Raw genomic sequence first — 286746 nt, forward strand, 5'->3', positions numbered from 1 at the left:
CCAACACTTGTTATTTTATTTGTTTGTCTTTTTCATACTAGCCACCTCTGTGTGAGGTGATATCTCATTGTGGCTTTGATTTGTGGGGATGTTCATTTTAGTGAAATTATTTTTTTTAAACATGCTGAAGTTTGTTTTAACAGATTGAAAGAATAATTAATTGTCTTTCCATAGGCTCAGCAGCAGCAGCTATCCAAGAGGAGCTTTTCCCCCCTAGATCTCTGGAGAGAGAGAGACATTTAAAGTTTTCTGCCACGCTGCAGAATAACACAAAAGATGTAAAACTGATAGGCATACAAACACAGAACCAAAAGGAAGAGTTTCTTGGTGAAATCTATTGATGGAAAAATTGAAATATCACGTAAAGGTGGAAGTCCTGTTTTGGGGACACCTGGGTGGCTTACTCAGTTAAGTGTCTGCCTTCGGCTCAGGTCATGATCCCGGGGTCCTGGGATCGAGTCCTGCGTGGGCTCCTTGCTCAGCGGGGAGCCTACTTCTCCCCCTGCCTGCCGCTCCCTGTGCTTGTGCTCGCCCTCTCTCTGGCAAATAAATAAATAAAGTCTTTTAAAAAAAGAAGCCATGTTTTGGAGCTTTATTAACTTCGTTTGTTTGGTTTCGGTTTTTTGGTTTTGTTTTGTTTTGTTTTGCTTTTGAAACAGCAAGGGTCAGAAGTAGTTAATCACAGTTACAATGCGGAAACCAAAGGTGATTTGAACCATTCAGGGCTACGTTGGAAGTTTTCGCCTATTCTGTTGTCCTGTAAAATCCTAGAAATGACTTTTGGTTTGGAACACTGTTTAGGGACCAGAAATGGGAAAGTCACTTTGTTTGGTTATTTACTTTTTCTTCTGAAAATGGAATACCATTACTGACAATCTTACAGATAGAGCAGGAAGAAAAATATTTGTAGAGTATTTCAAAGCTAATGCGTACCTTTTAAAATTATTATCTAATTAGAGAGACTACATGTTGTTTGAGTACATTTTTCAAAAAAGTAATTTCCGTTGCAAATATTTTCTTCATAGAACAATTGCATTTCAAGCTCAACATCATCTTGGTGGTTGTCACTAAAGATGACTGCTAACCTGAAAATACTTGGATGATGAGAAAAATGCCACCAAATTTATTTATGTTACATGCCTGAGAAGGAATGGCCATTGAATAGCATGGTATTCAAAAGCATCCAAAAATACTCCAGGAAATTAGGAAACTGAAGAAATAGAGGAAAAATCATGTAAAAGTTGGTAGCAGGCAACAGAGTCAGAAGACTGAGCAGGTTTCCCACCTCTTGTCCTAGTACCTTTCCTAAGCACAAGTCAGCCCGCAAAGTTACTAGAACAGCATTATCTTATGATTTCTTTGTGTTGCAGGTCCCCAAGACTTTCCCCAGCTTCAAAAATTTCCTAGGAGGACTCGTAGAACCCAGAACATAGCTGTATTCAACAGCTCTGGTTTATCGCAGCAAAAGGCTACAAAACAAAATCAGCGGAGAGGAAAGGCTCTCCACTTGGCTCAGACCCCACTTCACCAGCACGGCTGGTATGTCGATAGAAACCCCGTCTACCTGGGTTTGTTTTGTTTTGTTTTGGCTGCACGCTCTTGTGTTGACTTGGCTCCATCTCTTTCAAGGCCAAACTGCAGAAACATCACCTCTGTTCCACCACCGGCCTCTCTTCTTGCCTCTCTCTCCTCCCCCAGCAACAAGAGCTGAGTCTCATAGCATGAAGACACACCAGGCGCTGTTCTAAGGACTTTATATATCTACGCGACTAATCCTCAAAGCAACTCAAAGAGGGGGAGGTGTTATTACCTCCATTTTTAACAAGAGAGAACAGAGAAACAGGGGGTTAAGCAGCCTCTCAAAGCCTTACAGCTAATAAGTGGCACAGCCTTAACTCAAAGCCCTGCAGTCTGGCTCCAGACCCACACTCTCCGCTCCTGTATGACACTGCCTCTCAGAATAACATCCCCGGGGGTGCACACAGTCAGGCCTTCGTGGCCTTACCAGACCCCGAGAGCAACAGAAACTCCAGAGAATCAAAGCCAGTCCTCTGCTAACTGCAATTCTCTCCTTTCGGGCATTTCCAAGTCTCCTGAATAGCCTTGATTCACGTTCTCGACAGTGACTAAACAAGCCACAGAATCCTGAAGTGCTTTGTGAACTCTTAAAGAGCAGACACAACAACACGAATGTTATTTGTCACGGAACTGTATGTTTAAAACTGATTAAGGTGGTGAATCTTATATGTAGCTTACCACAATTCTTATTTATTTTTATTTTTTAAAGATTTCACTTCTTTATTTGCCAGCAAGAGAGACAGAGAGAGAAAGAGAGAGCGAGCACAAGCAGCAGAGCAGCTGGCAGAGGGAGAAGCAGGCTCCCTGCTGAGCAAGGAGCCCGATGGGGGACTCATCCCAGCACCCCGGGAACATGACGCTGAACTGAGCCACCCAGGCGCCCCTTACCACAATTTTTAAAAAGCAGGTATAATTTCATGCAAAATACTCTGGCATGTATGTTAGCGTGTCACGGATACCCCTTCCTCGTGCATCTAAGTAAACTTTGGGGAAAGATGTTCTCCTTTAGTTTGCTTGACTCTCTGTGCTGAGCCCGCGAGCTCACAGACCAAGCTGTCTGTGCTAATCCCTGCTCAAAGTGCAAGGCTGAAGATAAGCTATTGCTAATTATTATCCCTTTTTCTGTGTGTCCCACAATGCAGTTTTAAAAGTGTTCTTTTCCTACGTTATCTCATCAGACGGTCATAGTTAACTGCCCTGCAAAGAAAATGGAGCAGATAGAATCATCTATATTGTACGACAGAGGAAGTTGTGAGGGCGAGGCCCGGGAAGCCCAGATCTTGAAGCTTGTAAATGGCTGAGTTGAGGTCAGAACCAAAGCCTTTTGGTTACCAGAGTCCCTTTTCTCCAAGTCTACAATCTCAGGAAAGCTAGGATGAGGGTGAGCCAAGTACGGCCCTTGCCTGGGGCCCAAAATTTAAGAGGCACCAAATCAAGAAAATTATGGTTTAAGATACTATTTTTTAAAGTTAAAATTAATGTTAAAATATCCCCGATGAACACAATATCGAAATTTTAAACGAAGACCTGCTGTGTGCTTATTTTATGACCCTGCATGATTGTGCAATGGGAACAGTTGTTTCCCATCGGCCTGCGAGCTTTCCAGACCCACAAGGCCATCTCCTCCTTGCCAGGTGGGGGTTAGGAGGGTGGCCAACGGACAGAGTGGGTGAAGTGGGGTTCTCTAGAGAGTCATGATTTTTTTACCGTAGAGGAGGTTCAGAACTTGGGTGGGGTCAGAAAACCAGACAGAACGGTCAAGTTCAGGTTTAATCCCAAAGTTCATGGTGCCAGGGACCCTGTACTTATGCACCCCATCTTCCTAGGGCCTACACCTAGCAAGGAGAAAACACCCAGAAAGGAGTCACTCTACCGCACACTGAAATATAAGAGCCTAAGTTAAGTTCCAAGGGGTGCTCAGGATGGAGACACTTCTGGTTGGCCGGTCGGGGCTATTGCATAACATGCCAGCAATTCCAGAGATTCTATCAGAGTGCCACGGGCAAAGATCTATTTTTCACCACCCACATACAGGGTGTGTCCTACTTTGAAGGAACTCTAATAAATGGAAACCTATATTTACATTAAAAGTACATAAAGTTGTGATAATTGACTTTGGCTAAATCATGCCGAAGCCCATTCAATATCAAGTTCTCCTAATCTATTAAATGGAATTTGATGTGTTGTTGGTGGGCCTTTTGCCAACCTGTTGGGCAGTTTTACCGTAGCAAGTGTTCAATCCGCTGTTATTTGAGCATCTACAGTTGTGCGGTGGTAAATAAAATAAAGTTGAAGTCAAGATCTCTACGTCCAGTAAAGCCACACAGAATCTACTTAGGGAGATATGATCCATATAGACAAATAGACAAATATTAACTCATGATAAGAGCCACCTGAATACTGAATGGCACAGCCATTAACTCATAGACATTCCAAGGAGGAAAAGCAATCACTTCGTTTTTTGGGTTTTTTTCTTTCTTTCTTTCTCTTTCTCTTTTTCTTTTTCTTTTCTTTTCTTTTCTTTTCTTTTCTTTTCTTTTCTTTTCTTTTCTCTTCTTTTCTTTTCTTTTCTTTTTTTTTGCATGAGCTGATTCTGCAGGATGGGCATGTAGTAAGAAATGCATGCAGCATGTATTTGAGGGCTATAGGGAGGGCCGTGCAAAGGTTGGGGGCCGTCAGTTGCCAGACAGGAGCACGTGAGAGTGACACCATCAGTCCCGGTGAGTCGCAGCTGTATTGAGCTGGCAAAGCACCGATCCGAGACCTGAAAGTGGCCTTAGCGCAGAGTTGTAAACAGATGAGACGTTCCAGGCAGCCCATCGAGACCAGCTCCTGGGGCCGATCTTCATGAGGAGATCCAGAGGAGAGCAGGAAGGCAACCAGAAAGATGACTGAGAAAGAAAGGGTTGAAGCAGTCAGAAGAAAGCAAGGAACATGCAGTGTCAGAAAGAGTCAGTCCCCAGGAGCCCCACGACGTGAGCGGCCACTGTGAGGTACAGGACAAAGGTCAGGGAGAGAACCCTTGGAGACCGATGGTCATATTTTTAGGGAAGGGATTTCCTCTTGGCAGAGCTTCACAAGGACTGTACCAGTCTGTGTGACGCTGAACATGCCCTTGACCCTGCACTTTCCTTTTGTTTCTTCGGCTAAGGCAGAAGAAGGGATGACTTACTATGTACATGTAACATTCAGCCGCAACTGAGAACAGAACTAGTCCAGAACATCACAGGTCCAGAGCAAGGGACCCAAAGGGACTGTTTTGGTCCCTGTCTTGGTCTGAGCAAGGTGGGTCTCTCAAAGACGGTCGCTGCGATCAGGTGGCAATGCATGTTCTAGACCCATTAGACAGGTTCCGGAAGTAGGCATGCGCCCAACAATTGACACTAGTGTCCCTCACCTCTGGCTGTCCTTGCTTCTGCTCCTGGGGCTTCCATGAGTACACAGGTGAGTGGTTTACTCGGACCTCTACCTTGTCTTCTGTTCCGTTCACCTCGCCTGCACATTCGCTCCTGCCTCGACTTGGCTTTCGTAGTGTGGAGGTTCCTAAGAAGATGACCCTAAGGCCAAGAGCTTTGAGCCGATAGGTAAGATGCAATCTAATACAGTCTAATTCATCTTAATAGTGTGATCCTTATACTAAAATCTGGACTATCCTTGGAAGGACACTTAGTAAACTAGTTACATGAACTGCTTTCCCAGAGGGGTCCTGGGTAAGTGGGAACAGAGATGGGGGGAGATTTTCACTGTCTACCCTTTTATACTCTTTGAACTTTGAACGAGGTGTTAACTATTTAAAAAACTAATAATTAAAAAAAATCAAAGACTAGACCATGTGTGCTGAAAAAAACAAGGAATGTAATAGGAACAAACGCTTAAAAAGTACAATCTTCATAGGATATTCCATCAAAAAATAAGCAAGCAAGCAAACCCTTCCGTCGTTTTTAAAGGAGTAACTTTCTTGAGGTAGAGTTGACACACGGTAACCTGGATGTGTTCAAGTTGTATAATTTGATACGTTTCGACATGCATTTCCACCTATGAAACTATCAGCATAATAAAGATAATGAATATATTCACTACCTTTGAAAGTTTACTCATGTCCTTTGAAATCCCCATCTCCCACCTCTCCCCACCTTGTCTCCCATCCCCAGGTCACCAAAGCACCAGTGTGTTTTCTACTGGTTTGAATTTTCTCAACGTTTATATAAATGGAATTATATAGTATGATCTTTTTTGTCAGGCTTCTTTCACTCAAGCAAAATTATTATTATTATTAATATTATTGAAGATTTTATTTTTAAGTAATCTCTACACCCAATGTGGGGCTTGAACTCACAACCCCAAGATCAAGAGTCACATGCTCTACAGACTGAGCCAGCCAGGTGCCCCAAGCGACATTATTTTTGAGATTCATCCACGTTGCAAGTATCAGTAGCTCATTCATTAGGGGATGCCTGGGTAGCTCAATCAGTTAAGCACCTGCCTTCAGCTCAGGTGGTAATCCCAGGGTCCCGGGATTGAGTCCCGCATCCAGCTTCTTGCTCATCTCCCTCTGCCTGCTGCTCCCCCTGCTTGTGTTCTCTCTCTCTGTGTGTCTCTCTCTGACAAATAAATAAATAAAAGCTTTAAAACAAACAAACAAAAATTGTTGAGTGGTGTTTCATTTCATAGATACGCCATTTGAGTAAATACTTAGGAGTAGGGTCATATGCTAAGTATGTTAAAACTTTATTTTTTTAAAGATTTTATTTATTTATTCGACAGAGAGAGAGACAGCCAGCGAGAGAGGGAACACAAGCAGGGGGAGTGGGAGAGGAAGAAGCAGGCTCATAGCGGAGGAGCCTGATGTGGGACTCGATCCCAGAACGCCGGGATCACGCCCTGAGCCGAAGGCAGACGCTTAACCGCTGTGCCACCCAGGCGCCCCTAAGTATGTTAAAACTTAAAAAGAAACTCTTTTAAAGTGGTTGGATCATTTTGCATTTTCACCAACAAAATGTGAATGAGCGTTCCAGTTGCTCCACATCCTTACCACCTGGCAGGGACTTTTTCTTTTTCCTTTTTCTTTTTTTATTTAAAGACTTTATTTGACATAGAGAGAGAAATAGCGAGAGAAGGAACACAAGCAGGGGGAGTGAGAGATGGAGAAGCAGGCTTCCCGCTGAGCAGGGAGCCCGATGTGGGGCTCGATCCCGGGACCCTGGGATCATGACCTGAGCCAAAGGCAGATGCTTAATGACTGAGCCACCCAAGCACCCCTGGCAGGGACATTTTAATTCTCAACTTTCTATTACGTGCATAGTGGTATCTTGTTTTGGTTTTAATTTGGATTTCCTTAATCATTAAGGATACTGAGGATGTTTTCGTGTGTTTATTGGCCATCTGTATATTCTCCTTGGTGAACTGCCTTTTCAAATATTTTCCTGATTAAAAAAATTCTGTCATTGGGGTGCCTGGGTGGCTCAGTTTGTTAAGCGTCTGCCTTTGGCTCAGGTAATGATCCCAGGGTCCTGGGATCAAGTCCCACATCAGGCTCCCTGCTCAGTGGGGAGTCTGCTTCTCCCTCTACCCTCCCCCCCCACTACTTGTGATCTCTTTCTCATTCTCTCTCTCTCAAATAAATACAATCTTTAAAAAAATTGTGTTATAAAAAAAATAAAAAAAAATAAAAAAATTGTGTTAGGATTATTGACTATTGAGAGCTTTTTATATATTCTGAATACAAGACCTACAAATCACATATATGATTTGCAAATATTTTGTCCCAATCTGTTGCTTGTCTTTTCATATTCTTAGTGGTTTCGAAGAAGAGACTTTTTAATTTTTATGAAGTCCAGCTGGTGTGGTATGGTAGCCAGGCTGCAAGATGGTCCCAGTGATAGTCCCCCCTCTGGCATTCCTGTTCTTTTATTGTCCCCTCTCACACTGAATAGGGCTGACCTGTGTAATCAGCAGAATACTGAGGAGATGATCATTTCTAGCTCCTGGGCTACATCGGAATAGACCTTATAGCTGCTGGCTTCCACCTTCGCTCTCTCTTGAATATCTCACTCTGAGGGAAGCTAGCTACTATGTTGTGCAGACACTCAAGCAACCCTGTGTGAGATTCATGTAACAAGTAACTGAGACTTCCTGCAAACAGCCTTGTGAGTGAACCATCTTGGATCCTTCAGCCCCAGTCAAGCCTTCAGATGACTGCTGCCCTAGCTGACATCTTGTCTACAACCTCCCAGGAGACCTGGAGATAGAACCACATAGCTAAGCTCCTCCTGAATCACTGACCTACAGAACCTGTGTGGGATGATAAACGTAAATTATTGTTTAAACCACCAAGTTTTGTGGTGATTTTACACAATATAGATAACAGTGGAGTTTCTATCATTTGTAATAGAAAAACTGATGATTTTTTTAAAAGATCATTTATTTATTTATTTTGACAGAGAGAGAGAGCATGAGCACAAGCAGGGGGAGAGGCAGAGGGAGATGGAGAAGCAGGCTTCCCGCTTAGCTGGGAGCCTGACACGGGGCTCAATCCCAGGACCCCAAGATCATGACCCACGCCGAAGGCAAATGCGTAACCGACTGAGCAACCCAGGTGCCTAGAAAAACTGATGATTAATACCTGTTTCATGTTTTTTTTAATGGGGAGTCTCTGCGGGATGGGATGAGATCTTGGGATCCTTCACTTTGTAGTAACTACCATGAAAGCTTCCTATAAATAGCCTTTATTTCTCATGACGTTTTCTCCTTCTTGGTCCCCTGACTTATTCCTGTGACTTCTCACCTTAACATTCTACAGCTAACTGATTTGGGCTGATGTGGTGGTGGCAGAAGACACTGGACAGAAAGTCACTGTGGGCAAAATCAGGGGTTTTGAGACTTTCAATAATTCCTAGCTCACCCGTCTCACAAGGTTGGCCTTCCTCCAACACTCTATTTTGTTATAAAACAAGTTTGTTCTTGCCTTAGGTCCTTCTCAGTGGCTTCGCTCTCCCAGTTGGATCATTATTTTAAAACTTATCATTGATATAATTGAATTATAATCAAATTATCTTATGAAATGTTCTTAGACACTGAAGAGTCTATAAAGCGTACACGTACAGGTAAATAATAACCAAAGACACACCCTGTACCACAACTCGGCTTAAGAAATAAACTGTTCACAGCCCATTTGCAGCCTCCTGGGTACCCCTTCGTGATTGTGCCCTCCCCCATCGTGATTGTGCCCCTCCCCCGTATTCCTGAGTTTTGAGTTAATTAGAATTAATTGTTCTCTTGCTTTTATTTATAGTTGAAAACAAAAATCACCTACACAGGTCTCCCTGAATAGTTATCATTTCGTTTTGAAAAACCGAGTTGCAAGCACACACCTAACTATCACGTTGCCGGAGTCAGATAAAGGCTCTTAGAAGACAAAGGGAATGGTCCCTAGGTTATAGTCTGACTTCAGCTCCTCTGGGAATTTACCAGAATGTCTCCTAGGCAATGTCATGAGTGAATCCTGGGGAAAATAGAGTGCAGCCTCGTCAGGGCATTGGTGGGGCAATAGTAGGAGGCAAGTGTTAGATGTGTGGGCAGTTATGTGGGTAGGGAGTGTGCCACTCTGTTTTTATCTGCTTCTAAGCTCACTGCGGCCTAGCAGCAGATCAAAGCTGATTCCTTCTGTAGGGGAGGACATGAGTCTTCAGCTGATCTAAGGTGGCCAGGCTTATGGGGGAGAGAAAAACTTTTATCAATACATGGGCCAGGAGAGGTCATGGACAGACTAGAATCTGGGTCACGTCCACCTGTGTATTTGGTCCTCAGGTAAGAAGGAAGGAGCAACAGGGGGCAGCACCTGGATGAAGCCATACTCGATATGTCTGTCTCTTGGGTTACACTGTCCTAGTTCTGACTGGTGGCCATCTGGAGCACAGTCGACATCCTGGAATTTCTCTGCACCATCCATTTAGGGACTGTTTGCTTGCTTTCTGCAAGGGATCTCCTCCGTTCTCTAACCTATGACTTCCTCTTTTTTGGTTTAGTGCCTTGTGGAATCCATTCTCTAGCAGCTCCTTGAAAAACCATGCATGGGAGGTAACATTTTTTGAGATTTTGCATGAAAATGGCCTTCATTCTATCCTCATATTTACTAAATGATTTGGCTAGGCATAGAATTTTAAGTCGCAAATCATATTGAAGATGTTACTTTACTATCTTCTTGATTCCAGCCATGCTGTTGAGAAATCCAAAACTATTGATTTCCAGTCCTTTGTACATGACTTTTCTTTTCTCTTGAAGCTTGTAGAATCTTTTTCTTCGTCCCTCTTATTTTGGAATTTCACAGTGATGAGCCTTGGTGTGTGTGCGTGTACATGTGTTTTAGAGAGAGCAAGCATGTGTGCACGTGGAGGGGGAGGGGCAGAGGGAGAAGAAGAGAGAGAATCTCAAGCAGGCTCCATGGAGGGCGAAGTAGGGCTCGATCTCATGACCCTGAGATCATTACCTGAGCCGAAATCCAGAGTTAGATGCTCAACCTATTGAACCTCCCAGGCACCCCTTGGTGTTTATATTCATCTGTTGGTCTTATTTCTTGATCAGTTGTTTCCATCTGGAAGTTGTTCACTTCTGGAGAGTTTTCTTGAATTATTTAATTGGTGATTCTTTTGGGTTCATTATCTTTTTTTCCCTTTTTCTGGAGTTTTTTATTCACATGTTTAACGGACATGACGTGTCCTCTCATTTTCTCTCATGGTGTCCATCTCTGTCTTTTTGGTTTACTTTCTGTGAATTTTCTCCAATTTTATCATTCTTTCTACTGAGTTTTCTATTTCTTTTTCTTTTTTTTTTTTTAAAGATTTTATTTATTTATTTGACACAGAGAGACAGCGAGAGAGGGAACACAAGCAGGGGAAGTGGGAGAGGGAGAAGCAGGCTTCCCGCTGAGCAGGGAGCCTGACGCTGGGCTCGATCCCAGGACGCTGGGATCATGACCTGCACCGAAGGCAGACGCTTAACAACTGAGCTACCCAGGCGCCCCTTGAGTTTTCTATTTCTGACATAACGTTTTTAATTTCCAAGAATTCTTTTTGGTTCTTTGAATTATTTCTTTATACGGCATCCTTTCCTTTTTTCATGGATGCAATATCATCTCTTTTCCTTTCGAAAATACTGATGATAATTTTCTAAATTTATTTTTTGGTGTCTTTTCACTGCATGGTCTGTTTTGTGTTCAAGTTACTTTTTTCCCCCCTTCCTGGTTTTAGTCCTTATCTTTCAGGTGAGAAGCTTTGTTTAGCTGTTTGGCATTAGCTGTTTGCTCATGATTAAGAGTACAGCCTAAAAGGCTGTTTAGAAGTTCTGAGTGTGGGATCAGACCTTGTGGTGTATCTTACCCAAAGTTTCCCCAAAAGCAGAGCCCAAGACTTACATAGAGGTAGTGCATTTGTTAGGAAATCCAAAGAAGCAGGAGTAATGGATAGTGGGAGGGAAAAAAGACAGAGAGGAAGCCAACCTAATTGTTAGAGCTGACTATTGCTATAGTGACTACTGCTCTTTTCCATTGGATATTCTGGGTCTTATGGAATTAGACTGTCCACTCAGGGGATACAAGGGGAGAAATATTTATCCTCAAAGATAGCTCCACGGACATTATCTTCCCGAATTTCTGGGTTGCACATGCCTGAACGCTGATTCTGAGAGCTTCTGCAGATGCACATGGATATCAAAGAAGCTTTGGGACAGAAAGTAAGATTCAGGGCTGAAGTGAGACTTTGCTTGCTGTATTAGCAAGGTTCTCCAGAAAAACAGAAACAAGAGGAGATAGATACAAGGAATTGGCTCATGTGATGATGCTGAGAAGTCCCATGATCTCCACCTGCAAACTGGAGATGCAGAAGAGCTAATGGTATAGTTCCAATCCAAGTCCAAATGCTTGGGATCCAAGGTAGCCAATGGTGTAAGTTCTAGTCTGAGTGCAGAAGACCAATGCCTCAGCTCGAAAACAGTAAGGCAGAGAGAGAGAAAGCAAATTTTCTCTTCCTTCACCTTTTTGTTCTATTTAGGCTCTCAACTGTTTGGGCGAGGCCCACCCATTTTGGGGAGAGTAATCTGCTTTATTCAGTCTACCAATTCAAATGCTAATCTCATCAGAAATACCCTTACAGACTCACCTAGAAATAAAGATCAATATCTGGGCATTTTGCAGCCTAGTCAGGTTGACACATGAACGCAACCATTGTGTTTGCTCTGGGAAGCTGTATGGAACTTGAGGGACGGTGGCTGCAACTGTGGGCAGAGTAAGACGTGAGACCAAGAGGATGAGAAGGGGTGCACACAAGGTGTCTACCACTCTGAGCTTCACTGAAGGGTGACCTGGTCGAATCTGTTGGGAGATCCCCCAGTTTTAGACGGGGTCTTCCCTCATAGACTGATTAGATTCCTTGAGAAGAGTTTTCCAGCCTCTTATCTAGAAGGTGAAGATCACATTGCCCGTATTCCGAGAGCCAAATGGTGCAAGATAGCTCGAGTCTCTGCATTTGGTGCCTATCTGGCCTCTGGATCCCCCCCCCCATTTCTGCTGTGGTTTATATGCCCTCAGTGTGCCTGGCATCTTCTAGACCAGAGAGTCTCCCTGCAGGATAAACCTCCAATCTTCTGCTGGGATCAGGGGTGGGATATGGGATCCAACTGCTTTTCAAATTGTTTTCACTGGTTCTCCTTATTTTAGCCTTCTCCTCTCCACTCAGGCCCAATGATCCCTGGTTCTAGGAGTTTCTGAGCCTTTTGAGGTATTTCCAGTACAAGTCGGGTTGCAGCTCAGCTCTCCCAGATCTGCTAAATCAGTTACCACTCATCCGTCTATTTTCCAGCTTCTGAAATTGTGTTGTACTTTTCTCTTCTCCTGTTCTCCTTTCCTTATGAGTTTATGACTTAAACATAGAAAGAAAGAAAGAAAGAAAGAAAGAAAGAAAGAAAGAAAGAAAGAAAGATTAAAAAAATATATTTAGAGCAGTTTTGGGTTGGAGCAAAATTAGTTGCATGCATGCCATCTGCCATCTTAGCCTGAAAGTCACGTGCAGTTACACACATAGCCGCCTCCTTTGTGTGTTTCGTGCTTCAAGTTAAATATCACCTCTTCAGAAAGGCCTTTCTTGACCACCCATCTGAAATTAGGCCCCCTATAGCACTTGTCACTACCTGGTATCTTCTTATTTATGGACTTCTGCCCCATTAGAATGTAAGCTCCATGAGAACAGGTACCCCGGCATCCCCAGCTTATAAAACAGTACCTCAAACATGGAAGGAGCTCATTACTGAGCGCATTATTCTAACTGTGTTTGGAAATGATATTTTGAGCATCAGATGAACGTCAATCCCGTGTGCGAAGTACCCTGGGAAAAAGAAGAAAGAAAGACGGCCACATGGCAAGAGGGAGTGGGGTGTGTACAGAAGTAAGACCGAGTCTGCATGGAAATCATGCAGAATATAAGCAGAAAGGGAAACTGCAGGGAGAGCGGGAGCAGAACTACAAGAATCTGGAAAGGTCCGTCTTTGAAAACTGTATCTCTGACTTGAGTCAAGGACATCCTGGGTTTCTGTCGAGTCTCCATCATGAGCTGGGCTGGTCTTCTGAGACATTCCAGGCCAAGGTGGTCAGAGAGGACGGAAAACAGAGAAAAGCCGACCTCACTGGCATCTCTGCCTCTTCAATTGCCACATGAAGACAGGAGGGCACAGGGGACGTGGTGAGAAGCCCTGTTCTGCAGTGTGCGAGGCCATGTTACACTGGGATTGAAAGCTGCTGTCCCCATTGTATGTACCAAGAATCCTTATCATCAACCAGGGACATTGTATGTGCTGTTCACATCCCTGGAGGTACTGAGTGTTGTGTGACCTTTATTTCATTAAAAAAAAAAAAAAAGGTGTTTATTGTAACAAATGCAGATGTCACAATTAAAAAGTTAAAAAAAAGTTACCTTCCTAATAGTGTCAGTTTTTAGCTCAACAGATTATTTCAGTTTTTGTTCTTTTCTTCTCTTTATTTCTTTAAAAAAGGTAATACATGTGCAAGGCTCAAATTTCAAAAGTCACCAATGGGTCTAAAGGGAAAAGTGACATTCCTACCCCATTCTCTACCTCTGAGGTCTCCTTGGAGGTGACCAGTGTAAACAGACCTTTGTATCCTTACAGAAATATTCTCTGCCCATCCATGTTTTCATTTGGTCACAATTATATAGGACCAGAACTACTCAGAGCACACGCAGGGGTCTTTCCTTTGAGTGAGCCAGCTACGGGCTCTTTATTTTCGCCTGTAAAGAAACAGCAGTAAGAGGAGCCAGTGTGACTGGGGGAGGGAGTGAGGGATCTCCTCTCTGTTCATTGGCAGATCACTTTGCACAAAAAGGAACAGCACAGGGGATAGGATGGGGTCCTCCAGGTGTCAGGTGCTTTTAATTTAGAACAGAGCTAGTCTAGCTTTAACGAGGGATGGCTAAAGACCTGGTAAAGCTATGGCAAAAGAAATCATGGTTGACATGTGTGGCAGGGAATACAATTTCAATGTGGCAGATGAGGGCTTTCTCTGAAGAGGATGTTGTGTGGGATGGAAGCTCGGGAGAAGAAAGCTGTTTTATGTAAGCCGCCCAAGGTGTATCTTCATAAAAGGGAGTCACCCCACAGTTGAGCAGTGGGGGTCCACAATCAAAGATGGAATAAAACAAGAGCTAGATGATTCTCAGGTGGCAGGCCAGGAGATTGACAGCAGCAGGGTGGGGCCCACATCTGGGGATGAAGATAGGATAGATCTGACATTTTCCAATTGGAGGGAAGCCCAATTCTGAAGGTGGAACATTTCAATGAAGTACGGGCTGGAGCAGCTGGCAAATTAGACAGCTCCGCGTGACAGATGATCTACTGAACCTATCTGGCAAGGGGCAGTCTTCAAAAAGAAACTGGGAGAGGCAGAACGGAATGGGTCTAGCGCCAGAGCACCTGGGCTCACTCCTTGTTCTGGGGCGTCTTAGCAGCGTGAGCCCGGGCAAGCTAAACACCTTGCGCCTCAGTTTCCTAATAAAGATAATACAGAGGAAGAATCATAGTCTCTCATAGGGGTGCTGAGTTAACCTATGATGAAGACTTAGAATAATGCCTGACACATAGCTAACTCAATGCTTTTCAGCCATTACTGTTTTTTTAAAAATTAAGATTATTTATTTATTTATTTGAGAGACAGTGAGAGCGAGAGAGCACACCGGCAGGGGGGAGGGGCAGAGGGAGAAGGAGCAGCAGACTCCCTGATGAGCATGGAGCCCTACCTGGGGGAGATTGACCTGGGGGAGCACGACCTGGGGCTTGATCCCAGGACTCTGGGATCACGACCTGAGCTGAAGGCAGATGCTTAAACAACTGAGCCACCCAGGCACCCCCAGACATTACTATTTTTAATAAAGCCCTGTTCAGGCCTGCTTTGCTGGCACAAGTACTTGGTGAAGAATATGGAAAAGCAGAATCATTGATGGATTTCAGGTAGGGTTAGGAAGGGAAAAGGAAAAGGGGAGTGAACGATAGCACAGCAATAACACACCAAGAAGCATGAAGAAAAAGGGTTCAGGGTGGGACTATTTCAGAGAAAAAAGTCTTGCTGCAGGTCTACAGTGCTCAAAGCTAGACTGTATAAAGGAATGTCTCTCGGAGATTACAGGGAGAAAATTTAATTTTAGTTAAAGAAACACTCTTTCTGTGTGCCCACTTAGAGCTCAACTTATTGCTAAGGAGAGTGGCCAGGTTGCAAAGAAGGAACCCAAGATCTGTAAGTCAGGAGACTTAGGTTCTAGTCTTAGCTCTGCCCTAAGTACCTGAAGCCATATTGAGCCAAGCCAGTTAATAGCTGTGCCATTTTAAAAAGAAGGGCCAGAGCCAGTTCCTAGGCCTGATGAGTATTTAACATACTCTGAGTCTAACCCAGGGGCAGGGTCTCAAGAGAATTCAAGAGTTGCCCCAAGAGCCAGCCTCTCAAAGAAATCTGTTAAAACTAAGAGCCTCTGGTGTTCCTTTCCTTTTCCTGAGGTTCCTTGCCAAAAGAAGCAAGATTTCTAAAATGCTGGCAGTGGGAGAGAGCCACTTTTTCTTTCCTCATTCATTTCAGGAAAGTTTAGGTTTTCAGTTATTCCTGTTGATTGTCTAGATTGCTTCCAGATTAAAGTTGGAAGACCTAGCGAAGAAAAGTGAGATTTTCTTTGTTTTGCCCTATTCGCTGGGAGAGGGCTGACAGGTAGACTGCGATTGTTCAGGTTAAAACTACCCCTTTAAACAAATACTGCCCAAAAGGGTAGTATCGGGCCCAACCAGGATTATGAAACACTGATTCACTAAATTCTAAGACACTGGACATATGAATAGGCTGTCTCACGTAAATGGGCAACAAGAAGCTCACCAACCCTCAAATAAATAGCAACTCAATTTGGATACTGGGCTAGGGGGATGCGCTTGCTTGTAAAACCACTGGTCCTGACTCTGTGACCCTTAGGGAAGGAGCGGTTGGTTAGAAGAAAAGTCTTGAGTTCTACAGCTGAGGAGATATGGCTTGTTTGCTCGTCAACCTGTCAGTCATTTTCCTTTTTCTAAAAAAAGAAGACAAAAATCTAAGCTCAGAAACACTGAATTCAGAACTTTTTCCAGAAGTGAGGCCCTCATCCCTGTACTAATGATTCTAACCTGGCCTATCCGGCGCCAAGAACCCCCGCCCCCTGCCCCTCACCAGCTAGCCTGGAGGGGTCCGCACTGCGGGGCGCAAAGCAACAGCCCAGCTCCAAACCCAAAGGTTCCATCACTAGCCAATCGCGGGCTGGTGCCCCTCAAGAAAACCAGAAACGCCTAAGGGGAGTGAATGGCATTAAAGTCAGCCTATCCGCACTGCGATAGCCGAAGGGGTGGGATCAGAATCAGCCAATAGTATCGAAGAAGTTGTTGTTAGGAGGGAGGAAGACGCCTGTGAGCGTGCGTGAGGCCGCTCCCGGGAAGGGGTGGCAGGAAGCTGGCGGAGCCAATGGCCGAGGCGGGCGGGCGGCGGCGCGCGTGCGCGCTGGGACACGAGGCTGCGGGCGGGAGGCGGGGAGAGTGGGGGAGGGGAGCGGGCCGGAGCGCGGCGGAGCTGCTGCTGCCGCCGCAGCCGCCGCCGCAGCGAAGAGGCCATGTTGTGTGGTGTGTGGGGCGGGGGGGAGGAGGAGGAGGGAGTAAAGCCGAGAGAGGAGACGGGAGAGAGACACCACACACACACGGCACAAGATGGCCGGAGAGGCAGCAGCACCCCGAGCTGTCAGGCGCTCCGCCGCGGGTGCGGGGCCCGCCGGCCGGCGGGAAGCTGCGCCCGGGCGGCCCGCAGGCCCGCGGGAGCGAAGCGGTCGCGGCTGAGGCGAGGCGGGCCGCGCGCGGGTGTCGGAGCCCGCGGCAGAGGCTCCCGGGGCGGCCGGGCCCACGACGCCGAAAGCGCCGCTGCGGCAGCGGCCGCGGAGGCTCCCCGGGGCCCCGGCGGCTCGACCCGGAGCGGGCGGGAGGCTCGGGCGGGCGACCCGGCGCGGAACGCGGGTGCGGGCGACCAGGAGGTGCCGACAGCCGCGCTCGGACCCGGTGAGTGGTTCCCCGGCTCCTTTTATTGTCCTTTGTCCTTGGGAGGAAAAGCAAAATGTCCTTGAGCGCGCGAGCAGGAGGGGGCGGCGGGCCGGGCCTCGCCGGCTGGCTCTCCCCGGGCAGCCCCGCCGGCGTCGCCTGCTGGCTCTCCGGGCGGGAAGCGCCGGGCGCCGCGGGGCCGGGGCCGGGGGGCGCGCGGAGCCCCGCGGCAGACCCCACGGGGGGCGGCCTCGCTGCCCGCAGCGGCCCGGCCGGGAAAGGGGCGGCGGCGGGTGACCGCAGGCGGGAGCCCGAAGGGGACCGCGCGAGGAGAGCCCCTTACTGTCCGGGTGAGTTATTTTGATATTTAGGGTAAGGAAAAAAAAAATTCCTTTCAGGTTCTCCGACGGGGGAGCTTTTTAACCTCTTTCCGGCGAGGTGGGAGCTCATCTTCGTGGTCGAATTTAAAAGAACAATGGAAGCCTGACTACGTTTAAACAAAAATAAAACTTGTTTTTTTTTTCTTTTGGGTGTTGGCTTTTAACTCTTTCAAAGCCGATTTTGAAAACGGCTGCAGTGTTACAGATGAGAAGGTAGTTGCCGCTTATTAAAACCTTTATGACGTTAAGGTTGTCTTTTAAAAATGCAAATTGGAGAAGTGCCGCTGGTATTTTCAGAAATTACGAAGATAAGTTTACTATACCGTCAAGGCTGTTTAATGGAAATAGGTTTTAATTTCGATGCTGGACGATGACGTTTGATTAAGATAGTTTATTTTATCGACTAAATACGCCAAGATTAGTTGGCATTCTGATGTTTGAATAATGATTAAATATACTGTTTGGTACTTTTTAAAAGGTCATAAGGAGCCGTTATCTGTAACTTAACCACACCTGAATGTTAGAACGTACTTGGATCAGTTTCTGGACTTCTAAAAGTTGAAGTTCATCATTTTATTGTTTTAAAAAATAATGTTATGTTAGCACAAGCCATGGTCGACAAAACTTTTACAAAGGAATATTCTGACGCCAAATCTCTTTGTGAAGTTACTTTCTCGTAGTGTAAATATTAAAGTAGGACTGTTCTCGGTAATGGGTGATGAAGAGGAGCCATATTTGTTGCATTTGTTGCATGCATAAAAATCTAGATATGCTTAAAATGGAACAGTATTTTAATAATAAATATTGCTTTCTCAAAAATTTGCAGAGTCCTGTATAGTTGTGAGTTTAAAAAACCGAGAGGGGATTTAAGTTTAATGGTTAGAACAACAGACCACAAATGCACAAACCTTTGTGTATTTTAGAATATATTTGTCTTCATTCTGCGGTAGCTCTTGTGTTGTAAAGGTGCAGATCTATCTAGTGTTGGGCAGATTTACGTAGTACCTAGACAATCAAAGTTATTGGTGTAATCCACCCTATTTCTGATGGTATTTTTGTCAGTGAAATTGTTTTATGTTCTGAATAGCATTCATGTGCTACATGTTACATCAGTTGCGCATATCTTGATTTTACAGAATCTTAAGTACCAATTTTGGTTTTTCAAAACAACATTTTTGAAATTTGTGAACACTGAAAGTAGTTTTAAATGTATATTCTGAATCTTTTTTCAGTCTCCTTTTTTGAATAGTGAAATGCAAAATAATTGATAGCAATTTAACCTCATAAGATCTTTTTACGGGAGAAATGGGGGAGGGGAGAGACTGAAAATGTTCAAGACCCCGGTTTGAAATTGAATAAAGGTCATAGATACTACATGTTTTAGACTTGCTTAAAAGACAAAGCTAATATCCCACTTGGTGAGATCAAATAACTTGTGGTTTAAAAATTTAAAGTAACCAGTAGCCATTTTAACTTCACTAATTTCTCCTGGAGGAGTTAATTTTTAATTGCTTATAATTGTAAAATAATTTCTAGATGGCAGTGGAAATTTTAAGATGATTTCAGTGTTTAAAAACGGTAAACTTTTCCTTTTGTGTATTGCCTGGCATCAAAAGAAAAATAAAAAACAAGGTTATAATCCTGAATCTGTCTGAAGATGTGAATTTAATGCAGTTTATTTAATCTCAGTGCTTTAATATCTAGTGTTTGTCCATGCCACTAAAAGATGAGGAAAACGACGATTGATATATCATTAAGATAAGAAATAACTGCAGCCTTAAACATAAAGGTGGTGTGTCGATGAGCCGTCCCTAAATTTGTCCATAGATCACATATTTGGAGTATTTTCTCATTGTTTCATCATGCTGAAACTTTGGCCAAGAAATGTTTAAAATTCAAAACATTGATATCATCTTTTTTTTTTTTAAGGTAACTTACAAGATTAAAATTAAATTTGGTTGATGATGGTTCTGAACAAATACAGCTCTTTAATTTGAGGTAAGACTGGGTAAATTTTTATTACTTTCACATAAAAATAAGCCTATTTGGTTTTTATTTTGCTCTTTGATAATTTATATTTCAGGTAGTGATTTTGAGTAAACTAAATATCTGAAATAATTTTACAAAGCCTTTAAACCTTTGCGTTGAATGAAGGATGTATGTGCTTAGCCGTTGTAAGTTAATGTGGCTTTTGAGTAGTTTAAAAAACTGAAGGTCTCTTAAGCCTTTGTTTAATTTTGGGAACAAGGAAAGACTGATTATATTTTGAGAAAAACCATGAACCAAAGATACATTTTTTCAATTCTCTAGTGTACTGTGCAAACTAATTTAAGTACTGAAAGAAATGAATTTATTGGAAAATTTGAACTAGTTAGTATTCATAGTAGTAGATTTTAGGGAAGAACATTTTAAAAATCAAGTTTTGTGAGCATAGATTTTAGTTTTTGTTTTCAATTATATAATAAAAGTTTTAAAACACTCCTACTTGCTATTTGTTCATCAGTAAATTGTTTAGAATATTGGTGTGTTCATCAGTAAATTGTTTAGAATATTGGTGTGTGTGTGTGTGTGTGTGTGTTTCTTTTCTTCCAAAAGGTATGCCATTTTGAAGACTGAGACCCATGGAGTTTTATCCTTGAATATAAAGGAAATAGTTGCAAAAGCCTCTATTTTATATAGCAAGTAAGTAAATGTTTTAGCCAACATCTTAAATTTAATAGCTACCAATATTTGAGTAGGAAAATGTCACTAAAGTTTGTCAGTGAAACATAAAATGTAGACTGTTTATCTCGAAAAGGAGATGAGAAGAAAGCCTGTCAAATTCCTTTACCTTACATCAAAGCACTTTTGTATTCTGTTAAAACAGTTGATAAACGTAATTTATATCAGAGCAGGAAGACATTCAGTACTTTTTAGTGATATGCTGCTTCAGGATTATGGTTAAATCAGTAGTTAACAGAATCATATGTCTTTATAATCTGAAATTCTTTTGCCTTTTTTTTTTTTTTTTGATGCTATGGATCATGTTTTTGAAATGCCCTAGAATTTTGCATTTGCTGATCTTCCAGTTCTTAAAGGAACTATATTTTAAAAAGTGAAAACCTTGTCATACTTAGTTATTAATAGATATATTCATTTTACCTGTTTCTGTGATTTCGTTTTCAAACAGGTACTATCTTACAGGAAACTAGAATAATGCATCTAAAGAGACCTGTGATCTATAGCTTAGTAAAATTGTTTTTAAAGCATAAAAGGAAGAAAGAAATTTCAACATGTATGGGATACTTTTACACCTTAAAACTAGATATATGAATGAAAAAATACGTCTCCTGATAATTTTCAAGAAAGGTTCTTTATGAATTAACACTGAACATGGAAATTACTGTTAAGCTGATGTTAGGGATTTAGCAGAGGAAGTATGTATATATAGTAAGAGATATCTTGGGAATTTTTAAGAATAGCCAAATAAGTAATATGAAGGCAAGTTTATCTTTGTCCTTGAAATGTGGAAAATCTTATCTGTTGATGTTGGCTTATTGTATTCATTGAGGTAGGTGATAAAGGTAATATTTTTATCGTATTTGTTTTAGCTTAATTTTTCCTTCTCAGTCATTTTGCAATTTGATCAAATTTGTGTTTCAGTGCAAATTTAGTGCAAAAGAAAACTAAATGTTAAGACTTAACTATAGTGTTTTTAAAGCTCTAACTTCATACAAAAGAAATCAAACATTTTTTCATCTTAACCCTTAACACAAATGCCAAGGTTAGGGTTTCTTGTATGGAAATGATAGGATATTAGATTAGTATTCATATGTGGTTGGGTACTGTTATGAAAATTGAGAATTGGGCCTCTTAGACACAAATGTATGTGAAGTGTAATGTGATTTTAAGTTTAAATCAGCAATAACTTTATCATGGGCTACCGAAGGTGCAGTTTGACCCATTAAAGTAAAAATGAATGGTTGAAGGTTAGAAATGTTAAATGATGATTGGATTTTTATTTACTCCAGTATCAATAAATAGAAAAAAAATCTAAATGATATAGTAACTTCTAAATTAATCCCCAATCTAATGAAGTACGGCTTCCCTTTTATCACCAATAAGATAAAGGATTGTAACAAAACACATTTTAAAAAGGTCTTACATGTACTTCAGCCTTCATGATGATGCTTATATATTCAGTGTTCTGAAACTTGCTGATTGGGCCAAGCTTGTAAAAATGGGCAATATATTTGGTGGACAAAAGCAGTGGACACATGAGGGTAAATAAAAATGTAGATACTATTTTAAATTACCAAATTTCATTAAAAAAGTAATGTATTAGTTTCCTCCCGTATTTTGCTTGAGAACCAAAGTGACACTTAAATACTTGTTTTTATTTTGGGATTTTGAATGAACTTTTAAATCATAAAAATAACCTATCGAATTGGTGACTAGGTTTCATTGCATTTGTTACTATGATACTATTTTAAAAAGTACCTGAAATTCCACAGAAATGAAAGCAGCCATGCCCATAAATTACAAGGTTTTCGTGAACTATGGTGTGACACTTAGAGGCTACATTATATAATATAGTAACTTTGAATATAAATTTTCTTTCAAGTTGAAAAGTGTTATTCGTAGTTTTGATTATTTAAAAATTTGGACTGGACAACCAATTAATTTACTTTCTCTCCTCTGAGATTTTTTTGTTGAGAGACATAAGGGGAAAAAGATACTAAGAAGACATCTCCATCTTCATTAATGAGAGGTGTGTGTGAGGTGTGTGTGATAGAGTGGAAAATACAACTGTGATTCAGCAATCGGAGAGGAGCTTCTAAATGTAGATCAGCCCTGTAATCTTGACATTCACTGTAGACCTTAGTCTCCTAATCTATAGAAAGTATTTGGAGAGTTTCTAATCTCTTAAGATACTTTTAGCCCTTAATTGTGTGATTAAAAATAGTAGTAAGGAGTATCTTATTCAAACTGGAGAACAGTTCTTGTAATTTTTGCATTAAAAATTATATATGCTGTTTCTGTGAAGAAACGGATTTGAGTAACATGAGACCTGGGTGATACACTGTACCCGACTTTCTTGATGGTATGCATTCCAACGTATTAATATAAAAATGTAGATGCTGGAAGGTTGATTTTAAAAATTAGTTAAGGTGTGAAATTGTATTTAAACAAGTGAGATTTAGAATGCTGCAATAAAAAATTGTTGATTTTTCCCCCTAATAATTATTAAATATACTTAAAATTTAGTGTATTTAATATTTGCATCTGGCTATCACAGATAAATGAGGATTTATCATTTACATGCTTGACATAATCGATTTAATTTCCTTTAAAAATTTTATGCTTCAAAGGTAAATATCCTCATTTCACCAGCTACTTTCCCTTTCTAGGTTGAGTGGCTCAATACAAACTTCTAATTTTCAAATTGGCTGTTATTTCTGAATGTAATTAACCTTTACAATCTAAATTCAAGGATGTTCTTAAGTTTATAAATAAGAACTGTATGACTTGATTGTTTTCATAGCATTCAAGTGGCATGTTTCCTACAACTGGATGTTTTGATTTGTACATTGTACAAGCTAGATCTGCGTTTGGAAAACAGTCCTTTGCTTTTTAAATTAAGCTATTTATTTGATAATGAATATTTCCCAAACAAGCAGTTTTTACCCTTAATGTGTATTACATAGTAATCATAATCATTTTAATTTAGATGATGAAGATAGTTTACTTAACTTTAGTGGTTTCTGAGTTGACTTACGAATGTTAATGACTTTATTGCTGCCTTATTTTTGTGGAAGATTTCATATATTCAGAGTGCTCTCAGATTTTATTCTTAAATGTAAAAATTGTTTTAAGGACTTTAACAGGTTAAAAGTTGACAAAATCTATATTTTAAGAAAAGCACAAATGAGCTAATAAAGATAAGAGTCTTTGCCTTATAATATAAAAGGACCAGCAGTTGAAGTGTGCATTACACTTAAAATTTTATATTAAATGAGAATCTATAATACTGCAAACTATTAAAGATAGGAATATGAGCAAAATTACCAACTTTTGTAGTCTGCTTAAGCCAAACTTGGCTCCTCCCCACCCTTTTTTAAAGAAGACAGAATACTGCTATCTCAATTTTGGGGAAGGAAATGGTAATGGTAGATTACATTGGTGTCAGTAATTTTTGAAGCAATGCAAAGTGAGATCCAAGTCCTTTTTTGTTTTTGGTGGAGTGAGGCACATACTCTTACTCATGGGTAGCTTTTTGTGAAGGTTTTCCCTCAGACGTTTCTTTCACCAATGAAAGTTCCATTTCCTTTTAGGAGTTAAATCAGTTTAGTTCATTTGGTTGATTTAATACTTGTTTGTCAACAAACTATATTCCCTATTAAGGTCAGATTAAATTTGGAAGCTTAAAGGTGAATAAATAATGCCGTTTCTTGTAAATTGCTTCATTTGTTAACTTGGTGGGACGTTATTTTAGCATCTTAACTCTTAGAGGTAATTTTGAAGCAAATCTTTGCTGTATTTCTTGATTATGATTAGTCAAAATGACTAAAGGGATTTAGATTTGGTAGTATAATCAGGAACTTGCCTTATAACTTGAAAGTTTGAAATCTTAGTCATGGAACAGCGTTTGAGTAGGTAACTTAAATCCTCAACTATTGTGCTTTCTAAATATCCTTAAATTACTACATTTTTTTTTTAAGATTTTATTTATTAGCAAGCATAAGCCGGGGGAGAGGGCGAGGGAGAAGCAGAAGCAGACTTCCCTCAGGGCTCAATCCCAGGACCCTGCGATCATAGGGACCTGAGTGGAAGGCAGACGCTTAACCGACTGAGCCACCAAGGCGCCCCAAATTACTACACTTTAATATTGAACTTAAACTGAGTTTTTGGTAGCTCTACATGTTATGATTATTATAATCATACTTAAGAGTAGAGAGAATGAAAAAATGCATACCTTTATTCAGAGGGCATTTGAAATAGAAACATTTTCCATGTTTTAGTTTACGGGGCATTTCTGTCTGACTAGCGAACAGCATGGATATGATACTTTTGTTATCAACTATGTATTTTAAAAAGGGTTAGTGTTGCTTGAATAGGTTAATACAGTTGGGAATAAAAGTAGTTTGAAATTTTGTCTAAAATTTCCTTTGTATTTATCTTAAAAGTGTTTGATTAAAGTACATGATGATGTGAAATAATACGATGGATAATAATGAGTGAGAAACATGGCCCTGTAAGTGGGTAATGGAAGTTTTCCTTTGGAAGTCTTGAAAGTGGGGGGGGGGCACCTGGGTAGCTCAGTCTGTTAAGTGGCTACCTTCAGCTCAGGTCATGATCTCAGGGTTCTGGGATTGAGCCCCATGTGGGGTTCCCTGCTCAGCTGGGAGCTGCCTTCTCCCTCTCCTCCCTGTGCTCTCTGTTGCTATCTCTCTCAAATCAATAAATCAAATTAAAGTCTTGAAAGTGGATTAGATGAACGACCAGAAATTAAGATAATTCTGTACTGTTAAGTGATGTTTGAGGGGTGCCTGGGTGGCTCAGTTGGTTAAATGGCTGCCTTTGGCTCAGGTCATGATCCCAGGGTGCTGGGATCAAGCCCCACATTGGGCTCCCTGCTCAGTGGAGAGCCTGCTTTTCCCTCTCCCTCTGCAGCTCTCCCTGCTTGTGCTCTATCTCTCTGTCAAATAAATAAATAAAATAAAAAAAAAAAAGTGATGTTGGGCTCTGTTAAATAACTAGTTCTACACCCTGATTGTCCATTAAATCTAGGGAGACCAGAGTTTATTTACTCTCTTGGGGACTGAGACTTAAGGATGGTTTTTATAGTAACTTATTCTACAGGCGAGCCTCCTGTACAGCCAGATTTAAAATCCTCAGGGTTAGAACTTACCTTCTGCTTGGACTATATTGTTCATAAATACATGTATGTCTTGGTCTTCTGGTGGATGATCCTTATTTTGAAGTTTTGGAATAAATCATGGCATTTTAGTCTATTTTTATCTTTTTCTATGCATAAAATTATATTCTTTTTGTTTCCTGCAGAAATGTGAATCCAGAGACTGAATTCTCTAAAGGGCCTGTACACCATAGTAGATGTTGGTGGAAGCATTTAGTAAGTTTTATTTAATTTTCATGTTTAATCTGTTTCTAAATTTTCAATGACTTTGGAAATTTGAGTAATGGAGTCAGAGTTGTAGAAACATAAAGGGCTTTAGTGAAGCTCAAAGCAGTACAAAAATAAAAAAAACATGGTTAGATGTGTATGAAGTTGATTAAAATTTTGCTTGTTTACTCCAGCCTTTTATATTCTTTCTTAAACTCTCTGACAGAATGCAGAGTAACCCACATTGAAACATACTTCCAACATTTCACCCTAGATCTGGGTGTTGGTAAACTCCTCCTTATGTTTGTAAATAAAGTTTTATTGGAATACAGCTACGCTCTTCCATTTACACATGGTCTGTGTTTCCTTTCCCACTTACAGCTGTAGAGTTGAGAGTAGTTGTAGCTAATGGTCACAAACCCAGAAGTAATTACTACCTTGTTTTTTAAAGAAAGCTTACCTGTCCTTCCATCTCTTGGGTCAACTTAATCCTTCCTATGTAGAACTCAGAAGCCCTTGGGTTTTTTTTTTGGTAATAGAACATACTTCTTAATGGATTTCAGTGTAACAGTTTTAAGAAATAAAGTAATTCTGAACTTTCCTTAAACTTAAAGGCCCAAGAAGAAGTTCTTTTCACATTGAGGTTATGGTTTGATTTTAGAAGATTTGGTTACTACTACTGTGGAATAGTCAGTCTAACCCCCAACATGAGAAAAAGTAGGAGGAGAGTGTAGAAATGAATTTGGATGAATTCTCCAAAGGATTTATTTATTATTGACAGAACTTTTTAGGTATGCTATTACATCCTAGCTGTTCCTTAAATATTCTTGAATCACATTTGGGAATGTAGATTTTAGATTATACCTTGGTTTCTAATTAGTACTTCAACTTCCATTGTGTAATGGCTGCTAGGTCCTGTAAAAGGTGAAGCTTTGGGTTTTTTTTGACATTTTGATGGGGTTAGTGAGGGCAGAGATGAAAACTTATCTAAGTACAATTATTGATCTCATTTCTCATATTTTAAAGAGATTAATTGCCTGGCACATAGTGGATGGTCAATAAGTACTTGATTTGTGGTATATCATTTCTGTGAAACATTGTTTGTCAACTAGTGGTTTAGGTCTAATTGGAAAACAAAAGTTAAATTCATTATTAAAATAGAAATTTTTATTTTTATTTATGTCTGAGAATTAAAACTTTGAATCAGTAAAGAGTAAAAGGGACAAGAAACTACAACTTTCAGTCTCTTAACATGTACATGTCGTCTGATTCATATAGGGACAACGGGGAAGATTTGATTTGATTTTAAAACCTTAGATGATTCTTTTTCTTAGCATAATTGATCTTATTCTCTAGGAAATCAACAGTTAGGTGGTGTTTTTCAAATAATTTTGTAAGGTAGTTTTTAGCCCACTGTATTTAGGACCCAGACTTCACTAGTACATTGTAATCCTATTGAGGATTCAGGCTACTTTTGGTAATAAGACAACTGAGTTTACTATTAAATGTTTTCAAATTTAAAGATCAGTATAAAGAAGACTGAAATCAAGTCATAAGCACCAAGAATCTTAATTATATGATGGGAAGGATCAATTTCTGCTCCTCATCGTTATTTTATACTCCTTTGTCCCTTTGGTTTTGCAATAACTATTTGAGTTTTAAAGTGATATAAATTAACATTAATTTATTGTGACATTATTAGAGCCATCTACTTTTAAAATTAAGAATCGTTAATCATTTCTTTTTCCTTGTACTTCTCCTTGTCCCCCACATTTTTTGTTGCTATTAAAAATGGGAGTTGCTGGGAAGTAGAGGTAAGGAGATTGCTTATGCTTATTTTAGGGGAGCCCCTCAAACCCAATTCAGTAATGAATAACATTTCAGCTGACGACTTGCTTGCGTTTCAGCTAACTTACTTTATAATATCCAGTGACTTTGAAACAAATTTACTGAATTAGAATTTAAAGAGAAGACCTCCTTGCTCAATTTTATATTCTTAAATTTCTGGATGTACAATATTTAGGTATTTTAAGAGATGCCTGTTAGTACCTTCTTATCATAGAAACCTTTACTTTTGCTTTTGGGAATTTTCTTAGAACAAACAGTTTTCCTTAAAAAGGACATCTAAACTATGAACAGCAGAGTGAAAAAATTCTCCTACCTGTTCATAGCATAAGCTTGAAGCCTCTGTGTAAAATTCACAAAAGATCTAGGTCTGTTTGATGATGGAATTCTAGATCAAACCATCATCTTTTCAGTACGTCTGCAGTAATTCACAAGTTTCTGGAGAGATGTGTAGTAGGGCCTTGATATCTGAACCCTACAAAGTTTTCTGTACTGATCTTATTTTAATGCAAGATAAAATTCTCTTTAAAGCAGAAAGTTTCTTTAAATGATTAACCCCATTTATCCAATGGATTTTTCAGAGGTCTTGCTGCTATTGGAATATAAATTATTTTGATTAGTAAGTTTAGTTTGTAGATCTCCATGTACTTTGGTTATTGTTAAATGGGAATAATAGCTAAGTAACATTTATTGAGGTCTTTCTATATGCCAGGTAATGTAAAAGCTATAAATGTACTAATTTAATTCTCACTACTGCCACATGAGGTAGGTACTACTGTTTCTATTTTACACATGAAGAACTGTGGATTTTGTTACTAAGAAAATACCCAGGCTCACAGCACTCATGCCTACCTTCTTTTTTATTTTGTGACATAAATTTGCTTATTTGCAAATTTAGTTTTTTCAAGAATTTGGAATTCCATGAAAATAAATGGCTTACTCACAAGTCCCTCATTGGTTTTTTAAGGTATTTTCATGCTTGACTGAGCACTTTTGCCTATTAACAAAATTCTCACTTTTTGCTTTTCATTGGCTTTGCAGGAGTGCAAGACTGATCATGATTTTTTTAATGTCACAAGAGTTGTCTCCTCTTGTAGCATTTTTTTTTGTCATCTTATACAACGTGCTAGAATGATCAATATGCTAGTATTTCTAATCTCTGTTGTTCTCACACAAACAGTTGCATTTTACTGAGTAATTTTAAAATGACTTTAATGTCATTAGGTCATCTTTTGAAATTTTTAAAATGATTTTAAAAGGAAGTTTCAGTGTCCTGGATAAATTTTACCTCTTGTCCTGTGGCAAAAGAACAGAAAGCATTGAGTTTATCATTTAATATGTACTAAACTGAATACATTGTACCTATAGCTGTTGAAAGAATTATAACTTATCAATACATTAGTGTCATTGTTGATCCATAATAGTATTTACAGCCCCAACTTCATTTAGTGCTTGATCTTCCATTGTAACAGTAGAGATTGGGGAGAAATTATAATAAACAGTTCAAGAGAAATGATGGTATTTTTATTTTTATACTTCTACATAGAAATGTATGTCCTTTAGTTTTAGGGAATGAATAGTTCAAATGGAAGATACTTTATTGATATGAAGAATGAATGAGTTACGTAGTTCTTATTTTAGGGTGGAGAGAAATCAGGAAAGTATGTTAAGGAGAAACATCTTGCATTTGATGTTTATTACTGTTGTTGTGACATTCATTTTTAGTCATTTTTTAATATGAGTGTCAGTGTCTCTTGGTTATCAAGTAGTTTACTCAAGTAGATATCTATTTTGTATATATAGACAATAAATCCTAATTATAGTTTAGGAGATAAGATTTAACTACCTAAAGAGCAAAAATGTCTTATATTTAATAATCTCAGTGTCACCCAGACTTCATGTCTACAAATTTAGTTTGAGAGCTGCAAAATTGGTGAAGACCAGAGTTAAAACTTATTTTTGCAATTATGTTTGCTCATGATGGATCAGGATCATTTATTTAATAGTAGAATATCCTGGTTTCCTATTTAATCCCTTTAGTTCAAATTATTTAAGTAATGGATTTGTTTCTCTATGAGGAACATTTGATATTTTGGCAATAGGAGTATTTTACTTGTATTTAATTTGAAACCTGATAGCAATTTATGGCAAATAATAGGCCAGGTAGATATTTTGCATTTTTGATCATTTTTTTCCTATTTGCTACATATTTCCTGTATTTTCAAATAAGTAGCTGAAGATGGTGGCATCTTTATTGGCCATTTGTGTTATGTAAGCAAAATTAATTAACATCTGTTGAACTCTGAAAACTATGCTGTTAACCACTGCTTTGGGTTTTTTTTTTTTTCCTCCCCCTTAATCTTAAAATTCTTTTCCATAATTAGTTTTATTTGAAGAAGCTTGGAAAGTTTTCTGCATTGAGATTTAGAATCCATAGTGTTGCTGTAATTTTGCTTTCCAGGATTTTGAATTTGAATTTTTGTTTTTACTTTTCATATTGACAGTGTAACAACATTAAGTATGTAAAATTTGTCTATTCACTGCCACTTTTTTATATAAATATGTATCCGTGACAGTAGAACAACTTCGTTACTCGTTTGCAGTCATGCCATGATTCTCTCCTTGAGAAGTGGGTGCAGTACATACAACTTTAATACAGTTTCATAGTTTAAAGCTGTTACAAAATTAAACCTTTGTGTATGGTAAGAGTATCTTCAAGGTGGGTGGATGTTCTCTTTGAAGGAATAAGATTATTGGTATTCCAACAGCATTTTTTTCTTTTAATGTTTTCATCAAGCACCCAGTCAGCTTGAAGAGTCTCAAATGGACCCTACCACTGAGAAAACAAGATGGCAGTCCACTATGGGGAATTGAGGAAAATGGATTAATACAAGAGTGCTGTGATAATACACAACCAAGACAGGGTTCTTTTAACATGGATTTCATGAAATGAATGAAGACATAGGTTTCTAACCCAGCACAAATGGACAGTGGATTTGACTTTCTAAAGACTTTTTGTATCACTAAAACAAGTTCATTTTTGACATTTGGAGAAGAAAGATGGCACATTAACACAGATGTTAGTTTGTATGCCTGGAAGTTTTTGCAGTTTGTTTTGTATGAGTATGATCTTGTGGAATGTTAACTTTAATAAAATTTCTTAACAATTTAAAATTTCTCAGTTTGGGCTTTTTTTTTTTTTTTTTTTTTAAAGCTGAAGTTTCGTTAAATGTTCAATTGCTGCCTTAACACTTCGACCTTTACAGTTCCCCAGCAGTAAAGTGTACTGAATAAAGCTGGTAAAATGGAAATGGTGTGCTGGAAGATGTTTTACTTGGTTGATTAAGATGTCTTTTTTCACAAAGTTGTGGAAATTTGTGCGTTAAGAGGTGGTGGTTTGGTTGAAATGCCATTTTGTGCTTCTTGAAACATCTTGGAAAATAACTTACCAAGGGGTAATAGGAAATTTAATTCGCCATGAGATTGTAATGAGCTTATAAAACAAAATGCCCTTTGCCCCAAAATTCAGGATAAGTGATAAAATATTTGTATGAGTTATTTTGTGTTGATGGAAAAGGTATCTTACCTCTGCTTTTTAATATTATGTCTTACAGTAGAATATTCATCTGAACATTTAAATTAAACTGATGCCTCCTGTTGTTTTAATGGTTAAAATCAGGGGAAGAGGTGTTGGATTTATATGGAAGTGTCCTTAGGGTATTCATAAAAGGACTTTAAATTTTGGTGGCAATAATGTCTATAATACATTTTATATAAATATGAAATAGGGCTTTTATCTTGTATTTTTCTTAACTATGTTTAGGAGTTTAAATAAATCATGCTGTGTCATAGATTATTTGAATTCTAGGTGAATGCTGCTGTTCCATTTATTGATAACTGACTAATACCAGTTTTAATAACTATTATAAAGGTGGGGTAGGCTTCATTTTGATAGACTGAATGACTTGTTGATTATGTTTTCCTGTTACACAGATAACAAGAGTTCAGCTTGAATTTTTATTTTCTTTTGGTGAGAAGTAATCATTTTGTGTGATTAATGTCAAATACCACAGTGCATACATCTCTGATTAATACATGTGCAATATTCTCATTGACTGATTTGAGGTGGTTGGTCTGTATAAATCAAAAGTGGAATTTTGGATTTTGATTTTGGTAGAAAATTTCTGTTTTGTAGAAAGTACAGAATTGAAACTAGGTTTTGATTATGGATTTTACTACCTAGATGCAACATTGTTGCTTTTGTTAGGTATAAACCTAGAATGGACTTCTTCAGTGAGAGGAGGACCTTGTTCTGGCATACTATAATATTAAGTGAGGAAAGTTGATTTTTTTTTTTGGATGTGTGAATGTCTTGGGGTGCTTGTTGAGAGAAATGTGTTAAATTATTTGTTTTTGGCATTAGTAGTCATTTTGTTTCCATAGAGCTCATGGTTTTGGTCTAGGAGAATTTGCCCTGTGACATTGCTTTGATAACTTGCCATCAGATAGGACCAATTGTTATTAATTTGCCATTGTCGAAATGGGTTAATAGAATTTGATTTGAAATAAAAGGGAATGTTTGGGATATATGTGTTGTGTTGGTTTGGATTTGGAGTTTCTTGGGTTTGTTATTTAAAGGTACCCATAGTGGTTCCATGCTCTTGAATTTAAGAACTTTGTTTTGCCTCTCTTTGAAGTAAATATATTGTGGTTATAAGGATTTTTTGGGTGAGATTCACAAGGTTATATATAATGGGTTAAAGAATTTTATTCAGGTTTAAAGAAAAATTGAGATTCTTGGATAAAAGCTAGTTGCATTAATTTTTGCTCTAATGCAACTGAACACTAGGGAGGCGCTGTTGAGTTGTACCCCTTTTTTCCAGTTGGGATGGAAAATTACCCCTTAAACTTTGCCTTTAGATAATTTTTAGGCTTCATAAAGAAGGCAAGAGTTGAATTTAATTTATGAAATTGAGGTTTTGCTTTTATTTAGGAACCATTTTACCCATGGGGGGGTTAATTTTTTAAAAGATTAATACTTATGTTTAGCTTTATATTCTCTAAGAATTATCCCTCTTTCAAAATGGCTTGATAAAACACCACTTCCTGTCCAGAGAGGAAGTTATTTTAGCTCAAGGACTGAAATATTTAGCAGATCTTTAGACAAAAGGAACAAATTACATTTCTCTCTGGCTTAAAAAGGGTGCTTGAGCCAGAGGGGGTTAAGAAACCCTCCCTCCTCCCCTTGATGGGGTGGTCTGGAGGGGCAGGGAGGTGTGGGGGTAGGGGTCCTCAGGCTCCCTGGGATGGAGGATCTTTTTTTTTTTTTTTTTTTTTTTTTTGGTGGAGATGAAGGGGTGGGTCTATGGTACATCACCTGAGTTGTGGGGTAAATGTAGAGAGTGTCAATCAAAGGCAGAGCTCTCAGAGCTGGGAAGGAGGCTCTAGATGGCGGCTGTGCCTTAGAGAGAGCGCGCTCTGCTCCCTGCCTTCGCCTCACTTTACGCAACTTTCCCTAACTTTCGGGCAGCCTCAGGGGGCCCCCGCAGCCCCCTGCCTCTCCTAGTGACTTACTGGGGTCGATTTGAACCTTTTTAAGGGAGAAAAGCAGCTTTTAGGACCTTTCTTTTCGTGCCTTGTTGGAAAGAAGCAGCCGTACTGAGAGCCCAGGTCGTTGTTTTTTCCAGCTTAGAAGCCATGGCGCACCTCCATTTTTGTGCGCTCTCCTAATGAGGTTTTTTTTCTTCCGGACCCGTTTTAGTATTAATTGTTGCTTTATTTTTTTGACCAGTTAACATATTGGAGGATTATTGTATTTATTTTTCGTTTTTGTAACGGAGAATTTTGTTTTTATTTTTAATTATTTGGGATCTGATATTTTTCTACTACTAGATAGGACTCTTGCTTTGGACCTACTACATGGATCAGGTAAGTCCATTATCGTTAGTGATAATTTTAAAGATTTATATGTATAAGTTTGCTTTATTTTCTGTAAATATGAGAAATTCCTGGATGACGCAATAAGATACAGAGATTGTTATTTGTATCCAGTGTGTTACTTTGAGAAACTTTCCTTATTGATAGTGATGATTCCCCTGTTCGGTTTATCCGTTTTTGTTTTTTTTTTAAGGAAAAAATAGAAATATTTTGTTTTTTGGTGCTTACCGCTGTTGTATTATAACAATATCGTTACATCGTCAGGACTTTGTTCCTGATAATAAAAACCATCGATAGAAGCTGGGACCTTACCTTTCTTTCAACTTTTGACAGTAAATACCTGGGCACAGGACTTCAAAGCAAACACAGATTCCCCCTCCCCCTTATATTTAAGAATTAAAAGATGATGAGAAATAAGGACAAAAGCCAAGAGGAGGACAGTTCGCTACACAGCAATGCATCGAGGTATGAGCTATCAACTTTCTTCCTTTTTTCTTTTTTTTGGGGGGAAACCTCAGCTTACATTGTTTACCTTAACAGACAGGGAAAGCTGTCTGTTTTATTTTAAGTATTTTACTAATTTGGATTCGTTTTTTAAAGCGTGACCTTGAGATTGCTAATATGCCACACCCTAATTTTTTGGTAGCAATTTATGAAAGTTGAGTTGTGACTTAAGGCCTCTTACAGCAGTCAAAAGGTAAGGTACCTTTATTCAAAGGGGCCTTTCCTGTAAACTACAGTTTTTCTGTTAATAAATTTCAGTTTTTAGGTTTTTGTGCTGTAGAAAAATGACCTTGTCGGTTTAGCCATTGCTGCATTGCACCATTTTACATACAAGGCAAATTTTTTCTTTGAAGAATCTAGGATACCCAAACTTGTAACTGAAGGCCATAGAGGAGCCTTGTGGTAGTAAATTATAGTAAATAGATGTTTGAGAAAGTTATATGAATGAAAAAATGTACATTTTAAAATGAAATTGCAAAAAGGACCCTTTGACTGATGCCTCTCAGTTTATATTTTTACTTGACTCTATATTTCTTTTGATACTCTTGACATTTTAGGAAATTTTGATAAGATTTATCAAAACCTTTACTCCATGGTTACAGTTCCTGCATTTATGAAATCAAACCTGGGATCACAGAAATCCTGGAATACTCTTAATATACTTCTCTTTTGTGTTTGTTAATGTGATTATACTTGTATATTTTGGATTTAAAATATTTTAAGGTTTGCATTTATATGCTTATATTCAGACAGTGCTTTCTGGTTGGTAGATGTGTAGTATCTTATTCTTGCATTTTAGTTGTAGCTGCTTTAAATTTATTGATTTATTTTGACAGAGTCGCCTGGAATGCTTTATCTTCTGAAGCTTACAAATATACTGTTTGTTCAGATCACGATTTGTTTCACATTTGTTGGAGTATCTTATTAGTGACTAAGTAATAAAGTCTCTTAGACATTTTGTTGTATGATCTGTATATTAATTCTTAAAAGTACATACGAATACATTTCTTGATGTGTGTTCTTATAAATTATCATGTTAAGAATTTTAAATCCTACAGTTAAGGATGTGATTGGTTATATGATTCCCCCCCCCAGTTTTGCTTTTACTTTTACAATTTTATAGAAGTAATATACTTTATTATTAGATTAGTGAATTTGAAAGTTTTGAACTGGTGTATTACAAATGTTGAAGTTTATGTTTTATTATAGTTAATATATTTTGACCCTTGCTTTTAAAAATACCTTTCCAAATTCTTTTGCAAATTGAGTTGTCATACAGTTTGGACTGCTGTCTTTTGAACTGAATTGCCCATGTAATTACCTAGGTTTGATTTAGGACAGAAAACTTCTCCACTAATCCTAAACTGATTTTTCTGAAAAGTAACGGCAATTTGAAGAAATAGGAATCCCCAGGTGTATTTGACAAATTATTAAAGATTCAGTACCTAAAATTGTTACTCCCTTGAGTGTGTATGATTTGCATAGTCTCACATAGGTTTTGTCTTTCTTATGCAAGGTTTGTGGTTAACGTCATTGATGAGACTGCCTTCTAACTTAAAAAATTAAGCACTGTTGCTATTTTTTAAATAATTTACTCACCTAGAAAACTATTTGGAAGTTGTCATGCATTTACCTATTGGCAGTGGGGTTTACAGCTTAACAAGGAGGCATGTACTGTACTTTTAAATGCATTTTGTCAAGTAGTTTGATTCACATACCTGATGAATGTTCAAAAATATCTGAGAGACTCCTTGAGATGGAATTTTAAATTAGTTATCCGAAATTGCATACCTTAATACATGTACATAATTATGACATCATTTCCTTTTAAAATTGTAAAGCTTAATGGGATGCTAGTGATGTTTATTGTGATAGATTAATGTTATTTTTAGGAAGCCAAGGTTCAGAAGACTGTTGAGGTATTAGTACTTGGTTCCTTAATCTATCAAAATTTCTTCGTAAGGACCTGGTTTCTATGGCACAAAGTCTAGTGTTTAGGGGATACTACAAAATTCACTTTTGCAGCCTGAGCCACGAGAGAGGAAGGGAGGAGTTTACAGGTCAAGTAAACTCTTCTGAGAATTAGTTTAGGATCTGAAAGGATTGAGTGCAAGTTTAGGTAAACGTGATACTTCATTGTTTTTGGAAATAAAGCAATGACTTTATAATTCCAAAAAGTTTGTTATTGCTGTATTCTTTTGTTAATGCTTTTAAATGTTATATGTTGTATATCGTGATTTCTGAAGATTAAAAACTTCACTTTCAAAAATATGATTTTAAAATTGATAATCTGTAAAGTTTCTAAATATTTAAAACAAAAGTTTTAGTGAAGAACGTATGCCACACACTTCTTACCAAAGTAATTGGCAGTTTGGGTTAACTTCAGTAATATTAAAGAATGGAGACAGGAGAGAAGGGAATGTGAATGGAACTGTGTGCACACAAAGAGTTCTGTGTGTTCTAGGACGCTGCGTTTGCAATTTTATCTAAAGAACTGAGACAGTTTATTAAATTTCTCTCTAAATCTTCTCTCTGAACCAGATTTATTTTGACAAGCTGCGGTGCGGGCAAAATCTTATGCTTTTTAATCAGCCTTTTAGAATAAAAGCCTGGGGCTAATTAGAAATGGCATAATGCAGTTGCTTGTGGACTGAACAGGCAGTTTTTAAGTGGCAGCCATTTTATGATGCTGATAATTCTTAAGAATCGGGATTTTTGAGAAGACTGAAAATCCGAATGGAAACTTGATATATCAAAACTACTTCCCCCCCGCCAGCCTCCCCTTTTTTGGTTCTCTGGTGCTAAAATAAAGGGCAGCTCGGTAGTTAGCGCAGGCAGCAGCGCTGTGAGCCCTTGGCATCTTGGTGCAGGTCCAGCTCAGTCACAAAATGGCTGTTCCTTTGTGCCGCAGCGCTGACAGACATACTGCATTGCACTGTGTACTCGCCAAACAGCAGGAAGTTGCCGTGCCGAGTTCAAAGGCCGGCCGGCGCCGGCGCCGGCGCCTGCTGCTGATTGGCTGTGCGCACGCCTGGTAACAGCGGGTCAACAGCGGCGGCCTTCGGCAGGCCCCGCCCCGCGACGTCAGGCGCGTCCCCTCGCTCCTGGGAGGAGCGAACGCAGTGACGTTGGGCTGCGTGCGCAACCTGGGTGCTTCCTCTTGGTCTAGCGAGCAGCGGCTTTGGGGGGCGGGGGGTAGGAAGGGGAAGGGAGCGGAGCTCCGGCCGGGACTTTCCGGTGGGCGGCCTCTTCCCGACCCGTTTCGCTTCTTGTAACCCTCTGCGCCCTTCTCTCTAGCCGTCCACACCCTGCAGCGTGTGTTTCTTTGCCCATCCCTCGGAAGGGTGTTCTCTCAGGAGCGGTTTCTACTTTTGGAGAAAGTAAAAGGCGCTAATCAGAAACCTTCAAATCGAAAATCTGCCAGTTTTTACATTTTTTTCTCTTTCCTTTTCATGTCCTAGCGAGTCGTTTTTTTTTTGTGTGTGTGTGTGTGGTTTTTTTTTTTTTTCTGTTCAGCGTGAAGAGATTAGTAAGCTTAATCTTGTTACCATTGACCAAAACCTTTTCACTGTGAGAGGAATTATTTTTGGTTAAAGTGAGGCGTCCCAACGGGTGTTACAGCTGTTGTTTAATCATGGCTCATAAACAAAGGGAAGATTATTTGAACTTGTCCCCGTGCATTTTTACTTGGTACCATACATTTTCTCAGTTGGCATTTGATGGAGGAAAACTCAGGTCAGTATATGCAAAGTGATCTATTTCTAAGATTACGGGATAAGTAGAAAAGAGCGTAAGAGTTTTCACTTAACTAATAAATATTAAGTTAACTTAAAATAACAGTACAGCATTAGGTATCCATTACTATGCAAACAAGTGTTAGAAAACAACTCCTTTTTAAGTGTTAACAGCACTTGGCTAAGGAACCCTGACTCCCCAAAACTTGGTTGATAGTGGAATGAATCACTTGGAAGAACTTTGGGAAACCTCTCAAATCCACGATTCTGGAAATTTTAATTCAGTCCTGGTAAATTTGCTAAAATGCTGTTATGCTCATGATCTGTCTTATTGGGAAACCCTTGGGAAGGATTTCTGGTTTAAGATCTAAAATCCTAGTTTAGCAATGATGATTTCATTATTCAGTGATAAGTAATGGATTTAAGTATGAATAAAAGGGTGTATTATGTTTTCCTACTGTACCCTGACAAATTAAGTTTTTTTTTCTTTTTTCCGTATGCTATTGGAGTATTTTTAGCAGTAACAGGAATGAGTTGTCAGGAAGTTGGCCCTATTTCAGAAGTTTCTTATTGAGTAAAACATGTTAATAACTTCAAGAGATGTGTGGATTGTAGGTAGAGTGGTTTGCCTGGGCATCTCAAGTTCCTGAATAAAGTTTAAAAAGGTAAAATTCACTGTGATAGTTGGTTTAGTAGGTTAGCTTAGTCTTGATTCTTCAGGAAGAATTCTTTGAGTAGTTATGGAAACTTTAGGTGAAACTGGATTTTCAGTTTGTTTTATAGACTTGTTCATCAAAGATTTGATAAGAGATTTTTAAATTATATGCTCAGGTATAAATTAGATATAAGAGAATTAGCTGTAGAGGTAAATACTTGTAGAACTTGACCATTAACTGGAGTTTCAAACTCCAGAAGTGCATTTAAAGCAACAGGAATGAAATTTCTTTCTGTATGTTGAGATTGAATTCTGGTTAGTTGTATTAAATTTTTATTATTTGCTAGATGTCTTTAAATTCCTAAAAACTAGGATAAGAATTAAGTAGCATTGTATTCATGTTCCAGGATATAGATTACTCTGTTAAAGATGTTTTTAGCCCAAAATACCTGTCATTACTATGTGAGTTAAAGTGCATATTATGATAACAGCAGTTTATGAACTGTTTGCATGGCCTAAAAAGCCAGTGAGCTTTTTAAAGAACCAGAGTAATTAGGTCTGTTCATTAAGACTTATGTACGTTTTCCTTCTGTGTGCAGAATGGCATGAAATGGCAAGAAAAATGTTGATTTAATCTCTTTTCTTTGGCTTCTTTTAAAACCTAGTTTCCAATTGGTATTTGACACCTTGGAAATTAACATCTGTAAAGATTAAGTCCTCACAGGAACGTGGTCAAACAGTATTTGCTGAAGAATTTTGTGAAAGTTTTAGCAAGTTAGTGTTTGAGAGGTAAATCTGGAAGTTCAGTTGACTTTTATCTGACGGTATCCGAAACTCACGGATTTTATTTTATTTTTTATTTTTTTGAGAGATGGAGCAGAGGAAGAGGAGAGAGAGAATCTTAAGCAGGCTCCACACTTAGCGCAAGGCTCCATCTCACAACCCTGAGATCATGCCCTGAGCCAAAATCAAGAGTCGGATGCTCAACTGACTGAGCCCCCCGGGTGCCTCTCACAGATTTTATAATTAATTTACTCCTCTCCCTTTCCTCCTACAGCAAATCCCTAACAGTTGTGAGATATTTCTTGACGCCCCTGGGATTTCCAAACTCCTATCCTTTCTCCTATAAAATGTGGTAGTAAACTTGCTCCTGACAAAAATTGAGTGACTGCTCTGTGTGACACCTAGTAAATTTTTTCTGTTATGAGCCCTTTTTTTTTTTTTAAGGCCTTTTACATTCTTTCTGCAAACCTTAGAACTCCGTTGGCTTTCTTGAGGAATGGGGGGTCGCATTAGCCAAGAAAGTTTTGTTTGTTTTTATCACCTAAGCATTACTTAGTATACACATAAAGTATGCTGGCCAAATTATGCTGAGTGCTTGTTATTATAGCTGAGCAGTTGTCTCCTGCCTTCTAGCCTGCCCCAGCATTGATTTCAGATTTTATACCTTAGCAAAATTGCTGTTGCTTTGGTGCTTTAGTGTTACTAGTGTAAAGCCAGAACGACAAAAGTTGACTCAATCATCAAATATCCATCAAATACCAAATACCATCAAATACCCGGACTTAAGTTCTATTATATGTTTATTTTGTAATCAGTAACTTAGTATAGTGTTGGAACTTGTTGTTTACATGTCTGCTATGACCTTTCCCCCTACAGTTTAAGCTTTAATTGGTAGGGCAAACCTGGGGACAGAGATCTTTCTAAAAAGTTTGAGTGCAGTTTATGAGGTGGGGAATGAGCCTTTGCTTTGTCAAATAAATCATGGAGAACTTAGGTGTATGGAAGCCTTTCATGGTACATTTTGAAACAGTTCCTATTCAGTATTTTATTGTTAAGATATTTGAGTAGGGTCACCTTTTTTGGTTAATTCAGTGACGTCATCTGGATTATATTCCACACTGAAAAGTACTTTAAATTCCCTTTACTGGATAGTTCCCATAGTTGGCGGAAATGTTGCAGACGAGCCTTGGGTAAGGCATCATTCTAGGGATGGTCCTGATTTTATACTTTGGATTCAATTTAATGAGTTATTTTGTTATTTGTGATGTGTTTAACTGTTAACTTCCGTGCCTGGCAAGAGCTGTGTACCTAATACACACCAGTGCGATGTTTACCTGGATACTGAAAATTTTTTTTCCCAATTTAGGCCCATGAAAGTACTCATTGTTGGACTTGGAGGTTTCTCACTTAAAAATGTGGATAATGATAATCTTCATTGGGTTACGAAGTTAAGTAATGTAATGCCCATAAAGTGCTGATGAGCAAAGAGCCTGTTAACATTGGAAGTGCTCTTTAAATGTAAGCTAAGAGTTATATTTTCTAATGCTTTATCTATCTTACTTTCTTCCCCCTCTTGCACTAAGTTCCTTGTTAATAAAGAGCCAGATTGTGCCTGAGAGAGAGCTTGGTGTCTGGCCTCCCACAAGAGATCGTTTAGGCCTAATTTAGGCCCCTTTCCCTCCAGCTGATACAGGTTAACTGTCTAAATCATTCTAAAATGATTTTAGAAGGCAAGTCCCCTTTTAGTTGAAACCTTGGGTGTGTTTTCAGTTAATCCTCTCCTAAAATTTCCTTCTGAGAAAGCCAGCCTTTTGAAGGGAATGTATGATTCTTTTTGGACCAGAAAAGCTTCTTGTGTGAGTCACAGCCCAGCTCTTGGCAGTCACTCTGAGTAGGTACGTTTTACCCCTCTTCTGGTTTGCCCTGGTTTACCCTCTGCCTCATTTCCCCTCTGAAGCTGTGCAAAAGTGAATAATGAATACCAAGGAGCAGTGCTGTTTGGATATAGATGTAACCGCAGTAATATTTACAACCAATGTCCAGTTGGCTGTGGCTTGCTCTTAGTAATCCAGCCTCACCAGAGCACCATACATTTGATGTAGCATAATGCCCAAAGTCCAGTTTTATTCTGCTAGAACTGTAGTCCAGGTTTAGTGTTACTGGTTTTCTTAACATTCCTCATTCCCTTTCCTTTTGGTTTGTGAGTGAGTTGAGTTCTATTATTTGTTCCTATAGCAGATCCTGGAAGGTATCTTAAAAATACTCCAGTCCAGGGGCACCTGAGTGGCTCAGTCAGTTAAGCATTTGCCTTTGCCTGGGGTCGTGATCTTAGGGTCCTGGGATCCGCCCCGCATGGGGCTCTCTGCTCATTGGGGAGTCTGTTTCTCCCTCTCTTGTGCATGCGAGCGCCCTCTCTCTGTCTCTCTCTCTCTCGTGCACGTGCACTCTAGCTTGCTCTCAAAAAATAGTTTTTAAAGAATACTCCAGTCCAGCCCAGCTCTCTAGGATTGAGTTAATTTTCCAAAGTTCTCCATGCGTTTTAAATGTGCATGTGTTCCCACATATTTGCATGTGTTTCGAGTCTTTTGACAGAGCACTCTTGTTGGATTCTTTTCTAACCCTTGATGTTCCTATTGCCTGTCTCTGTGCCCCTTTAGGGCGATTTTACCAGCAGCTTGCCTTTGGAGGTCTGGAAGCAAAAGTGGGTGAGGTAGCTGTTAAGGGTTGTTTTGTGCTTGATGGGAGAGGAACAGTTTCTGCAGTAAATGTCATGTCAGATCTAGCAGTAGTGTATGCTGATGGAATTTTTCGACTCCAAGACTTTTGAATTCTTGTCCTAAATGCTTTAAATTCTAGTGCTATCACTTCCTTACCTTAATTCTCCACTTAGCCCTTTTTAGATCCCTCTAAAAGTTTGGATCCAGAATTGACTTTGAATGCAATTACATTCCATTCAGAATCCCCTTTCCCTCCAGCTGATACAGGTAACTGTCTAAAGCAGTGGATGTGGGCTCTGCTTTGGAGCAATTATTTTGAGTTGTGTTTATTACCTGTTGGTGGGTTGTGAATTGTCACCAGCATAAAAAAAAAAAAAAGGAATAGAATATGATAATAAACCTCAGGGAATGGCATTTGTATGGGTTATTTCTAAGTTCAGCAGTACCCATAATGTTGGTAATCTTTGATTTTGGATTTTATCATAAAGGAAAACAGCATGTGGTAAGAATTTTATGAGAAAATACCAGAGTAGATTTACGCTTTTTTGACTACTGACTCTGTAACAGGCACTGAATTTTAAGGTTTTTTTTTTTTTATGTGTATTTAATGTGATGGTTAGTGTAGCAGAAATGCTAGTGACCTGGTTAGACAGCTCCCCAAGTTAAATGTCACTGAGCTCTCTTCCTTTGAAAGCCTGTGGGTGGTCCTGCATCCTGCTGAGCTCTTTTATACCCATCCCATTATGTTCCATCACTCGAGTTGTATACATAACAAGGATTTGCAGATACTTCTCAAATTTGTTTATGCTGGTTTCGCTGGTAATTTTGCATTTCAGTAACATAACAAGCCAATGGACTAGATGGTTGTGAGAGCTGTTTCAGTGAAAACTAAGTTGTTTGCTTTGGAAAGACACAATAACTGTCATTTATAGTGCCTACTGTCAGGCTGGAACTTGTTAGAACAAGTCCTTTATATGTGTCAACTTGGGTAATCTTCACAAGCCTACAAGGTAGAGGTGATTACCATCCCTGTTTTGCCAATAGAAAAATCGAAGCATTGGGTAGAGGGAGTAAATGGTAGAATTGGATTCAAACACTGGTAGTTTGGTAACTGGGGTCACTTAAGCATCTTGTGAAAAGTTGCCATCAAATTAGATGGCTAAGAGGAAACTGTATAGTAGGGGAAAATGGTAAAAATCTGGAATAATCCATATACTGTTTTTCTTAAAAAACTGCTTTTTAAAGAAACCGAAAACTCTTAAGTCTCAATGTATTGTAGGGTTGATTGACGCCGGAAACTCAGTGCTGCTCAAAAAGTCATCGTTTTGCATAAAGAATTTCTAGTTAACATGTGGCTGCTGAAGTGGTTCCCATGAGGGTGCTTGGGGACTCACGAGGAAAGAAGGGGGGATGGGAGAGGAAGGTACTGGAAATCTCAGAACTGTGCCCTTTTGCAGTCTGACTCCCATTGCCCCCCACACACTTTGGATTTGGCTACGGATTATGAAGACTGGGCTTCTAATTTGTTGTTTTATTCTAAACTTAGTTCCCATACTTACTTCCCAAATAGCTTTTGCATGAGAATCACTTGAGAATTTTTTTTTTTCTTTTTAAAGGCCCCATACCTGCTTGGATTTTAGGGGTTATGTAGTAGGGCAGGGGAGATCATTGGCATTGTCAGAGCATTCCGGTTGGGTCTGTTGTGTCTCCAGGGTTGGAAACAGTTGTTCTGTAGACGTTCTCTGAAAGGAAACAGCTCTTGATTGTGGTGGGTGTTGAAAATCTTGAGTGTCTTCAGTTCCAGTAGATGTTATTTGACTTTCAAATAGAGCCAGTGTATGGCTGGTAAGTTGTAACTTTGAGGGAGGCGAGCGATGGGTCAAATTCTCCATTTTCCTTGCTTGATTTATTTAAAAAAAAAAAAAGTTCCCTTTGAATTTAGCTTTATAGAGACATTAAAGTACCCAACTTTACTTGCTAAGAGTCGCTTTGAGTGCTTGTTAAACATATTTGCAGCCTTTTCATCTGGAAGTTTGAATTCAGTCGGGTTTGGAAGGTGCCCAGAAACCTGTATGTTGAACAGCAGCCATGGTTGTTTTTTGTGCTGAGGCTGGTTTGGGAAATAAGGGCTAATTGGGACAGGAATTTGGGTCTCTGTTCAGCTTTTTTTTTTTTTTTTTAAGATTTTATTTGACAGAAGGAGAGAGAAAGAGATTGAGCACAAGCAGGGGGAACAGCAGAGGGAAAGGGAGAAGCAGGCTCCCCACTGAGCAGGAAGCTTGATGTGTGGCTCCATCCAGAACCGTGGGATCATGACCTGCGCCGAAGGCAGACGCTTAACGGACTGAGCCACCCAGGCGCTCTCTGTTCTGCTTTTTAGCTGTAAGATCTTGGGCAGGAACCTCTGAGCTTGTTTCTTTATCTTTAAAAAAAAGGAGAAAAAGGGTATATAATATAGTATGTGTTTCTTGGGGAAGTTAGAATTGAATAAAATAATGCTTCTGAAAGCAGTCGTTTCCCACTAGGGACATCCCCCTCCCAGACTTTTGGCGGTGTCTGGAGATACTTTCGCAGTGTCTGGTTGGGTCTGGGGTGCACCTGGCGTCCGCTTGGTGGAGGCTAGGGATGCTGCTAAGCATCCTGTAACACATACGAACAGCCTTGCACAACAGAGAATGAATTATCTGGCCCCAAATGTCAGTAATGCCACTCTTCAGAAGCTGTGGTCTAAAATATTTAGCAAAGTGCTTGCTACAGTGAATATTGGTTGTTATAAAGAAAATTGGGAGTTGGGGCGCCTGGGTGGATCAGTTGGTTAAGCATCTCCCTTCAGCTCAGGTCATGATCCCAGGGTCCTGGGATCAAGCCCTGCATCCTGCTTCTCCCTCTCCCTCTCCCCCTGCTTGTGTTCTCTTTCTTTCTTAAATAAATAGAGTCTTAAAAAAAAATGTTGGGAGTCCTCACCATTCCTGTTGCCTTTCTGTGGCTTGATCCAGGGACCCCACTTACATCCTGTGACACTGGGCAGAAGTCATTTACTATGGAGGTTAGCTTTCAGGCCTTTTAAACCTCCTTTAAACGTTGGAGTTCCTACCTTACGAAAGTCTAAAGATGAGAGCCTAAAAGGTAGTAAAGAAAGAGAAGTTAAGACCTAAAGGGCTGAAAGGAATTTGTGGTCAAACTAGTCCATCTGTCCTTAGGGCTCTAAAATGGTTGTAAGTACAGCACGTGAGATGGTGGATTATAGGAAGAGCTTTCCCGCTTGTACCTGCTTTCAGTACTTGGCGAGTTTGAAAGTCTTAATGTTCTTACCCCATTAGAAAATGTGTCCTGTTCTTGTATGATCCTTAGTGCATTGGCAGTTCCAAACTGGGTAGCTGTTTGTGAAATGGTTATCTGGTTTGTACCTCATCCAGGCTTCTTGCTCTAATTCACTTTTTCCTAGTGGTACGTATGCGTGGGTGCCATTTGTTAGGTGCTTCCTGGGCTGTTGAGGACTACTCAGTGTTAATTGTTATGGGGGAGTGGAGGTAGCATGATCAAGACAGGATGACTTCTGGCTTCAGTTGAGATGGTTAGGAGCGTGCTTATTACATGTGGATGTTTTTCCCTCGTTAGCACTGAATTTCTGGATCGGGGAGATGCTGATGAGACTATGCTTTTTACCCCTTGAAACTGTAAGCAGCATTTTTGTGTACTTTTTTTTTTTTTTAATAGATACACCTTTTTTTCTGGAAAGAGGAGCCATGGTGTTACCAGTGTTTGAAGTAACTTCCAGAAGAACTTTCAGACCCCAGGAAGGTGTGCTCCTGAATTCTGATCAATTCTGCAATGTTAGAAACAGTCCTTTTTGAGAAATTCAGAAAAACTCAGAAAAATGCAAAGAATACAATTAAAGCTCTAAATAAATTAGATATGGCTAAAATCCTATTTATCCCTTATTTTTAGTCAGCTTCATGAACTTGGCATATAAAAACGTTGGCATTTTAAAAATTACATACGTGGTTTGCGTAATGTTGTGTTTCACAAATCTAATAGTTTTGAAATTGCTGTGTTGATGTTTATAGATCTAATCCATTCCTAGTCTGACTTGTTGCTGATTGCATAGTATGAATCTACATTTATTTCCTTTGTTTATTTTTTTGGTCTGTAGGAGCAGAGCCGTGAACGTTTTTGTACTAACTCCTGCACAAATTTAATAATTTGTCAGGTTATATACCCATAGTTTCAGTTGCAGGACTCACGGCTATTTTGAGGGTTACTGGAAAATGGCAAGTTGCTTTGGAAATCCTCTGCTGATTGCTTTTTCAGTAACAGTGTATGAATACTATCTTGCCTATTTTCTCTGCATCACTTAGTATTATCATACATTTTAATTTGTACAAAGCAGGTGAATGTGAGATAATCTGTTGTAATAATACACTTCTCAAATCACCCCAGAGGTTTAATCCTTTTCATAAGGTTTTCTGTAGTTGATGTTTCCGTCCCAGTTTTCTATGGATTTTTCTTTGATCTGTAATTCTTCTCATATTGTATTGAAATTTTTCTTCTCAATCTGTTATTTGTCTTTTAATCTTGTTTATACTGTGTGGTGTATTTTTCAGAATGGTAGGACTTGAACCCGAGGTGGAGGAGGTCTTAATAAACGTCTTAAATGCAGTTCTGTTTATTAGGGAACTGCATCCAGTATTCTTTATCAATAAAAAACTCATGGTTTAATGATCTCTGCCTTTCCATCCTCCCAAAACACCTAGAAGTGATGGAGAAGGAGTTGCTCTGTGTCAGCTGTGGGTGGTTCGGTGATCTGTTTCACCGAAGAATCTATGCATGGCGGGGACAGCGGTGTGAATTCCATTCTGTGGGGCTGCGGGATGACATCATGTATATACACTTGGGTTGAGCCTCTTCTATAAATGAGGATAATTTGTCTTAGAGGGATTTTGTAAAGATTTAGAGGAAAATTTTTGCATATGCCTGATGCCTAAGTGCTCCATAAATACTGCCTATTAAATCATTGATCGGATTTAGTCTGGAAATAAGTTTTAAGGAATTCCAGTGTAGGTTGCTTTTTTTTTTTTTTTTTTTAAATACCAGATTTTGCTTTCACTTGACAAAAAAAAACCCCATCCTCTGCCAGGCAGTTCAGCCATTTTGTAAGTTTCAGAAAATAAACACTACCCAAGTGCTGAAATGGCAGCTCTTGGGCAGAAGGCTCCAGAGGCTTGCTTTTCTTAAACTGAAGTGTTGCTGTGCTGACCTCTTGTGGCCATTCGGGAAACAGCGATTAAAAAAATTGAAATGGGAACAATAGCTCTTGCAATGGTGCTTGCTTTCAAAGCACAGTTGTAAAATATACTATATTACTCCATTTTTGCCAGCTTCAAAAAGGGTTTTGAAGAGATCCCAAAACCTTTCTATCCACAATTGAAAAGAGGTGTCAGACTTTTTTTCATAAGCATTTATTTTCTACTGGAATCTAAAATTCCAGTTTGGGGCTCCTGGGTGGCTCAGTCAGTTAAGCATCTGCCTTTAGCTCAGGTCATGATCCCGGGGTTCTGGGATGGAGCCATGCATCAAGGTCCCTGCTCAACGGGGAGCCTGCTTCTCCCTCTGCCCCTCACCCCACTCATGCTATTTCTCTGTCTCTCAAATAAAAAAAAAAAGTTTTAAAAAATAAAACAAAATTCCAGTTTTGATGAGTCCCTTTCATTGTTTTTGCAGTGTATTTCCTGTGTAGTGATTGTTCAGCCCTACATTACAAGACTTGCTTGCAAATTACATTTTGAGTAATTTTAGGATTCACTTATTTTTCATGAGGATTCTGTATATGTGATTGATTCCTGAATATTGCATTTTTAATTGCTTTATCGCTATTAATGCCTTTGGAAATCAGGTAATTTTATGACTTTTATTTGTTTAGGTGAAAGCTTAATTAAAGGACTCCCCCACTCCCCCCCAATAACTTAATTTGACCCATTTAGTCGAGTCTTGTGGATTTTCCACATCTCCTGGTCTAAATCGTCATCACAAGCTACATTTAAGTATTGATAACGATTTAGTATTGTGATTAGGGATTGATAACAAATCTGCATAATGTTTAATCCTGTCTTTTGAGGAAATAGATTGCTTTAAATGTAGAGGTATTTATAGTTTTTTGGGTTTTTTTAATTTTAATTTTTTAATTTTTTTAAAAGATTTTATTTATTTATTTGACAGAGAGACAGCCAGCGAGAGAGGGAACACAAGCAGGGGGAGTGGGAGAGGAAGAAGCAGGCTTCTAGCGGAGCAGGGAGCCCTGTGTGGGGCTCGATCCCAGGATTCTGGGATCACGCCCTGAGCCGGAGGCAGATACTTAACGATTGAGCCACCCAGGCACCCCTTTTTTGGTTTTTAAATATTCGTTTTTTTTTCCCTTTTTAAAAAAAATACTGCTTTTTTATTTCAACATTTAGGAACTTGCCCTCCGAGGAGAGAAGTATGCAAGTTAATTGAGTTTTACCTTATTAAGACTTTTTTTTTCTTGTAAAGGTTGTATTTACTTTTTCCAGTTTTATTGAGGAAATAATTGGCGTATGTCACTGTATTTTTTTAAGGCATACAGCGTGGTGGTTTAATTTACATATACTGTGAAATGATTACTACAGTAGCATCCATCCATGTTCTCATACTGATACAGAAAAAAAAATTTTTTTTTCTTGTAATGAGAACTCAAGATTTATTCTCTTAACTTTCCAGTATATCTTACAGCAGTGTTGGCTGGTAGTCATCATGTATGTTACGTCCCTAGGACTTACCTATCTTATAACTGGAAGTTTGTACCTTTTGGAAATACCTTCCTCCAGTCCCCCCCCCCCCCCCCCGTTCAGTAACCACCAGTCTAATCTCTCTCTATTTTTTTTAAACAAGTTTTTTTTTTTTAAAGTTACTAGTTTATTTTATTTCTTTTTTTAGATTCCACGTACAAGTGAGACCATACAGTATTTAGTATTGTCTGTCTTACGTTGCTTCCATGTCTTGGTTGTTGTAAGTAATGCTGCCATGAACATGTGAATACGGAGGTGTAGGTATCTTTTTGAGTTAGTGTTTTTGTTTCTTCGGATATATTCCCAGAAGTGGGATTGCTGGGTCATAGGATAGTTCAGTTTTTTAAATTTTTTGAGTATCCTCTGCACTGTTTTCCATGGTGACTGTATCAATTTTACAATCTCACTAGCAGTGGACAAGGGTTCCCTTTTGTCCACATCCTTTCCAACCCTTGTTTGAGCTTTTGTCTTTTTTGGTGATGGCCATTCTGAACAGGTGTGAGGTGATACCTCATTGTGGCTTTAATTTGCATTTCCCTACTGACTAGTGATGTCAAGCATCTTTTCGTATACCTGTTGGTCTTTTGTATATCTTTGGAGAAATGTCTCTTGAGGTCCTTTGCTTATTTTTTAATTTTTAAATTTTTTTTTTAAAGATTTTATTTGTCAGAGCAAGCGAGCACAAGCAGGGGCAGTGACAGGTAGAGGGAGAAGTAGGCTTCTCTCTGAGCAAGGACCCTGATACAGGACTGAATGCTAGGACCCTGGCATCGTGACCTGAGCCACTTAGGCATTCCTTTTTTTTTTTTTTTTTTTTAAAGATTTTATTTATTTATTTAACAGAGATAGAGACAGCCAGCGAGAGAGGGAACACAAGCAGGGGGAGTGGGAGAGGAAGAAGCAGGCTCACAGCGGAGGAGCCCAATGTGGGGCTCGATCCCACAACGCTGGGATCATGCCCTGAGCCGAAGGCAGATGCCTAACCGCTGTGCCACCCAGGCGCCCCCACTTAGGCATTCCTAATTTGTTAATTTAAAAAGAAAATATTTAATTTATTTATTTGAGAAAGAAAGAGAAAGTGTGTGCCTGTGTGCAGGAGGGGGAAGCAGAGGGAAAGGGAGAAGCAGGGTCCACACTAAGCAGGGGGCCCCATGTGGGGCTCAATCCCAGGACCCTGAGATCATGACCTGAGCCGAAGGCAGACACTTAACTGACTGAGCCACCCTGGTGCCCCATTAATTTTATTTTTAATGTATTTGTTTTTTGCCATTGAGTTGTTATGAGTTCTTTCTATATTGTGGATATTAACTCCTTAGCAGATATATGGTATGCAAAAAAAAAATTTTTTTTTTTCCATTCTGTAGGTTGTCTTTTCACTTTGTTGGTAGTTTCTTTTGCTGTGCGGAAGCTTTTTAGTTTGACGTAGTCCCACTTGAATTTTTGATTTTGTTGCTGGTACTTTAGATGTCATATCCAAAAAATTACTACCAAGACTACTGTCAAGGAGCTTTATTTCTGTTTTCATCTGAGAATTTCATGGTTTCAGGTCTTACATTTAAGTTTTTAATCTATTTTGCACTAATTTTTGTGAGTGGTGTAGGATATGGGTCCAGTTTGATTCTTTTACATGTGGATATCCAGCTCTTCCAGCACCATTTATTGAAGAGAGAGTTTTTTCTCTATTGAGTTTTCTTGGCTTTCTTGTCAAAGAAATTAGTTGCTGGTGTATGCTTAGATTTATTTCTGGCTCTCAGTTCTGTTCCACTATCTGTTTTTCTGTTTAAATGCCAGTACTGTCTATTTTGATGCCTGTGGCTTTATAGTGTAACTTGAAAGCAGGAAGTGTGATGCCTCCGACTTTATTCTTCTTTCTCAAGATTATTTTGGCTCTTTGGGGTCTTTTGGAGTTTCATATAAATTTTAGGATTGCTTTTTCTCCCTCTGTAAAAAATACCATTGAAATCTTGATAGGGATTGTATTGAATTTATAGCTGGGTTTTGGTAATCATGACATTTTAACCATATTCTTTCAACTTACGAACATGGGATACTTTTCCATTTGTGTTGTCTTTTTTTTTTTTTTAAGTTTTTATTTTTAAATAATCTCTACATCAGTGTAGGGCTCAAACTTATAACCCTGAGATAAAGAGTCACACGTTGCAGCGGTTGAGACTGCCAGCCCCCCCCCCCCCCCGTTTGCGTCATCTTTTATTTTTTTCATTAATGTCTTGTGGTTTTCAGAGTGGAGATCTTCACCGCTTCAGTTAAATGTGTTCATAAGTATTTTATGGTTGGTGATGCTATTGTAAATGGGATCAATTCCTTTGTTTCTTTTTCAGAAAATTTGTTTTTAGTGCATAGAAACAGTACTGATTTTTGTATGTTAATTTTGTATCCTCCAACTTTTCTTAATTCATTAATTAGGTCTAACAGTGTTTTGGTTGAGTCTTCAGGATTTTCTCCATGTAAAATCATGTCATCTGCAAATAGAGACAATTTTACTTCTTTTTCAGTTATGTTGTATTTCCTTTTCTTGCCTGATTGCTCTAGCTAGGACTTACAGTATTGTGTTGAATAGAAGGGGTGAGAGTGGGCACACGTCACTTGTGCCTGATCTGATGGGAAAAGCTTTCAGCCTTTTCACCATTGAGTATGACATTAGCTGTGGGAAGATTTTTTTCTTTTTTTTAAACACCTTTTTTCTCCTGAATATTATTTTAAGTCTATTACATTTAATAAGTCATTTATATTTAAAGTCATATTTGACTTGGTTTCAAAAATAATTTCAAAAACTGTCTTTCATTCAAATCTCTAGCTCATTTTGTATAGGATTGAGGGTCCTTCTCTCCCTTGCCTTGCATTTGGTTCTTTTGTCTGGATTTATTCATGAATCGTTTTAAATGTTAAAAAGACTGATACTTACATAATGAACAATTAATTGTGAACTCACCACTTAGCTTCAGCCATAAAACATCACCAATATCATTCTCTGATCACATCTGCCTCCCTCAACCCTATAGGTAAGTACAATTGTGAATTTGGTGTTTTTTTTTGAGGTTTGATTTTCATACTTTTTTTTTTCTTTCTGAAATTGCACGAATAGTTCATTGTATCCAGTCGTATACTTCAAATAACTCATCCTGTTAACAGTTTGGTGATTAAAATGTATCTGTGCACACAGATACGTGTTGATAGAAACATGGTTGCGTTTTTTTCCTCAAAAGCTGTTGTGTACACTGTTACATTTCTAGAGGTGGCGTTCCTCCACAAACACAAGTATGCAGCTGCACAAGAAGGCATATACAAGGATATTTATAGTTTGTTGGTTACGGTGAGCAATTTTTAAATCTAAATATTCTACTCAGAAATATAGAAATATGGAAGTATAGGATATTTTGTAGCTTATTGGTTAAGAGAACTGTTCAAGAACATCCTCAATGTCTCACAAATAGGGGACATATTAAATAAAATGTAGTATCCATATTATGAGGCAGTTAAAGAGAGTGAAGTATCCTACTTAAACACATACCCGGATGTGGGTGCTGGCATGGGACATTTCCATCACATCTACAGCAATTGCTGCTTTTCCTCACAAAATGCTCACTGGATTTCCAGCTAACTGGACTATTCTGGTTACCTTTGGCAGACTAATGCTGCTATTTGTAGCTTTCTGTTTAAGTTGAGAGTTGAATATTTTCTGTCTTGTTGTTAGAATGTTTTGTATTTCATGGAACGTCCTATGGTCTTGTGACAGTTTTGGTGGTGATGGCCAAAATGTGATTCTAGCCTTAATCTCTTGTCTGGAGATAATAGGCTTTATAGTATTTAAAAAACTAAGCCATTCATTTCAAAAGGGTTTAAAAAAGATTGGGTATTCCTGTGAAGTCAGGGAGTCCCCCTGTCTATTCTTTCGCATACGAGGCACAGGGAACATCAAGACAGTTTAGCTCTTGAGTCTGTTGGGGAGGTCGACAAGTGAGCAGGTTACTTGTATAGGATGGGACACGTGGGAGGCAAAGAGGCATAGATTAACAGCTTGGGGCTTTGGAGCCCGTCCTCTCTACTGGGATGTGTGTCATTGCTAAAAGTGAGGAGAGCTAGTGGAGCATGGTGGTTGAAGCTCAGACTGAAATGAGGCTGCCCGTTTGAGTTCCCAGTGGCAGTAACTGCTGTGGCAGAGATGCTGTGGCAGAGTATTACGGAAGTCCTTAATGGGCGCTGAGTTTAGGATTGGAGAGGACACAAAGAATGTTTTCCTAGAGAAGGTAATATCCGAGCTTCAAAAATTGGAGAGGTATCTGTCACCAGTAGAGATTGGAGGTGAGCAATACTCGGGCTTACTATGTGTCCTACAAGTGGTTCAGTAAGGCTGGAGCAGTGGGGGTGAGGAGAAGGAAGGCTGAAGCACTCAGTCTTGAGAACTTGTGGAGGGATGCTGGGTTTCACAGGGCACACTGAGACTGGATGTTCCCAGTGACCAGGCCCAGGGTGGCTGGGAGGAGGTAGGCAGCCAGGTCCTAATCCTCCAGGCCTCTCTTAGCGCGCAGGTGCTTTGGCTATGTAAATGCAGCCTCCAGGTACATTCCTAACACCCTTTCAAGTGGAAAGGGGTTTCTTTCTAAACTTCTCTTGAGGAAATTCCGGAACTGCCTCTGTACCTTTAAAACTGTGATTGAATGGTGGAGGCAAAGGTAATAAATTCCAACTATTGCCATAAATTGTTGTGGTACTGATTCACTAATGAGTGCTAGCTGGGAGGAACTTGTGTTAGAAGGGGAACCTCAGCTTAGATGTGAAATCTTGAAAATCCTAATGTTTGGGTAAGGCCTTGTCACATATAGGGTCCTGCTGTCCTGCCTGCCTTGTGCTCTCACGGCCTTGCCGAGGATGGCACAGATAAAAAAAGTGGCACGGCTGTGAGAGAAGAGCTAGGACTGAGACCTGAGCCGTGGATGCCGAAACCTGCATTTTTTACTACACTGTCCAGCCTTCTTCTTTCTTTTCTTTGCCTGGTGACCACCTTACGCTTGGTCACAGGTGGAGAATAAGTGATTTAAGATGCCTTAGTCAGCTTGATTAGTCAGCTTTTACTGTCCAAAGGGCCAAGGAGTCAGGCAGTATAATGAGGCGTTGGAAGTGTTGAGTCACCTGTTACAGGGATGCCTGACTGGTTTTGGACATTGTATAACAGGGAAAAGGTTTATTTTCTGAGTTGCCGAGGTTTTGCACCCTTGTGGTAAAATGGAATATGGGCATTAGAGGCTTGGGGGTTGGGATCCCTGCTGTCTCAGGTTTCTCATCCTCCTCCTCCTTTTTTTTTTTTTTTTTAGATTTATTAGCGAGAGAAAGAGTGCGTGCGTGGGTGCAGGAGTAGGGGAAGTGGCAGGCAGAGGAAGAAGGAAGAAGTTTACTTCCCGTTGAGCAGGGAGCCCAATGTGGGACTTGATCCCAGGACCCTGGGATCATGACCTGAGCTGAAGGCAGACACTTAACCGACTGAGCCACTCAGTTGTCCCTCAGTTTTCTCATCTTTCACATGGGGATAATAATTCCTAATAGGGTTGTTCTGGTAATAAGCAAAATAATACATATAAAGTCCTTCGAGTAATGCTGGGTACCTATTAGATGATTAGGCAATTAATATGTGGTTTTCCCTTTCTTTTCCCCTCCCCAAGCTAGGCTCCCCTGCTCCCCCATTCTCATTGATTGCTTTCTTATCTTAACTAAAAGGCCCCCCCCCCATGCTGTAATGTGCTCACTTAGGTTGCTCTTTCCTGAGGGGTGTTGGGAATGAGGGAGGGGTGGGTTGTGTGGTAGCCCATAGTGGTCTTTTTTGGATTAGGTGTTCACATTAGACTCAGAATGTTCTTATTTTTTTCTGTTAAGTCTGTCAGGGCCAGAACTCACTGCCGGAGAATGCAAGGCAGGACCTCTGGTTGCGGTTAATGTGTATGTGTTTTCATACCACTCTCCTGATGAGTCTGATTTGCACCTATTGTTGCGAACCAGTGATTGGATAATTGCAACCAGATTGCATTCTTACTCTTTGGGTAACTTTGCCTTGGCTTTGTTTTGTTCTGTGTTGGGTTTTTCCTTTCAGTGTGTGTGTGTGGGGGGGGGGTTTGTCTTGAGGAGGGAGAGATGAGACTTAATGGATCCAGACTGGTTGACCTGGTTTCAAATTCTGTGTGTGTCATCTTGGGAGACTTGCTTAATTATTTCTGAGCTTTAGTTTTTCCTCATCTGAGTGAAGGAGAAAATAATATCCCTCTTTAGAGTTTTATGAAAGAGCTAATCTATACAAATTAAGTGGTATATGGCGTGATCTAAGCACTCAGGAAATGGTACCTACTAGGGATGTTGGGAATGATGATAATGACATTATTTGCAATGTAAGAACATAATTCCGAGTTTGAAGATTTTGATTTTGTATTACCAGAATTATTCTCTGTTCTCATTTTATTGCTTTTTAAAAAACATTTATATAGAATTTTTAAAAAACAGATTCATGTGGAAGTTCTTTAATCTTAAATTTTTTTTTCAATTAAGTCACTCAGCATCTGAAGAAGCTTCCGGTTCAGACTCAGGCAGCCAGTCGGAGAGTGAGCAGGGCAGCGATCCAGGAAGTGGACATGGCAGTGAGTCAAATAGCAGTTCTGAGTCTTCAGAGAGCCAGTCGGAATCTGAAAGTGAGTCAGCGGGTTCCAAATCCCAGCCCGTCCTTCCAGAAGCCAAAGAGAAGCCAGCCTCTAAGAAGGAACGGATAGCTGATGTGAAGAAGGTATCTGCTTTGCTATACAGTGAAAATGTGCTGCTAGCTAGGACCAGCTAGCAGACCTTTGTTTCCCATGGAAAACTCATTAGTGGATCTGGATAATGAAAACTAGAGCTACCTTTTGTAATAATCTACTGCCTGTGGGTATAAACAGAGAGTGCTTTCTCCTGCTATTAGATATAGTAGACACAGGGCCATAAGGAAAATAATGACATAAATGGTTAAATTATAAGGCAAAAAGGCAAATTTTTACAATTTTTTTTTAAGAGAGAGCAAGCAAGTGGCAGGGCGAGGGGCAAAGGGAGAGGGAGAGAGAGAATCCTAAGCAGGCTTCATGCCCAGCATGGAACCTGACATGGGGCTCAATCTTAGGATCCTGAGATCATGACCTAAGCTGAAATTAAGAGTTGGACACTTAACCAGCTGAGCCACCCCGGCACACCTGTAGTTTTGGTTTTTAACATTTAAAAAAGCTAATAATAGTCAATACTGAACAATGCCAGAAGGGATTACTGAGAGATGATTATGGAATCCAGTTGTAAACCTTAGTGATGGATGATAACAATTCAAGAGTAAGGGCAGTTTTTCTTATCTGAAGGATGGAAGAGAAGTACTTCTCATAGGGAAAAAAGTTAGCATTTTAAACTCATGAAAAAAAAAAATGCCCTAGATCTGCATCTAGGCAATGTAAGTATTGTTCATTTAACAGAGAAGAGTCTTCTAGCAAAGAATGCAAAAAGGCAAAAATTGAAGTGAATAGTGTGCTCTCATTGATGCACAAACTCGAGTGCATTCCTTTTGGGGAAAAATTAATGACTTGGCCTAATTATTATTATTATTATTATTATTTTAAAGGTTTTATTTATTTATTTGACAGAGAGACAGCCAGCGAGAGAGGGAACACAAGTAGGGGGAGTGGGAGAGGAAGAAGCAGGCTCCTAGCGGAGGAGCCCGATGTGGGGCTCGATCCCAGGACTCTGGGATCACGCTCTGAGCTGAAGGCAGACACTTAACGACTGTGCCATCCAGGCGCCCCATGACTTGGCCTAATTAATCACAAGAATGCAGCTGATCTTTTAAAACCCTGTTTTGAGACAATTGTATTTGAATCACTAAAAATAGAAAAGAGTGTTCTTTTAGAAATTGAAAAATAAAATGCCCTAATGAAATTAAAAGCTTTATGCTAATTCAGTTTTTATTTTCTAAGATAGGAATCTTCATCTAAGCACTCAGATTTTTGTAGTAGTACAAACAACTTTCAATTATCTGCAGCTTCTACAAAATAGCTTCAACAGATGTCCTGTGAGGGATAGGAAAATGAAAGCTGCCCTTGCTACTTTAGTCAACAGAGGAGTGACTTTCAGACAGTCAAATACTGTACCTGTTGCCTGCTCAGTGTGTGGACCTTTCACGCGAGGGAATTCAAGAAGGCCCTATGTGTAGATGCACCTCTTAGAGATTTTGCTCCGAGTATCACTAAACTCAGAAACTTACTACGCAGGGTTGTAGCGGAAGGCTTTGCTCTGCCATCTTGAGAATGTAATGTTGGAGCCTGGTTTCCTCTACATCTTGATCAGGTGCTCTTTTCAGAACACCACAACACACTTTTGAAGGAAGTACAATGGGTGGAAAAAGTCTGGATATAACTTTCATCATTGCAGTGGAGAGTTCTTTACTTGCAGAGATTGAGGGAAACCATAGAAACCGTTACTTAACATAGTGCTTAAAACTTCACTGGAATCATGTTGATTAGGGTTCACAGTGGTTAAGTTTTAAGACCTTATATATTTAACCTTATATAAAAAAAATAAAAGGGAACTAAGAAAGAAGGGAAATCTTTAGTAATACTGAATTTCAAAAGAGAAGTACAGCTTCAGGCAGAAATATTAAAATATACTTTCACAGTTAAGGTGATCAATTCCAGAAAGTTAAAAAATGAGGTTAACGTGTGGATGGGTGTACTAACCAGTTAGAATGATTGGATTGTCACTTTAATGATACTATTCTAAAATGAGAACTTCTGAGGAAGACTCTTTGTTTTCTGTATACACGTCCCTTTACGTGGTAGTTTTTTTACTGAAGGGTTGAATCAGGTATTGTAGCCCTCAAAAGGATAGAGATGAACTCAGGATGATTTTAGTATGTGTACGTTACAGTATACCCTATATACGGTCCCATCAGTTGAGCCCGAGTGCCTAATATTTTAAAACGATAAAACTGATCGATGTAGTGTCTTTTAAATAATTTAGCCATCCCAGTTTATAAAAGCTCCTTCAGTACCTGTGCTGAGTAAAGAAATTTCATAGCTCTAGCAGAAGTCCAAAAAAGGGTCAGGGTTGAGGTCAGGGTTGGCATGGCTAGAGTAAACCTTTTTGTCCCCTTCCTTTCTCTTCCAGATTTGTTCAGTGTTCTGCCTCTGTCACCTGGATTTCCTGACACTTGGTTATTCCTAACTCTTTCTGGTTGGACCTTTTGTTCTCTCAGCTCTGAGATTATTTTAAGGTCATTAGGGATTTGTTACCTTTATAAATTGAGAACACTGGATTACATGATTAAATTGGATTCTTGTTCTAAAATGCCTTTTCCTGGAACATCTTGCTTGTTTTCTTTGGAGGCCTTGGTTTTCTTCAGCTTACTTGGCATTTTTTTTTTTTTTTAAGGCACTTTGGTAATATCCTCCCTTCCCTTAGTGACATTCTATTTTTCTGAGTCGTCTTTCATCAATTTTGTGTTTTTTGGGGTCCACCTTCCACACACTTTATGAGTCTCAGCCAGTGGCTTCTCCTCTGGCCTCATTTTCTAAATATTTTCATGACTTTAGCTGTCACCTGTATTTTCACAACAAACCCACATTTCTAATCTTGGCCCTTAGGCATTTCTTCTACATGTTTATCAACATCTTCATTTCAGTGTTCCACAGTCTGTCCAAATTCATTTTGCCTCTGTGACTGATTCCGTAAAAGAACACACGATATACTTGGTAGTAGTTATCTGTGAGAAAGAGAGTGAGATTGGGGATTATAGACTTTCATTGTTAGAGGTTGGCGGGGCTTTTAACTTTTTTTCTATAGATTGTTGATTTGAGTCTTTTTATAAGATGATGTTGGTATATTGTGAAAAAAAACTTTCTCTTCAGCTAATCTCTCCTTTCAACTTGATTGATTGGTTGATTGATTTTCAGTGCAAAAAGGTGGTTTTATTAAAGCACGGGAACAGGACCCATAGACAGAAAGAGCTGCCTACTTACTTATTTTAAGATTTTTTTTTTTTAAGTAATCTGTACAAGCAACATGGGGCTCGAACTTACAACCCTGAGATCAAGAGTTGCATGTGACTGAGCCAGCCAGGCATCCCTACTTTTTTGTTGTTGCTGTTGTTAAGATTTTATTTATTTATTTGACAGAGACAGCCAGCGAGAGAGGGAACACAAGCAGGGGGAGTGGGAGAGGGAGGAGCAGGCTTCCCACTGAGCAGGGAGTCTGATGCGGGGCTCGATCTCAGAACACTGGGATCATTACCTGAGCCGAAGGCAGACGCTTCACGACTGAGCCACCCAGGCGCCCCTACCTTTTTTTTTTTCTTTTTTGATCACTAGTGAAGATTGTTACTAAAAATCAAGTCCCACAAATCAAGCAAAGGGTAATTAGTGTTGGAGAGTAAAGCGGAATGTTCTAGAGAAAGAGTGGCAATGGTGCTCATTCTGGGAACTTCGAGCTGTGTGTCAGAAATGCCCAGTATGCATGCTTCTGGCATGTTATGCATCCTGAGGAATTTAAAGAATTAGACAAGTGTGCTGATTCTTATTTAATTAGACACGTTGGGGCCCTGCTTGTTTTTTTGAGTTCCTTTGAGTTCCCAGATGGGTCAGTGTGCAGTCACAGTTGAAACTGGAAAGCATTAGGGATTTAAAATTCATCAGTAAAGACTTTGTCTTTAGTGGAAGCCTTGCTATATTATTAAACTGTAAGTTATATTTTAATGACAAGTAATCAGCGTGCCATGTAGTTTAAGAGCCATTCAGTAAAGAAGAGGCATCTTTAAACTTCACTGTGTTTCAGGATATGGTACTTCATTATCTCTAAACAAAGCTAACAGGAAACAACCCTTTTGATATTTAGTTACTTGAATTTTCTTAGATGGAGATAATGTTCCAGTAATGAAAATAGTAAATGGGGGATCAAGAAAAAAGGATTCACGCATGGTCTGTTAATTTTACAGATGTGGGAAGAATATCCTGATGTTTATGGGGTTAGGCGGTCAAACCGAAGCAGACAAGAACCATCACGATTTAATATTAAGGAGGAGGTAAGAAAAAGAAATGCTCTGAGGGGATACATTTAAACTTATCTTACCTCATCCTTTTCGACTCTGGTGTGTATGTTCCCATTAACACGACTGAGCTTTATGCCTGAGAGTTAAATGACTCTAATATGAGCTTTCTCAACCTAGAACTGCAGGTGGCATTTAAAGAAATTTACCAGGAAGATAGTGTCATAATGAACGTTTTAGGTGGAGTGTTTAGAGTATTATACAGAAATGGCGTCACATTTTTATTTTCATTTTTTAAAAATGTTTCTGGATTTAAGTGAAATTGATTATCACAAGAAGTTTACCTTATAAAATACCTAGTTTTTAAATCTCCTAGATTTTGTTAAGTGAGTCACTTGCTTGGTAAATGTAGTAATGGATGTATCAGATTTATGTTCTGAGGAAGGAGAGTTTGTTTAACTTAAGTAATGTGTTTTAACTAATTCTTTAAATTTGCTTTCCGTTTTTAGTGTGCAGTGTAAAATACTTCACACGTGTTTAGTCTGATCTAATTGTGAGAGATTGAACAGATTGGTGATTTTTAAAAATTGGTATTATGTACTAGGTTCTGTTGTTTCTGTAGCATCAGACTTTTCTCACCTTTCTTAGTTCGTGTAGTATTTTTGTCAATTCTTACCTCTACATTAGGTTTATAGACCACGTTCTGAAGAGATGCTCTTTTGTGTCTCAGTGAAATGCCCCCTTCCTGCATTCTTAGGAGGACTTTGCTGTTTTTAACTATGTAGCATCCTTCTGATGAAGGTTAAATATTGATAGCCAGAGGTTAGTGAGCTAGGGGTGGGTTTTGGTAATTGTACTTTACAGATCTAATTGACTGTAATATCCGTATTGCCTTCATGGTGTTTTATTTTGAATGACCTCTGAGCTGGCTTGCCTTAGCTTGCTTTTTCCTCCGTGTCTAGGACTAGGTTCCTGAGCCATGTTGGTTACAACCAGTCACATGGTTGTGTCAGTCTTTTTCTCTTTTGTATATAAATTAACATATTCTCGGTAGGGCACAAGACTAACAGCAATAAGAATATTTGCCAGTTTGCCTAACTTTGGGGGAGAAGAGCTGTTCAGATTTTTTTTTTTTTTTAAAGATTTTATTTATTTATTAGACAGAGATAGAGACAGCCAGCGAGAGAGGGAACACAAGCAGGGGGAGTGGGAGAGGAAGAAGCAGGCTCCTAGCGGAGGAGTCTGACGTGGGGCTCGATCCCACAACGCCGGGATCACGCCCTGAGCCGAAGGCAGACGCTTAACCGCTGTGCCACCCAGGCACCCCTGTTCAGATGTTTTTGACTGTAAACTTTCCTTGGCCTTGTGCTGTCAGCAGGGCACTGTCGGCTCATGACTGAACGTGCTCTTTAGTGAGTCTGAAACGGAATAGATCAGTAGGTCACTGCACTAACTATTGCCACTAACATGTTGCTTTTAAAATTCGTATTAAGTCCAGTTAAAGGAAAGATTCCGTTCCTTAGTTGCACCAGGCACATTTCAGGGGCTCAGCAGTCCCATGTGGCTGCTGGCTCCTAGACTGGATCCTGCAGATACAGAACATTTCCATCATCACAGAATTTTATTGGACTGTGTCCTTATGGAAGTCAAGCCCAGAGAAATATTTCCTGGTGTTAGAGGTAACCCCGTTAGACAAATTAATTTTCAAAGGAAAAGAAGACTGAGCACCACCAAACACAGGTTTCTTTGTCTGAAAGCTCATATTGAATAATGTTATTATGGAGCAGATTGTTGAACCAGGGGGTCGTATTGTCCCTAAGAACTGTGAATTAAAGTCTGTGATCATTTCTCCCCCCTCACACACTGAAGGCAAGTAGCGGGTCTGAGAGTGGGAGCCCAAAAAGAAGAGGCCAGAGGCAGCTGAAGAAACAGTAAGTCTTTTCATGGGGCACGTACTTCACCCAGGGGTTTCAGGCACGTCCGCTTCTGTGGGGCTGCCTTCGCGGTGCGGTAGTCCACCCCGGGTCCCAGAGTTTGCTGCTCCTCCTGCTGTTGTGGGCCATTGTCTGCTGTGCCCCGCTGCTGCCTCGGCAGCTCTCGAAGCTCAGAGTCCCCATCTTGTATGTGTCCCACGTGCACTGGGCTCCAGCTTGTCCCAGCTGGTTAGCCCGTTAGCCCAGTTATGGTTTTCTTTAAAATGTGCACAAATTCTATTCTGGTTGAACAAGGAACACATGTAGATTTGCGCTTTTTCCTTTTCATGTGTTCTTTGTGTGGGTGTGGCAAAATTATATTGGTTGGACTGGACATGCAATGTAGTATGAAATTTCACACTGTTGTTACCATATAATTTTAATATTGCAGTTCGCAAGCCAGAAAATTTTAATTCCCGGGCTTATGTGAAATTCCTTTAGAACATAGATTATATATGCATTATTTTTAAAATTTACAAATTCTGCTTAAGGTGAAAAAATATTTTTATTTTTTGAGAATTAAAAAATCATCCTTGGAGGGTGTCTGGATTTCTTTGACAATCTGAATTCTGCAGCCTGTCTCCTCAGGGGCTGCATTGGAAAATGTAGATATTGAAAATCTGGCAGACAAATTCAGGGGTTTCTCATGGTAAATAGTTACGGTGCTTATTAAAATAGAGCCCTAGTTATATATATTCTCTGTCCTAAAATATTAGTACTCCTTAATAAGTATTTGACCTAAGGCAAAGGAGTTTGAATTTTTTAAACCCGTTTTCTCATTTCCAAGATAGAGTAATACATGTTCTGCCAACCTAACAGGGTTGCTGGAAACTATGCTAGGAAAAGTCAAGTATTTAGTATTGCCCTCCCCAGAGCACATACAGTTTTCATTTAGTTAGAGTTGGAGGAAAAACTGTAGGCAAGCCTGTACTTCTTGGCATCTTAGAAGGCTTTTGTTCTACTCCAATCCCATGGCCTGTTTGGGAAGCTGTTCTGGTCTAAGGGCCTTCTGGGGGCCTTTGGGAAGTCCATGCACGTGGTCTTTTCTCTACTGTCTGGCTATGTTCTGCTGGTCTCTTGACTGGGATCTAAATGGTGCTGTGCTTGAAAACCTCCATGACCTACTTTAATGGCTTTCTTTGGGTGTGTATTTATTTTCCTTTTGTTAGTCTTTAGAGTTCTCTAAAGTTGACAGCCCTCAGAGGCCTTCTTTCCCCTGAGTAGAACTTCCTAGTTCCTTGTAGGGGGGTGTATCTTCTGTAAGACTGCTTCCCTGCCCCAGGTTCTTCCTTAGGAACTTGCGAGAGCTGTGGGATTTCCCCCCATGCTTGTTTGTTTGGGGGCACTGGGCTAGCCTCACTTCCTGCCATCCTCTGGGCAGCAGGTGAGTACTGGGACTTATGGGGAACTCTTCTCCTGAGTCCATTTAATTAGTAGTATTAATTGGAGGAGGTGCTATAGCTGCTAAGACTCCGGTTGGAAGGCACAGCACTGAAGGGGGCTTTAGCAAGCTTAACAGAACCTAGAGTGGGGGCACATGGATTTCAGAATTGAGAGACTCAAAGGGAATGGAATTTTTGAAATATTAGCACAGGGAAATGCTTTTCTGAAACCCTGCAGACTGTACCACAGATTTTGAAGTTTTTTAAAAGGAGCTATGTTTATTAACTTTTTTTTTTGAATTCTAACTTTAAAAATGTTATAAGAATAAAAATAGTACAAGGAATGCCTGTACACTTTACCCAGATTTGCCATTGGTTACTATTTTTGTCCTATTTGCTTTATTGTTGTGGGTGCTTTCTTTGTATATATTTGTATATGCATGCATGTAATATTTTTTCTGAGCTACTTAAGACAAAGATTGACACACATCATGGTGTTTTACCCCTGAATACTGAAGTGTGGATTTCCTAAGAAGAAGAATATTCTCTTTCATAAGCACAGGGTAGTTTTAATATAAATAGATTTAACATTGCTAAAATACTTTTGTCTAATTCATATTCCCGTTTTGTTAATCGACCCAATAATGTCTTTTTTTTTTTTTTTAAGGTTTTATTTATTTATTTGTTAGAGCACAAACAGGGGGAGCGGCAGAGGGAGAAGCAGGCTCCTCCCTGAGCAGGGAGCCCAATATGGGACTCCTGGGATCATGACCTGAGCTGAAGGCAGATGCCCAACTGACTGAGCCACCCAGGCATCCCTCAGTAGTGTCTTTTAAAACATTTCCTACCTCCACTGCAGGGTCCCGTCTAGGGTTAGCTGTTTGTTGTATGAGTGGTTAGGTTTCTTTAGAGCACTTTCACAGTGCTTTCACACTTCTTTGCTTTTACGACTTTGGCATTTTTGAAAAATAGACTCTCACTAGGGACTAACTCCCCAGTCATAATGTGAATTAGTATTTTAAAAATTTAGGAGTCTACAGTGCAATGTTTCTGTACAATATTGAGAGCATTTTTTAAGTTAGTTGGTGAGGTTAAAAATTTGAGAAGTGGTGCTTAAGAATGCAGATTTCTAGCTTCTTTTGAGAAAAATCTGTCGATGCTGGCCACTATCACAGTGGTTTTTATAACCAGATGGACTGGTTTACAGTCCTTACCTGGTTTACAGGCCCAGTGGGTGTTTGAGATTGTATCCTGACCTAGTCATATAAACAAAATTTTTAATTTTATTTAACCCACTCCTGCTATTTGGATCACTGAACACTCTTCCATGCCGTACTTACTAATGTTGTCCAACTTTGTGAAATGTTGTATAGGACTTTTGCTGACTCATTACGGTTCCCTCAGTGCTTCAAACCACTCTAGAATGGTTCCAGAACCTTTTCTCCCAACTGTAATTAAAAAAAAAAAGTGTTAGCCATAAATCACTTGAAGTTTTTCTCCTGGGATCATGGTTATTTTTTTCTTTACAATGCTTTGAATTGGAACTCTGTCACAAACTCGTGACACAGTGGAGGAGAATCTGTTAGCCCCAGATTTTCCTTTTTCATTGGAACTTGCTCCTGAAAGGCGTTCTCTCTGGGAGAATATACTGAAAATAAATGAAGTTTAAACAGCTCTTTCCTTCTTTTCCTGATCTGCCTTCTGAAGTAGAGGAGAAAGGAATCCCCTTCTTTGGGCTCTCAGAGGTAGTTACTAGGAAGCCTCAGTGACTCTTGGCCGAGTTTAGGCCCGTTTTATTTACAAAGGAATTCATTCCCTCCTTCACAGGTGTTTAGATTTGATTTGTGTCTTAGGGTTTGTGTTCTGCCATACACCTTTTTCCAGTAAAGGAAGAAAACTATACCTAGTTAGCTTGCATTCTGACTTTTTCATATCTATTTACATTGCCTTGGGGCCTCAGTGGCCAAATCTTAGTATTTTTCTCCCCATTTCCCAAAGTTTTGGTAACAAAAATTCCCTCTGGTGCCCTCTTAGAGCCGGATCTGGCAATTCAAGTCTCTGACATGTGACAGTTTTTTTAATCAACGATCTTATCCTTTATTTTTTTATTTTATTTTTTTTTTAAAGATTTTATTTATTTATTTGACAGAGACAGCCAGCGAGAGAGGGAACACAAGCAGGGGGAGTGGGAGATGAAGAAGCAGGCTTCTAGTGGAGGAGCCTGATGTGGGGCTCGATCCCAGAACGCTGGGATCACACCCTGAGCCGAAGGCAGACGCTTAATGACTGCGCCACCCAGGCACCCCTATCCTTTATTTTTTTTATTTTTAAAATATTTTATTTATTTATCAGAGAGCACAAACAGGGGGAGTGGCAAGCAGAGGGAGTGGGAGAAGCTGAGCTAGGAGTCCAATGTGGGAATCAGTCCCAGGACCCTGGGATCATGACCTGAGCTGAAGGCACATCCTTAACCGACTGAGCCACCCAGGCATCCCAGTTATAATCTTATATTTTAGACAACTCCTCATTGTAGCCTGGCTTGTAATGTATAGCTCAGTCAGGGAGTAAGTCCTCCTAAAATTTGCATTATATATAAGAAACCAGTGACCTAGGAGAGCCCTTGACATCTGCAAGGTTGGGAAGTAATCTTTTTGTAACTGATCACTCTTCTCACTCCCTCTTTATACAAAGTGACTTAGCGTCACTGATCCTAATTTACTTTTTCCCCTGTTCTTGAAAGTTAAAACAAAATTTAAAATAATCCAGCCAATTTCAAATACATGTACATACTAACTCAGTTAGACCTTTTAAGCCTTCAGTTGTTTAGATCTTCCCAGAATGTGTAGGTTTGGCTTTTTCTGATTCTGTGGTCTTCAGTGGGTTATCATTGCGAGGAGGAGGGCTGGAGGTTTGACATATAATGCCAAACACCTTGTTCGCGCGGGGCTTTAGTTTCCTTCTCTAGGAGGAGGTCTTTGGGCCAGTTGATTTGCTCAGTTTTTGTATATTCTCATACTGGAAGATTCTGAGTCTTACGGTTGTCCATAAGTCTATACACCTGCTGTTTAACCAGAAAACTCTAGCCTCAACACTAATCCTATCAAGTTTACTGCCATTTTAGTCTCTTAGAGTTGTAGAAGTGGACCTCCTTAGCTGCCCTGATTTAGATTCTCAATTCCTGTGGAGTTATGTATATTACAACTAGTATTTGACTGTGAATCTTTCTCATCTGATCTGCTCTCCCTTACGTCTTAGTTGTTTGTGTTCTTTCAAGCTGCTTTCCTGTGAAACTACTTCTCCAGTTTGACTGTGTGAGCCCCTTCCAAGGGGTAAACTGTTCTGAACTTGGTCTAAGGAAGACTACAGCCTCGTGTGCCAATCTCCCTGTGCCTGGAGACATCTTCTTCCTTCCTTCCTTCCTTCCTGGCCATCCCCTCCTATTCCTTTGATTCCTTAGCAAACATTTATTGTACTAAGTTCTAGGGAAGGAGACTAAGACAGGTGCCCAGAGTGTAGTTAGACATAAGGAGGTCTTTGTTTGAAAGAGAGAAGGAGGGATATTAGGCAATATTAATAGGCCTTAGTGTCTTAGCAGTCAGCTTCCAAAAAGTACCTTACCTGTCTGTTAGACTGATAGGGTTCATTTTTCATTATTTCTTTATTTAACAAAGGAGTATCTCCCTCCATTTGCTTGCTTTTGTGCTAAGCTCTGGGACAAAGATGAGCAGAAGTGGCCCCGCCCAGCAGCAGTCATCTACGTCAAGGGAAATGGATCTGAAGCAAACAGTGCTGTAGAACTTGAGTGATGTACATAGAAATGCTCTACTGCCTTTTCATGCTTCCTAGAGTCTCCACTCACTCAGGTGTAGGGTGGCTCTGGCAATTTTTATTAAGATTCTCAGGAATCGATAGATAGCTACCTTCTTGCAGTAAGCTTCTGTTACTCCTTTGGCCTATTCTCCTATGAAGAATGTTGACTTTGTGATTCTCTAAGAGTTGTCTTCAGCATAACCATATTTCCTAGTCACAGACCCTGAGGCACAGTGGCGATTGTTTTATAAAACCTCAGGTACTGTGAGTTCAGTGTGTGTTTTTCCTGGATATTTAATGCCCAGTGGCAATTACATGTTCCTTCCTGCTTCTCTAGAAACGAGCTAAGTCCCACATTTGGTCCTTAAGTAAACCTCAAAAACTCTGGGGTACTTAGAGGTAGACCTATAAGATATGGCTCTTTAAAGCCTTCTAAGATCTCAAGGAGTGGGGGAGCACCTGTTGTATCTAATAACTATTAAAAACCACATCTTTAGCTGAACAGATTATTTAGTAGGTGGTAGGTTTATCAGTGAAAAGTAAATTTAGGGACTGTTTCATCAAATATATTCTAAAGATGTTAAAATGCCTAGTGTAGTAGTTCTAGAATGAGTAACCAGTATTAGCATTATCTTCGAATATGTTAAGATTCAAATTTTTAGGCCTCTTATTAGACTTACTGAATCAGAAACTGTGGCTGTGGTCCAGAAATTTCTTTTAGTAAGTCCTCTAGGTGGTTCTGATTATCTTAAATTTGAGAACCACTAGTCTACTATATATTATGACTTCAATCTGTTCATTGATAGTAGTAAATAAAAATAGAGTATGAGAGATTTAACAGCTTCCCCCCCCCCCCCAGAATAGTTTAAAAAATACTTCCTTAGTTTCCATTTTCATTTATTTTTGTCACCAGAGAAAAAATAGGAATAGATCTTACACGGTCCAGGAAGGAACACAGCCAAAATGTAAATGGAGCTAGAATAAATCTTTTTTAGCCATAATGCTTAAAATATACATGTTCTGCCTTTTGGAGAATCCGATTGAAATTGGTTTTGTCAGATTCTTCAAACTAAACAATCTTGAGGAGTTCTGTAGAAAAAAATCATTTTGCTTTGCTTTTGATCACAGAGAAAAATGGAAACGGGAGCCCTCAGAAGATGAACAGGAGCAAGGCACCAGTGCAGAGAGCGAACCAGAGCAAAAAAAAGTGAAAGCCAGAAGACCTGTCCCCAGAAGGTGCAGTGTTTGCTTGAATATCTCTGCTTCTGGTGGCGCTTATTTCGTGTTAGGTGGAGGCAGATGCTGCAGTGCTAGGACAACAGCCGTAATTGACGGGATGCAGCCTGTTGTGATCCTGGGCTTTGGGAGTCTGTGGTTCACTTCTTGCCAGTCTCCCTTGTTAGCAAGTGATTAGATGATGGGGACGCTTACATGTAACTGGGTGTTCGCATGGTATGTCGCACAGAGCGAAGCTTCTTTTTCTTAACCCATGGTGTACTAGTTAGGAGGGGCTTTTTAAAAAAAAGCTTCCTGTGTATTTGAGTAGTGTGCAGGCTCTTTTTGGGAGAAGTAATTCCTAAGTTTAAAGCACTGGCTGGTTGGAAGCGTGCTTCGCTGTTTATTACCTTGTTCTTAGAATCTATCTAACATTAAGCAGAGAATCTGTGCAGAGAAGGACGTAGGCTGAGGTGGTAGTAAACTTTGGTAATTTTTGGTCAGATGTCTGGCGACAGAGGTACTGGTGTTGGAGAAAGGAAGGCAGGAGGCAGAGGGAGAGATCGCAGGGAAATTTACCTCGTGGTATTGCTTAGGGTGGGGTTGACAAGCTATTGCCTTTGGGCCAGCTCCTGCTCACCACCTATTTCTGTATGCCCTGCAAGCTAAGTATAGCTTTTATAGATAAACATTTATAGTTCGATGGTAGGGAACACTAAATTTGAACCTCAATTAAGTGAAATGTTATCCCTTCAAAAAGGATTCTGTTCTTATTAGATGTATATCACAAAAAGTGTACTGAGTGATGATAATTTTGAGTGTTGTCAATAAAGATGTGAAAATTTATTTTCCCTCGTTATGTCAGTGCCTGCATAGTGGCCTCCTTGTCTGGGAAAGCCAAAAATATTTGTGCTCTGGCCATTTGCAACAAAACCGTTGCCTACCTCTGACTTAGGACATGTACTCCAGCCCCCACCCAGCAGGGAAATTCATGAGTTTGGTCTCCTTTTGTCTAATTTTAAGTGCATAGGACTGGAAAGCCACTTCAGCTTTCTCTTCTAGAGTTTACTCGTCACTTACTGAGTCCCTGATCGTCTTTTTGTGTAGTGTTGGTTTTGGAAGATTCAAGAGAAACAGACGGGATTGTGGGTTTCCATCTCCCTCTTTCTCCTTTCACCTTTTTGCCACGGGTAGAATATTTGGGGATTTCCTTCCGAGAGCGACCAGGCTCTGGCCCCCAGTCCTGGTTGTGTGTGGGGATGACCCACGGGGCTGTCTCCTCAGCCTGTTCCGCTGGTCTGTGGTAGGGTATGCGTGTTCTTAGGTCGTCCTCCAGGTATATTTTGTATACATGTAACAAAAATACGTGTATAGTGATTTCTTGTCCTTTGCTCCTTTTATATAGATAGCATTTCATGTGTCTTGTTCTGCGTTTTTCTTTCATTCTCTTGGAAATCTTTTCCTATCAGTACATGGAAAAGTTTTTTTTTTTGTTGTTGTTGTGTTGTTGTTGGGGGGCTACCTACCTAGTATTCTGTTGAAGAGCTGATTTCCAGTTGATGAAAATGTAGTGTTTTTCTAATTTTTTGTTATTGCAGACATTACTACAGTAAATACATTATTATGCCTGTATCTGTGTGTATCTGTAAGAGCAATTTCCAGAAGTACAATTGTTAACATTTGTGAGTTTGATAGATATTTTCAAATTGCCTGCCGAACAGTTACCATCAGCAACATGTTGCATGTATATATATATATATTTTTTTAAAGTTTTTATTTACTTGTTGGATAGAGAGAGAGAGACACAGTGAGAGAGGGAACACCAGCAGGGGGAGTGGGAGAGGGAGAAGCAGGCTTCCTGTTGAGCAGGGAGCCTGATGTGGGGCTCAATCCCAGGACCCTGGGATCATGACCTGAGCCGAAGGCAGACACTTAATGACCGAGCCACCCAGGCGCCCCTGTTGCATGTATATTTTTATGTCCGGTAACCCTGAGGAACAGTTGAGAACCATTGCTTGAGAATTCATTGTCTCTCCTGTATGTGATTGAGGATTCTCAGCATTAGAATCACTTTTGTGTTGAAAATGCAGATTTTCTAGTCAATTAGAATCTCAGCAAATGGGACCCAGGAATATGATTTCTGACGGTCCCCAGGTTAATCCTGTGTGTGTACTGCTGCTCTGGGAAATTATAAAGATTTGAAATGGACACCAAGGGATAGAGTGAAAACTTTGCCATTTTTTTCTCTTCTCATTTTAGAACAGTGCCCAAACCTCGTGTCAAAAAGCAGCCTAAGACTCAGCGTGGAAAGAGAAAAAGGCAGGATTCTTCTGATGATGATGATGAAGACGACGAAGCTCCTAAAAGGCAGACTCGTCGCAGGGCGGCTAAAAACGTTAGGTAGGTGATGCCCCAGAAGTCTCCATTAGTGTGATGGCGATAGTGTAGTTGGTTAGAACTCAGTCCTGGTAAGTCCAGGATGTTGCATCTGATGGGCAAAAGTAATGACCTGTGTCCGGAGGCTGTGCTCAGAGATCTGATCAGTGTTCTTGCAGAAGGGGTGGTGTGGGCCAGTGGGAATGTGGAAGGGATAGTAGTGGCACATTCTAGGCCTTCGTTCCTGGAAAGAAAACCGCTTCAGGTTGATGTTCTGTCGAGATGATTTAGTGATAGTGTCTTCATTTCATATCACCCTTTCTCAGGAAAGATGTTTGGATCATATTCTCACTTCTGGATTGCTCCTTTGATCACATTTTCCCAAGGATCAGATTACATAATCGGGTATAATAGTTTTATTAAGTTTACTAATAAGATATGAAGCACTAACAGGAAATAAAATAGAGGAAGGGACACATGCAGACATCAGTATTTTACTTTTTATGAGTCGAAGGGCATTTCATTTTCTTTTAGAGGATACACAGGTTTCTTCCGGTCTCTGTAAAGATGGTGAAGCTAAGTCCTGGAGATACTAACCTGTTTGTGTGTCCAGTTAATGATTCCACAGCTAGGGCTAGGCACTGAGTATGCTAACGTATAGTACTCTTTCCTCTGCAGCTGTTGTACATTCAGGAGTGTGTTTTTCTCTCGTGTGACTCCCAAATTGTTTATTGTCTATATATGGTGGGAGGTTACATTTTAATTTTACCAGGAAGTATGTGTTAGTTGATGTTTTCAACAGTTTGAGAATACTTAAATTTCATTTTCTTGTCATCTGGAGACCAACTGTAGGGTTCAAACGTTTAGTCTTAGAAATACTGCTTCCTTTTTTGCTTAATGAAACAGTAACAGTTTTTTCGTTTATTATGCATTTTCTTTGTAGTTGTTCCCCTGTTTATATAGTCATGATGTCATATCACAAAATGAAAGCATAGCCGTGTCCTTGGAGCTGTGTGTATCTTGCTTACACAAATCACTACAAATGTAGTCTGTTTTTATTTTGAACTATGAGTAAGCCTTCCTGCAGTTCTGTATGGACATGCATTACTTCTTAAGTAGGAAGAAAAGAACTTTGAGCCCATTTCAGCTGTGGCTGATCTTAACATGTTGGAACCAAAAGGGTATGGTTCTTTAATGATGTTATATTTGGTGGTGTTTAAGTCTGAAAAGGTAGTTTCTCATTTATTCAGCATTATTCCTCATGCAGCTACAAGGAAGATGATGACTTTGAGACCGACTCTGACGACCTCATTGAGATGACTGGAGAAGGAGCTGATGAGCAGCAGGATAACAGTGAAACTATTGAAAAGGTCTTAGACTCAAGGCTGGGAAAAAAAGGAGGTATGTGTCTTTGGGAAGTAAAATACTTTTTTTTTTTTTTTTAAGATTTTATTTATTTATTAGAGAGCTCACAAGCAGAGGGAGCAGCAGGCAGAGGGAGAAGTAGGCTCCCTGCTGAGCAAGGAGTCCGATGTGGGACTCGATCCCAGGACCCTGGGATCATGACCTGAGCTGAAGGCAGATGCTTAACTGACTGAGCCACCCAGGTGTCTCCAAAATACTTACATCTGCTTAGCGAGGCCCAAATCTTCTGTATTTCAGCTCTGAGGTGATGAATTCCAATCCATGCTCACATTGGTTGTGAAATGTAGAAGTTTTTCTTTTTTTTTTTTTTTTCTTCAAGTTTTTATTTAAATTTCAGTTAGTTAACATACAGTGTGTAATATTAGTTTCAGATGATTCAACACTTCCACACATCACCTGGTACTCATCATGACAAGTGCACTCCTTAAATCCCCATCACCTGTTTCACCCATCCCCACCCACCCTTCGCCCATTCTGGTAACCATCAACTTGTTCCCTACAATTAAGAATCGTTTCCTGGTTTGCATCTCCACCCCCCCACCCATGTTCATCTGTTTTGTTTCTTAAATTCCTCATGAGTGAAGTTATATGGTATTTGTCTCCCACTGACTTACTTCACTGAGCATAATACTCTCTGGTTCCATCCATGTTGTTGCAAATGGCAAGATCTCATTCTTTTTTTATGGCTGAGTAATATTCCATTGTGTGTATATACCGCATCTTCTTTATTCATTCATCTGTCAGTGGACATTTGGAGTCCTTCCATAATTTGCCTGTTACTGATAGTGCTGCTATAAACATTGGGGTACTTGTGCCCCTTCGAATCAGTATTTTTGTATCCTTTGGATAAATACTGGTAGTACAGTTGCTGGGTCGTAGGGTAGTTCTGTTTTTAACTCTTTTGAGTAACCTCCGTACTGTTTTCCACAGTAGCTGTACCAGTTTGCATGAAATGTGGAAGGTTTTCTGATTCAGTCTCATGGTTCATTGCTGAGGGTGTAGGAATATGTGCAATATGTCTTTGAGACTTGAAAATTAAGATAGTAAAGATTTTTTTTTTTAAGATTTTATTTATTTATTTGAGAGAGATAGAGACAGCCAGCGAGAGAGGGAACACAAGCAGGGGGAGTGGGAGAGGAAGAAGCAGGCTCCCAGTGGAGGAGCCTGATGTGGGGCTCGATCCCATAACGCCGTGATCACGCCCTGAGCCGAAGGCAGACGCTTAACCGCTGTGCCACCCAGGCGCCCCAGATAGTAAAGATGTTGTTAATCTCTTAAAAAGCAGTGATATAGCAGAGATTCTTGCTTATAAACATTAAACAAATTTACCTATAATTAGGCGTTTCTGAATCTCCTTGTGAAACGTATCAAACTGGCTAAGTACATATGTGGACGATAGTGAAGATTTTTTTATATCTAATTTGAGGTTTCTCCTAACTTAGTTTCTTTAAAGTAACCTTTCATATAGAAAATATCAGAATATTACATAGTTCTTTTTTCTTTGTCTTTTTTTCACCCAGCCTCATTTGAGATTAAGAGAGTTAGTAGAGAACTTTGGGTGGATGGGTAATTGGCATGGGGTGGTGGGGGGGGATTTTTATTAATATTCTTGGAGAGACAGACTTGTTTTCTGCCTTAGTATGGACCAAACCAAAAGCTCTTTACCATTTTAATTGTGTTTGGACATAAGGATTTCTTTGATTTCATCAGCAGATTCTGGAAAACATTTTAAAGTGTAGAAATTGAGTTGGCACTTTGACAATATTTGAAATTACAATTTGAAATTGTTCATCCTGTATTGTTTGTGAATTTCTGCATATTTTGAAGTCAAAGGATTTTGGTGCTTAATCTAAAAAAGAGACTCTAGATGAATGTGTGCTTGAGAAGCTTTTTCAGTGTCTGGTTTAATACACTTCCTAAAGTTTACTGGAATCCGTTTGCAGCCACTGGAGCCTCTACTACTGTATATGCGATCGAAGCTAATGGAGACCCTAGTGGTGACTTTGACCCTGAAAAGGATGAAGGCGAAGTCCAGTACCTCATCAAGTGGAAGGGTTGGTCTTACATCCACAGCACGTGGGAGAGCGAAGAATCCTTACAGCAGCAGAAAGTGAAGGGCCTAAAAAAATTAGAGAACTTCAAGAAGAAAGAGGATGAAATCAAGCAATGGTACATTTTTGAAGCGGTGGTATATTTGCATCCTTAAGGGAAGGGAAGGTTTTTCAATAATATGTGGAGCACATAGCTGTCCAGGAACTCAGATTTTTGCCTTGATTATCTGAGCACTGAGCCATCCGCAATTCCATTTTATAAAACTGTGACCTGAAGACACTCTTTACTTCCCAGTATGGCCACCAAGTTTGTAGAGTTTAATAATAAGTAGTTTATGGAGCATTTTGCACACGAGATATTTTTTTAAAGCCTTTTTTTTTTTTTTTTTTAAAGATTTTATTTATTTATTCGACAGAGAGAGAGACAGCCAACGAGAGAGGGAACACAAGCAGGGGGAGTGGGAGAGGAAGAAGCAGGCTCACAGCGGAGGAGCCTGATGTGGGGCTCGATCCCATAACGCTGGGATCATGCCCTGAGCCGAAGGCAGACGCTTAACCACTGTGCCACCCAGGCGCCCCACACGAGATATTTTTAATCCTCATAATAAGCCCATGAGATTCTCCCTGTTGTACATAACATTTTGTAGGTAGGAAGAGTGAGGCACAGTGCAGCTTTTCTAGGGGGACTCAGGATTGGAACCCTGGCAGCCAGAGCTGCTAAGCACCTTGTTATTTCCCACGTATGGTGGGGTAGCTTAGATATCAGGAGCTCATATTCCAAGACTCTCTGGGTTCTGGTGCACTTAACCCTGTTCTTAGTTTTACACAGTTTGCAGAAATGGTGTGACAGAAACAGATAACTCCTGAAGCTGTGATTATTGTGTTTTTAATTTTCTTACAACTTTGAATGTGGCCGAGTTGCATATGTGAGAAATATGTGGGAGCTGTAGCACCCACAAGCCCAAACTAATTAATCCAGTTCAACCCTGAAGACACACCTGTCAGTGTAATGTGGTCAGGTTATTTTGTGTTAGAAATAGGGCCAGATGGGTTCTATTTCCCCTTTCACCACTATGTACAATGTTTTCCTTCAGTAAATCCCTTATTTTTCATTTGAGTGTTATGAAGATGGGGTAGGTTGTAAAGCGATTAGAAATTTAAAATTCTCAGAAGTACAGTAGTATTTCATTTCAGGTTGCTCCTGCCATCCTTCTATAGAATTTTGGTGCCAGGAATAACTAGTTTTCCATAAAAGCTACATTGACTCACTCCTAAAGCACATACCTATATGAAAAAAGGCACGTTTCCTTTTAAATCTGGAAGACAGTTTTATTGTCCTATTCCATTTAGATATATGAATTTATCACACAAAGTAGTTATTTTTAGGTTTCTTTATAAAGAAAAAACAACTGGTATGTCCTGTGAGTCTAAAGTTTTCTAAAAGTGTATGTTTTTTGTGAGATACCTGGCCTGATTACTGGTAAAGGATTGCTAAAGGGACAGATGGAAATAAAGACTCAGTTTCCTTTCCTCTTTTTGACTTTACTTTGGTAGATGTGTATAGATCTCCCAAATCTAACTGGGATGTATTTTTTCTGTCTTCTGTCTAGGTTAGGAAAAGTCTCTCCTGAAGATGTGGAATATTTTAACTGCCAACAGGAGCTGGCCTCAGAGTTGAACAAACAGTATCAGATAGTCGAAAGAGTAATTGGTGAGCACATGGAAACTTACTCCAGCAGTGTTTGAACTCCATGAATGAATAATGGCTTTTGGTTTTGGGCTAATGTAAATTAAAAAATGCATTTTGTGGATTTACTTTTTGATAATAAATAGATGTCTAGAATTATTTTGAAGGAAAAGTTAACAAGATTTGCTGGTAAATTTGAATGTGGGGGATGAGAGAAAGATGTGTCAAGTATGATGTCAAGATTTTTGACCCAAGCAAATAGGAGAATAGAGGTACTATTTACTGAAATGGAAAGGTTAAGGGAAGAGCAGATTTTTGGAGTGGAAATCAAGAACCTGCTTTGCTATTTGTAAGTTTGCTGTACTTCTTAGTTGTCTGAGTGGGAAGTATTGTGAAGGCTGTAGCATATGTGAGCCTGGAGTTTAGATCTCTTAGTCTGTACTGGAGATGTAAATTTGGGAGTTTATTACTGTATAGATCGTATTTAAAGCCTAAGAATTACTGAGATTATCAGAAATAGTATACATAGTGAGAATAGGAAGTCTGAGAGCATTCCAGGTTCTAGAAGTCAGGGAGAAGCCACAGGAGACAAGAAAGAACAGCCAGTGAGGTCGAGGGGGGCGCTGAGGGAGTATATTCTGGAAGCCAAATGATTCATGGGGCTTGGGAAGGAGGAAACGCTGCTAGCTAAATGTGGTGAGGACTCAGACCTGATCCTTGAATTTGGCCCTGGGTTTGGTGCTGGTGAAGTGGATCTGTGGCGTGGTGGCGATACAGGCCCGGTTGGGGTGGGTTCAAGAGAGAATGAGGGGGACAGTGAGTAGAAACAAGTCTCCTGGGGAGTTTTGTTGTAAAGTGGGAACAGAGGAATGGGGTAATAGCTACACAGGGCTGTGAGAGCAGGACTCTTTTTTCTCAAATTTTCCTTCCTTCCTTCCTTCCTTCCTTCCTTCCTTCCTTCCTTCCTTCCTTCCTTCCTTCCTTCCATCCATCCATGATGCAAGTTTGTAGGGTATATTTGTATTCTTACTCACAGGACCTCAGATGTCACTCTTTTCTTCATTATAATGATAACTTTTCTATCTTATTTTCCATTTGTTCAGCTGTGAAGACAAGCAAATCTACACTGGGTCAGACAGATTTTCCAGGTAAGCAAAAGCTCTAGTTAATAAATGTTATCGAGCATTTAAGAGCAATGTGGTGTTTTGCAGAGTATTTATAGTTTTGCCATGTAGTGTTTCAATGGTTATACGTAAAACAGAATTGCCACTCGCCCTCCTTTAATGACAGTTGCTAATCTACTAATTTTTGTATATAAAATAGCTCATAGTCGGAAGCCGGCACCTTCAAATGAGCCTGAATATCTGTGCAAATGGATGGGCCTGCCATATTCCGAGTGCAGCTGGGAAGATGAGGCCTTGATTGGCAAGAAGTTCCAGAGCTGCATTGACAGCTTCCATAGTCGCAATAACTCAAAAACCATCCCGACAAGAGAATGCAAGGTGTGCTAATTACTGGCTTTTGATTTTTCAGGGGAAAGAGGTATTGCTAGAAAGGGTTGGTCACATAGATACTGGAAAGAAAAAAATATTAAAAAAGTAAATCGTAATTCCCATTTTGAAGTGAAAGAAGATGAATTAACCCTGACATCAAAGTCAAATATTAAAACAAAGGAAGAGCATGAGTTGTATATTGGCTTTTCTGACCTCTTCATTCTTAAAATTCACAGACCTGGGTATGTCTAATTAGAGATAGTGTGCAGAGTATTTGAAAGAATTTAAGCACTTTAAAGAGAAGTGACAGGAAAGGGGAGAGGCTCTGAATTCTAAGTTAGAGCCCAAATATATAGGCTTTTTTAGTTGCTGGACTGATTGTACAAATCCTTTCCCTTCATTGGAATCCATTGCCCATGTAAAGTGGTGCACCTCGGTAATAAAAGTCTGTTTAAGACGTGGGCTCTGTCTCTGAGAAGTTGACATCCAGTTCATGGCACCAAACCTCTGTCTGTGAAATGCATTGTGTAATTGAGGGGGCAGTGAGTAGAATAAAGAATTTGTGGTCAGAGAAGTACAGAAGCAGAAGGCACTGAGCTCCAGTAGTCCTCGAGGAGGTTTTAAAGAGTTAAAGAGGAGGCTGTAGTACTTGAACTGCCCTGGTCCTTGAAGAATGGGTTAATGCCGGATAGACAGACAAAGGAGGCCCAGGTTATTGTCCTTCCATGAAGAACGCAAGAGAAAGATGTTTTTTGGGTGGGAAGAGAGGAAGTTGGCGAGTGCATTGAGGTCCGGGGGCTCATGTCTTGAATACCTTGAAAGGGTAGTTTGGGCTTTATTCTGTGGGTGTTGATGTGAGAAGAGCAGCAGAATGGAAACTGTATTTAGCTCCATCTCACAGCAGTGTGCAGGAGACTCTAGAGGAGGCACTTAACAAAAGCCAGAGGTCCAGCCAGGAAGTTGCCATAGAAGTCCATGAGGGAAGAGTAGTGTAAGGACAAGGGAAGTGGTGGTGGGATGGAAGGATTGGATGGGAGAAGCATTATGGGGGAGACTTGGCAGAAGTGGATGCCGTGTTTGGTGGCCGAGCATGAGGAGTCAGATTCCGTTTACTGCTTGGGTGCTCAGAGAGGAGAGCTGAGATGATCAGTAATCACCTTATCAAATAGACTTTTAGGATGATACTTCACATACTAGGGTGCTAATTCCACAGAACCTAATCTTCAGGGAAATACTCCCTGAAAAAAGACTTTGTGGCCAAAGAACTTCGGGAAGCATTCCTAAATGAATTTTCCCTGTAAATTCACAATATGCACAAGCATTTTATACTTGGAAAAGTCATGACTAATGAAGTTTAGGTAACTTTTTACATTGTTTCTCAAATGGTTTTAGCCATGGAATCCGTATTTTGTGCAAACCATAGAGACATGGCCCTACTAGACCACATCGTTCTTCACACCCTTTCTTTTAGAAAAGCAGACTCACATACCTGGGGGTTCCAGCTAGGTGGGGGTTGCATTTCAGAATTTGCAAATGCTATCATGGTAAAGTTCTTCTGGGTTTAGTGTATACGGACTTTCCTAGAAGTGGTGTTTTGTACAGTTTAGAATGAGATAACATAAAGATGATAGTATAGCACTCCCTGCCGTATGATAGAGACGATCTAAAACAAGTCCTGTGTAATTATGTTCACAGACTGACTTCAGGACCAGGAATGTGAACCAAAAACTATTCAGAATGCATCTGGCTTTGGGAATACAGACCACAATGAAAGGAGGTGGGGTGGGCTGGGCTGGGTTGGGTTGGTGATGTAGATGTGAAATTTAAACTTTTGTTAAACTTTTGTGGTGTGGTTCAGAGCACATAAATCACGGCTACCATTTTAACATAGGAACAGCAAGAAAGTCTTCTTCAAACCTGGGCTTTTGGTTTTTCAGGCCTTGAAGCAGAGACCACGATTTGTGGCTTTAAAGAAACAGCCGGCATATTTAGGAGGGGAGAATCTGGAGCTCCGTGATTACCAGCTAGAAGGTCTCAACTGGCTTGCTCATTCCTGGTGCAAGTATGTAGAAAAATACGAAATTTTCTTTATAGTTTCTGGCTTCTTTATTGTTAAGTGCAAATAATTACTTCTTTCTGTTGTATATTACAGAAGCAGAAAAAGTATGTGTTTGAGGGAAGGCTCTTCTAGGAGTTTGTTTGTATATGTAGTATTTTAATCTGAAGTAAAGAGTACTTGGTTAATTAGTTATTTGGGGGTAATTTGTCATAGCCAGAGACTTGGCTATACATGGGTATAAATAGCAAGATAATTTGCCCAGATCTTTGGTATGGAAGGAGTTCTTGTCAGAAGAAAGAAGAAAATGTCTGTTTTCCTTCAACTTAACGTCCTGTGGCAGTGCTAAAGAAGAGCCTGAAATCTGCCCCCTCCTGAGATTGCTGTACATGCTGTCCCATTTAGAGGAAGGTCTCTTGATGGTTGAACCTATAAAATTATCCTTACTTTTTGTTACAAAACCACCTTAATCCTTAAAAAAAAAAAAAAGTTGTGATGATAGCATTTGTAGGTTAAAGGTACTTTGAAGCAGTACTCATAAATTCCATTCATCAGTTCAGTTGCAAATCCTAGTCTCTGATTACTGTGTGTGTATGAGGGCCCCCTCTAGGCCTTGACAGTTTAACAGTGAACCAAGACAGACATCATTTCCCTATTCCCATAGGGCATACGGTGTGAGAAGTCCCTTTAAGGCCTGCCTGCAACTCCTTCCCCCACATTCAGCTCTTAATTTCTTCAGTGTTTAATACTAAAGCAAAAATTATTTCAGAATTAAATTGCAGCCTGAAAATAAAAACATGAGAGCCGCTTTTCTCAATGCCAAAAAGTGGTTTCTAGTTAGGGATACAGATACAGTGCCTGCTTCCCAAACCACCTCTCCTCTTTGTCCTATAAAAATCTAATGCAATATCTAACATTTAGGAACTTTAGAGCTCTTGAGGAGATTCTGTTTGTATGATTAAAAATGTGGGTCTGATAGAACTATTCTAAATTACCTGAAAATGGGTTTTGCTTCTGAGAACAGTGAGACCTAATCTTCCTTTAGGATAGTACACGACTAGATGGAACCTCAAGCTATGTAGTCTGACCCTCTCATGAAGGCTCTTAGCAATGAAGAGGTCATGTACCTGGTTCACAGGCACACTGTGTTGATGTGGAGTCCTTGGCCAGCATTCTCTACTTCCACCTGAACAATTCCGAGTCAGCTGAAGAAGGCCCAAGCAGTTGTTAGACCCTGGTCACAGGAACCTTAGATTAAGTAATACACTGTTTTGGCTAATTAGTTCAAATCTCTTATGTTGTGTTTATACTAACAGTGTCAGCTTGCTAGGGAGAGGAAATGTTAGAGAAAATGAACCCTGTTTCCTCCCCATACTAGTGTGGAAGGGTGAGAGAAATAGGAGGGAAATTACTTGAAGGGACATACTGTATCTGAATAGTGCATAAAATTAGGTGAACCTGGGATGAGTGGTATGGCTCCTCCTCCTCCCTTCCCCCAATATATTTGGCTTTGTCCTTTTCTGTTCTTTTCCCCTAAAATTAGCCATTCTGTGGAACATTCAATGTATTTTTAAAAATTTAATCTCTTGGGGTGCCTGGGTGGCTCATTCGGTTGGGTGTCTGCCTTCGGCTCAGGTCATGATTCTGGAGTCCCAGGATCGAGTCCCGCATCAGGCTCCCTGCTCATCGGGGTATCTGCTTCTCTCTCTCCCCCTCGCCCTCCCCTTGCTTGTGCTCTCTCTCTCTCTTATAAATAAAATCTTTAAAAAACAATTAATCTCTTGGTAAATTCAATGTCTTGTTTTTCTGATCAGTTCTCATTAACTTGTATGTAACTTTCAGTTCTTCCTGGTACATTGATTAAGTATTTGTTAGTATGTGTAAACCTTCAGTGGTCTGATTTTCAAGAATCTCTTAATATTTGCAGCCTTTTGCCATACATCTATTCCTGATGGCCTGCCAAATGGGCTGTTTTCTGTGTCCCAGCATACTTTCCTACTCTGGCCATTTCTTTGAGTGTTTTTCTTCTGTCTGTATAATCTCCTCCTGTTAGTATCCCGTTGAAATCCAGACTGTCTCTTAGAACAGTGTTTCTCAAAGTGTGGTCAGAAGAATATGCCTGCATCAAAATATCCAGAAGTGTCTGTTGAAAGTACAGATCTAGATCCTTGAGCCCTTTCCCAGATACTCTCATTTGCTAGGTGTAGGGTGATTCAGAAATCTGATCTGTAGCCTTCCCCTGCTGTAGATTGTCCTGTATTTAAACCAAGCTACACGCCCTGCAGCACAAAGGCCTAGGGAGTAGTGTGCGTAACATTAAACAACCCTGTGGCCTGCAGTGGAATGGGTGGGTGATTTAGACAGGGGTACATGACTATCAGGCTGTAGGGTTCACCAGCAGTGGGGAATAGCCAGTTTGCCTCTGCTTTCTGTAATGATGGAGCCCAAGGTCATGTTTTTGGATACTCAGTAGAACAAAACCTGCCTGCTTTGTTACAAGGGGTAGGTGTAAAAGAAAGACCAAATGCAAGGTGTGAAGAACATAGTCTGAATAGGCTCTCATAGTAATCCAGAGTTTGATTATACTCAGATCACCTGTTGTTCTGCTATTTTATAGCTTCTATTTTCTTCTTATGCAGGAGAGGAAATACAGTTGAGGTTTGGAACCAGTGCCTTGCTTGGTAAATTGTGAGGCATTGATGTCCTTGCTGTGTGTGTGTGTGTGTGTGTGTGAACTAATGATTTTATCTTGTTTTGTTTTTGTTTTTCTTTCTGCAGAAGTAACAGTGTAATCCTTGCTGATGAAATGGGCCTAGGAAAGACCATCCAGACCATATCATTCCTCTCCTACCTGTTCCACCAACACCAGCTGTATGGCCCCTTTCTTATAGTCGTCCCTTTATCCACCCTCACCTCATGGCAGAGGGAGTTTGAAATCTGGGCACCAGAGATTAACGTAGTGGTTTACATAGGTGACCTGATGAGCAGAAATACGGTGTGTAAACAAAAAGAATTGGGATAGAATCTGTGTTATAATGTATTTTGGAAATTGACCTAAAGCCATTATAGTCTTTAGTAACATAATTCTGACACTGTGCTGTGCTCCCAATGTGGGGAGATTTATATATCACAAAAATGCAACTCAGATGTTCTGTAAAACATGTTTACTATTCTCAAGGAAAGCAACGGCAGTATATGAATGGGAATCGCTTTTAGTTGGCTTGCAGTATTTTTCTTCTCTGCAGACCTCTTTATTTATAATGGATTATGAAATGGAGTTAATACCCCATGGAATGTTAATATTATTTTTGCTGTTTGAGCAGAGAGCTACTATGAAAACCATGTTCTTAGAGTTTGTTTCCCAGCCTTTAAAATGGCGAGGTTACAGAACTTTATAAAGAAGGAATGAAGAGAAAGGACAATGAGCCATGCTAGGGCTACAGAAATGAGAATTATTTGTCTGTTTTCAACCTTAACGTGAGCATCAGGAACTTAGAACACAGAGGCTTGAGTTGATCTCTGTTTAGCAGATCATTTCTTGATAATGACTGACTTTTTCAAAAGTACCTGTTACATGTGAGGGTCTCTGCTGGGTGCTTTGTGTATATTACCTGTAACCCTCATGACCGTCCTCCAAGTATATGGTACTCTTTCTAACCGATTGATGAAGAAAGGACTCTTGAGAGTTGTGACTTGTTCCCAGGCCAGCTAGAATGTGGCAGAGCTGGGGTCGGGAGAGAGAAGTGTCTGGTCCCAGATCTTTTCTCTTTAATTACTGTATGTTAGAGCAAACTGGGAGATTGCTTATCACAAGAACAAGCCATCAGGAATCCTCAAACTTTTTGAGAGATATGTTATATATTGTGCTGATTGAAGTTTATTTTTTATTAAATATTTTCATTTAAGTGTCTAACCTAAACCATGGCAGATTCCACTGCTCTAGTTTTGACTTTCTAAGCATATAGCAGTTCTTAGCTTTGCTAATCCATTTGTTAACCATTACAAAAGAAAAAAAAAAAAACCTTCCTAGATTATGCAAAATGGCTTCAAGCACTGCATTCAAAGGTGAAGACAAAGTGAACTCTGAAAAGTTGCGGAGTCAGCGAACTTTTCTATGTGGACTCCATTGCTCCTTTTCTTTGTTCTTCTTTCCCACTTGGTGGTGATCACCTGCACACACACTCCTTGCCCTGTTGACCAGTCCCTAACTGGACAACCAAACTGCAGGAGCTTTGCCACGGGCCATCGTGCTTGCTTGGTTGTCCACTTACACTGCAGCATGAATGTGTTAGTTTTTGTGTTCTTTTACATTGACATTATTTTCGTTCATTATTAAATTATATTTTATCCTGCAACCTTCCCTTTTTCTGCCACATCTTTCTGCTCTAGATTAATGACATTTCTGACCAAGCCAGAGGTTGGGATTTGTTCTACTTGTTAATAAAAGTATTGCCCTACCAAAGAGCAAAGAAATACTCTCACGAAAGTTCACATTTTGGGAGATAGCTAGATAAGTTCAAGTCACCAGGGTTTAATTGCAGATGCAATGCGTGTTTTGGTCGAATACGGTGGGGGTTGGGTGGGAAGAGATGACCGGTTATTTGAATTCTGGCAGTAAAGTTTTTGCTGCTCAGTGATCTTTTAATTCTCTTACTGCTCTGTGTTGTGGTTGCTTAGGTCAATTTAGAATGTATAAAATATTCATTAAATTCTAGTCAAGCTTATTTTTTATTTGGCATGTTTCTATTGCATCTATCACAAGACTGCTGGTGATACAGAAAGGTAAAAATAGAAATTGTGTCTTAATTACTGATTTCCTTTCTAGATACGGGAATATGAATGGATTCATTCTCAGACTAAAAGGCTGAAGTTCAATGCACTTATAACAACATACGAGATCCTTTTAAAAGATAAGGTGTGTAATTTTGTAGTGTGACTTGTCTAAACGGTGGGGTCTGTGCTTCCTGCTTGCCATGTTACTTTTCTTTCTTTATTTAAAAAAGCAAACAAATGAACAAACATCTGCAAAGAATACTAAGGTTGTAAATAAAAATCATCATACAGTTGAAGGGGACTTTAGATCACTTAGTTCAATGGAATTAAACAAGATGAAAGGGTATTGAGGCCAGTAACTTACTTACCTGAGTGCCATCCTGGGCATTTCCCATCATATCATTGTCAAGGAATTTCTCCACAACAGATGATGTGAATGGTCTCTGTGAGGAGGACAGAAGAATGAAGGTCTTTATACCATCTCCTTTCTACAGTTATTAAGAAATGTATGTGGCAGGTGGTTCCATTAGTGATAAGTGTAAATGAGTTCAATTTGGTGGCTCTTGGTGTTTCTGTGCTTCAGGGTTGGGGTGGAGAATAGGCAGAGAAGAATCTTAATTAATGAGAGACTGCAAAATCATGTTTTTTGTTTTTGTATTGTTTTTGCCCAGCATACCAATTTTTGTGTTCTTGCTGTGGGGCATGCAGCAGTGCCTGGCAAAGAGACTCCCCCTTCCCAATACCTTTTGGATGGTGATGCGCTCTTCTGAGTGGACACCAATCTGGCCAAAAACAGAATAAACAGAGGAGTCCTAATAAAATTTTAAGTCCATGAAGAATAGATGTTTCTATGTATACCTTTGTGATGGTATTTGTACAGAGATAATTAATACTTGAAAGTACTTTTGGGTTCCCTTCTGACCTGGTGGCTCGTTCTGTTTTGTTTTTACTTTAGACTGTGCTGGGCAGTATTAACTGGGCCTTTCTGGGAGTGGATGAAGCCCATCGTTTGAAGAATGATGACTCTTTATTGTATAAAACTCTGATTGATTTCAAGTCCCACCATAGGCTCCTGATTACGGGGACCCCTCTTCAGAATTCCCTCAAAGAGCTCTGGTCCTTGCTGCACTTTATTATGCCGGAGAAGTAAGCTCCTTCCTGTGTATTTCAAAAGATGCAGAATGTCTGAAATGCCAATGCCTTTTAACTTTTTTAAAAACAGACCTTAGGGAAAACAGATGGCATGATTTGGGGACAGCAAAACATTAAACTGGTGCACACGGAACAAAATTAGTGAAATGTTCCATAATAAATGTTAGGAGGCACAGAATTCAGCATGTCAAGGATGAAAAGCCTGTTACCTGCTAGATGTTTAAATCAGTTAATGCTTTGGGGAAATAATTGGTAAATAGGAAACCTCAGACCTTCTCACTGTTGTTACAAGGTAATCAAGAACTGAAATGAAGTATATAAGATACACAGTGTGATAAGCATTAATTTCTCGAACCCAAACCTTTGATAACAGAAGCTGTCACCATTAGGTGTTTTCAGATCTTTAACTGTAGTAAAGAATCGTGGAATGTTTTTATTGAGAAGATTTTTATGGGAGAGATGCTATGCACATTTACTAAAACTTGAAGTTATCCAGTGGCATTCAGTGATCCTTGGAATGAAATCTAAATTTGTTACCCTAACTTAGAAGACCCCGCTCTGTGTGGCCCCAGGTAGTACTCTGACTCCTTCCCATCCCACTTTGTTCACCACTCATTCTTTTTTTTTTTTTTTTTTAAATGATTTTTTATTATATTATGTTAGTCACCATACAGTACATCCCCGGTTTCCGATGTAAGGCTCGATGATTCATTAGTTGTGTATAACACCCAGTGCACCATGCAATACGTGCCCTCCTTACTACCCATCACCAGTCTATCCCATTCCCCCACCCCCCTCCCCTCTGAAGTCCTCAGTTTGTTTCTCATAGTCCATAGTCTCTCATGTTTCATTCCCCCTTCTGATTACCCCCCCTTTCTTTATCCCTTTCTTCCCCTACCGATCATCCTAGTTCTTATGTTCCATAGATGAGAGAAATCATATGATAGTTGTCTTTCTCTGCTTGACTTATTTCACTTAGCATTATCTCCTCCAGTGCTGTCCATGTTGTAGCAAATGTTGAGAACTCGTTCTTTCTGATAGCTGAGTAATATTCCATTGTATATATGGACCACAACTTCTTAATCCAGTCATCTGTTGAAGGGCATCTCGGCTCCTTCCACAATTTAGCTATTGTGGACATTGCTGCTATGAACATTGGGGTGCATATGGCCCTTCTCTTCACTACGTCTGTATCTTTGGGGTAAATACCCAGTAGTGCAATCGTTCACCACTCATTCTGCTTCAGCCGTTCTGTCATCTTTCTGTACCTTTAACGTGCCAAGCCCCTGCTGCTCTTTTTGTCTGGAATGTTCTCCCTCCTCATCTTCACACGGCCAGTCAGGTCTGAACATTTTTGCCTCACCCTGTATGACCACCTCCTTTTAGGTGTCTCCTCGGACCACCTAACTGAAGCTTCCTGTGGGAAGGGCTTACCACCCTACCCTGTTTTTTTTCTTCACGGCACCTCCCTTTTCTCATTTCTTCCTCATTCATCTCCTGTCATTAAATTTACGCATCAGAAGCAGCAGGGATCTTGTTTACGTAATTCATTGATGGTCCACATTACCTAGAGTAGTTTCTGGCATGCAGTAAACAGTCAAGGATTGTCACGTTGACAGGGAATGTTCCACAGTTTTTTTTATTTTAACTCAGAAAAGATTTGAGTGCCTACTGTGTGCCATAAACTGAGCAAGGCGTTTTGGATAGCATAATGAAAAACATGAAAGTGGTCCCTTCCCCATGCGTTGTTAACCTTTTGTAAACACTCTTGAGATACAGTTTACATACCATAAAATACATGATTGTAAGTATACAATATTTTTTAGTAAATTTCTCAAGTTGTGCACCCATCATAATCTAGTTTTGGAATATTTTCTTCACCCAGAAAAGATCCCCTCTTGTCTGTTAGTTTCTGTTTCTGCCTCTAACCTTAGGCAATCACTAACTGGCTTTATCACTAATTGGCTCTATAGATTTAACTTTTGTAGAAATTTCATATAAATGGAATCCTAACAAGTAGCCTTTTGTTTTTGGCTTGTTTGATTTAGCATAATAGTTTTGAGATTCAGCTGTGTCATAGAGTTTTTCAGGACTTATTCTCTTAAAGTGGAGTAGTTTTCCATTATACGTGTGTCCAGTCACTATTCAATGGACATATAGGTTGTCTCAGTTTTGGGCTGTTATGTCTGTGTGTGGACATACATTTTTATTTATCTTCGTTAGGTTACTTAGTGAAATTGACAGATTGTTTGGAAAGTATGTATTTAACTTAAGAAGCTACCAGACTGTTTTCCATTTGCCATTCTCACCAGAAATGTTTGAATTTTTAGTTTCTCTGTATCGTCCCCAATACTTGGTGTTTTGTCAGTCTTTTGGATTCTAGTCATTCTGGTAGGAGTGTAGTGGCATCTCATTGTGGCTTAGAATTGCATTTCTACAATGACTAGTAATGTTGAACATCTTTTTATGTGTTCATTAGCCATTTGTGTATCTTTGGTGAAATATCTGTGTAAATCTCTTGCTTATTTTTAAATTAGGTTGTTTGTCTCCTGAGTCAAAGAGACCCTCCCTCCTTCCCTCCCTCCCTTCCTTCCTTCCTTCCTTCTTCCCTTCCTCTTTTATATTCCCGATTCAGGTGCTTTATGATTTGCAAGTATTTTGTCCCAGTTTGTGGCTTGTGTATTTTCTTAATGTTGTCTTTTGAAGAGCAAAAAGTTTGTAAATTTGATGAAATATAATTTTATCAATTTTTTAATGGATTGTGTTTAATGCCATATAAAATAGGATATGATATATTTGCTTAACCTAAGGTCACAGAGACTTTCTTCTTTATATTCTTATAGGAATTTTAATTTTTATGTTTAGGTCTCTGTTCCATTTTGCATTTTTTGTTTATAGTGTGAAGTGTGAGGACCTAAGGTCATTTTTTTTTGCAGTGGGATTTTTGGCAGTTGTCCCAGTGCCATTTGTTGAAAAGGATGCTTTTCTCTGTTGAATTGCCTTGGTATCTTTTTTGAAAATCAGTTGAGATCATGAATGTAAGGTTCTGTTTCTGGATTCTCAGTTCTGATTTATTGATACGTATTTTTGTCCTTAACGCTGATGCCACACTGTCTTGATTACTTTGGCTTTATATTGATTTTTAAAATGGCGAAATATAAATTCAATTTTGTTCTTCTTTATCAAAATTATTTTGGCTATTCCAGATGCTTTGTATTCCCGTAGGCATTTAGGATCAGCTTGTTAATTTCTTTTTTATTTTATTTTTATTTTTATCTATTTGTCAGAAACAGACAGAGAGAGCGCGAGCACACAAGCAGGGGGAGCGGCAGGCAGAGGGAGAAGCAGACTCCCAGCTGAGCAGGGAGTCTGGACACGGGACTCAATCCCAGGACCCTGGAATCATGACCCGAGCCGAAGGCATCCCCAGCTTGTTAATTTCTGAAAGGAAAAAATTCACCTAGAATTTGATAGGCATTGTGTTGAATGTAGATAACAATTTAGAGAGAATGATCATCTTAACCATATTAAGCCTTTTAAGTTGTCATCATAGAAAGTTTCCTCTGCTTATTTAGATCTTCTGTAATTTTTCTCAACAGTGCTTAGTAGTTTTCAGTATATAAGTCATATTTCCTTTGTTAAATTTATTCCTACTTACTTTAAGTGGAATTGTTTTTTTAATCTTAATTTTCAGATTGTAATAGAGTAACTGAGTTTTTTATAGCGATCTTGTATCCCATGAACTTGCAAAAATTATTTCCACTGTTTCTGCTGTTTTTTATTTCCTAGTGTTTTCTAGATAGAGGATCACAGCTCCAAGTAAAAGAATGTATATTTCTTTTACAATGTGGAGGGATGCCTCTTATTTCCTGCCCTGTGGTATTCTGTAGAATGTCCATGTTGAATAGGCTTGGGAACAGGATGCTAGCTATAGAATTTTTGTAATACCCTTTATTGGGTTGAGGAAGTTTTCTTTTATTTCTAGTTTTTGAGAGTTTTTGTAATGAATGAGTGTTGGATTTTGTCACATGCTTCCCCGCCCCCCCCTCGTCTGTTCAGATGACTGTGATGTTTGTTCTTTATTTTACTAGTACAGTATATTAGTTACTTTATAGACGTTAAGACAACCTTTCATTCCTGTGATAAGTCTGACTTAGTCATAATGTTGCATCCTTTTTATGTGTTTCTGGATTCATTTTGCTAATATTTTATGAAAGACTTTTGCATCTGTGTTTTTGAAGGGTATTAGTCTCTAGTTCTATGTGCGCGTGCGTGCGATGTCTGCCTGGCTTTGGTATCAGGATAATAGAATGAATTGGAAAATGTTCTTTCTTCCTTTATTTTCTAAAAGAATTCATTAGGACTGGTGTTAACTTCTTTTTAAAGTATTTGATAGGATTTACCAGTGTAGCCATGTGGGTATGCCCTAGCTTTTCTTTGTGGGAAAATTTTTGATGATTAATTTGGTTTCTAGTTGTAGATCTATTCAGGTTTTCTGTTTTTTCTTCACTTAGTTTTGTTAATCTGTGTCTTCCTAAGAATTTATCCATTTTGTCTAAGTTGTCTGATTTGTTGGCGTAATGTGGTAGTGTTTCCTCAATCCTTTTACTTTTTGAAGGATAAATTGTGATCTCAGTAAGTTTTGAGTGTGGTGATTTCTGTCTTTTTTTTTGATCATTTCAGGTAAAGGTTTAACAATTTGGGGGATGTTTTCAAAGAAACCAACTTTGACTTTCTGTTTTGTTTTCTATTTCACTTATTTCTGTTCTCATCTTTATTATTGCTTTTTATTTAAATTTGCTCATTTTCTCTTAAGGTAGAAGCTTAATTATTGATTTAAGGCCTTTTTTCCTTTTCTCAATATGGGTATTTAAAAATATAGGTTCCCCTCTACACGCTGCTTTAGCTGCATTCTGTGAATGTTGATACAATGTGTTTTGGCTTTCATTCAGTTTCACCGGTTTTCTTTTCTGATTGCTTTTGTGATTTCTTCTTTGATGCGTGGCTTTTGTTTTAAGTGTGCTCGTTAATTTGAAATATTTAAGTATTCCCCAAATGATGCATAATTTAATTTTGTCTTAGAGAATATGTTTTAAATGAATTTACTGTTACTTATTATTGTCTGGTATGTTTTCTATTTTGGGGAATGTTCTTTGTGCACTTGAAAAGAGTAATACTTTGCTTTCGTAGGGTAGAGTTCTGTCCATTACATCAGCTTAGTTAATAAATAGTCTCTTATTCAAGTCTTTTATACCTTTGCTGTCTTCATGTCTTATTCTATCTATTACTGACAGTGAAACATCTCAGTATTTAACTGTAGTTGAATGACCTCCTTCTTTCGGCTCTGTGAGATTTTCCTTCATGTATTTTGAGGTTTGTACACCTTTGTAATTGTTCTGTGTTCCTGATATATTGATCTTTTTATCATGAAATGTCCCTCTTTATCTCTAGTAATAGTTCTCATTCCTTAGGTCTGTTTTGTGTGATATGACTGCACTTTAGCTCTCTCTTGGTAACTGCATGGTATACTGTTATCATTCACTTTACTTTCAGCTTTTTATGATTCTAAAATGTGATTCTGTCAGACAATATATAGTTGGATCTTCCTTTTTAAATTTAGTGTGACAGTCTCTACCTTTTGAGGGTTTAGTTCATTCACATTTAATGTAATTATTGCTGTGGTTGGATTTATGTCTGCTATTTTGCTTTTTTCCCTCATAGGTCTTATTTCTTCATTGTTTCTGTTTCTCCTTTACTGCCTTTTTTGTTTCAACAATTATTTTCTAGTTTGCCATTTTAATTCTTCTGTTAATTGATTTTTTTTTTAAAGTTATTTTCTTACTGGTTGCTGGAGTTTTTACTATGCATCTCATTACAGTCTTCTTCCGATTCATGCTAACGTACCTTTGGTAAAATAGAACAGCTTTTCTCCAGTGTGGCTTCATTTTCACCTCCTTCCTTGTGTTATAAACCCAAGAATACAGTGGTAAATTTATTGCTTTATTCAGGCTTGTCTTTTAAGGAAATTAAGAAAAGAGAAAAATGTACTTATATAGTCTTTCATATTACACATCTATTTTATCATTTCCAGTGATCTTTATTTCTCCCTGTGGATTCAGCTTGCCACTCTTTAGCCTAAACGACTTTCTTCACCATTTCTTGTAAGGCAGACCTACTAGCAACAAGTTCTTTGTTTTCATTTGTCTGTGGCTGTCCTTTTTTCACTTTTATGTTTCAAGGATAGTTCAAGACTCTTCAGAAGACGAGTAGAGAAACTTAACCACTCTGTGTTGCCCTCACTACAGCTGTCGGTAGGATAGACTTCAGCTATTTTCTGTGTCTGCAGGAATCCTCACGACGGGGTGTGCTTCCAGGAGTGGAGCCCCCTCGACTCCCCTCCTTGCTCTGCCTTCTCTCAGAGCAGGGTTTCGCAGCCTCAGCGCTGTGAACATTTTGGGCTGGATCGTTCTTTTTGTCAGGGGCTGTCCTTTGCATCAGAGGATGTTTGCAGCATCCCTGGCCACTACCCACCACATGCCAGTAGCCACCTCCTTTCTCAGTTTCGAGAACCAAAAAATGTCTCCAGGCATTCCCAGTGTCGTGCAGAGAGGCAGAGTCGCCACCAGTGGAGAAACACTGTGTTCTGTAGAAGGTTCCTTTTCTTGTCGCGTTTCACCCATCCCATCTCATTGCTGCTGTCTTGTCTGTCCTGTTGCTGCTCACCTGGGTCCACTGTCCCTTCACAGAGCTCTGAGTCGATAGTGGCCTGAGGATGCAGGCAGTTGCCCTCTTCCTCTTCCTCTTCCTCTTCTCTTCCTCCTCTTCTTCTTCTTCTTCTTCTTCTTCTTCTTCTTCTTCTTCTTCTTCTTCTTCCTCCTCCTCCTCCTCCTCCTCCTCCTCCTTCTTTCTCCTTCTTCTTCTCCTTCTTTCTTCTTTCTTCTTTTTTTTTTTTTAATTTGATTTTTTAGTTTCAGAGGTAGAATTTAGTGATTCATCAGTTGCATACAGCACCCAGTGCTCATTACTTCAAGTGCTCTCCTTAATGCCCATCACCCGATTACCCCATCCCCCCACTCAGCATGCCCATTTCTTTTTTTAAACATTCTGCTGTACATTCTGTAATGAGTACCCTATTCATCATGTATTAGCAGAGGGCTGTGTTTCTATAAAGTGTGCTTTTCAAAGGTACAAATGCTGTAAAGCAGATAACAAAAGTTCAGGAATAGTTGAGGTTATCAATTATTTGTTGTTACTTTGTTTTCTGAAGTAGAGAATTTTTGTGTGTATTACTTTGAACTTTTCATATCGGATCTTCTTGATACACTGGGAGAGTTTAGCTTCAGAATGTTGACTTAGATGATATGTGTCCCATATCACGCAGTTAATAAGTTGGTTGGATGGAGATTAGTTTCAGGTCTTTTGTGACCAAGGTAAATGTCCTTTGAGCTTTAGATTGTACTAGAACAAGTATATCCTTCATAGCACCATTGAGATGAGGTAAAAGCATTCTACGCAGTAGGAGTCTTGAGGCACCATGGGGACATCTGTGCTTCTCACCTCAAAAAAGAATGTGGTGCATAGTTTTCACCAATGAATGGTTAGCTAGATTTGCCCTTTTGTCCTTGACTACTGAGTTGGATGGTAGAGATTTTGGCTCCTAATTGTTCATAATTAATTTTTTTGTTGCTATTTAGCAACTGTGGCATTCCTTGTATAGGTTATCATTCTTAGAGTTCTTCCGAAATGTTCCTTGTGGCCAGTTGCATTACTTTTGGAATGATGGAGTTAGAGATGCATTTGTGTGTGTGTGTGTTTGAGGGCTTTTTTTTTCCTTTGAAAGCTTTGTTTTTAAAATATTATCATTTTTGGGGCACCTGGGTGGCTAAGCTGGTTAAGTGTCTGCCTTCGGCTCAGGTCATGATCCCAGGGGCCTGGGATCAAGCCCAGTGTCAGGGGGGCGAGGGGGCATCCCTGCTCAGAGGGGAGTCTGCTTCTCCCTCTCCCTCTGCCCCTCCCCCCTGCTTGTGCACGCGCTTGCTCGCTCTCTCTTTCTCTCTTTCGCTCTCACTCAAATAAATAAATAAAATCTTTAAAAAAATACTGTCATCTTCAAACATTTTTAAAAATAGATTGTTTGCCACAAAGATGCACATAACTCCATTAGTTTAGGAGTTAAGGTTTACCTTTGTTTCTGCCTGAGCTTGCTATGCAGGTGACCAAAATCCTGTGCAGTATTTTCCCCATCTTCAGCTGTTGTTCCTCAGGTTCCAGGTGGCTCTACAGAACCACTTAGTCCTTTTAAAGAAATGATCCATTGAAGAAATATTAGTGTATAGAAAGGAATTAAGGGGCGCCTGGGTGGCACAGCGGTTAAGTGTCTGCCTTCGGCTCAGGGCGTGATCCCGGCGATCTGGGATCGAGCCCCACATCAGGCTCCTCTGCTATGAGCCTGCTTCTTCCTCTCCCACTCCCCCTGCTTGTGTTCCCTCTCTCGCTGACTGTCTCTATCTCTGTCGAATAAATAAATAAAATCTTTAAAAAAAAAAAATTTAAAAAAAAGAAAGGAATTAAGTTTGGTCAGATAACTTTTGAACCTTCACCTCCTCGACTGTGACACGCCATTGTTTTTTAAATCCAGAAGTTAGTCTTCTTTTTTAACCAACTGAAGTGCTATTTTATTTTCTGCATGGTGACTCTGACCAGACTACCACCCTTTTTATAAATCTGATCGCTACCCTTATCATAAGTATATACCAGTCAGTTACTTTGTATGTACTGTTTTGCAAAGCATGGGGCTGGTACTAAAGGTAGAGAAAGATAAGGTAAGACTGAAAAATTGAGTTTATAATCACTTGCAAAGTGTACTGCATACCCACTCCACAAAATAACTTGATAGAGCATATTTCAGAGATACAAGCTCTTAGTATAAGAAATGTGATTTTTTTGTTTTGTTTTGTTTTTTTACTTTTGCTTCTGCTGTCTAGGCCAGTCTGAATTTTTTTTTGCACCTTTCCCTTCACATACTAATCACATTCTAGAATACTGTCTCACTGCTTTGATTTAATTTTCTTCTTTGTTATTCCTCAGTGAACTTCTATTTTCTAGCATCCCAAAGTCTGGAAAATTAAATCAAAATTGTTTCTACTTTCGTGAGAGTCACATTTTATGTTTGCAAGTTGATAACAGGGATAGATATAAAATAGTCTCTAGGCTGTGGCATGATGTCGTTATTAAGTCCACTGCTGTAACCCTCTATCTTTTATGTATGTAGTATTTAACTTGACGGTTTTCTATTGCAGGGAACAGCAAATTTTTTCTTAAAGGACCTGATAAGAAACATTCCTAGCTTATAGGCGTTATGGTCTCTGTTACAGCTGCTCATCTGTGCTTTAGAGGGAAGGAAGTCCTAGACAATTCATGAACTATTCAGCGTGTGTATAAAGAAATAGTGTGTCATGGTAACGTTTAGCTTAGTAAGAATACACTAGGCAGGTGAAAATATTCGTTGGCGAAAGCAGTAGGGGAAGTAAATCTTGTAAATAAGGTTTATATTGAAGTGTTTTAGTTTTTTTTTTTTTTTTTAAAGAATTTATTTATTTATTTGACAGAGAGAGAGACAGCCAGCGAGAGAGGGAACACAAGCAGGGGGAGTGGGAGAGGAAGAAGCAGGCTCATAGCAGAGGAGCCTGATATGGGGCTCGATCCCATAACTCCGGGATCACGCCCTGAGCTGAAGGCAGACGCTTAACCGCTGTGCCACCCAGGCGCCCCGAAGTGTTTTAGTTTTAATTCATGGTAACGAGTGTTGTGTGAATTGAAATATTCTCTTGAAATTGTCCCCCAGCTTTTCAGAGAACAGCCTGATACAGGGATAGTCCCTGAGTTTCAGTTGCTTCATACGTTTTGTGGGTGACGACGTGCCATCCCTCTAGCATTGAGATAGTTGAGTTGGCATTGTTCCTTTTAGTCCTCTTACTAGTTTTCATTCCTCATTTAGTTTTGTTCTTGGAGTATTTGCATAGCAGTGTGACCAAATACAGCTTAGGTTTTTCAGTTTGTAAGCTTTCGTGATGTTTTTAGATTTCTACCCCAAAAGGCCTTTTTGTCTGCTGCTTCGAAGGCGGCTTTTGTTGTGTTACTAGGTGTTACTGAGGCTGGTGTTGATCTACCTCCCAGTACCTAAGGAAGCACGTGGCCATTTCTCAGTTCAGGAATGGCAGCAGATGCTCTGGACGCCGTTGTGCTCTGTGCGGTGCTGGTGTCTGCGCTCTGACTTTCCTCTCCTCAGAGGGCACATGCTTTTGAGTCCTCCAGACTCTGGGTGATGTGGAGCCATTCTGTCTTCCGGGGCGGGACTGGCCTCAGCAGAGGAGGGCTACCTGGTGTCAGAAGGCAGCCTGGCAAGCAGTGACCCATGAAGCTCCGGTTCTGGTTCTAGCCTCCTTCCATGGCCTGCGCTCACCTGCTGAGCATGGGACCTTCTGCCACGTGCTTCCCTGGCCTTCTAGTGGCAGGACAAGGCACATTTTTTCAGTCCTCGTGAAAGAAGTTTCCTTCAATTTTTTTTTGTTTTTGTTTTTGAAAGAAATGTGTTCACAGTGTCCTATTCTGGACTTCTGCCATAGGTTCTTTAATGAATCAGGGATGATTAAGATTTAAACAGGAGAAACTTTTATCTATAGAATTGAGGCAGAATTTCTATGGTGACAGGTTTTTAAATTTATTGGTAAAATTTGTGTCTCCAAGTCCTAATACTGTTAAGTTGGTATCAGTTGTATTGCTGTTCTTATTTGGGGGCCATAGTCTTGTTTACTGTCATTATAATCCATTAATTTTCTCATCTGTGAACAGTAAAGAGCATTGATGGAAACTGTGTAACAAACTTCACCTTTAAGTGGTGACAGCTGTATTGCCACTGATTATTCTCTTACCTCTGAATTTGTTTTCCCAAGAAATTGGGAATTAAAGATAGCTTATTAGTTTTTCTGTAGAATGTTTCATGACAATAACTTAATCCATACTTACATACTCATTGCATGTTACACTGAAATATCTTGTGAACTCTAGACCCAGTCTGAGAATTGGAAAGCTAATGTTACCACATTGTAGACAGATGGGACTGAATCAGTTGGTTTTCCCTTTCCTTTTTGTTTTCCACTGTATTGTGTCCATGAGCTAGTGACTAGTAAAATTTATATTTCCTTATAGAGAAGAGTCTTTTTTTTTAAACAGATTTTGTTTTTTTCCATTTAGTTAATTGAAATTTTAGTTTGAAAAATGCTTTTTTTTTTTCCTTCTTCTTGGTTGCTTCTGTAAGAAATGCTGTCTTGTTTTATTTCCAGGTTTGAATTCTGGGAAGATTTTGAAGAGGACCACGGGAAAGGGAGGGAGAACGGCTACCAGAGTCTTCATAAGGTGCTGGAGCCCTTCCTCCTCCGGAGGGTCAAAAAGGACGTGGAGAAATCCCTTCCTGCCAAAGTGGAACAGATCCTCAGGGTGGAGATGTCGGCTCTGCAGAAGCAGTATTACAAGTAAGCTATGGGCTGGGTCACGCCACAGTAGGATTAACATCCAGACAAAGAAGCCATGAGATAGGCAGGTGACATACTGCTTTTTTCAGTGATGCCTGAACACAGATGTGAGTAGCAGTATATTCATGGTTAGAAAGAGGAAGTTCTATTATTCTTGCTTTTTTATTTGGGTGAGAATTTTCACAGCACTTTTCATTCTATAGGTGGTCTGAAGTATATGTTAAATCTTACTGCTAATCCCCCTCCAACAAACAGGCATATTTCACTCATTCGTCTGTTTCTTTTCCGCTATTCATTCAGTCATTTATTCAGATTCTGCAATGTGGTAGGCATTCTGCTAGATACTGGGAGTATGAAGATGAGTGGATGTGTTCCTGCCAGAAGTGTTGCTTAGGAGGGAAGACAGGGTAGAGACAAGGAGTCAAAACAATGTTGTTTAATAACCAACGCAAAATATGCAGGGCACTGTAGCTGAGAAGGAAAAGTGCTCAGCTCTGTGCTGCAAGGGAAAGACACTGTCCATTCTGGCACTCCAAGTGGCCTGGGTAGGTTGTGGACTTGGTTTAGGTTATGATAGGCAGAATGCTGGTTTGGGAAAGGGAGTGGTATAGAATGTGCTTTAGTTTTTTGTTTTTGTTTTTTAGATTTTATTTATTTGTGAGAGAGAGAGCACACACAAACAGGGAAAGAGAGCACAAGCGGCAGGCAGAGGGAGAAGCAGGCTCCCTGCTGAGCTAGGAGCCTGATGTGGGACTTGATCCCAGGACCCTGGGATCATGACCTGAGCCGAAGGCAGAAACTTAACCTTGACTGAGCCACTGAGGCATCCTACCATCTGACCTTTTTGTCTAACACTACCTTGACTTTTAAAAACCTTTTTGTCAGGGGAAATCTCAGATATGTACAAAAATAGTAAAGGAAGTAGTCACGTACCCATAGTCAGTCCAGCTTTAATTACCGACTCATGGCCAGTCTCAAGTTCACCTATGTCTTTTGTATCCTCATTTTCACCCCTAGATTGTTTGAAACATGTTCCAGGTACTTATCAAATGTTTCTATATAACTAAAAGATAAGTACTTTTTACCAGTTAAACAAAACAATGGCAACAACAAAACCAAGCTTATAGGTACAGAGAACAGAACAGTGGTTGCCAGAGGCTGGAGTGTGGTGAGGGGGTGAGAGCTATGGGTGAAAGGGCGGTCAAAAGGTATAGACCTGGAGTTATAAATGAGTCAGGAGGATGTAATGTGCAGCATGGCGGTTATGGTAATAATACTGTATTGCGTATTTGAAAGTTGTTGAGAGTAGATCTTTGAGAGTAGATCTTTCTGCACACAAGGAAAAAAGATTTTGTGACTGTGTATGATGACAGATGTTAATTAGACTTACCGTGGTGATCATTTTGCAATATATACAAATATCAAATCATGTGTATACATGAAACTAATACAGTGTTAAATTTCGATCATACCTCAATAAAAAAAGTTAAGCATAATTTCAATACTGTTATCATGCCTAAAAAAAAATCAGTGATTTCTTATTTTTTTTTTTTTTTAAGATTTTATTTATTTATTTGACAGAGATAGAGATAGCCAGCAAGAGAGGGAACACAGGCAGGGGAAGTGGGAGAGGAAGAAGCAGGCTCATAGCGGAGGAGCCTGATGTGGGGCTCGATCCCGTAACGCCGGGATCACGCCCTGAGCCGAAGGCAGACGCTCAACCGCTGTGCCACCCAGGCGCCCCGCGATTTCTTACTATTTTTATAATGTCTGTCGCGTGTTTACATTTCCCTGGTTGTCATCTGCATGACGTACATGTGCACATACACACATACTTACGTTTTGCTTGTTTGCATCAGGATCCCAGTAAGCTCCATTACATAATGATTGCTTGGCTTGTCTCTTAAGTTTATTTGAATCCATTTCTCCCCCATCCTTGTAAATTTTTTGAGAAGAAACGGAGTCTGTGTTCTGTAGATGTGTTATACAGCCTGAATTTAGCTGATTGCTGTTCCATGGCATTTAACGTTTTTCTCTGAACCTTCATATTTACAGATATATGTAGAAGCTTGATTAGACTCAGATTCAGTATGAGTATTTCGCAGAATGCAAAGGTACATTCTTTCACAGGAGATTGTCTTTTTGTGATATTAACAAGTAATAGTAAGCATTGCCTAGATCCATTCATTCATTAGGGATTATGAAGTGGTGATACTCAAATTTTATTTCTCCCTGTTTATTAGCTGAATACTGCAAAAAGAAACTCCTTGTATCAAGTGAGGAACAGATCATATAGGAAAGACAGAATAAATGCATGATTCTTTCTGATTTTTGACATTTAAAAACATTTTATTTTATTATTATTTTTAAAAGATTTTACTCTTAAGTAACCTCTACACCCAACATGGGGCTTGAGCCTACAATTCCAAGGTCAAGAGTTGCATGCTTCACCAACTGAGCTAGCCAGGCATCTCTGTTGTTTTTTTATTTTTTAATTCTTAAAAAATATTTTATTTGAGAGAGAGAGAGCAAGCATGAGCAGGGAGGAGAGGGAGAAGCAGGCTCCACACTGAGCAGGGAGCCTGATGCGGGGCTCGATCCCAGGACCGTCGGATCATGACCTGAACCGAAGGCAGATGCTTAACTAGCTGAGCCACCCAGGCACCCTGCCTCTATTATTTTTTAATTTGAAATATATCTGACATATAATGTGTAAATTTAAGGTGTACAACACGTTACTTTGATACATTTATATGTAATAAGATGGTTTCTGCCATTGTAGCAGTAATTAAGCACCTCTATCACATTACATAATGACCCTTTTTAATGGTTGGAATCTTTAAGTTCCAGTCTCTTAGCAAGGTTGATAATAATACGGTATTGTTGTCTGTATTCACTCTACTGTGCATTAGATCTCTAGGGATTATTTACTAATTGCAAGTTCGTACCCTTGAACAACATCTGTCCCATTCCCCCATTTCCTGGTAGCCACTATTTTATTTACGTTCTTCTTCTGAATTTGGCTTTCTCAGATTCCACATACAAGTGACATCATAACAGTACTTGTTTTTCTCTGCCTGATGTTTCTTACTTAGCATAATATGCTTAAGGTCCATTCATGTTGGAGTTTTGACATCTTTAAAAGAAATAATAGGTTATATCTACCCTTCTTCAAAGGTTTTGACCAGTGAGATTTGTTTGGGTATGATTTTAAATTGATCAGTAAGCATATTCATGTTTCATTCTGTGACAGTTATTCTTTTGTACTCCTGGTCTAATGGCTCCATTTTTAGCCGGGAGGAGCTCACTCAAGTTGGTTTTGAGCCTTTTGACATAATCCTAGTTGTAGCTCAGAGCTTTTTGCTTTCTGGAATAAAACGTTCACACTCATCTTGTACATTGCCTGCCCCACAGCGGGAGTCAGCCATATATCCAGCAAGCTCTGCATACTCTTTTATTGGAAAGTGGAATTTGGGGACCTCACACTGGGCACTGGAGCTGTGACTAGCACCTGCACTGGACATCATTGACAGGCTTTTTCAGTGGACAGATTTAGGAAATGTTTGTTTTTATTGTTATTTGTTTTAAGAAATTTGTTTTTAAAGATAAATACATCATGAATTGTTTTTTCAGTTAAACAGTACAACGTAGAGGTTTTATTTGAGCTTAAAGGTCTTATACCCATACCAGAAATTCCACTTCTTAACTGCACCAACCTGCTTACCACCACACACACAGTCTTAGTAGTAATAGTGCCAGGATTACCCTCGGCAATGTGAATAACAAAAACAGAGTAAGGGTAAAATTTCTTAACGGTTTGTTTGTTTGTTTGTTTTTAAAGGTATAGTCCATTAAAAATGGACGAGTCTTAAAGTACTTTGAGATAGTTTTTCTTACTTGTGGTTAGGCTACAGCTAGATACAGTGGTTTATTTCATTTTAGTTTTATTTTTTAAAAGTTGGCTTTGCTTAATTTTGCTTCATAATTATTTGTCATATTTGTAGAGTTCCAAAGGCAAAGCTACGAAGCCTGTTGTGTTCAGAGATATCTAGCTTCTTTCCTTGTCCCCCCTTCATTCTAGTTCCTCTTTCCCTTAGGTAATAATAATTACCAGTTTTAAAATTCTTAATGTTTAGCTTTCCTTTATTTTTTAATTTTTAAAATATAATCAAATGCATTTTAACTTTTTTGCTGTCTCCTTACTCCTACATTGGCAGCATACCATATACATTTTTCTGTACCTTACGTTTTTCATTTAATGATTGAAGAACACTCCACAGTGGATTATAAAGATATTCCTCTTCTCTTTTTACATCTGTAGAGTGTTCCCTTGTGGATTTGTAGCGTAGTTTATTCAGTGCGGCCCCCTAGTGGAGGACATTTAGATTGTTTGAGATGCTTAGAGAAATAGCACTTCAGTGAAAATCTTGAGCACTCTGTGAGATAGAGTCCTAAAAGTGGGATTGCTCACAGTGTAAAGAAATTCCGTTGCTTAGGAAAATAAAGCACTTTTAATATTTTATAGTGTATGGTTAAAGCTTATATGCGGATATACATATGTATTTCTCCTTCCTTTTTTAAAAATTTGGATATAAAACATAGTGACTGTGAGCATTTTATCATGTAAAATGTCCTTTTACAACACTTTGTCAGTGGGTACATAGCTTCCGTCTGATGGTAATCTTAATTTAACTAGTCTCCTCCTGTTAGCTTACCTCCGTTTGTGTTGTGAGAAAGAGTGCTTCAGTGACTGTCCTTGTTTGACACGTGTGCATATATGTATTTGTATATTTCACTGTTGTTCTTTCCTTTTAGTTTTCCGTGCTCAGGTTGAAATGCCTATGCGAGCAGTGTTTACCCAGTGGTTACCATTCTGAATCAGACCAAAGATGTGAGTGGTCCCAGCTAGGTGGCAGGAGGTGCAAAATACCGTATCCCTCTATGCCTTCTTAATGGTCTTATGTCTTTTTTGTTTTTTGTTTTTTTGTGTTTCCAGTAACACTGCTCTCTCTCACAGTCTTCTGATGCTTCCGATTCTCTGTTTCTTCAAATTGAGTAATATCATTATTTTGATTTGCAGATGGATTCTGACCAGGAACTACAAGGCTCTTGCCAAAGGGACAAGAGGCAGCACATCCGGGTTCCTGAATATTGTGATGGAGTTGAAAAAGTGCTGTAACCACTGCTACCTGATCAAGCCCCCTGAGGAGAACGAGCGAGAGAACGGGCAGGAGGTTCTTCTGGTGAGTGGCCACCTTGTTTGTAATTAAGTTCTTAAATACTCCAATGTCTGTAGATGCTCTGTATCAGAGCCCTTTCCTCCTTTGATGATTCTTCAAGGAGCATCAGAAGAAGCTCTGAAAAGAGGTGAGGAAAGTTCACTAGGAAAAATAGGGAAAGTCCGATGTCCCAGATGCCAGGTAAAGAGCATTTCAGGAATTGGCAGCCAGACTGCAGGGGGCTTCACCAAACTGAAGGATGATTGTCAAACTAGGAACTCCTAGCAGTTAAGGGCAGATTGAAGTATGGGTTTGAGTGTGATGATCGGAATGTCTTTTCAATCTCCAGTCCCTGATCAGAAGCAGCGGGAAGCTGATTCTATTAGACAAACTGTTGACAAGACTTCGAGAAAGGGGCAACAGAGTCCTTATCTTCTCCCAGATGGTCAGAATGTTGGACATCCTGGCTGAGTACCTGACGATCAAACACTATCCTTTCCAGGTAAGGATGCTCAGTGATTGGAGTCCCTCCCTGTTTCCCTCCCTCCAGGTTGTATGCTTTGCTTGCTAAATTATCCTAAAGTTAGGAGACAAGTTTTTTAGCTGGAAGCAAATTGAGATGAAGGTTTCAGGAGGTTCTTTATGTTTACTTCCATACCTTTAAGCTACCCTATAATGAATGTGGTCATGTGAGGTCATTCTGTTTTTTGGGGGGCGGTAAGGAGGTGGGTAATACAGGAAAAGCAGTCAAGAGAAAGGATGTTAGATGGTGAAATGGTGTCTTCCAGCTCCCAAGTCTGGGGTAAGAGAAGAGAGAAAGGAGGTGCAGACCTAATTCCAGAAACGCAAATCCTAGGAAGAAAGGCGATAGTTCTGTATGTTCACCCCCGGGCAAGCTGACCCTGGCGTTGAGGCTGGGAACTCACCAGAGCTGTGCCCGTGAAAGCTTGCTGGGCCCTGAAGCAGGTGGTGATGGCCCCTTCTTCTCTGCAGGATTGTTACTGTGGATTTTCATCTTCACTCAGTTGTCTCCTACAAGATAAGGAGAAAAACAAGATAAGGGGGAAATGAGTTTCTTTTACCCGATATTTTTTCTGGGTGTTAGACTGTGTGAAACTTCTCTCTGATCTATTTATGGATGTGTATGCTATTTATCTTGACTTTTGGCATAACATTTTTATAGTGCTTTGATTTTTAAGATTGACTTAATATTTTTTCTTTGAGTGCTTGGACTGTTCAGCCAACTTACATAATTACGCTAGTATTGAAGAAACTGGGGGTCAGTGATTCTCCCCTAAGAAGGCCAAGCTTTAAACTCACTAACAGTTTGTCTTTTAAAAATGCCCCGAAAGGCATTGTCCTATCCATAATACCTTGTGTGGTCTTTCAGCAGCTGTCTTAGAATATGGTTTGGTACTGTGGTTATTTAAGGAAAAAAAACAAAAACCAAACAAAAACCCAGCACACTGCAAAAAGACTGTTGTGTCTCAGTGCATCGGATCTCCGTGAGCTTTCAGATCAAGCTAATCATTTGATATCAAGTAAAATAAGAATGCATTGCTTTTCTCTGTAGGGAATATTTGGCTAGAGTCCACTCGGGTCTGTCATGTCTGCTGTCTTCTATTAATGGGAATATTAAAGGATGGCATTTGGTTTTCTGATATCAAGTACAGGCTATGAACCTACCATTTAAACATATCTTTGGGTTGGGGCTCTGAGTAGAGTTGGTAGAAAGAAGGGGGTTCCCAGGTGTGATTTGACTTGAGTTCAGGTGAGCCTGGGTCTGGTCAGCAGAGCTCTGAACTGGGGAGATGTAGGTCCTTCTACAGACGATGTCCGCAGCCACTCGCCCATCACTGGACAGCTGACATCACCTCTTGGGTCAGTTTTGCTTTCTGTAAAATGAGGTATTTTGTTCATCTCAGAATGTGATTGTGAGGGGAAGACATTTGAAAAGGATTTTAAAGAGTAAGAAATAAGCACTTTATATGTACAACATACAGGTAATGATTCTCAAGTATTTATTTGACATGGGGTTTTCCATAGTGATGTTGTTTGGGACCTAGAACTGACACGTACTCTAATAAAAGAACTAGTAAATACTAGAGGCTTTCTTAAATATGTATTTTGGTTACCTAAACACTTCACTCTGATGTCAGAGTATAATTTTTGGAAAAGCTGGAATATATGATCAACTTAATTTTAATACAACGTTATGGTGAAGTCTTTTCAAACAATTATGTAAATGATTTTTTGGTTTGTGTAGCACTTAATAACTGTGCAACTTGTAGTCATATTAGTTAAGAGTTAGGGTCATTTTCTGCATGAGCTAATTATGAGGTGAGCAGTGGTACGGTGAGCTAATCTCTTCAGTCCCTACGGATATAGAAGCAAACCTTGTTTGTGAGCACAGTGTGGGTTGCCATCTTTCTTGTTATAGGTCCTAGCAGTCATTCTGATCTTGGATAAACTTGGATAGCCCTTTGAGTCAGAAGCTTCTGACCTTGAGTTTGTAACCAGAGAGCTTGGGCAAGTAGGATATGCTGCTTAAGCAGTCCCCTGACAGCATGTTGCCAGTGCATTCCGTACTAAGTGGGTGTTGGGGTGATAAAGGTTGCAAGTCTGGTGTTCTGTTCTGAGTATAGATGATCTTCCTACCTTATGATTTTCTTGTGGTTTATTTTTACAGCGTCTAGATGGTTCCATCAAGGGAGAAATCCGAAAACAGGCACTGGACCACTTCAATGCAGACGGGTCTGAGGTACACCGTGCATGGCTTTGTTATTTGGGCGGTGTGGGCTCTGTATCCAGGGGAAAGCCTTTCTGGCTTAATGTATTTCACTTCAGAAACAGCTCAGAGTGAAGTTCTGCTTTGGCAAGGAAATAAGACATCATTAATACAAAAGATGCCTCTTAATTTTGTTGTTTGTTATTCCAGAAAAGCATATGCATGCTTGTTTATCTTCCCTGGTATGGATTAGTGACAGAGTAGTTTAGTAGCAGCTGAGTGTTCTCTAGTGGCTTCCAGATACCAAATTTCTGGGCCTGGGAGAGCAGCAAGGCAACAGTCAGGAAGGCTGGCCAGTAGGATTAATTTTGACATGTATGTTACGTCACAAGGTTCTGATCCGTACTTTTTTGGTGACTGAGGCTTGAGAAGTACTTTGGCCATGTCTCAAATGTGTTGGATTGCTGGTATGATCGATAACAGCTTAAGTTCTATAGTCCAGCTTGGATTTGCATTCCAAAGTGATTTTCAGGCACATAGAGAAGGGGTGCTTAGGAAAAGTGAGAAACCATGGTAACGTCGTAGTTCGTGCACATCAAGCTGTGAAATGCTGTGGGATTTGAGAGAACTGGGGGAGAAGAGGTTCTGTGGAGATAACGCTGCAGTGCCGTGTGCGGGTGAAGGCAGCAGGGGAGAAAGCCAGAAGTAAACCTAGTGTTCTGGGGAGAACATGCGCCCTTCTGAAGCCTGGGCCACTACTTCCTGTAGACAGAACAGACCTCACGTTCTGCTTTCTGAAGCGCTTTAAAAACTCTCTGTGGCTCCAAAATGGTACACCTTCTGCCTCCAGAACCTCACGTGGTCCCAGTTAGACTGTAGCTTTCTGGCTTCTTTAACCTAAAATGTTAGTTTTCCTTGCGGAGCTTTCGGCGCTCTGGGTAGAACCGAGGCTCTGAATAGTTCAGAAGAGGACTTGAATTACTGAAGACTGCTCACCCTCTAATTCTCATCCCTTCTTTTTCTCTTCTGTGTCCTCCTGTAAAATCATGGTAATTTCAGTACCTGCTGTGGGAATTAAGTGCAGTGACCAGCACACAGCAAGCACTAGGCTCATTGTCTGGTACATAGTGCGCACTCAGTGAATGCTAGCTAGTTTTATTATTTAGTGTTTATTGAAACTGGTTTTGTGTTCCCTACTCCTAGTTTAAAAAATAGTATGAATGTTCCGTATTGCCCTTTCTCAGAGAAACACTATTAAAGCTGCCTTTTCTTTATAATTCTCAATTCTCCACCCCATGGCTATGTATAGAACACTGGTTCTCTACCATTGTTCTGCACATCCGAGCCTTTTTTATTAAGAAAAATTAAATACTTTATCATTGGAGGGAAATATATGCACAATTAGAAAATTTAGAAGATAGTGAAGAGTACAAAGAAGAAAAACTGCACAACCCCCCCCCCCGTCCCAGAGACAGCTTTTGCTATTCTCATCATTCAGTTGTGTTCCATTCATAGTAGGTGAAACTGATTATTCCTCTGTATGTTCACCTAATTGGGATCATTCTGCGTATAGTTCTGTCACTTTTTATTCAAAATTCTGTGAGCTTTTTTCCCATGTAATTAAAGATTTTTTAAAAATTTTAGTTTCCAATGTTTTTTCATGCTTATACCATCTTTATTTAACCCAATGATTAAACCTAATCACTTATTTGTTGTGTGTTAATAGTGTACGAGCATTTTAAAAAGGTTTCTGATACCCTTTGCTAGATTTCTCAAAGCAGTTTATATTCATACTGTTTGTGTATGAATATTTCCATCTCACCCTTAGCAGCATTGTGTTTCATTGAATTTGTTTTCAGTTTGATAATAGACACAAATAGCGTCTTATGATTCACATTCTTTTAGGTAAAGAGTGACAGTGAAGGGGCGCCCGGGTGGCTCTGTTGTTTGAGCATCCGACTCTTGGTTTTGCCTCAGGTCATGATCTCAGGGTCGTGGGATGGAGCCTGCTCACGTTGGGCTCCGTGCTCACCGTCTCCCTCAGCCTCTCCCTCCCAAATAAATAAATCTTAAAAAATAAAAAGGAGTGACAGTGAAAATTGTGTATATGATTATTCAGACCCCAGATTTTATTAGGTTTCAGTATCATTCTCAAGTGTCCACTACTTACCTGTAGGCTTCTGTAAATTAGAGTGTGGTGTCACTTGGTATCTCTACCAAGGATCACAGAGTGTATGTGCCTCAGCAGATGTATTTAAAGTTCTTCTGAGACCATTCTCTCCATTTTTATTTCTGTGGCAGGATGCTGGTGAGTGTGACTTAGTTTGAATGTGGAGAGCTTTTCATTGTGTCTGTGTATATTAAATACACCCATGGATCAAAATGTAACTCAGCACTACCGGCTTTCGAGCGTCACTTGTGTGCCAAAAGGGTGTCAGCCTTCGACATACATGATCAAATGCCCTAAAAATAGAAATCTCTGTGGCTTTCTTTTCTTCTGGCTCATATAATATATTTATTCTCTGCCTCCTGGCCCATATTTCCTGAGCTCTCAGAGGCAGGCAGATAGACCATACCTGCTCAGTCTCTCTTATTGCTGTGGAAACTGGACTGTGTTAGAGCCCGAGTCTTTCCCACACGTGGCTGTCAGGCGCACGTGCATGTGCTGTGCGGATCGAGGATCCTGTGCTGCTCAGCAGTCCCGGCACGTGATCTGTTGGTGCAGTGCCGCTGTGCTCCTCACCCACCTAACAATAACGTGTCCTCGCTTATACCAAGTACCTTAGGTGGTGTAATGCACCTTTACCCAGAAAATGAGTGTGTAGGCAACTTGCTGGAATGATCCCCTTGCTAATTAAGTTTTTCTGGATTTTGTTAATTGCTTGTAACACTAGTTTCAGCCAGGAGAGAACACTAGTTCTTTTGTTCTGGTTGACTTATCAGAATCAGCTTTACTCCTTAGTTCCCTGCACTGACTCTTTCTGCTTAATGAAATGAGAATTCACTCTACCATCAAGTCCCTGACATTCTTGTAGCCTCCATAAAGTTTGTCCATCATATCTCACTTTTCTTCACACCTGCAGGGGTTTCCAGGTATAAGGGCTTATTGGACTATGAAACTGTTTCTGAGAAGGCCACTGCATAAAGTAGTATATTGCATTGTGTACAGGACTTCTGTTTCCTGCTCTCGACAAGGGCTGGTGGCCTGGGAATCAATCTGGCTTCGGCGGACACAGTTGTCATCTTTGACTCTGACTGGAACCCCCAGAACGACTTGCAGGCACAAGCCCGAGCCCATAGAATTGGTCAGAAGAAGCAGGTCAGTGGTGAGAGACATTTGGACATGGTTTGGGGGAGAGGCGGTAAAGGGGAGGTGTGTTATTTAGCCCTTCAGGATGTTTGTAAAATGTTTTTTTCCTGTTTTGCTCTCATTTCCCCAAGGGTAGATGCCTGTCTGTTTACTAGTACGGAGACGGTGTCTTTGGGGCTACGATGAACTTAATTAGGGAGTTATTCTCTTTTCCTGTTTGAAAATTATGTCACCAATGGCTTTCAGGTTTACCCCAAGAAAGAGAGGTGATGAATAGGTTTAGAGCTGTGGAATGTTTCTCTATTTTAATGGGATAAGTTGTTAAATAATTTATCATTGTTCAAGATAGACTGCTTTTATTATACATGACAGTGTTAGCTTTGAGCTAGGTTGGGGAAATACATGCTTGTTTCCTCACGTGCAGATCTCAGAGTCTGCTCTAGTGTTGGGTAACACCTAAGTTCGTACTCGGCCAAAGGTTTGGTTTTGGTGAAATGTTCATCAGTGAAACTGATTATTCTTTAACAAGATTTTTATCATTAGAATAGGCTGTTAAAACAGTTTTTTAGAGGTAGTTTTATTTAAGATTATAACCTGTTACAGTAAAAATATTGTATCTGCTTAAGCCGCCTGTTTGGATGAATGACTTACAGTCATTTCTGGTAGAAGAGAATAAGTCTTTTATTTTTCCTCTTGGTTTTAGACAGAGTTTTTGTTTTGTTTTGTTTTTGTTTTTGTTTTTTTGTGATCAGGTATAAACATAACATTTCCTTTTTCTACAGGTAAATATTTACCGCTTGGTTACAAAGGGGACTGTGGAGGAGGAGATCATCGAACGGGCCAAAAAGAAGATGGTATTGGACCATCTGGTGATTCAGCGCATGGATACCACTGGCCGGACGGTTCTGGAAAACAACTCGGGAAGGTCCAAGTAAGTTCCAGAAAGGTGGAGGAGGTGGTCAGAGCCAAACTGATTTTACATCAACATTTGATAGAACTCATCCTTCTAATAGGATTCTCTTAAATTGACGTTATCTGTTAATTACCTAGAAGAGGCCAAGCCAGGACCACGAGAAGATGTCATTTTCATGTTATTGGTTTTCCCTGTTTGTTCTTCTTTGCCTCTCAGCCCTGTGCTCATGTGCTCTCTCTTGCCTTTTGCTTTCGGCTCTGTGTGTGACATTTGACACGGCAGCAGTGCCAGCTGTGTGTCCTCCGTTAGGCTTTCATCCCAGCACAGGGTTGACGTGAACGTATCAGTAGTTAAGAATCTGTCAGATGGAGTTGGCAGCGGTTCCCTTATTATTGGTAAAAATGTTTGCGTGGGGATTGTTACTTTTCCTATTGAAGACAGAAGAGTGTAGAAGGAAAATAGTCAAGTTTCAGTTGATTTATTTAGAAGCACAACTATTTCTCTGAGTTTACATTTTGCCCAAATGGTTCAGTGTCTTCTATGGCAGTGCTGCAGCTTGTGTCACAGGTGGAAATGAAATGAGCCCTTCCCTAAATAGAATATTTTCAGATTCTCTTCCATTCAAGAGGAACCTAAATGGGAAAAGCTTGGTTCTTTTGAGAAGATTGAAAATTCTTGGTGAATGATAACTTCCTGAGTCAAAAGATAAACAGCAAAGAACTCTGTTCTTTCATGTTGCTAATTAAGTTTTCTTGCTTAATCATGTAATAAATGAGCCATCAGAAAAATAATTCATTTTCTGGTCTTCTGCTAGGTTAGGTTTACCATCACAGACTCATCCTGGAGATTTAAAAAAAAAAAAAAAGAAATCTTTGAGAGGTCATTTTTCATGGGGCAGAATTTATATTTTCACCAGTACTTTCACCCCATTATGAAGGGTAGCTGTTTTATAGTAGAACTTCATGGAGGTTATTTGACATTCCTGAGAGATTACAACTACGTTTTACTTCTACAGCTCAAACCCTTTTAATAAAGAAGAGCTGACAGCTATTTTGAAATTTGGAGCAGAGGATCTCTTCAAAGAACTGGAAGGGGAGGAGTCAGAGCCTCAGGTAATTAATTAACAGTGAGGAAAACACTTTGGCAAGTATTTGTGAGAATCTAAATTTTTCTGGAAGCAGATTTTGAGTCTGTGTTAGAGGCTAAAGAACAGTAATTATTTGAAGGATATAATTTTTTATTTTTTTATTATTATAGAGCTCAAAGCTCTTACTAAATAGAATAGGAACGAGAAAAACATTTGAGGATTCTGTCCTTGGTGTGTTTAATTCCAGTTGTATTTCATGTAATTTCTGAAGTTCACCTTGTCATTTGTGTAAATAATAGTTTGAGACATCAGAGGTAAAAGATACAAACCCAAGTACTGTTAAGGTAAATGGGATCCTGGGAAGGCGATTTGGTTTATTTGCGCCAAGTGTTTTCAGTCCGTACTGATCACTGTTGCCTGTTTACCATATCGCATTGTTGGTGTCCCTTAGGAAATGGACATAGATGAAATTTTGCGCTTGGCTGAAACCAGAGAGAACGAAGTGTCGACAAGTGCAACAGATGAGCTTCTGTCCCAGTTTAAGGTATGGAAATTATTGTGGGAGGGAGTCCTCAGCACTGATAATATTAACTAATGATAACTAGTGTCTCTGAGTACTTCCTGTATGCAAGGCGCTCTACTTTTTCCTTTACCTAACTTGGCTCCTTCCTTCTCCTCCTGAGTTCCAGGCACATTTGAGTGTAGATTCAGTCTTCCGCCTGGAGGTAATCACTGACATGGTCTCTCCTGCCCAGAGTCAGGGGATAGAGGAAAAGTCAGCAAAGAGGGAAGAGTATGCATCCATGGGATGGATGGAGACCAGATAGTGTGTTGCTCTGGGCAGTGTGGAGGGCGTTGTGGCAGAGACATTGATGGAAATCAGGTGACAAAGAGAGGTCAAAGGTAGAAAACAGAAGGTGACAGTTAAGAAAGTTCTTGCCGACTTGGTGGTTTTTTTTTTTTTAGGGGCCATTATGGATAGTATGTTACATAACAAAATTAAATGAGGCCAGGACTAAGTGCAGAAGCTGGGCACCAGATGAATAGGAGGTGGCAGCATTGAGTGGGGAGTTCATTTAAAAGCTCTTGAGCAATACAGTGAGGGTGATTTGTGAGGATAGGAGAGTCAGGCAAGGCAAGGGTTTTGAAAGATGTTATAATGTCTCTAGGTGGAGGAAAGAGCTTGAGAATAGGGAGAGATTAAAGTTCTAAGGAAGAAGGAAAATTTGATAGTACATATCCTTAGAAGAGACTGGAAGGTGTGTAACTAGAAACACAGGTGGTACAGTTGGCCTTCAAAAGAAAAAAGGAAAGTACACTTCAGGGAATAGGAGGGGAGAGAAGATGTGGGGTTCCTTCCTGCGTGACTGTAATTCCCTACTGGGAATAAGTAAAATAGAAATGATTTGGGACAGCCACGGGTGGTGCCAGGAAGGAGGAACTTGATAGGGAGTGAGCTGAATTTGGAAGGTAAGACTTCGTGTTGGAGCTGGTCAGCAGGGTCCTGTGATTTTCTCTAGCAGTACTTGAGGTCAGAGGGAGTTGAGGTCAGAGGGACTGATCATTTCGTGGCCCCAAAGTGGGAGATGAGCTTGGGAGACTAAGGAGAGTCAAAATGGCAAAGGTTTTCCCAATCTCATACGAGAACATGGTTGAAAGAATTGGCTTTGGGTTTGTTCCGTGCAAGTTAAAGAAGCAGGAGAGAGACCTGAAGGTTCCAGTGATGGTTAAGTGCAGTAGAACCTGTAGGATTGAGGGAGACATGGGTGAGGTGTTTGGAAGGAAGCAGTACCTTGTGATGAGGTCCAGGGTTGGCCACAGGTAGAAGTTGTCTCAGAAGAACACAAAAGGAACTGAATAGGCCAGAGAGCTCTAGGATCAGAGTCAGTGTGTTTGAGGTTGAAGGTGAATTATTACTGTTTCAACTGGACTGAACTTCTAGGACTATTGCTCCCTTTTAAAAATTTTTTTAAAGATTTTATTTATTTGAGAGAGAGAATGAGTGGGGGAGGGACAGAGGGAGAAGCAGACTCCCCACTGATAGGGAGCTGGATTCTGGGCTCAGTCCCAGGATCCTGGGCTCATGACCTGAGCTGAAGGCAGATGCTTAACCGACTGAGCCACCCAGGCATCCCTATTGCTCCCTTTTAAAGAGAAGTAATCTTCATGTTAATATTTTGGTTAGACTATTATATGATGATTTAGGTATAAATATTTCTACATATTAACAGGTTAATCAGCAGTGGTCAGCTGGTGACTTTAGCCTTGCTAAAGCTCTTCTGGCTGTTAACATTTTAGCACCTGGTAGAGCGATTTAATCAACAGTAGGAGTCTGCCTACCTAGGGGCTTTTTCATTTCTGGAGTGCTTCAATTGAATTGACTTTGTTTTTTCCACTAATCCTTTCTTTTTTTTCTTTCTCTCTCTCTTAACCGTAATCTAACATGTTGGAAGGACAGCAAAGCTTTTTTTGAGATAACTTAAGATTATAATTTTCTTAAGTAATCATAACTGATACTTGTATCTCTTACTGTGTGTGCCAAGCCCTGTTATAACCGTAGGATGAGTCAGATATTATTTTCTTCATTTATAGATCAGCTGAGGCACAGACAGGCTATGTAGATTTCCTAAGGTCACACATATTTGGAATTGTGATTACATCTTAGGCAGGTGGTCTGGCCTGTAGCATGTGGCCCTTAACCATTCTGTGCCCTCAGAAAGTTAATTTCCCAACTGTGTGAACCACTAATACGTATATTTACGTCATTTATGTCATTTTCATTTGGCTGTTTTAAAAGTCAGATCTAAAGTAATTACAAATAGTACTTAATTTAAGAGATTGGTCAAATGATTCATTTTATAAAACAAAAAATGTTAAGTTTTCAATCTAAGATATTACGCTTGTTATTAATTAGAATTAATTGTGGCCAAAAGTCATAAACTTCTGACTTCACTGTCAGTTCCAAATGAATTTGAGGACTGGAACCTCTAAAAGCTCTTTTGTACGTGATTGTAGCTTTAAAGACTAGGTGGGGAGGGGGGCGCCTGGGTGGTGCAGCCATTAAGCGTCTGCCTTGCCTTCTGTCCCGGTCCCGGCGTTCTGGAATTGAGCCCCACATCGGGCTCCTCCGCTGGGAGCCTGCTTCTTCCTCTCCTACTCCCCCTGCTTGTGTTCCCTCTCTCTCTGGCTGTCTCTCTCTGTCAAAATAAATAAATAAAATCTTTAAAAAAAATAAAGACTAGGTGTGAAGGAATAAAAAGGATGTGGAGCCCGAGCCTGGGGTCTGCCCACTGCTGCTCATAGGCCAGCCGGAGCTGGTAGATGTGTCTGTGTAGCCACTGGCTGAGTCTTTGAAATGCAGACACTTAGATGGTTTTCTTTCTGGGATATATATATCTTTTCAGTACAAATCAATGATAGATACTAAATATTTCATATGTTGTAAATGAAGTATTCTTCTAGGTTTGTTTGAGTTTTTTGCATTTTAAATTCTCATTTTCATTTCTAACAGTAGAGTGTACTTTTGAGTGTATGAAATCATTACATACCTTTAGTTTCTGTACTTCTGATAAAAACGAATAAGGTAGGTAGGTAGTTGGCTAGTGATTGCTAGGGCTTTGAATTATGCATTGTTTCAAACGAGTGCTGTTTAGTAGCAATTTCAAATTTAGAACCGTAACTTCATAATGGATTGGTATTAAGTATTCAGCGTTTGATAATGTAAGTAAATCTAAATTTTCCAGTTAGTATCATATTTATTAGAAAATGTGCTTGGGGGCGCCTGGGTGACACAGCGGTTAAGCGTCTGCCTTCGGCTCAGGGCGTGATCCCGGCGTTGCGGGATCGAGCCCCACATCAGGCTCTTCCGCTATGAGCCTGCTTCTTCCTCTCCCACTCCCCCTGCTTGTGTTCCCTCTCTCGCTGGCTGTCTCTATCTCTGTCGAATAAATAAATAAAATCTTTAAAAAAAAAATGTGCTTGATTTAGTAAGTCTTTCCATAAAACTTGTAAGACAGTTTATATCTTCATATCTGTTTCCCTGATTCTCAGTAATATTTCTGATGAACTTGAGGGTTTGGCAAGATGATTTGGGGGGAGGATAAGGGAGAGATTAGCAGAAAATTGATTATCTGATTGTATAATATCACAGGAGTTCTGAGATTATGCATAGTGTCTTATTTAGGTTAAAAATGCTGGGTGAGTTGGTGTTTTAGCAGATGGTGTTTGGGAAATAGGGAAATGTCAAACAATGAGTTGTCCGTTTGTCTTAAGGTTGCCAACTTTGCGACAATGGAAGACGAAGAGGAGTTGGAGGAGCGTCCCCATAAGGACTGGGATGAGATCATTCCGGAGGAGCAAAGGAAAAAGGTAGAGGAGGAAGAGCGTCAGAAGGAGCTGGAAGAAATATACATGCTGCCTCGAATTCGGAGTTCCACTAAAAAGGTGATCGAGTGAGATGAAAGATAAGAAAGGACCTTTTGTGTTGTAAAGGCTACAGAAGTGCTAATTATTCAAGGAGGAGGCTTTGCATTGTTGCCTGGGGATGGGAGGCAGTTATTTCATAGCGAACCTAGCAGAGGAAGATGGAAAAATGTGGAGTGCCCCCGAATGCACCCGTGAGACACTTGATCTTTGTAAATTGTCTCTTGGTGAGATGGATGGATGGGATTTGAGTTTGGCAGACATTTACATTTTGCCGTTGAGATTAGAACCAATAATCCTCACGATTTGGTTCTAATTGATGGTGCCTCTGACTTTCAGAGCCAACCTCTTTTTGCCTTTAAGTATTTGTTCATGGCACTCGGTATACTTAGTGAGAGATTATATAACCGAAAACAAAGAACATACATGTACTTCACAGCCTATAAAGCATTGTTACAAGCATGATCTAATTTGATTTTTGCAACAGCATTGAAGTAGGTAGAATAAGTTTTGTCACCCAGTTTGTCGGACATAGCAGATTTGTCCAAGATTATAGCAAATCAGTATTAGCAAATAGTAGCTAGTATTGATTGAGCACCAATTGTGTGCCGGCCATAGTTGTGCTGTTATTCCTATAGACTCATTTAATCTTCATGAAAACCCAAATAATAGGTAGTTATCCCCTTTTACAAATGTAAAACAAAGGCACAAAGGAGTAACTTACCTAAGGAAGTAAACACGAATCTACAATTCAAATATTTTTATTCCATTTTACTTGTCACATGTCTCTGGAAAGTTGACTTCCCAAGCACGTCTTCCTTCTTTACATGACACCTGCCTCCTTATTTTCTTAAAGGAAAATGGACTTTGTTTGATATGATGAAAAGTTCTGAGTACTAAAGAATTAAGATGGGCTGGTTTTAGTCCTTTGACCTTTTGCAGCTGGCACTTGCTACAATGTGACTTTGCCTTTTCAGGCTCAGACAAATGACAGTGATTCTGACACTGAGTCTAAGAGGCAGGCCCAGAGATCCTCTGCCTCTGAGAGCGAGACTGATGACTCTGATGATGACAAGAAGCCAAAGCGCAGAGGGCGTCCCCGAAGCGTGCGGAAGGACCTCGTTGAGGGATTTACTGACGCAGAGATCCGAAGGTTGGTGGAGGCTCTGCTCTCTCTCTCTCTCTGGAGCATGTCTGGAGGGCATGCTGTGCCGTGGGCTGATGGCGTTCCTGACATTGAAGACAGGGCGGGCAGAGGCTGGTACCAGCAAGGAAGGCAGGGGACTGAGTCATGCCCCTTGTCTCCAGAAGATTCTGTCCTCCAGGGTTTTCCTTGCTTGAGCTCTCTCTCATTGGTTGCTCAGCTCTTCTTGTTTTCTTCCTGTTCTCTGGTTACTCCGAGCATTTTCACAAAGAAAATCCAGCCAAGAAAAAGAGACAGTTGGAGGCAAATTCGGGCTGAGCCTTTGTTTTTATTTAAGAATAGGAATACATACATGCAAACGTACATAGAGATGCAGACGTGTCTATGTATATAAAAGAAAGAGTAGGAATATAAAAAATTAAAATGGTACGAATAACACTGCCCTCATACCCCTCGTCTCCCCAGTTCACTTCCTGTAAGTGTTAGTACTGATACCAGTTTGGTGGTGGGTTGGTTTAGTAGCAGTACACCCAGGATACTGTTCTGCAGCCTTTTTTTCACCTGTAATTGATTTTAGATCTCTTTCTATGTATGTACTTACTGCACATTTGTTGGTATTTAATTCACACACATTGCCTTCCAAAAAGACCTAAAATTACTGCTTCCAAGTCATTTTTCCAACCACTTTGCATGATGTTTTTTTATTGTAGGCTGAAGAAAATAGTATCAAGGTAGTTCTATGATCCAGTCCATATTGTAATTATATCAGATAGTCCTCTAGGTCAGTGTGTTTTAAACTATGAAATCTTTATTTTCCCTTAAATGTTACAACTATTCTTTTCTTCTGTCTTTGTTTAATTTATTATGGAAAAGTGTAAATATATACAAACATTGACAGAATAGGGTATATACCCCCCCATACTTAACCATGTTACCATCTTAACCATTTTGAATTTGTAGTTAGTCTTCTATGTAACATCCTCTCGCCTCCTACCATCAGTATTATTTTGAAGAGACTATGTATTCTGCTGTAGGTGGTGGACGCGGTGTTCTACAGATGTTTGATTTTGGGTTGTCTGAGTCTTACGTTTCCTTACTGATCTTCTGCCTGGTGGTTCTAGCCATTACTGAGAATGGGGTGTTGAAGTCTCTGCCTGTTGTTGTTGTATTGTCTAGTCTTCCCTCTGCTTTGGTCAGTTTTGCGTCATGTATTTTGGGGCTCTTTTGTAGGTACATGCATTTTATAGTTGATATGTCTTTTATCTGATGGATTGGCCCTTTCATCCTCATAAAATGTCCTTTTTTGTCTCTAGTAATAATTTTTGTCCTAAAGATCATTTTTAAACATCTGATATTAGTATAGCCACTTCAGCTGTCTTTTGGATATTTCATGCACGTTATCTTTTTCATTTCAGTATGCCTGTCTTTGAATCTAGCTTGTGTCTCTTATAGACAGTATATAGTTCTATCAGTTTAAAAAAATCTATTCTATCAGTTTCTTCCTTTTGATTGGAGTCTTTAATCACATTTACATTTCATGTAGTTACTGTTAAAATAGAATTTATGTCTACATTTTGCTATTTTCTTTATGTCTTGTGTCTTTTTTGTTCCTTTATTCCCCCATTACTACCATCTTTTGTGTTATGTAGGTATTTTTTAATATACCATTTTAATTCCCTTGGTTTTCTTTGTGTTTCTCATTATTCTCCTGTATAGTTTCTTTTACTACATTTTCAAAGTAATTTTCCTAGTGGTTGCCTTGGAGATAATTATAATTAGTACCTTAACTTAGAACTGTTTAGTTTGGATTATCATCAGCTTAATTCCAATGGTATATTAAAATTTTACTCCAGTGTAACTTCATTCCTCTCTGCTCTTCTGTGTTGTTATTGTCACAGAAGTTCTATCTTTACCCTTTATAAGCCTGTCAACACAGTTTTATAATTATTGCTTTATGCACTTGTTTTTAAAAAATCAGAAGAAAAGAGTTACAAAAATACATTTATGCTGTCTCTATATTTATTCAGTTACTGTTAGTGAGGCTCTTTCTTCGTGTGGATTTGAGTTACTGTTTGTTGTCATTTGATTTCTGCCTGAAGGACTCTTTAGTGTTTCTTCTAGGGCAAGTCTGGAAGCAGCAAATTCTTTATTTTTGTTTATCTGGGAATGTCTTAATTCCGTCTTTGTTTTGGAAGTCCAGGTTTTAAATTCAACTTCTGGACTTCCTCGGGAACCATTTTCATTGATTGCTTTTTTTTTCTCTCTCTGTATATGGGCCCTACTTATTTGTTCTTGTGTTTTCCATAATTTTTTGATGAAAACTGGACATTGTAAGTAATATAATATGGCAAGTGTGGAAATCAGATTTCCCCTGACAGTTTGTTGTGTTTGCTGTTTGCTTTTTGTTAATTTAGTAACTTTCCTGGACTAGTTCTGTGAAGTCTGTATTCTTTGTTGTATTGTTCAAGTCTCTGCTCATCTAGCTTAGCCATTAGCTAATGGGTGGACAGAGATTTCCTTAATGCCTTGAGCCGATAAGTCTACCAGCCTTCACTGAAGGGCTCCGTGTGTATATTGGGGGGCATGTTTTCAGTGCTCTGGCAGGCATTGTACAGCTCTGCCTTATCATTGAGTTTTTGCTTGCGCAGAGCCCTGGGCCAGCTGGAGGCGAGAGATGAACCACCTCAGGTCTTTCCTGTGCACGCACCTAGCCTTGCTCATGTGTGATCTTATAGATTCTCAGGAACATGTCAGCTTTTCAAAGCTCTCTGTGGGCATTCCCATCAGTTTTTCCTTTCCAGTTTTTGGTCATCCTGTTCTTAACCCAAACTGGTAATGTTGCCTGAAGCAGCTGTGGTCTTAAATCTTTGCTTTTAATTGTTTTCACCAATGGACTTTGGACAAGAATTTTCCCAGAGAGGTCAAAGCAAGCCTGGATTGGAGCTTCTCAGGGTGCTGTCAGTTCCAGTAGTGCTGTTCTCGTGGAAAAGAGCTTTGGGGTAGCTCCGGACCTGTTGTGCCTCCTCCAGTGGCGGCAGTGCTGCTGTTGTGGACGACTGCTGTGGTTGCAGAGGCGTTGGTTTTCAAGGCTGTCGTGGAGTGTGGAGAGAGGAGCATGGGAGCAGAGCAGGTTAACCTGCCAGAGGGCTTTCAGTTCTTACTGAGATCTAGCCATTTGCCTGAGTAAACGTTCCTTAGATGGTTGTAAGCCTCTGGTTAATTTCCAGAGTTCCAACAAAGTCGATCTGGACAACATTTTGCCAGTGTTCTTGTTGCTTTTAGGGAGGAGCGGATTTTCAGAGGTTTTCACTCCACCATTCCAGAAATGCTTCTCCCTCGTAGTGTTATTTAGAAGTAATTTCCAAACATCATGTGATTTCATACGTAAAATATTGCAGTATATATTAAGAAGGAGAAATGTAGAATTGAGGAATAATCTTCACGTTCACTTTCCCATGTAACGCTTTCCTAATCCTTGTGGCTGTGCTGTTCCTTTAGTGTAGTTTCCCGGCTCTGGGCCTACTCATTCCCATCCCCCTTTTCTTTGTTACGTTCTGTTTCCACTTACCCCCCCCCTCCCCAGAGTATCTCACCTTTACACTGTTACCTAACCAGATGATTTTAGTAATGTGGCCAGTTACAGTGATGACTGTGATGTATCGTGACATCTTGCTTTTAGTGAAAGCGTTAGTGGTTAGCTGTAGGGAGGGAAGTGGATGACACCGTTGGTGTATAGTAGAGTTTAGGGTAGAGGCTTGTGGTAGGATTGATTGGATTTTTGTTTGGAGACAAGGTTGGGCAGGAGGAGTCAGCAGAGTTTCCAAATTGTTTTGTCTAAGAAGTTTTAAATCACATATTTATTTTACTTTGCCTTATTCCCGAAAGTAGTGAGGCAGTCTTTAAAATCTTATAGTTGTGTTATTGACCAGAAAATAATAAATCTTACTGTATGGAATCAATTGTAACAGTAGCTGAACAGACCGGTTAACCATGTTGGGGTCTTACCACAGGAGTTGTGGTTGAATCATTTATTACGTGTTGAACTCCATGAACTTGTACCTTCTAAAAAGGGTAATATTAGAGTTAGGTCAGTGTTCTCTGCTACGTCCCTTAACAGTTTCTTGATCAGTCGCTGAGAATAAAGTTGATCTTCAATTTGCATCTTTAGCAGTCATTATTTTAAGTGGACAGTTTCAGAGACATTCAGCAGTCTTGTATTTCATGGCAGCTGCATGGTTTGGGCTCAGTCTGTCTGGGCACTGTGTGTGGCCTATTTCACCACAGGGTACACTTGCAGGAACACAGCCAAAGCCTCTGGTTGTTAATGTGTCTTATTGATCATGTTCTCAGGTTCATCAAGGCATATAAGAAGTTCGGTCTCCCTCTTGAACGGTAAGCTCCTTATCCACCTGTTTTTCATTTTTATTATGTAGCAGGTTTTTTTTTTTTTTTTTTCCTTGCAGGGGGGAAGGGAGGGTACTATTTTCCACTTAATATTAATGCTGGGAATGGTTTTTTGTTTTTTGTTTTTTGTTTTTTTTGTCCTGGACACTTTCTTTTACAAATATTTACATATTGTGTGATTGTACATGTCCTTTTGGGGAGGGATGACAAAGATGACCATCTGTACAGAGATTTTGCTTGAGTGGAACGTGAAGCAAGTACATGGAAAACTGTAATACAGAGGAACAATTCCCAGAAGAGATGTTCAGATAATTCCATTTAGAAGAGTGCACGTATTTAGTATTTGCAACCTAGTTCTTATTTAGTAGTGTAAATTTGTGATTTTGTAGCCTTCTCATTCTTAGTAGAGTGTCACGAGGGTTAAATGCAAATAACTTTTCAACACCTTGCCAGCAGTAAGTTACTAAAGGGTTGGCTCTCCTATCTTAGAAGCATTCAGGAAGTAAGCTCAGAAGTTGGATTTTAACAAAAGACCGTCTCAACTAATTCAGTATTTTGCTTTGTCCAGAATCAGCAATATGTCCTATAAATAATAGTACTGATTTGGAGGAAATAGCAGATGCCTTTCTCTTCTTCCTGATAAACTTGTGGAGTGGAGGAAAATTATAGCCTGTGTGTTTTGTTTTGTCCTCTCCATTTGGAGAGGAAACAGTGATGTGTAGCAGTAGTAACAGTGAAACCGAGAAAGTCAGGTGCACCTTTCCAGGGTTGTTGCTGGCCACCCAGGATAGAGTGCTTGTCTATGAGCCAGTGACCATAAAAACCACCAGGGTGTGGAAAAGTGCATCTGGCCCCTTCTGGCAGACTGATTTTTAGACATTAATGTGTTCTCATGCCCCATATGAGATCAGCAGAACATACTGTAGAAGTAAGTGTACTTTGCTTCTGGGAGTATTGTAATGAATGAAAGTAGGCTGGAGGAAGGTAAGCACAAAGCAGAGGAGTACAGACAGTCTGTGGCACTCACCTGCTGCCATCGTCAGGTAGCCCATCTAGTTAGTAAAGAAAGCCGACTCCTTTCCGCTGTGTTCTTTGAAATTACTTTGTGGACTGTTCCAAAGCATAAGTTCTTGATGATGGAAAATGAGTGACTTAGCCTTCCGTCACTGTTGGAGGCTTCTTGTTGGAGCCTCACAATGAGCAATAAAGTGGAGAAGAATGTCTTTGCAGAAGCAAGCTTGTATAAGACAAAGTGGTATCTCATGAGACATTAGAAAAGTGGGCGCAGGGCCTTGATGTGTCCCCATCTTTGCCCTTTCTCAGGCTGGAGTGCATAGCACGTGATGCTGAGCTGGTGGATAAGTCTATAGCAGATCTGAAACGCCTGGGGGAACTGATTCACAACAGCTGTGTGTCAGCAATGCAGGAGTATGAAGAACAGCTGAAGGAAAATGCCAGTGAGGGTAAGTTCTCCCAAACCCTGCACTTCTGGACTGGGAATTGTGCCACAAAGGGGCTTTCGTTCCTGAAGAACAGACTTCTATCCCATGCATCCCTGATCCTTTGAGCTGTGTATTCCGACCTGCCTTTCTGTGAGCTCATTGTTGTAAGATCTCGGAGATCTGCTCACAAACGAAGTCAGTTTGCAGAAGGTGGAGAATGGAGAGTAATGAGCAACGTGAATGGTTTCTTCTGATGTTGGTACAGAAACCTTGGATTGGTTTGAATGATGTAAAGACCCGAGTGGGCAAACCAGGTGGATACATCTGTATTCGGGCTGCAAATGAGGTCATTATAGATCGCAAGCAGCACTAGTCACCTTGGATATACAAATATGGATTGTGTTATGGCAAATTTAAAGGATTTAGGGAATTAATTGGGATACATAAAATATTGGGTGAATATTACAAACATTTTGTTACAGTGGGATTTTCATGGCACTACAGTTTGTTATAATAGGGCTTGACAAGTTATACTCTTACAATGGTCTCATTTGCAGAGGGAAGTAACAGTGCCTGCCTCAGAGGGTTTGGGTGATTCCTGGCTGATTCCATTCACGTGAAGTGCTTAGTGTGCTGTCTGGCTTGCAGTGTTCGCTAATACCAGGAAAGAAGTATTTGTGCTTTAGATTTTCTTTTTAATGATATTATTGAAAGTAGTAGAATTTTAAAGTCTTTCAAAAATAATTCTTTTTTTTTTTTTTTTTTAAAGATTTATTTATTTGTGAGAGAGAAAGAGAGCGCACAGGCAGGGGGAGAAGCAGGCAGAGGGAGAAGCAGGCTACCTGTTTAGCAGGGAGCCTTATGCGGGGCTCGATCGCAGGACCCTGGGATCATGACCTGAGCTGAAGGCAGATGCTTAACTGACTGAGCCACCCAGGCGTCCCTTAAAGTGTCTTAAGTGTAGTCAAAAGTTTCTTTAGATGTATTTTCCTTTTTTGTGAAAGAAATTGACGTGGTTTGGACAGTGATCCAAGTACATGCTTTTATATAAGCACTCAGAATACACCCAAGAGTCAACTTTAAGCTTACCATGTTTTCATTTTTCATTGTAATTGTTGTGAATAAATTTTACATTCACATGGTTCTAAATTGAAAAACTGGTATCCCTATTTCTCGTATCTTTCTAGAAATGAGAAAATTCGTATTATGAAAAATGAATAGATCATGTTTTTTCCCTTTATTACACAAATGTGGCAAGCACACTCTTCTGCACCTTGCTTTTTCCATCTCACAGTATATTTTGGAGAGAGTTCCTTCTAACAGTCGCTTGCCTCCCTTATCCCTCTTTTTTGGTGCACGTTCTTGTTCTGGATCTGGCTGATAGCTTCTCCTACCATTACATAACTCATTGCCCTTACGTGTGTTTGCCGTGACCTGGTGTTTAGTGTACTCTGGGTCAGGGTGGCTATTCTAATTCAGATGGAAGATCATTATTTTTCTTTTAAGATTTTTTATTTGAGAGGGTGAGAGCGAGCGCATGAGCAGGGGGACGGGGGAGAGGGAGAAGTAGACCCCCACCCCGAGCAGGGAGCCTGATGGGATACTCGATCCCAGGACCCTGGGATCATGACCTGAGCTGAAGGCAGACGCTTAACTGACTGAGCCACCCAGGCACCCCTCAGATGGAAGATTATTGATAACTCTTAAGTGGAAAATTTTTGTTCCTAAAAATGCTAACATAATTATGTATTTGTCCTATCCTACGTTTAGACGTGTTTCTAAGTATCAGTGCCAATCTTAACTGCTCAAAATGAAGTTTGATGTTTTTGCCCCTTTTTTTTTCTTTGGAATACATCTCCCTGCCTCTGTGCAGTTAAAATACTGTGTTTTAAAATTATTAGAAGTTCTTCTTTTCTCTTAGGCCACCAACTTAATAGATAGTACAGTCTCTTTCATTTTCATTTATTTTCAGTTTTTAGGGATTGCTTTTTCTCATTTTGACTTAACTTTGAAACATTTGCGTGGTCTGAATTCAAAACTCTGAAACAAGGTACATTTGGAGAATCTTTCTTTTGTGCCAACGTCCCCCAGTCCTGCTTTCTGCATAGGTTACCATTTCTATTAATTTTGGGTTTATCTTTCCACTGTTTCTTTGTAAGATTTTCAGTGCGTGTGCCCTCTTCTGTAGTAGATAGCGTACCGCGTATTGTGTTCTGCACCTACATATTTTCACATGTGGAGATCACTCCCTATCGTGTGCAAATCCTCTTTCTTTCCTTTTGTAATTGCAACGTTCCACCACTCACGCAGACGTTAATTCAGACTTTCTTGTTCCTGAGTAATGAATATTTGAGTTGTTTTTAGTCTTTGGCTGTTAGAAAGACAGCCGCAGTGAATTGGTAGTCTAGTGGATATGCTGTTTTGTATCTCTATGAGCATGTCTTCTGGATAGGTTTCTGGAAGTGGGACTGCTGAGTCCTGGGGAAGCGTGACTTGATTGGATTTTGCCACATTTTCCAGCAGTCTGATACCATGATTTATATTGCCACCAGCAGGGGATACTGGTACTCATTTACAAGCCTCACAAACGGAGGATATTGTCAAATGGGTGGGTTTTTCCCAAACTGATAGGTGAGAAATGGTATCTTGTTTTTCTTTTAATGAGTAAGGTTGTGAGTGTTTTCTTAAGAGCCATTTGTGAACTACCCATTTCTCTCTTCTGTTCATTTTCTTATCTTTTAGGATTTCTTTTTCTGATTAAAGTTGCTGGTTTTCTCCTATAGTTTGTGATTTGTCTTTTTACTTACTTTGCTTATGGCATTTTAAGAAAACTTAAATTTTTTATGCAGTTCAGTGTATCAGTCTTTTACCTTATTGTGTTTAGATTTTGAGTTAGTTAAAAACATTGCCTCTACACCCAGTATAAACAGGAATTCACTTTGACTTTTTCCTTTTGTACTTGTGTGATTTCATTTACTTTCATATCTCCGATCCACTTGGAGTTTTTCCTGGGGTATCCAGTTTTATTTATTTTTCTATATGGTTACTGTACGTTTCAATGCCATTAAAAATGGTAGGTCTTTTTCCCACTGCCTGATTTATTTTTTTAAAGACATGCATACTCCATTCTGGATATACTGTATGTGAAGGAGCATTCAGCTGTATAATCTTTTGCTTTAGTATTGTGGTAGATAATTTTGTATGCACACCATTTTGCGTTATGCTCTCCCACCGGGCATTGAATGAACGTGTCTGTCTCCTGTTGTTCTCATCAACATAATGTTTTCAAAGAAATTTTTGAATTTTTCAACATGATAGGTTAGAAATGCTATGTGTATATATATAATTTGCATTTCTCTGATCATGAGTGAGGTCAGGTATTTTGTGCTTTAGATTTTCTTTTTAATGATATTATTGAAGGTAGTAGAATTTTAAAGTATCTTTCAAATGTTTAGGAATCATTTGTTTTTCCTTTTCCCAATTGTCTCTTTACCCTTTGCCCGTATTTCTGTTGCAGTCCTTTTATTTTATGATCAGGAAACAGACCCAGAGAGGTCAATAACTAGAAGTGAGAGGGGAAAAGAGAAGGGAGGAAGGGGTACTTCGTGCAGATTTGGGAATAAATCCCAGATTTCTGATTTTTAGAGAAGTGCCTTTCCCATTTTCACACATTCTGTTCCAGCTGTCTTCAGAATTGTTGGAAATAGCATTTGCAAGTGAATTCTAGAGGATTACAGAAGAATATCTAAATACTGATGAATGATTATAGCACCATTTCATCAATTGGAATGTTAAAAAATCTTTTTTCAGACTCTGAGCCATCTTTCCTCTCACAGACAAGTGTCAGTATCTTGTGCCATCATCTTGCCAACATCTGGCTGGAGTTGACTGGGTTTCATTTTTAATTCTAGGATTATTTTAATTTGGCACTAGGGCTAAGGAAATCTTTCCATGACACCTTTTGTTCATCCTGTCAAATGGTATTAACCTGATCGCCTATTTTTTTAGTAGAGAAAATCACCTTTAAAACACTTGAATTTTCTTGAACTCTGTTAATAGGCTAGTTAGAAAGCAAAAGAAAAAACTTCAGTATTACTATTAATCCTTCAGAATCTTTTTTACTTTCAATTTTAGAACCAAAGTATAAAACAAAAGGAAGATTAAAATAGAATTAAGGGGCGCCTGGGTGGCACAGCGGTTAAACGTCTGCCTTCGGCTCAGGGCGTGATCCCGGCGTTGTGGGATCGAGCCCCACATCAGGCTCCTCCGCTATGAGCCTGCTTCTTCCTCTCCCACTCCCCCTGCTTGTGTTCCCTCTCTCGCTGGCTGTCTCTATCTCTGTCCAATTAAAAAAAAAAAAAATAAATAAATCTTTAAAATAGAATTAAAAGTACCAGTGGATTAAAAAGAATCCTAAATCTTAAAAAGCTGAATTGTTTGGAGATTATTTTATGAACATTAATTGAGAAATGTTTTTGACTTTAGGTTTTATCTCTGAACTAACAGTAGGCTAGAGATATTTATCGAGTGAGTAAGCGTTCAGGGTTTGCTGATAATGTTTTCTGTGGAACTCCAGCAAATTCTAACTTAACTGATGTGAAATTGGTATCCTTTAGGTAAAGGACCAGGGAAAAAGAGAGGCCCAACAATCAAAATATCGGGGGTTCAGGTTAATGTGAAATCCATTATACAACATGAGGAAGAGTTTGAGATGCTGCATAAATCGATCCCTGTGGACCCTGAAGAAAAAAAAAAGTGAGTCTGTTCAGTGAACATGCGTGAGTGGTGGTTCTGTAAGGAATTGAAGTTCTAGTTGTGTGTCGTGTAGTGTTTTCATTGTCTTGTGTGTAACGCATCAGGATACTCTGTCCGTGTTCATTTGCGTTCATTTCCAAGTTCGAAAGGCCCCTCCTCTCATGTCCTCCTGTTTTTAAAATCCCTTTAGATACTGCTTAACCTGTCGAGTGAAAGCTGCACATTTCGATGTAGAGTGGGGGGTGGAGGATGATTCGCGACTACTGCTGGGAATTTATGAACATGGCTATGGAAACTGGGAGCTAATTAAAACGGATCCAGAGCTTAAGTTAACTGACAAAGTAAGTAAATCTGTGATGCTGGAGATTTCCGGAAGATTCGTTATATACAATATTTTTATATCGATAACTTATTTTCAACTATTTTCTGGGGGGGGTGGGGGGGTCAAATCGTAAATTTAGTACAGTAATAAATTCCTGGGATTTCTTTGTTTTGGGGAATATTACCATCTTTAGTGGACTGTGGTACTGTTAGATGAAGATAATAGCCAGGTGAAATTTTGGGGAAATCACAGGAGAAATCTTAAAATTCTAATTCTTACACATCCAGTCTCATTGCAACAAATACCAGGGTAAGATATCAATAATACAAGGATTCCTCGGCCTTAATTGTTGGCCTCTTGTTTATTAATTATATTTGAAGCCATTGTGTTTCAGTTCTTCACAAGGAGCCACACCTTGGTATTTTTTGTAATGTAATTAAACATTGGCCGTACTTCTCCCACAAAATCGAGCCTCCCACCCTATCCGTTGTAAATCAGGCTACCAGGTAGTAAGGCCGTGCTCAGAGCTGTAAGCAGGGAAAGCTGACTGGCTCAAATTTTAGTAGGATGTGCTCCATGTTGTGCTCCTGGCAGGGCTTTTCCTGGCACGTCGAACAATGCTCATCCCATGTGTGATGTTCTCAGAGGGTGACAGCACCCTGCCATAAGCACTGAGACCAAATCCAGTCTGGCCTGAGAGGTCCAGCTGGGGTAGCAGGGACGGATCCTGTCCTGGCATAGCTCAGTGCTCTCCGGCCATGCTCTAAGAAGCATTTTCAATCTAAAACGAAGCTTTAACCTAGCTCCAGGGATTCCCTGCTCCTGGAAGGAGGAAATCCACGACGGCTGGGATGCTCTAGCAGATGAAGCCAACAAGCCCCTCCTACCTGAGTTGTTCTACCCTGTTAACAGCACAGGTAGGAGCCAGTGGGAGAGCTGGATTTCTCCATCCCATTTTGTAAAAATGAGAACGGCTCATAAGGGATTCTCAGTGACTGGGAGCCATGGACATGAGATAGGATCTGAGGCTTTATCTGTACTTTGGGTGGTTGGGGAGGGAAAGGACTGCTCAGTTCTTTGTTGTCTCTGTGTATCCTGATCCACTAACCGGGACATGGGTGGTGGCGGGTGCTTCTCTTCCTTTCCTGTTGAAGATTCTGCCTGTGGAGACAGATAAAAAGCCTCAGGGGAAGCAGCTGCAAACGCGAGCGGACTACTTGCTGAAGCTGCTCAGGAAGAGCCTGGAGAAGAAGGGGGCCGTGACGGGCGGGGAGGAGGTGAGTGCGGCCGCTGGCCGGGCATCCTTCAGAAGGTCGAGGCTCCGACCCCACAGCCTTAGTAGGAGAGGGGCTGCCTGCCCCCTCCGGGCGCTGCGCAGAATGGTACCTTCCCACAGTCAGTGTTGCTTTTGAGGTTCCAGTCATGATGGTTTAGTTGGTAATCATAGAAATGTTCCTTCGATAATAGGCCTGAACATCTGGGCAGCTTTCTTAAAAGCCCATTCTCCTCCAGTTTTGCCTCAAAATAGTCCTCACCTCTGCCGGTGCCACTGGTCCAGGTTGCTGTTTCTTTATGCTGCACCCTCAGTTTTGGAATTTGGAACATCGCTGTGGTTACCGTACGGATACCACCAGGTTCACCTGGTACAGCCGACCCTGGGCTGCTCGTAATGATGGGGCCCAGAGGTAAAGTATGGATAGTTAGAATCCACAGTTAATTCAGAAACTGGCCTTCAGTTATGACCACCTTACTTAGCACAGAATGCCAGCGAAGTTGCTAATGAACTCATTTGAACCGTATCTCCTTTTATTTTCTCGATTGTTCATTTCAGAGTCAGGCCTAGAAAGATGGGAATCACCGAGATGTTACATCTGGTACTAGCAGTCCTTGTTGGGTGCGCGTTCCTAGTGCTCTTAGAGCTCAGCCGTTTGCATTAATTTCCCTGTATTATAAACAAAATGAATTTTAGGGAAAAGAAGCCACCATAATCTGATACCTTGTCCTTTTTCATGTAATAATGTCATAAGTAGTGCCGTTCTCTAGATAACACATTGAGTATGAATTATATGTTAGGTTCTGGAGGGACAGATTAGATAATGTTTATACTTGTTTTAGATTTCTGTATCATATATGAGTGGATTGAGAGCATGTTTTCCTTGGCTTAAGTTTTAGAGCTAATGTCTAGATTTTTTAATGTTACTCTTAGGTCTCATAAATTTATTTGTGTCTTTGTGCCCAAACGTGCTTTTTCCTTCTTTGAATTCTATCTTAAGCATGAATTCCGAACATTAGAATCAATAGATTCAAGGATATGGATGCTTTTAGGTGGTGTAAGGACATGTACAGTACATTACTGTTTCCTTTTTCTCCCCCAGGTAAAATTGGTTGCGCTTCTTTGAATTGCCTTTGAATTTTCTCGTTTCAGCTGGGCTGCTACTGCTCTGAAGAGCCCTAATGTTACTTGGTCATGTTTTAGAGGTTTGTGGTTTTATCATCATTTTCTCTCCTTTCCAGGCCAAATTAAAGAAGCGGAAGCCTCGAGTAAAGAAAGAAAACAAAGAACCCAGGCTGAAAGATGAGCATGGGGTTGAGTTTTCATCTCCTAGACACTCAGACAATCCGTCGGAAGAGGGAGAAGTAAAGGTATGCGGCTGGATTTCAGTTGAGGGTTGTCTTTTAGGCTACGTTTATTGTGCCAGCTGGTATAAGACCATTCAAAATGTGTTTGGTTTATATGCAGAGTCAATAAAGTGAAAATAGAATATATATGTCTCTGCTTACCCTGTGAGAGAACGATTTGTTCATTTAAGCCAGCCGTCACAGTTTCATAGGTAATGGAAGTCAATGAAGGGAACCATGCCAGGTGTAATGATAAATGGCCCATGACACCCAGCCTTGTGGTTGAAAAAGGTAGGGAGTGGTGGTGGGCACTATGGCTCCCCAGGGGCCTTGTGCCTCTGCAGTTCAGTTTAGTGGGGGCCAACAAAACACATCTATGGGTCAGGTTTGGCCCAGGGCCTGCCAGTTGGTGACCTCTGGTTTGAGCAAAGTGAAAAATAGGTAGCATTCAGTGTGTTGTTTCAGTGAGTGACAGCTTAATGGGATTTTATGTGGTTGCCCTTCGAATGTGATTGTACTTTGAGATTAGCTCCAAGAGGATCAGCAGTGGGGACAGAAACTGGCATGAACTTGTCATGCACGCATGAATTCAAAAAGTAGTAGCAACTGTGACAATTACTAGGTGACAGGTTTATAATATCTCTGATCCTCAGTTTTTCCATCTGTGAAATGGGAATGATAAATGCTTATGGCTGAAGGGGTGTTCTGAGAATTACAAAGAGGGTGTGAGTTGCAGAGCACCTGTTGCTGCAGGCTTACCTGGTCGTTACCAGAGAGCTTAGAACTGTGCGAGCGGGTGCTTTAGGGCTGTGTGCTTGAAAACAAGCTTCTAAGTATAGATGCAGTGATGAACCATTGTGGACAGTGCTCCTCTCTCCAGGAAGTAGACGAGTAGATCTAAAGTTTGTGGCAAAAGCTCATAGCCCTGTTTGTTTTCTAGGATGATGGCTTAGAAAAAAGTCCAATGAAAAAGAAACAGAAGAAGAAAGAGAACAAGGAGAACAAGGAGAAACAAATGAGTTCTAGGAAAGACAAAGAAGGGGACAAGGAAAGGAAGAAGTCAAAAGATAAGAAAGAGAAGGTATCAGTGTCCTTCTGCTTACTGAGATACCCATAGCCTCGGAAATTTCTTCTAGGATTTAGACAGAGAATGGGGCTTGAGTGCCCTGAAATAATTGTCTCTTTAAGGGTACATCCAAGAAGGAAGGATGGGGCTGTCACAGGGATGCCTGCACCTCTTCTTACAGAGAGGGGAACGTGCAATTACAGGATTTTTTTTTTTTTTTTTTAATACAGAAGGCCTTTAGTTGATCTCTTATTACTTATTTCAGAGGGGAAGTTTTGATGAGATAGGACAGGTGAGAGAAAGCTGCATTTACAGATAATGATGTGAAATATGTTCTCATATTCATGGTAGAAGAGTACAATCTATAGATGAATTTGAATATTTGAAAAGTTTAGGAGTTAACCCAAATAATCAAGAGAAGCTTTGCGAGTAGAAATGGATGAAAAGCCCTGCAGTCTTCACTTTGGGACTTTTGTGAGGTTAATTCCAAACCACAGATTTCTGGTAGAATGTTGCACGTATGCTTGCTGGCTTCTGATGAAATTATTTTGCAATTAACCCTTCATCATTAAAACATACAAACAAGTAACTGCTATAATTCCACCATCCAGTGATCATCTCTAGTAAATTTCTTGATCTTTGGAGTTTTTGTCTTATACGTGTAAGTACAAGTACAAAATGAAGATCACATCAGACTCTGGGTAGCCCTTAGTTCCCCCTGAAGCGGGTCATCAGAAATGACTTTCCCAAGGAATAAATAAGTGTTAAAATCACTTTGAATAAAGAAGATTCTATTTGATTATAACACCTTTGAAGTAATGTAGATTTCCCATATTGAAATCACTTTCAAATTTCTATGTTAGGAAACCTGCTGTGGCAGACACCTTTGCATTTCTGCTCCCACAGAAAGATACTTGTTTTTTAAGTGAAATATTTCCAATATAAAAGCACAGGGAGCCATTTACCAAACATCCACTCACCCACCACCCAAGATAGAATTGTGGCCAACATTTTTTCACGTTTACTCTAAGTGCCTTTTATTGGGCTGGTGTATTTCGTGTTTTGTGCACATTTTACCAATACTGTTGAAGCCCCCCCCCCCCCAGTTCCTCTTTCCTGACTTCATTACTCTGCCTCCATCTTTTTTCCACCCATGGTTTGAAACCTTCCTATCCATGTTTTTATACTTTTACTATTTATTATATAATCGTAAGCAAAGCATAGTATTATTTTTTTAAATGTTCATGTATGAAGTCATTATACACGTATGTATCTCCATCCTTCTGCATCCTTTCATGGATAAATGAGATTTATCCGTGTGGATTTATGTACATTTCAGTCACTTACAGCACTGTAGTTAATACAGATTCCTAGGTCGAAGTGTATGATTATAAGCTGTTAATAAAAGTTGCTACATGATACTGTACAAGACCTCTGCCAATTTATAATCTCTACTGTTGATGATGTTCTTGTGTATTTTATGGATGAGGGAATAGAAGCCAAAACAGTGTTGTCCTGAAGCTGAAGTTATAATTGGGTGTGTTTGGAGACAGAAACGGAAAATGATGTATGATTAATTCGTACATCGTTTATCATGTAGGTTTGACTACATGATGTTTCAGGAGACTTTATTTTACCTTTTTTGTAAACCAAGCCTGTCATGTCTACCCTCTGGAGTGACGTGACGGCGGTGAGATGTCCAGCTTGCAAGGCAGAATTGCACAAATGACAATGATTCCTTGTAACTCTTTTTTTAAAAGCCTAAAGGTGGTGATGCCAAATCTTCAAGTAAATCAAAGCGATCTCAGGGTCCTGTCCATATTACAGCAGGAAGTGAACCTGTCCCCATTGGAGAGGATGAGGATGATGATCTGGACCAGGAGACGTTCAGCATAGTAAGTCTCGAAATTGAGGATGCTGGCATGTGCGGCCACAGTGGTTGCGGTGGCTCTGCCTTCCCCAGGTCCAGCCACGCAGCCTCAGCTGGCCCGAGCATTACTATGTTACCTTGGAACACATTGCTTCTACTATGTGAAGACCTTTTGCTCTGAAATAGGCAGGCCGGAAGAGATTTTCTTACTCTCTAGTAAGAAGTTTGGAGAATCGATTTCCTGTCTTGTGCTCCCAGTCAGAAAGGATGTGGGGGGCTGAGTTGGTTAGGCTTCAGACTCTTGGTTTTGGCTCAGGTCGTGATCTCAGGGTTGAGAGATCGAGCCCTGAGTCGGGTTCCCTGCTCAGCTGGGAGTTGGCGTAAGGTTCTCTCTCTCCCGGCCCTTCTCCCCCAGCTCCCCACTCACGAGCTCTCTCTCTCAAAAAATAAGTAAATAAAAATAAAATCTTAAAAGAAAAAATGAAGAGAGTCACAGAAGTTACGTGTTAACATAGTTAAGATGTGGGGCAAAGATTTGACCCAGATAGTTTGGCACGAGCGCCTGGGTTTTGAACCCTTCTGCACAGCCTCCCTGTGTCCATACACAGCACATGATGTTGCTTTCCATGTTTAAAAATTTCATAAAAATGCCACACTGTGTATATCCTGTAACTTGATTTTCCTCCCACAGCATCTCTATTTTTGAGGTTTATCCACATTGGTCACTTAAACTGTTTCAGGGGCGCCTGGCTGGCTCACTTCATCTCAGGGTTGTGAGTTGAAGCCTCACACTGGGCATAGAGCTTACTTTAAAACAAAAAACAAAACAAAACAAAAAACCTTTCATATTATTTTATATCATGACTTCCACAGTTCATTGTTTCTCCTGTAGATGAACCTTGGGGTTTTCCAAAGGTTTATTACCAAAAATAGATGGCAGCAAAATTCTTGTAAATATTTTCATTTACACACGGGTAAGCACTTCTGTAGAGTAGTGTGTGGCTTGTGCAGAGCTCTGGGTCTTTCCTGGGACACGCACATCGACCGCTTCCCTAGGTACTGTTGAGTTACCCCTCCCAAGCTATTGTGGAGATTTACGTACTCCTAGCAGGGAATTGGAATTCCGATTGCTTCCCAGTCTCAGAAACATTTGGTCATTTCTGACTTCTTAATTTTTGCCAATCTGACGGGTATGAAATACTGATCAGTGGTGTAGTTCAGCACTTGTTTTTGTATGTGTGAGGCATTCAGGTTTCCAGCGGATTGTCTTTTGTATCCTTTGCCTGTTTTGGGGTAATTTGTTCTTACCTTTTCTATAGCAATCCTTTACACATTCATGATATTGCTGTCTTAGCCATTACAGTCATCCTGGACACCTTCCAGGTTGTGGTACATCTTTTTATTTTGTGTCCTTTTTGAAAATTGAGGTATAACTCTGAAAAGTAAATAGATGGAATTACCACAGCATGATAGACGCTGGTAGGGTTTTCTTTGTTCTGAAATTTCGTGCTCATGTGCCTTTGTAGTTGTACCAGATACCTCGTGGTTGAGGTACCTCATACCCTGTGGGTCTGAGAAGTTTCCTTGAATTATTTTATGGTGATTTCCTCCTAATTCTTAGTTTTATCTTTACAGGACTTTTTGTTTTGGGAAACTGGACTCTGGGAGTTGTCCCTGATACTACTACCTTTTTTCCATTTCTGCTTTTTAAATTCTACTTTCTAGGAGATCCCCTGCACTTTATCTCACATGAATATTTATTTTAAGCTTTTTTTTTTTTATTAAAGATTTTGTTTATTTATTCGACAGAGATAGAGACAGCCAGCGAGAGAGGGAACACAAGCAGGGGGAGTGGGAGAGGAAGAAGCAGGCTCATAGCGGAGGAGCCCGATGTGGGGCTCGATCCCATAATTATTTTAAGCTTTTAAGCAAACTTCTCTCGTCATGTTTTACTTCTAAGGTCTTCCCCCCTGCCCATGGTTCTCTGAATTTTTTTTATACTTCCCTTTAACTTGTTTTTCATCATTCATGTTAGATGTTTTTTCAGATGACTTGTAATCATTGGTAGTCCACACACACATTTGGGGGGTAGGGGCCTAACCCTCCGACCGGAAGCTCTGAGCATGTGGGTGGGGCTTGGTCGACTTCCAGTGTTCACTGTCTGGCGGTGTGGCTGGGCTGCTTCACTGGGAGACTTGCATTGGTAGCCTCCTCTTAGATGGTCAGTTTGTGGGCAAGGACCCTCCAGTCTCCTGACTGGAGGGTGAAGGCCTGGCTCTCTTCGTTCTGGAATCTGGGGGGGGCAGTGCCAGGCGCTGGCTCCTCTGATGGGTGCGTGTGCTCGTACGCTCCTGTTTCAGTGCGTAGCCCAGTTGAGAGCCCTCTCCTTTATCCTCTCCAGAGAATAACCTCTGTCCCTTTACTGGGCAGAGTCGGAAATGTGGGTGTCTCTTGTGAATCTGGGTGTTTGTTACTTCTAAGCATTGTTGAAAAAAACCACTCCTTAGTTTTAACTCTCTCCTATTTCAGAGGTATTAGCTCCCCTTCGGGGGAGTGTAAACCAAGTTGGTTCTCATCTCAAGTCTCTTAAGTCATTTCCCTTGCTGCCAGTATTTTGTTGCTCTTGTTTTCTCTTTCATTTTCCCTTGTCTTTGTGGGCTTACCTCTTTCTGAAACACTCCCTTTACTGTTGTTCAGTGAAGTTGGGCAGGGGAAGAAAATGTTGGGTTCAGCTCACCATCTTTATCCGCAAGCCTTCTCCTTAGTTTCCTGTAAGCCCGAAGGACTTGTAAATATTTTATCCTGTAGTTTTAGATAGTTTATCTGGTGGTGGGACGTTTCTAGGGTAGGCCTATAATCTTGCTTCTCATTTTATCTTCATAATGGCCTTAGGAGGCATTATCACACCCCTCTTGCAGACGAGGAAGTGGCATTTTGAGCTATAATAAAAGGAAGGTATAGAAGTCATCACTCTTAAGAGATGCTTTTGGGACCTGCACCTCAGGTTTTCCTGACTTTACATCTACACTTGTTCCCTGGGCTTTAACCGGTTCCTCCTCTAGCAATAACATGGCATGAGGGTGGGCTGGGTTTTCTCTGGGAATTTAGGGCATAGGGAACAAAGACAAGATGTCTTTGTTGCAAGTGTTTTATGTTTCTACTGTGTTGGCCTATTCCAGTGCAAAGAGCGGATGAGGCCCGTGAAGAAGGCACTGAAACAGCTGGACAAACCCGACAAGGGGCTCAACGTGCAGGAACAGCTAGAGCACACCCGAAACTGCCTGCTGAAAATCGGAGACCGGATAGCCGAGTGCCTTAAAGCCTACTCAGACCAGGAGCACATCAAACTGTGGAGAAGGTAAGTGACTTCGGCCTCAGATTGCCAGTGTGACTTGACAGTGTGTGTGCGGGGAGGGTTCTGTGGTGGTTTTACAAAAGGGGACATAGCCACCTAATGAGCATCCCCCCCCCCTCCGATGAAAACCATCTATTGGCAACGTACCCGCAGGCTTCAGTTTCCTTTCCCTGCAATAGGCCATTCCACTGAGACCAGTCTTCTGAATAGGTAGGATGATGTCATCATTTTATAGGAGAACAGCAGGGAGACTGGATTTGCTGGCCTGTTCTCAGAACAAAGACTTGGTCTATAAACCTAGAAGGCTTAAAAATTATCTAGTCTCACTACTTCACCCACCTCAGGTTGATAGATATAATAACTATTTGAATAGTTCTCAACTAACACATGAGGTGAAACAAAGATTAAATCACCAGAACTATGATTTTTCCATTCTCTCTGGTAACTGAAAAACTCTAGTAGTAATTTGTATTAATGTAGTTTAATCCAGAACTTTAATTTATAAGGCATATCATGGCTCATACATATTCATTTATGTATTCACTTTTGATTTCTTAGGAAAACACAACTGGAATTTCTTTCTCAAAGATAATTGTAACATTAAGTCTCTTTCCATAATCCAAAGTGACTTTGAACTTAGGCACTTCATGGTTCATGTAATTATCTTGGTATAATATGCCCAATCCCAGTGGATTGGTTTTGAGTGAAAAATGGATTTAAGAAAATGTTCTGTCATGATGCTCTCCATAGCATGCTTCACACCTATTTAAAAAAATTAAGTTTTAAAATCATATTTTTTTTCCCTTTATACTCTTACCGACTTCGTCTTGACGCCTAGCCACTAGGCTGTTTTTCTACCCAAGTTAATCCCTGTTGGAAGAGAACAAAAGGTCATCCTAGTACATAGATCTGTGAAGCTAGGCTTCCTGCCGGGCACCGGGGCCTGTCTGTGTTGAAGTGTGCCAGGCACTGTAGGCCTGGCTAGCAGTCGTTCGTAAGAAGGTCCTTGCCCATTCCAGAGACACTGTCCATCCTGACGTGATCACTGCAAGACCGGGTGTGGCAGGTGTCTGAGGAGGAGGAGGGGCCTGTGGAAGAGCAGTTGGGGAGGATGTTCTTCGGAGAGACAGGCAGGTGAACTTGAACTGAGATGGAAGAGCAGGGCAGACCTGCTTAGGGGACAGTCTTCAGGCTTTGGCACAGGCTTGCAAGTAGGCTGGTGAGGGGCGCTGGGAGGTTTTTAGGGTTTAAAGGCAGTTTGTTAAGACCACTGAACCCCATTCTGGAAGATCTTAAAAAGAAAGGGATGCAGCAGGTTTACTACTTTGGGAGTCAGTCTTGTTTCTGTGGGTGGCATGACGTGGTCAAACTGTTCTCGACAAAGCGTGGAAGGAGGTGAGACTTCTTTTCCAGCTCCCTGCGAGTACTGCTGCCTCCTCGTTCTAGGCGCCCATGTTGTCAGTCACTCTGCCATCCACGGTAATGCCTTGCTAGGGTGAGGGCAGTGGCATCGTAGGGCGGTGCTGCTCGGAGTTAGAAGGAAGAAGCGAGAGGCGGTGGTGGTGACAGCTGGGAAGGAAGAAGGGGCCGCAACATGGGGATGCCCGGATGCATGTAGGTCCCAACTGGGAGGATGGTGGTAATGATGGGTTGTGTGGCTGATTCCAGAGGTGTGGAATGTGGAGGAAGACTTCAGGACTTTCCTGGGTGCCAGTGAATTAAGGGATTTTAGCCAGGAGACAGAAGCCTCCTCTCCAGACCCCTCGGTCAGACTGTGTTGACACTGGCGTCTAAAGATGTGTTAGTGAAGCACAGACCTGGAAGAATGTTTCTGTTATTTAATTTCTACACTTGGGAGAGTATCCCTAGCAGAATTCAGTAGCTTGCCATCCATAAAGGGAACAAAAATTCATTTAAAGAATTCTATAATTTACTTAGAACTATTGATTTTTTTTTTTTAGGAATCTATGGATTTTTGTTTCCAAGTTTACAGAATTTGATGCTCGAAAATTGCATAAGTTATACAAGATGGCTCATAAGAAAAGGTCTCAAGAAGAGGAGGTAAAATACAAACTCAATCCTAATTTATACAAACAGAGAAAAACCGATTCCACAGAAAAATTCCTTAATAACTGTTTTTCCCTGGGGAGATGGTCATGGGATGCTCTTGTTGGTGCTGGAAGGGTCCTTGGTTCTCTGCCTCACTACAGGTGGAGGTGGCGGTGCCCAGCACGGCCCTGCCTGTCCCCCACAGTGCGCTCTAAAGGCCACGTTAGCTCTGCAGTCTCTCGGCTTGCTCCCCTAGTACTGAAAGTAACAGACTTGATGGGCGAAATAGCCAGTGTATTAGAACCAAAGCATATTAAAATTCTGACAAGGAGTTCTTACCCTGTGTTCCTATGTCCTGGAATCATTTATTCACCAGTCTTGTGGTAGCTTATAAACGCGGCTCCTGATAAGTAACAGGGTAGTGGGCAGAAAATACTTTTTCTCTTCTTTTCTGGGCCATGTATACTTGGTGTCCTTCCAGCTTTCGTACGTAGCGTCCCAACTGCTCACGTAAAGGAGCAAACACGAGAAGGTGCCCAGAAGTTCCTTCCCTTCTCTGGCATGGGGGATGGGCACATAAGTGACTTCGCTGATGACTCAGGGGCCGTGTTTCCTATGGCGGCGTGCCCGTTTTCAGATCTGCTGACTTGCTGTGTGGGCCTTACCCAGCTCAGCCACGTAGGGCCCATCTGTGGACATTCAGCACCTCCGCCACCAACATGTCAGCTCCGTGAAGGCAGAGACGTGCGTCTTTCCTTCTCTGCTCTGTCCTCCGGGCCTGGAGTTGTGCTGGGCACGGGGCGGGTGCTCAGAAGTACTCGTTGCGTGCACTGTGCTTAGCGTCGTGTGGGACCGTAGAGTCGTATCTCAAGTACTTTTAATTTTACGTGGAAGAGTATGATATAGCAGTAACATACAGAAATAACATCACTGCACGTTAATGTAAATTTTAAGCGTTGTAAAAGTCTGAGAGGATAGGAAAAGCCCCAGGAGGGGAAGTGGCAGTTACACACGATGAGGTCAGACACATGATGATAAAGGGCCACATTCATCTAAGTACCCAAAGTGAGCGTTGTTGAGTCGAAGTAGCGGTCCTGCTGCTGGGGGTGCCCACTGCCACAGCCGTGCTGAAGGACAGTTCAGTCAGATTTGTTAAAAGACTAAAATAGTTCTGCTTCTGAGAATTTAATGAGATGATTAAGGATTTAAACATGTTTACAGTGGAAATGACTTAAATGGCCAACAGGAAGGAAGAGATTAAATAGGTCATGATATATCCATACTGGGGAGTAGCATTCAGCCATAATAAAATTGTGCAAATAAGCGTTTACATGAGAAGATGTTCACAGTACATTAAGTGAAAGAGGAATACCAAATAGTATCTTTGTTAAAAAAAAAATATGCACAAGCCTAGAAAGACACAGACCACATTACAGACATTAATTCCCTTGATGGTAAGATTTTAAGTCACTTTACATATCTTGTTTTTTTCTTATTGTTTTTTGTTCTATTTTTACATCACAGTTTACTTGTGTGGTGAAGAAGTAAACATTTAGATGTTCAGCTTGATGACCTTGGCGTAGGAACTGGTGCCCCCTGGGCCAGTCAGGGCTTGTTCGTTCTAATTGGTCTAGGAATGTTGGTGGTCCTAGTTGTACGTGGTCCAAGCTGAATCTCTGAGAATGTGGACAGCCTGGGCGTCTGTCCTGCAGATGCTCTGTGTGGTGGCACCCAGCAGTCCGTGGTCCGTGCTCACAGGACTTCCGGCGGAGGGTAGCGGAGGGTGACTTTCTTTTTTTTTTTTTAAAGATTTTATTTATTTTTTTGACAGAGATAGAGACAGCCAGCAAGAGAGGGAACACAAGCAGGGGGAGTGGGAGAGGAAGAAGCAGGCTCATAATGGAGGAGCCTGATGTGGGGCTCGATCCCATAACGCTGGGATCACGCCCTGAGCCGAAGGCAGACGCTTAACCGCTGTGCCACCCAGGTGCCCCGGAGGGTGACTTTCTTGTCAGAGCAGCAGGTGCGGCTCTGAGAGGCTGGCGTGCTTGGCGTGCTGTGGGGGCTCGGGGGAATTTCTTTCTTTGTTTTTATTTTAAAGATTTTATTTATTTATTTGACAGAGACAGCGAGAGAGGGAACACAAGCAATGGGAGTGTGAGAGGGAGAAGCAGGCTTTCCACCGAGTAGGGAGCCTAATGCGGGGCTTGATCCCAGAACGCTGGGATCATGACCTGACCTGAAGGCAACCGCTTAACGGCTGAGCACCCAGGCATCCCATCGAGGGGATTTCTGAACATGTTTTAGAAGACTGTAGTAGATGGCAGGTTGGAGGCCAAGAGGGGAATACTTAGAGGTGGTGATCTTTATACTGTTCTTGGGAATTCTGCCTGGGGCTTAAGATGCTGTGGTTTCTTTTTATTCTCAGGAGCAAAAGAAGAAAGATGATGTGATTAGTGGTAAGAAGCCGTTTCGACCAGAGGCTTCGGGTTCCAGCCGGGACTCCCTGATATCTCAGTCCCACACCCCGCACAACCTTCACCCTCAGAAGCCTCACTTGCCGGCCTCCCATGGCCCACAGATGCACGGACACCCACGAGATAACTATAATCACCCCAACAAGAGACATTTTAGTAATGCAGGTGGGTCATTAAATGGAGTTTTAAAAGGAGATGCCAAAAGAATCATTTTCCCTGTGTTCTGTTCTCCTTCAGGACTTCATTGTCCTCTGTCTCTGTGAGACAGAGGATGAAGTAAATATCCAAAAGGCTGTTCGTTACTCCAGCTTGAAGAAGAGCGTGGCCACCATATACAAGTATAGGCTGAGAGGAGCAATTTACATTATACAGGATGGTGAAATGGTTAAAACTGCTAATACTGAAAGAGCCCATGTAAATTGACAACAAAAGAATAACCAAATAGAAAAATGGGCAGAGGTTAGGAATAGAAAATTCATACAGAAGAGGAAATTCAAGTGGCCAGTATGGCAGGGTGACCAGCACTGCTCTTAGGGAAATGTAAATTAAGGCAACAGAAACTGACCAATTTTTTTTGCCCATTCTGATCAACAAAAATTAAAAGGGTGGGATACACAGTAATTGCTAAGAGTGTAAATTGCTACAATGTTTCCAGAAATTAATCTGAAATATCTAAATACATAAGCCTTTTTTGGGGGTTTGTACAAGGATGCCATTCCAGTCTTAGAATGGCAAAAAGCTGGAAATAACTTGGATATCTATTAACAGGAGAATCATGAGATGAATAGTAGGACATTGGTGCGCTGTGTATTATTACCAGTTATTAAAAAGAATAAGTTGGCTTTAGAGATTAAAAAAATGGGAGAGAAGCAGCAACAACAACAAAATCTATACATCTGTTTAGATTTATTAAGGTAACATTCATATAACATCAACTTTACCATTTTATTTTTTTTATTTTATGTTATTTGAGAGAAAGTATGAGAGAGAGCATGAGAGAGAGCAAGCTGGAGCAGGGGTGGGGTGGTCAGAGGCAGAGGGAGAAGCAGACTCTCCCTGCTGAGCAGGGAGCCCAACACGGGGCTCAATCCCAGGACCTTAGGATCATGACCCAGGTGGACGGCCCAGGCTTAACCGACTGAGCCACCCAGGCGCCCCAGACTTTACCATTTTAAATATCCAGTTTAGTGGCATTTAGTACATTCACAGTGTTGTGTGTCACCGCCACTTCTATCTTAATCACAAAACATTTCCATCAGCCCGCATGGAAATCCCACATCTGTGCGGCAGTTTCTCCCCATCCCCTGCCTGCAGCCCCTGGTGTGTATTCTGTCTGTCTGGATTCATGTGTTGGGGACAGTGCCTGTTAATGGAGTCACACTGTACGTGTCTGGTTTCTTTCACTTGGCCACCTGTTTTCAAGGTGTATCTACGTTGTAACGTGTGTTAGGACTTCATTCCTTTTTGTGGCTGAATTGTGTGGACACAGGCCGCAGTGTCTATTCGTCGGTTGATGGACATTTGGGTTGTTTCTACTTTTTGGCTGTCGTGAATAGTGTTGCTGTGAAAAGTCTGTGTAATACTTACTTGAGGACCTGTTTTCAACTCTTTGGGTATATACCTGGCAGTGGAATTGCTGGGTTATATGGTAATTCTGATTTAATTTTTTGAGGAACCACCAAACTTTTCCATAGTATATGTTTGAATAAACATAGAGAAAGATGTGAAAACACACCCAGTACCAGTGACTTCAGGATGCTGGGAGAATGGAGGGCTGATTGCAGGAAGTTAATAATTTCTCTGTTGCTTCACTGGTTATACTGAGCATAGATTTTAAAGATACAAGTAAGAAGAACGGGAAAAAAGCATACAGAATCAAAGCTAAAAGTATAGAGAATACATAGAAGTCAGAGTGTAGGATTTTACAAGGGGTCACGTATTCCATAATAATGAGAATGAAGTGTATATTTCTAAACTTCAGTTTTAGGATTTCCATTTGATTCTTTTGAAAAATACATTTCGGTCTTCTGGGAAAATTCTTGGTTTTTCTCTTTTTTTGAACTTATGAATTATATTTATTAAAAAATCTTAACCTGCAAACTCCAGTATCTGAATTATTATGCATCAGTTTCTGTTGTATGTTTTATTTCTCTTGGTTTTCAGTCCTACAGTCCTGTCTTTCGCCATGCCTAGTTATTTTTGATTAAATGGGGGATCCTACGGCATGCTTGGATGGCTGTTGCTTAAGCATCTGCCTTCGGCTCAGGTCATGATCTCAGGGTCCTGGGATTGAGCCCCTCTCCTTTTACCCCTCCCCCCGTTTGTGCTCTCTCTTGCTCTGTCACGCTCTCACAAATAAAAAAATAAAATCTTTAAAAAATAATATATGGGGGGAACCTATGTTTTAGAAATTCTGCAAGCTCCAGATGATGTGCTTTCCCCGGAGAGGATTCATTCTTTCCTTCCCTGGGCACATGGACTGTGAGGTGATCATTCTGATGTCGTCTTCCTCTGGTCCCCCTGTTCCTGGGACTTAGCTCTTCAGAGTGCTCAGCGGAGGGCCTGTAGTAGCATTCTCTGCCCCTCCTCTCCTGCGTGCCCGAAACTCCAGGCTTGGTTTTCTCAGCACCCTTAGACCACCCCAGACTGCCCTGCTCTTCGAGCACTCCAGTTTAGGTTTTTAGCCTTCTGCTCCCTGCCCTTCAGCACATATCCTAAGGGAAGGCAGGTTGTGCGTTTGAGCCCCTCGGCTCTGCCATGCCCCTCTAGCCTAGAAGGACCTCCAAAGGCTCTCCTGGTGTCTCTGGTCCTGTGCTGGGAGCAGCTCAGATATTCAGCCTGTCACTTGCGCTCAGAATCACAGCCCCTTGCCTGCAGTGGCTACGGCAGTCGCCTCTAACCTCTGTGAGCTTTTCTGCTCTTTGAGTCTTATTCTTTCTAGTCCTGATGGCTCTGGCTGCTCTTTGATATCTTCAGACAGGTAATTTTTGTCTACCTGGCCTTTCTTACTGTTCTTGGCGGAGTGTATTTCTGCTGCAAGCTGCTCTAAACTACCTGGAAGCAGAAGTGCGTGTCTTCTAGTCTTAAAAATCTAAGTAGTTCAGAATTAATTGATCCCTGTTTGATTGAGGAGGAAAAAGGTAATTACTGCACAGGATGATTGGGCAGTGTTTCCATGCTTGTAGATCTAGTTGTATTACTTGTCCTGACTTCTTCCTGGGCTCAGACTGATTTTGTGTTGTTCGTGTGACGTCACTGATTTTATATTCTGATGCTTTGAAAGAACTCTTCTTAGTCTGCTCACTGTGGTCTTTTATTTAAGCCTTGGATTCTTCACCCATCTCCTTAATAAATAGCTCAGTACTTCCTAACCAGCGACCTGCCTCATGGCGGTTCAGGAAGAAAGAAAAGCACTGTTTGGTTTCTGTGGAAATAAATGGCTTGGCTCGAGTTGTAAGCATCTCCACTATACCGCAGACACTGACAGCCTGTTTGAAATATTACTTTCCATTTGGTTTGAAGCCGTCTTCAAGTGATTTGTTTTCATGTTGTGAAGGTGTCTCTTTTTTGTTGTCCATTAAGTTATTAGGCTGAATAGTCCGCGTTTTACTTGTTGGTCCTCTGGCCTGACCCACCCTGGACCAGCAGTGACGTGAAGCTACTGGTGGACTGTATGTTACTTTAATGGTGTCAGATTCTAAGCTGCACGGGTTATTCTTTGGCTCGGTACAAAAATGCTTAGAAGACCAGCAAAATGAGTAGAGACATCTATCTGGTGGCTTGTGTTTGGTGTTAGCGTAGTTGTAGATAGAACGGATTTCTCGTGAGGCCACATGGTTCTCTCTGGCTAAGCCTAAGGCTGCCCGTAACGAAGGACCACAGACTGGGTGGCTTAGAACAACAGAAATGTGTTCTTCACGCTTCTGGAGGCCAGAAGTCCGAAGTCAGGGTGTCAGTCGGGTTGTTTCTTCCTGGGAGACCTGAGGGAGGATCTGTTCCCAGCCTTTCACCTGGTGTCGTGCCTGCCAGCAGTCCTCCGTGCTCCTTGACTGGTGGCTGTATCGTCCCCGTCTCTGTCCCCATCGCTGCATGGCCTTCTTCCCTGTGTCTCTCTATCTCAGACCTCCCTCTGCCATCCTCTCAGAAGAGTATCTTGGCTCGAGGGCCCAGTCTAAATCCAAGATGATCTCATCCCGAAATCCTCAATTACATCCGCAAAGACCCTATTTCCAAGTCAAGTCACACTTACAGGTTCTGAGTGGACATATATTTTGGGGTCGCACCTGAATCCACTGTAGCCTGCATTCCTACACTTGTGTGTGTTCACTACCTTTTCTGAGTCAAATAAGTGTGATGCTTCTCAGGGGAAAGGAAGCTGAAGAAGCAAAACATTTCCGTTTGGCCCTGTCCTTGCGAGGTAGCACACGATCCAGGTCCAGAGTTAGAGGAATTACTTGTTACAGCAGGAGGTTCAGCTCTGCGGTGTGGGCTGGGAGGGAGTAATAGAATCAGTATGTAGGATCTGGAAATACTTTCAGAGACCAGGCACAGCTTACGGTACTAGCAGGGGAATAAACTTTCGCCACGTAAACAGCAGATACTAGCTCGCGGCTGTGAAACCCAGCAGGTTCTGTTTTTTGAATGTTTGGTTTTGTTTTTTTGAGTGAAATCTCATTTTAAGGGTCTGCCGAGATTAGATTGGAAGGTAAAAAGGCTTGGAAAATAAAAAGCCATACATAGTTCTTAGGATTTCCCAAGAGAAAGGCCATGAATTTTCTTTTGTCTTAAAATTTGAGGGAGAGAATGTTGGGACTCACTACTGGTATGTTTACCAGCAGGAAAAAGGCTATGAAGGAGGAAATTTAATGTCTGTTTCTCTAACGCGTGCCAGCCTTTGAGTTTAAACTTCAGTGAAATTCAGCCATTTGTTGCAGTCGTGAAAGTGTTCTTTCTTGTCCTGCAGATCGAGGAGACTGGCAGAGGGAAAGGAAGTTCAACTATGGTGGTGGCAACAACCCTCCGTGGGGCAGTGACAGGCACCACCAGTACGAGCAGCACTGGTATAAGGACCACCATTACGGGGACCGGCGACACATGGACGCCCACCGTTCTGGGAGCTACAGACCCAACAGCCTGTCCAGAAAGAGACCTTACGACCAGTACAGCAGTGACCGAGACCACAGGGGACACAGAGATTACTATGACAGGTAGGTCGAAGGTCCTGAGACACCAAGCGCTGACTGAGACAAGTGACATACACATTCACGTACTTACTAAATGTTCATTGAACCTTTCATCCTGTGCCAGGCATGGTCCCTAGTCTGAGCTGATGTTTTTGCCGTCAGGGCATCCTCAGGGTGTTGGGGAGGAATCCCGGTGTAGGCAGCTGACACCGTGTGCTGAGTGGATGGTTGAAAGTAGAGGTCTTTGAGTATTTTTTCCCGGGGGCTGAGGAAGAATAGAGGTTGCTAATTCTCCTTGGCTTTGCGCCCTGGAGAGCCTGCCAAGCAGAGAGAAATGGCATAGGTATCACCGGCCCAGGGCAGGAGTTGGCACCCAGAGAGGGGAGCCCGGAAGATGAACACTTGGGCTAGTAAGGGGTTGATGCCAAGTTACAGGTCTTAAGTTGTATTCTTTGGGTCATAGGGAGTTCATCATTCCGCTTATATGGGAAGAGTTTTCTGCCTTCCTCTGAGGAAACATAGAGAAGAGGTAGCCTTAAAATATTAGAGTCTGCATCCAGATTGTTAGCTTGGTGCAGGCTCTCAGATACACGAGGCGGCCGGCTCCTGAGATGGGCCCCAGCCTGTGGTCCTCGTCTGCCGCGAGCCCGCAGTTAGGGTGGAGGGCTTGGGAAGTCGTAGCGTCGTGCACAGGACTGTAGCCTGTGAGAGGTAGCAACACAGCAAGGGCTGAGGAGGTTTTCTTATTCTTCCTAATTTTAGACTTGACTCTGTGTTAACCTCACAGCAGCTTTGGTTTTCATCAGGCTAACAACATGCTTTGTTTGGACTTGCATTTAAATTTGGAAGTTTTGTATAAATGTCTCCTTTTATTTTGGAGGATCTGATAACACGTTAGCACAGCGCTGTAGCCAGGCAGCAGCTGTCTCCTTTAGAGGGGTCTCTGTCCCCCTCACCCCCCACCCTTCCCTATGGTCTCGTCTCGTCAGGCTCCAGTGGGCATCTGCCCTGTACGTCTTTGTCTAGGTCTGTATTTCCATTCAGTATCACTTTTTTTCCTGCCTGAAGAACTTCCATTTTAGTATGGGTCTGCTGGTGACAGATTCTTTCAGCATTTCCGTGCCTGAGAAAGTCTTTAGTTTCTCTTCGTGTATGAAAGATACCTTTGCTGGGTATAAATTTTAGATGAACACTTTCAGCACTTAAAAGATGATGTTCTTCTGTCAGCGTGAACTGTTTCTGATGAAAAAATCTGCATCTTTATCTTAGTTTCTCTTTATATAATGTGTGTTTTTTCCTTTATTACTAGTCTTAAGCAGTTTGATTATAGTGGAACTCGGTGTATTTTTCTTCATTTTGTTGTGCTTGGAAAGTGTTGAGCTTCTTGGATCTGTGCGTTTCTCTTTCTTATCAAATTAGGAATTTTTTTTTACCGTTATTTCTTCTGTCCTCCCTCTCACCTCCTTTGGAGATTCTAATTACACCTATAATTAGGCTGTTTGTGTTGGTCTCCCAGCTCACTGATGCTCTGTTTATTTTTTTAAATTTTGTTTTCTCTCTGTCTCCTTTGGATAGTTTCTATCACTGTCTACAAGTTCACTGAGATTTATTTTTCAATGTCTAACCTGCCTTGAGGCCCTTCCAATATATTTTGCATTTCACACATTGGAGTTCTATTTCTAGAAGTTGTATTTGGGCTTTTTTTTCCTCCCCCCCATTTTAAATCTTTCTCTAACCTTTTGAAATCTGGAATACAGCTTATAAATAGTTTTTATATCCTTGTTGGCTAATTCCATCATTTGGGTTAGTTTCAGTTGAATAGCTTATTTCCTCATTATGGTCTTAGTTTCCTGGTTTTCTCTATGCCTAGTAATTTTTGATTAGCTGCCTCACTGAGTGCTGGATATTTTGTGTTCCTATAAATATTCTGGAGCTTTGTTGTGAGACACTGGTTACTGGCAAACAGTCCGATCCTTTCAGGTCTTGCTGTTAAGATTCTTTGGGCAGAATGGGAGCAGTGCTCTGGCAAGGGCTGCGTGTTGCCACCACTGAGGCAAGAACGCTTCATTGTACTCTACTGGTGTCCCTTGAAGCTTGAGGTTTTTCGGTATAGCTGGTGAGAACAGGGCACTTGCACCTCTAACTTTGGGGGTGGTTATTTCCTGGCCTTGGGTAGTTTCTTCACGTGCACACCCTGAACACTGTTCATTGAATCCCCAAGGGGAACCCTTTGCAGGTCTTTGAGCTACTTTCTGTGTGCAGACTTCTCTTCTGCATTCCATCCTCCGAACTCCGGCTGCCTTGGTTCTGCCTCCGCCACTCAACTCTGAAGTCTGAGTTGAGGACTGGAAACTGTTCCCTGCGCTGAGGACTGGAAACTGTCTCAAGGCACTGAGGGGGTTTATTACCAGCTTCATCTCATTCGCTTTCCATCCCTCAGGGAGTCACTGTTCTTTGTTACCTGACATCTGGTGTCTTGAGAACCATTGTTCTATACATTTTGTGTCCTCTCTCCTCTCTCTTGTTTAATAAGGGGAAATTCACATAATATAAGTTAACTATTTTATTTATTTTTATTTTTATTTTTTTTTAAAGATTTTATTTATTTATTTGACAGAGATAGAGACAGCCAGCGAGAGAGGGAACACAAGCAGGGGGAGTGGGAGAGGAAGAAGCGGGCTCCTAGCGGAGGAGCCTGATGGGGGCTCGATCCCAGAACGCCGGGATCACGCCCTGAGCCGAAGGCAGACGCTTAACGACTGCGCCACCCAGGCGCCCCAAGTTAACTATTTTAAAGTGAACAGTTCAGTGACATTTACACATCCACAATGTTGTGCTGCCATCACTAGCTTAAGTTCCAAACACTGATCACCCCAAAGAAAACCCCGTAGCCTTTACGCAGTCACCCTGTTCTGTCTCCCCGGCTCCTGATCACCGCCAGCCTGCGTTTTGTTTTTATGGATTTACTTCCCTTAGACAGTTTGTATAAATGGAATCATACATGATGTGGCCTTTTGGGACTGGCTTCTTTGAACACATAGTGTCAGTTTGAGTCTCATCCACACTGTAGCATGTGCTGGTACTTTGTTTTCGTGGCTGAATAATACTGAATAATACTCCAGTACTCCTGTATTGTTTATCCATCCATTTATTGATGGACACTCCCAGTTGTTTCCACCTTTGGCTCTTGTAAATAGTGCTGTACGAAGACAGGTGTAAAAGTATTCGTTTGAATACCTGTTTTCAATTATTTTGGGTATATACCTAGGAGGGAATTGTTTAGTTATATGGGAGTTCTGTGTTTGACTTCTTAGAAGCCACCTGTTTTCCACGGTGGCTGAAACGTTTTACCCCTCTACTAGCAATATACGACAGTTTCCATTTTCCCACATCTTTGCCAACACATACCTTCTGTGTGTGTACGTGTGTGTTTTTAACGTGGCCAGTCTGGGGGGTGTGAATCAGGGGTAGCTCACTGTGATTTTGATTTGCGTTTCCGTGATGATTAATGTTCGTTAAAGATGTTGAACGTCTTTTCATGTGCTTAGGTGGCTATTTGTAGATATTCTTTGGAGAAATGTTTGTGTCCTTTGCCCATTTTTGAATTGGATTGTTTGTCTTTTTGTTGACTTGTGCCAATTTTCTTCTAATAGGATAACAAACAGTTTATTGTGGTGCTAATTAAAAATTTTAATATTCTTCACATTGAGTCAATTTTTAAAATAATTTAATTAACCCTTCATTTATTGTTGACTGGTTGGGTTGATTGTGGCTTTTACTGTTACTAATAACTTCTCAAATAATTTCTGTGGCTCTTTTTCTCCTGGGCCAGGTCAAAGAATATGAAAATGTTTGTAGATCTTGCCAGTTTTCCTGAAGGGAGTACAGCTTTACAAAGCCACCAGTGATTCAAGTGTGTACTTGTTTCATTGCAGACTTGAGGCTTATGTCATTTCATAGGATGTGTTTTGCCAATAAGTATAAAATAGCCCTTTGTTATTACTTTTGTGGTTTTTTTTTTTTTTTTTTTTGATTCCTAGTAATGTAAGTATTTGCAAACTCTGAGTCCTTTGGAAGTGTCCTTGAATATGAGTGCATGAGGAAGAGCCAGTGGACGAGGAAGAAGGGGATGGGTTCGGTCTTTCAGCTAATCCTTGCATCTCCATTTCAGGCACCATCATGACTCTAAGCGGAGGAGATCCGATGAATTTCGGCCTCAAAATTACCACCAGCAGGATTTTCGACGAATGTCTGACCACCGCCCCCCTATGGGCTACCATGGCCAAGGACCCTCGGACCATTACCGCTCTTTCCACACAGACAAATTGGGGGAGTATAAACAGCCCCTGCCCCCCCTGCACCCTGCAGTCTCAGACCCTCGCTCGCCCCCTTCTCAGAAGTCTCCCCACGATTCCAAGTCACCCCTGGATCACAGGTCTCCTTTGGAGAGATCGCTAGAACAGAAAAACAACCCAGATTATAACTGGAATGTTCGGAAAACATAAAGGACAGCTGGGAAAGAAGGGGAGAGCAAGAATCATTAAGCACCTGGATATTTTTGGTCTGATCCAATAGGAGCCAGTTATCTAGACCAGTGAGTGGAGTTTCTGGACATGCTGCTGCTGTCAGCTTACCGGCGGAAGGAGCACCTCAAGGAGTGGGGGGCCTTTCACTCGGTCCAGGTTGGGTTTGGGTCGCCACTCCTGCACTTTGACACCCCATCCCATTCCAGCCTGGTTCTGGCCTATCACCGCGATGGGTGCTAGGAGGAAGAGGTGACTTTTGTGTACCAGCGTTGTGGGCTGTGTTTCCCCAGTGAAGGAAGACGGGATCTTAGAGTCACGAGTATTTTGTTGCCGGGGTCCGTGCACCCTGAGCCGGGGCGTGGTGGGCTGGGTCAGAGCGTGTGTGTGCAGGCTGCCGGGACCTGCTGGACAGCACACGATTTGCTTCACTGTGACGTGACAGATGCTGCTGACGGGGAGGGGGCTTGGGGCTCGCCTCTTGGGACTTGAAGGGGAGCAGGTGCACTCCTCAGACGTGTTCTTGGGAGAGACCGTACACTTGGGCCTCAGCATGACACCTGTGGCCCAGGGGGACAGAGAGAAACAGCTTGCGCAGCGGCCCCTTCCCGACCAACACTAATTTTTCCCACACTATCTGTACATTTCAAAGGCTTGGTCTCCCAAGGGGCCTCCTTCGCCCTGGTGCCTGGGAAGCGGGGGCCCGTGTGGGTGACTTCTGAGTACTGTGAGTGGGGCAGCACTGGCGTGGGCGTGGGTCTTCCTTGGTTGGGAGTGGGCTGAAAGCGGGGCTAGGGTGGGGGCAGTGTGGCCAGGGACCCGGAATCCCCGGTGGATTTCTGATCCTGTGACGAGAAGTGTTAGTTCAGGGCTGGGGGCGGAGGGGGAAGCTTGCTGCTGGCTGGTGCCAAGGTGGGGGTGCAGGTGCAGGTGGTGCGTGGGTTTCCTGGGGAAGGGGGGGCTTGTGCCCGGTCAGCCTCTGCAGCCGCCTTGTAGTTCCTTTAGTTCCCTTTGCACAGCGTGAGGAAGTAGACGGCGCAGAGCACGCGTGCACTGATCCGTGTGGCGGGTGGACAGGCGAAGCTCAGGGACCTGTGGGGAACAGGCTCCCACGGCTAGTAGGACATCAGTAGACTGGAGCTCTGGGTTTTTCTTTTCTTTTTTTTTTTTTAGAATGAGATCAAATAAAGTATAACCCTAAGTTAAAGTTTTTGCGAACTAGAAAGCCTCCAAGGACGGGCCTGCGCCGACAGAGTCAGAAGTGGGAAGGCAAGTTGGTTGCACCATTTCATCAGGCTCCTGTCATTCTGATACGGGGCCTTCCGTTTTACTCATTTTAAATGTCGCTTGCCAGTATTGTTTGAGTGTCCAAAGGCCTTTCTAGGTGGAACAACTGACTTGAACCTACACTGTGCCTAACTGTCCAGGCTCAGAGCTGGTGAAAACCTTCCCATTGGGCACACACAGCGTTAAACTCCCTGAACTTCATAAAATGAGGACTTCATAAAATGATCATCACTTGCTTGCCAGTACCCTGGGCAGCACCATGAATGCCTTTACAAAGAAATCCCCAAGTCCTAGCACCCTCGTGAGGCAGGTGTGGCTTTGGTGGGTCATTGCCGCTTGCTCTACGCAGCGTCCTGGGGCTGGCCAGGCGTGCGTTCCAGAGCAGAGTCTGGGTCCTCACAGCTTGTGTTGGGAGCTTAGTGGGCCTGCCCCATCCTTACTTATCTCCTCATGGTACTAGGTTGTTCAGCGTGGACTTGTAGGGGGTCCCCATGCCCCAGAGCACAGCCCAAAGGAACGCGTAGGAGCCCCCTGGCCACGGTCATCCCACTGTGACTGCTTGGTGAGAGAATGTGTCTGCTTTGGCCACTGCCGGCTTAGCCTCTTGCTGACAGTACTGACACTACCCTGTGGTGGTCTTGCCCAGGCCAAAGAGGAAGGCTAGGTTGGCTTTGGGGTAGGGGAGTGGGGGGATGAGCCCCAGCATGTCTCTCCCTGTGGGAAGTCAGGCTGTGTCCTCTGGGAGGCACGGCACCCCCTTTCCCTTAGAGGCGGCCCTGAATTTCAATAGCAAGGGTGATTTTCTCTGAAGTTGATAGGAGGTGTGAGTTATTCCCAAAGATGTCTCATCATGAAGAAAAAGGAACTTCCTTTTGTTTACATTCAGGACTTTTAGTGCCATACGATGTAGCAAAAGGCAATATTCGCCAGATCAGTGTTAAATTGATTATAAAATTACAGTATCCCCATAAAAGCGTCTGTTTTAGGTGTTCAAGTATGTTTGAAGAGTGGGTTGGGAAAAAGGCGTTTCCTCCTTGACCTAAATCAGTATCAATGCTGTATGCTTTTATCAAAAACCAGTTTGCACAGGTAGGAATTCTCTCCCTTGCGGACGGGATCAGCTGCCCCAGGAATCTGCGCGGGCGGTGTTCCACGGAGCCTAGCTCTGTGGATGTAATAATTGGGTAGAAGCGGCAGGGGCCGAGGAAGAGGGGAGTCAGCATCACCTGAGGTCTGACTATAAACAAGGATTCACGTGGTCCACCACAGCCCTGGAGAAGGATGCTGTGAAGGCCCAGGTCCAGACTGTGGTCCTTTCAGAGATGGCTGGAGAGAAACAGCCCGGCCCTCTGCAGAGCTCGACCTGATGGCCCCTGGGCCCCCCTCTCTCCTTCTAGTCATTCCTTTAGCCCTTCCATGGGAAACCAGAACACTTCTCACATCGTGCTGCAGACATTCTAGCCTGATGCCCGAGAGCTGCATCAGGCCGTGCGGTGCACACGCGATTCAGTTACAGATTCACACAGGGACACTGGAGTCCTACAGACCAAAATCCACTCGTCAGCAGGAGCGGTGGCCCGGGGCCCAGCACCAGTGGTCTTCCGGCTTGTCTGAGGGCTGCCGTGTTGGGCGAGGAGAGCCAGGCCAAGGGTCCAGGCTGCTTTAGTCCATCCGTACCCCACGCGTCTGGGGACAGATGGTTTTTCTTTATTGTAAAATTGTGGACTTTTAAAACCTGTTGACTAAACAGTAATTAATTTATATTTGTGAAAAATGCCACTGTCCTAGTGATTTCTGATGTAAATAATGTTGTTTATATAGTATGTATTAAATTTTCCTACATTGTAAAACTGCTGTACTTTTGATTCTTGTATATTAAAAAGTGTTACTAAGGATTTTTAGAATTGGGCGAACACTGTTACGTTGCGTTGGTGTGAACTCTGGGCACACCTCTGGCTCCCTCCCTTCCCTTGGTCGCTGGGTCAGGCCGCTTGCCGGCTTGTGAAATGGAGCCTTTTAAAGTCTCATTGTTTTTCCTTCCGGCACCAGTTGTGTTGGGTCCGGGACCTGACCACTGCAGGTTCTGGAGATGTTCCCCGAGCAGCTGCTGCCGGGGGTGACGGCCCCTGGCCGAGCAGCTCTCGTCCACACTGGGTGGCATGAGCTGGAGGAGCCTGCAGCTGCTGGGGGGGGGGGGCGGCGGGGGGGGCAGAGCTCCCTTTAGTTTCCCCGCAGTGGTGGTGTCGGGGAAGGTGCCTTCGAAGACCCCGTGTCGTCCAGATGGGGGTCCTCCACGGCCCCCTCCATCCAGAGGAAGTGAAAGCACGGTATCTGCCAGCCCACAGCCTTGAGGGTAATTTAACAGTTGGGTTATATATTCATGAAGGGGGAAAAAGGCATTTTATAATGGAAACACTGACACAAATGTTAACTCTAGCAATTTGGCACAGGGGCAGGCCCAGCTCCTGCGAGGCCCAGACGGAGGAAGCGTGGCACAGCCCGCGGGTGGAGATCCCGTCTGAGGAGTTGGAGGAGTTTGCCAGACCCAAGGGGTTTTGCTAATACTTAGGGGACTGCAAAACCAAACTCCGATCTTCGAGAAGCCTTTTTAATCCTCGATACCAGATAAACCCGTATGTTCTTTCTGTTAACTCCCCTGTCAACCCAGGAGACTTGGCGGCAGGGGGCCTCGCTCGTCCTGGCCTGGGCGGGAAGGAGAGGCTGGGGTTTTTAGCACCTAGAGTTCTTGAGTCAAAGACTCAGAAGAGTTGAGGGTTCTTCCTGCCGATAAACAACTCACAATCGTGTTGTAACTCACAGCTCGGCTGGAACCTCTTTGGGAAACTAAAGCGCGGCAATAATCAGCTTATGATTTACAATAGCAACGCGGCCTCTAAACCGACCGCTGCCAAGAAGCCTGCCTTTTACTGGAAGAAGCAGGCCCAGGCCCCCTCCCTGCTCCCTGGCGGGGCCTCGCATGTCTGGCATCAAAGCAAGTCCTCCTCAATTAGCACCAACAGAAAGGTCACTTATTGAAACGCAAGGCCCTGCAGTTCGCCAGACCGGTCTGGACTGGGGATTCCAACCTGTGGCTCTTAAAGGAGCAGGACCGGCTCGGCCGTAGAGGCCCCGTGTTACCTCTGGCCCCGCCAGCCACAGTTCGAGGCTGGAATCCTGCTCGGCCCCTCACCTCCCAACCTGCCTGTGGTATTCGTTCTGTTCTCTGCCTTGGGAAAGACACAAGAGCCCGACTGAATAAAGGCTCTCGGTCCTGTAGAAATCAGGCCCCTCGTGTTGCTGGGGACCGCCCCCTCACCCCCCACCAGGCTTGAGGTCTGGGTGTTTCCCGGTCCGTTCTGTGGCTGTGTGATCTGGTTTCGTGCGAGACCACGGACGAGTCTGTGACCTGCAGGCTCAAAAACAGCAGAATATCTACTGCTTGGGGCCAGCTGGCCCATGGAAGGTTCGCCCTTGGTATCTTCTTCAGTGTTTTTGTGATCCAAGAGGGGATTGTCATTGGTGCAGTGCGGTCATCGCTGACCACTTGCACCATGGTGGCCTTGGGGGGCCCGGGGGTCTACAGGGGGCTGGCAGGAAGGACTGTGTTGTCGCCATTTGGCCTCTCCCTGCGTGCAGTTGGGCAGCTGGCCTGGGCATCTTCATTTGCACACGGAGGCAGCTTCTAGGGTTCATGTGGTTTTATTGTGAGAGCTCAGTGTTAAAGGGAAAGGTTTGTAAACCCCCCCAAGGGCTACCCTGAGGGAGACAGTGTTCACCAGTTCCTACTGGGAGGGGTGAGGGTGGGGACACTGAGGAGGGCAGGCCTGGCTTAGCATTCGCCCCCAGCAGCCATCAGCCCAGAACCTTCTGAGACCAGCAGGGCTGCTGTTCTTGGATCCCAGCTCACTGGAGGGGCCCGGGATGAGGGCTTTGTCTGGGAAGAGTTTAAACCCCAGGAGGAAAGCCCAGCAGGGAGCTCACAGTACCCTGGGGACCGGACAGTCACGAGAGAGAAAGTTTTTCCCTTGGCCAAGATCTTGAGCACCTCCTGTGGGCCAGGCCCCGTTCTAGAAGCTGGGGACGCACACTCCTTTGGCAGGGCACACCTAGACCAACAATAGAAGGACAAAACGTCACAGGTGCCAGGGAGAAAAGAGGAGATGGGCATGGGGACAGGGGTGCTGGCAGCTGAGCCCTTGGGGAGGCAGTCGTGGAAGGCGTGGGCCTCGGAAGGGGACAGAGCTGGGTTTGAACCCACTGGCCTACTCGGGCTGCTTCTCTCCCTCTGCGAGCCTCCGGCAGAATGTGGATACCCCGAGTTTGCCAGGCCGTGGTGGGGTGAGGCCGCTGAGGGTGGGTGAGACGGGCTTGGCCCCTGTCGTCACACTCGGAGGGCGGTGTTGAGACATCGGCGGGCTCCTTGGAGACCGCTCCTGCCCCCAGAGCTGGGCCTGCCGAGGGGCAGTTCCCATTCATTCGCCAACGGAGGGTCCTGAGTGACTGCGTTTCTAGCACCTTGCTGCAGGGGGCAGCAGATTTCCACAAACAGCCTGCCTCGCGGCCAGCACGTAAATTTACAGAACCCCCTGGTGAGGCTCAGCGTCATTCCTCTGCCCCGGGCAGGCCGCCTCCCTTGGCCGCAGAGCCCACGCTGGAGCCCGAGAAGTGCAGCCACCTCATCCCTGCAGGAAGTGTGACAGGGGAGGGGAGAGGAGAGGCTGCAGGAAGAAGCCAGCCTCACCTGCTCAGGGAGGCCCAGGGGCAGTGCTGACCCGCACGGGCCAGCCTCTGAGGGGCCTCAGCCAGCAGGAGGCTCTCTCCGTACAGGCAGCCCCTGCTTCACTGACACAATCGCTGGGGGCAGCCTCTCTTCCCTCCCCCCTCCAGGTGGCTGCCAGAGGGACGTCCTGAGCCACAAGGCCCAGGCATCACTGCGGCTTCCCCGGAACCTTGGAGCTCAACCTTAGAGCTAAGCTCCCTGGCTAGGGTGTGAAGCCCCCCGGGACCTGCCCTCGCTGGCCAGTCCCTTGGAGCCCTCTAACTGCAGCCAGCCATCAGACTGCTCTTGCCGCCTCTTGCATGTATTCGAGGCAGAGCTTGGCCTCCAGGCTGCGGTCCCTCCTCCCCTGCATCACCTCCAGCTGCCTGATGAATCGCGTTCATCTTCAGGATGCAATTCAAGCTTGGTTGCCTCTGAGCAGCCTTCTTGGCCCCTGCTGTTCCCGTTTCTGTTCCCCCATCTGTCCCTTCTCTGTGCCCCCAGACACCATCAGAGCCCTGGCCCACTCTGGGGTCTCCACATTGTCATAGCTGTCTCCTCCCACGAGTCTGGCCTCCGCATGGGCTGTGTGGGTGCTGGGTTTGGAGCCCTGGGGCCTGGGGGGGGGGGCTCAAACCAGAGTTCAGGTCACAGCAGGCAGGCCTTCCGGACCAGGGGGATGTCTCAAGCAGTTAGGAGCCAGTTCCATCTTCTGGAACACCTTCCCAAATGCTCCTGGCGTGCCAGAGGATAACCCTTGATTTGCCAAATTGAGGGAAGGTCCGGGGACCTCAGGGAGCCGACCGGCCGGGTGATGGGCTGCAGAGGCCCCGGGCAGGCAGTATGCAGCGGCGGCTCACTAGCCATTATGGTCCTGTTCCAATGTTGTCTGGGATGGCTGTGCTGGGGCGGGCGGCTGGCTTCGCTGCCCCAGCTGCCTTAGCCCCGGGGCTGGCCCCGGACTCCCTGGACCAGGCAGAGGGGTGAGGAGGCAAGAAGGTGTGAAGGTGGCGGCAGCAGGTGCAAAGCCGATTGGGCTCACACAAGAGGGACCTCGGTCCCAGCAAGGAGACCCAGGGCTCTCACAGCGGCTGAGCTGAGAGCATGGGCTCTGGGGAGACCATCCACCCCCAAGTCGGGTGCACCCCTGCCTGCTGTGACCTGTCCAGGTGTTAACCTCCAGGGGGAAATAGTACTGCCCACACCTGGTGGGGGCGCTGTGCCTGGGACATGCTGAAGACAAGGCCAGGTGAACCACCATTACTGTGGCCGACTCTTCAAAGCTACTGGTCCTGGGTGTGGCCAGACCTAAGCCTGGTGACCTGTCCTGAGGTCAAGTCCACACCCTGCCCCTCCCTGCCCCTGAGGGCCCCTGCTGCCCCATCCCCCACCACTGGACCTGTTTGTCTCCTCTGAACTCCATCCCACATGTCACCCTGTCCCCACTGCTCTAGAATGCTCGCTGCTTCCCACCCGTCCTCTCTGAGGCCTCCTGTGACAGCGGGTGCAAATTGTCACCAGAAGAGCTCATGCCCACCCGACGGTGTGCTGGCCCAGTGTTTCCTGAACTTGGGGCCTTCAGATGTCTGATGGGGACGATAGTTCTTGGAGATATCTGGAAGAATTTAAAATGTTTCTGTTTTCATTTCAATGAACATTTTAAAGAAGTGACCTCTGCAAATCCTGGATCATTTGGAAGAGTAGGAAGGAGAAAAGAACCCAGGACTCTAGGGTTGTATTGGAGCCAAGGCGTCAGTTCTCCTTACCCAGGGGAACAGGGGGACAGACGCATGGTGACAGGTTTCACGGGTCTGAAGAGTGAAAAGTAGAGGAGACCGGAGTCACTCCTTGGCACCAATGACAGGGGCCTGGACAATCCCACCTTCATCACACGGTTTTGTAGTTTTGTTTGGGCTTAATTCGTAAATGTGTCTGGGTTTTATGGTTGAAAGGAGCTGTAATTACAATTTATGACAATTAAGAATTTATGCCTAGCCTCATGAATTATAAAAACTCCAGCCGTGGAGGGAGGGCCTGGAGGAATATTGGCTCCTCGAAGGGGTCCGAACGGACGTCAGGTATGTTTGGGAACTCTGAGCTGTTTGTGGCCTGGACTTGGGAGTAAGTGAAGCCGCCCACGGGATGTACTTGTGAGCAGAGCCCACCGGCTGCTCCTGGGGGTCAAGGTCTGGGCCGCTTGCTTTATTGTATGTTAATAATCCCGTCTTCGTGAAAGTGCTAGGAGGTAGGATTTATCTGGATTGTGAGGCCCCAAGACTTCAGGTCACGCATCTTAGGGGAAGCGCTGGAATTTACACTCCACCCCAGGTCCTCCCACCTCGCAAGGCGAGCTTGTCACTTCAACGGCTTCTCTACTCTCACCCAAGTACCTTTGCACCAGACTCATCGGATTCCCGCAGGCCCTGTGATTCAGTCCTAATCCCTCCCCTTGTGGTCGATGAACAGGCTAGGAGCCGCGTGGGACCGGCTCAAGGACAGAGAACTGGCAAGTGGGGACAGCCAGCACGCCGTCCGCCTCCCCGTTCTGCACCCCCTTCCCTGCTCTGATCACAGCAAACTAACCTGTGCGTTGTCTGCCTCGCACTCCAAGAAGCCGGTCCCGGGAGGGCGGGTACATTCATCTGCAGGGGTCACTGCTCTATCCGCAGCACTGAGCACGGTGCCTGACCCCTCACAGGGCCTCCGGAATAAATGAACGGATCCCCCAAACCCGGACTGTGATGGGACACAGAGGGGCTGCTCCTAAGAATGTTTGTGCAAGGAAGGAAGCGGAGGGGGGAGAGAAAGGAAAGGAGAAATGACTCCGCTGCGGTGTTAGACCAGCAGAGTGGACCCCAAAGGGAGGAGGCTGTGGACACCTGCCTTAAGGATTCATCTCTGATCGTTCGCAAAGGAAAAGGTGAGTTAAGTCAATGTGGCGGATGCTGCCATTGTCCTGTAACGCCCGGGGGAGAGTGGCCCCGGCCCTTACCTTGGCATTTGGTTTCTGGTGGTCTAGGCCCCCAGTCTTGACCTGAAGGCCACCCAGGAGCCCTGCTCACCAAGCCCCTCTCTTGGATGGAGCCTGGGCTTCAAGCCACCTGAACTCCAGGAGGGAGGTGGCTGGACAGGGGCTCCCATGATAAATCAGCACTCGGATCAGATACTTGGCAGGCTGTCCGACACATGGCAGGTGGCCAAGAAATGTAGCTGTCATGCTGGGGTGACTCCAGTCTCCATGTAAATGGGGGTAGGGTCTCTAGCAGCAGCTGGATCATGTCTGGGACTGCTGAGAAGGCTTGTTTCCCACCTGGGGAAGCTGATGACCACCCTGGGGCCATGCTGACCTGGCCGAGAATCCACTGGCACCCTTGAGCCATCTCCTTCTGGAACCCTAAGCCTCTCAAACTTCAGATCTGAGGGACCCTCTCTCCCACCCTTCTTCTCTTCAGGGTCCAGGTTTGAAGTCCCTCTACCCACCTGGCCTCCCAGCGGGGTCTGGTCTCACTCCCTGCTAACCCAAGACCAGAACCCTGGATTGACTCCACCGAGCCACTTCTCTGTCCTCAAGGGAAGAGCAGATAGGTGGCGCGGGTGTGGGTGTCCGTCTGGAAACTAGGCCACGGCATCTACCTGCAAGGGTGTTGTGAAAATCGCCAAAGCAAACGCAAAGCTCAAGGTCAAGGTCGTAAGTAGGTGTTTGCTCTGCAGGACGACAATGTGGGGGAGGGGCTGTCCTTGTTCCCTTCTGGTGGAGGTAACTGCCAGAATGAGGTTGCTTCTCACCCTGCCACAGGGGCGGTAGGTTTGACCACCACTTGAGACAAAGCAAACACGTCAGGCCTGAGGCGGGCTCTGGTTCCTGCGGGCCGGAGGGAGGAGATGAGCACGAATGGGTTCGAATGTGGAAGAGTCCGTGAGCGGTCCCAGGGTTCCTCTGGGTCAGGGCGGAGTCAGGCAGGGTGATGCGCTGGCCTTGGCCTTGGGATCTAGGCTGCCTGCGATGGCGTCCCCTGATTCCAGAAACACCCCCGCCCCGACCACGCCACGCCTCGTACGTGCACTCCTGCCATCTCTTCATTAAGTCCGTGCTGCTGGGGGACAACCCTAGAGTGTTCCTTTCTGTTCCTGTCCTTCAGGGCATAGACCCAGGTCACAGGAAGGAAGTGACCAAATGGTCAAAAGTGCAGAAAGTCCAGAAGGATGGGGAAGGTAGCTGAGGGGAAGCTGTTGAAACAGGTAGCAGGGGTCCTTGGCCCACAGATTCAGGGGGCTGCGGGCAGCTCCCCAGGGACAGCGGGTGCCTCCATGGAATTAGAGGTCCTTAGACTCCTGCTTTGGGCGTGCGGGGTTCCCACCGACCCCAGGCCAGAACAGCAAGCTTCTCCAGCCCAGGTGGGAGCGGGACACAGAGCTCTTCAGTTGTCTCAAGACTTGGACACGTAAGACTAATCAGACCAAAGAGACATGATTTTGGACCATACCTAGGAGACGACCCCGTGGCATGAAGTAGGGTCCCACCCTTAGTGGCTGGTGGGGGACACCTGCGTGTGAGGCTGGAGGGTGGGACTCTGCAGATCTCAGGAGCAAGCAGGGCCAGGGGCCTGCCTGGTGTGCTGGACTGTCCCCCCAGATGCTGGCTCAGGCAGTGAGCCCAGAAGGCGGTGTGACCCGGTGGGATGAGAAGGGGAGGGAGTGGATGCTTGTCGGCAGGTACGGCTTGCTCCGGGTGTGCTCCCTATATCCCAGGCATCCCTGTGGGCCGGCCACCGCCTTCCTGGGGCAGACAGAATATTGAAGTCCCAGGTCACACAGCCAGCAAGTGGCCAAGTCCAGGAGTGGGACGGGCCTCCTTCTAGCCCACGGAGTCTCCCGCACGCCAGCCAGGAGCTGTGGGGAGTCGATAACGCCCCTCCCAGGGTTCCTAGCTATTCTTCGAATTTTCCGTTTTACGATTTTAACACCATTTTCCCCATCAGGATGAGAACTTTGGTCCCTGCATAATTTGGTATTTGGGGTCGGGCCCCATCTTGGGGAGCCCAGCTGTCCCTTTCCAAGCATATGGTCTGGGCCCCCCGCAAGGCGTGGGGCTCCTGAGATTCCCTGCTCGAGTGTGGCCTTGGGACTAGCCACCAAGTGACATCTGCCAATCTTACCAACCACAGCTTTGCAACCAGCTCGTTCAAGGACAACACCTTCCCTTCGTTCCGTAGGTTCCTTTTATGAGCTCTGTGCTCTGTAAACATTGGCTCCTGGGAAGTGGGCATCATTTAATTTAAAAATTAAAGACAATCCGGGGCGCCTTGGGTGGCTCAGTCAGTTGAGCCTCCAACTCTTGGTTTAAGCTCAGGTCATGATGTCAGAATCATGGGATCGAGCCCCGCGACGGGCTCCATGCTTAGTGGGGAGTCTGCCTGAGATTCGCTCTCTCCCTCTGCCCCTCCCTACCCTCTAAATAAATAAATAAAATCTTAAAAAAAAAATTAAAGACAGCTGCACATGGTTTCCAATGTGTCCCAAAGTAAAATTTTGATTTTAGCATCCCAAACACACTCCTTCCGTGGCTCAGTAAGTGACGCCACAGTTTACCCAAGTGCTCAGCACCAGCCCCTCCCCCGCCCCGTTCTCCCACTCGCTAAACCCCACCTGCAGCACCCCCGTGTTATGCCCGGAAGTGGGTCATTCGTGGCACCTCCCGCACCACCCCCTGCATCCCACGTCTGACTGGCTCGTGCCGGAGCCCCCCCTTTCTCCCCCACCTCACCATGTCCGGAAGGATTCCTTTAAAACTCCAGCTGGACACATCCTGCCCTGGCTCAAAGAGGCAGCTGGAACAAAACGTCCGAACCCCCTCCCTAGTCGGTGGGCCTGCGGTGCTCCCTCTGGCCGCTCGGCAGCCTCACCTGGGCTGTCCTCTCAGGGCGCCCAGCCCCATGGCTTCCTGCTGCCCCTCCAAGTCTGCCGCTGTGGGCCCAGGCCCTCTGCGCTCACCGGTCTCTCTGCATGGAAGGGTCTCCCCAGCTCCTTGCCCGGCGTCCCCCAAATCCACGCAGGGGATTGGGCGGAGGCCTCCCGGCCCCGCCCGATGAAGGCTCCTCCCCACCCTCCTCCAGTGCCCGTGGGTCTCTGTCAGAGGAACCCGCGTCCCTTTCCCTTGTGGTGCTTGTCACCCTGGGACATCTGATCGTGCCAGGTCTCTCCAGCGAGAATGCACAGCAGTCTGTGTGGACCCCGCTGTCCGCCCCGGGCACAAGGGACCACGAAGGAATCATCGGGTGAATGCACGAGCACGCGCCCCTGCAAAGCGGGGGCACCGTCATTTTCGGCGGCCTCCCGGTGCTGCTCAGGGGCCCAGGCGCGAGGCGATTTCTGAGCGTCAGCTCGTTGGATCTCTAACGACCTCGGGACGTCGGGACTCCTGATTCCGTTTTACAGATAAGGAATCCAAGGCTCCAAAACCCCAAGGGAGACCACACAACTAGCGAGGGGAGAGCCGTTAGGACGCCAAGTGGGCCCGCAGCCGAGACCAAGGGCCACCCCCCGCTCCACGCGGCTCCCCGGCCTTGCCGAGGAGCCCCGGTCACGCCTGGCTCCTGTGCATCACTGCCCAGGGGTCCCGGGGAGGGTTTTCAGCCCAGAATCTGCCCCCTTCGTTATGAATGACCCTCACGCACGCGCATCGAGTAGCCCTTTCTCTCGAATTCTGGTTGGCCACACTGAACCGCCAAGAGTTTTTGCCACGTGTCGGTGTGTTGGGGTACAGCGAGAGGACGCACACCTCCGTCTGCTAATGCGTTTACCTCCAGGCTGGCTGGCCCCCATCTCGCTGGCGCAGAGGCGGCCGCTCCAACCCGGCCCGCGGTGCAGGATGAAGCGCTTCTCAGGATCATGCAGCTCAAGGCTCTGTGTTCCATATTCATGATGAAATGCAAATTTCCATGCTCACGGGCGACCAGCAGCAGGGTACTGGGCAAGAGTTCCAGCTGGTGAAGCTGAGGGTCCTGAACAAATTCCAAACCCAGAATATTCTCTGGCCAAGCGCCCTAGCATTTTCATCTGATGGTGAACGGGATTTTTAAATTTTCAATCCTGTGTGCCCTGGCTTCTGCATAATCGGTTCTTGTGCGCTGGTCGGGTGCCAGCGGGCCCCGCTGCCTCCACGGCGCCTCCCCTCTGAGTTATTCCAACCCCGGCTACGACTGCGACAGATCGAGAGAGAGAGAGAGAGAGAGAGAGAGAGAGAGGCCTACGGGTCCTCACAGTTTGAGCCACGGGATAAGATGTGCGTGTATGTTCGGACTCGTTTTGTCCCTTCCAGTCTGGTTCTTCCTGCCAATGCCGGGAATCCCGCGCTCCCTCTGGGAGCCTGTGTAAGAGCTGGGTTCTAGAAAGTTCTCCCTCCTCCTTTGACCTTCTCCTTCAGCTTGGACTGGTTACATGCTCCCTCTCTGGATTCCTCCCCTCGCTAGCCTTTCAGCTTACCCTCCTCTCAAGCTCCCAGGGTCTGCGTGGCCCTCTCCCTTCTCCGCCCACCCACCGCCTCACTCAACCCCTCCTGCTCTGAGAAAGCAGGGATACGAGCCCTGGTATACACTCCCCGTGTGCCAGGCCCCGTCCTATGTCCTTTATAGGAATTAACTCGCCGAATCTCCAGACAACCCTATGGGATCTCCCCACCTTAGAGAGGAGGAATCAGAGGCTCAGAGAGGGTAAGTGACTTGCTCAAGGTCACAGGGCTAGGAAAGGGGAGAACCCCGGGGTGTGGCCTGGCTTAACGGTGCTGCTTTTCTGCCTCATGACACTTGGTGTTAAGAGCAGGCCCAGACAGGGCAAAATGGACCTGGGCGTGCATCTTGGCCCTGCCCTGCTAAGGACCCTAGGCTGATCAATTCATCTCTGAGCCTCTGTTTCTTTGTAAAATGGGCATGCATTTGTTTCTGACTCACTGCATCGCTTTAAGAGGTGAAATGTGATGACAGCTGGCGGGAACCTGGCCCCATGTAAGTCTTGGTCCTCTCTGCAGAGCCATCACTCTGGCCCTGGGCTGTGCGAGCAGGGGACGTGCGGGGAGGGCGGCAGCCACAGTCCCAGCTCTAGGGCTCCTAGACTGACGGGGGGCAGCCGACATGGTCTGAGGCTAGCCCCCCCAATCTTGCGGCCCCCACCCCCTTCGGCCATCATCTGTCCCCAAAACTATTCCAGCCTCACAGGGGCAAGAACACTTGAAGCCCTCAAGCCCCCTAAGGAGAAAAAGTAATTTAGGGAAGTAGAGAGCTTGTGTTAAATGGCTTCACCTTCCACAAGCATCCGCAAATCCCCTTGCACGCGCACGTGGGCCAGCTGCGTCCAGGCGCATGCAGCCGAAGCGGCCGCCCCGCTGAGGCCACCCCTCCTCCCCTCCACCACTCTACCCCTCCAAAGGAGCCAGTCTGTTCAGAAAGCAAATTCCAACACGCAGTCCGAAAGAAAATAACAAAACGAAAAAAACCCAAACTTTACTTGCATTTAGCCGTTAATAAATAATTTACAGTATGTACATGCGGTGACACTCCACACAGGTCACAGACACAAGGACGCAGTGAGGGGTCCCCACTTCCAAGCAGAACGCGACCAAACACAACCAAAATAAAGTGCTTCACTTTTTACTTCCAACATAGGGACCATCTAAAAACCAGCAGGGCGGGCTGGGCCGGGCCTTCCACCTTCCTGCCCTGGGCTGGGCAGAGAGAGGGGACCTCTCGGAGGGGAGGCGGGGAGCCTCCGGGGCCAGTGTATGAGAGGTCCCTGGGGAACAGCAGAAGGGCTGCCTGGAGACTGAAGGGCCAGGACAGTGCGGGGCTGTGGGAACCGCCCTCCTGCCCCTTCTCGGGAGTGGAGCCGAGCCTGGTGTTGGTCCCTGGGTTCTCTGGGACAGCAGCAGAGGCGGGACTGGTTCGGGGCTCCTCGGATGGGCAGCCGGGGCTGACGGGAGGTGGGCGCCAGGGCTCTCGGCGGCGGCGAGCCTCTCCTGGCTGTGTGGCCATGGGCTTAAGGGGGGGGACTAGAGGGACGAGACCAGCCAGGGACACTCAGGGCTGAGAAGCTTGCAGACCCTGCTCCTGTCCCCAGCCTGCAGACGTGGGCGGATGGGTGGGGAGTGGGGGTCCGGGGGCAGGCGAGGAGAACGGAGGGGCTCAGGGCAGGCCAGCTGGCCCTGTCCACGGCGCCTCCTGCCCACGCCCTACGGCCCAAGCTCCCCTGCCCAGGGGCTCTTGCCACCTGCTGGAGAGAAGGGGACAGAAATCAAGGGGTCGTTCTGTTTAGACAGTTAGAAATGAGGACGTGAGCTCCTAAGCACAGTGGAGAACGGGGAGCGGGGAGGGAAGGAGCCAGAGAAGAGCATCAGAGCCCGTGAGTGGCGCACTCCAACCTGTACTCAGCACCGCTGCCCCAGCTGTGGGCTCCGAGGCAGGGGCCTGAGCAGGGTCACCTGAGCAGGGACAGGGCAGCCAGGCTGCACGTGGGAGTCTCACCTCGGCTCTCGGGCAGGAAGGCACCAGGCGGGCACCACCTTTGGGTCAAAGGATGACAATTTGCTGAAGATGCTGAGCAGCGCCCCCCCCAGTCGTCCTAAGGCCCAAGGGGAAAGGAGGCCCTGCCTGGGGGGGTGCGGCCTCGCGGATGCCTCAGCCCCTCAGCTTAGTGTGTGCGAGTGTGCTCCTGTGAGTGTGTGTGCGTGTGGCGGGTGCGGGCAGCAGTCAGCTGGGCCTGTTTCAGTGCATTGCAGGGGTGGGGGGGGAGGAGCTCGACTCTGATCAATCCCAGTGTCTCTGGTGGGGTGGGGCTTCGGCCTGAGGGGCTCTGTTTTGCACATTCACACTGCGGGGCGGGTGGAGGGGAGCGGCTCCCTGTCTCACACAGCTCAACTGTCACAAACATCACAGCACCAATCACCACGACCTCTCACACCCCCCCAAAGGAGGGGGCGGGGTGGGGGGGAAGGCCACCCCCTGCCCCAGCCCTTGCCAGCGGACAGCCCAGGGCAGCTCTGAGGTAACCGTCCACAGCCTGCTGGCCAGCAGCTGCCTCCGCTCCTGACCCCTGCAGACACTGCAGGGCCCCCCTGACCTCCTCCCTCCCCCCTCCACCGCCCCAGCCCTCCCACGGCGCCCACCGGCTGGGGGACAGGCAGCAGCCCTCCTCTGCCCTAGGCGGCCACAGCCTCCAGGAAGGCGGGGAGCAGGGCGAGGAGCAGCAGGCTGCCCAGCAGGGGCCGGGGGGCGGGGGGCAGCCCTGTGGCGGCCGCCCGGCCCGGTGGCTCCCGAGTCCTCTCGTACAGGTGCAGCCTGTCTTTGTTGGAGTGCAGCATCTTGACGTCCTCCAGGGCGTAGTACGCGGCCAGCGTGAAGTTCACGTCGCCCGTGGTGAGCAGGTCAAAGACACAGGCCTGGTAGTAGAGGTCCTCCACGGGCAGCTTCTCCTTGCACTTGGCCACTGCCGTCTCGTACGGGAAAGTGTCCGGGGCCGCGGGCGCAGGGCTGGCGGCCGCTGGCCTGCGGGGGCCGGGGCCCTCGGCGTTGGCGCGGAAGGCCTGGAAGTCGATCTGTTGGTTGAGGGGACAGCCCCTCAGGCAGAGGTAGAGGCCCTGGCTGTCCCGGTCCTCCACGGCGTTGACCACCTCCTCGGGCATGCGGACTGCGAAAGTCAGGTAGCGGCCCACCTGGCGCACCACGATGGTGGTGCCGATGTACTTGGCCTGGATCTCCACGTGCTGGCCCGACACCTTCTCCGTGATCTTCAGGCTGTTGGCCCCGTGCTTGTCCCCGCCGTTCTTGGAGCCGTCGGCGAAGGCGGCAGGGAGTTCGTCCATCTCAGCCTGGTACACCTTCTGGTCCACGCACTCCTGGAAGTTCTTGAAGATGATGGTGAGCTGGTGGGGGTGGGGGGAGAGGATGGAGAGAGGGGGTTAGCGGTGCCGAGATGGTGGTGGTGGGGGAGGCCGAGCCCATGCCGGCGATGCTGGGGACGGACGGGAGGAGCCCCCACGATGCCCCGAGCTGTCCCTCCCCATTTTGGTCCCCTTTGGGTGGCACCTGCATTATTATGCATGTAATATTTTTCTTTTAAAACAATTTGTTTTACTCTAGGACACAGGGGGAAAAAGGAGAGAGAGACAAACCAAGAGACAGACTCTTAACTATAGAGGACAAACTGATGGTTCCCCGAGGGGAGGTGGGGGGATGGGGGAAACAGGTGATGAGGATGAACGAGCACGGAGTAACGTATGGAATTGTTGAATCCCGATAGTGCACGCCTGAAACTAATATAACACTGTGTGAACTACGCTGGAATTAAAATCAAACACTCGGTTAAAAAAAAAAACCAACTTGTTTTATTAAAAAAAAAGAAAAAACACAACTGACTTCGAAGGGGAACTTTAGATCACTACCCTAAATAGAAAACCAGCTCATTTACTATATATAGACCTGGACCATAAAAAGAAAAGCACAGCTAATTAAAAATAAAAATTCATTATCTATTGTCGTAAGCTGAGTAATGGCCCCCAAGATATCAGGCCCTAATTCCTGGAACCTGTGAATGTTACCTTCTATGCAAAAGAGACTTGGAAGACGTGATTAGGGTAAGGACGCCAGATGGACAAGTTATCCTGGATTAGCTGGGTGGGTCCTAAATAGAATCACACGTGTCCTCCTAAGAGGAGGCAGAGGGAGATGGGGCCATTGAAGACGGGAAGGCTCTTTCCACAGAGGCAGAGACTGGAGTGGGGTGACCACAGCCCAGGGATGCGGGCACACCCAGAGGCTGGAAGAGGCACTGGACAGATTTCTCCTGGGAGCTTCTAGAAGGACCGACCCTCCTAACACCTTCGTGTAGCCCTGAAAGACTCATTTCAGATTTCTCGCTCCCAGAGCTTACAAGAGAGTCAATTTCTGCTTGTTGGAAACATGGAGTTGGTGGTATTTGTTACGGCAGAACAGGAAACTAATACGGTCCACAACCACCTAACACAATCTCTCAAGCCGCCTGCAGACCTGCCACCAAATGCCTTTAAAAGGGCTCTAAGCCACTGGCTGAACATAGCAGCAGGTGGACAAGGACAGACTCCCGCTCACAGAACGAACGAGCAGGCAGAAGCCGGCAGAGGCCACTGTGGCAGGGCTGCCCTGAGGGGTCACCCAGCCAGGCCTCGAGATGAGCAGGGGGAAGAAGGAGAGGAGGAAGGCACCAGTCAGAAAGGAAGACGGGGGGCTCCAGGCTGAGCACGCAACCCTGGCCAGGGAAGGAGCAGGGAGGCTCATGTCCGTGGGTGTCTGCAGCCGGGGGTGAGGGGCTGGGCTGAGCTGCTGGAGGAGACGCTGATGGCGGGGCAGCTCCACTGGTAACCGTCCTCCTGAGAACCACGGACGCAGGCAACCTTGCTGCCTCTTCTAGTCCTGTGGGGCGCTGCAGGGGAGGATGACGTGACCTCCCATTTATAGTGGAGAAATTCAGGCTCAGAGAGGTCAAGTGACTTGCCCAAGGTCACACAGCCAGCAAGAGGTAGAGCGGAGTTTAGTCTCTTGGTTTCCAGCCCCTGGCTCTTTTCGGCCACAAGCCCACAGGGTGGGAGGCCTGGGAGAAGGACGGGAGACAAACAGCCTGGGGAGCGAGTGTGTTTCCCCTTGTTATCCTGGGTGAAGGGCCGGGCTGCTCTTTCCCCCATAATCCTAACTAGGAAGACTGCACGGGCCGGAGACGAGAGTCACATCTGGGGGAGAGACAACCACTCTCCTTCGTTCCTCTTCCCAGGTGCCTGCTTTTTACCACTGGTGGCTTTAAGGCCACTGCCCCCCAACCAAGGGCAGCTGGGACCTGAACTCTAGCCTAAGGCCAGGGAGGGAGCTAGGGTCATGGGGCAAGAGGGCACCCAGGCCTTTTGGGGCCCCCTGCTAAGCCCCCACCCCCTAACCTGTGCATTGCCCTCACCCCCCTAGGCCATCATTCCTAGAACTTGTCCCCTGCCCCCAGCGGGGGGGGGGGGGCTAGCCAGCCATCTAACGGGATTCCTGAGGGGTACCATACCTCCTCAGAGGCTCTGCAGGCTGAGGGGGCCCGGGCAGGGGGCTGCTGATGACATGGATGTCTTGGCCATGACTGTACTTTGTGCCTGGGCGCCCCGGGCAATGTGGCAGTGGGAGGGGCACAATGAAGGCCTAGGGCAGCCCTTGTGGTAGAGGGCCGGCTGCGTGAAGTGCTAAGGGAGTTTCTGGCCCAGGCGTGCTAGAAACAGCAAGCAGGTCCTACAGGCAAGGGGAGGTGGGAGAGCTGTGAAGGACCTCGTCTCAGGCCCAGGGTCGGGAAAGGCCCGGGCCCAGGATGGGGTCTGGGTCCCGGCCACAGGCCACGCAGTGTGGCTACAATTCGGGAGGTGTGCGGGTGGCTAGGGGCACAGACAGGAGGTCCAGGGGGAAGCAGGCAGGGAGTGGTCTCAGCCTGGAGCCTCAGGAGCAAAGCTGAAGTTCTACGCTGAGCAAAACCAATGGGGTATCGAGGGCCTGGCCGGTGGTGTCCAGGCCTGTCTCATCACCGCTCACACTGGTGAAGCATAGGGGTGACCGGGCCGGGAGTAGGCAAGGGGCCTGGACCTTCAGAGGGAAACCCCCTACTCCCCTGATACTCAGAGAACGGAGGATGAGAGGCCACAGTTGGAACTTTCGGGGACTCCAAACTCTTGGGCCTTTGCGCGCCCCCTCCTCCAACAAAAATACTAAAATTACATTTTGTGACCGCACTGGTGTCAAGACTAATACAGTCGAGGTTGGATGATGCTGCTGTTTCCTTCTGACTTTAAAACAAATGAAAGCTTTTTCGTGGGTCCCTGGAAGTCTTGGGGCTCCTGGCCCTGTGCCTGTGGGGCCTGGTCAGGACAGATGGGGACACATTCTGCTGTCCACACGGGATACGAGGAGGGAATGGTGCTCCGAAGCTGGAGGCCGGGGGGCCTGCCAGAGTCCAGGGAGTGCTACCCTGGGAGGCCCGGGGTGGGCACAGCTCCTGGGGCACTGGACTCGATTTCCCCATCTCTCCCTGTGAGGCTACTGCCCGGTCCTGGGAAGCAGTGCACCCCTGGTTTGCTGTGGGATATCACAGGTGGCCCCAGCCCCTCCATCCTGCTTGGAGCCCTACCTGTCGGACCCCAGAGGCCTGCCGCTACCCTGCCATCCATCCCTGGCCGACAAAAATGGCCACTTTTAGCTCCATCTCCTGCCCCATCCCACAACGCCCGCCCCGATGTAGAGGCTGCCTGTGGGGGGCCGGGAGGTGCAGCCAGGGTGGTCTGGGCAGTGGGTGGTCCTGCCACTGGGGAGGGGGTGAGCGATGAGGGGCTCCGGTGTCCCTGCCTGGTGTGCTGGGGCGCAGGGGGGCGGGGGGGGGGGGCTGCTGGTTTCCAAGTGCCATCAGTCTCCTGGAACAGGAAAGGCTGGTTTCCCTCTAACCGTCATCTCTTGTGGAGACAGGCTCCTGGAAGGCTGACAGCACCAGTGCCAAGGACTCAACCACAAGTAACAGCATGAAGGGGCCTGTCGAAAGCCGGGCGGCTCGCTGCCAGCTGGGCCACGGGTGCGGCTGCCACTCCCGTCTTTGCCACCCCCCTCCCCAGGGGGGCCCCACGCCCCTCCGCCGCACCAGGCCCCTGGCGCTAGAGGCTGTATCCACACAAGGGGGCCGGAGAGTCCAAGAGCCTTGTCCTCAAGGGGCTCACACTCCAGGGGGGTGACAGACCAAGGAGATGAGTTAGGTGGTGGGACAGATGGATGGTAAGTTCTGGGTGGGACCAGCAGGGGGCAGGGGAAGGCAGAGGCACGAGTTCCTCTCCTCCCAGAGCCTCGGTTTTCTCATCTGTACAATGGGGTGCTCTGGGTGCAGCTGGAGGGAGGGTGGTGGAGCTGGGGGCTGGGCACAGAAGGAAGTCCCACGGAGCCGGGAGGCTGGCTAAAATGTCAGCTTGGACTGGAATACACGACATCTTGATCACCTACGAGAACGGAGGGATGGGCACGACTGGATAATGCCCGGATCCTGAGAAACGAGCCAAGGCCCTTTGGGGCAAGGGGAGGATGGAGGGCAATGGGTTCGGGTGGGTAGAAGAGGCTGGCAGAGGGCTCTTTTGGGGGGGCACAAAAGCCTGAGATAAGAGCCCCTTGGCTTCTCCTGCTTCCCCCAGGGCTCCAGGCTACCCTCCCGTCCCTGTCTCTGCCCTGGTCTTCCGCTCCTGTCCTTCGGAGGCGAGCTCTGCAGAAGGGCTTGGAGGAGCCCCCCCCCCCGCCCCTGGCGCTCCGGGCAGAGCATCCTGCACCCACACAAGCACCCCTCTGCCTGCCTTTGCCCTCCACGGGAGTGGCCAGGAGGGAGGAAGCACGGGCACAGAGGCTGGCACTAGAGAGGTGTTTTGTAAATGTCTGCAGAATCGATGAATGAGCACAGCCGACGCGCCTGCGCAGTGGAGGCCTACAGGAACAGGCGCGGGCAGGCCAAGGGCGCTGGAAAGCCGCCACTGGTGTCTCTCACCCGGGGAACCCGGTCTGCCCGGGGGCCCGAGACTGAATTGGCCACAGACACGGACCCCGTTGCGCCTGGGTCTCCGGGGGCCGAGCCTCGTGCTGCCTCCTGGCCGGTGGGGAGGTAACAGAAGGCCGCTGGGCTCCCGGCCTGCTGGGAAGACAGAGGTGACCCTAGGTCACAGCAGAAAGGGGCTGAGTCGGCCGAGCCCTGCTGGGGAGCCCCATGCTCTCTGGAGGCTCCATGCTGGGACAGGAAGAGAGCTGCTCCTGTCCGTGATTGGGCACTTCCACTGGCAACAGGGCCCAGCAGGGAGCCTGGAGCAGAGTGAGCCTTTGAAGAACACACTCAAGGGACTGGATCATTCCATGCGTTTTGGGGACAGCATCTCTGGGCTCAGGGTCCCAGGGTGTGCCAGGGAAGAGCTGAGGTTCGAAGCCCGGGCATGTCACCCCAGCCTGTGGAACCCGATGGGATGTGGCCTAAAGGCTCTTGCCCCACCCTGTCCCCTCCCCCGCCTCCCCGGAGTCTGTGGGAGCAGCAGCCCAGCCTCGCAGGTCACAAACCACAGTTCCTCCCAGGTCTGTGCTTGGCTCTGTTATCACATCTGGTGCTCACACCAGCCTGGGTTAGGAGGGACAGGCTTCTAAGGTCCACGTCTCTCTCATACCCTCAGACTTCCCTGTGTGCCCCTGCCAGGGTGGGACAGGGAGGCGGGGTCCCCTCCCGCAGTATGTTTGCTGCTGGATTTAGAAGCTGCAGCCTCAGGCTCCCGGCGTTCATTTATCTTGGCTCTAGGGAAGGAGGGAGGTGGGTAGGTGGAGGGGCCCCAGGGAAGGCGGCTGGGTCCTTGACGTGGGCCCCCCCTCCCCACTCTGCGGAGGGCTAAGAGGGCGGACAGGGTGGAGAGAGCGCTGGCCAGAATTCTGCTGCTCACTAGGCTTCACGGCCTGGTGCCAAGGGCCTGCGAGGGTGTCCACGGGGCAAAGACACTCTTGTTTCTTATCCTGCAGCTGGGCCCAGAAAGAGACCCTCTGGAGGCATGCAGGGGCCACCAGAGCAGAGGCAGATGGCAGGAATTTTCCTGGCTGCCAGGTCACCTCGCTGTCCTCCTGTGGGATGTGGAGGGACAGGAAGGAACAGAAACGCCCTTTGTGGACCAGCCTGGCGCTGCCCAACGTGCCGCCTTGCAACGTGCTTTTGCTAGGAAAACAGACCCACTGCCAACCTGGAACCCCCCGGGGGGTCTGAGGTGGCACATGGGTCCCCATCCCCTGCACTCTGAGAGCCCACCAGCCTCCTGGCCTTGAGGCTGCGCCTTCTGGCTCAGTCTGAATAGGAGGTCGTGAGAGACCCTCCCGGAAGCAGGTAGAGGAGGGAGAAGATGGGGGTGTCCAAGTGCGTGGGCCACGGGCCACATCCGTGGCTGCGGCCCTGTGAGCAGAACTTGAGTCCTGCCACCCAGAGACTGAGGCCTTCTGGGGTCAGAAGACGACCAGCTCTCCGCGGCCTCTGGGGCTCCGGACGGGGACTGCCTCTCACGGCAAACGAGAACATGCCCGTCTGCAGAGCCACCAGGCCCGGGTCAGAAGCTAGCTCCGTGTTCCCAGCCCACTGCACTCTGGGCGGAGAGGCACATCCCACTTTGGGGATGTGTCAAAGGGAGCTGCCCCAGCCAGACAGGGCTGGCCTGAGGGAGGAGGGAAAAGCTGCATGGGTGGCCCCTGGGAGGCTCAGTAAGCTGCTTGTCTATCCTTACTTGTGGCCATCTCCCCGTGTTCCCGGACAGCACGGCCGTTCCACCTTGGGACTGCAGCCTCTCACTGTAGGCATGGGGCAAAGAAAGCGCGGGACGGTAGCCTGCAGCCCTGCTGACCCCAGCAGCATCCTACAGCCCTGGCCTCTAAGCCGGTGCCCCTAACCCCCTCCATGAGCCAGAATCACTGGGGGCTTACAAACAAAACAGAACAAAACAAAACAGAACAAAACAAAACACGAGCCTGACCCCACCCAGAGATCTGGTGTCCTACCAGCCTGGAGGGGGGCCCAGAATCACTATCTTCCACAATCTGTTCAGTTTGTAAATGTGCAGCCACGTGAGAGCCTCTGGGTGGGACTGTCGTCACCTCCAGGGGTGCTGGGGTCACGTGTCCACGGCGAACAGAGTTCGCCCTCCCTGAGGGCGATCATGGAGACACACCTGTAGGGAGGCTTCCCTTTTACCAGGATTTAATACTGGAGTTATACCAAGACACAGTTTGGGGGCAAGAAAAGAATATTCCAAAAGCTTGAAACCAAGTGCTCTGGCGAGTGTTTCTAAAATTTGTGGACAATAACCCCAGAAAGAAACCCCCTTTACCTGGACCCAGCGTTTGCCCAGGTACGCAAGCACGCACGCACACAACCGGAACTAAGCTTCCTAAAATGCGTACCCTTCCCGCGCACAACGCATTTGCCACCTGCCTTTCTCATCGGTGCGAGGTTAGGCCATCCTGCTCTACCCTGCCCAGCTGAAAATAAAACGTGACACGTGTATGCCAGTTTCTGACCCTGGAAAACCAATTTCACAAACCCCCCATGGGCAGCATCCAGCAGTTTGAGAAATACCACACTCTCTGCAACGTGAAGAGGTGGGGAAGGTTGGTTTATCTCAGAACAAAAACCCTCTAGAACATTCCTTTGTAAATAATCAGCCCATTTACTGGAAATAAGACTGTGGGGCGGGATGCAGGCGGTGTCGGGGTCTGGGCCCTGGTGACAGCGGGGCTGCCCGAGCCTCAGCCTCACCCCTTACCTTGCTGGTGGCGGTGGCGGCCGAGCCGGGCAGCACAGGCGTGTTGGTGACCTGCACGTTCAGGTAATTATTGTCGATGAGCGGCCAGGCGCCCTGCACCTTGCAGGTCTGGAAGCGGTCTGTGAAAGTCCTGAGGTGCGGGTCCCCAAAGAGGCCGCAGTGCGTGTAGTTGGGGGCCGCCGAGTGCTTGTGGAAGCTCTTCTCGTAGTGGCAGATCTCGGGGCTGTCGGAGCGCTCCTGGCTGTCGCCCGGCGGTGGCAGGGTGCGCAGGCGCGGCTGCGACGTGGGGCCATCCTTGGAGCAGTTGTACTGGCTCATGAGGTCCTCTATGCCATGGACGGCCGAGTGGTAGGCCAGGTCGCCCCGGCAGGTGCGGGCTGTGCGCCGCGTGCACAGGGCATAGGTGCGCAGCGCCGCGCAAAACTCGGGGGCGTCGTCCGAGGCCGGGGAGTGGCTGCCCGCCGTGGCGCTCCAGAACTCAGAGTTGCACTTGAGGATCTTGCACGGGGACGTGGCTGCGGGGCACAGGAAGGGACAGGTGACGGTCAGGGCCAGAGGGCAGGCTCCGCCCTCCTTACCCTGGGCAACCAGCGCCGCAGGCACACGCGCAGGACATCTCCTCCCAGATGCGCCACCCAGCTGCATGTTCGCGCCCCGATGGCAAATAATCCCCTCAGGTGCACGTGCGGTGTGGAACTGCCCTTCCCAGCCTTCCGCCTGGGGTGACCCCAAGGGGCCAGGCGTGCAGATCTGCCGGCCGCAAGGGCCAGTGGGGGTCCTTCCCACGGTTCCCAGACGGTAAAGCCGAACGGTCAGTGCCTCTGGGCTGCCGGACTCTGGGAGCTGACAAGCCACCCTTGGGCCTTTGACATCTGTTGACACTGTCAAGCTATCCCCAAGCATTTTGGCAACATCAACAGAAATGTGGCTGGGAATTAAGCCCCACGATGTGTCCTGGGCTCCGCTACTGTGTGACCTTGTACAAATCACTGGACTTCTCTGTGCCTCCTTAGATTTACCTAGAAAATGAGTCATACTAGTGTGTGCCTTATGAGGTTGGTCAGAGTGGTAAAGGACCAAGAATGGCACTGACTAGAGCAGAAGGTCAGTGAACGTTGGCTCGTATGATTACTCTATGAGCTCTGGTCACAGAAGGCCTGGTTCCGGTCACCTTGTCTGCAAAGCAAGGGCAGCTCCCCTCTTGGTCTCCATTGCTCCATCCCTCCCTCCTCTGTCCTGCTCAGGAGAGCATGCTGGGAAGCAGCTGAGAGCCATAACCTTAGATCTGCCTTAATTCGTGTTTTTTAAAAAAGTCACTCGCAAGCTTTGAGACCTTAGTAACAATGAGCTACAAATGACCATGCCTGCAAACTGTGGCTTTAATACACCGAATCTTGTACCTGGACACGTGGAGCCTGCCCTTTCCTAGCCACCCAGATTCTTTTGCACAGTCCCTAGTGACTTCAGTGGCCAGGCATGCAGACCGGCAGCAGGAAAGAAGATTCTACACAGGCTCCAGGAGCAAAGGGGCTGGCAGACGAGCTGGGAGGCCTGGCCTCTGGGGTTGCAGCCCAATGCTGGAGTGATCGACAGCAGGATGGGGCAATAGCTCCAGGCACCCCTGACCGGGCTCCTAGCCTGGCTCGCGAACCCTTGGAAAAGTCAGCTTGCTTCCCTGGTGCTGGCTTTTTACCTCCAAAATCAAGTTGCCAATAAAGCCAGGGGCAGAAATACGTAAGGGCAGGCTAAGAATCATCTCAGCAGCTGCTCTGTGCCCGGACACCTGGATGGCCTATCTCTTAGAGATCTACTCCCATCTGCGTGGAGCTGAAGCTGGCCCGCCCAGGTCACCCACCTGGGCACGGGGAGCCCACGCTTGTCTTAAAATTCAGGCGCCTCTCCTAACTTCCCCTGTATTTGTCTCCACTGCTGGCAAACGAGGTTGTTTCGGGGTGAGGGGGGGTCTGGGTGGACATTTTTTCTTTTGAGAAGTTACATATTTACTTCAATGTGTATTAGGAAAAATAAAGCAAATTTGATATAAGGGGTACAGATTTTCCATTTTCATAGCTTTATTTTAAGTTGAAGAAGCGTGCTGACTTAAGCAGATTTGGTTAATATGAGGGGGTAATTAACTGCCATTTAGAGGCACCTGGGGTGAACAGGCACTCGTTGAGACCCCCCTCCCTCTCATGGTCTCCCTCCCACAGAGGCGTGCTCCTGGGGGCAGGTGTCCCTTGAAAGGCAGCTAGAAGATTCTCTGGCCCTGCTGTCTTCAGATTTCACCAAACCCATAGAAGACACCCAAGGCCCAAGCGACCCTGCGAAAGGCTAATGTGGCCCGTGTGGGAGAAGGTGAAGGCGCCCCTCGTGGTGGAGGTGTGAGTGGAGGGGGTGCTGTGCAGAGGAACACGGTACAAAGGCACTGGCTGGGGGGCCACCAACTCTCTGTCTCTGGTCGGCTGCCCCCACGCGCGGCCAGCTCAGGCAGCCTCACTGATTCTGGGCGCAGGGGGTGCTGACCTGCGATGCTGCTTTCTCAGAATCGTGGCGTTCAGGATGTCAGAGAAACTGATCTGAGTGGGACACGGGCCTGTGCCAAGTGGCAGCCACCCGGGCTGTGCCCACCGCCCACAAGCCCACCAGCCTCGGGAGCCCTGCCTGCAGCCAGGCTCGGGTCCCTCTCTGGAGCTCAGCATGCCCAAAGGGGAGAAAGGCCACCACCTGTCCCTTTATGACCAGATGGCGGCAACCCAAGCAGGAGCTGTGTTGGCCTCAGCTCTGCCAGAGCAGACCCAGGACAGCAGACAGCGAACTCACAGTTACTAACTCTGTCTCGGGCTGGTGTTGGCTCGGCCGGCCCTCCCGGCGGCCCCAGGGCCAGGCCCCACTGCCCTGCCCGCCTCCCCGAGGGGCACCCAGGCTCAGCTGGCTGCTTTTCTGGCCCCAGGTCTCCGGGAAGAAGCTGAAGCAGGGTTTGCATCTGGCCTGTTAGGACCTAATAGCCCAGGCCGAGGGCAGTTCCACGTCATCATACAATTAGCACATTCATGATTGCCTCCGCCTGTCAGCCGCTGAGCGGTTCAAGGGCACACTTCACCACCTGTGACCTTCAGCCTCTCCCTGAGGACCCCTCCTGCAAGAGTGCCCCACCATACCCGCAGGCCCGTGGTCCAGTAGACCAGTTCCCAGGGGCCGCTTTTCGGGGTGTGCAGCGGCTCGAAGGCAGGGGTCAGGAATGGGGCCTAGGGCAGGACCAGCCTGCACACAATGTGGGGTATACAGGGTGTCTCACTCCTGACCCCCATTTATGGCTCTATCCCCACCCACGGGCAGCTCCACAGGTGGTGATAGAGTCTGATGTCTTCACAGCCTTGAAAAGGCTCAGAGCAGTGTCCCAGCGGCAGAGCTCTCCAGTATGTCTGGGGTTCGTGACTGAAATCCTACAGAGGTGCCCTGAAAGGGGGTCCCTCCCTGCTCTGGGGTCATCAAGTGGGATCTGCCAGCACAGATGTGGCTGGCCCTTAATCCTCTGTTCCGAGCAGCGCTCTTCACACGTCCCCGTGCACACCGACAGCCCCGGCTGGGTCAGCAGGCCTCAGTGAGCGGAGGCTCTGCATTTCTGCCAGGCTCCCGAAGGAGGCCCATGTTGCTGGCCCACAAGCCACACTTCTTTAGAGTTAGGCTCAGTAGTCTCGAAAGGGCCAAGTTAGCACCTGCTGGAGCCCCACCAGTCTGGAGTGTGTGAATGGGGCATTTCCTTTGGGGGTGGGAGGGGGCTGCAGAGGGGGTAAAGAGGGAGGCGGCTTTCCCAAGGGGCAAACCCAGCAGGGATGCAGCTGGCAACCCTGAGCAGTCCTGCCCCCCCAACCCCCCCGCAGGCCCTCAGCCCTTGGAGACTAGGCCTTTCATCTCTCAGTTCCAACTCAGTGGGGCTCTTTCACTTGCTCCCCTCCCCCTCTCAGAGCCTCCCGAGAGTGGTGATGGCAGCTCCGCCCACCACCCCCAGGGGGTGACCGAGGTCATTCTGGGGCTGCCCTTGCACCCAAGAGGTAGGCTTTCCACCCCAGGCAGGGTCCACAGAGGGGTGAACTCCTCCAGCCCCTCACTCCCCGAAGTCCTGCTGATCCCATTTCTCGGCCATCTGGAGAATGCTCCCAATGTTATCACCCAGGACTAGGGACAGACCTGGAGAGGTGTGAAGGTGACACTGGCCAGATGGGGTGGTGGGCAGTGGGCACTGGAGGGACAGTGTCTGGCTCGAAGTCCCGCTCTGTCCCCTCTGTCCCTGTAGGAACCTGGCTCTGCCTCAGTTTCCTTCTCTATGAACTAGAAGTAGCGCCCGTCTTACAGCGTTGCTGAGGGTCAAACGAGAAGATGCTCTTGGTCTGCCTGGGACCCCCGTGGGTGCTCAACAAATGGGGGGCCTGACAAAGGTCTCAGAGAGGGATAAACACCCCCCCCACCCTGTGAGGTAAGAGGTTAGCAGTCACAGGCAGGGACAGGGAGGGGACAGGAGGGGCACTGGACGGGAGTGTCCCTTCCCCCACCTCTCCCTCGTGAGGACGTCAGGGCTCTGCCCTTCCACCTGGATGTGGAGGCGTCCAGTGTGCGTGCAGCTGTTCCGGGCACTGACCACCCCCCCCGCCCCGCACCCACCCGATGGGTCCCGGGCGCCACACTCCCAAGGGCACCAGGGACAACTTCGCCCACCACCTCGCTCGCTGTCTTTCACCAGCGAGGAGGCTATGGACTGAATGTGTCCCCCCCAAAGTCCTATGTTGAAGCCCCAACCCCAGTGTGATGGTACTTGGAAGGGGGGGGCTCCGGGAGGTGATTAGGTTCAGATGAGGTCATGAGGGGACTGGTGTCCTTACAGGAAGAGACACCAGGGCACGGCCTCACACTCGGCCACGTGAGGACACAGCTAGGAGGAGGCGGCCGTCTGCAATCCAGTTAGATGCTGTCGCCAGCACCCGACCATGCCCGGCACCCTGACTTTCAGCTTCGGGAAAGTCTCTCCTCCCCTTCCCGGGCCCTCCTGACTGCCCCCTGCAGAAGCCAGATCACTGGAGACATTCACTTGGCCAGGGGCCAGGAGACCAGGTGGACTCGGCTTCCCCTATTCCACTGTCCCCTCTCCCTGAAAGGACCTGCGATCACTGAGGGGGGACCCGGGCTGGGACGACTCTCCCTGCGCGTGAGGGGGAGAGGGCATGGAGGGGGCGGTTAAGGGAGCTCTCATCGCCTGCTTGGTGCCCCTGGCACACGCCAGCCCCCAGGACCCCATCTGTTCCTCCCGCGGCAGGGCCAGCCTTCTCTTCCACCTCCATCCCTCCCCCCACCTCGTGGCCTCTTCCACCCGGACATTTTCTGGGACATGGAGGAATCAGAAACTTTGGGTCCTGAAGCACAATTCCCACAGGTTCGCCTTTGCTCTTGTTAATGAATAAAGGAACAGACCTTGGGTTGGTTCTGCGACACGAAGAGAAATGAGAGCACTTGCCGGTTCCCCACCCAGAGAGAACACCGGGGCGAATTCAGTGTCAACAAGGGGGCCGGGGACGAGTTTCGTGTCACTGGGCAATGCCATGCGGGAGATTCTCGGGAACGGGGGACCCCACTTTGGGAGGCCGTGCTGGTGGGGAGGGTTTAAAGGTAGGCGCTCTAGGGGCAGAGGCTTGTGGTCCAATGCTAGCTCTGGCGCTCAGTGCTGTGTGGCCATGGGCAGATCCATTAACCTCTCTGAGCTCAGTGTCGCTCTGTGCCATAGAGATGCGTCAGTACCTTCCTCAGTACTTCAGGGACCAGGGGAGCTGATGTAAGCCAACCCTGAGAGCATTGGAAGGAAGCTCAGTGGAAGTCAGTTTTGTGTTAACTTGGCTTGCTTAAATAGTAATCTGTGGGGGAGACTCAGATCTACCTCACAGCTAATGTGTGCTGAGCACTTACTATACACAACACATTGTACAGGTATCTCCCTTAACCCTATGACAGCCCTAGGGTCATCTGCTATGCCCATTCGACAGACAGGCAAACTGAGGCCTGGCGGCATTACATAGCCCCCTTCACTCAGGTGCCCTGATGGAGGAGGGAGGCAAACCACAGCTCTCAGGCCCCAAGCTGCTTTCCCCTCCTCTCTCACCTTAGGTAATTCCACACTCGTGCTGTAGGCCACAAAGACAAAGACAACGAAGAGGGGGCTCTGCCCTTCACGGGGCTGGCGGGGCAGGGGCGGTGCACGCATTCGTGCGGGGGGGTGGGGAGCGCAGGGGGTGCGGCAGGGGTTGGACCCACAGGATATAGGGGCTTCTCCAAAAAAGAAATAATGATGACAATAGTGACGCCCCGATATTCCCTGGCCTGTGTAGACGGCAGACCGCTTGAACAGCAGACCCAGCTGCTACTCTAAACGGCGGGCAAGAATTATCTTCATTTGATACGTGCGCATGCGCCTGGTTCACACAGCCAACAGGCTTTGGGGGGCTCTTTTCTATGCTTTTCAAAGTGCGTGTGCCCTACCTTTCTGGGGACACCAGCTGAGAAGGGTCCAGGTCCTGAAATTCCCAACAGCGAGATGTGTTTTCTTTGACCACGCCCAGTTCCTGACGTATGACCATTGCCATCCCTCGGTTCTCGGGGAAGTGACCACCCCTTAAATGGACAGTGAGCCCTCGTTTAAGGTTCCCGTCCAAGCACTCCCACTACAGATGGGGGAGCTAGAGCTCAGGGTGGGGAATGGCTTCCAAGAGGCCAGGGACCAACTGGGGCCAGACTTGAGGGCCTCCCCCCCTTCTCTCCAGGCGTAATGCAGCTCTCCTGGGCCCGGCTGCCTAAAGTGGTCATGCATGAGCCAGCATTTCCTGAGGGTCACACGAAAGGGCTTCGGGCATGCCAGGGCTGGACAGTCCCCACGGGTGGAGAGCCGAGGGGCCCTCGATCCCCCGTTGGAGTCATCCTGCCGCCCCATGTCTACTCCACTAAATCATGGGCTGGAGGCCACCCCAGGTCAGGAACCTGAATGTAACCTGGCCCAGCATCAAAAGGAAAACCTCTCGGCTGCGGTGTCACCTGCCAAGGAAACCACAGAGGGGCTGATTTTTACGGACCGTATCTTAAAAAAAAAAGCACGAGACCTTAATTCCAGGCAGGAAGCCTTGGACTTTTTCTGTTGTGAATGTCCAAGGAAGGAAGCAAGGAGAGGAAAGTATGAGGTTGAAACCAATCTTACTGCAACTCATACAGGCAGGAAGAGGAGATGGGCTTTTCAGGGCGAGCGGCCCTTGGGGCTTCCCGGGGGGGACGAAGGTGACGGCTGCCCCCTCCCTGCCTGGTTCCTGCGGACAATAGAGTGGCCCCTTCTGGCCACCTCTGCAGGGATCCAAGACCGCCAATATGCACGGAGCCAGGAGGTCAAGTCACCTCCATCTCAGTCGCTGCACTCTTGGGCAGGGCGGCTCTGGGGCCTCTCCTCCTGGTTCGTGCAACTGGGGCCGGGACTCCTGGGCTCTCTGTGCCATCGACTTAATCAAGATCACTTTACCTAATGGTCACGTTGTGACCAAACTATGTTGGCCTCGCAAGATGCGCCACGGAGCTTTAGAACCCTGGGGTCAGAGGGGTGCCAAGGGTCACTGGTCACAGGTTTCCACCTCCAGCCAGTCTCCACGGCAGAAAATTTCCCTGTACCATCCCCGCCAGGTGGGCATCCGGCCTCCACCGCCTCCCGAAGACTTCGGGGGCAGGGCTGGCCCCCTGCTCCAGACAGCTCCAGCTGCAGACCTGCGTCTGCCTCCTGGGATACCCAGGATATCCCAGGGCCCTCAGCTCTTGTCTAGAGTTGCACAGAAAAAACTCACATGGGACCACCCTGCAAACACTGACGATGACCCCTCGGCTCTCGCGTGTCGCCTTCCTCAGCCTCTGGAGGCTGTGGGCCTCACTGAAAGGTCTGCGTCATCCATCGACGCCCCAGCTGAGGGGTCCCCTCCTGCCCGCAACACCCGGGAGCAGGGGCTCCTCATCTTCCCCACCCTGCACTCAAAGCACCTTAGCAGATCTGATGCCTTTTTTAAGCCCCCCCCCCCGTGCTCTGCTAGGTCTGCAGGGGAGGCTGGGGGCGTCCACGTGCCCCGGCACCCCGCATAGGTAACATTTCACTTCTGGGGGGAGGTGGGCTCCAGACTGCCTCCTTTGTGGGCTGAGACGTGCCCGCGAGAGCCATCAGAGCCTCACAGCCTGCCTGACTTAATTCCTTTCAATAGCAACCCAGCGCCTCTCGGAAACAGCAAGCCGGGGGCAGGGAGCTCGAGCACCAGCCGTACCCACCCGGGCAGGAGGGAAATATTTATGCCCCCGCGCGGCATTCGCCGCTTTCGGAGACCTCCTTTGAGCTGTTAATCAAGCCCAATCTTTCGGAATAATAGCCTGATTATTACCGCCCTGTTTGCATAACAAAGAAGCCCAATAAAACTTATTTCACTGTGCGCCGAGGGGGTGTGGAGCAACGCCCTGAGAAACGAGTCTCAGGAATGTGGCGAGCCGCTCCACGGCCAGAACCCAGGAATAAAGACAATGCAATTTGCCACCAAGAAAAGCCCAATAGACCAATAAATTACCCGCGTGCAAAGGGATTAGATCGGGTTTCAGTGGCTGTGTAGGAGGGGTGGGGTGAGCCGGGAGAGGGAAAAACCTGCCTCCTCTTAAAGGGGTAAGGCTTGTTTGGAATACAAGCCCTGGGATCGAATTGGTTTTGTCCAGCTGGGGTGGGGGTGGGTGGGTGGCTAGACGGCAACTGCCTGGATTCATTTAACTTGCTGGAAGTTCTGGACCCTACCAGGTGCTTCATGCTGTTCCTGCAACAAGCCTCCAAAGTTCTGGAAAAGCCGAGCAAACACTTTCATGTGAATCCCAAGTCACAACAAAGATGTAAGGACGGAGGGAGAGGGTATGGGGAAGTAGCATTTCAACCAGGTCTGGAAGGGCAAGTGGGATTTGGCAGGTGATGTGGGACAGAGGTCTGGAAGCACAGGGGCCTCGAGAACAGCGGAGGTTGGCTGGAGCTGACATGCTGGTTGGTTGCCGGTAGCAAATGTCACCGAGCTCCAAAGTGCTTTCCTCTGCTGTGTGTGGGGGGCCAGGGGATCCAAAGCCCTTTCCTCTTGTCCCCCAGCTCCATTAGGTTCCACCACAAGGGGCGTTGGCCTCAGGCTGTTTCTATCACCCTGCCCAAAGTACCCTCCCAGGAGACCTGGCCCTGGCATCTCTTTCCTTGGTCCCCCACGCCCCAGGGGTGGCATAGCCTTCCTGCAGTGTGCGTGCCTCTGTGGTCCCTCGTGGCCTTTCCGAAGGTGCTCGCACAAGCACCCAACAATCCCCAATACTATGGTCCCTCTGTGGAAATACCCCAGGTGGTTTTGTTTTCCCGACTGGACCCCAGCCTAAGGATTTCAGACTAGATGTGGCTGATGGTGCGGAGCCCCCGGAGAATGTTCAGGAGGTGCACGGCATGATCAGAATACTATTTTTAGGAGGTGGTGGCTTTAGTCGGGGTAGAAGCAGGCAAAACACTCGCAGAATGGCCTAAAAGAGGAAAGGTCGCCACGGAAGCCTGAGACCTCCTGTTCCTGCCCCCCCCCCCACTCTGGGCCGCGGAGGCATGGGGGCTCACCACCTATCATCCAGCTGTGACGGGGGTCCTGAAGGAGGTGGGGGGCCAGGCTGGGCTTCTGGCTGTGGTGCCTTCTGTCCCTCAACATGGAATCAAGGATGGGGCAGCGCATGGATCTGGTGCAAGGATGTGCACACTGTGGCCTGGCCAGTGTCCTGGAGTCTCCTTGAGTTCCGAGATGCCCGGAACCTGCCCCTCTGTGTTCCTCCCGCAGGAACTGCACCAGATCATCCTGGCATCGAGGGACACACCCAGGTGACAGCCTGGGTATTCTGTCAGGGACAGCAGCCTCTCCCTGACTTCACCCTCAGCAAGCCAGAAGTGATCATCTTTCCTAAAAAGCATTCCTTCCCGGCGCAGCCCAAGATCATCCCAGGAAACCCACCTAGCCAGCCACTCCCTTGAACCCTTGAAGGTATGAGGACCTTTCTTGGAGCTTCCTCCAGGAACTGGCCTATGGGAGAAGGAGCCAGGCAAGAGGACATTTCAGAGAATCTCCACTGACCGAGGAAGGAGTCGGGGGAGGCTGGGGCATGGGGGGGGTGTTTACTCACTGCCCCCCCCATGGGAAGAGGTGGCCCACTGCCACCCACCAAGCTGAGCTGAGGCAGGAGGCACTGTCCCCTTGTCCCACCCAGCCAGGGCCGCTCCGCCCCAGCCACGCATGCCAAGTTGCTGCAAGAAAACACGCCGAGTGCCAAGGAAAAGGGCACACCTCAGCTTGCCAAACTGGACACCCCTCCCCCTCCCCCGCTCCCCCTGGGGCCCTGTGGAGCCCAATCAAGGGCAAACAGGACACAGGACATTCAGAAAGCACCTGTGTGCGCCGCAGGCCTAAGAGGAACCCATGTGGGCCAAGGGCTGAGCCGGGAGCGACATGCCATGCCAAAAGCATCCTGTCTTAGGGCACAGCACTGAGCCACCCCGGGTTCCACAAGGAGGGGGGTTACGGGCGAAGACATCACTGTTCCAATATAATTGAAGCTCTCAGGTGAGCAATTTGGTCTTGGTGCTTTGAGGCATAACCCCTTTTCCTGAGTCTAGGGCTGGCTCTCGTAAAGATAATTTTCCATCCTGGCTCGGCCTCCGGCAGCCCTGGGCTCATCTGCTTGGCCGCTCCAGGTCCAAATTCATTTGAAGTGGCTTTTTCGCCCTCACCGCCGTCTGCAGCAGGCCTCCCTCCTCCACCTTCCTCATGCAGTGGGAGGGCAAAGGCACGCCAGCTGGGCACCGGCCTGGCTGGCACACACATGTGGGAGCCTGTGTTCATGGGACATTCCTTAGCATGGGGAGCAATAATGGGCCCCTTTCTGCAGGGACCTGGGTGCAGACGGATCACTTTAATAGGCGTCTCGGTATTCCGACTGCTTGGGTGAAATGGTGCATGAAATGAATAAATAAGCAAAACCCAAAAGACATAAATCTGACTTGGGAAAATTTGCACAATGACAGCCCTGCCAACTTGTTTTCCTGACCTATGGCTGGGTGGCATCTTCTTCTTTGAAATACTAAGCCAGGGATGGAGCGGGAGCAGAGAGGGCCCTTGGGAAGAGGAAAAACGCTAGGGCCGCAGAAAATGTGGTCACTCTTCCTTCTGCTAGCGAGTATCTCCCAATTTTGTTCGTTATTTTTCCCCTCCTTGAAGCTCATATGCTACATAGCACAAACTCTCATATGCCACGAAACGAACTTAATGAGCGTGTTTATTCAAAATCGGGGATATGGATAAGGGCAGGGGTCAGTGTACTCCCCCTGGCTCTGTCACTAGCTAGCTGTGTAACAGGCAACCTCTCTGACCCTCTGTCTCCTCTTCAGGACAGTGGGAGTGAGAGACGTTCGTGAGGAAGGTGTGGTGATCTCATGAGGTGTTGAATTTAAAGCATTTGGGCAGAGTGCCTGGTATACTGCGGCCACTCAATAAATGAAAAGAGCTTTAAAAATTATTGTGCTCCATTCAAATGATCATACTTTGGAGAGAACAATATAAGCTATTATGTCTCCAGGGATGTGCACAATCTTAAGTAGTGATGGCTGTCTGTGGGAGGTCGGAATTTGGGTTATTTTCATTTACTTATTTATCCTTTTTGGTTTTTAGATTTAAAAATGAGTATTGCTTTAATAACCAAAAAAAGTTATTTTAGAAAAAAGATTGGGGAACTGGGGGACCCCCCCCCCATGGTCTCTGTCTCTTGAGGAAAAAACCAAAACATAAATGCCAAAAACCCAAGGGCCCTACATTTCCCAGGATGGCGTGGGGTGTGGTCAGGGTGTGCAGCAAGGAGAAGGGTATGAAGAAACAGAAAATGGAGTTCTGCCCTAATAAACAGAACTGGTGATTTAGGAGAGAATGAAAACCCAGGACCCACGAAGCAATGAACCTGCGAGAAAGCACAGGTGTCTGCAGTCAAGGGGACAGGTGTCTAGGTCATCGGAGGGATGATGGCACGGGACCCTGACAGACAGCTCTGAACTTGGGCTTTGATTGAGGGGGCATTCCCATTCCAAACTGGGCAGTGGCATGAGCAAGGAAGGTCTGGGGGTTGCCCAAAGGGAAGGTGTTTGGGGTGGTGTCAGTGTGTGGGGGCGAGGCAGGAGTGACTCGGAGCCTGGGGATGTACGAGAAGCCATGGGAATGAAGCTTGGGAAAAACGCAGGGGGCCGGAAGTCAGAGGGTCCTCCCTTTTGGCTGTTCCGAAGAGGGCTATGAGGAGGCACGAGTACCGGAGCAGGACTTTTAGAACAATTCATTTGGGGATGTGTACGGGGGGGGGGGGGGGGGGGAGGTGGGGGGGCGCTGAGAGGCGGGTCTTAGGGTTGGGCAGCTGTTTGTAGCAAGGAGACAGTGGCAACAGGCAGGAAAGGGTGTAGGAAGGAGGCCCAGCCCCAAGCACCTGGATTGAATGGCCAGACCGTGTCACACTCAGGGCTTCAGGGTTCTGGGCAGTCGCTGACAGACTCAGGGCAGGCGCTAGTCCCGGGGGGGGGGGGGGAGGCAGGAGTGGGGGGAATCCAAGGTGAGCCACCATCTTGGTGTGCCCAGAAGTGAGAGGGTTTCTAAGGACACCAGACTTTCAGCTTTAAAACTAGAAAAGTCCGGGGTGTACTAGGATGAGTTGCTCACTCTAGAAGAAACAGAGCCTTCAGTTTTCCGCAGGTAGAATTCAGCCAAGCATGAGAACAGCATGGTAGCTAACCACTCAATCAAAACATAAAGTTGGGGTTCTCTGCCCAGTTCTGTGCAGCGCCTTGCATATTTCACTGAGGAGAGGATTTTTCGTTGGAACCACGTGTCCCCCAACCTATAAACTGGTCCCCACCTTGTCCTCTTACCTCCACAGGGTCCTGGGACCCCCTTTTCCCCATCGCATTCATTGTCCTTATCTGAGCCCATGGATCACCTGTCCCCACTTCTCCTTTGAGCTCTGGGGTGATTGCTAGCAATTACCTGAACCTCGCAGACAGGTTTCCCTTCAACCACAAGACCAGAAATCCTCTCCTTACTCCCAGTTCACCCTCAGGTGCTAAGGGGCAAACCGTCCATGGGATCTTATGTCCCGCCCTCCCTGGGAGCCAAGGCTCTGCTGTGTCACATACCGACCTGCTAGCTGGCTCTGCTGTCCTCTGGCTCTTGCAACCAGACATCACTTCATTCTCTCCCTTTGGGACACCAAGTACCACTGGGAGGACAAAAATGTGGTAAGCAAATTGACTTGCTCGCACATTTCTAAATACCAGCTCTGGGAGAACTTCTCTCATCTCGGTAATGACACAGAGGCACTTGGACACCGCAGAGAGCCTTGGTCTCCCCAAGCCTTAGTTTTCCTCCCGAGGACTAACGTCTCTGTAACAGGTGCGGTTTAAAAGGGAAAGAAACGAGGGGAAAAGACAGGCAATAATCCTTAGAAGAGCAGTCCTCCCACTGGAGCATGTATCAGAGCCCCCAGAGGGCCTGGTGGAGTCCTGCTTGGGTAGGTCTGGTGTGGGCCGAGAACTGGTATGTCTAACCAGCCCCCAGGGGGGGCTCAGCATGCTGGTCCAGGGACCAGATTTGAAGAACCCCCACGCTGGAGTATAGACAGCATCCTTACGAAGTTGACAGGAGCATGTCAACGTATCTACAACCCTTTGAAGGGCTTCTCTTAGAAATCTGTTTTAGGAAGTCACAGTGGTTTCCAAGTTTAAGAAGTATCTATTTACCTGCCCCCCCCGCCACCTGCCCCGCAACTAGACGTGGCCACTGGTCCATCCACATCCACTGTGGGCGCACCATCGTCCAAGACACACCCTTGTAGCCTGAGAAACACCACAGAGCCCTTTCCCACCAGGGGGCTGGGGATCTGCCGGGCCCCCGAGGGCTGCCACTGAGTCGGGACCACAGTAGGCATGCCAGTGTGCCACGGGCACTGAGCGCGTACTTGTAAACACTCTCCAAAGACACAAACCCTCTCAGTCTGCAGAGGTCAAGGCATCTTTCTCCACATAACTATGTCAAATTTAATTTGCACTCCTATGGGTTTACTCCTGGCAGCTGTTCAAGTTAACCAGCGCTGAACAAACTGATTCTTTCACGTGCCTGCTGCAGCCAGATTCCACCTGTCTTCAGTGGGAGAGGCCGAGGCATGCAGGGTCCCTGGTGGTCTCCACGCCTTGCACTTGCCAATGCTTCGTGTTTCTCCAGCACCCACCCGGCCCTCCCTGCTCTCCATCGGACCCGTGGCTTCTATGACTTTAGTCCAGAGCGGCCCCTCTGCCACCGGGTCAAAGAAGAGGACAGTCTGTCCGACTCTTCGTGGCGAAAATGACCCATTTCATCGCTTACTTAAGGAACTGTCTTCTGACCCAGATTCCTTGGGCATGCAAGTTTTTGGAGCCCCCGGTGTATTTGGTGTGGGGAGACTGGAAGCTCAGTTTTCAGTAAGGTGGGCAATTTTGACTAAATGCAGCTGTCAAGGCCTCAAATTAGAAGAAACACGAGCCAGTTGGCATGACCGTGCTGCGGCTATCTGTTCTATCTGCCAGGTTTTAGTTACCAGCCTTGAAGCCAAAAATGAAATGGGCTTCTAGGAAACAAAAGTGATGGAATGTGCGTTGAGAATTATATAACCCACCAGCTTTCCTGGGACCACGGGGTGGGGGGGATACTTGAAAATAAAGTTCTTCAGATGGAGACATGAAATGAGCAACCAGGAAAACACCACCACCGGGTGCTGGCAGCTGCCTCCTACCTCCCCGTCCCTCCAGAGGGCCCTCCCTTTCCTCTGCCCAAGTCCAGCAGTTAACAAGCGCTGCCCCTTTAAGAGCGGGAAGGTGTTGTTTTAAGGGCCTCTAAGCCCCCCTTCTCAATTTCAGCTCCAAGCTGAGATCACATCCCCCAAGGCAGCCAAGGGACAAAAGCTATTTATCAACCCATCTGATTAAACTTCCAATGGGCCGGATCTTTATCTAGACCAAACCGAGATGCACACACTTGGCAAAGTCCTGCTTCTCCAAAAGGTGGATTTTTTTTTTAAAGAAGACTGTCCTTTTTATTTATTTATTTCTATTTATTTATTTATTTATTTATTTATTTAGTTTGGGGAAGAGAATCAAATCAGCCTTTCAGCCAGACCCTTCTGCAGAAGGGGGAACAGCCTTTTAAAAGGTGTGGGGGTGGGGCGGGAGTAGGCCACCCCGCTGTTGGGCTCACTATATAGGTGTTAATATTCCGGGACGGGGGCGCATGGGGGTCCAGGGGCTCTTTGGGTCACTGACCCCCCCCCCCCATCTTGTCCTTGCCCGGGGCCTCCCCACTGGAATCCACAGCTGGGAGCAGGTTGCGGCTCTCCGGGACGCCCTTGGGGCACGCAGCTGCTGAGTGAGCTGGGCGCGCTGGACCCCGCTGGCGCCGGAGGCCCAGGAGCGGGGCTGGGGCGAGAAGGTAAACTGATCCCTTGCCCCTTACAGCTGCCAGCATGGTCCGCCCGCCGGCAGCCCCAACTTGCAGCCAGGCCGAGCCCGGACTGCCCAGTTCTGCCAGTTCCTGAAACCCAGTTGGCTGGGAAGCAAAACCAAACAACCCAATCCCAGTCTAACTGAAATCCTTTCTTGCAAAGAGCTCGGTGGTGCGCGGGGAGCTGCGGATTCGCGTCTGGCCGCAGAGCGAAACAAGCTCGCACTTCTGCAGACACCTCGGCACCCCGCAACACAATGGAGCCGCCCGGGAGATCCCGCCTTGCAACCGGCACCATTTGGCCCGTGACACTGGGTTTATTTGTATTTTTAGCAAGAGAAAAATGGGTATAAAGGATTTAACTGGCGTTTCCAGGCTGTGAGTAGCATATGGCCAAAATGAAATAAAGTTTTATGAAACATTATAAAGAAAACAGACCAGGGATTTAAGTTTCGTGCCTTCCCCCTCCCCACGAAAGGAAAAAAAAAAAGTAAAGAAACTGGAGCGTTTGGGAAGGAACAAATGCTTCTCTGTGGAGTTGGTCTCCCTTCCCCCAACAAAAACAAGAGGTCCGGGCTCGGAGGAATTTGAAAGCAGCGATCTGCCAAAAACATTGTGAAAAACTATGGGGGATTCATTGGAAACAGATGGCTTTTTCAGCTTTAATTCTGAAATTCTCTCCCTTTCTGACACAATAAAAACAAACAGGGGGCGACGCGGAATGTTATCAAACAGGAACCCGGGCTCGCGTGAGCCTAGTACGTGGGCTTCCCCGCGTGGGCAGGCGCGTGGGGGCGGGACGGGACGGGGTCCCGGAGGAGGGGGCGGCCGGGGACCCGCCTGGGACCTCAGGGGCGGCCCCGGCTCCACCCCTGTGCACCCGGCAGGTTCGCACACCGGTGGGCGAGCAGCCGGAGAAAGTGCCCCCCGCTGCGAGTCCGCGCTCTCTCCTCCTCCACCCTGCTTCAGGGCCCCTAAGGGGAGCGTCCCCGGCACCCCCTTTCTCGAAGGAGGGAGGCGCCCCCGGCCCCTGCGACCTTCCTGCTCCGGCTGCTTCTCGTGGCAGCCGGGCGGGGTCCTTCCACCGCTCCCCCACCCCCACCGGTCCCCGCGGGCATCCATCGCGCCCTCGGCGGGGCGCGGGAGAAACAAAGACTGGTGGAAATGGGAGGCGGGGGTCCCGGGGACACCAGCGAACTGCAGCTCAGACTGGCTTGCAGACGTGTGGCCGAGGGGCTGCGACGGGGCCCGGGAGGGGGCCTGGCCGGCCGTCCCCGCGCCAGGGGCAGTGCCTTACCTGCCGGGAAGCTGCAGAGAAGGAAGGCGAGGGTCGGCCAGAATCCCAGGGCTGAACGTCCTGCCCCTCTCCCCATACCCATCCATCCAGCTCGGCCTGTTACCACTAGCCTCTCCCTGGAAGAAGAGTTTAGAAGAAAAGAAGAGGAAAATAAATCACGCTGCGGAGAAAGGGCAGCCTCGCTCCGCCGGCGGGAGCAGCGAGCCGGGAGGCTCGGTCCCCCTCGGCCGCGGGCGCCCGGCACGCCCCCCCTCCCCGCGCGCCTCTCCCTCGCCCTCCCTCCCCCGGGTCCCCTCCAATGTCGGCGCGGCCCCGCCGCCCCAGCAGCCACGCGGCCCGCCCCCTCGCGCTCGGGTTTCAGCGCGGCCCGCGGGGGGTGGGGGGGACCAGCTGGGCGGGGACCGAGGCGGCAGGGCTCCGACGCTGGCCGCGGGGAGCTCGGGAACCCGGGACCGGGGGTTGCAGGGTGCGCTCCGGCTCCCGGACCCCCGCGGCAGCCCAGGCAGAGGAGGTCCAGCGCCCCCGGACGGCCTGCAGAGCGCCCCCCTAATCCAACCTGTAAATACCCAACCCAAGTAGAAACTGCGCTTGGAGACAAACCCCAGGACCCCTTTCCAACCAGACTGCCGTCCCGAAGTCGCCACCCACACCCCCTGGTTCATTTCTCTCACTCAGTTGTGTCCCCCACGCAAGAGGCTGGAAAATCCGCTTCTGAGCTGTCCGAGGGGGTCGGGGGCGGCCCGCTGGATCTCGGAGGCCAACGCACCTCGAGGCTCTCTCCCGCCGAGACCCCGGGCCACCCACCCCGCCTGGACTCACAGCCTCCAGCATCCCCTTCAAGCACCTCGCTGCTCCCCGGTACTTGCCCTGGCTGCACTCCCGAGTTGGGGGCCTGCGAGCCTGACGGAGGCGGCAGGACGGCCGCCACCCCAGAGGAGGTGTGGATAGAGCGGTCTCTGCGGTGCGCCGGGCCCGGCCTCCTGGGGCCGCCCGGGCAAGGCCACCAAAGCCGCTCTTGGGAGGGCATCAGGGTGGTGACTTCCCTTGAGTCGGTCGCTTATTTTTCCAGGAGAAAAATGTCTCCTCCCCAAGGTTGCCTAGGACTTGCGGCACTTCTGCCGCTGTTGGGATATTTAAGAGACTGGCAACTTTCCCTGAGAAACATCTTTTGGATGGAATGCGAATAGGCCAGAGCAAGTGTTTTGCGTTGAACCAATTCCTCCCTTGGCCTCCCTCACCTCTCCTCCAAGCCTACTCATCTGGTTCTCTGGAAAAAAATTCTGAATTTTTATCCAATTTTGATGTTTCTCTTAAGCACTATCACAGTCCTCACTTGCTGAAGGCCACACAGGCTGCAAGGCTTCGCCCGTACTTAGGACTCTGCCTGCCAGGAGGGGAGTGTAGCTCTGGAGAAGCCAGCTTTGGGAAGAGCGAAGAAAGCCCTACGTTCCGTGAAGCCACAACCCAAGCAGTCATCCTTCTGAATCTGGCTTCTGCAAAACAGGTGGGAAAGGGGGCTCACGTCTCAGCCAGCTGTGTCATGGGGCAAGGAAGCCGTTGTTCTATTGGGGCAAAATGCCACGAAGGCAATTGTTCGCCTTTAAAGTTGCGCCACTGTGTTTCCCCCAAATGGTTAGGCCTCAGTCCAACAGGCTCTAATGATCATTCCCCCAAACTGGGGTTCATTTTAAGCCCTGATTTGCGAAATGCTACGGTTCTGTCTGGTGAAAGCCCAGCACCTCGCCATCCAGGGCTCTATGGCATTCTGCTGGAGCACAGCCCATCCTTGGGCCAGACCTAAGGGTTTATTCTAGAGAATGCTAGGACAGCCCTGGCCCACTGAGACAGGCACAGAGCCTTTGAGGTCCACGCATTAGCACCACTTGCTGGATTGTGCCCTTCACAGCTAGTTCTAAAACTTCTGGCTAATGAGAGAGAGGGGATCCATCAGCATCCCTGGCCGCCCCAACAGTGACTCGGCTATGAGCACTGGGGGCATGTACAGTGGGGAAGACGGTCCAGCCGGGAAATTGTGCAGTTTCGGAAGGCCTGAAAGCCTTTCCGATGCGGTCATTGTCTGAGGGTGGACTCTTGGAGGGAGAACTTGGAGCCTCTGTACCTCAATTTCTTTGTCTGTAAGGGCAGGCTGATAATATTGTTGCCCCGAGACTGCAACCAAATACAGTTTGGGAGGGGCCCAGGGCCATGGCAACGCCCCAGAGTTCTTGCTACAAGATTGGCCGCCATTTTGTGGGGAGATCCAATTCTTATGACATAAGCAAATGATTTAGGAAAGGGATGCAGAGGGCTTCCTTTTTTTTTTTTCCCTCACGAGGAGAGATGTGTGAGGCTGAATTTAGACATCACAAAAGTGGACATTTGGCCTTTATGTAGTTTAGACTATCAAGAGAAAGCCAGTCGCCAAAAGAGCAGTATGGGATTGTGTTGGCCTTGAGCAATCTGGCTATACTGGCCAAACCAACCAGCTTATTCACATCTCTGCAGGTCTTTGCAATAAGAAGTTCCTGGAACACTGGGTTATGGAACTCAGCACTCTATTCGCCAAAGAACTTCACTTAACTCAAAGTGCAGCTGACTTCATATAAACAGTTCCCATTATAGAGGGTGACCACTTATGGGTTCTCCCCTAGGTTGTACTCCGAGCCTCGGGTTAGAAATCTTCCCTTGCATGGCTCTTGCTCCCTATCTCCTAACCCTGGCTGTGTTGGGCCCAGCGCTGAACCCTTGCCTCCCACCTTCCACGTTTAGGCAGTGGGGCTGTGTGGGGGAGGGGTGGGGGGTTTCAGAAAGGCAAGCTTCTACATAAGGCTGAAGCCCTCCCCGGGGCGAGGGGTGTCAGGGGCTCCAGCTTTCCCCGCCTCTGCGTACACACAGGGTGTTCCCAAATCCAAGGCCTAAGTCATCAGTCAATAAACGTGTGTTCAGGACTAATGCATGCTAGTCCCTGGGGATAAAGAAATAGGACAGCCCTTAGCTTTGAACTGCTGGTAGAAACTGATATTAGAAGAAGGGAAGGGGCGAGGAACTAAGGATCTGGGAAAGGCTTTACTGAAAAGGTGGTGTGTCCTGTGACGTGTTTTGAAAGATTCATTTTTAGTAAGAATGACAGTAATCATGGCTCATGTTTCGATGTGCTCTCACATTACCTCAAGTGCAGGCTAAGTACATTTCTAGATGCTTTAAGCTAAGGTAGGTTCTCCTATCATCCCCATTTTGCAGATGAGAAAATGAGGCTGAGTAAAGGTAAGTATTCACCCAGTGATTGGCTAATAAACTGTAGAGCGGAGCACACCAAGCCCACGCCTGATACGCTGTAATAGCCATCGATTCCAGGGATGCAAGTCCGCACTGGGCTTTAAGTCAAGGCTAGACGACAGATCACTCAACGATCACTTTCACTAAGGCAGAACACAGACTCTGACAGCGGAGACACACAGCACAGGCACCAGGGGCCTTCGGCCCAGAATGGGGTGCAGGGTGGGGAGGGAAGTTTTCCCAGTGTGGAAGAGCACGGTGGGGTGGGGGGGAGAGGGTGGGCAAGGGAGGGGGAGCAGGGCAAGAATTCCAGGCAGAAGGAACAAGGTGTATAACGTGTCCCACGGCGTGGCCTGCCTGAGGAGCTGGAAAAGCTTGGGCACGAGGCTGCAGGAAGACAGAGCAGGAGTTTGGGAAAGTAGGTGAAGGACCAGCACAGGCTCAGCTAGGATGTCTATTTTTAGCACCTAAGAGCCCCACCCAAGGTCTCAAGAAGAGGAGGGATTTAGCCTTTTGGGGAGATCACTGTGGGGAATTTAGCAGTAATACTGCCTAGGAACCATTCCAGAGCAGCCGAATTTGAATCCCTGGGTAGAGCCTAGGCATCAGCATTTTTAATGAGCTCTCCCACGTGACTAAGGTATAGGGATTTGCTAGGTTGGTAAGTCAACCCTGGGTGCCCGTTAAAACTCAGGTTAAGTCCACCGGTTTATCCTCTAGACTTAAAGGCGAGGGGAGACAGATAACTTAATAAGCACTTTCAATAAAGCAGTGACTGGCACGTGACCCAAGCTGACCAATCAGAGTCTGTCCTGAGACTGTTTCCATGGGGGAGCCCCGTCCTGGTCTCGGATTCCTACATAGGCTGGGTCTGCAGGTAGCAACCTAATGGGGAGGCCAGTGTGTATGAGTGTTGGTGGGTGGAAGCTGTGTTGGCCGAGTTGGCGTACTGTTTTTACTAAAATTGCATTTTATCTGGTGAGCTTTTCTGGGACTGATGGAGATTTTCAGCACTCCCCAGGCCACTCCAGCATGCGATTCTCCCTGTACGTCCTCTGAGCTACGCGAGTATCCGTTCCAGCTGTGGGAGCCAACAGAGTTCCTTATTTTGCTGAAACTGGTTTGATTGAGGATTCCCTCCCTTGTGCGCACAGAGTCCTAACAAGGAGGGAGCTAATGGTCCAACACGGGTCCCAAGAAGTCCTTTCACCAGCCGCACGAGTGCAGAGATATGCTGTCAATGGCGCCTAATCCATCATTCATTTACTGGTAAAATTTCTCGAGCCTATTCTCATCCCCTCCCCCCCCACCTCTGAAAACATTTGGCCTGTGTCATGTCTTGAGGAACTGAGTTGCTTCAATTTACAACTGAGGGTGGGACCCAGTCCTCTTTAATTGAAATAAAACTTAACTTCAAGTTCCTCTTTCAAACTTCAAGGGCTCCTGTGGGGTCTGGTTGTCTCAGATTGGATGAACCAGACCCTGTCCACTCTCTGCATGACTGTGGAGAAGCCAGAGCTGCTGTGTTGCATTAAGAGCATGCAGATTATAACCTGCTCAATAAGGAGGCACAAGCCCCCCAGCACGGGGTTAGCAGGGGGTTCCCTCTCAGCATCCAAGCTCCCACTTTGGGCAAGTGAGACCCACAGGGCTGTTTAGATTGAAGGTGCAGTTTCAATAACGCACATCAAAGAACTAGGATCACAAGATTTATTACTTACAGGCCCCAGAAAGAGTGGGATTGGTGGGGTGCACAGTGAGCCAGGCGAGGGCCAGCCCTGCATCCCAGGTCTCGAAAGAGCAGGAGACAGAGGCGGGTAGCAAACTCCTACTACTTACAGGGCGGTGGGGGTGGAGGTCACTGACTTTTCTTGGGCTGAACTCTAAGGGTTAATTCAAACGGGACCCTGGGAAAAGCAAAGCAGGAGCTTCTGGTGGGAACCCTAAACTTGAGTCCTGATCTAGACGTCCAGGGCGTGAGCAGGGTTCTTACTGTAAAATGCATAGGCAGCAACTTGGAAAAACTGAAGTTATTTTTCTCATTATAGTAACTTTAAAAAAAAAAGATTTTATTTATTTATTTGAGAGAGAGAAAGCGAGCACAAGCAGGGGGAGCGGCAGAGAGAGAGGGAGGAGCAGGTTCCCCACTGAGCAAGGAGACTGATGTGGGACTCAATCCCAGGACCCTGGGATCATGACCTGAGCCGAAGGCAGACGCTTGGCCAACTGAGCCCCCCGGGTGCCCCTTCATCACAGTAACTTTCAAGGCTTTAGAGACTTTGACCATATCATCTTTTGGGCTTCATCTTTCCACACTAAAGAACAAAGCAGTCCAGGGGCGCCTGGGTGGCACAGCGGTTAAGCGTCTGCCTTCGGCTCAGGGCGTGATCCTGGCGTTACGGGATCGAGCCCCACATCAGGCTCCTCCGCTGGGAGCCTGCTTCTTCCTCTCCCACTCCCCCTGCTTGTGTTCCCTCTCTCGCTGGCTGTCTCTCTCTGTGTCGACTAAATAAATAAAATCTTAAAAAAAAAAAAAAGAACAAAGCAGTCCAGCTTCTCAGGCAAGTCATTTACCTGGGTGATGACTTTACTTACCTTTCTCCAGGACTGAGGTATTTTTCTCTGGGGGAATGTCATAAAAACGCCAGGTTTGGGGATACCCCGGGGAGATTCCTCTTTGGGGCTTGGCTCCCAAAGCAGTTCCTGAAAGCACTTTGGCACTTTCTGAACACACGTGGTCCTGCACGGCCGCCGTTAGCAAACAAACGTTTTGCAAAGACCCCCAAGACCCCCTTTTGGGCCGTAAACAGACTGGACAGAGTCCATTTTCTTATCATTTGGATGCTGTTCTCCTGAAGGCATTCAGTGAGGCCTCAATGTGCATTTTCTTGCTAACTCACAAGCGTGCCCTGCGGTCGTCCGCCATGTGTCTGCCCTCCGTCTCCAGGCCCTTCATTTCATCTGCAGGCCTGGAAGCATCCGTGCATTCGCTCCTTCGGATGATCTATGGACGCTGAAGCTAAGTCTGGGAGCACCAGTGATCCTTGGGGATCCCCACTGTTTATAATTCTTCATCCAGCAAAGTACCTGTTTATCCTATCTTTTGCTTCCTGTCTCTAAGGACAGTTCCAATCTGTGGCGATTTCCCCGTACATTCTGGAGCAACTTACTATTGTGAGTGACCCTTGGGGTGGAACTTTCTCAGAAGGAATTTTGAAAGACTAAACATAATTCATCCCTGGGTTTCTCCCTTGTCTCCAGGCCTGTTTCTACCTCCTCCAAGAATGCTAATAGATTTCTCCGGTTTCATGTTCTCTTTTCAGAAAGTGTGTTGTGCTCTGTCCAGTTAATTGGGTCTTCCAAATGTGCTTGATGATATTACTTCTTAGTATATATTCCACAGAGTGGCTATTAAGAGTGACCCTTCCTAGATGGGGGGGGGGGCTCCCTTTGTGGGCAGGGGGCCCAGGGTGTATGCCCTTGGGCGCAGGCACAGTGTGAAAGGTCAGTGCCCATACTGGCCACCAGGACATGGCCACCATCTTTAATTACCCCTGCTGCCTTCCCTTCAGATGATTGGGGGTGGGAGGGTAGGGGGGGCCACAAAGTTTTCTTGACCTGTTTGTTTCCATGATGATTGAGGAGAGAGCCTCTCCCGCTTCTCTTCTTGCAAAGTATTTGGGAGTCTTGCCCTTACTCTGGCATGAAGGACCCATTCCCTGTAGATTTCAGAAAGCCTTAGCGTGCCTCCCCTTTGGCCTATCTTGTTTTCTCAGCTCTTGCCATAGGCTTTCTAGGCTTCCTTTGTCCTCTGTGCACACTGTTCCATGTGCTTCTGTGCTCCCTCCCTCACCATGAGGAATGCTTCTTCTTAGTAATTAAAACGTGGAGATTTTATTCCAGTATCTCAATGGTGTTTTGAAACACAGATTCCCCTGGCATTCCAATTGCTCTCTCTAGAAACTGGAGAAGTATCTGGATTTAAGACACATTAGTAAATTTTATTTGCTCTTGGGCTTGGCTTTAAATGGATGTGATCGGACCAATAACATTGTTTTGCCCCCAGGGAGACGGATTCTTTGTATTTATTTATTGTGTCTCTGTTTTTACTCATTCAAGGACCACTCACCGAGTACTGGAGGACTCAGCTCTGAGTGTGGGTGTTGGGGGTTCTCGGGTGAGCAGCAGACAGTCCTGGACCCCTCCTGGCAGCCCAGGGGAGCAGTCAGATGTGGAGACAAGTGATTTCTGCACCACGTGCCAGTCCTCTGAGATTGGTGTTTATGGAGTGTCTCGGGAGCCCCAAGTTTCTCCCCTTTGTTGTTACTGCAAATCAGCTTGGGACTCTGTGAAACTGGTGAGTCTCTCAGAGTCAGGGTGCGGTGGGGAGTCTCTGTCAGTAACTTTTTTAAAATTTATTTTATTTTTATTTTTTAAAGATTTTTATTTATTTATTTGACAGAGATAGAGACAGCCAGTGAGAGAGGGAACACAGCAGGGGAGTGGGAGAGGAAGAAGCAGGCTCCTAGCGGAGGAGCCTGACGTGGGGCTCGATCCCATAACGCCGGGATCACGCCCTGAGCCAAAGGCAGATGCTTAACTGCTGTGCCACCCAGGCGCCCCTCTGTCAGTAACTTCTTTAACAAACAGGACCACTGATGGCAAAGATTGGGGACATCTACATTCCATCAGCCTCACACTGTCTGGAACACCTTCTGTCAAAATTTCACCTGTTGGGACACTACATCAGACCGCCCCCTGGGTCAGCATTCCTGCTTCTGAATCCAGGAACAGACGCTGGAGACTTCAGAGCCTGGTGAACCCTTTGGTTTTGGGACATTGGTATGGAGTGCCCTCCCCCTGCCCATCCCCCACAGAACCTCCTGGAAACACACCCTTGATGGTAGGCATGGACATTTTCACTGTGCTGGGAAGATACAAGAGGGATTTTGTAAAAAAAGAAAATGCTAGAAAAACAATTTTCTGGTCTTTCCATGTCCTTCGGTCCAGCATCAAGTTTATTGAAAAAAAAAATGGAAAGAGTAATATATGCACATGTTAAAAAAAGCAACTTCCTGTCAAGTGAAATTAGGTGACTCTCCCTGGAGGCAATAACTCTTAACAGTTTCATGTGCATCTTTCTAGATATTTCCATGGGCATATAAGCACATATGAAAAAGCAATCGACCTAGCTCGTTAGCTATCATTTCACCCAAACTGATTAGCAACCTTCTGACTGCTCCCTCCCGTAGGTATTTCCCACTTTATTTTTCCTCTCAGTTAAATATTCCTGTGAACTCTTCTACAATGGAAGGGGCTAAGCAGTCAGAGAAGAACGGGGCTCACCAGCCAAAAGGGATTTGCAGATGCACGGACAGACAGACTTCATCTTTTGCTCTAACTGGACTTCGATTCCCATTTAAAGATGCTTATTCTGGGGCGCCTGGGTAGCGCAGTCGTTAAGCATCTGCCTTCGGCTCAGGGCGTGATCCCGGCGTTCCGGGATCGAGCCCCACATCGGGCTCCTCCGCTGGGAGCCTGCTTCTTCCTCTCCCACTCCCCCTGCTGTGCTCCCTCTCTCGCTAGCTGTCTCTGTCAAATAAATAAATAAAAAATCTTAAAAAAAAAAATAAAGATGCTTATTCTGTCCCCTCTCGTTTGGAAGCCGGACAGATCACGGTTACCCCCCATAACACTGCAGAAGATAGGTAACCTGCCCAAGGTCACCTGGCTGGCTTGGTGGCAGAGCAGGACCTGGGTGACTCCCAGCTGTCAGGCCACTTCTGATGAGCTCCCCAACTCCTTCCCAGACTCAGAGAGGTCAGGTCTCCCCTCTGCCTCTACTAATCCTACTTCACCTCATATGCTCATCTTCTTGCCCAGACTCCCTCTGTGTTCCCCCCACAACCCAGCCTGGGCTGGAGCCGTCCTGATACCCTGCTAACATTTTCTGGGGTCACATTTCCATGGTATTTGGAACTGAGCACCCCCTCCCGCCTTTTCTCACCTCTCCTTCTTGACTTCTGGGTTTCGCAGTGAAGTCTTGGAGGCACTGACACTTTTTCTTTTGATGCTTCTCACATTCTCTCCCTACGTGGATTGCAAACTAGTGTATCACTGGAGGTTTCATATATGAAAGGCTCCCCTCCCCCTTCCCTTGAGCCTCAGGACTGTGACGTCAGAGCACACCTACTATCTGGTCTACAGCTTGCAAATTCCTCTGCCTACAGAGCCAGGGTGAAAAAGATAGCATTTGCGCACTGCTTAGCTGTCAGTGCGGACGTGCAGACTTTCTGGACGTTGCGGTGGATCTGGGGAAAGAGGGAGACCTAGGATTTGGGGCGGCTCTCCCTCGAGCTGGGAGGCCCCTGCATGGTCCATCCTGTCTCTGGACCCTCAGCTTCGCAATCTGCAGAATCATGGCTTGGCTGCCCCCAGAGGGGTCTGCCAGCTCGTGTTCTAGCGTCTCTAGGGATCCAATGAACTCGTGTTGGCGATGTAATGAACTGGCCTTGCCCACACCTGACTCCAAGGAGCCATTCTGGGGACTCATCTATAACACTTTTGGGTTTCCCAAGTAAAAATGTGGCCGAGCAAGTAGGAAATGTTATTGAAGAGTGACATTTTTATGTTTTCGGGTCACCATGAAATTCTTCAGCAGTAATCCCCAGCAACACCACTGTACACCTGAAATCAGGTCTCAAAAACACTTAGTAATCTCTCTTTTTTTTTTTTAAGATTTATTTATTTTATTTGAGAGAGAGAGAGAGTGCGCGAATGGGGGGAAAATCTTAAGCAGACTCCCCACTGAGCGCAGAGCCCCACACGGGGCTTGATCTCACAACGCTGAGATCATGACCTGAGCTGGAACCAAGAGTCGGACGCTTAACCAACGGAGCCACCCAGGCGCCCCAATAACTTCTTGTTTTAAAGAAACTTTTGGGTGCCCATACCAAGACACACCAGGTTCCTGTAATGGAGAACAGACCACCCAGTGTTTACTTCTCCCCATTCCAGTAAGTACTGGGGAGAAGAACCAGCTTGAAACCATTTATCCACCAAATGGCAACTGTTTGAACTGACAGTGAGTCTGTCTGTCTCTCTCAACCGGCGGAAGGCTGGAGGATTTGGATTAATGAACAATTTGGTGCCAAGCACAAATACCATAGACATTTAGCAATAGAAACAGATAACCAAGTTATTCATCAAATTCAAAACTGTTTAGAATGGCTAATGCAAAGCTGAAATAAAGATCGCTGGCGTATGGGAGGTGGGGAAAAGAGCCAACGCAGACACAAGAACAAATGTGTCCCTTTATGTGACATCCTCCTCCCCCAGCATTGTTTTCTTTTCTACATTTGTGGGAGGCTCCACTTTGATACGAGAGAGTCAACACAGCATGCTGGCTGAGAACGTGCGGTCTGAACACCGGCTCCTTAAATCTCAGTGATCTCATCTGTAAAGTGGGGATATACTTTAGCTCCCTCCGAGGGTTACTGGGGAGATTAGATGAGTTAACACAACAGAGACCACTGAGAACAGATGCTTGGCATACAGTGAGTGTTGGTAAGTAGCTGACAATATTAGTTTTATATCACGGACAAGAACCATTGTTTGGATTAGAACAGAGGGTCAGTTGTGCACCCGACTCTGATAGAGCCTTTGTCTGGGTGGGAACTGGGGGGAGATCTGCAGAATTCCCCAAGGATGCCTGGATATCCTTAACTCCTGGGTGGGTTCTAAGTGCATGACCAGTGACATTCAAGTTCTGTTGAACAACCACAATACAAAGTTTCCCACATAACTGTCGAGTTGTCTTAACTGTGTCATGGGAACAGCTATCTTCATTTCATAAGTGAGGACACTGAAACTCTGGGAGATTAAGTGAGTTGTCCAAGGTCACTAAGACGATCAGAGCAGGGAGAGCCTCAGACCTTGGCTTTGGGATGCCAAGTTCAGTGTCCCCCCCCCCCCCCAAATTACAGCTGCTTCCCAGCTTTTTCACCTGGGGCTTACTTTTTTGTTAGTCCGATAATATGTTCCATTTGTATAATAGTGAATTATGTGTTAGAAATGAGAGAAGGGGGTCGGGGTGCCTGGCTGGCTCAGTTGGTAGAGCATGTGACTCTTGATCTCAGGGTTGTGAGTTCAAGCCCCACGTTGGAGTGGAGCCTACCTTAAAAACCAAAAAAGAATGCAAGAAATGAGAAGATGTTTAGAGATATGCTGCTTTCCAGAAATAACCACAAATTTAAAAATGTTTTTAAAAAAGAACAACTTTCCTGAACAATCTTCCGCAGCCCCTCAAAGTCTTAGGAAGTTGAAATAGTTAACAGAATTCCTTTTCTTTCTTTAGGATACTAAATGGTATTTTTAGGTCAGGTGTTCATCGCGTGTTCACGTGCATGCAGCCTCTGAATGACAAGGTAAAAATTACACAGAATGTTTAGGTAAACCTATCTAGAGTGTCTATTCATTGCAGTCCCTTCAGACCGTAAGCCACCCAGACCTTGTCTCAAATTCAAAGCCAGGTGGGCTTCTGCCCCTAGAGGTTGGTCGCTGACCCGGAAAGGGAAGGCTTGGGTGCCATCTTGGCTTAGGTTTCCTTTGTCCTCGCTGACTCTTGGCCAGGCTCAGGGGAGGCAATATATTTCTAACTAGGCCTGTGGCCTACAGATTCTGCCAGTGGCATCCATTTACTCCTAAAGAAATCAGACACTTGGGAGTTTAGGGATCTCAGCAGAGAAAAAGAAAAGCAAGCTAAAACCCTCACAGCCGAGAAAAGGGTGGCATCTGGCTCTTCCTTCCCATATGCTCTTGAGATAGTTGAAGATACAAAGCCCGATGTGCTTCCGGATAGTAAGGTAAGCATTTTGAAATCCGTATTCTGAAATGTGAATATCAGACTGTTTGAGCTGCACCGAAGGGTATGAAACGACATAAATGAATATCCCATGAGTCCCTTGTTCTGGTGCAGAATGAGCTGCCGAACTTGGCAGGGAGGGGTTACCAGCAGGTCCGGACCTGTGAGGGGGTGCCCTCGTGACCCTCACAGAGTCTACAGGTAAGCCCGGTCTCTAAGCTTGACATTTCTCGTTGCTTAGTCTCTCTCGCATAAATGGAAGCCCATCTGAGAAAATGCAATGGTGTTGCAAAATCTATTCATTATTTATACTCTACCTCTTTCCATACCGGATATTAAATTAAATGTAAATGAAAGTGTATTCTAGACCCAAATTTCCAAACAAACATTCCTTCTTATTGTTTCCAAAGTACCAGTTGTTTTGAGGAAACCCTACAGGGTTTATGATTCTGTGAATGAGATGTGCATTTCCACATGTCCTTCTGTTACGCATCTGTCAAATTAAGTGGAGCCCAGGGTGCCGGCTGGTGAGTCATAGTTCAACGGGAACCATGGGAGAAACCGAAATAGAGAAGTTTATTACTCACACGGCATACCTCGAGGGGCCAGGTGGGGCGAGGTCAATGGAGGGTGCAGAGAGAGGCAGGACCAGGGCGCAAGCCTTTGTCAGGGTTCATGGGTAGAGCGTTGGAGGGTTTCTGTGCTAAGGCCAGATTGGTCGGTTCAAACCAAAAGAGTGGGCTTTTGGTGAGCCCCACGGGGGTCTTTTCCAAGGGGCGCATCAAGGGACAGCCCTGGGAGGTGGGGGAGACTGTCTATCACAAAGGCCGCTGGGGAAGTCATTAGGACTTCCATCTGCTTGGGACTCTGTGGCTGCTGTCTAGGGCATGCACTTGCTCGGGGGAGAGGGAGGCTAGGATCAATTTAAGACCCCCCCATAGGCCAAGTGGCCAAATGAAATGGTGGCAGAGGCAGCCACACTATGGAGTAGCTTAAACCCGCAGCAGTCTGAGGGATATATTCTTAGGAGAGCAGTCTGTTCCCCAGGATGCCAGGGTCAGAAGCCGAAAATGCACACTGGCAGCGAATTTCAAAGTCACTTTGGCCCAGCAGCTGTTTTCCGAGCAAGCCTCTTGGAGAGCCAAGGAAGGCGGCATCCTGGCAGGAGGTAATCAGCAACATCTTAGGATCGCAACAGAGGATCAGACTTTGATAGAGGGGAGAAAACTTTGTGGAAGCACCTGGAACAATGAGGTATCCTGGTTTTTAGGGAGGTAACACCAGCTGGGAAGGGACACACCATGAGTGAGACACACACACGGATGAGTGAAATGTACCCAAGACTAACAGGAGACTGAACTCTGAAGCAGAGGGTCTGCATTGGGGCCACCAACGCTTATAACACGCGTGGTTAGGAGGCCACGGTGGTGAGTCTTTGTAAGTTTGCGTGTTTCCACCTAAGCTCGTTTCAAAAAGTCATCAATCAAGAGAAAGGTCCTCACAGCTACTAAAGAGGATGAAAAATTGTTTGCGCCCATCTTCAGAAGAACAGTGCACGAAGAATAAAGAGATTGTACTGAGGCTGTTACTGAGGACTTGGCCAGAGCATCTCTGTTCACAAGGGCAGACGCACTGAGCAGTATCACGAAGCAAGACAAATTGTTGCTATCAGCCAGGCAAGCGGCTGCCGAGACCTTGAGTAGGAGAACCCCCGAAGATGGAAAAATAAAACATAAATAACAGCCATGAGGGGCGGTAACCACTCAACAATGCCTCACAGATACCGAGCAATAAGTTTTAGGGCATTTTTGCTCATATCTGCTGACCTCTGCTCTGCCCTGTGGACGCCGCAGAATCTATGGGAACTGGCTTTGATTTACCGGATAGCGGACAGAATCTTGTGTTTTCAAGTTTTTGCCAGATTTTTCAGACTCTGGCAAATCTAGTATCTTGATTCCAGAAAGTTCCTCATCTTATAGTGTTGCTTTAAGGAAACAGTTGGAAAACAAGAAGTAATCTCAACCGGTCGCTCTGTTATTTTTTCCTGCATAAACAGTGTCTGCTACACTGTAATTCTTCACTGTAGTAATCTGGATATTATAATTTGATGTCAAGTAAGTACAGAGAGCATTTTATATTCATCAAGTAGCAGTGACTTTAAATTTTTTAAATGACGTTATAAAGGATATTTGCATTTGGTTTGTTAATTTGTGCCCAAGTTTCAAAATGTCTTCTTCTTACTGCCCTTAGAATTAGAAAAAGTTTCACCTGTCAGCAGGCATTCTTGCCTCCCGACCCCTACCTAGGCTCTAATGAAATGCTGCGTTTTCTATTCATAGGGTCACACCTGGCTAAGAAACTGGGCATCCTTTTAAAGGATGTTTATTTGTCACCAAGGAAACTGACTTCTGCCCGACCTTGGACGCATGCACACTTGGGTAAGACAGTCCTTAGTTTTTCCACTGCCCTGTTCATCGCTCCTTCATAGGTCTGTTGCTATGAAAAGAAGGGAGGCTGACATTGAACTATCATTCGGTCAAAATAAGAAAAACAGGAGTCTGTCCTTTGAATGGGGCTGGATACCAGACAGGTGGGAGAGCCTGGAGCCTCCCTTCTTCAAGGTAAATTTATGTGAAGTCTGTCGCATGAATAAACAATGGATGTTGTTTGAAAAGCCAAACCATTGTCCTTAAAGAGCCACAGAAACGCCTCAGACGCTTCAAAGTTATTTGAACTTTCCTTTGGGATATTATAAGTCAAGTTCTAGAACAGTGATCTTTATGGAGTGGGACCTGTTCATTTCACAGAGCCAACAGATTCAGATGAGGCTGCACTGGTGTCTGGTAATCCCAGTGTGTTTGTTCCGTTTCACTCGGGTCTATCCCTGTCTCCTTCCCTGCATGGCAGACGTCTCAAGACATCGGTGATCATACCTCCTAAGTAAGGCCTGACTAAATTTGGGGGCCATACTTGGTAAAAGCAAGTGCTTGAATTTGATTCGTTTGGAAGCAAGGGTGAAGGGAAAAGGACTTTCAACGCACAGAACCTGGGCTCTACCTGTCTGGACCTCAGTTTCTTTAGAGAAATGGAAACGGCAGCTCCTCTTCTCGTGACCATCAGTAGAATGGCGGCTTGAAAAACTTGTTGTCCCAATGTCAGGGATCCTCAGCACCTATTCGTTTTATTTTGCATCTCCTCATCTAAGAATTCCTGTATTTGGTCCCACATGGGGTGGCCGAAGGGCCAAGTCAAGGGTCCTATTAAATACACACACTGGGGGAAGAGCAGTCATGCCTTGTAAGGGGTTTCTTAGCAAAGGTCAGAGAAGCCCTCCTTGAATTAGATGCCAGGTGACTGCAAGATCCTTTTGGTCACAACTCTGGTTGTTAAATAAACACCTGCAAAGGGAGAGACAGCATGGGGGAGGCAGATACGGCCCCTCCCCCCACCATTCCACATGTCTATTTGGAATGTAAGCACCTGTCTGTCACCTGGAAGGGAAAAGGTAGGAGCAGGGCTATGGTGAAAAGGGATCTGGGACCTCCCTCCCCAGCACCACAGGAAAGAGGATTTCAAGGTGGCAAGGGTCTTCAGCACAAGGGGACCACCATGCTGCTCTCCAAGGAACCAAGGTATCCTTCAGAATAGGGAGGACTCGGCTCATTGCTAATATCATCTGGCCTGGAAGGTGGCAGCAAAAACCAGCCACAGAGTGTGGATCCCGCCTGGATGTGTGGGTGCCCCACCCAGAGCCTTTGTCCGCTGGGCTTGTCACCCAGCAGAGTCAGCTCCGTGGTTCACTGGAGATCACATCCCTTATAAAGGGGGCTTGTCTGTCACGGGCTGTGGCAGTGGAACATCAGGAAACCCTCTGCGTGTGTTTAAAAAATGCCATTTTGGTATACTATCCCGTCCCTGCACAGATCGGCAGGAGGTCCTCTCCCACTTGTCCTTCAGCTGCCCTTCCCGGCCAATCTCTTTCCTAGGGGTCATGGCTCAAGATCCCCCTAAAAAAATCCCCCTCTCTGATGCACTGGAGAAGAAAGTAAGGTCCGTGCACCTTTTTTTTTTTTCCTGCAATAGATGCTGGAACGACGGGTATCCACTTACTGGCAGGTAACATTTTGTTTTTGCGAGCGGACCCTAAAGTCAGATGGAGAAGGTGACGGGTCTCCTCGAGGTGATAGCCTGCCCCGCAGTACAACCTGTAATTCTGTCGCTTGAGCTTGGGGTGTCTGGGCGCTCCCGCTCGGTCCGACTACAGATACACGCATAACTACTCCTCCCAGGAGAGCTCATCCCGCCTCTCTACCTGGCGCTGGAATCTCGAGACGACTTTGAGAACACCCAACTTCTTCGCCTTAAAGGACCGCGCAGCTTACCATTTCCGCTAGATGGCGCGATTTCCCCTACTCCGTCCGCGAGACGCCCGATTTATAAAATAAATACAATTCAACGCCTTCCGAAACCACACCACATAATAGCAACTCGCAGGCTCCCATTAAAAATCTCAATCTGGGGGAATTGATTCTGCCTCCGAGCAAATCTAATGCAATTACATTAACAGAGTGCAATCAAGAATTGCAACCGAGCGTCCCCCGTCGGCCCTCCCCTTAAATACACCTGTACCCCTGCTTCAGCTAGTTCCCTGGCATGAGCCACGGCTCCAGCCGCGAGCGGAATCGTCTCCGTGCCCCGCCCGCCCGGCCCACCCGTCCGCTTAGGAACGAATGCCGGGGCCACTGGGGAGTCCGACCTCTTAGCACTGAACCCAAGTCCCACACCTTCCGGCGCGCTGGTGCTCCCAGTTCAAAGGACCGCTCGGACCGGAGCCCAGACGGTGTAGCACCGACGCCCCCGGGGGCAGGCGCTTGTCCCGCGGCTCTGCAGCTGGCCTAGGGAGCCAGGCGCGGAGCAGAAGGAGGGGACCCGGGTGAGTCGGGCCAGTGGGGCTTCCCGGCGGGACAACCCTCTGTCCGGCTCCGTCCCAGGCTGCGCGGGCCGGGCGGTGCGGCTGCCGGGAGAAGAGGTGACGGCGAGGGAAAAAGGGAGCTCGCAGCCCGCACACGGTGGAAGAGACGCTCGCCGGGTCTGTCCAAGCACGCGCGCTGCCGGCTGCCCGGGGAGAGCATTTTAGGAAAAAAGAGCAAATACTAAACCACAAAAACTTTACTGCTGCCAAGAGCTAAAGCGATCGAGGTTCAGCAAAGCTCCAAATCTGGGCAAGACGGGAGCAAGATGAGACGCGGCGTTGGGGAGGACCAGAGCAGTGCCGTGGCCCCCGCAAGTGCGGGTGGCGCCTCGGGGATGTCAGAGCCGGGTCCGCCGGGTTCCCGGCCCGCGCTTACCTTGGCGGCTGCATGAGCCCCTGCGGCCCGCGGGGGGTGGCGCTGGCGGGGCTGCGGGCAAAGAGGGGGCGCCCGGGGCGCTGCTCGTCGGCCCCGGGGCAAGGTGGGAGGGGCTCGGCAGGCGCTGGTCCCCGCCGCCCCGGCCGGCTCAGCAGCGGCCGGGGGCACGCCGCCTGCTCCCGGGCTGCATGCCTGCGAGCGCCTGGAGGAGCCGGCCCGGGAGCCAACAGCTAGTGCTTCTCCAGCCCAGGGGCTCGGGCGGCGCAGCCCGCGCTCGGGAGACAACTGCCGAGTCGGGCTGCTCGGGCCAGCCCCCTCCCTCGGCCGGCCCCCGCCCGCCGCCGCCGAGCGCGTCGCGAGGTTCGTTTGCGCGCTAGAGGAGGGGGCGGGCCAGGCGCCCCGGGCGCGGGCGGGGGGCGAGCGCGGGCGGGGCTGGCGGGGAGGGGACACGAGAGGGGTGGGGGAGCGGGCTCGGATGGCCCCGCCCCGCCGCGGCCGCACCCTCCGGCACCCGCACCCGTTGGGTGGGTGCGGGGGGGGGGTGAGCACGCGGTAAAGTCGGGACTTGCCGAAATGCATCCGTGAGGGGGGCGCGGGCCGCAAGTGCGGCGACCCTCGAGGTGCCTCCAACTTTACAAATTTCCCGCTGGGATGTTGGGGAGGGCACGTTTTCCACCTCCAGTCCTGGTCAACAGGGGAGTTACTCTGAGGTTTCTGGAATAGACAGTCACATCCAGAAGAAACGCTGCTGCTCTCTGCGGAGACGCACCTTTGTTCTATTGAGATGTTAGTTTTAAGATTTTTCTTTATAAAAATTTATACACACGTATTAAATGCGTAATACACCAAAACGTTCGTGTGTACAATGCTACACAACTCAGGCGTATCTAGAGTAAAAAGAAGACCGTATCACATCCCCTCCCCATTGCAGCCGCTACCCAGAGGTAACCTCGGGTCAGAGTGCGATCCTCTGCGGTTCTTTCCAGCCCTTGCTTTTACATGCAAACGCGCAGACTTCAAGTGGATACTCACGGGCTTTTCAAAAGAATGTTTCACCATGCAGCGCAGGAACACACTGGCGAGGACAGCGGCAAATCCCCAGAGGCTTCCGGAGTCCGGGGAGAGACCCTTGCAGTGCAACAGCAAAGGGCCACCCTATCGCGATGTGCAAACCTGAAACCCCAGCTGGGGCATGGAGTCAGCCTAAACACACAGCTCACGCCCAAATTAGCATTGCATGGTTAGAGAGATTTGCCAGTGCGTTTCAGACAGGGTTATGACCTTCCCGTCCGTACTGAAAACAAACTCTCTTGGATTTTGATAGGATGAGAACTTGGATTCGCAAAATGAAAAGGTATCATCCACATTAAAACGCGATCGTTATTTATGCTTGTGGTCTTGAGGGATGTGGTTTTAACTCAGTATTCTGTGTTTTATTGGCCAAATGTATTGAAATAATCTAGGGTGGGGATGTAAATAAAATCCATGTGGTTTAGCAGGAAAGGATTAGCTATTGGGATGGCCGGTTTCTATAATTAACTCTGACCTTGGGCAAGACATTTAGCTCTGCTGGGCCTCAATTTCTTTAGGTATAAATAGAGGAGTTATACTGTGTGTGCGTGAGCGCCCTAGACCTAATAGTCGGTGAGTAATTAATCTCTCCCCACATTCGTATTTCAGCTGATCTCCAGTATCTCTTCTTCAGGGAACGCTCCCGGCACCCCCTGCTTTTCCTGACAAACCCTGATCTCACTTCGCAGTTATGTGTTCCTTAGGCTGACCTTTCTGTAAGTGTAGGTCTCTCCCACCAGACTGTAAGCACCGTGAGGGCAGGTCCTCATTGGATCCCCAGTTTCTGGCCCATAATAAGCGCGCTCCAAGGATCTCTAAACACCTATCACCGTTGGATCTCTTACTGCTCTGCCCAGATGCTTGGTGTTGGCAAAAGATCTGTTAAGTGGAAACATCTCATTTTAAAATGAAGCCTTTGGAAAGCATCCAGCAGGGTTTTCCCATCTTGGGGGACCAACAGTTCACTGTCGGCATGAGGACACACAATTCTTAGCTCAACCACAGGCTGCGGAGACAGCCAACCGTTATTTACCTCGATAAGCATAGGCTCCCACGGAGAAGACAACGAATATTAATGCCGCTCATTAAGTACTTGATTAAGTCGGAAGATACATAGGTGGTTGCAATAGACACGTGAGCGCTCAGAGTTAAATGAGGCCGTGGGGTGTGTTTAGGGTCCAAATTAACAAATGTACATGCTTTCCACCAGCAATCTAGAAACATTCCTAATAAAAAGCTCCAGGGAACGCTTGTCTTTCTTTGCTGCAGAGGGCCTGAATTCCTTAAAAATAGCAACAGGAAATAGGCGAACCTGGGTTCAAGTGTTAAAAAAAAAAAAAAAGAAAAAGTAAGGCCCTGAAGAAACAAGGGGTGGGGGAAGTGAATGTCTAAGGCAGTGCAAGAGTCATGTCTGTGTTAGTTTCTTGCTTGTCCCACGTGCAGGGTTGCCAAGGGAGAGGTTCAAATCTGGCCTCACGTTTGTATAGGAAAACGGGAGCGCTGGGGTTCCCACCCTGTCTTGGCCACTGTTTCCTTCTCTCTTTCTCTGTCTTTCTTTCTTTCTTTTTCTTTTTTTTTTGGCTCAGGGAAATGTGCAGTGGCTGGATCCCCCTCCATGCCCCTTCTGGAAGCCCTGACTTTATGGGGGAGAGCTTTTGCCTGCAGAGAAGGGCGCAGAGTCATGGGGCGGCTGGGCTCGTGCCGGGTGGAAGGAGGCCCCACGCCCAGCGCAGGGAAAGCGGGTGCTACCAGTGTGTGGGGCACTGTGCTGTCTCAGGCTGCTTCAAAGGAGGGGTGGCGGCTGTGGGCCGAGCGTGCACCGTCAGAAGGTGGATTCTTGGGGCGCCTGGGTGGCTCAGTCGTTAAGCATCTGCCTTCGGCTCAGGGCGTGATCCCAGCGTTCTGGGATCGAGCCCCACATCAGGCTCCTCTGCTGGGAGCCTGCTTCTTCCTCTCCCACTCCCCCGCCTGTGTTCCCTCTCTCGCTGCCTGTCTCTCTCTCTTTCAAATAATTAAATAAAATCTTAAAAAGAAAAAAAGAAGGTGGATTCCTGGTGAAACTGATTGAGGAGTTCTTCCCAGATGACAAAACAATGCGAAGCGAATTGGCAGGACTTTTCACTCAGGGCTGGCACCTGGGGCTGCCCCTTTTGATGGGGGGGGGTTACCCCATTATGTGTTCCTGGGTAAACGCAGGTCAGGAGTAACGGGGCAGCATAAAGGAGAAGCATGTCAGAAGCTCTCATAGGAGCCTGTTAAAGAAGGAGGTACTGACTGTCCCACACTTGGCCTCCGTGAGACAACAGGAGGGAATGGGTGCTGGAGACTGGTCTGTTTTGCACAGACCGGAAGGAGCTGCACAGGCTGGACCCCTCCCAGAGGCCTCATCTGCTCTTATAAATCCAGCACGCTTGGTGTCAGGAAATTCCTGCACCGTGCTCGACCCTGTGGCAGGCGTGGACTTAAGGAACACAGCCTCTACCCTTCAGACACTTGCAGTCCAGGGACAGAAGGAAAAGAAGGAGCCAGAAGGTCTCCGTGGCTGCATGGCATGTTGGGGGGGGGGTGGTGTGTGTGTCTGAGCAGCTCCCTCTGATCTCTCTCCCCATCTCGTTTTGGTAACACCAGTGCTTTTGCACGTGTACCTTGAAGGCCCGTCTCCCCACCTTCCCTTCCAACCGGACCGTGCTCAGAAGCCCCATCGACGTTTAGGAGTTGACCCTGCAAGGTCGAGGGGAACAAGAGACAGAAGGAAAGTAAGTGCAAGTTCAAGGTCATGGGATTTCGAAGTTAGGTGTATTGATAGTTGGAGGGATTGGGAAAGTGTTTATGGAAGAGGTCTCCCTTGAGATGGCCTCTGATAGATGGATTTGAGTTTAGTGCGTGGGTGAATGGGAAAGAGGGTAAGTATTCCAGGCAGAGGAATGACGTGAAAAAGGCGTGGAGATGGCCAAAGGTGGGTAAGTTCAACAAGGAGTGATAGAATCTAGTTGGACTGTGGGGACTGGAAGAGAGATGTGATGGAGAAGGAGTTTAGGGCCGTATCATGGAGAACCTTGGTTGCAGAATGAGCCATAGGGAGCCATCGAAGGTTATTGAGCAGAGGAATGATGCAGATAAATCTGCATTTTTGGTAGGTCAATGGAAGATGGCTTGCAGAAGCAGGAGGTGGGAGGCCAGCTAGAAGACCCTAATAATCTTGGTTACAATGTTATTGAGAGCATGACTCAAGATGCTAAGAGTGTATGGGGAAGTAGGGGCTGATGGGAGACCCAGATGCTTCACTGGGAGATGGAGGGGTATCAAAGTATCAGAGGGAGTAAGTGTGCATTACAGAGACTGGGAAGTCATGAGGAGGAGCTTGGAAGGAGTAGGGGGGGATGGCCATCAGACCAACCATCATGGTCCCAGCATGTGAGGGAGCCTCAAAACTATACTGAGAACATTACTTGGTTTTCCATATTTGATATTATGGGCATGTGTTGAAGCTAGAAATCCAGTGCCTGTGCCCATCATAAAAAAGAAGGCCTAATGAATTCACTGTTGCTTTTTATAGCCTTCTTTCCTATAGGCCAGTCGTTTGCTGTCTGATGATAAGGACCATAGGCAAGGCAAATGAAGGATTTTTTTTTCTTTTTTTGGCTTTACACTTTTTGTTGTTGTTGTTAAAAAAGTGAGCTATCAGCCTCAGGAATAGAAAACCAAAATTCATTGTCGTTCATGAATTTGGACAACAGAAGAAGGGGACGGGAGCCCACTTTTCCATGAGGCCTTGACTGTGCTTTGCCGGCTGGTTTAGCCATGAGAATAGTTGGAGGGTTTGGGCAGCCACAGTAGCAGGAGAACAGCTGGGATGTGGTCAGCGAGCATATCCACCCGCCGCACAACAGCACCCACAGAAGCCTGTCCTTGACAATTTAGAAACCTTGAGGCCAGCTGGCAGGCTGTGCTCCTTCATGGCGACTTGGCAAGGAGGGCAGGCTTGCTGCCTTCTTTATCTCAAGGCAGGATCCGCTTGGGTTTTGTTTTGCAGTCACTGACTCAGTGCCAAACCTGCCAGAACATTCTACGTGTGCTATAGATGCTTCCTCAGTCCTCATAACCCTCTATGGGTGGGTGTTTTTATAGGGAACTGAGGTTCAAAAAGTTACCTGAGTTGAAGAGCACAGAGTCGAGGCAGGATTGGAATCCACACCCATCTGAATCCCAGTCTGGTGCATTTCCCACTGCTAAGCATGTGGCCCCCCTTTTCCTTACAGGCCTTTCCCCATCTTTCCTGATGGGCTTATGCTGGAAACACCTACACTTGCCACTCTGGGGAACAAGCTTGTACCCCGCTTTCTGCAGGGCTGCTGAAGCTGGTGGGGTATGACCGTATCGTCACCTCCAGCCCAACGCATCCCGTGTCCACAGAGCGAGATCTGCTAGCAGATTGGTTTCCTCGTGGGCTCCAGAGGGCTTTGTCAGGCTTGTGAAGCACGGAGAAGTGCGGGGAGATACTGGGTTTATTTCAGTATTCAGTGGAACTTACCGGGAAGTAACTGAGTCACACCTGTTTCTGGGGATCTTAACGCTGGTCTTAAATTTGGACCCCCTGGGAAGAAGCTCACAGGCTGATATAAATAAACTCTCATCATGATCAACTAGCAGTTTTGGCTTGCTCCCTGACTAACCCACCAGAGTTTTGAAAAGTAAAATGATTTATTAACATACGAAAGCCAGATCCCATGTTCCCCAGAAGCTGGCTTCTCTGGAACAAGCCCAATTCAATAATAATAATAATAATAATAATAATAATAATAACAATAATAATAAATCAATCTTTCCCCAGCAGATTCATCATTAGATTGCACGATTTTTATATTTTGCTTTATCAGTTGTTAGGCATTTATTAAGAAAATGTAATAGTTCAAATATTTTTATAAATAATGGTATGTAAAAAAATTTCTCAGGCCTGGAGTGGAGGTCTTGTTGATTTTGGTTTCTAACTTAAACTGTATTTTATTTTTTATTTTTATTTTTAAATATTTATTTGTTTTAAAGAGAGAGGAGAGTATGTGCAAGGAGGAGTGAGGGGCAGACGGAGGGAGAGAATCTCAAGCAGACTGCCCACTGAGCCCGGAGCCCAACAGGGGCTCGATCTCACGACTCTGAGATCACAACCTGAGCCAAAATCAAGAGTCAGACGCCCAACAGACTGAGTTATGTAGGCGCCCCTAAACTCAGTTTTGAAGGTACTCCAAGGAGGGCGTGAGGCATTGACTCTAGCCCACAGACTACACAAGTTCAGCCATGGACAGGAGTGGGGACAGCTCAAGGATCTCCGCATTGTCTGGAGGGACTGTTTGAGGGGCTCAATTAGTGTTTGACAACAGAGGCCACTGGTATTTAAACTACATATGTCATGTCGATGTGATGTATCATTCAACGTAAGGCTGGACAGCTGTACAGAGAGATGGGACAATAGTATGACTTAAAGATTCAAGCTTATATTCTTCCTCTCTTACATACCCAGGCCAGGTGGGCTTTCCAGGCTGGTGGCCGACTCAGCACCATGTGGTCATTCAGGGATTCAGGTTCCTTCCAAGTCATTGTTCCGCAATCCCCCCAAAGCCTTATTGCAAGCTGCATCATCGAAGCTGGCTTACTGCCAAGCCTGGCTTGCAGCCTGCAGGAAGGGGAAAGAGTGTGGAGGAGTCACACTTTTCTGCTTGCATCATCATTTCTTCTAAGACTCCACTAGAGAAAGTCAAATGTCCACACCTAGCTGCAAGGGAGGCTGGGAAATCAGTGTGGGTAGGCGGCCATTGTTCTCCTGTGAAACAAGAGAGCTGAGATTTCAGTGCTTAAGTAGCCATATTTGCTAGCCAACTAGCAGCTGGATACATCGTAGTAAACTAGCATGGGGGAGAGGAGGACGTGCCCCCTCTGGACCCTGAAGCCCTGGGTTTGAATCCTTGCTCTGCCACTCTGAACTGGGAAGGCCATCTTATCTCTCTGAGCTTTGCTTGTTTCAATGGCTGTGCCCTCCTTCAAGGGCCGTTGGGAGGATCGTAACACCCAAGTGCTCGATGGCCTTGGTCAGTGCTGCAAGGAATGAAAAGCAGCTTGGGGTAGTTTGAGGAAAGGGAGATTTAGTTTACAGTGTCAGTCATCCCACAGAACCCAAAGACGGCAGGGGATGAACTTTGGCAGGGAAGGACTGGAAGTAGAGCTGGAGGCTTCTAAGGGGAACAGGAGGGATGAGGGGAGGTCCTCCGAGTCATCCATCCACCAGCAGATACTGTTGCTACTAGCTCCAAAATAAATCCTGACGGTGTCCATTTCTCTCCATTGCCACCTGCTCCCCTGGTCCAAGCCACCCTTAAGCCTGGTTTACTGTATGGATGGCTGTAGCAGCCCCAGTGACTCGTCTCCCTGCCTCCATTCTTGTGCTCTTAAATCCATTCTTGCACTCAGTGGCCAGAGTGAGGTTTAGTAACATTGATGAGATCATACCTCCTGTTTGAGACCTGGAATTCTTCCCATAGCACGTAGAATAAACTCCCAGCTCCTTACCCTGGTTTACCAAACCCCACATGATCCAGCCTCTATCCCCTCTCTGGCCTCATCTACCACTCTGCCCCTCCTTCACCTGGCTTTAGCTACATGGTCTGGCTAGATCTAAACAGTTCATCTAAAGCTTGGCCCTACCTCAGGACCTTTGCACGAGCTGTTTTCTATGCCTGGACCACTCTCACTACTTTTTCCTTCTCTTATTCAGATCTCGGTTTAAAATTCAGAAACATCTCCATTATGTCACCTTCTTTAATTCCTTGCATAGCAGTTCTCACACTATGATAATTGTCTCACTAACTTATTTATTTACTGTCTTTTTAAAAAAAGATTTTATGTATTTATTTGAGCGATGAGAGAGCAAGAGAGAGAGCATGAGCACTGCAGAGGGAGAGGGAGAAGCAGACTCCCCGCTGAGCAAGGAGCCCAATGCAGGACTCGATCCCAGGACCCTGGGATCATGACCTGAGCCGAAGGCAGAGGCTTAACCAACTGAGCCACCCAAGTGCTCCTTATTTATTTTTTGTTATCCAATCCCCAAGCCCCATCGCCCCAGTAAATGCAATCTTTATAAGAGCGGGGAACTATCTATCTTGATCTTTGATGCGTTCTTCTAGCTTCATAATATTTATTGATTGAAATGATGAATTAACCAAAAAAATGTACACTTGCCATTCTTCTTTTTTTTTTTAAGATTATTTATTTATTTGAAAGAGAGATAGAGAGATAGAGAGAGAGCAAGAGGGGGAGGAGCAGAGGGAGAGGGACGAGCAGACTCCATGTTGAGGACAGAGCCCGGCACGGGGCTGGATCCCACGACCCTGAGATCATGACCTGAGCGCAAACCGAGAGTCAGATACTCAACCAACTGAGCCCCCCAGGTGCCCCTATGCTTACTATGTCTGAAACTCTTTTACAACTTAACAGTATACTTTGAACTGCTTTCCATTTCAACAAGTACAGAGCTACCATATCCTGTAAGCTTCCCCTGTTCTATCACTTAGATATACCACGACTGATTTAATCAATTCCTGCTGTTGGGATATGTAGAGACCGCCCTTACATAAAGACCTCTCTGTGTATTCTTCATCATTTCCATACATTTGCGCAGGGGAAGTAATGGAGGGTATGCGGGTTTCCCAGGTTTGCCATGCACAGAAAAACTGACTTCCAGAAAAATGGCAATTGTTTCTACTTCTCCGATGGGGTCGGTTTCCTCAGACCCTAGGAAACAAGATTTATAGTAACATTATTTTGGCAATTGGATGCGTTAAAAACACACTCACTGTATCACTCACTGAATCTCACTGTTTCAATTCACATTTTAAAAGTAACCAGTGGTGCTCAATATTTTCGATCTATTTGTTGGCCCTTTGTATTTCTGTCTTTTGTCTTTTTTTCTAATGGCCTGTTCACCAACTTGTCCCCTTTCCCCAGTGAGCTTCGCCTGCGTGTGTTACTTCTGGGCGATCAGTTTCCTCTTGCAGCCTCAGAGGCACACATTCAGGTGGGAGAACATTTGCAGAAAGTAGGGAAATTGATTTTTGCCACGCACGCCCAGCTCCCGAGAGGGAGGCGCTGTCCTTCCTCCCATTAGAATATAAATTGGACGGTGCTGATGCTGAAGCTTGAAACGTGCATTTGCGTGCGAAGCAAGTCAACTGTGATTAAGAGGCCAGGATTATGCAACCCTGGTCAGCGGGGGCGTCCCCCTTTCAAAGGCTGTGGATCCCTTACGCATTGCTTTGGAATGGCCATGGGGCCCTTCCTCCTGGCGCAAAGCTGGGGCATCGGAAGGAAGGTGTCCGTTCTCCCTTCTGCAGGTCTGAGCTACCTTCGCTGCTATCCGATGGGTATCCATCGCAGACTAGGTGGGACTAGAGATGCCTTGCTGGGTCTTTGCAGGGCATTTGGAGAGACTTAGGGTTTATGGTAAGATGAAAACAGGCAGCCTTCCTTCCGCAACTGGCCCGGGAGCGGGCTGCACGGCAGTGCTGGCCGCCCTTTGGGCCAGGCCACTGTCACCCTTGAAGTTCAAGCTTCAGACTTACACTGACCTGGGAAACCCACCCTGAAGCGGGGTGAGCAACGGGTAAGTAATGGCCACGGCATTGTGGTCATCGGTCTCTTTCATTTTTCTGCTCTTTCTCCAGGGAGGGGATGGCTTTCAGAGGAGTGGATTCACTCTTATGTACATTTCCTGGAGAAGCTCCCAGCAGAATATCGGGGGCCCTCAAACCCACCAATCTTTGCTGAGTGATGATGGAGATGCAGCCTGGGGCCCCCACACACGGCTGAGGGAGGGGACTGATACCCCCAAACCAGGGCTTCTGGGACAGTGGTTGGCTTTTCAGAAAGCTTGACGTTCATTGTCAATGAACGGACTGCTCCTTACTCTGGAGGGTTTCTCTTTCTGCATGTGTGCGAGCATCCATAGACGTGCCTGAGTTAAAGCGCTTTTTCTTAAACACGCTAGTAGAAAGTAGTTGTTTTAAAAATAGCCTTTCTTGGCACAATAAAGAGCTAGCAAATGCGTATGTATTTCTCCATTTTTTTTCTCCAAAAAATTGTGAACACCCCAAATCATTGGATCTACTGATTTCAGGGATAAGCTCTCCATGTAACTGTGCCTATAACATTCTGATTCATTTATTCATTTATTTATCTGTTTATGAAGATGTTTATTTATTTGAGAGAGAGGGAGAGAGTACGCATGCGTGCACAAGCTGGGGGGAGGGGCAAAGGGAGAGGGAGAAGCCGACTCCTTGTTGAGCGCAGAGCCCGGTGTGGGGCTCGATCCCAGATCCCTGAGGTCATGATCTGAGACACTTAACCAACTGAACCACCCAGGTGTCCCATGACATTCTGTTTTAATGGGAAGCTTGGGGGACTTTTTGTAGTGAGCCTCAAAGGAATGACAACCCCTCATTTCAGTTGCTGTGAAGGCCCTTTCCTTACCCATGGGGGGAGCTAGGTCTTCTCCGGCATCACTCTGAGGAGGGGGCAGTGCTGGCAAATTCAGGGGGCCCTCCCTTCGGCTGGCACAGCTGTGGAAGTGGCACGGGGTGGGTGGTGGGGGTGCGAGGTCCTTGGATCACGGGCCCGAGAAGATTCTGGAAGGAAAACCAAGGAGGCAAAGTAAGAGCAGGGTCTTCTCGGTGACTATTTCTCTCCCTTTCCTTCCCTACCTCCCAGCTTCCTCAGATGGCTTCGTTTTAGGAATCTCGGGGCCTCCAGGGAAATTTTATGCAGCGGAAGTTAACTTGCCTGTTTTTAAATAACCAGGGTCTGGACATTGGATTTTTAATTTTAGAAAACTCCAAAAATAAGGCATAAAGATAAATACAAGTAAATCGAAGCTTCCCGATTTCTCTTGCTGTTGGAAAAGCACGATAGAGCTTTCGGAGGCCAGAGCTGGAAAACACAATCAGTTAAATGGATGCAGAAGGACAGCAGGCTGGGGTCCCCTTGTCGCCCTCCGTGTCATCAGGCTTGCTAATTCTCAGCGCAGGGGACTTCAGGGGTATTATTACGAGATAAGAGGCCCGTCTTATATTCCTGGGAGAACAATTCCCTCCGGTCTGCAGTAAGATCTTGGATTTGACCTATGGCTTCTGTGTCACAAAGGATCAGGGATTACAATTCAGCGATAGAACAGGCCAAGCTCGCTTTTCCTCCCCCTCCCCCTCCCTCCCAAAAATAAGCTCAATTTCTTTGGAATTATAATTAAGCAGCAATCTTATGAGATAGCAGAGGGGAGGCTGGAACCCACATTCACTGCGTGCTTTATTGTACGTGGATAGGCACAACGCTGAGTCAGTCCTATGGAGACCCCATGGTTTGTTTTCTGCCCATCTTGGTGGCTCAGCTTGTTTTCATACTACAGAGCTGGGGGTGAAGGTAGGGGTGAGGTGTGTGGGCGTTGTACTTCTGGAGATCAGAAGAGCTTAGGAGATGTAATTTTACAATCTTTGTAAAGGCAGCAAAGGAGACCTCACAGCAGCTGTGGGAAAAAGCACCTGGGAGACACAGCTGGCAACATCTTCCCCAGAGGCCGGGGGAGCAATGCCTGGCCCGTGGGAGGGGGTCCAGGCACAGCTCAAAGGGGATCAGCCCTGGGGCAGGTGGGCTTCTGCAAGGGGTAGGCTGGGGAGGCGGATTCTCAAGTTCGGCAGGAAGGTCTGCAGCCACCTGTGACCTGCAGAAGAACTGGTGGGAGAGAGGGGGCAGGCGGAAGGGCAGGGAGTCTCCCAGGACAGCAGGTGGAAGATTGCCCTCAGTGAAAGAATATCCAGGGAACCCGAGGGCCAGGGCTTCAGAGCAGCGGAGACCCCTGGTCCCTAGGAAGACAAACCAGCCAGAAGTCACAGCCATTTGTAGACGATTAAACATTCTGCACACTTTTACATCAGTTTGAGTGCTTTTCTTATCTGACTGAAAAGTAGTCATAATGGAAAAATCTAAAATTAATTTTTGTAAGTGGATTTATGAAATTATAATCCAATCTACATATAACTGAAAAATAGCACTTAGGTATGTGAGGTGAGTCACGTGCTCTGGGAAACGCTTGGTGTGTGTGTGGATTGCTGAGTCCTTTGCAGCGGTCCCCAGATGCCCGGGGTCCACGGTCTACCAGAAGTTCAAAAAATCAGGTCCCTCCCCTGCGAAGTTTAGTGATGAAAATCGAGGAGTTTACCAATCCATGTCTTCAGCCCGGATTTCATCCTGATTTTGAACACTCATATCCAAATGCCCTGGGCTACACGGATGTTTTGTAGGCACAACTCAACATTGCCCGACCGAATTCTATTTTGGATTCCTCCGTCTTCTTCAGCAGGAAGTCGCCTCCGCCTGTCTCACTGGTCGCCATGTTTGGCCCATTGTACTTCCGTAAGCCTTTCCGGAAGCCCCCACCCCACCACTCTCTGTCTGTTGGCTCTCAAGGACTGGCTCAGGCCTCCAGTGGTCCTTATCAGGGACTTTTGGAACCCCTTCCAATAGCAATCCTTCGGAAGGGTCCATTTTGCCATCCCACTCCTGTGCTTAACACGCTGCCCCATGAAAAGATGCCCAGCGTCAGTAGTCAGTGGGGAAATGCACATCGGAATCATGAGACACCACTACACACCTCTCAGGATGGTGACCGTAAAGCTAATGACATCACCACATGCTGGTGAGGACACAGCCAAGCCGAATCGCTCATTCATTGTGGGTGGGAACGTAGAATGAACCAGCGCTGAAAAACACATTCTGGAAAACACTCTGGAAAACCGTTGGGCAGTTTCTTAAAAAACCAAACACACAACTACCAGAGAGCCCAGCAAGGGCACTCCTGAGCGTTTTCCCCAGAGAAATAAAAACTCATGTCGACCCAAAACCCTATAGGCAAACGTTCAGAGCAGCTTTATCTGTAATAGTCCCAAACAGTCCTTCCATAGCCCAGATGTCCCTCAGGAATAGGTGGTTAGGCAAACTGGGACACAACCATGCCACGGAGCACTACCCAGGATCAATAAGCAGCCCATCACTGATGCATGTGTTAGATTGGATGCCTCTCCAGGAAATTACGCTGGGTGTAAAAGACCAAACCAAGAAGGTATGTATGAAGGAGAGGAAGGTATGATTCCATTTATATACCATTCTTGAAATGATAACGTTTTGTAAATGGAGGACAGGGGTTTGGGATGGGGGCAGGGTTGGAGGGGTGTGGGCGTGATTATAAAAGGGCAGCATGAAGGATCCCTGTGGTGTTGGGACTGTTGTGTAGGTTGACTGTGGTGGTGGAAACCCAAACCCACATGGGGGATAAAATTGCATAGACTAACACACACACACACACACACACACACACACACACACAAGTACAAGTAAAACTGGGGAATCGGAGTACGTTAATTATATTAGTGTAAGTATCTTGGTTGTGATATTATACCAGAGTCTTGCAAAAAATGACCAGGGGAGAAACTAGGTAAAGTATAAGATTTCTTTTTCTTTTTCTTTTTTTTTAAGATTAAAAAAAAATTTTTTTTTTAAAGTAATCTCTACACCCAGCTTGGGGTTCGAACTCACCACTGAGATCAAGAGTTGCATGTTCTACTGACTGGAGCCAGCCAGGTGCCCCAGAAATTTTTCCATATTATTATGATTGTGAATCTGTAATGAGCTCAATTAAAAAAAACTGTTAAAATGTGAAAATGTGTTTGTATTCAAATTTATTTTGCTGTGGTGAAATGTACATAACATGAAATTCACCATCGTCACCCTTCGTAAGTGTACAGTTCTGTGCACTAAGCACAATCACATTGTTCTGCACCCACCACCACCATTCATCTCCACAATTTCTGCAACCCCCCCAGCTCACACTCCGCACCCATTAAATGCTAACCTCGCATTCTCCCTTCCCCCATGCAATTGAAAGAAACGCTAAACCCTGCAGAGCATCTCATCACCCACAGCGCGAGCTCTGTCAGTGTCCTTGAGCTGCGCTTGTTCTCCAGGCTTACCTGCCCACAGTCCCGTGAACTCTGTCTTGCCTTATCCCGTCCTCGTCGGGATACCTCCTCTCCACCTTGCAGATTCGGTGTTAGGGTCCTTCCGAGGTCTGGGAGGAGGCCAATGTGTTCGGATGGTCATAAGTTTTTGTAAATTTGCAAAAATAGAATATTTGCACTGCGATCGGGGGCCTCCTCGGGCATTTCCTGTCCTCGTCCCCCTCTGCCCCTGCCATGCCTATAGTTATTGACTGCTTCCTATGTTGTGTCCGTTGCATGTCTTCTTTTCCCATTGGCCAAGCTTGGATTTTTCTTTCAGGAATTTAAGTGTCATGAGAATGTCTGCCCACGATGAGGCTGTTCGAGACTTGCAGTGTGGGATGTGTCAAGAGCTCTAAAATGTATTTTCGATGACTTGGAAGAGGAGATCAAACATAAACGAGAGGCACAAAGCTTACGCAAAAAGTTGATAAACCTTCAATATGCAATTTTCTTAGAATTTGGAAGGATGCTTTGGAACACTTCAATAAAAGAAGTGAGAAATCACAGATTCCTAATTTGGATGAAAGTAAACCTATTGTGTCATCTTTAAATTTATTAAAGAACTGAGAGCAGCATAAGGATAGAGAAATTGGATCCCTATGTTGCACGCCCGAAACTAATGTCACATCACGTGTCAACCTTATTCAAGTGAACAAATAAAAAATAATAATGCAAAACCAAACAAAAAAGAACTGAGAGCAAGTTCAGGTAAACTTATGGATTGTATACAAAATGTGATTTTAAAAAAACATGAAATCAATAGAAATCATTCTGGCTTTAAAAAATTGTAAAACTTTTTAAAAGATATGTCGAAGGCAGAAATTCATTAAGAGAAAGATATTCTATTTCTAATGGAAGTGATGACTACGCCCTCAGATCTTTTTGATAACTAGATTAGTTAACTAAGAGGAGTCCATCATTTGAACACTTTGGGCGAAGATTTAAGTTTCTTGCTGATTTGCCCCCAAATTTGTTGTTGTTGGCATCGACAACATAATTTAAACTTATAACACATACTATAGTGAGGGAATCGACAACAAACTGGTTAATGAGTTTCATCAATTCAGAGAATTTGAGGACTGCAAGATTAGTCACTTCCTAAGAAAATGTGGAATACCCCGAAATCTCACAGCTCATATATAAATCTTCAGAGGTTTTCTCAGTTTTGACAACAATCCTGAACTTTACATGACCACCAACAAAGAATTTGTTCTAAACTGTTAAGAATAAAAATAAAATTTCCATCCACCACGTGAGAGGAAGGACTACATCATCCATTTCCTCTGTAAAAAATACTGCATTGTCATAGGACGGGGCAATCAAAGAGTGGGCAGGACAAATATATAGAGATAAAAGTATTGTAGAGGTGAACCAGGCAGCTCATGAATGAAATGATTGTGTTTCTTTCTTTTTTTTTTCCCGGATCGTGTAATGTTTGCAGTAGTTGATCAACTTTTAAAAATTTGCTGTGCGGTGTTTCCTTGTGCTAAGCGAATATTCATTTTAGCGCCTAATTTTGTGTTCATAACTTTGTATTTGAAAGGGCACTCCCCAGATTACATTAGCCTCAGGCCCCCAAGAAATCTGGATCTATGCACGCCCCACTCCTCTGCTCTCCTGTCTTAGTTACGTTACTGCCAGGCACGTTCTAAGACTCTTGTCTCATATTGTCCCTCCTAACACATTAAAAAAGCAAACCTGGAAAACCTTTGCATATGCTTTTATTTTCCCTGCTATAAACACTATCATATGATGGACAAGGACAGATACTCAGCCCTCTGCTGCCTGGGTTTGAATTCCAACAACGGACTTGGTAGCTTTGTGACCTCAGGCATTTAAATCCCTTATGCTCTACAACTCAATATTTTCTTCTGGAAACCAGGGATAATAGTTCCATACCTTCAAGTGTCATGGTGATGGTACCGATTTTAAAAAGCCTGGCATGTGTTCCCAGTACCTAGCAAGGTGTCTGGCAGAAAGCCTGGCATGCAGTAGGTGCTCAATAAACGTCGGGTTACTTTGAATGTGTGGACTGGTTGCACAGAGGCTGAGGCCCATGGCTTCATAGGGTGTGACCTTCTGTAAATTTCTCTCTCTAGTCCTGGATTTCGTGGATATGAAACAGTGGTTTCCAAATTGAGATCTTCCTAGTTCCAAAATCCTGTGAGTTAGTAGACATAACATAATATGTGATTTTATTACTCGCTAGAGTGAATATTCAGTGAAGCTCAATTTTAGTTCTCTTGATAATCTCTGGATTTTTGCTCTTGACTCTGATTCTTCAAATATTTTCTGTAAGCAAGCAGGATATAAATAGAAACAATATCCCAACTCCAGACTTTGTGATTATAAGCTCATAGTAATCTTATTAATAGCTGTCAGTCTTTAACATCCTTATTTTCCTCCCCTTGAAGAATATCCATAGTAACTTAATAAATCTCTAGATTCAGGGGGTATGGGTTTGTGATAGTTAATTTTGTGTGTCCCCTTAGCTAGGTTCTGGTGTCCAGTCTGGTCAAACCCTCGTCTAGGGTATTTTTTAGACATGATTAACATTTGCAGTCAGATGGCTTTCAAGAAAGTGTCTTCCATGATGCGGTGGGCCTTATCCAAGCAGTGGAAGGCCACTGAGAGGAAAGACAGGTTTAGGGATAAGAAGGAGTTCTGCCTCCACACTGAAACAGAAATCCTGCTTGAGTTTTCAGCTTGTTGGCCTGCCAGCAAATTTTTTGCTAGCCCCCACAATCATGTGAGCCAATTTCTTAAAATAAATCTCTGCTTGTATATATCCGGTTCCATTTCTCTGGAGGGCCGTGACTAATACAGCACTCAAACAGGTCAGCTCAAGACATAGGAGGAGCGTGCATTCATTCACTGGTTCTTCTGGCAGAATAACTTACAGGTATGCAGCATTCTGAAGGGCATTGGACATGATTTGTAAACCATCACAGGAAGCATGATGGACTCAAACTGTATGGTTCCCTGAAAATGCCCCGTAGAATCTGATTAAGCAACAAGGAAATTAGTATTATAGGAGCTGGAGACATACTGTGGGTTTGGTGAGACAAAGGCCCCCTTTCTAGGAACTCCAGCGGCTACACTCTTCCGAGTTAGAAGATGAGACATTTAGCAGAATGTTCCAAAAATGAGATCTTGACCCATGTGACGGCAGAGATGGACCTCAAGGCCATTACGCTAAGTGAAATAAGCCAGTCGCAAAAAGAAAATTCTGTATGGTTCCACTGGTATGAGGGGCCTGGAGTAGTCAAATACACAGAGGCAGGAAGGATGGTGGTTGCCAGGGGCTGGGGGAAGGGAGAATGGGGAACAGTTTGGGATGATGAGAAAGTCCTGGAAACGGATGGTGGTGAAGATTGCACGACAGTGTGAATGCAATTGATGCCACTGACTGTATGCTTTGAAATGGTTAACACTGGTAAATTTGGTAGAAATGGAACACTTTAGAGTATATGTATTTTATTACCACCCCCACCCCCCCGCCAAAGCTGCATAGGCTTTTCTAGGGCAACGAGTCTGGGAACTTAACATTGAGACTACTTCAGGATTCCAAAATCTTACTTTTCATTCTTTGGCCCCTAGCTTACCCAGCACCTGTCTCCCCAGCATCACCAACTGAAGGCATTCATTTAGACAGGAATGTGGCCACAACCAGGACAGACCCATAGGTGCCTGGAAGGACAAAATGGTAGTTGCACTGGGAAGCAGAAAAAGGAAAGCCAGGAGAGCTGGTGGAGGGCCTTCCTTCAAGCCACAGCACCCCAGATCCTGCTTTCCCATCCTCTCCACCAGTCATCTTAGAGCGAGAGGACAGCAGAGCCTGGGGGAGGTGAATGCCAGGCCCGTCTGGGTTTCTGAGACCACACTCCCCCATCCGTAAGGGTAGGGCCCAGCCTTCTCTCTGTCACCGAGCTGCCACCTCCAACATCAGGCAGTCAGGACGACCATTCTTGGGGCACCTCATTCTCACGTCCTTGGGGGCCCAGGGGAAACAAGAGCCTGCAGCTTTCCTGGTGGGAGACAAAGTATGGTGGCCGTGGGAGATGGAAGGTCAAGAAGGAAACGTAGGGCAGATTCCCTGGGACCTGCTGTCCTCTCGGCAGCCATCTGCAGCTGGCTGGGGCCGGAGCCACATTTTCCTGCAGGCTTCTCACTTCTCCCAACTAGACATGCTGCCCTTGACTCAAGACCGCGGTTAAATACCTCTAAATAATTAATCGTTCCCTTGAACTGGTGTTCTCTGCCTGCTTATGCTTTTCTGGTTGCTTTCGCTTGTCTTTTTCCTTTTTGATTCAAAGGTGGTATTAATAATTTATGAGCAGACGTGTGGTCACATACACTCACGCTCACACGCAGAGGGAGAGGAGGCCCCTCCTTTACTCCGCATGTCAAAGTCAATATGAGGGAAGCTAGAGCCTCCCACATCAGGCTCTTTCCTGCCCTTCTTGGAACAGAAATGAGGGTCAAGTCTATGTATAGGTTTGGCCCGACTCAAACTCAAGAGCTTTTTATTCTGTTCAACAACGTTGACAGGCGCTGGGTCCCAACAGACTTTAAATAGAGCAGTAATACATTCTGTGACAAAGAGCACCGAGGGGGAGAAATTAGGAAATGGAAAATGGAATGCTATTTTTTTTTATTTAGCCAGGACTTCAAAAGAGGGGGGAGCAAGGTAATCTAATAAGTTGGTACCAGGAGGCAGAGTTGCTGGAGGAGAAGGCTCTGGAACGTTTGCAGTCCTCGTTACTGAAGCAGGTGGCCCCAGAAAAATGGGAAGCAAAGTAGGATGGACCAGGCACAGGGAATTGCTGGGGAACGTTTTAGGTGGGCTGATGAGGAACGTCCCAAGGAAAACGGGAGCGTAATCACGGTGCAGAATGCCCCATTTACAAAATGTCTGTGGGGACAGATGAAAAACTGATAAACGGGATTGCTCTGAGAAGGGGAAAGGGACGGGGGACGGGACAGGCAGGAGATCCACTGTTACCTAGAGTGTTCCAGAACCTTGAATATTTGTGGCACTATGTGTATTACTTTCGTACAAAAACCAGGAAACACATAATGATGTGAGTATACGAATTGGGGGCAGGTTTAAAGAGGCTTACTTGTGGAGAAGGAAGAGAAGTCAGAGATGCACAGCTTGAGAGAGGACTTTTCTTCTGTTCTGTAAATATTTTGACAAAATAACTCTTATAAAGATGTAAAGCAGAGTTCCACAAGGCGGCACTGTACGATGTGACTTTGTTTGTCAGTCAAAGATGGCAGAATATCGGCCATTTCACATAGTCAGACCCAGGATTTCTCCATCCTGGCACTGTGGACGTTTGGATACTATTTTGCTGCGTTGTAGGGGTGATCTATGTGTTCTGGGATGTTGAGCGGCATCCCTGGCCTTGACCCACCAGGATGCCGACGGCACCTTCCCACGTGTGACAATCTTTCATGTTTCCTATGTCTCCAGCAGGACTGGCAACCCAATCTGGGGGACCCAGTACAAAACACAAATGGGGGGCCTCTTGCACAAAAGTATTAAGAATTTCAAGACTGTGACAGCAGAGCATTAAATCAAGCGTGGGGCTGAGGGCCCTCCTAATTATGGCGCCCCATTCGACTGTGTGACATATATCCATGAGGCTAACCCTGGTCTCCAGACATTGCCAAATGTGAGAACCACTGGTTTGCTCTAATAGACTTAGGTCTTCTTAGACACATACTCTAAGTCATAGAAAAGTCCATCTTTTTTTTTTTTTTGAGAGAAAATGCACATTTATTACAAAATAATGTTTATTTCATGAGGAGGGCAGAAAAATAACACTAGGAGCTACTACAAAGGTTCTGGAGCTCAGTCTCTGAGGAGTGAGGTGAGAGGCTTTTGCTTTGCTCTGGGAGCAGAGTGTCCTGAGGCTCTCTGAGCTCAGGGGACAACTGTGGTACACAGCATTCAGCAGGTACACGGCTCCAAAAGCCCAAGGAGCCTACATGGTCCGGACAAGATGTTCTGGCCACGAAGATCAAAGAGAACCTGAGGGCAGCAGGGAACTGCTTCTGAGAAGGGCCAGGAAGGGACAGCCTTGCTCCTCCCGACACTGGAGTGTGGGACAGTCTCTCAGGCTGAAGGTCGATGGTCCTGGTTCAGAAGATGTTGCCCAGTGGACTTATGCTCAGTTTGTTGCCCAAATGTCTGTGCTGAGGAAAAGTGGCAACCTTTCCCAGGACAACCTGACCCACCAATTCTCACTGGTGTGGTCAAAGACCGGAAGTATCTGTGGTCTCAGCCCACGAAGGGCTGCTGGCTGAAATTTTCGTACTTCCAATCCAGTCCATACTGGAGAAAGCCATCAGGGTGAGGACCTCAAGCAGCAGCTCTGAGCCACAGAAGAAGAGTAGATGCCGTTCCTGATGGCTTCCAGGCGGAGCACGTAGGTCTGACGCGGAAGATAATAGGAGGTCATCCTGGCAGATGGGAAGGTCAAGGCCATATTAACACCAAGTGGCATCTTTTGTTGGCAGAGGTTTCCCTTTGTACCAAAAAATAGTCAAATTCCTTCAACTCCAAGGTAAAGGAGAAGCATCACCACATCTATCACTAGATTGGCTGTTGGATATGGTAGCAGGAGAGCTTCATACAGAAATATGAAGAGTTCCCGCAAGAAACAGGTAACATAATACCACCTGTTCAGAAAGAAGAGGATTTCCAGTGATGGGGGTGAACGCCAGCCGTTTCCCTCTGAAAACTCACTTCCTGGCGCCATCTTCAGTCCCCAAGGAAAGTGTGTTGGCTGCTATAGCTGCTCCCAGAGCCTCTTTTATTATTATTATTTTTTAAAAGAATAAAATTGAATGAAGTCTTAAGAAATGCTATAGCAGAACGTCAAGTACTAGAAAGTTTGGCTGGCAGCCAGATCGGGCCTGCCATCTGTTTTTGTAAATAAAGTTTTATTGAAACACAGCCATGTTCATTTGTTTACATACTGTCTGTGGCCGCATTCCCCTAAGACAGCAGGGTTGAGAAATTCCAACAGAGACCATATGCACTGCAAAGTCTAATGTATTTATTATTTGATCTTTCCCAGAAAAAGGTTGCTGGCCCTGTTCTAGATGATTGAGTTTTTAACCTGTGATGGTGGTAGTGGTGGAACAGATGGAATTAGCTAGAAGCCCGAGCATGTGGGATCCTCTAGCCCTTATTCTCCACACCAGCGAGAGCAGTTAGGGTTCTTGTTGCAGAGACAGTAGAGAATTACTCTGGCTTATGTAAGGGGCAGAGAATTTATAGGAAGGATATCAAGGGTGCTCAGAATCAGTGGGTAGCTTAATGAATGCATGAAATCATGTGTGGAACACACAAAGTAATGCCTGGGATTCTTTTGGTGTCCAGCTTCCTCACTCAGAATGCACGGGAGAGCAAATGACCAGGATGGAGCTGTTTTTGTGTTAAAAAGAGCTGCAGGCTGAATAAATGTAGGGTTTAGGCTAGTTTTTATTTTATCTGAACAGGTTAATTTCATTCCTAATAAACATTCTTTCACATTTCGGCTCTTTCTGCCCCTCTCCCATTTAAAAAAAATATTACATGTCTTGGAAGAAGTGTTTGGCGAAAACAATCAAAAGGAAGGAGGTCTGATGGAAACTCAAGTAGTTTTGCAGGAGTAATAATAATTATGTTGATAGGTTTCCTGCCTAAGCTTTCTCAGTGGGCAGCATTTGCAAATTAAACACACTATGAAATATTCAGCCCTTTGCCACATCTCAGTTGATTTGTATAAACCCCCTGCCCGGGCTCTGGGGTGAGCTAGTCCCTAATCAATTATTAAATTCCCATCTGTACAGTGTGAACAGGGTAATGACATTCCAGCAGGGCCCTAGGAAAAGCTGGGCACCGCCTTCTGGGGAAGGCTTCTGGCTTTCCCGGGCTTGGGTCCTTCTTCCAGCCAAGGGTCCCTTCCATGCATCTCCCCCAAGGACTAATTGTAGATTTGGCCGGTGACCAAAGTAGTTCCGACCTTCCTATAACCCGGGATTCCACGATTCTGGTCTCAGCACCATACCACCCACAGCTCGGCCACCGAGGAATCACCATATGGCTTTATAAGGACATTCTCAAACCCATCCTAGGCTTGCTTTAGGGACGGCCCCTAAGGTTCATGGCTAGTCCCCTATTACTTCATTTTTGGGTGCGTTTTTCCATGTGGCAAAAGATCAGTTTTTCTCCAGTCATTCAGCACGGAGCTGGAAAGCCACGACACCCCGCCGCTCTGTGAAAAACAGACCGAGACACTTGCAGAAGGGTCGGTGGGAGTGTTGGGTGAGGAGGCCGAGTAGCCGTGGCAGACGACGCTAAGGGCTGGCTGCAGGGGAGCTGAGGACTCGGGTGGAATTCGGGGGCCCCCAAAAGTGTGCTCACTCACCTGCAAACTGAGGTTTCTGAGACATTTCACTGTGGTCCCCTCAGGCTGTTCTTGCTTGGGAGCTGTGAAGCTGGGTAGATTTTTTTGTATTTAAAAACTAGCACTCACTAGTCAATGTCGTCTTTTTTATCCCCCCCCTTAAGATTTATTTATTTATTTATTTGAGAGAGAGAGGGAGAGAGAGAGAGAGCACGAGGCAGAGGGAGAAGCAGACTCCCCGCAGAGCAGAGAGCCTGATGCAGGGCTCGACCCCAGGACTCTGAGATCATGACCTGAGCTGAAGGCAGACACTTAACCGACTGAGCCACCTGGGTGTCCCAATCTTTTTTTTTTTTTTAAGAAGATAATTATTCACAAAATGGCTGATATTTGGCATTTCTTGGGGTCACGTAGCCCAGTTCTCAAACTTTCCCGTGCATGTAGGTCACCTGGCAATTTTGTTAATGTGCAGACTCTGATGCAGCGAGTCTGGCTGGGGCCTGAGACCCCGTGTTCCTGGGAAACCCCCAGGTGCTGCTGCTGCTGGTCCACAGACCACACATTGAGTAGCGAGAGGCCGTGAGGCAAGTGCGTACTTGTAAAGAGAGAAGAAATCAGACTCGCCAATGAAGGGAAGAGCCAACATGTTAAACTCATGTGTACCTTTTTGTAGCTTTTTAATTAAAGGCATGAGTCGCAGGGATTAGAGCAAAGCCAGCATTAAACTTTTTTTTCTTCTGTTTATTATAATCTTTTTTTTTTTTTCATTTCAATGAAGCCTGTACTAAAATTTAGAAGTGGATCTAGAACTGTTCCTTGGGTCTGAGCTTATGTTGACCTGTTGTAATCGTGAACTCTGCTTTTTTAGAGATTGGGGGGGGTGACGTTTAGGAAGTCTGTAACCTCTTGGGCCTCTTTTGCCATCTGTAACATGGGGATAATCACGTCACCCGGGGCGGTGGTACAACAAGTGTCATTGGGGGTGGACTCTGGGATTGCTCTGACGGGGGTCCAACTCTTGGCTTTACCGTTTGAGTGTTTTCCCCTTCTCTGGGCCTTTCTCTTCTCATCTGTAGTAGGGGACAGGCTGGGACCTGTCTTAGAGGACTGTTGTGAAGGTTCTATGAGAAGTATGACTGGTGCATGGCAGGCACTCAGCGATGGTAGGACTAGCAGAAGCCAATCAGCCTGTGGAAACCTGACCTGGCAGCTGGTCGAAGATGAAAACGCCTGCAGAGAGGCAAGAAGAGAGAGCGTTGACGGTTAGGGAGGCCATTTGTCCTTCCACTTCGCATTTATGGAATGTTCGCGATCCTGTAAATACCATGTGGGGTTCTATGACGAATCATCTCAAGGGATCCTAATAGAAAGTTGTAGACATTCTGATGGAAGCAAAAGAAATGCCAAATTGGACACAAACTAAAAAAACAGTCTCGTTCTGGAAGGCTGACTGATCTGTAGGGCCCACGGCTTGATCAAAATCATAAGGTTATGCTACTATGAGCCTGAGGACGCAGGTAGGATGGAAGGGCAAGAGGTTAAGTTGAAGTGGGGAGCCTGGCTGCCGAAGGCCACCATCTGTGTGTTCGAATCCTCAGAAACTCTGGTTCTCTGAGAGAGGTAGCCATCCATGCGATGCAGGAAGCACGCTAGGGAACCTGGTGTTTCACCTGTCTTCTCCAAGGCAAGATGGCGCCATGTGAATTGGCCTTGGGGCAGGGGGTGCTCGAGCTGAGGTAGATTCATTTGCCTTCGTTGATCTGAAGTCCAGGGACTGGGTCTGTGTCAGAGGTTGCAAACTCATGAACCGTTGGCCACATTCAGCTCGCAGATGTATCTGGCCCTCCGTTTCTTTTTTTAAATGTTTATGAGCTGCCAACATGAAAAATGGTAGAGGTTTTATATTAAAGTTGAGATTTCCAACTATAAAAATAAAATTAGTAATTCTGGGCCCGTGTTCCTGTGTAGTAGCAATGTGTCAGCTCTGAATAAAGGATGTGCCCTTTCGGGGAACACACCCTTCCAGGTGGCTCCCAGTCCCTGCCTGGCCTACTTTAACCATCACACGCCCTGCCTGGCCTTTGTAGGCATTTTTATTTGTGATTGTGTTGTGTTTTCGGCACTTCTGCCCATAATTTATGATCTCATCTTCTGTTTGAAGGCAGGGAAGCTATATTCTAGATTTTCACCCTCCCAATATCTTCGTGTCCTTAAAGCCTTGTTACCTGTAGCCCCAGAGCAGTGAAAGGGACACTCGACCCCGAAGATCTGGGTGTTCGTGTAGATATTGACACTCACCAGCACTGGGACTCTGGGAAGACACGGTCTTTCCAAGTCTCAGCTTCTCTATCTGTAGAGGGGAGGCTCATCGCCATGACTAGCTGGGCAGTAAGTGACAGGTGATCGTGAATTCTAGAGGGTGGTGAGGATACCGAAAACCTATGTATGTGGGGTCTCCAGGCTGGTGAGGGCGGTAGGACTGAGGTAGACAGGTATATAAACTCATAAGTGCTATTACGTGGAGATGTTTGTGGCAAGGGGGAGATGATTCAGCTTCAAAGTGGGAAGCAGTCAGATAGGGCTTCATGGAGGAGGTGATCAGCTGAATCTTGAAGGAATATTTGGCTTTGCCAACGTGACCAGGTAATCTAATGCTTCTAAGAACTGCAATGCATAGGCTTTTAAGAGGGATTAATTCTAGAGCCACAGGTTGCCCACTAGCTGTGGGGGAAAGAGGGCTCTGGTCAACTTTCTGGAGAACCCCCAGATGTCCTGGTAGAAACTGACCAGCTAAAGCTGGCTTGGGAACTTCAAACCGACAGACTGACATTTTCCCCACCGAACCGCCTTTGTTCTTGGTGAGAAAGGAAAATGAGCATTTGGGAGAAAATACCTTTATGAGAAACTTCAGGCAATTGGTTAGTGTGAGAGTCAAGACAGAGTTAAAAACAGGATTCTGGCCCTTTCCATCTGGAACCATCACTGTGCATTGATGGCTGGAGAAAATAATGTAATCTGATTGTTCCATTGGGTCATTTCTGGGAATATGAAGACATTTTTCCAAAACTGGAAGTCCGTGTGCGTTGGGAGAGTATCTCGATGCTTGGTCCCGCATCCTCCCTTGGCCTCCCCTTTCCTGGCCCCCTGCTCTGTCCACAGCAGACACTAGTTCCCCCTGAAACTCAACTTAATTAGATGTGACCCAGTTTTTGCTACATTGAACTCTGTTGGGGTTGAAGATGCATTTGGCTGCCCAAGAAAACCCCAGCCTGCTTCTCCTCACTGCATTGCATTTGGCAAATATCTGCCGCAGAAGGAATGCGGAGAATTTCCCTTTTCATCATGTCAGATCATCTGGCTCGGGCTGGCCCTTCCCCAAGAGCCCAGCGGACACAGCTGGAGCAGGGCGGGGCCCAGGCGGATTGCTGAGCTGGGAGCTGTGGCCTTCCCTTGGCGTGAAGGCCACGGTGGGACAGGGCTGACGAAGGCCAGCATGTCCCATGGGGTTGGAGAAGGCACCCAGCCTGACGCACAAATGGAAGGAGACCGGGCGCAGGGAGGCCTCGGCCTGTGCCTCTGATCTAAGCTTTAATCCTGAGATTATGACCTGTGCATTTCCCAAGAATGCCTCACTACTTGACCAGGAGATCTCCAAGAGAAGTCATTTCCATAGGGGTGGATCCAGGTTTTGGGTGGCCTGAAGTTCTTATAATTTTTGGAGTCCTTTTTGAGAAAACAAAATTATGAATACAGAATTAAGTACAGGGGCCTTGCAAGGGAGCGGCCTTGACGCCTCAGCCATGTTAATGTCATGGTGAATCTGCCTTTTCAATTCCCATTCTAATGGGCAGGAAACGCAGACATAACGGGAAGACACTTTGGATTGGGCTTTGGTTGTGACTTTATGGACCTGCTCTTGCTGGCCTGCCGTCAGTCAGGGGGCCCTGACAGGTGGGAGAGGGTGGGTGTGAGGCCTGGACGACCTGGTACTTATAGGGACCTCCACGGGAGGTAGCCCACATGGGGGAAAGTCAGGGGGATCAGTCCAATGTCAGCCGATAAGGTCAACTTAAATGCCAGGTACAGAAGAGCAGGGTGACATCCAGGGAGGCCAGACTTTTGTTCGCTAGATTTCGTACGATAGTTTCGAGGTCAAGAGTTACCATTTCAGAGCCTCGTAGACCTGGATTTAAATGTAGGCCAAATTGCGTCTCTTTGCCCAGGGGGCTGGATCATTTCTTCAGTTGCAGACGTGGACTTGTGGGGGAACACTCGCCTTTGAAAGCAGACAGTTTCCAACCCTGAGTCTGTCACTTTCTGGCATTGAACTTCACGTTTCTTCATCTGTAAGATTCCTATCATACATGTTTCTAAAGAGGTGTGATAATCGGGGCGCCTGGGTGGCTCCGCCGGTTAAGCGTCTGCCTTTGGCTCAGGTCATGATCCCGGGGTCCTGGGATGGAGCCCCGCATCAGGCTCCCTGCTCAGTGGGGAGACTTTGTCTCCCCCTCTCTCTGCCTGCCCCTCTGCCTGCTTGTGCTCTCTCTCTCTCTGTGTCAAATAAGTAAATAAAATCTTTAAAAAAAGTTCTGATAATCAGAATCACTGACACAGGTCAACTCCTGTTACTATAATATTAAACACAAGTCTTTAGAAACCAGATTAAATAGATACACAGTAGTAAGTATATGTCACTTACACGCTCAGTCTAATAGATGTACGATAGAATTCCATAAACAGAGACAATACATGTTCTCAGGCCCACATGGCCAATTGCCATGGGCTGACTCTATTCTAGGTCTCAAAGTCTTAAGCCTGAAAAATACATACTGACTCCATTCCTTGCAACAGCCTTGTATTCCTTGTATGCATGGCATCAACTCAGCAGTGTTGCTGAACTCACTTCTTGGTCTATACTGTCAATACCCACAGTTCTTGAACACTGAATGTCAAATGAGAACATCAAGTGGCAGAATATAAATATGACTTGATACCAGTTATGTAAAATTTAAAACACAACATTATTTGTTTTTTCATGGATTGATATTTAGAAGAGTAAAAGCAGGGAGACATGGAAGGATTTACTCAACTACAGGTAAGTGTTTCAGAAGTTACAGAAATTCTATCAGAGATGTGTGTTTAGAAGATAAAAAGGTCTGAATTAAGCACGGCGAGTCCATGTATGTTAAATCCAACCTGTGTCTACCTCGAGGATTGTCCTTTGACTTACTTCCTATCCCCCGATGCTCAGAATTAAAAAGGAAAGGGGCCAGTGGTGGGCACATCACTGGCATTCAGCAAGTGTTCAATTTTGTCTGGCCCAGGCTTTAAGAGAGCATCCAATGAACTAAGGTGGGTGAGAGTTCCCAGGGCAGGTGCCCAGGATGGGTCTGTACCCTCCATCTCTGTCTTTGTGTCCTGGTGCGGCCTCTCACCTGTAGGGCGCGTGCAGTCAGGGCCAGGCTGACTTCCCCACCAGCACAGTCGCACCGCCGCCCCCACTGGCCTGCTGCCCCACAGTCTGGGAGGTTCTCTGGGTATTGGAAACATCAGAGAGGCAGCAGCCAGCCTCAGAGGCTGGAAAAACCGGGCATTAGTCCACAGCTGATCCCCACGGTCCTGCCACCAATGGGACAGTGAGATACTGTACCGCCCAGCCCCGTATATCACCGCCGCTTGGCGGGTCCAGAAGAGATGGAAACTCTCTAGCTGCCCTGTTCCTCTTTTTGCTTGCTGGCTTACTCATCACCACTCACCGTGATCTCCCCTGAGGCAGTGGGCTTTCTTACCTTTTTAGGATAATTAGCAAACCTATGATACAATAAAAACATGGCTTGGTTGCCATGGTGATTCACATGTTCCATCTCATGATGCTTTCTAAGGAGCCTATCTTAACCTTCGTCAGCCCTACCAAGACCCGTCCCTGCCGTATCTCATTACAGGGGAAGTTTCTTTAAGAAAACAGTGTTTTTTCCAAATGCTTCTTTCACCAGGGCAAAAATCCCAATGTACTGGTGACCAGAGTTGACAATTTTGTACTATATACTTGAAATTTGTTTTGAGAGTAGATCTTTTTTTTTTAATCAGAACATCCTTTATTTTGTTGCTTTATTAGTTTCCTATCATTGCTGTTACAAATTGCCCAAAACCTAGTGGCTAAAAACAACACATATGTACTGTTGTTTTGAGAGTGGATCTTAACTGCTCTCAGCGTGCACACACACACACACACACACACACACACACCCACGACTATTTGAGGTGACGAATGTGTTCACTGACTTTATTGTGGTGATCATTTCACAATCCATACGCGTGACAAATCATCACGTTGTAGGGGCACCTGGGTGGCTCAGTCGTGAAGCGTCTGCCTTCGGCTCAGGGCGTGATCCCAGGGTGCTGGGATCGAGCCCCGCATCGGGCTCCCTGGTCTGCTGGGAGCCTGCTTCTCCCTCTCCCACTCCCCCTGCTTGTGTTCCCTCCCTCGCTGGCTGTCTCTCTGTCAAATAAATAAATAAAATCTTAAAAAAAAATCATCACGTTGTACACTTTATATCATTCCATTTGTCAATTACAGCTCCATAAAGCTAGGCAAAAACATAAAATTTGCACTTTGGAAGCAAAGACTTCTCAGGTTCGAATTCACTGGTCTGCCTCTCTAATGCCTCCTGTAATTGAGAGTCACTGGTTTCTAGTGGCGAGTTGATATTATCATCAGGAGATAGGACACACTTAACATCCACACTGTGAAGCAGCTTGAAGACACCGGGGATGTCTGTGTGACCCCTCCACGGATACGTGCAGCGACACCTTGAAGCCTGTGTTCAGAGACCGGTAAGAAATCCACGAGGGATTTCAATCCCCTCAAACGGCACATTTGCAGACGGGCAAAGCGCGGAGAAATACATCAGGTCGGTGGGAACAAATCAGTGTGAGTCAGACCCGGTGGGAGCCATGCCGTGTGGGCAACCTCTTCATGAATATAGACTTGCCCCACCCGGTGCATTATTTACCCAGCTGTGCCTGTTACCGTTTCAATAATTCAAGGCAATTTGTTACAGGGGTACCTTGACTGATAGCAATCAATAAGCAAGAAGCCCAGAATCCAATCTCCACAGCACAGAGGGCCCAGCTGGTCATCTAGGGACACAGCGCCTCCCTCTTAACCCTTTCTGCTCCTGGACCATCTCCAGGGTGGTCTTACCACATGCCTCTTGCAGAGCGCTCGGCATCTTCCCATCCAGCGCTGGGATGCCTCTGGCGGCTTCCCTTCACCTGGGTACTCAGGTGGTCCAAGGGTTAGCTGATTCCATTTTAGCGTCAGTATCACCCGGCCCTAGTGAGGCCAGATGTAAATCCTGGAGCCCCGCCCCAGACCTCCTGAGGCAGAAACTCTGCGGTGGGGCCCGGTAAGCTGTGTTCTAACAAACCCTCCAGAAGATTCTGAGGCACACACACGTTTGAGTATCCCCTGGATGAGGGGGAAGCTAAGTGTGAGAACAGAAAGTGTAAGTAGAATTCTGTTTAAACAGCCAGCAAGTCTGCTTTCTCGTGGCCCACAGGGTCATGAGTTGCAAGGTACACGTCTTCTCCCTCCACAGCCAGCAAGGTACCCCCCTCTGCTCCCCCCCTTCCCCGTGTGTCCGTCCAGCACGTCTCCAGCAGGGCAGACTGCGTCCCTCTGGCTCTGCCCCCCAGCCCCGCCAAGCATGGGGCCTCCTTCACACCCGACGGGGAGAGTTCTGGTTTTGCACACATTGCAACCGCCAGAATTGACAGGAATGACGCTTCTTACAAAACATGGACTTCATTTTATCCCATCTCCCCAACAACCAGCCATGACGTTCCTCGTGCCCCCCGGGTGAGTCTAGGAATAGAAGGAGCTCTGCGAGTAGTTTCTGAGAGCCGGATTTCTTGATTAGCCTCCGCTCTCCTGTGACAGAGGAGCCGCTCTTACTTCAGTAATTGAATTAATAGTTGGCATTTCATCTAGAATCCCTTAGAACTAATCAGGATCTATACTCCCCCCTCCCCCGCTCCGGTGCACCAAGAGAAAGAGCCTCAGGGTGCTTAAAAATGCGTATGACCACTTTCGTGAGATGTAACTCGCACACCATATTCTTTACCCTGCAAAGGATACAATTCAATGATGTTTCGTGAATTCCCAAAGCTGCAACCATCACCACCAACAATTCTAGAACATTTTCACCCCCCTCAGAACACGCCCTGGACCCCTTCGTCATCCTGCCCCCCCTCCAAACTCCCCCTCCCGCACAGCCCCAGGTAGCCACGAATCCACCTTCTGGCTCTGTGGATTTATCTATTGTAGACGTTTCAATTATTTCATGTAAATGGGCTTATGCAGTATCTGGTCTTCGGCAGCTGGCTTGTTATACTTTGCATAGTGTTCGTGGGCAGGGGGCGGGGCAGGGGGGCAGGAATCCACACTTCATTCCTTGTCGTGGCCAAATCTCAGCCGGTTTTACCGCACTCCTCCCTCATCATCGTCTCGTCACTTGTTAAGTTGGATTTCAGTCCCAGACCGTGCGCGTGCATGCATTTATTTTATTTTTGAAACGATCAATATTTATCATTAGTTTCAGCAGCAGCATCGTCTCCCCTTCATCCTGCCCCTCCCCTTCTCCTGCCCCATCCCCCATGGTGGGGACCAGTCCCTTACACCGAGTGATGATCTTATGCCCGGCTCAGAGCTTAAGGAATCAGGACTTAACCAGGTAATTTTCAACCTCCCCCCTTGTAGACAACACAGATCGTAGCACACAACACACACTCGTGTGTCCCAATTGCTTCCTTGACATCACTACGCTGACGTCTCAAACTTAACACGTCCAACAGAAGACTCTGATTGTCCCCTCTCATGTCCAGAGCCACCCCCTCCAGACTAACTTCCTCAGTTGCTGAATCTATAAGACTTCTTCCCTGATCTTGCTTCTGCTGTTCTCCAGCCATCCATTCTTCCCCGAACTGCCCGATGGCCCATTTAAAGTATAAACCAGGGACACCTGGGTGCTCAGTCAGTTAAGCGTCTGCCTTCGGCTCAGGTCATGGTGTTGGGGTCCTGGGATCAAGCTCTGAGTCAGGCTCCCTGCTCCGCGGGGAATCTGCTTCTCTCTCTCCCTCTGCCTCTTTCCTCACTTGTGCGCTCTCTCTCAAATAAATAAATAAAAATCTTAAAAAAAAAAAAGGATAACCAGAGAATGTCTCTTTCTAGCTTAAGAGCCCCTGATGACCTCTAGTTGCCCCTAGAATGAAATCTAGACTCCTCTTGGCTTGAAGGCACTTCTCAGCCTTGCCCACTGTCTGCCACTTCTCAGCAGAATAAAGGCAGGGACTCTTCTGTCCCCTGCGATGCTGAGCCTGTAGGGCCTGCCCTGTAGTAGGAGCTTAGTAGCTGTCGATTGACTGATGGACTGGTTCCACGCCTGCCTCAGCCTCCCTGCCGCTCTGTCTGACCATCTGACTCCAAATTCACTGCGGGCCTTGGGATTCCTGTGTTTTGAGCAAAGGCCGGTGGTGGTGTGCAGACTTCCGTGATGAATGCCCTCATTTAAGAATAGCAGTTCAAAGTAGGTGTGTTTTATGATGCCTTTTGATAAAATACCACTTGGTATTTTGGAATTTGTTGAAAAGTGTGGATTCTTTCTCTTCATCTCTTCCCTCATTTTCGCCTGGGAGCTGAGCTGTTTTGTGAGTTGGGACTCCTGGGTTCTGAGGGCCACATCCTGGTGGCTTTTCCAGAGGTCAGGCTGGGGATTTTGAACCTGTAGGTTACTTCCGGGTGAAGTGATTCTTTAGGAATGAAGACAGGTCTTCAGGGGAAAGAGCCATGAACACTTCTGCATTTGAAAAGAACAGCAAGCATTAAACCATAAAATGTTTTAATAGAAGGAAAAAGACCTTACTAGCAGCATTCCCTACACTCATAAATACCAAGCAGTGTTCCTAGGTGACCAGAGAGAATCATGGGGACAGGAGGAGTTTTCCAGGGGCACACTGGGCTCACTGGGGGTAGGGAAGGGGCTTGCACCATTTTCTCTCCCCCCCAAAGGGCAGGCTTCCCTGCTGTAAGCTTTGGGACATCTTCCTTCAGCCCAGCAATCTGAACTGCCCCAAGGACCCTTGTCCACAGGGGTCCGTGCCCCAAGACCCGAGGCATTTTGAGGTCAGGTGGAGGGCCACCCTAAGACTAAGGGCAACATCATTGATAAGGCAAAAACTCTTCTTCTGATTCTTAGTTGGGAGGGACTTTCTGAATGTTGCTTAGATGCTGGGGATCCAGCCAGGGGCAAAACATGGAGCTCACATTCCTGATGTGTGAAACTGACCCTGAAGTGAAGGACCACAAGGGACATGGCAAGTGCGATGTCAGAGGAAGGCTTGAGTTATGGGGGACCCAGAAGATGGAGTGACCAACACTGAGGGTGGGGACAGGTGTCAGGGGAGGTGGCCCAGAGGAAGGCTGTCTGAATGAGGGCCTGTAGGCATGAAACGTCTTGGGGGAAGTGTAGGCAGGTCTATCCGGCAGGAGCACCAGGATTGGAAGCAGAGTTTATGCTAGAAGGTTAGGGCTGGCAGAGAAGATCACGCCAGCTAGAGGGTGAAAGGCGGGTCGGAGAGGAAATGAGGGACGAGTTGGAAGGCTGTGGCTCTGGCCCAGCTGTGGGGATGGAGAGTGGCAGCGAGATATCAAGCATTTCGCACCAACAGGCCCTGCAGTGGCAGTTGGTCAAAGGAAGAGTTGAGGATGATTTTCATGAATATGCCTTGAGCTCATGCGTGGTTCAATAGACTGAAACAGGAGCCACGGATCGGTGAGCAGGTCTGGGGGGAAGATAGTGAGTTCAGTTTTGGACAGAGTTTGAGGCATCTGCGGGCCATCTGAAAATGCCCTAAAAGTAGGGAGCTGCGGTTTGGGGCTCAAAGACCTTGTCACATCACAGACTTTCAGACCGGGCAACAGAGCTTCAGAGCAGAGATGGATTCCGTGGTGGAGGAGATTGTCCGGGGCAGTTACAGATCAATGGACACCGAGCCTCATGGGTCAATAGCGTTGGCATTTCACATTTTTCATGCCCGTTGCCCTGACGACACTGAGAGAGGCAGCAGAATCCCTTGTACCTGGGATTGTAAGTGCCAGCCCCTGGACCCTCATGGAAATCTTGCTGGTGAGGTAAGGACACCTGTGTAAGTAAGCAGGGCCACGGTTTCTGGGTAGAAGGCCGGGAGTCTGAATTCGGTGTATTTACTATCAGAGTGGGTGTTTGTGGGTTGAGTGAATACCTAAGCTGGGAGATGATGGTGGCCCAATCTTGAGCCCTTGGAACACAGATCATTCAAAACCAAGCATTGAAAACGAAGAAAATCGGTCCCACTGCCACGTGGCGAGCTCGTGTTTCTTTCCCAGCGTGGGAACTGCGTGCACCTGTTTTGTCGGAACAGGGGCAAGTTGCTAAACACTCAGGAGGAGGCACTGGTGAGCTATTGATAGGCTGGACCCAGCAGTGTGTCAACAATCAATAGCTCTTCTCAGCAGTTAAATGTCCCCCATCAACTCTGGTTCAGATGCTTCTGCCAGAGTGACAGGTGGAGCGGGCAGCCGGAACTGTGCAGCAGCAGGCAGAGGAAAAAAAAACACACATTGAAAGAATGTTGCTATTTGCTTTGGAGTGATTGTTTCATTTTCTTTTCAGCCTTCAGAGTCAAATAAGACTGGGTGAAGGGCTGGAAGTGGTGGCATGGTTGATTGTGAAAGGAGCGTGGCCAGAGGTGACAATGGCCCCCGGAGATGAACGGGCAAAGATGTCCCCAGTGGGCAGTGGCCCAGTAGGTAAGGTGCTGGGGACACCGAGCTCGAAAGCTGCCCAGGCGAGGAAGGGCGCTTGTCCACCATATGCTCTAAGGGGCACGTGACCTCTAAGTGAGGTCAGGGAGAGTTCGGCTGCTAGGAAGATTGCGTTCATTTCCAGCTCAAACTGGTTGAAGGAAAGGAAAGTAACATTATTGGCTCCTATTCCCGAGAAGCCCGGGGCAAGGCCAGCATCAGGCGTGATGGGATACAGATGCTCAAATGTGCCAAGATGGGTCTCTGTCCATCTCTTTCCTCTTTCCTTCGTGTGACTCCGCTGGGGCACAGGCTTTTCTCACGCAGTGGCCACCAGCAGCTGTGGTTTCTTTCACGCAGCAAACACTATCATTTGGAAGAAAGTTCTGGTTGAAGTCCCAGAACTGAATCTCCCTTGTGTTGCTGGTTACGGGGCTGGCTGCGCATGTCTCCGTGTTGAGATGGGGAGAGATGGAGTCAGTCCCATCCCAATGGTATGAGATGGAACTGGAAATGGTGGGGGAAGGAACGTTGCCCCAAGGAATACCAGGGTTTGAACAAATTGAATCAGTAAAACAAAACAATAGGAGTCTTGCGATGAGGTAGATAGGGCTTGGCCAGCAGAAGCTTCGCGCTGCATTGTAATTCTGGGCAATGTCTCCATCCATGGTAGGGCTCTAGTGTGATGAGAAGGGGAGCCTGCCGGGGGGGGGGCAGGGGTGAGGCCTCTGGGGCCCAGCTAAGTTATTGGGGTTCATTCAGGACCCTGGTTTTAGAGGAGCCTGGGATAGCCGGAAGGATGTCCGAGCATTTTCAGAGGGTGGGAGGAGGTCAAGGCTGAAGCCCAGACTCAGGAAGAAGACAGTGGATTTTATTTAATTAATTAGTTAATTAATTTTTAAAGATTTTATTTATTTGAGAGACAGAGTGCACAAGAGCGGGGTGAGGGGCAGGGGGAGGGCGTGAGGATCCAATCTACCGCGGTGGCAGAAGAGGAGAGACATCCTCTCCATGGCCGCTTACTATTAGGGAGGAAAAGAGACTCTGAAAGTTGGTGTCGGCTTCCCCACCTGCGGTACTTCATCCTGGGGGGACTGGACAAAAATTAACTTCCCGTCCTGCTAGTTTTAGTGTGTGTGTGACATATAAATTAATAATTATTTACTTACAAGATAGCATGTCAGACTCTTACAGTTTGGTTATTAAATGTTTACTTAAAAATTTTTTACTTTTTAAAAAAAGGTTTATTTATTTTAGAGAAAGCAAGAGCCCACAGACAGAGGGAGAAGGAGAGAGAGAATCTTAAGCAGACTCCGTGCTGATCGTGGAGCCCAACACGGGGCTCGATCCCAGGACCCACGCATGCCCCCGCGAGGCCCGACCGTTATGGAGCCCCGCTGAATTACAGTTCCTCTCCTGGGGCCCTGGAATCTGCATTTTGGATCCGGTGCTAAGAACAAAGTCCAGATTCTCTCCGGCACATGCAAGGTGCTTTCTAGAGCTTCCTTCAGTCTCTTTACCTGCAAATTCGAGCGCAGTTCCTGCCGGGAAATCGTGGGATTATGGAAGGAGGTGATGTACGTGAAATGCAGCACACAGTCGGACACGGGGAAGGTCCGACGTGATGGGAGCACCGCCGTGCTGCTCATGGCACTTGGGGACGGCTTCTGGAAGCACCAGCTCACCGAGTCTGTGAAGGAGACCCGCCAGCGGCCACTGTTTGCATCCTGGGCTTGCAGGGTAAGCCATGTGCGCGTGTTGCTTCTCCTGTGATCTCTCTATTCCTGTCTACTGAGGCTCTCAGAACCCGTGGTGTCCCTTCTGCCAGGGGATGACCTGGCTCAGGTGGGAGGCTTTTCACTCCGATGCAGCTCCAAGCTCCAAAGTCATGCAGAGTTCTGAGCTCAGAAGGGCCTCCTCCGAGCTGCGCGCTCAGTATCCAATAGGAACTCATGGTTTGTGGTGTATGGGCTCTTCTTCCTTGGTCCCCTGCCCCAGGCCCCGTTTGTGCTCCGCGCTCCTCTGCTCTGCTCTGGCATCCAGGAGGCCGGCCCCGAACGACCGTCTAGCCATGTGTGTTGTCTGCTGGGTTCCAGCTGGGTGGTCGTAGGCGCTTGCTCGGGTCTATTAACAACTCACCCTGACCGGGAGGCTTAGACCATGCCGGGATTTTCTCTCCCAGTTCTGGAGAGCCGAGATCCGGGTATCCGCAGAGCTGGCCTCTGCTTGGTCTCTCTTGTTGGCCTGCGGATGCTGCCTCCTTCTCCCTGCATCTTCCCTCTTCTTATAAGGACACCAGTCCTGTCGCACTAGGACCCACCCTAATGCCCACACTTACCTTTAATGACCTCTTTTGGTCACATTCTGAGCTACTGGGGGGTAAGACTTCAGCATACACATTTTGTGGGGGGTGGGGCACCGCTCAGCCCGCAGCAGCAGCCGATGGGAGCCAAGGGCTGGAGATTAGGGGGAGGAGGGCACCAGCATGCGCTCTGCCCCTTCTGCTCCTGCCCCTTGAATGGGCAAAGGCAGCATCTCTTCCTCCCCTGCTCCCTTCCTGTCCCTGCCTTCCCTCCCCTCGCCCAGAGGTGGTAACAGCGCCCCCCAACCCAGCATTTGGTATTTGGCTCTGGGTGCCTCGGCACCCCTGTTTGCTCCCTAGACCCTGCCAGCGCCTCTGAAACTCTCCCTCGGGAGAGTCTCTTTATCTGATCCACCGGGCTGGATTCTGTTTTCTGCTGGAATGCTGATGGGTACATTTCGTTCATTCACGGTTTTTTTCAGTACTTCTTGTCTTCTTGTCCTAGGCACCGGGGCACATCGTTCCCCCTTAACAGGGAGGGATTGGAACCAATGATATTGGAATGCTGTGACAAGTGCAACACTAAAGGAGAGAGAGATATTGTTTCCTTCTCTAATGGGAAGGAAGGCTTCCTGGAGGAGGAAGCGCTGCAGCTATAAGGGGGGCAGAGTTTGGTGAGTGAGGAAGGCAGGTGAGGTGGCATAGAAGTTATGGCAAAAGCCAGAACCAAGAGCTCTCAAAGCAGGTGTGGCTCTGTCCTGGCTGTGTCCATGGTGTCACCATCCACATGGTCACCGGGCTAGAAGCCTTAGCATGATGGCCAACCCTTCCCCTTGCCTGGTCTGTCACTGAGTCTCCTTCTGATATGCTCCTCCCCTGGTCGGTCCTCTGGTCTCTATCTCTTCTGCTACTTCTGCATGGTAGCTGAGTGGGGGGAGTGGGGTGGTGGGGGAGCTTGTCTAGCCATTGCATGGCCCAAAGAAATGCAAAGAGATGAACCTCTTTTGGGTATCTACTTCATGCCTTGCACTTTTCTAGGTGGTTTAAGTGTATTATCTTTAATTTTCATAACCTTCCTGGGAGGGAAGGCTGGGGATTCAGGGGTTAACTAACCATGCCGTTCCCTCTGCTTTGAAGGTGCATTTGAACTTTGACAAGGGGGGAGAAGAGGATTGGCCAGTGTCCGTATTTCCCCCAGTCTCTGGGTCTGGACTGGTGAGTTCCCGGGGCTGCGGCATTGCTCAGCTGCTTAGAGACAGGGCTTGCAGAAGGAACACCACAGAGAGTTCTCCAGAGCCAGCTGGAGACAAAACCTTGCAGGAGGTCTGGAAGGTCCATGAAGGGAGGTTTTCTTTCCCTGGACGACTCTAGGTGCATTTTCACCCAGTGGGCCCCAGGGGGGAGACTAGAGCAGACTATGCGTTTTGTCCTCATTGCTTGTGAAATTGAGAGTATTTTTAGCGGATTTGAAAGCTTTGGAGGCAGATCCCATTCCTCAGTGCCCTGCTCATAGCAGGCACTCAATAAACCTTTGTTGACTGTTGCTGCATGTTCCTTGTTGGCACAAATGGTCCTTCGGTGAACGTGCACATTAGGGCATTTGATGAAGATGTCAGCCAGCCTGACCGTAAAAAGTAATCTTTACGATGCCATAAAAAGGAACACGGACAATAGCTCGAATGTCATTCGTGAACACGATAAATATTTCCCTGAAGTCCCTCTGCCCATCAGGAAACCGCTCACATGCACTTTCAAAACCAGCGGCCCGTTTCAGCTCCATGTAAAATGCCAGCTTTTTATGGGAGCTGATTGGGTTTGCAATTAACTAAAGTGCACAATAATCATGTCCACCTTGATTGATGTATGGGGCCTAGAGTGTGCTTGAGAGAGTTACGAAAGGGGTGGTGGGCCATCAGGATTTTAAGCACTGCCCAATGTTGTCACTTTGGCTTCAGAGTACTGTTCACTGCATGATTGAAAAAAGGGACATGGCCGAGCTGGGTGGGGGGTTGCTTTACCCCTCCATCAGCCGGGCTTGTGGAGTGTCAACTGGGTCGGTCCTGGTGCTAGGGACGCAGAGCTGAGAAGACAGAGGTCCTACCCCCAGGGGCCTGCAGCCTGGCCGTAGGCAGGGAGTGACAACAGAGCATCATCGAGGCTGGGAGAGGGGCATGCCCAAGTCACTAGGAGAGGATGGGGAGGGAGCCACAAATGCATCTCGAATGGGCAAGGAGCTGTTTAGGAAAATCGAAGGGGTGATTGGGGGGTTGCTGCAGAAAGCTGGTGTCTGGACCCAGGCCCAGGCCCAGGCGTGTTGGAGGCTTGGCGCTGTGGTGGCTGGAGAAGGGGAGGCTGGAGTTGTTGAGACCGGACAGACGGGTAGCCAGGCACTAGCGCTGAGTCTTGGTGACTGTCAAGGCCCCATCAGGGCACCCAGGGCACCCTCACCATGGTCTTGGAGACTCCGGTGGCTTGATCCCTCCTAACCCTGAGCTGCTAACCAGAGTCACCCTTTCTACAGCACACGTGACGTCCAGCTTATTTCCAGCTGCTTCGGCTTCCTGAATAATCTCCCTGCTTGATTGTCAGGAACAGAGGGAAACAAAGTTGTGCTGCGCCTCCTCGTGTCCTTTGCAATCAAGGGTCACTTGGGCACATGCGACCTCTGCTGAAGGATCTGCCAGCGGAAGCCCGAGGTGCCTGGGGGCAGGAGGCGATCACGACCGCCGGGTCCCTTCCCTTTGCGCTGGAAGGTGGCCAGGGTTTGGCTGAGAGCTGTTTGTTGAGAACTTTGAGGCAAGGTCCAGGGCTCTTGTTTTCCGAGTGCTGATAAAGGAAGAAGGGTCCCTGGGCCTCTGCAGGCCAAGCTTCGGATCTGGTCCAGGGGCTACTCAGCGGGGCGTGATGCCCTGAGTTTCGCTTCAGAGAAGAGTGTTCCCAGCAGCACTGGGCTTGGGCTCATCTCCAGCCATGGGCACGCTGGCTGGCCCTGCTGCCCATCTCTGGGGAGAAGGGCGAGTTTGCCTTCCAAACTTTTCCAAAGCCTAGGTTCTCCTGCCTTTCCACCCACCCCCAGCCCCTACCATGCTCCATCCATCCTCACGACCCCAAGCTAGCTTTTTAGGATAACATCTCTTAGAAGCATATCACAGTGAATATTTTATTTTATTTTATTTTATTTTATTTTATTTTATTTTATTTTATTTTATTTTATTTTATTTTTAAAGATTTTATTTATTTGAGAGACAGCAATCGCATGCAAGCATGAGTGGGGCGGGGGGAGGAGCAGAAGAAGAGGGAGAAGCAGGCTTCCTGCTGAGCGGGGAGCCTGATGTGGGGCTCGATCCCAGTACCCTGGGATCAGGACCTGAGAGGAAGGCAGACGCTTCACCGTCTGAGCCAATGAGGAGCCCCCACAGTGAATATTTTAAATACACAGCCTCGGGTAGGTGAGCTGGCGCCGATCTCTGGCTCACACTCTTTGCTGATGATGCCAGCTACAGGTTTGCCCTTCTCGGCTGGATTTAGCATTAAATAGCCGGCTCCGGCCAGCTAAGGTAGGCAGGAATCCTAGCATGCTGGCAGTGGACGGGCCACTGAGGCCGCTCTTTAGAAGCTGGTAATATGGCTTAGTGCAGAATGTGGACGGACAGCTGATCCAGGCTGGGCTGCCCCAGCGGATAGAAAGTGTCCTCACGTGGGACTGAAATCTGTACCCCTGAGGTTGGAAATCAGTGACCCTTGTTCTGGCATTGGCAAGATCCCAGAATAAGCCCATCCTTTCTTCAATTATGACATTATTATTTCTAGCTTACATTTGCATGGAGTTGCCGGTTACAAAGGGTAGCTCTCTAGATACGTGGTAAGTGCCTTCCAAGTCTTCCCTGGGTATAATATCACCCCTTCCTTCACACACCCCTTAAACAGCGAACTTTTGCTTGCCATACACACCCCAGTGTCAGTTTTCATCTGAACATTTTCTTTCTGTTTCTAAAAGCAATATATGCTTGCTGTGGAAAACTAGGAAACCATAGACAATTTTTAAAAAAAAAAAGGAAGAAAAAATATGACCAGTCTGTCGGGCACTTCTTTCAGCCAGACTCTGGGATTGTCTGCACCTGCAGTGGCCTTCTGGTCCCCCTGAGTTACCAATATCCAGCCCGGTTTAATACTTCGATCTCAAATTCAGTTTAAATCCTGCTGCTTTGCCTTCTTCCTCACAGACACAAGCAGGGACCTCTGACTCTTGGTCCCATAACTGTCCCCCACTGTCCCCTCCATTTCGGGGCAGCTCCTTCAGTGCATTGGGACGGGGAGCAGAGAGAGGACAGTAATCTTCCTTCTGTCACTTGGTCCTGGTGTCTCTTTTTCTACCTGGCTGTCAGCGCTCACCCTCTGAGAGCTGATAATCCTGGGCACACAGAGGAGTTTTTTTGGGGAAACTGGGGAACCCTTGTCCTCTTGGGCAAGGCACCAGGCCCCCCATATGGCCCCCAGGAGGTGCCTGCCTCCTTGCTGTGGCAAATGGCAGGAGTGGGCGCCCTCCCCAGAAGCTGCCACGGTCTTTTGTTTTGCTGTAGAATCCAACGTGCTAATATTGAATTAGAATTTAATTAGAGTCTTTGTATCTTTATTTCGTATTGAAATCAGTCTATTCCCTTTTTCCTACATGCATTTTTTAAAAAGGTTTTGTTCTTAATGCTGTGCTAGACTTATAAAAGAAATTGTTTCGTTTTCCATCTTTTTCTGTACTTTGGGACAGTTTACATAACGTGAGAATTATTGAAAGAACACACTGTGACAATAGTCTGACCCCAGAGTCTTTTGGGGGGGAGACAGTTCTTTGAAATTGGTTTGCTTTCTTCCGTGCTCGCTGGTCATCACAGATTTTTTTAACTTCTTTTTGAGACAAATTTAGTAATTTGTGTTTTCTCAGAAAGGGATTCATTTCACTGAGACTTCCAAATACATTAGCGTGAAGTCATACCATGGTATTCTCTTATAGCCAAAAAACCCCCTTCATATCTGCTCTTCCATCTTATTTACCAGTCCTCTTTTGTGTGTGTGTGTGTGATCTTTTTCATTCTTTTCTTCCTTTTTAAATCTGTATTAGGGTTTTTCAGACATTTCTCTATTGAAATGCATGTTTGTAGAAGCTGGTCTTAGAATTTTCAATCATTTCTATGGGCTGTTAATTTCCTTGATTTTTTTTTTTTAATTTCCTTGATTTCTGCCTTATCTTTATCATACCTTCTCATCTACTCTTCTTGGGCTTAAACGTTCTCAGGTCGAATGTTAAGTTTCTGTATTATTTTAATTAACGGAAACATTGAAATCTATGGCTTTATTCTCAGACTACAACCTTGTCCCTTTGTATTGATCTCCGGCTTTCAGCCGCAAAGCTTATACAATCCTGCAGATTTTCCCCAGACTCAGCAAAGCCCATCCTCCTCTTCCCAGACTACCAGCAGCCCCTTGCTCGTGAATCCGCCTCACTTTAATGACCCGTTTGCTTTGGGGTGGCTACCGTTACACTTGGTAGGTGGCCTTGGGTGCACTTGAGCTGCCTGTGCTGCTTCTGCAAGGAGCTTGCTGCACACCCTCACCGTCCTGGATTCTGTAGCGATGCTTGATGGAACTGAATTCTCAGAAGGTAGCATGCATTCTAGAAAATTCCATTGTGAAATGGAAATGGCACCTCCAAATAATGCCCAAACCCAGCTTTAACCATTGCACAGACCATTGCTAATGCTCTGTGTGTCCGGGCTCCCAGACAGCCGGGACTGGATCGTTAATATCATCACCCACAGAGGCAGTTGCCTATGGAAACGAATGCAAGAAGCTGATCGTGAGCTTGATCTTTATGATGCTCGTAGACACGTTGCCCGTGTTTCAAAGGATGTGAAGCAACCAGTGCGGCGCACGAGAGGATCGCCTCTACCCCAGCCCCCAAGATCTGTGCCGATCCCCCACTGTGGAGACACAGCCCGCATCGTGGACTGGGATGCTGAAGGAGAAAGCCACTGTTCCCTGCAAAGGTGGCCGTATGTCACCTGTGCCAGCATCTCCAGGGACAACTGCCGCAGAGCCTGCTGGTCTGACTGGCTCTGGCAACTGGATCCTCCTCCTTTCTTTCCAACGGGACACATTTAAAGAACCATACGCTTCTCGCTTTTCTTTCTGTACCTGCTTTGACCTCAGGAGCTGGATGGTAATTTATGTTATGTCATCCGAGGGTTCATATTACTCAGATTGAGGGCATCTGAATAGACATGAACTTGCCACTGACTTTGCCTTCGGTGGTTCTGCAGTCCCCTCCCATGTCCCTAAGATCACTTACGATGACACTTGGATCGTTATAGACTTTATCGCTGGGGAGAAAGGAGAGACTGGCTCATCCCCCGAGATAGGGAAGAGAGAACCTGATTAGGAAGATAGCATATGTGTCCTGGGGAAGTGCGTGAAGGGCTAATGGGGATATGCGAATAATTCTTCTTTTTCCAGGCATGGATATGCACTGCCCGAAATGGCTTTGCTCGAGGCAGAGACTCAATGCCATCTGCTCATCAGTGTGGCCGTGCCCACCCTCCATCTGACATAACCGAGAGGAACCCTGTTGATGACTTGCTCCCAGACAAAGCTAAGGAAACCACTAATCCCGGTGTCAGCCAGAGCCTATGGAAGACCATGTAGTTAATAAATCTCCAAGAGCCCAGGAGTGGACCGGGGGAGGGGGGGAGACATGTCTGCACAGCGGGAGGCTCATTTCCCCCTCTTTTTTGGCAACATCGCAGCAAGCCGGTTTAGCAGCAGGCCTGAGTTAAGTCAATGGGGGAACCGCTGAAACCCACCAATGAATTTTTGGTGCTGTCTGCTTTCTCTGAGCGGGAACTTTCTCTTGCCACATAGTTACCGAAGTACATACCTCTAGCTGCCCCTGGCCCCAGAAATATGTGGAGCATAATGGGGAGTGGCTTCTCTCTTCCTGGAGCTTTGGTCTGGGGCATGCACTCCACCCTTGCCTGAGCTAGGCTGGGGGTGGGGGGCGACAATTTGTGGGATCCCACGTGCTCCACCACTTCCCCTGCTCCTGAATTTCCCCCAAAGAACCCGATTGGATGTCTGCACCGCATGGAGCTAGTGTGTGTTGCGTGATAATGCTCAAATTGTTGCCGCCACCCTCCCATACCGATCCTATTCTCGTCATTGCCTTTCTGTGACTGTGAGATTCAGTCTCAAATGGGTGTATGATCTTGACCAGCTAACAATTCACCATGCTTCTTAGAGCTTTATATAGATTAACTCATGTAAGCAGATGGGCACAGTGATCTTTTCTTTTTCTTTTTTCTTTTTTTAAAGATTTTATTTATTTATTTGCCAGAGAGAGTGAGCACAAGCAGGGGGAGTGACAGGCAGAAGCAGGCAGAGGGAGAAGCAGGCTCCCTGGTGAGCAAGGAACCCGATGTGGGGCTCGATCCCAGGACCGTGGGATCACGATCTGAGCCGAAGGCAGACGCCCAACCGACTGAGCCACCCAGATGCCCCATCTTTTCTTTTTCTATGCATTTCCTTTCTTTCTTTTTTGTTTTTAAAGGACACAGAAGCACAGAGAGGTTAATAATTTGTCCAAGGTCACACAGCTGTAAGTGGTGAGGCCAGAATTTAAACTCAGGTGGTCTGCCTCTAGAGCCTGTGCTATTAAACTTTGTGTTGATGATTTGCAAGTGGGCTGGAGGGAGAGTTTGGGGGTAAAAATACAGTATTTTGGTTACCTTTAAAAACAGGACCCCAGAGTCCAAGATTGTTGTGTTATTTTCTGATTGCCAGGAAAGTTCTCCTTACTTTCTCATAATCCACATACTTGCTTCTTGTGGAGGACAAAGTCCTCTGCCTGCCACCAGTTGGCCCCCCAACATTCCCCCAGTACACCCTGATAGCACTTCTTTTGAGATTTCAGTAGCAGGTCTGTTCTGAGTTCCAGACTCTCGGTGGTGCTATGGATTCTGGGTTTTTTGTTCGCTTGCTTGCTTTTCTGTGTGTTCCTAGATACATACGTGGTAAGTGGGGTGGGGCAGCTCCTGCAGACGGAAGTCCTGTATCCCTCCTGGGAGGCTGCTAAGCTGCAGGCTCCGTATTCGTGTGGACTCCTGGCAGCTTTGGCTCTGGCTTCCCCTCGCCCCATGACACGCGGGAGGAGAGGGTGACAGCAAGATGCACGGGCTGTGCTTGCACTGCTCCTGCTTCTTCGTGGAGGTGTGGGGTTTTCTGGTGACAGCTGCTGCAGGGTCCCCGGGCTCCAGCAGGTGTGTGGGAGTCTGAGCAGGGTGTGTGTGGGGTGGCGCGGTGCCAGCAGATGAGACAGTGGCCTTCTCCTAACCTGGCTTCTCAGTCATGACTGAGGCATCGGCCGCTTGTCCGCAGTGGTTCCTGGAAGCACAGCCCTGCCACCTCCTCCAGCCCCGCCACCAGTGTTGTAAGGATCTGACCCCTTTTTCATGTCACTTATGTGGAGAGTTTCATGTTTTCTGCGACTCGTTGCTGATCTATCGTGATGGAATTTTTAAAGGTTTTCTTTATTTATTTGAGAGAGAGAGAGAGAGCAAGACAGAAAGCACGAAGAGGAGGAAGGGTCAGAGGGAGAAGCAGACTCCCTGATGAGCCGGGAGCCTGATGCAGGACTCGATCCTGGGACCCTGGGATCATGACCTGAGCTGTAGGGAGACGGTTAACTGACTGAGCCAGTCCCACACCGGATTTGTTTGATTTTAAACACCATTGGTTCCACTGAGCCCACGAGGAGCTAAAGCCTTCAGATTTCCGTTCCCAGGAATATTCTCAGGATAGGGATCCTCTGTTCTGAGCGTGTTGAGATCAATTTAACTCCCCTCCATTGGGTCCATCAACCCAGCAGGTGTGGTCCTTTTGAGTCACTGTCTCTAGGGGAGGCCTGCACCAAGACCTACACTGTTTCCACTGCCCAAACCTTGTCCCCTGGCTCCATGATGCTGTTTCCCACTAGGTTTCTGCCAGGGATTTTCTTGGCTTGTTCTCTGCTCCTGGGAAGGAACATCCCGCTAATACTGAGCTCACCAGGGGAGCCCATCAGCGCGGTCTTCTTTCTCTCTGTCTCTCAGGTGACCTCAGGGTTACTGACTCTGTTAGCACTCCTCCCCTCCCCTGGGGGTTCCCAGGCGTCTGCATTTCTCCTGAGGCTGCCCTGTGGAACCTTGCTTATGCCCGCTGGGCAGGACTGCTAAGTATAGTCTGTTTGCATTTTCCCTCAAAATTCCTTTTGGAAAGGTGTCTTTTCTATATATATATATATATCTGTATTTATGTGTGAAAGATACATATACACACAGATCTGTGCACATGAATATATATACATATATTATATGCAGATCTGTATATATATACATATATTATATGCAGATCTGTATATATGAGAGAGAGAGAGAGAGAGGGAGAGAGAGATTTATTGGGAGGAACTGGTTTATGTGATCATGGGGCCTGCCTGGGCAAATCCATAGCACAGGCCTGGACGGAGAGCAGGCCAGACCTCGCAGGCACCTCTCAGGTGTCAAGCTGAAGCCTCTGTTTATAGGCAGGATTTCTTCTCCTTCGGGGAAGATTCAGCTCTGTGTGTAGGACCTTTCAACTGATCAAGCCAGGCCCATGCAGATTATCTAGGATCACCTGCCTTATTTAGAGCAAACTGATTATCGTCTTTAATTACACCTTCGGAATGACTTCACGGCAAACTTAGCCTCATGTGGGAGTTGCTGGGGACTCTAGCCTAGCCGTGGTGATCCGTGAAACTGCCCATCGGACTAAGTGTGGGTATGCACCGGGTGGTGATTACAAATGAATTTCTTGGTGTGAAATATAATTTGAAGAGGCAGGGGGAGAATCACCACCTTCTCCTGCCCTCTGTTTTGGGGCGGATGCATTCAGATCTGCCCCCTTACCTCTGTCCCACACGCCAGGACTTTCGGGCCTTGGGAGAGAAGCCAGGAGGCTGATGTTGATTTTAGTTGTGCTCGATGTTTTGGCTTCCTCCAAGGGCAGGAGGTCAGCCGCCCGGAGCGAGGGCCCCTGACACAGGGGGAACTGGCTCGCCGGACTGTGGGCAAACTGGGACTCAGTGAACACCCCCATCCAGGCCCGAGGAAGGAGCCCAAGTGTGGTCGATGCACAAAAGGACACAGGCGCTTCCTGTGGGTTCAGGGTGGACCCCAAAGTCCCAAGATTCGAAGCCTTATAGGAGGAATCAGTGAGCAGTCCCTGAGTGGGGATGTTTGCAGTCACACAAAACTTGCCAATCCTGATATGTCAGAAAAGGAAACATCACTAAGGAAGCAATTCGGGCAATACACAAAAAAGAATCGCTTCCCTTCCTGTGGTTTCTCATCTCCCCCGAGTTGTTTTATAAAGGAACAGCTTACTCATAACTCCCCAGCCGAAGATACTTCTAAGGAAGGAATATATGACATCATGGATAAACAGAGAAGTCCTACATTGTTAATGCATATAATAGGAAAGGATCACAAGTGGGGCACTCTTTAAATTGTGTCTCTTCCTTAGGGAGCAGTTCATCGTCCCCTAGCACTGGTGGGCCAGGCAGCATGCGAGGCGCCCGGGCCATGTGGCTGCCCCAGACCGGCCTCCGAACTGCCCACGAGGAAACAGACGGGGACGCAGGTCACAGCCAGAGCTCTGGAGAGGCGAGCACCCACTCAGCGCAGAGGTGGGGCAGGCCGGGCAGTGAAGGGGTGACATCGAGAGCACCCCTTCTGCTTCAGGCACTGTACTAGGTGCTGGGGATTGAGTGGCGAGGAGGAGGACAGAGACGAAGCTTAGGATCCAGGTGGGGAGACATCGTGAATCACCCAACAGATGGAAAATGGTCCTGGCCATGCTTCATGTCCACTGTGCGCCATCGTGCCAAGGCTCAGGGGTCCCCTAGAATTTCCATTCTGGAGGGGCCTGCCAGTGCCCCCCGGGCACTAACCTGGGTAGGCTCTTATCCGAGGAAGTAACGTTCCCCAAGTAATATCACTGGGTTAGGGAAATGACTCAGATTTTCTTGGACAGGCAGTTCCCTGTGGCCAATGGGTTTAATCGATGAAGTTCGCGGGAATGAACCATTCCATTTGGTTTTAGAAACACACCACTGATCTTTTTCCTCTTTGTCTCTCCAAAGAGCTTTCTTGGCCTATTGCATCTGAATACTTATTAGATTTTTCTTCTCCATCCTCTCCCCCCCTCCAACTGTCCTATTTATAACTTTCAGCTGTTGGCAGGTCTGCAGCCCTGGGCCTCTGGGGAGACATACGTAGGCCCAGATGCCTGTGAGTTGTCTGGGAACACAGGCTGGGGTGATGTGGACACCCAGGCCAGTCTCTTCTCTCAGAATTTATGGTGAAAACTTGGATTTGAGAGCCAGGGGTCTGTGATGGGCAACAGTCCTGTGTTTGCAATGCAGGGAGGTGGGGAAGGCGCATTCCACTTGGGCTGGAACTGGCTGAAACCAGCTTTTTGACTCACAAATTAGTCAATAACTTTCTAGCAAAAATTAGAAATAGCGGTTTCAGTTACAAGTTGCCTTAGCGAAAGCGACTTTGTTTTTTAAAACGCAAAGAGGGATATTTGGGACAACATTTAAATAAAGGTTTTGGGCGGAGACTGTTTTCCGGACAGGAGATGGAACTGAAATTGGGTCATTTTGTGGTGGGTAAGGGGGTTGGTGAGAAATGTGCTTGGGCTGGGGCTGGGGGTGGGGTCAACTTAGTGGAGGGGGAGACGGATGGATGCTTTGGGCTGGGTTTAATTTGAAATCATCCGCACTAGGCCCGTCTTGATTAGTGTAAATACAGGAGTCTCTCCCTTGACCCCTTGTTCGCTTTCCACATTCAGTCACCCAAGGTCAGGCGTGGTCTGGAAGCAGACGACCCTCCTTCTGACGTCAGAAGGTCACTAATAGCCTAACGCTGTGTCCCAGTGCCAAAATCATCCCACATGGGCATTTTATCATCTCACATCAGCCCAAGAAGAATAAGAAGGGGGAGTACAGGGCAATAAGATTTTGAGAGAGAGAGGGAAAAAGACCGCATTCACATAACTTTTATTACAGTATCTTGTTATGATTGTTCTATTTTATTATCAGTTATTGTTGTTAATCTCTTCCTGTGCCTCATTTATAAATTAAACTTTATCAAAGGTGTGTATGTATAGGAGAAACATAGCGTATATGGGGTTCATACTCTCCGTGGTTTCAGGCACCCCCTGGGGGTCTTCGGACATGACTCCTGCAGAGAAGGGGGGCCTACTGTGATTCCAACCTGACTTCTGATTTGTACCCAGGCACTCGGAAAGCTGCCTGCTCATTGTCAAGGCCCCAAATCAACACCATTTGAGGACCTGTCTCCAAAAGTCCTAGTTCCCGCATCTGAAAAGATGCTGGTAAAGTCTTTCCTTTTAAGAGTTTCATTCACAGTTCTAGCGGACAGTTCAGTTTGGATCATAATTCTTTTATGGACGATGAATGAAAAGATCCCATTGTAGCATCATTATCCTAACCTCTGGGATTCTTTTTTTTTTTTTTAATTTCTGTTCCTGGAATTTACACTGATTCAGCTTTTTTTTTTTTCTTTTTCCTTTTTCATTCCACAGAGTTTCAGATTGAAAAATGTGTTTCTGACGCTCAGTATCTTGGCCCGTGAGGAGCCCCACAGGGAGGCCTTCCTCCCCCAGATTGGTCTCAGGGTTTAGCACGTCAAAGCTAGCTGCAGTCAAAGTCAGCAGAACCCCAGACCTCCAATCTGGGAGAGTGGGGTACAGGGTGTTGAATCATTTGGTGGGGGAGCCCGGGCACTGCAGAGCAGCCTTGGTTCATAGACGGACCCCGGGCCAAGTGCCTGGAAGTCAGAATACTGTATCCAAAAAGCCTTGTCAAAATGGATCTGTGTTTACTGGAAAGGGAGAAGCGGCAAAGTTTTGTCTGTGATTGTGTAGAGTCCCTAATGTGAACAAGACACACATTTATTACTCCTGCTTTCGTGCTCTTTGTTCATACAGCTTGGGTGAGTTTTCAACCCAGAGAGTCACAATTAGTTGTGCACACATTTCTCTCTTCTTCTGGCTAATACTGGCCCCCAGAGTGCAGGGTGTGTGTTTTAGGCCAATCCTGAGTCTTCAGGCTGCTGAGTGACAAATAGTTGGCATCGAGAAATGGTTGTTGAATGACTGAGTGAGTGTACGATGGTTAATTTTATGTGCCAACTTGACTGGGCAAAGGGATGCCCAGAAATCTGGTACAACATTTCTGGGTATGTGTGTGAGGGTGTTTCCAGAAACGATTAGCGTTAGCATCACTAGACTGAGTAAGGAAGATCACCATCACTGAAGCAGGCATCATCCAAACCAGTGAGGACCTGAACGGAACAAAAAGGTGAGGGAAGGCTAGGTCATCCATCTTCTTTTGCCCTTGGACATTGGTGCCCTTGGAGTTCTGACTTTCAGATTTGGGCTGAGGCTTGTACTATCTCCTCCCACCCCTGATTCTTGGGCATTTGGACTTGAAACTTACACCATTGGCTCTTCCCATCTCAGGCCTTTGGATTCCAACTAAATTATACCACTAGCTTTCCTGGTTCTCCAGCCTGCAGATGGTAGGTCATGGAACTTCTCAGCCTCCATAATGGCATGAGCCAATTCCTATAGTAAATACCCATTTGTCTATCCTATCAGTTGTGTTTCTTTGGAGAACTCTAATGGAGAGTGAATGATCCATCCCTTGGCCTGTGGGCCAAGGTCATTGTTAAGCTGTCTTCCTCCCTTGGTACTCATCCCAAACCAGGGAGGTTCTGAGTGGGTCATCAGGGGCTGGGCCAGGCTGCCAGGGGCCAAGGGCACAGAGATGGGGGTTTCCAGAGTGCACTGGGTGACACCTGCCACTTCATCTTGAATTTTGGGGGCTGCTGTTCCTTCATTTGTGAAAGGAGCTCATAGATGTTTTCCCCAGATCCTAATACAGTGAGTCCTTTAAAGAACTCATTGGCCATTTAATTTCTTTTTATAATACTCCTGTAAAGGAGAGGGAAAGGGGGAAATTATCTGTCTGTGCCCCACGGTGGTGTATATGAGACAGCGGTGGTTGTAAACCAGACCAGTGACAGGCAACCCTAAAGGACCCACGTCCCCTTTCTATGCAATCGTGCTGCAATGCCTTTTCTACTCCCCTGAAATGAAACTCATAGTCTATATAACCTGTTTACCCAGATTATTAAAAAATACGACTTTCATAGCCAGATGAAGGAGAAATAAGGAGAACTATTTATAAGAGAATGTTTTGTATTTAATAATGAAGTACAAAAGTTACAGGAGAATGTAACTTCTGTTTGTTTGAAATGCAAGACAATATTCAACTAAGTAATTCTGAAATTTTAAGAATATTCGGCCTTTTGAAGTAAGGGCTAAACATATACGTATGTTTGTGCACATTCATAGCATGACTGTGAGTGTGGTTACGTCAGACTGTGGACCAGTGTCAGGTCTGTTGACTGGCAACGGACATGCTGTGAGTGGCGTTGCCAGAGGTGATCAGATTTTCTAAAACATTTGAATGTGTTAACATTTTATGTTAAAAAGTTTTAAACAAAACACTTATTATAGTTGCATTTCTGGAAAACTGTCTAAAAAGTGACCTTGTTTTTATATCTAAACTGGAGTTAGATTTTTTAGATTTTATTTTTTTGTCAGAGAGACAGAGAGAGAGAGCACAAGCAGGGGGAGCAGCAGGTAGAGGGAGAAGCAGGGTCCCCGCTGAGCAAGGAGCCTGATGCGGGACTCGATTCCAGGACCCTGGGATCAGGACCTGAGCCGAAGGCAGATGCTTAACTGACTGAGCTGCCCAGATGCCCCTGGAGTTAGATTTTGTTTTTTTAGATTTTTAGTTTTTTTTTTTTAAAGTAATTGCTACACCCAACATGGGGCTCGAACTCGCCACCCCGAGATCAAGAGTCTCACGCTGTACTGGCTGAGCCAGCCAGGTGCCCCTAAACTGGAGTTAGGTTTTGAGCTCAGATATTTTAAGTAGCTTTTTTACCCACATGAACATCCATAAGTACATCTGAAAGTTGTGCAGGATGCAGGACAATTCCTTACTGTGCCGAACAGTCCCCGCACCGAGACCTTTGGCATCCTGGTCTCCTGGCCACTAAATGATGGACAGTGGAACCACCCTCCCCCCATCCCCACATTTCTAGCACGTCTCCTGGTAGGATTTTCTGCCCTTGTTGAGAATATTTGCTCTGGATGGGCGCACAAAACATCTAGACAGGATTGGTTATGGACTCAGAATCATCTAGAACAGAAAGCAATAAAATCTTCCAGTGAGGGAAAGTAGGTAAAAGGATAATAAGGAATAAGGGGACAAATTAAGATTTGGACGCCACCGTTATTGATTAGAATGCTTTGGGATGCAAGTAAAGAAAATTCACCTAGAATTGGCTTAAGCTGGAAGGAAGTGCACTGGCACAGAGTGGCGGTAGGAATATAGACTCTGAAGCCTGATTGCCTGGGTTTGCACCTGGAACCAGCATTCATTAGCTAGTTGTCTTGCCTTGGGCAAGTTCCTTGACTTTTCTCTTTGGTCTGTCATCTGGCTCAGAATTGTACCCACCTCGTAGGATTAAGTGAGTTAATACTGGTAAGGGTGCAGAACAGTTCTTGATATCTCGTGCTATTATTATTATTATATAATCATCAGCAGCATCAGCATCAAAGACACTTGGCTTATTTAGAATCTCTTTGATTTTAGCCTGGTAAGACCCAGAGCAGAGAATCCCGCCTCACGGTAACCACACTATAGACAGTGAGAAATGATACACTTGTCTTGTAAGCTGTTAAATGTGTGGCAATTTGTTACATTGCAACAGGAAATGAACATAGATGCTTTCCTGCTGAGGCTGTTCCCAGGTGCTGCCAGCAGGAACTGGGGACAGATGCACATCCAGGGGGAGAAAGAGGGACCACCTCACCCTCTGATCTTCCTTAAGGACAAGGACACTTCCCCAAAGTCCCCAGAAAACATCCCATCTCACAGCTTGGTGACTGGCAGAACTGGGTCCATGTGCTTGCTACTGAGTCAGTTGCCACTAACAGGACTGGTATTTCCCATGGTTTGTTACACAGTGTCAAGTTTTTGAACGAGACAATTAAACATATACTTGAAAAAAATGTTGGCAACGAAATGATAAGATGAAAAACGGTCAAATATTTAAACCCCTTTGTGCATTCCACAGTCCCATTAGTAGTCCACTTTCTGGACATATACAATGTACCCCAATCCCATGAAATATGGATCTTTGGATTTAATGGGCTTTTAAGATATTTAGGAAGGTCTGACAAAAGCAGCTGCTTTGGGGAAGGGAAGGGGCGGGGGGAGTCCAGGTTCCTGGCCGGTTTTGTGTATGTGGCGTTCCGAGGCACTTACGAGACATCGAGGCAAAAACATTCAGCGCGCCGTCGGAAATGGGAGTTGTGAACTCAGCAGTGAATGTCAGAGGTAGACTTGGGGGTCCCTGTGGGGCTCTCTTCTCAGAGACACTCTTTTTGTGTGTGTAGAGCCTCCAGCTGTATGTCTAGGTTGGAATATGGGCAGCTCTTGGGTAAAAGTATGTTCTTTGTTTGAAAGGTGGCATAAAGCAGATTTAAAACATCTTTTAGAAGTTATATATTTACCCAGGAGAAAGCTTTCCAATAATTCTACAATGGCTCACATTTTTCTCTATTTCATACCTGCCCTTATGTCTGTGAACCAGTGTTCTGTCTCTCCCTGAGTGGAAGGTTTTGTTTCTAAGAGCACAGGACAAAGGAGGTGTGGCTTGCAGAAGACTCATGAGATCCGTGTGAATTGCGTCTCAATCAGAGTCCTGGCAAAGGGCAGAGGGCGCATGCTGAGACGGTGGCTGGCAAGTTTTAGTGGAAGGAGTGTTTCAGCATCAGCAGTGCTAAGGGGAGCCACCTGGGAGTGGTGAACAGTCTGGGGCTGGCAGCAGCCGCGAGCTGTTAGCACCCAGAGGACGCGGGTACCCAGACTAGAGTTCTCGCTGCGGGACATACACAGACACGGCCCAACCGCAGCCCAGCACGCAGGGTGCTGGACAGCACATGCCCTGACTTCTCTGTTCTTTGACCCTACCTTTCAGAGGATGCCCTTCGGAATGAGGCGGTCTGTAGAGACCAGCCCCCCGGGCATGGCACAGAAGGTGCAGAGTGGATTTGGAAGGGCCAGTGAAGACTGACCAGTATAGTTTGGGGCGCCTGGGTGGCTCAGTTGGTTAAGCGTCTGCCTTCAGCTCAGGTCATGACCCCAGCGTCCTGGAATCGAGTCCTGCATTGGGCTTCCTGCTCAGTGGGGAGTCTGCTTCTTCCTCTCCCTCTGCCCTTCACCCCTGCTAGAGCTCACACTCTTTCTCTCTGCCTCTCAATCTTGCTCTCTCTCAAATAAACAAATAAATAAAAAATCTTTAAAACCCCCCACATCTGTGCATACTCTCCATTGTGATTTTGTTTTGACACAGAAAAAATTTATGGACTTTCTGTTTGTCTGTTCATTATCTATCTATCTATCTCTCTATCTATTATCTATCTATCTATCTATCTCCTATATCCATCTATCTATCCATCCATCCATCCATCCATCCATATATTCATGTTTCTCCATATCATCTATATACATCCATCATCTATGTATTGATATATATGTATATATATCTATGAATAACTATATCCATCCATCCAGTCTCTATATCCATGTATCCTCCATCTTTTAAAAAAGAGTAGCTTTATTGAGATGTCACATAAAATTATCATAAATTTTCCCTTTTATTTTATTTATTTTAAAGAATTTATTTATTTATTTATTTATTTATTTATTTATTTATTTATTTAACAGAGAGAGAGAGAGAGAGCATGAGTGCACACATACACGCAAGCAGGGGGAGTGGTGGGCAGGGGGAGTATCGGGCAGAGGGAGAGTGAGAAGCAGGCTCCCTGCTGAGCAGGGAGCCCGATATGGGACTCGATCCCAGGACCCCGAGATCATGACCTGAGCCAAAAGCTGATGCTCAATTGACTGAGCCACCCAGGGGCCCCAAATTTCCCCTTCAAAAAGTGTACAATTAGGTGATTTCTGCTACATACATCATTTTCTTGTTTTTTTTTAAAAAAGGAACAGATTGGTTCCATTTGATTCTGGAAACGGAAGTATTCAGATTAAGGAAGATTTTTTTTTTAACTGTGGAAAAATACACATATGATTGGCCATTTTAACTATTTGTAAATGTCCATCAGGCCGATTTTAAAAGTCCCGCTGTGTGCTCCGAAGTGCGCCTGCATGGGGGGGAAACGAATGAAGGGAGAGCAACAGCACCACGGAGGTGGCTTTCAAACCGAGACAATGATGAGTTTCCCCATTTCCAAATGTTGGCAGACAGCTACGTGGTCCCAGCACACAGCACTGGTCGCTGGCCGGGCCACGCGCGCCTCCTCTGTGTGTACAACAATGGCCATGCCGGTCTACACCCTGCTCGACCAGCCAGGTGCTCTGATCTCATGTTGGCCGTCACAGCAATGTCACACGGCTGCCCATGTTCCCGAATGCTCATTCTCAGTCTGCGTGCGAACCGGTGAGAACAGGTCTCAGGCCAGCCCTGATCCATGAATCACACTTCCAGTAACACCGCCCTAGAGACTTCCGGAGAATTTGTATCCTTCCAGGTTTCCTCCTGGTTCTCCTTCTTACATACAGATTCTTTTCTCCTAGAGGGTTCCCAAGGGCCTTAGTCACTTCCTGGGCTCAGCTGTGGCCCCCGGGACTGCCCAGCAAAGCCACAGAAAGTCGCCTTCAGGAGGCAAGTCCCGAACCTAGACGACTAGCAGTGTAGACTAGCAGTGTAGGCCTTGGGTGCAGGGGGGGGCCCTCCTGCTCCATGTCTCTGATCGGTGTGGTCACTCATTCATTCTCCGATGCTCAGCTGTCTGGGGACCAGGGGAAGAAGCAGAGCACGGAGCTTCCAAGCCCTGAGGCAGTGGTTAAAGAGAGCTCCGTGGCGGGGCGAGGACAGTGGCCGAGTGCAAGATTGTACTAATCACAGAGTGCTGGAAAGCCTTTATTGAGATGCAGCAGTCAAACCACAGTTGTTAAACGACCATAACTGGGTCTTAAATAATCAGTTCAGCTGGTCTCTATTTAATATAACAGCTGCCTATTAAACCCAAATTAAATACAGAGTTAAATGTCTCTAGGACGCAGAAACCCCAAAGTGACTGCCAAACCCAGAACGAAACCTCTGGCTGGAGCAGCTACGATCGTGTCCGCCTGGTCTGGGTGTGCTCTGGTTTGGAAGAAGCAGGAACCCCATCCCACTGCCCAGCTGTCTGTGCTTGAAGAATAATACTTCCCAGGGTTGGGATGGGGTGGAGCACAGGCTTTCCAACACATTTCAGTCCTGATTATGTCCCATACATTTTTCACTTTCATACGCATTCCTGAATATGCCAGAAATACAGAAATGCCTCCAAAGAGCATGGAAAGGCCGTTATGGCCTCGAACATGCCAGAATGACAGTGCGTTCTGTGCCTTCTCTCTACTCCCATTCCCCTGCCGTGGACAGGTCCCTATCCTCTGCTCAGACTACAGTAAGAGATTTCCAGCCCCTTAACCTCCTTCCAAACCCCTCTGTACCCTACCACTATTCCTCCCTTCCTCTCCCCCGCCTCCCTCTCTTCCTTCCTTCTTCCTTTCCTTCCTTCTGGAAATACTTTGCACGTACTATGCACTGACACTTGGGGGGCAATGCAGTAGCAACGAGCTATTATTTCAGTGGGAGAGGCAGCCGTTGATCAGGATGCTGGAAAAGGCCATCTGACCTCTGACTCTGGATTTTTCTCCCCAATCTCTTAACCTCCAGGAATACAAGGCCCTGTTTCCCTCTCTACTCTCATCTCCTACGTTTTCCTCCTTCCTGCCCAGAGGACAGCAGTGGACACCCGCTTAGTTTTGTTTCTCAGGGCTCCTTCCGGGGACCACCTACCTGCATAGAAGTGATCTGGGATGATAGCTGAAAATGCATATTCCCAGGTTCCTCCCCAGAGCTACAGAGCTGGCTTTCGCCAGAGAAGCAGGCTTTCATTTTTCATCAGGTTCCCTGGTGACTTGGCTGCATGCTAAGACCAGCGTTCTCCCAGTGTTTGGTGCCAGCCTCCTTCTGCCTGGATGGGCCCTCAGGCCTCTAGGTCTGCCTGGGGACTCCCATCTGTCAAGGTTCAACGGGGTGCCACAACCCCTGTCAATTTTCCTGACCCTCTCTCCCAGTGCCCTGCCCCCCCCCTCCAATGCACAGAACTGTAGAGACGCTGGCAGAGCGCCCTTGGGGCTTTCACCCGTGCAGAGCTGGGTTCCCTGGACCAGGAGTCCCCGCAGGCAGGCTCCTCCCCACCGTCCAGCCCTTAGGTGGGAACCCGCCCACCGCCAGCTCCCTCAGTTCACAGCTGAGCAAGGCAAGTACTGCCTCTCCCCTTAGGAGAGGTTCAAATCCTGGCTCCTCCGCTCTGTGGCATTGGGCATGTAGCCTCTCTGAGCCTGCTTCCCTGACTGTAAATGGGGATAATCCACCTGACGTATAGGGCTGTCTTGAGGAATGAGGAATAAATGCATATAATGCGTTCTCCAGATGAATGCCTTCAGACTTGAAAGTGCCCATGAACCAGCTTGGTGTCTTGTGAAAACGCAGGCTCTGATCCAGCAAGTCTGGGGTGGGGCCTGTGGTTCTGCATGTCTGGCCACTTCCCGGGTGATGCCATGCTGTGGCTGTGGGGACCCCACTTTGAGTAGCAGTGGCTCCAAAGATTGGTTATTAGTAGTGGTATTGATAGTAAAGGCAGTGGGCATGTGAAAAAAGACAGTGAAGCTTTTCATTAAATCACAAAGAACCCCGGTTTGGAAAGGGAAACACCCAAAGTTCTGCTACCAGTCAGGTGGGCTCAGCACAGGGGCCAAAAAGTGGCCCCCATTTCCTGACAGAAAGGCACCCCCAGACATGTTACCGTTGCGTCCTCCTTGCTCCTCTGGGGGAGGTGGGCTGAGAGCGGGAGAAGAAGCGCTCTCTGCCGAGGACCGAGGACCAAGGACCAAGGCCCGGGGTGCAGGGTGCAGTATGTGGGAGGCAGAGCCCAGCCTTGCCCGCCCTTGGCGGGTTCGCGCATGCGCAGAAATTTTGTAATGGCTCGCCTTTAAGCACAATAGAAGATACGGTTGAGGGGGCTTGGCAAGACTTACATCTTCATTTCCTTACAGCCCCTGTGCATCCTACTGCAATCTCGCTCCTGCCCCCATCACAGCCTGGAAACAGTTCCTACTAAAAGCATGAATGACCTGTCATTGTAAACACTGGGTATTTTGCTGTTCTCTCTCTTGACCACTCCACAGCATTGCACAATGACGACCACTCCCTCTTTCTTGAAACACTCTTCATTTGACTCTTGGGAAGTAACACTTCCCGGCTGTTGCAGGATTGCAGGATTGCCCTCCTCTAATTGGCATTAACTGTTGGGAGTCCCTCAAGTCCTGGATCCTAGGTGCTCTCGTGGCCTCTTAAACCTTGGGAGATCTCCTTCACCCTAACGGCGTGTCTGGTACCATTTACATGAGGATGGCCCCGTCATTCCTATTTCAACTCAGACCTCTCCCTGGAAATCCTGACCGATGCCAACTGCCTCTTGGCTGTCTTGGCTCGAATTCAGAATGTCCACCACCACAAGCCGTGATCTTTCTGCCTCAATCTGTCCTTTTCCTCATTCACCTCACCTCATTCTGTAGGAGGGCAACTATAGGTCATCCTCGACACTTCCTACTCTCACTGCCCACCCTGTGCATGGTCAAGTCTTACTGATTTTACCTCTTGAGTTTCTCTCAAATCTGTTCACTACTCTTAATCCGCATCACCACTGCCTCACTAGTGATTGTTATTTTCGTTTTGAACATCACCTGGTTTCTCCTCTCCTGAAGGAGACTGGCCAAGTCAAACACCCCTCAAAATCGAGGACAAGCCATGGATTTCATCTTTTTTCTGTAAGGATCATTTTATTCAATATGGCAGGACTCCATTCTTGTGGGATGCCTTGGACTGATTAGTCCAAACTTGGTTTTCTTTTATGGAATGAGATTGGGGGTCTTCTATTACTACCAGTCCTGAGTGTAGGCACAGCTGTTTCATGGGGATGACCAGACTGCCAAGGATTAGGAGGGAAAAATTACCAGTGTCAGCGATCCAATCACTTTTGCTTTCCACATTTTCATAGCAAATTCATTTGCTCTATACACCCAATTGGACTCATGTTTTGTTTGTTTGTTTTTGTTTTTTTTTAAAGATTTATTTATTTATTTATTTATTTATTTATTTATTTATTTATTTATTTGACGGAGATAGAGACAGCCAGCGAGAGAGGGAACACAAGCAGGGGGAGTGGGAGAGGAAGAAGCAGGCTCATAGCAGAGGAGCCTGATGTGGGGCTCGATCCCAGAACGCCGGGATCACGCCCTGAGCCGAAGGCAGACGCTCAACCGCTGTGCCACCCAGGCGCCCCTGGACTCATGTTTTGTTTGTTCATCCCTTTACTCATTTGGGAAGATCTATTTGGGGGAGTAATTCTTGCTTTGTTGAGAAGACAATATAATCCACAATGATACATTTTCCACCTTCATGCTTGTGCTGAGGACTGCATGAGGGTAAGAATTACAAATGGAGAATGGCAGCGTTCATCCTCATCCTCGGCTCTGCCCCCTCCCTGAGGGGCTTTTTCTGGAACAGTTGTCATGGCCCCCAACTCAGCTGTATGGGCTGAAAACCTGGGTTTTCCTTAGCATTTTGTTATAAATGCTTGATCCAAGGCACACTCTTTAGTCTGTAGTTTCCTTTAATTATCTGGAGGGAAGAATATTGTCTTTGTGGTCAACTACTTGGTTTCATATTCTAGTTATGCCTCTTACTAGCTGTGCATTCTTGGGCAAGTTTCTTACCCTTTCTTTGCTGTGGTTTCAAGTATAAGTCAGGGATCATCATATTACCTCCCTGTCAGCGTCTTGGTGAGGATTAAACAAGACAGTGTATGTTGTAAAACTTCGCAGGACCTTGTCCTTGGTGGCTTTTCTTTTTTGACAATACTTTCTTCATTTTTCTCCTGCTTCTTCCTTCTCATTGTCCTTTCTTGGCATTCTGCCTCTTTCTGCCCCTTGGGCTTTCCTGAAGCTTCTTCTAGCCTTACACTGTATTTTCTCCCCTCTTCCACATGTCTATTTGGGGGTGATTTAACTTAATCTTGTGGTGTCCACTCTCTTATCCTTCATCATGACCCCCCAATCTGAGCCTACAGCCCAGCCCCTTCATCACAAGGCTCAGACCACATTGCCAAAGTCCTATTGGGCATTTCTGCATGGATGTCCATGAACACCTCCAAGTGTGAACTCATCGTTCCACCCCCACCCCTTTCAACAGCACCAACTCCGTCTTCTTTCCTCCTTTGGTGTCTAGATCCTACTTCCTCCATATCCTGGACATCACCTTTGAACATGCATCAGTCCCTCACTGTTTCCCTTAATAATAAGAATCTTAATACATGACATCTGATACTTTTTAAAAAAGTAAATCAGATGATACAACTCTTTTTCTTAAGGCATGACAATACCTTTTGAAGGAAAAACTGTTTCCTTCGTTTCACTGAATGGGTGGGTTTTCCACACCGACCAGTTCTTGGCTTTCCAACACCAACTGGGTATCCTACAAGTCAATTCTGTTCTGGCACTCTCTACCTGGGGTTCGTGCAGACCCCACAGGTTAAGGGCTCAGTCCCACAGGATTATCCCCCACTTCAAATGCCAATCCACCTGTGGGTCTCCAGGTCATTCACAGCTTTTGTCCAACTTGGCTACCAATTGGAAGTTCCCATAACTTCCCTCGTGGGTTTGGTAGTTTGTTAGAATAGCTCGCAGAACTCAGGAAAACAGTTTACTTGCTAGATTACTGGTTTATTATATAAAGGATACAACTCAGGAACAGCTAGGTGGGAGCGCTGTGTAGGGCAAGGTATGGGAGAAAGGGTGTGGAGCTCCCATGCCCTGTCTGGGGGGCACCGCCCTCCCAGCGCCCCCATGTGTTCAGCAACTGGGAAGCTCTCTAAACCAGTCAGCCTGGATCTTTCTTTCTTTCTTTCTTTCTTTCTTTCTTTCTTTCTTTCTTTCTTTCTTTCTTTCTTTCTTTCTTTTTTTTTTTTAAAAGATTTTATTTATTTATTTGACAGAGAGACAGCCAGCGAGAGAGGGAACACAAGCAGGGGGAATGGGAGAGGAAGAAGCAGGCTCATAGCAGAGGAGCCTGATGTGGGGCTCAATCCCATAACGCCAGGATCACGCCCTGAGCCGAAGGCAGACGCTTAACCGCTGTGCCACCCAGGTGCCCCCAGCCTGAATTTTTCTTAATGGAGCTTCATTGCGTAGCATGATTGATTAAGTCATTGGCCATTAGTGACTAACTCAACCTTCAGCCCCTTCTCCTAGGACCAGGGGGTAAGGCTGGGAGTTCCACCCCTCTAGTCACGTGGTTGGTTTCCCAGGCAACCAGCCCTGTCCTTCTGGAGTCACCTCATTAGCATAAACTCAGGTGTGGTTGAAAGGGGTTTACGAATAACAAAAGACATTCCTCTTACCCCTATCACTCAGAAATTCCAGGGGTTTTAGGAGTTCTGTCCAGGGACTGAGGATGGAAACCAAATATATATTTCTTTTTGTTTAATTTTTAATTTATTAAAAAAGATTGTATTTTTTTATTTGATGGAGAGTGAGAAAGAGAGCACAAGCAGGAAGAGTGGCAGGCAGAGGGAGAGGGAGAAGCAAGGAGCCCAATGCGGGGCTCTATCCCAGGACACCCTCCCCCCGGGGGTCATGACCTAAGCTGAAGGCAGATGCTTAACCGACTGGGCCGCCCAGGTGCCCCTCAAATATATATTTCTTAATATATCAGAAAATCACACCTTTTTTGCATATGAATGAAATAAAAACTCTTCACTGTGACCTCCTACACGGTTTTATTCTCCTGTCCTCCACTGGCTGAGCACTGATGGGCTCTATTGTTGAGCCGTCCCAAGCAAAATAAGCAAGTGGAGAAATGATTCTTTTCTCTAAAGAACAATGCCCTTCTGCCAAAATCTGAGCTTCCAAAGAGTTCACAGCTGAGTACAGACAAGAAATCACTGGCAATCAGAAATCAAGGTTACTTTTGAAAATGAAGAGAGGAGGAGATAAATAGAACCATGGATAATGTCAACATATCTTATCTCATAACTGATGTTTACACATCCAGGGAGTGAAGGGGATTCACAAAGTTTCAGCTGATGCTCTAATCCCTAACGTGAGAGTGAGAAGAGTTTGAATTTCATCTCGGCTTTTCCTCGAACAAGGAACCTCATTTTATACTTTTGTAATGAAGGGAATTAGGGCTAAATCCTGGTGCTCCTGGGGACCATTTTGGAATGGTCACAGTGATGAGGAATGGTTCCATTGGCATTTAGCAGGTGGGGACCAGGGAGGGATGGTATCCTATTGTGCATAAGGCATCCTGAACCGTGTCCGGGCACCTTTTCTCAAGTAGGTAAAAAACTTGTTTGTAATCACCTGGGTCTCAAACCCAACTCTGTTTTCCATATAAACTCACGCCATTGTTTCATGGTTTTAATATACACCGAATTTTCTAGAGAGGCAAGTAACAGGTAACCGGAAGAAGCGGATACTTTGTCTTGCTTGTAGCTTTACCCAGCGTTGTTCACCATTTTGAAAAAATCATGTCACTGATGACTACGCCATTCTTAGTGTTTAAGGGGCCCATATAGTGTGGAGGCATTGAATTCTTGGTGATTCTATACCTGTTGTTAATGTATTTATTTGTACGTGTAATGTACTTAGCTCTTACTTCCAAATGTCAACCAGAAAGACTGAATGAGGATAATACATCAAAACTAGATATAAATATCTGATTTATTCATTACGTTTCTTAAGTGTATTTTTTCACAAGTATTTGCATATTGAAATTCATCTTATTTTATTAGAAATTACTTGATTTCTCACTTATTTCTATATGGGGCATTATGTTTATTTTTAAAATTATGTGCTTAGGTAGATTATATGTCTATAATTCCATCTGAGAATAGCAAGGGGGATATTTGCGAAATATTGGCTATAAAAATGGAATGTTGGGTCTAACAGCAGTAGGAACTTTGGACTGGGTAATCTGCAGTCTGAATATTTTAGGAAAACGAATGATCTTCAAATAAAACAAAAAGGTCGGCCTGAACTCCTAAGGAAAGGGATGAACAGCACACGAACGGGAGACTGCATATGCCCTTTGTAGGGGCAACGCCCCCCCACCCCCCAATTCAAACAAACACCAATTATATAGCCCTCGGTCTATCTTCGTCTCCGGTGGGACTTGAGTCTACCCTCAGCATCTTGCCTGGCAACCGTTGCTAGGGAGATGCTGCCTCTCCAGCTGACCTTCCCAAGACTTGAGATCACAGACGGTTGTTTCCTAGCTGCTGATGAGATCAAATTTGCTCAGAGAGAGCGATGAAGAAACACATAAACGCCCAAATAGCGACAACACACCGAGGATGCCGGGGACAATATATAAGATGGGGCGATCAGGAGATGTTTGGCTATTGCCTCCTGTTCCCGGAGGCTCGGGAGCACGAAAGGGCCATTAAAAATCTATCCGTTGGACTTTCTCGTTATTACTGTGATAGAGGCACGACGGGGCAATCTGCTCATTCGGCCCCTTTCATTAAGTCTGTTGGCAGTCCATGGCTTACAGGCCGGCAGCATCCACATCTCACTCCTCTGCTTTGGCTTCTCCATTCTTTTGATACAGCCGGTAGTGATAATAATCACGAGAGCCACGGTTCCTTGATACTTGCCTTGTTTCTGGCATTGTCCTAAGTGCTTTTCATGAATTCTCTCATTTAATCCTCACACAGCCCTTGGAAGGAGATATCACAATCTTACCTACTTTGTGCTCTTATGCTTTATTCACTAATTTTGATCCTTTGGTCTGACATATACAGATGACAGTGCATGCAGCAAGATTTACTCATTCATTCATTCATTCATTCATTCATTCATTCATCCATCCATTCATTCATTCATCTACCACTCTACGTGACCTAAGCCTATGTTTACTGCCTAGCTGACTGGGAACTTGAGTGAGACCCACACCCTCCCCCTGGGGTGCTCATTCATGGAAGCACGCAGCCTCTTTGACCCTGTTGGCCCTGGGAGGGGTGGGACAGGGGGCAGTACCCGGATTACTCTGCAGGCTGTGATAGGATGTTTGGCCATACCTGTGGTCGTGTAACACGAGTTTATTGTTTAGCCTCTACCTTCGACCGGGCTCCCACCCCCCCAGGATGCAGACCTTAGGATCAAGGGGCCAAACCTAAGTTACCCTGACAAAAGTCAGCAGCTAGCCTTGGCTGGGGGCTGCTTGGGGCTGTATACTGAGCTTCATCTCATTGAACCTGCAGAATGACGTCGACTCAGCAGCATGGGCTTTGAGCGTGGGGCTCATGAAGAAGACCGCTGTGCAAGAGGGTAGGACCTCTGCAGGTCACCTCTGTTGAGGTGCTGTCACCTCTTTACACTCTGCTTGGGCTCAGCTAGGCATTCAACCCTGGCTGATGATTCTGCCATGAGCTTTTGGCTTCTTGTCTTGACTTCCATTTGCTTTGGTTTAAGAGGATTTGGGTCTAACAGAAGAGATGTAGAAAGCTCAGGAGCAGTGGCCGGACGCCTGCCTACAGACGCAGGGAGTTGCTTGACCAGACTGTGCAAAGGGCAGAGTCAGGTGTTGGAAGACGTCTTTCTAGGCAGGTAGTCCCCGTCAGCTTCTCCCGGGGGGCTTCTGCTGGACCCAGAGAGACTTGTTCTTTGGACCGAGCAGGACAGAGCTGCCCACTCACGTGGACTAGGCTGTAGTGTTTATATTTTCTTTTTCTTCTGGCATGATCAGTAAATGTTTTTAAAAATTTTATTTTAAAATCTACATACAGCAAAATTCATTTGTTTTGGTGCATGGTTTTGACCAATCCCACAATCAAGATAAAGAAAAGTTCTATCATGCCCCATCGACCAAAATATCCCTCACGCTGGCTTTTGTGGTTAACCCGTGCCCCTCCGTACCAAGCACCTGGCAGCGATCTGTTCTCTGTCTCTATGGTTTTGCCTTTGGAATCTTAGTAACCTTTTGGGTGTGACTACTTTCATTCAGAAAATACATTTGAAATTTATCCATGTTGCTGTTGTCAGTAGTCCCTTCTCTTTTTACTACTGAATAGGATTCCATTGTATGGCTCTACTGTGGTAAAGTCGTGTGTCCGTCCTCCAGGTAAAGGGCATTTGAGTTGTTTCCAGTTTTGGGGGGATTACTGATAAAGCTGCTATAAACATTTAGGTATAGGCTTTTATGTGAACATAGATTTTTTAAAAAAAAATATATATCTATAAGCAGGTCTGTTGGGTCATATGGTAAATATGATCCACTTTATAAGAAACTGCCAAACTTTTCCAAAGTGGCTGTACCGTTTTGCATTCCTACCAACAATGTATGAGAATTCTGGTTACCCTTTCTCCTCCCCAACACTTGATATTGTCAGTTTAAAAAATTTATTTAAGGGGCACCTGGCTGGCTCAGTTGGTAGAGCATGTGACTCTTGACCTCAGGGATGTAAGTTCAAGCCACATGTTGGGTGTAGAGATGACATAAAAATGAAGTCTTCAAAAAAGTTATTTAAGCCATTCTGATAGGTATGGGATGGTATCTTACTGCGGTTTTAATTTGCATTTCTGTAATGACTAATCACGTTGACTATGTCTTCATGTCATTATTTGCAATCCATACGTCTTCTTTGGGGAAGGGTCTTTAAATCGTTTACCCATTAAAATAGATTGGGTTGTCTGTTTCCTTATTATTGAGTATGGAGAGTGTTAAAAAATATATTCCAGATCGGAATGAGATATGTGATTTGCAAATATCCCTCCCCCACCCCCACCCCTGATTCTGGCCTTGGAGTGTCATGTGTTATTTCCACTTGAGAATATTTGGTGCACAGAATGCTGACCACCCCACTGCTCAGACTATTTTAATGTCTGCTTACCAATAGTTCAGGAAGTTTCTTCCACGTTCATGCGCATTCCTCCTTAGCAGGGGTCAGCAGACTGTAAGACACAGGCCGAATCTGGCCTGCTGTCTGTTTTCCTTCAGCCCGTGAGCTAAGAATGCTTTTAACACATGAACATTTGAAATCAATTTGACAATAAGAAAAACTGACTTTGAACCCCAATTAAGCTAAATGTTATTAGCCCAAAAAGAATTAGATTATTCTCACTAGTAGGCCTGTATTACAAAATAATTCTCCTCAATCATTCCTGCATGTTGAATGTGTCAATGAAGGTTTGTGGGAATTTGTTTGCTCTCGTTGTTTTGCGTTCTACGTAATATCCTTGATTTTGCCTCTTGGCCCCACAAAGCCGAAAATATTTATTCTCTGGCACTTGAAAGAGAATGTTTGCTGCACATTATTGTATTAGAATGGCTTCTCCAAGCAGCATACTATTCTATGTATGTACATACTGTAACATTCTTAGGCTTACGATGTTCAACTGCATTGTTTCTAGATTTTTCCTGTTCAGCACTGCAGGGATACGGAACCTCGAACCTATGTCACAAGGACAAGCATTGGTTATTTCCTTAGGATATTTTCCTAGAAGCAGAACTACTGAGTCAGAGGATAGTACGTTTTGCAGGGTTTGTTTAAATATTTCGTTTTTTTTTTTTTTTTTAAGATTTTATTTATTTCAGAGAGAGAGAGCGTGCATGAGTCGGGGCGCGGGGGTGGAGGGACAGAGGGAGAAGCGGGGAGCCTGATGCGGGGCTCGATCCCAGGACCCCGGGCTCATAACCTGAGCCGAAGGCAGACGCTTCACCGACTGAGCCACCCAGGCGTCCCTCAATATTTCTAAATAATCTTCCAGAAAGAAACCATTCCACATTCTTACCTCCAGTGGATAACAATATTTGTTTATGTGTTTCTTTTCCAGAACTGTTGGTATAATTCTATACTATCAGTAGTGACTTGATTGGTGACAAAATGGTTACATATCGTCATTTTAATTTGCCTTTTCAAAGATTATTGGTGAATAATACATCATTTTATATGTTTTAGAGCCATTTGTACCTCTTCCTTTGTAACTGGCTTCTTTAGGTGCTTTGTCTATGTTTCTCTGGGATAATTTTAAATTCTTTTTTTTTTTTTTTTAAGATTTTATTTATTTATTTGACAGAGAGAGAGACAGCCAGCAAGAGAGGGAACACAAGCAGGGGGAGTGGGAGAGGAAGAAGCAGGCTCCTAGCGGAGGATCCTGATGTGGGGCTCGATCCCATAACGCCGGGATCACGCCCTGAGCCGAAGGCAGACGCTTAACCGCTGTGCCACCCAGGTGCCCCGATAATTTTAAATTCTTTATTCGGCATGCAGCAGTGCCCTTGACAAGTTGCTGAAAAGTCATTTGCAGAGCTGAATTAACTCCAGTCCAGATATTTTTCAGGGGAGTCATCCAGCTACATTCTCTGACTAAAGGCAAACCGAGTCACTTTCCTCTGTTACGTTCATTGGTGCCGTGATTTTAAAAGAGACTGTTCCACCCAGTCCGTGGATGGACGTCTACTGCTTAGCAAGCAAGAAGGCACAAGCTCCCTTTGCCTCATTGGCCAAGCCTTGGGGTTGCAAACCCATCAGTGAGAACTTGGAAGGAGGAGGTGCAAAAGTCTTCTGGTTTGGGATTCATGAGAATTTCTTGGCTTGCAACCAGACCCAGCTTCTAACAGTGACAGAGGCAGGCGGTGGTGGAGGGTGGCAGGGAAGATTTTGGGAACGCCACCTGGCTATAAGAAGCTCAGGATAGTGGCCTTTGGTTAGAGACACAATCAAATCCATGCTTTCAAAAGGGGTGAGATACAGATGGGGGACTGAAGTGAGTATCCCTGTTGCATTGTTGACGACCCTGGAGTTCTTTCGGGGGTCAGTGATCATTAGTGAGTTGAAGCAGGAAACCAAGGGGCCCCTGGGTAGCTTAGTCGGTTAAGTGTCTGACTCTTGATTTTGTCTCAGATCATGATCTCAAAGCTGTAAGACCGAGGGCTGAGTGCAGCTCTGTGCTGGGTGTGGAGCCTGCTTAAGATTATCTCACTCCCTCTCCTTCTGCTCCTCCCCCATTCTCCCTCTCTTAAAAAAAAAAAAAAAAAAAAAAAAAGGAGGAGAAAGAAAGAAAAAGAAAAAGATGGAAGCTAAGTGTCTTTGAACCAGACTGGCTCAACAGTAACCAGACCTCCTTGTTACTGGGGAAGCCCGAGTCACTGCAAAGAAGAGTCTCTTGTGTATGTTCTGATCCATAGGTGATACAATTCATTCTCTCTCTCTCTCTTTTTTAATTTTATTTATTTATTTGACAGAGAGAGAGAGAGAGAGCAAGCACAAGCAGGAGGAGCGGCAGGCAGAGGGAGAGGGAGAAGCAGGATCCCCGATGAGCAGGGAGCCCGAAGCAGGGCTCGATCCCAGGACCCTGAAATCAGGATCAGAGCTGAAGGCAGATGCTCCCCCGACTGAGCCCCCCAGGAGCCCCACATTCATTCTCTTTTATGTTCATTGTGTTTAAGGCCATGCATGGGAAGAAGACCTCTTCTGACATGTATCCTGGTCACCACTGATTTCTGGAATTAAACTAAAAAAATTTCCAGACGAAACATCCACCTTCATTTTGGTCGCCTCCCCATCAATGCTGTTGTTACCTGCGACGTGAAGGTTCTGAGTTCTAAATGAGTCCTTGACCCCAGGTAGCAGGTTTGCTCCAATTGCTTCGGGTTTGGAGACATGAGGTACAGGGAAAGGAAGCCCAGTCTTTGCTTTCAGGATATCATAGTCGGGTGTAGGGAACGTAGCCGAAGTAAGGATTCCAGCAGAGCGTGAAAGGAGTCTGGAGATTTACGTCCAAGTTGCTCCTGCACGGCTTAGAGGAAGTGGGAGACGAGGACAAGGGTAGGAGCAGGGAAATGTGAATTGAGTTAAAAAACCAAGCAAATAGGTAAGGGGGGGGACAGGTGGAGGGTGTAGGTAGAGCGGAGAGTGGGTGCGGGCTTTCACTACTCCACGTGTGTGTGTGTGTGTGTGTGTGTGTGTGTGTGTGTGTGTGTGTAAAAGAACTGAATGGCAATTGGGAATTACTAGTCCTGTTTTACAGCGGAGGGAACTGAGGTTCAGAGAAATTCAGGAATTTGTTCCAGGTCACACAGCAGAAAACTGTGGAGCTAGGATTTCAACCCAGGCCTTCTGATGGGCAAGGCATGGCAGCTCAGAAAGCTCCACTGTGGGGCCCAAGGCCCATTCTGGGGGCTTCTTTTATGTACTACGGAGCCGCGGTATTTGGGTCTGAGAGGCTCCTGGTGGGCTGTGATCAGGCCCGACCATCTGTTCTTCCTTCCCTTTTTCTGACTTTCACACATTCTGGATCATGTGGCTTTTCAGGTCGGAACAAATAAAAAATGTTTTATGCCCCCCTCTTTTTCCGAGCTTTGGACGTTACTGTTTGCACACAGTTCTGGAAGCAGATGGAGTCTGATAGAGATCCCAGATGATAAGTCAGTCATGAAAGCTCTGTGAAAACACCCACGGAGCATAAATACCTTGGAGAATATGAGAGAGAGAGGGAGGGAAAGAGAAAGAGAGAGACAGAGAGGGGACAGAGATTCAGAGCTAAAGACAGAGTGAGAGAAAAAGAGAGAAACAGAGACCCAGAAGGGAGAGAGACAGAGACACACATCTAGAGACACACAGAGAGAGACAGAAAGAGAGAGAGAGAGAGAGTGCATGGCTGGTGGTATCACCCACTGTCTCTGCTCTTGGGTCTAGTTGTGCCAGGACTACCCCTGGGGACCTGAGCCAGTCAGTTCCCAGGGGTTTCTCTCCCCTGGCAAACAGAGATATAAAGCCCTTAGCCGAGTGCCTGGCACCCAGTGGGGGCTCACAGTCTTTGCACGAACAAAGCCCTGACTTTGCTGGTCCTCACCTGGTTTCTGCTATCTTCCTGGAGGCTCTCTGGTGCCCCCGGCCCACGGCTGAGCACCCTGTGTGTGCCTGGCCTTCTCTTGGGGTGAACGGGACGTGTGTCCCTCCGCAAGGTCCACGGCGATGTCAGAGTCAGGTGCGTCCACAAGGAGTCAAAGTGCATTGCCTGAGGCACAGTGTGGACTCTGGGGACACCTGGGAGCGGGGGTGGGGAGAAGGCACGCCCTGAAACTGTTATGTCAAGCCACTTCGCCTTGCGCATCCAGGGTGGCTTGGAGGCTGTGCTGAAATCATCCACGGTTCTTCTGAAATCGTAGCTGGGTTAGGGTTCTGACCCCTGATAAATCACCAGCAGAGGAGGGTCCAGAGGGCCCTGGTGCCCCCCCGCTAGGAGGGCCACCCCGCTGGAGGTGCCGGGCTCTCTGCCGAGCTCCTGCCCTGCACCCACATCCCTGGAGAAGCATCTCGTTTAATCTTGTCCTCAGCCCGGAGAGGAGCATGTGGCCACCAGCCCCACTGATTTTTTCGGATGAGGATACTGAGGCTCAGAGAGGTTAAGCCACTTGCCTAAGTCGCACAGCCAGTAAGGAACTGAGCTGGGATTTGAACCAGAAGGACTTGAACTCCACAAGTGGGGCAGAAACCGTTCAAGACAGTATTGCAAGAGAGGTGCCTTGTGATTTGCACTGGGTGGGGGTGGGGCATGGGGAAGGAGAGGTCGGGGAAGGTCAAGGGAGGCAGTGTTTGAGGTGGGGAGCAGCTACAGGACCCCCCCTTTGATCACGCATCAGCAACACAACGTGTCCCCGTCCTGGCTGCACAGAAGGAAGGTCGTCTACTTGCCCTTGCAAGCGGGGGCAGCTGGGGCCTTTGTGGCTCCTACGGACTCTGGGCCTGCCAAATCCCTGCAGGAGAAGTACCCACGGTTAGGGTACAAATGCTATTTCAAAATTGATACGTCTGTGTTTTTTGTCAAAAAGGGGACCTTACTGTTGAACCCCAAATGTGACAATGCGGTTTGGTGACTGAAGGGAAGTCCAGGGCACAGGGGATGACATGGACTGACACAGAGCCTGCTTCTCCCAGGCCGCGGCTCCATACCGGGAGAGGTGCGCCTCATGGGCGCATGAGTGCCTTTCCTTGGGCTGGTGTGGTCCCTACGGGATGGGGTGGGAAGGCAGCTGGCATTATGGACCTCACCCCGACCAGAGCCAAGCCAGGCTGTGCTGTCCCCACCTCCCTCACGGAGCATCCCTCCTTTCCAGAGGAGGAAGGTTCAGGAAAGTTAAGGAAGAATGGCAGGGGATTTGAAACCCCAACTCTCCGGGCTCAACATTACTTGGTGGTTCCATAGCCCCTCGTTTCCCTAGGCAATGCAGGAGCCCCCAGACAGAAGTTGTCTTTCCGAAGTAAAAATGGTCCCAGGCGAGGAAAGAACTGCCCCCCGAATCCTGCAGCCGTGAAGGAGCAAGATTTTCCTTTGACCACAGGCCCGGGATGCGTTCCTCTCTGCCCGCCAGGACGGGGCACCGCAGGCGTCTGCCTTTGATTGGGACGGGCTGCGGCCCGGCAGAGACAGGACACATACCTGTGGTCTGGGGCACCCCAGAGATGCCATTTGCAGATGGGAAGACGGAGAAACTGCGAGAAGACAGGAAGGAGAAAAATCAACAGACAGATGGCAGGCGTCCTGGGAGGCAGGGTCACAGCCTGGGGAGAGAAAATAGGCCTCAACCACGGGTCGGGCGTAAACACAGAGGCACCAAGGCCTGATTTGTTGGAGGAAACCGCACCGGGCTGGGTCTGGGAGAAGAGGTTTGCCATGTGTGCCCCTAGGAGCTTCCGAGGGATCCCGGCTGCCGAGAAGCAGGGCTTCTGAGCGGACAACGAAGAGGAATGAAACTTTCAGAGGGGCCAGACCCCCAGCGTCTCCCCAGCCTGTGCTTCCGGCTCCGGCCTGCCGCTGGGCCCAACACAGGCCTCCGTGTGGGGGAGCAGAGACCTGGAACAGGGTCAGGCGAGAACCTTCCGGCCAGGAGTGACCCGAGGAGAGACCCATGGGGTCCTGGTCACTACGGGGCAGTGAGCGCCTCACTTCATCCTTTCTTCTCTGCCTTTTCTGGTGAAAACAACACTGTTGACCTGCTGATACTTTGAGCTGCCCGTCTGGCTGTGGAGATGGCTTCCAGTGGCTTCTTCCACAGTCTTGGGACTGGCCAACTGTCCGCCAGCTCAGTTCAAAGGCAGTGTTGGGCGCTGTGGGGGAAGGACAGAAGCCCTTCCTGGGGGTACTTTGTGGGGTCAGCTCACTCAGCCCTGAGGTAACCATCCCCTCAGGTGTGAAGACCTTGTGAAGAGATGTTTCCTGCTGTGGCTGGAAATGGCCCTTCCCTGGTGACACTGTCGCCTTCCCGTCAGGAAGTAGGGGCTGAGGTGAGGACGGTGAGAATAACAGTAATAATCATCATACCTGCTCTCCTTACAACCCCAGCTGACTCTACATGGCCAGATGAGGTAACAAATGTGATTCTTCCCTGTGGGTCATGAACCAGGATTCACGTGTGATGGGCTGTATTAAACCCCGTCAAGTTCATGTGTTGAAGTCCTAACCCCCAGGACCTCAGAATGTGGCCGTATTTGGAAGTAAGGTCTTTAAAGAGGTGATTAAAGTAAAATGAGGTTCTAATTCAATATGACTGGAGTCCTTATAAGAAGGGGAGCTTAGGACACAGAAGACGGCCATCTGCACACTGAGGAGAAAGACCTGAGGGGAAACCAGTCCCGCTGACACCTTGACCTCAGACTCCCAGCCTCCAGAACCATGAGGAAGTAACTTTCTGTTGTTGAAGCCACAGTCTGTGGTACTTTCTGTGGCAGCCCTGGGATGCTGATGGAACATGTTAGTTGTGACCATTCCTAGGACTCTGGACATACCCAGACAGAAGTGAAGAATGACAGTCTGATGTCTGGGGGGTGGGGGGGCTATGATGGGCTCCAGAGAAGCCTGGGAAGTGATAGGAAGGCACAAAGCTGTCAGCCGGGGGCAGTCAGGAAAGGCTTCATGGAGGAGGCCAACTCAACTTTGGTCTTCTAAACTGTAAAGTAGGGGTGATGATAGTTCTTTCTCAGAGCCGTTGGGAAGACAAAATGAGGGAATCCATGTAAAATGGGCCTAAAGGATACATGTGGTGAATGTCACTATAATTTTTACTATGATTATTATCGATGTGTGCCAAGAGCTGGGGGTGGAGAACGGAGTAGTGTGGGGAAAAGCAGAACATCAGGGAGAGGACAGAGAGAAACCCCATTGGCTTGGGAAGGGCAGACCTCATATGGCCAGCCACGGAGAGTGGAGGGACAGGATGGGATTGTCATGGACATGGGGAGGGTGGTGATTATAAACATATTTCTTGTCATGTGAATAGAACTTCTCCAAAGACCCGTTTTAAATACTCTTATCTGATCCTTCCTTCCCTCCCCTCCCTCCCCCTCCCCCTCACTCCCCCCTCTCTCCTTCCTTTCTTCTTTCCTCTCCCCTTCCTTCCTTCCTTCCTTCCTTCCTTCCTTCCTTCCTTCCTTCCTTCCTTCCTTCCTTCCATCTTCCTTTCCTTCCTCCCTCCCTCCCTCCCTCCCTCCCCCCCTTCCTCCTTCCCTCCTTCCCTTCCTTCCTCTCATAGATATTTCTTAGTCTTTTTATGCACTGGGCTTTTCAGCTCTGTGCTGCATATTGGACAGACAGATGTACAAGCTGGACACAGCTCCTTGTTTCACAAGGCTTTATTTTACTTTACTCTGTGAAGGACCATCCACCTGCTGTCTAGGTCCTCTGGCGGGGGCCTTGGGGAGGGATTCCTGTCGAGGGGCAAGAGGAGCAGAAAGTCTGCCCCCCCACCCCTGCAACCCAGGCCCCGGGGCCGAGCTGCCAAACGTACGCTCAGGAGGAGAGTAAGGTCCTCCGTGGATTCTCAGTGAGGAACTGTAAGAGGAAGCCATGAAAAGCATCAAGGCAGGTCTGGGATGGTTGCCATCAATAACACTCAGGCTTTTAATCCTGCTTTAATCTTAATGACTGCTGTGACAAAAGTTGCATGAGGCATGCCAATAATGGTCAGTATCTCATGGAAGGAGTATGGCTTGTTATGGTAGGACCTCTTGCCAGAAGCTGCAAAAGACTAAGATCTTGCAGTTTGGAATGGCTACCGAAGCTCACCTTGGCCCTCGATCGGGCTCAGCAGTTACATATCAAGCAGAGCATTACTCTCATTTCTGCACCCGTGGCAGGCAGCACTAATCAACCTGCTGATCTCATGATCTCTCTCAGGAAAGCCACCACCTGCTGAAATTGGCCCAGGAGCGAGCTGATGTATTGTCCCCCCTGGGTGCTAGGGGCTTGTCTCAGTCTGTTAGGGCGGCTACAGCAAAATATCACAGACTGGGTTGCTTACAAATGGCAGAAATTTATTTCCCAAAGTTATGGAGGCTGGGAAGTCCAAGATCATAGCGCTAACATGGTTGTGTCCTGGTGAGAATCCTCTTCCTGGTTCATAGGTCGCGTCTTCTCATTGGGTCCTCACATGGTGGAAGGAGCTGGGGGGGCTCTGCGGGGTGCCTCGTAGAAGGACACTAATCCCCTTCCTGGGGGCTCCCCCTTCATGATTGAAGCCCCTCCTAAAGGCCTCACCTCCTAATAGCATTGCACTGGGGGTTACGATTCCAACAGGAATTTTGGGCAACCCAAACGTGCAGGCCATAGCAGGGCCTTTATGCTGACCCAGACCCAAGGTTCCAGGACCTCCTTTCTCAACAGGTTCATCAGAACCATTAAAGGCCTGGGAACTTGTTAAGATGCAGATTCTTGGGATTGACCCCAGAGCTATGGAATCAGAATCTTTGGGTTGGGATCTCAGAATTTTCATTTCACAGAAGCTACAGATGCTGCTGACCACCACCCTAGGGACCAGGACTCCCACTAGGTGCTGTCTTTTTGGCTGTGTGATGGAAGGAGGGTGCTGGGCGCTGGAAAGTCTTCTTCAGCCTCTCTGCCCAAGGTTAGTTCTGGTGACAATTGTTCCCAGAAAATAGGTCCCATTCTTGCTGCTCTAAGAAATTGTTGGTTCTTTGTCGGTATGAGGGGCAAGATCAGGTAGGAGTTCAGAGCACAGGCTCTGGATGCCTGCTGTCCAGGTTCAAATTTCCACCCTGCCACTCACTAGTGGTAAAACTCTGGGCAGTTTCCTTAGTTCCTTTTGCCTCAGTGTCCCCATCTGTAAAATGAGAATGCCCATGGTACTCACTTCAGACTGTTACGGGGATTAGACGGGTCAATACATATGTAGCACTTAGAAGAGTACTCAGCCTCCTCACCCAACAAGCGTTAGCTCTTTTTTTTTTTTTAAAGATTTATGCATTTATTTTAGACAGAAAGGGAGAGGGAGGGGCAGGAGACGAGGGAGAGACAGAGTCTTAAGCAGACTTAAGGAGTTCAGCACGGGGCTCGATCTCACGACCCTGATCAGGACCTGAGCTGAAACCAAGAGTCGGGTGTTTAACCTACTGCTCCACCCAGGTGCCCCCAGTGTTAGCAATTTTAAAAATTCTGTTTGAGAAAGAAAGGCCTTGGTTGTCTTGTCCATTCTCCAGCTTCCAGGAAACCCACATGGAAAGCGAAATGTGCCAAAGTTAATAGCTTACGTGGTCAGTACATTCTTACCTATTTCTGGCCAAAGTACTGCCTAAGAAAACATCCTTAGGGGAAATGGAGAACAGGGGGCTCTAGACGTGGTATGAACTCCCTCTACCCCAGTGGTTCTTAACCATAGTTGATTTTGTCCACATTTGGCTGGGTCTAGAGACATTTTTCGTTGTCACATCTTGCAAGGGCAAGACATACTCCCAGCCGCTCGTGGGTCGAGGCCAGGGTTGCTGATGAACATTTCACAGTGCATGGACAGCCTCAACAGCAAAGAATTATCTAGACCTAAATATCAATGGTGCTGCACTTGAGAAATCTGCCACATCAAGAGGAGGCAATCTTGAAAGTGGAAAAGATATGAGACAGGCATGAGCCAGGGGTTTGCCTTCTGACTCTTTATGCATCCACTGTGTTCCTGAAACAAGTTCCCAACCCACCACAGACACCGTGTTCCCCAGAGGAAAGCATGGAGATCACCACAGCCTGCTCTGAAGAGTTACCATAAGTTAGGGGAGATGATGTACATAAAACACTAAACACGGTGCCCAGCACATGGGGTTCACTCAAGAAATTCCTCATTCCTTCCTTCAGTGGGAAATGATGTCTCGTTCTCCCCTCAGCCTCCTACGTCAGCAGGAAGATCGCAGGTGTGTGTAACCTGTTATCATGGATCTCCTTTTTTAATTCTTTAATCATCTTTGTGGTGTTCTGCTAAATGCTGTCCAATTTTCTCAACTCTTTCTGTTGTGGACCTAGATTCTGACCCCGAGGGCCAAGGAATGGGCAAATGATTGCAAGATTCCCACACAGACTCTGCCATTTATACCATGTGTGCGCTTCTGGAATGGCAACCTCACCCGGCTGGCGCATCACGATCCGGCCATCCCCCTGGGCTTTCCACCTGCCTTTCTATGGATTCTTTTCAGTTATACTCATTCTTGGTCTCCTGGGTTTCATAAGGAAGAATTATCAATGATTATGGATAAGGAGATAGAAATTAAAAAAGAAAAGAGTTCAAGAGACAAATGTAAATATCTAGGGACAAGAAAGCTGCAGTTAAAAGAAGAAAGACCCAGGGAGGCTTCTGGTAGGAAAGAGAAGAGAGCTAAATGAAGAGAAGACTATCTAGCAAGTTCAAGGGCAACTTTGGGTGTCAGTGACCAGTCCTCACCGTGCACTGGAGAAGAGATGTATTGATGACACAAGGGAGTCACGTGGTGGGGCAGGAACGCCAGTCCACGCCGGGAACGCATGGCCCATCTGCCCCTTGGAATCCATGGTGTGGAGCCCTGAGGCCTCGCTCCCTGACATGAAGGCGTAGGAGAGGGCAGTCATCAGAGCTTGGGCTCTGTCATCGGATAGACCTTGGTTGGATCCAGGCTTCACCGCTAACTGCCCTGCATGACCGAGGACAAACTATCTCCCTCTTCAAGACGCCAATTTTGCAAGGGCGAAATTGCAAACCTCTCTTCCTAGGAGTGTGTTGTAAAGCAATGCATATAAAACATGGAACACAGGGCTGGACACATTGTAAATGCTCAATAAATATTGATGATGAAGAAGATGACGGTGACACGATTGTCTGTTCCTAAGTATCTCTGGTTGTCTTGTCTGGTTATATGTACACACACACACACACAAGAATACACGTACACAAAAAGCTAAAATACATACAGATACGTGTACATCGATGCTTGCATATGCACACACACACTTACATGCATGGACATATGGGTATCTATTTTAGCCTTTCCAGCACGTGCAGTTTTGTCCTGAAGTTGGCTTCTAGGCAGCTCTTTTCACCTCTTGGGGTCAGTGACATCATGTTGGTAGCTTGGCCGTGGTGGGAATATTTTATAGCGTGGAAACTGTCAAACCCATACATCAAGGGTTCTTTCCCCCACAGAGAGCCAATTTACCGGCATACCACTGTGTCCATGTCCCTTGCATCTCCAATTAGACTCTGAATTCCTTTAGGGCTCTGGCTATGGTGCCCTCACCCTTTGATCCCCACGGGGCCTCGCGTGTGTCTTTTGTACAGTAGGCTTCAAAGGATGGAATGAGTCAATAGGACGAAGGGTGAGTGGATGAAAGCAAAGGAGAGGATAAAGCAGAAGTGGACTTCATAAAAGGGAAAGAAAAAGTGATTCCAGAAAAACGGGTACATGAACGGCCAGGGAGGGAGTGAAGACCAAGAGGGGAGTGTTTGGATGCCTAAAATGGTTTTGGGACAGAAAGGAAGGAATTTAGAAACTTAAAACAATCCAGAGAAGAAAATGAAATTCAGGTCAGGAGTGGATGCCACATGGTTTCAGACCCCTGTTGGAAGTGTATTGTTCGAGTTCTGTTCTTTTAGAAGAGTGGCATTTGTTCAAAATGTTGAGACAGTGAAGGAATTGTTTATGAGAGCCAAAAATTGGAATCAGTCTAATGTCCAAGAGTAGGGGATTGGTAATGTAATCACAATACATTCATTTAATAAAATACTTCGAGATCATAAACAAATGATGACAAATTCCAGTAAAGTGCAGACAGAGCAATGATAAAAAGCACGAGAAACTAGAACAATGTTATTCACAATGTTAAAGCAGGTTGAAAACAGTGTGTATGATCACACTTTTGTGTATATATGCACGTCTGGAGGAATGTCTGGAGAGGCATATATTAGAACACCCAAACAGTGTCTTCTGGCAGGCTGATTTTTTTCTCCCCTTTTTGTTTATTGGCATTTTCTATTTTTTTCCTACTTAAAATACTTCCTTATTTAAAAAAAACCAAAACCATTTAAAACGTGTTTTTCACTTTCCCTCCCTTGTCTATTTATATATATTTGTATGTGTAAATACACACACACATGCACACACACTTATCTTTCTTGAT

General features: G+C 45.8%; 2 protein-coding genes, 1 long non-coding RNA gene and 1 pseudogene across 7 annotated transcripts; 2 read left to right on the plus strand and 2 right to left on the minus strand.

The window, feature by feature from the left end:
- The first annotated feature begins 32818 nt into the window (after positions 1-32818).
- Positions 32819-150656, plus strand: CHD2 (chromodomain helicase DNA binding protein 2). 4 transcript variants are annotated; one of them, XM_045813077.2, is made up of 40 exons: positions 32820-33420; positions 33763-33894; positions 34770-37668; positions 55175-55406; positions 59619-59705; positions 61539-61600; positions 67963-68070; positions 70309-70449; positions 71693-71826; positions 73794-74019; positions 75512-75612; positions 76692-76736; positions 76912-77090; positions 79019-79143; positions 81916-82132; positions 83963-84052; positions 84866-85056; positions 96405-96593; positions 101674-101836; positions 102162-102314; positions 104502-104573; positions 107710-107859; positions 108633-108781; positions 109779-109875; positions 110302-110394; positions 114123-114293; positions 115250-115425; positions 119767-119808; positions 121144-121283; positions 125879-126017; positions 126208-126358; positions 127494-127616; positions 128854-128982; positions 129899-130039; positions 131785-131919; positions 135074-135252; positions 137211-137310; positions 139727-139940; positions 144739-144982; positions 149130-150656. In XM_045813077.2, the coding sequence occupies exons 3-40, from the start codon at positions 37568-37570 to the stop codon at positions 149461-149463; spliced, it is 5523 nt and encodes a 1840-aa protein (XP_045669033.1). In that variant the 5' UTR covers positions 32820-33420; positions 33763-33894; positions 34770-37567; the 3' UTR covers positions 149464-150656. The 4 variants fall into 4 exon arrangements, with proteins under 4 accessions (XP_087712786.1, XP_045669033.1, XP_087712785.1 ...); XM_087856660.1 differs by lacking the exon at positions 129899-130039 and having other exon boundaries at positions 32819-33420; XM_087856659.1 differs by lacking the exon at positions 67963-68070.
- Positions 150657-163985: 13329 nt separating this feature from the next.
- On the minus strand, positions 163986-209424 carry RGMA (repulsive guidance molecule BMP co-receptor a). Of its 2 annotated transcripts, none has more exons than XM_045813075.2 (4): positions 209277-209424; positions 190758-190873; positions 173862-174376; positions 163986-166436 (listed from the first exon to the last, which is right to left on the minus strand). In XM_045813075.2, exons 2-4 carry the CDS (start codon positions 190837-190839, stop codon positions 165714-165716), a joined length of 1320 nt encoding a protein of 439 aa, XP_045669031.2. In that variant the 5' UTR covers positions 190840-190873; positions 209277-209424; the 3' UTR covers positions 163986-165713. The 2 variants fall into 2 exon arrangements, with proteins under 2 accessions (XP_045669031.2, XP_045669030.2); XM_045813074.2 differs by lacking the exon at positions 209277-209424 and adding an exon at positions 208245-208629.
- Positions 188812-190102, plus strand: LOC123802414 (uncharacterized). Its single transcript, XR_006782535.2, has 3 exons — positions 188812-189024; positions 189334-189448; positions 189624-190102. It is a non-coding gene; the product is annotated as an uncharacterized LOC123802414 (long non-coding RNA).
- A 15541-nt stretch (positions 209425-224965) lies between the features above and the next one.
- LOC123802387 (transmembrane protein 216 pseudogene) lies at positions 224966-229173 on the minus strand (annotated as a pseudogene).
- Between the last annotated feature and the right edge of the window lie 57573 nt (positions 229174-286746).

The sequence above is a fragment of the Ursus americanus genome, chromosome 28, assembly GCF_024610735.1.
Source record: "Ursus americanus isolate L20-20 chromosome 28, mUrsAme1.1.p, whole genome shotgun sequence".
NCBI classification, from domain to species: domain Eukaryota; kingdom Metazoa; phylum Chordata; class Mammalia; order Carnivora; family Ursidae; genus Ursus; species Ursus americanus.

What these genes read in the sequence shown, in the direction of transcription:
- CHD2 (XM_045813077.2), top strand. Translation starts at nt 37,568, where the DNA reads ATGGCTCATAAACAAAGGGAAGATTATTTGAACTTGTCCCCGTGCATT. An exon ending in GGATAGCTGATGTGAAGAAG is followed by an intron (nt 55,407 to 59,618) that starts GTATCTGCTTTG and finishes TTAATTTTACAG; the next exon opens with ATGTGGGAAGAATATCCTGA. An exon ending in GATTTAATATTAAGGAGGAG is followed by an intron (nt 59,706 to 61,538) that starts GTAAGAAAAAGA and finishes CACACACTGAAG; the next exon opens with GCAAGTAGCGGGTCTGAGAG.
- RGMA (XM_045813074.2), bottom strand. An exon ending in TCTCTGCAGCTTCCCGGCAG is followed by an intron (nt 174,377 to 190,757) that starts GTAAGGCACTGC and finishes TGTGCCCCGCAG; the next exon opens with CCACGTCCCCGTGCAAGATC. An exon ending in CCGCCACCGCCACCAGCAAG is followed by an intron (nt 166,437 to 173,861) that starts GTAAGGGGTGAG and finishes CACCCCCACCAG; the next exon opens with CTCACCATCATCTTCAAGAA.